Raw genomic sequence first — 286,026 nt, forward strand, 5'->3', positions numbered from 1 at the left:
AACCCTAACCCTAACCCTAACCCTAACCCTCATTGCAAGCCTAACCCTTATTCACCATAGGGTGAATAACTTTGCGCTGCTTGCTCGAAACGTGCTGAAATTTGGTGTGGTCGCGTGGCAGGCTACCCTTCATTAATCCCGAAATGCCCAAGTCTCTATGACTTTCAGGAAAAAAGTTATTTACAAATATCTCGTACTTTTTTTGGGAGATTTGGTGGTTTCACCATTTCCGAAGGTCGTAGAAGCTCGGGGATGGCCCCAATGGATCGGGCATAGCCACATTAGTGGAGATGCAACCAACTTCCAAGTCTCTATGACCTTCAGAAAAAAAGTTATTGAAGAATATCTTGATCTCCAATGGGTTTTCATTCTTAACCCTAACCCTAAACAGAACCCAAAAATGAAACACTAATCACAACCCTAACCCTAACCCTTCCAAAGGTCGTAGGAGCTCGGGGGTGGTACCAATGGATCGGGCATAGCCACATTAGTGGAGATGGAACCAACTTCCAAGTCTTTATGACCTTCAGAAAGAAAGTTATTGAAGAATATCTTGATCTCCAGTGGGCATTCATCCCTAACCCTAATCACAACCCTAACCCTAACCCTAACCACAACCCTAACCCTAACCCTAACCCTAACCCTCATTGCAAGCCTAACCCTTATTCACCATAGGGTGAATAACTTTGCGCTGCTTGCTCGAAACGTGCTGAAATTTGGTGTGGTCGCGTGGCAGGCTACCCTTCATTAATCCCGAAATGCCCAAGTCTCTATGACTTTCAGGAAAAAAGTTATTTACAAATATCTCGTACTTTTTTTGGGAGATTTGGTGGTTTCACCATTTCCGAAGGTCGTAGAAGCTCGGGGATGGTCCCAATGGATCGGGCATAGCCACATTAGTGGAGATGCAACCAACTTCCAAGTCTCTATGACCTTCAGAAAAAAAGTTATTGAAGAATATCTTGATCTCCAATGGGTTTTCATTCTTAACCCTAACCCTAAACAGAACCCAAAAATGAAACACTAATCACAACCCTAACCCTAACCCTTCCAAAGGTCGTAGGAGCTCGGGGATGGTACCAATGGATCGGGCATAGCCACATTAGTGGAGATGGAACCAACTTCCAAGTCTCTATGACCTTCAGAAAGAAAGTTATTGAAGAATATCTTGATCTCCAGTGGGCATTCATCCCTAACCCTAATCACAACCCTAACCCTAACCACAACCCTAACCCTCATTGCAAGCCTAACCCTTATTCACCATAGGGTGAATAACTTTGCGCTGCTTGCTCGAAACGTGCTGAAATTTGGTGTGGTCGCGTGGCAGGCTACCCTTCATTAATCCCGAAATGCCCAAGTCTCTATGGCTTTCAGGAAAAAAGTTATTTACAAATATCTCGTACTTTTTTTGGGAGATTTGGTGGTTTCACCATTTCCGAAGGTCGTAGGAGCTCGGGGATGGTACCAATGGATCGGGCATAGCCACATTAGTGGAGATGGAACCAACTTCCAAGTCTCTATGACCTTCAGAAAGAAAGTTATTGAAGAATATCTTGATCTCCAGTGGGCATTCATCCCTAACCACAACCCTAACCCTAACCCTAACCCTAACCCTCATTGCAAGCCTAACCCTTATTCACCATAGGGTGAATAACTTTGCGCTGCTTGCTCGAAACGTGCTGAAATTTGGTGTGGTCGCGTGGCAGTCTACCCTTCATTAATCCCGAAATGCCCAAGTCTCTATGACTTTCAGGAAAAAAGTTATTTACAAATATCTCATACTTTTTTTGGGAGATTTGGTGGTTTCACCATTTCCCGAAGGTCGTAGAAGCTCGGGGATGGTCCCAATGGATCGGGCATAGCCACATTAGTGGGGATGCAACCAACTTCCAAGTCTCTATGACCTTCAGAAAAAAAGTTATTGAAGAATATCTTGATCTCCAATGGGTTTTCATTCTTAACCCTAACCCTAAACAGAACCCAAAAATGAAACACTAATCACAACCCTAACCCTAACCCTTCCAAAGGTCGTAGGAGCTCGGGGGTGGTACCAATGGATCGGGCATAGCCACATTAGTGGAGATGGAACCAACTTCCAAGTCTCTATGACCTTCAGAAAGATAGTTATTGAAGAATATCTTGATCTCCAGTGGGCATTCATCCCTAACCCTAATCACAACCCTAACCCTAACCCTAACCCTCATTGCAAGCCTAACCCTTATTCACCATAGGGTGAATAACTTTGCGCTGCTTGCTCGAAACGTGCTGAAATTTGGTGTGGTCGCGTGGCAGGCTACCCTTCATTAAACCCGAAATGCCCAAGTCTCTATGACTTTCAGAAAAAAAGTTATTTACAAATATCTCGTACTTTTTTTGGGAGATTTGGTGGTTTCACCATTTCCGAAGGTCGTAGAAGGTCGGGGATGGTCCCAATGGATCGGGCATAGCCACATTAGTGGAGATGCAACCAACTTCCAAGTCTCTATGACCTTCAGAAAAAAAGTTATTGAAGAATATCTTGATCTCCAATGGGTTTTCATTCCTAACCCTAACCCTAAACAGAACCCAAAAATGAAACACTAATCACAACCCTAACCCTAACCCTTCCAAAGGTCTTAGGAGCTCGGGGATGGTACCAATGGATCGGGCATAGCCACATTAGTGGAGATGGAACCAACTTCCAAGTCTCTATGACCTTCAGAAAGAAAGTTATTGAAGAATATCTTGATCTCCAGTGGGCATTCATCCCTAACCCTAATCACAACCCCAACCCTAACCCTAACCCTAACCCTAACCACAACCCTAACCCTAACCCTAACCCTAACCCTCATTGCAAGCCTAACCCTTATTCACCATAGGGTGAATAACTTTGCGCTGCTTGCTCGAAACGTGCTGAAATTTGGTGTGGTCGCGTGGCAGGCTACCCTTCATTAATCCCGAAATGCCCAAGTCTCTATGACTTTCAGGAAAAAAGTTATTTACAAATATCTCGTACTTTTTTTGGGAGATTTGGTGGTTTCACCATTTCCGAAGGTCGTAGAAGCTCGGGGATGGTCCCAATGGATCGGGCATAGCCACATTAGTGGAGATGCAACCAACTTCCAAGTCTCTATGACCTTCAGAAAAAAAGTTATTGAAGAATATCTTGATCTCCAATGGGTTTTCATTCTTAACCCTAACCCTAAACAGAACCCAAAAATGAAACACTAATCACAACCCTAACCCTAACCCTTCCAAAGGTCGTAGGAGCTCGGGGGTGGTACCAATGGATCGGGCATAGCCACATTAGTGGAGATGGAACCAACTTCCAAGTCTCTATGACCTTCAGAAAGAAAGTTATTGAAGAATATCTTGATCTCCAGTGGGCATTCATCCCTAACCCTAACCCTAACCCTAACCCTAACCCTAACCACAACCCTAACCCTAACCCTAACCCTAACCCTCATTGCAAGCCTAACCCTTATTCACCATAGGGTGAATAACTTTGCGCTGCTTGCTCGAAACGTGCTGAAATTTGGTGTGGTCGCGTGGCAGGCTACCCTTCATTAATCCCGAAATGCCCAAGTCTCTATGACTTTCAGGAAAAAAGTTATTTACAAATATCTCGTACTTTTTTTGGGAGATTTGGTGGTTTCACCATTTCCGAAGGTCGTAGAAGCTCGGGGATGGTCCCAATGGATCGGGCATAGCCACATTAGTGGAGATGCAACCAACTTCCAAGTCTCTATGACCTTCAGAAAAAAAGTTATTGAAGAATATCTTGATCTCCAATGGGTTTTCATTCTTAACCCTAACCCTAAACAGAACCCAAAAATGAAACACTAATCACAACCCTAACCCTAACCCTTCCAAAGGTCGTAGGAGCTCGGGGATGGTACCAATGGATCGGGCATAGCCACATTAGTGGAGATGGAACCAACTTCCAAGTCTCTATGACCTTCAGAAAGAAAGTTATTGAAGAATATCTTGATCTCCAGTGGGCATTCATCCCTAACCCTAATCACAACCCTAACCCTAACCACAACCCTAACCCTCATTGCAAGCCTAACCCTTATTCACCATAGGGTGAATAACTTTGCGCTGCTTGCTCGAAACGTGCTGAAATTTGGTGTGGTCGCGTGGCAGGCTACCCTTCATTAATCCCGAAATGCCCAAGTCTCTATGGCTTTCAGGAAAAAAGTTATTTACAAATATCTCGTACTTTTTTTGGGAGATTTGGTGGTTTCACCATTTCCGAAGGTCGTAGGAGCTCGGGGATGGTACCAATGGATCGGGCATAGCCACATTAGTGGAGATGGAACCAACTTCCAAGTCTCTATGACCTTCAGAAAGAAAGTTATTGAAGAATATCTTGATCTCCAGTGGGCATTCATCCCTAACCACAACCCTAACCCTAACCCTAACCCTAACCCTCATTGCAAGCCTAACCCTTATTCACCATAGGGTGAATAACTTTGCGCTGCTTGCTCGAAACGTGCTGAAATTTGGTGTGGTCGCGTGGCAGTCTACCCTTCATTAATCCCGAAATGCCCAAGTCTCTATGACTTTCAGGAAAAAAGTTATTTACAAATATCTCATACTTTTTTTGGGAGATTTGGTGGTTTCACCATTTCCCGAAGGTCGTAGAAGCTCGGGGATGGTCCCAATGGATCGGGCATAGCCACATTAGTGGGGATGCAACCAACTTCCAAGTCTCTATGACCTTCAGAAAAAAAGTTATTGAAGAATATCTTGATCTCCAATGGGTTTTCATTCTTAACCCTAACCCTAAACAGAACCCAAAAATGAAACACTAATCACAACCCTAACCCTAACCCTTCCAAAGGTCGTAGGAGCTCGGGGGTGGTACCAATGGATCGGGCATAGCCACATTAGTGGAGATGGAACCAACTTCCAAGTCTCTATGACCTTCAGAAAGATAGTTATTGAAGAATATCTTGATCTCCAGTGGGCATTCATCCCTAACCCTAATCACAACCCTAACCCTAACCCTAACCCTCATTGCAAGCCTAACCCTTATTCACCATAGGGTGAATAACTTTGCGCTGCTTGCTCGAAACGTGCTGAAATTTGGTGTGGTCGCGTGGCAGGCTACCCTTCATTAAACCCGAAATGCCCAAGTCTCTATGACTTTCAGAAAAAAAGTTATTTACAAATATCTCGTACTTTTTTTGGGAGATTTGGTGGTTTCACCATTTCCGAAGGTCGTAGAAGGTCGGGGATGGTCCCAATGGATCGGGCATAGCCACATTAGTGGAGATGCAACCAACTTCCAAGTCTCTATGACCTTCAGAAAAAAAGTTATTGAAGAATATCTTGATCTCCAATGGGTTTTCATTCCTAACCCTAACCCTAAACAGAACCCAAAAATGAAACACTAATCACAACCCTAACCCTAACCCTTCCAAAGGTCTTAGGAGCTCGGGGATGGTACCAATGGATCGGGCATAGCCACATTAGTGGAGATGGAACCAACTTCCAAGTCTCTATGACCTTCAGAAAGAAAGTTATTGAAGAATATCTTGATCTCCAGTGGGCATTCATCCCTAACCCTAATCACAACCCCAACCCTAACCCTAACCCTAACCCTAACCACAACCCTAACCCTAACCCTAACCCTAACCCTCATTGCAAGCCTAACCCTTATTCACCATAGGGTGAATAACTTTGCGCTGCTTGCTCGAAACGTGCTGAAATTTGGTGTGGTCGCGTGGCAGGCTACCCTTCATTAATCCCGAAATGCCCAAGTCTCTATGACTTTCAGGAAAAAAGTTATTTACAAATATCTCGTACTTTTTTTGGGAGATTTGGTGGTTTCACCATTTCCGAAGGTCGTAGAAGCTCGGGGATGGTCCCAATGGATCGGGCATAGCCACATTAGTGGAGATGCAACCAACTTCCAAGTCTCTATGACCTTCAGAAAAAAAGTTATTGAAGAATATCTTGATCTCCAATGGGTTTTCATTCTTAACCCTAACCCTAAACAGAACCCAAAAATGAAACACTAATCACAACCCTAACCCTAACCCTTCCAAAGGTCGTAGGAGCTCGGGGGTGGTACCAATGGATCGGGCATAGCCACATTAGTGGAGATGGAACCAACTTCCAAGTCTCTATGACCTTCAGAAAGAAAGTTATTGAAGAATATCTTGATCTCCAGTGGGCATTCATCCCTAACCCTAACCCTAACCCTAACCCTAACCCTAACCCTAACCCTAACCCTAACCCTCATTGCAAGCCTAACCCTTATTCACCATAGGGTGAATAACTTTGCGCTGCTTGCTCGAAACGTGCTGAAATTTGGTGTGGTCGCGTGGCAGGCTACCCTTCATTAATCCCGAAATGCCCAAGTCTCTATGACTTTCAGGAAAAAAGTTATTTACAAATATCTCGTACTTTTTTTGGGAGATTTGGTGGTTTCACCATTTCCGAAGGTCGTAGAAGCTCGGGGATGGTCCCAATGGATCGGGCATAGCCACATTAGTGGAGATGCAACCAACTTCCAAGTCTCTATGACCTTCAGAAAAAAAGTTATTGAAGAATATCTTGATCTCCAATGGGTTTTCATTCTTAACCCTAACCCTAAACAGAACCCAAAAATGAAACACTAATCACAACCCTAACCCTAACCCTTCCAAAGGTCGTAGGAGCTCGGGGATGGTACCAATGGATCGGGCATAGCCACATTAGTGGAGATGGAACCAACTTCCAAGTCTCTATGACCTTCAGAAAGAAAGTTATTGAAGAATATCTTGATCTCCAGTGGGCATTCATCCCTAACCCTAATCACAACCCTAACCCTAACCACAACCCTAACCCTCATTGCAAGCCTAACCCTTATTCACCATAGGGTGAATAACTTTGCGCTGCTTGCTCGAAACGTGCTGAAATTTGGTGTGGTCGCGTGGCAGGCTACCCTTCATTAATCCCGAAATGCCCAAGTCTCTATGGCTTTCAGGAAAAAAGTTATTTACAAATATCTCGTACTTTTTTTGGGAGATTTGGTGGTTTCACCATTTCCGAAGGTCGTAGGAGCTCGGGGATGGTACCAATGGATCGGGCATAGCCACATTAGTGGAGATGGAACCAACTTCCAAGTCTCTATGACCTTCAGAAAGAAAGTTATTGAAGAATATCTTGATCTCCAGTGGGCATTCATCCCTAACCACAACCCTAACCCTAACCCTAACCCTAACCCTCATTGCAAGCCTAACCCTTATTCACCATAGGGTGAATAACTTTGCGCTGCTTGCTCGAAACGTGCTGAAATTTGGTGTGGTCGCGTGGCAGTCTACCCTTCATTAATCCCGAAATGCCCAAGTCTCTATGACTTTCAGGAAAAAAGTTATTTACAAATATCTCATACTTTTTTTGGGAGATTTGGTGGTTTCACCATTTCCCGAAGGTCGTAGAAGCTCGGGGATGGTCCCAATGGATCGGGCATAGCCACATTAGTGGGGATGCAACCAACTTCCAAGTCTCTATGACCTTCAGAAAAAAAGTTATTGAAGAATATCTTGATCTCCAATGGGTTTTCATTCTTAACCCTAACCCTAAACAGAACCCAAAAATGAAACACTAATCACAACCCTAACCCTAACCCTTCCAAAGGTCGTAGGAGCTCGGGGGTGGTACCAATGGATCGGGCATAGCCACATTAGTGGAGATGGAACCAACTTCCAAGTCTCTATGACCTTCAGAAAGATAGTTATTGAAGAATATCTTGATCTCCAGTGGGCATTCATCCCTAACCCTAATCACAACCCTAACCCTAACCCTAACCCTCATTGCAAGCCTAACCCTTATTCACCATAGGGTGAATAACTTTGCGCTGCTTGCTCGAAACGTGCTGAAATTTGGTGTGGTCGCGTGGCAGGCTACCCTTCATTAAACCCGAAATGCCCAAGTCTCTATGACTTTCAGAAAAAAAGTTATTTACAAATATCTCGTACTTTTTTTGGGAGATTTGGTGGTTTCACCATTTCCGAAGGTCGTAGAAGGTCGGGGATGGTCCCAATGGATCGGGCATAGCCACATTAGTGGAGATGCAACCAACTTCCAAGTCTCTATGACCTTCAGAAAAAAAGTTATTGAAGAATATCTTGATCTCCAATGGGTTTTCATTCCTAACCCTAACCCTAAACAGAACCCAAAAATGAAACACTAATCACAACCCTAACCCTAACCCTTCCAAAGGTCTTAGGAGCTCGGGGATGGTACCAATGGATCGGGCATAGCCACATTAGTGGAGATGGAACCAACTTCCAAGTCTCTATGACCTTCAGAAAGAAAGTTATTGAAGAATATCTTGATCTCCAGTGGGCATTCATCCCTATCCCTAACCCTAATCACAACCCTAACCCTAACCCTAACCCTAACCACAACCCTAACCCTAACCCTAACCCTAACCCTCATTGCAAGCCTAACCCTTATTCACCATAGGGTGAATAACTTTGCGCTGCTTGCTCGAAACGTGCTGAAATTTGGTGTGGTCGCGTGGCAGGCTACCCTTCATTAATCCCGAAATGCCCAAGTCTCTATGACTTTCAGAAAAAAAGTTATTTACAAATATCTCGTACTTTTTTTGGGAGATTTGGTGGTTTCACCATTTCCGAAGGTCGTAGAAGCTCGGGGATGGTCCCAATGGATCGGGCATAGCCACATTAGTGGAGATGCAACCAACTTCCAAGTCTCTATGACCTTCAGAAAAAAAGTTATTGAAGAATATCTTGATCTCCAATGGGTTTTCATTCTTAACCCTAACCCTAAACAGAACCCAAAAATGAAACACTAATCACAACCCTAACCCTAACCCTTCCAAAGGTCGTAGGAGCTCGGGGGTGGTACCAATGGATCGGGCATAGCCACATTAGTGGAGATGGAACCAACTTCCAAGTCTCTATGACCTTCAGAAAGAAAGTTATTGAAGAATATCTTGATCTCCAGTGGGCATTCATCCCTAACCCTAACCACAACCCTAACCCTAACCCTAACCCTCATTGCAAGCCTAACCCTTATTCACCATAGGGTGAATAACTTTGCGCTGCTTGCTCGAAACGTGCTGAAATTTGGTGTGGTCGCGTGGCAGGCTACCCTTCATTAAACCCGAAATACCTAAGTCTCTATGACTTTCAGAAAAAAAGTTATTTACAAATATCTCGTACTTTTTTGGGGAGATTTGGTGGTTTCACCATTTCCGAAGGTCGTAGAAGCTCGGGGATGGTCCCAATGGATCGGGCATAGCCACATTAGTGGAGATGCAACCAACTTCCAAGTCTCTATGACCTTCAGAAAAAAAGTTATTGAAGAATATCTTGATCTCTAATGGGTTTTCATTCTTAACCCTAACCCTAAACAGAACCCAAAAATGAAACACTAATCACAACCCTAACCCTAACCCTTCCAAAGGTCGTAGGAGCTCGGGGGTGGTACCAATGGATCGGGCATAGCCACATTAGTGGAGATGGAACCAACTTCCAAGTCTCTATGACCTTCAGAAAGAAAGTTATTGAAGAATATCTTGATCTCCAGTGGGCATTCATCCCTAACCCTAACCACAACCCTAACCCTAACCCTAACCCTCATTGCAAGCCTAACCCTTATTCACCATAGGGTGAATAACTTTGCGCTGCTTGCTCGAAACGTGCTGAAATTTGGTGTGGTCGCGTGGCAGGCTACCCTTCATTAATCCCGAAATGCCCAAGTCTCTGACTTTCAGGAAAAAAGTTATTTACAAATATCTCGTACTTTTTTTGGGAGATTTGGTGGTTTCACCATTTCCGAAGGTCGTAGAAGCTCGGGGATGGTCCCAATGGATCGGGCATAGCCACATTAGTGGAGATGCAACCAACTTCCAAGTCTCTATGACCTTCAGAAAAAAAGTTATTGAAGAATATCTTGATCTCCAATGGGTTTTCATTCTTAACCCTAACCCTAAACAGAACCCAAAAATGAAACACTAATCACAACCCTAACCCTAACCCTTCCAAAGGTCGTAGGAGCTCGGGGGTGGTACCAATGGATCGGGCATAGCCACATTAGTGGAGATGGAACCAACTTCCAAGTCTCTATGACCTTCAGAAAGAAAGTTATTGAAGAATATCTTGATCTCCAGTGGGCATTCATCCCTAACCCTAACCACAACCCTAACCCTAACCCTAACCCTCATTGCAAGCCTAACCCTTATTCACCATAGGGTGAATAACTTTGCGCTGCTTGCTCGAAACGTGCTGAAATTTGGTGTGGTCGCGTGGCAGGCTACCCTTCATTAAACCCGAAATACCTAAGTCTCTATGACTTTCAGAAAAAAAGTTATTTACAAATATCTCGTACTTTTTTTGGGAGATTTGGTGGTTTCACCATTTCCGAAGGTCGTAGAAGCTCGGGGATGGTCCCAATGGATCGGGCATAGCCACATTAGTGGAGATGCAACCAACTTCCAAGTCTCTATGACCTTCAGAAAAAAAGTTATTGAAGAATATCTTGATCTCTAATGGGTTTTCATTCTTAACCCTAACCCTAAACAGAACCCAAAAATGAAACACTAATCACAACCCTAACCCTAACCCTTCCAAAGGTCGTAGGAGCTCGGGGGTGGTACCAATGGATCGGGCATAGCCACATTAGTGGAGATGGAACCAACTTCCAAGTCTCTATGACCTTCAGAAAGAAAGTTATTGAAGAATATCTTGATCTCCAGTGGGCATTCATCCCTAACCCTAACCACAACCCTAACCCTAACCCTAACCCTCATTGCAAGCCTAACCCTTATTCACCATAGGGTGAATAACTTTGCGCTGCTTGCTCGAAACGTGCTGAAATTTGGTGTGGTCGCGTGGCAGGCTACCCTTCATTAATCCCGAAATGCCCAAGTCTCTATGACTTTCAGAAAAAAAGTTATTTACAAATATCTCGTACTTTTTTTGGGAGATTTGGTGGTTTCACCATTTCCGAAGGTCGTAGAAGGTCGGGGATGGTCCCAATGGATCGGGCATAGCCACATTAGTGGAGATGCAACCAACTTCCAAGTCTCTATGACCTTCAGAAAAAAAGTTATTGAAGAATATCTTGATCTCCAATGGGTTTTCATTCTTAACCCTAACCCTAAACAGAACCCAAAAATGAAACACTAATCACAACCCTAACCCTAACCCTTCCAAAGGTCGTAGGAGCTCGGGGGTGGTACCAATGGATCGGGCATAGCCACATTAGTGGAGATGGAACCAACTTCCAAGTCTCTATGACCTTCAGAAAGAAAGTTATTGAAGAATATCTTGATCTCCAGTGGGCATTCATCCCTAACCCTAACCACAACCCTAACCCTAACCCTAACCCTCATTGCAAGCCTAACCCTTATTCACCATAGGGTGAATAACTTTGCGCTGCTTGCTCGAAACGTGCTGAAATTTGGTGTGGTTGCGTGGCAGGCTACCCTTCATTAATCCCGAAATACCTAAGTCTCTATGACTTTCAGAAAAAAAGTTATTTACAAATATCTCGTACTTTTTTTGGGAGATTTGGTGGTTTCACCATTTCCGAAGGTCGTAGAAGCTCGGGGATGGTCCCAATGGATCGGGCATAGCCACATTAGTGGAGATGCAACCAACTTCCAAGTCTCTATGACCTTCAGAAAAAAAGTTATTGAAGAATATCTTGATCTCTAATGGGTTTTCATTCTTAACCCTAAACAGAACCCAAAAATGAAACACTAATCACAACCCTAACCCTAACCCTTCCAAAGGTCGTAGGAGCTCGGGGGTGGTACCAATGGATCGGGCATAGCCACATTAGTGGAGATGGAACCAACTTCCAAGTCTCTATGACCTTCAGAAAGAAAGTTATTGAAGAATATCTTGATCTCCAGTGGGCATTCATCCCTAACCCTAACCACAACCCTAACCCTAACCCTAACCCTCATTGCAAGCCTAACCCTTATTCACCATAGGGTGAATAACTTTGCGCTGCTTGCTCGAAACGTGCTGAAATTTGGTGTGGTCGCGTGGCAGGCTACCCTTCATTAATCCCGAAATGCCCAAGTCTCTATGACTTTCAGGAAAAAAGTTATTTACAAATATCTCGTACTTTTTTTGGGAGATTTGGTGGTTTCACCATTTCCGAAGGTCGTAGAAGCTCGGGGATGGTCCCAATGGATCGGGCATAGCCACATTAGTGGAGATGCAACCAACTTCCAAGTCTCTATGACCTTCAGAAAAAAAGTTATTGAAGAATATCTTGATCTCTAATGGGTTTTCATTCTTAACCCTAACCCTAAACAGAACCCAAAAATGAAACACTAATCACAACCCTAACCCTAACCCTTCCAAAGGTCGTAGGAGCTCGGGGGTGGTACCAATGGATCGGGCATAGCCACATTAGTGGAGATGGAACCAACTTCCAAGTCTCTATGACCTTCAGAAAGAAAGTTATTGAAGAATATCTTGATCTCCAGTGGGCATTCATCCCTAACCCTAATCACAACCCTAACCCTAACCCTAACCCTAACCCTAACCCTCATTGCAAGCCTAACCCTTATTCACCATAGGGTGAATAACTTTGCGCTGCTTGCTCGAAACGTGCTGAAATTTGGTGTGGTCGCGTGGCAGGCTACCCTTCATTAATCCCGAAATGCCCAAGTCTCTATGACTTTCAGGAAAAAAGTTATTTACAAATATCTCGTACTTTTTTTGGGAGATTTGGTGGTTTCACCATTTCCGAAGGTCGTAGAAGCTCGGGGATGGTCCCAATGGATCGGGCATAGCCACATTAGTGGAGATGCAACCAACTTCCAAGTCTCTATGACCTTCAGAAAAAAAGTTATTGAAGAATATCTTGATCTCCAATGGGTTTTCATTCTTAACCCTAACCCTAAATAGAACCCAAAAATGAAACACTAATCACAACCCTAACCCTAACCCTTCCAAAGGTCGTAGGAGCTCGGGGATGGTACCAATGGATCGGGCATAGCCACATTAGTGGAGATGGAACCAACTTCCAAGTCTCTATGACCGTCAGAAAGAAAGTTATTGAAGAATATCTTGATCTCCAGTGGGCATTCATCCCTAACCCTAATCACAACCCTAACCCTAACCCTCATTGCAAGCCTAACCCTTATTCACCATAGGGTGAATAACTTTGCGCTGCTTGCTCGAAACGTGCTGAAATTTGGTGTGGTCGCGTGGCAGGCTACCCTTCATTAATCCCGAAATGCCCAAGTCTCTATGACTTTCAGGAAAAAAGTTATTTACAAATATCTCGTACTTTTTTTGGGAGATTTGGTGGTTTCACCATTTCCGAAGGTCGTAGAAGCTCGGGGATGGTCCCAATGGATCGGGCATAGCCACATTAGTGGAGATGCAACCAACTTCCAAGTCTCTATGACCTTCAGAAAAAAAGTTATTGAAGAATATCTTGATCTCCAATGGGTTTTCATTCTTAACCCTAACCCTAAACAGAACCCAAAAATGAAACACTAATCACAACCCTAACCCTAACCCTTCCAAAGGTCGTAGGAGCTCGGGGGTGGTACCAATGGATCGGGCATAGCCACATTAGTGGAGATGGAACCAACTTCCAAGTCTCTATGACCTTCAGAAAGAAAGTTATTGAAGAATATCTTGATCTCCAGTGGGCATTCATCCCTAACCCTAATCACAACCCTAACCCTAACCCTAATCACAACCCTAACCCTAACCCTAACCCTCATTGCAAGCCTAACCCTTATTCACCATAGGGTGAATAACTTTGCGCTGCTTGCTCGAAACGTGCTGAAATTTGGTGTGGTCGCGTGGCAGGCTACCCTTCATTAATCCCGAAATACCTAAGTCTCTATGACTTTCAGAAAAAAAGTTATTTACAAATATCTCGTACTTTTTTTGGGAGATTTGGTGGTTTCACCATTTCCGAAGGTCGTAGAAGCTCGGGGATGGTCCCAATGGATCGGGCATAGCCACATTAGTGGAGATGCAACCAACTTCCAAGTCTCTATGACCTTCAGAAAAAAAGTTATTGAAGAATATCTTGATCTCCAATGGGTTTTCATTCTTAACCCTAACCCTAAATAGAACCCAAAAATGAAACACTAATCACAACCCTAACCCTAACCCTTCCAAAGGTCGTAGGAGCTCGGGGATGGTACCAATGGATCGGGCATAGCCACATTAGTGGAGATGGAACCAACTTCCAAGTCTCTATGACCGTCAGAAAGAAAGTTATTGAAGAATATCTTGATCTCCAGTGGGCATTCATCCCTAACCCTAATCACAACCCTAACCCTAACCCTAACCCTCATTGCAAGCCTAACCCTTATTCACCATAGGGTGAATAACTTTGCGCTGCTTGCTCGAAACGTGCTGAAATTTGGTGTGGTCGCGTGGCAGGCTACCCTTCATTAATCCCGAAATGCCCAAGTCTCTATGACTTTCAGAAAAAAAGTTATTTACAAATATCTCGTACTTTTTTTGGGAGATTTGGTGGTTTCACCATTTCCGAAGGTCGTAGAAGGTCGGGGATGGTCCCAATGGATCGGGCATAGCCACATTAGTGGAGATGCAACCAACTTCCAAGTCTCTATGACCTTCAGAAAAAAAGTTATTGAAGAATATCTTGATCTCCAATGGGTTTTCATTCTTAACCCTAACCCTAAACAGAACCCAAAAATGAAACACTAATCACAACCCTAACCCTAACCCTTCCAAAGGTCGTAGGAGCTCGGGGGTGGTACCAATGGATCGGGCATAGCCACATTAGTGGAGATGGAACCAACTTCCAAGTCTCTATGACCTTCAGAAAGAAAGTTATTGAAGAATATCTTGATCTCCAGTGGGCATTCATCCCTAACCCTAACCACAACCCTAACCCTAACCCTAACCCTCATTGCAAGCCTAACCCTTATTCACCATAGGGTGAATAACTTTGCGCTGCTTGCTCGAAACGTGCTGAAATTTGGTGTGGTTGCGTGGCAGGCTACCCTTCATTAATCCCGAAATACCTAAGTCTCTATGACTTTCAGAAAAAAAGTTATTTACAAATATCTCGTACTTTTTTTGGGAGATTTGGTGGTTTCACCATTTCCGAAGGTCGTAGAAGCTCGGGGATGGTCCCAATGGATCGGGCATAGCCACATTAGTGGAGATGCAACCAACTTCCAAGTCTCTATGACCTTCAGAAAAAAAGTTATTGAAGAATATCTTGATCTCTAATGGGTTTTCATTCTTAACCCTAACCCTAAACAGAACCCAAAAATGAAACACTAATCACAACCCTAACCCTAACCCTTCCAAAGGTCGTAGGAGCTCGGGGGTGGTACCAATGGATCGGGCATAGCCACATTAGTGGAGATGGAACCAACTTCCAAGTCTCTATGACCTTCAGAAAGAAAGTTATTGAAGAATATCTTGATCTCCAGTGGGCATTCATCCCTAACCCTAACCACAACCCTAACCCTAACCCTAACCCTAATCACAACCCTAACCCTAACCCTAATCACAACCCTAACCCTAACCCTAACCCTCATTGCAAGCCTAACCCTTATTCACCATAGGGTGAATAACTTTGCGCTGCTTGCTCGAAACGTGCTGAAATTTGGTGTGGTCGCGTGGCAGGCTACCCTTCATTAATCCCGAAATGCCCAAGTTTCTATGACTTTCAGAAAAAAAGTTATTTACAAATATCTCGTACTTTTTTTGGGAGATTTGGTGGTTTCACCATTTCCGAAGGTCGTAGAAGCTCGGGGATGGTCCCAATGGATCGGGCATAGCCACATTAGTGGAGATGCAACCAACTTCCAAGTCTCTATGACCTTCAGAAAAAAAGTTATTGAAGAATATCTTGATCTCTAATGGGTTTTCATTCTTAACCCTAACCCTAAACAGAACCCAAAAATGAAACACTAATCACAACCCTAACCCTAACCCTTCCAAAGGTCGTAGGAGCTCGGGGGTGGTACCAATGGATCGGGCATAGCCACATTAGTGGAGATGGAACCAACTTCCAAGTCTCTATGACCTTCAGAAAGAAAGTTATTGAAGAATATCTTGATCTCCAGTGGGCATTCATCCCTAACCCTAATCACAACCCTAACCCTAACCCTAACCCTAACCCTCATTGCAAGCCTAACCCTTATTCACCATAGGGTGAATAACTTTGCGCTGCTTGCTCGAAACGTGCTGAAATTTGGTGTGGTCGCGTGGCAGGCTACCCTTCATTAATCCCGAAATGCCCAAGTCTCTATGACTTTCAGGAAAAAAGTTATTTACAAATATCTCGTACTTTTTTTGGGAGATTTGGTGGTTTCACCATTTCCGAAGGTCGTAGAAGCTCGGGGATGGTCCCAATGGATCGGGCATAGCCACATTAGTGGAGATGCAACCAACTTCCAAGTCTCTATGACCTTCAGAAAAAAAGTTATTGAAGAATATCTTGATCTCCAATGGGTTTTCATTCTTAACCCTAACCCTAAACAGAACCCAAAAATGAAACACTAATCACAACCCTAACCCTAACCCTTCCAAAGGTCGTAGGAGCTCGGGGGTGGTACCAATGGATCGGGCATAGCCACATTAGTGGAGATGGAACCAACTTCCAAGTCTCTATGACCTTCAGAAAGAAAGTTATTGAAGAATATCTTGATCTCCAGTGGGCATTCATCCCTAACCCTAATCACAACCCTAACCCTAACCCTAACCCTAAACCTAACCACAACCCTAACCCTAACCCTAACCCTAACCCTCATTGCAAGCCTAACCCTTATTCACCATAGGGTGAATAACTTTGCGCTGCTTGCTCGAAACGTGCTGAAATTTGGTGTGGTCGCGTGGCAGGCTACCCTTCATTAATCCCGAAATGCCCAAGTCTCTATGACTTTCAGGAAAAAAGTTATTTACAAATATCTCGTACTTTTTTTGGGAGATTTGGTGGTTTCACCATTTCCGAAGGTCGTAGAAGCTCGGGGATGGTCCCAATGGATCGGGCATAGCCACATTAGTGGAGATGCAACCAACTTCCAAGTCTCTATGACCTTCAGAAAAAAAGTTATTGAAGAATATCTTGATCTCCAATGGGTTTTCATTCTTAACCCTAACCCTAAACAGAACCCAAAAATGAAACACTAATCACAACCCTAACCCTAACCCTTCCAAAGGTCGTAGGAGCTCGGGGATGGTACCAATGGATCGGGCATAGCCACATTAGTGGAGATGGAACCAACTTCCAAGTCTCTATGACCTTCAGAAAGAAAGTTATTGAAGAATATCTTGATCTCCAGTGGGCATTCATCCCTAACCCTAATCACAACCCTAACCCTAACCCTCATTGCAAGCCTAACCCTTATTCACCATAGGGTGAATAACTTTGCGCTGCTTGCTCGAAACGTGCTGAAATTTGGTGTGGTCGCGTGGCAGGCTACCCTTCATTAAACCCGAAATGCCCAAGTCTCTATGACTTTCAGAAAAAAAGTTATTTACAAATATCTCGTACTTTTTTTGGGAGATTTGGTGGTTTCACCATTTCCGAAGGTCGTAGAAGCTCGGGGATGGTCCCAATGGATCGGGCATAGCCACATTAGTGGAGATGCAACCAACTTCCAAGTCTCTATGACCTTCAGAAAAAAAGTTATTGAAGAATATCTTGATCTCCAATGGGTTTTCATTCTTAACCCTAACCCTAAACAGAACCCAAAAATGAAACACTAATCACAACCCTAACCCTAACCCTTCCAAAGGTCGTAGGAGCTCGGGGGTGGTACCAATGGATCGGGCATAGCCACATTAGTGGAGATGGAACCAACTTCCAAGTCTCTATGACCTTCAGAAAGAAAGTTATTGAAGAATATCTTGATCTCCAGTGGGCATTCATCCCTAACCCTAATCACAACCCTAACCCTAACCCTAACCCTAACCACAACCCTAACCCTAACCCTAACCCTAACCCTCATTGCAAGCCTAACCCTTATTCACCATAGGGTGAATAACTTTGCGCTGCTTGCTCGAAACGTGCTGAAATTTGGTGTGGTCGCGTGGCAGGCTACCCTTCATTAATCCCGAAATGCCCAAGTCTCTATGACTTTCAGAAAAAAAGTTATTTACAAATATCTCGTACTTTTTTTGGGAGATTTGGTGGTTTCACCATTTCCGAAGGTCGTAGAAGGTCGGGGATGGTCCCAATGGATCGGGCATATCCACATTAGTGGAGATGCAACCAACTTCCAAGTCTCTATGACCTTCAGAAAAAAAGTTATTGAAGAATATCTTGATCTCCAATGGGTTTTCATTCTTAACCCTAACCCTAAATAGAACCCAAAAATGAAACACTAATCACAACCCTAACCCTAACCCTTCCAAAGGTCGTAGGAGCTCGGGGATGGTACCAATGGATCGGGCATAGCCACATTAGTGGAGATGGAACCAACTTCCAAGTCTCTATGACCGTCAGAAAGAAAGTTATTGAAGAATATCTTGATCTCCAGTGGGCATTCATCCCTAACCCTAATCACAACCCTAACCCTAACCCTCATTGCAAGCCTAACCCTTATTCACCATAGGGTGAATAACTTTGCGCTGCTTGCTCGAAACGTGCTGAAATTTGGTGTGGTCGCGTGGCAGGCTACCCTTCATTAATCCCGAAATGCCCAAGTCTCTATGACTTTCAGGAAAAAAGTTATTTACAAATATCTCGTACTTTTTTTGGGAGATTTGGTGGTTTCACCATTTCCGAAGGTCGTAGAAGCTCGGGGATGGTCCCAATGGATCGGGCATAGCCACATTAGTGGAGATGCAACCAACTTCCAAGTCTCTATGACCTTCAGAAAAAAAGTTATTGAAGAATATCTTGATCTCCAATGGGTTTTCATTCTTAACCCTAACCCTAAACAGAACCCAAAAATGAAACACTAATCACAACCCTAACCCTAACCCTTCCAAAGGTCGTAGGAGCTCGGGGGTGGTACCAATGGATCGGGCATAGCCACATTAGTGGAGATGGAACCAACTTCCAAGTCTCTATGACCTTCAGAAAGAAAGTTATTGAAGAATATCTTGATCTCCAGTGGGCATTCATCCCTAACCCTAATCACAACCCTAACCCTAACCCTAACCCTCATTGCAAGCCTAACCCTTATTCACCATAGGGTGAATAACTTTGCGCTGCTTGCTTGAAACGTGCTGAAATTTGGTGTGGTCGCGTGGCAGGCTACCCTTCATTAATCCCGAAATGCCCAAGTTTCTATGACTTTCAGAAAAAAAGTTATTTACAAATATCTCGTACTTTTTTTGGGAGATTTGGTGGTTTCACCATTTCCGAAGGTCGTAGAAGCTCGGGGATGGTCCCAATGGATCGGGCATAGCCACATTAGTGGAGATGCAACCAACTTCCAAGTCTCTATGACCTTCAGAAAAAAAGTTATTGAAGAATATCTTGATCTCTAATGGGTTTTCATTCTTAACCCTAACCCTAAACAGAACCCAAAAATGAAACACTAATCACAACCCTAACCCTAACCCTTCCAAAGGTCGTAGGAGCTCGGGGGTGGTACCAATGGATCGGGCATAGCCACATTAGTGGAGATGGAACCAACTTCCAAGTCTCTATGACCTTCAGAAAGAAAGTTATTGAAGAATATCTTGATCTCCAGTGGGCATTCATCCCTAACCCTAATCACAACCCTAACCCTAACCCTAACCCTAACCCTCATTGCAAGCCTAACCCTTATTCACCATAGGGTGAATAACTTTGCGCTGCTTGCTCGAAACGTGCTGAAATTTGGTGTGGTCGCGTGGCAGGCTACCCTTCATTAATCCCGAAATGCCCAAGTCTCTATGACTTTCAGGAAAAAAGTTATTTACAAATATCTCGTACTTTTTTTGGGAGATTTGGTGGTTTCACCATTTCCGAAGGTCGTAGAAGCTCGGGGATGGTCCCAATGGATCGGGCATAGCCACATTAGTGGAGATGCAACCAACTTCCAAGTCTCTATGACCTTCAGAAAAAAAGTTATTGAAGAATATCTTGATCTCCAATGGGTTTTCATTCTTAACCCTAACCCTAAACAGAACCCAAAAATGAAACACTAATCACAACCCTAACCCTAACCCTTCCAAAGGTCGTAGGAGCTCGGGGGTGGTACCAATGGATCGGGCATAGCCACATTAGTGGAGATGGAACCAACTTCCAAGTCTCTATGACCTTCAGAAAGAAAGTTATTGAAGAATATCTTGATCTCCAGTGGGCATTCATCCCTAACCCTAATCACAACCCTAACCCTAACCCTAACCCTAAACCTAACCACAACCCTAACCCTAACCCTAACCCTAACCCTCATTGCAAGCCTAACCCTTATTCACCATAGGGTGAATAACTTTGCGCTGCTTGCTCGAAACGTGCTGAAATTTGGTGTGGTCGCGTGGCAGGCTACCCTTCATTAATCCCGAAATGCCCAAGTCTCTATGACTTTCAGGAAAAAAGTTATTTACAAATATCTCGTACTTTTTTTGGGAGATTTGGTGGTTTCACCATTTCCGAAGGTCGTAGAAGCTCGGGGATGGTCCCAATGGATCGGGCATAGCCACATTAGTGGAGATGCAACCAACTTCCAAGTCTCTATGACCTTCAGAAAAAAAGTTATTGAAGAATATCTTGATCTCCAATGGGTTTTCATTCTTAACCCTAACCCTAAACAGAACCCAAAAATGAAACACTAATCACAACCCTAACCCTAACCCTTCCAAAGGTCGTAGGAGCTCGGGGATGGTACCAATGGATCGGGCATAGCCACATTAGTGGAGATGGAACCAACTTCCAAGTCTCTATGACCTTCAGAAAGAAAGTTATTGAAGAATATCTTGATCTCCAGTGGGCATTCATCCCTAACCCTAATCACAACCCTAACCCTAACCCTCATTGCAAGCCTAACCCTTATTCACCATAGGGTGAATAACTTTGCGCTGCTTGCTCGAAACGTGCTGAAATTTGGTGTGGTCGCGTGGCAGGCTACCCTTCATTAAACCCGAAATGCCCAAGTCTCTATGACTTTCAGAAAAAAAGTTATTTACAAATATCTCGTACTTTTTTTGGGAGATTTGGTGGTTTCACCATTTCCGAAGGTCGTAGAAGCTCGGGGATGGTCCCAATGGATCGGGCATAGCCACATTAGTGGAGATGCAACCAACTTCCAAGTCTCTATGACCTTCAGAAAAAAAGTTATTGAAGAATATCTTGATCTCCAATGGGTTTTCATTCTTAACCCTAACCCTAAACAGAACCCAAAAATGAAACACTAATCACAACCCTAACCCTAACCCTTCCAAAGGTCGTAGGAGCTCGGGGGTGGTACCAATGGATCGGGCATAGCCACATTAGTGGAGATGGAACCAACTTCCAAGTCTCTATGACCTTCAGAAAGAAAGTTATTGAAGAATATCTTGATCTCCAGTGGGCATTCATCCCTAACCCTAATCACAACCCTAACCCTAACCCTAACCCTAACCACAACCCTAACCCTAACCCTAACCCTAACCCTCATTGCAAGCCTAACCCTTATTCACCATAGGGTGAATAACTTTGCGCTGCTTGCTCGAAACGTGCTGAAATTTGGTGTGGTCGCGTGGCAGGCTACCCTTCATTAATCCCGAAATGCCCAAGTCTCTATGACTTTCAGAAAAAAAGTTATTTACAAATATCTCGTACTTTTTTTGGGAGATTTGGTGGTTTCACCATTTCCGAAGGTCGTAGAAGGTCGGGGATGGTCCCAATGGATCGGGCATATCCACATTAGTGGAGATGCAACCAACTTCCAAGTCTCTATGACCTTCAGAAAAAAAGTTATTGAAGAATATCTTGATCTCCAATGGGTTTTCATTCTTAACCCTAACCCTAAACAGAACCCAAAAATGAAACACTAATCACAACCCTAACCCTAACCCTTCCAAAGGTCGTAGGAGCTCGGGGGTGGTACCAATGGATCGGGCATAGCCACATTAGTGGAGATGGAACCAACTTCCAAGTCTCTATGACCTTCAGAAAGAAAGTTATTGAAGAATATCTTGATCTCCAGTGGGCATTCATCCCTAACCCTAATCACAACCCTAACCCTAACCCTAACCCTAACCCTCATTGCAAGCCTAACCCTTATTCACCATAGGGTGAATAACTTTGCGCTGCTTGCTCGAAACGTGCTGAAATTTGGTGTGGTCGCGTGGCAGGCTACCCTTCATTAATCCCGAAATGCCCAAGTCTCTATGACTTTCAGGAAAAAAGTTATTTACAAATATCTCGTACTTTTTTTGGGAGATTTGGTGGTTTCACCATTTCTGAAGGTCGTAGAAGCTCGGGGATGGTCCCAATGGATCGGGCATAGCCACATTAGTGGAGATGCAACCAACTTCCAAGTCTCTATGACCTTCAGAAAAAAAGTTATTGAAGAATATCTTGATCTCCAATGGGTTTTCATTCTTAACCCTAACCCTAAACAGAACCCAAAAATGAAACACTAATCACAACCCTAACCCTAACCCTTCCAAAGGTCGTAGGAGCTTGGGGATGGTACCAATGGATCGGGCATAGCCACATTAGTGGAGATGGAACCAACTTCCAAGTCTCTATGACCTTCAGAAAGAAAGTTATTGAAGAATATCTTGATCTCCAGTGGGCATTCATCCCTAACCCTAATCACAACCCTAACCCTAACCCTAACCCTAACCACAACCCTAACCCTAACCCTAACCCTAACCCTCATTGCAAGCCTAACCCTTATTCACCATAGGGTGAATAACTTTGCGCTGCTTGCTCGAAACGTGCTGAAATTTGGTGTGGTCGCGTGGCAGGCTACCCTTCATTAAACCCGAAATGCCCAAGTCTCTATGACTTTCAGAAAAAAAGTTATTTACAAATATCTCGTACTTTTTTTGGGAGATTTGGTGGTTTCACCATTTCCGAAGGTCGTAGAAGGTCGGGGATGGTCCCAATGGATCGGGCATAGCCACATTAGTGGAGATGCAACCAACTTCCAAGTCTCTATGACCTTCAGAAAGAAAGTTATTGAAGAATATCTTGATCTCCAGTGGGCATTCATCCCTAACCCTAATCACAACCCTAACCCTAACCCTAACCCTAACCCTCATTGCAAGCCTAACCCTTATTCACCATAGGGTGAATAACTTTGCGCTGCTTGCTCGAAACGTGCTGAAATTTGGTGTGGTCGCGTGGCAGGCTACCCTTCATTAATCCCTAAATGCCCAAGTCTCTATGACTTTCAGGAAAAAAGTTATTTACAAATATCTCATACTTTTTTTGGGAGATTTGGTGGTTTCACCATTTCCGAAGGTCGTAGAAGGTCGGGGATGGTCCCAATGGATCGGGCATAGCCACATTAGTGGAGATGCAACCAACTTCCAAGTCTCTATGACCTTCAGAAAAAAAGTTATTGAAGAATATCTTGATCTCCAATGGGTTTTCATTCTTAACCCTAACCCTAAACAGAACCCAAAGATGAAACACTAATCACAACCCTAACCCTAACCCTTCCAAAGGTCGTAGGAGCTCGGGGGTGGTACCAATGGATCGGGCATAGCCACATTAGTGGAGATGGAACCAACTTCCAAGTCTCTATGACCTTCAGAAAGAAAGTTATTGAAGAATATCTTGATCTCCAGTGGGCATTCATCCCTAACCCTAATCACAACCCTAACCCTAACCCTAACCACAACCCTAACCCTAACCCTAACCCTAACCCTAACCCTAACCCTAACCACAACCCTAACCCTAACCCTAACCCTAACCCTCATTGCAAGCCTAACCCTTATTCACCATAGGGTGAATAACTTTGCGCTGCTTGCTCGAAACGTGCTGAAATTTGGTGTGGTCGCGTGGCAGGCTACCCTTCATTAATCCCGAAATGCCCAAGTCTCTATGACTTTCAGGAAAAAAGTTATTTACAAATATCTCGTACTTTTTTTGGGAGATTTGGTGGTTTCACCATTTCCGAAGGTCGTAGAAGCTCGGGGATGGTCCCAATGGATCGGGCATAGCCACATTAGTGGAGATGCAACCAACTTCCAAGTCTCTATGACCTTCAGAAAAAAAGTTATTGAAGAATATCTTGATCTCCAATGGGTTTTCATTCTTAACCCTAACCCTAAACAGAACCCAAAAATGAAACACTAATCACAACCCTAACCCTAACCCTTCCAAAGGTCGTAGGAGCTCGGGGATGGTACCAATGGATCGGGCATAGCCACATTAGTGGAGATGGAACCAACTTCCAAGTCTCTATGACCTTCAGAAAGAAAGTTATTGAAGAATATCTTGATCTCCAGTGGGCATTCATCCCTAACCCTAATCACAACCCTAACCCTAACCCTCATTGCAAGCCTAACCCTTATTCACCATAGGGTGAATAACTTTGCGCTGCTTGCTCGAAACGTGCTGAAATTTGGTGTGGTCGCGTGGCAGGCTACCCTTCATTAAACCCGAAATGCCCAAGTCTCTATGACTTTCAGAAAAAAAGTTATTTACAAATATCTCGTACTTTTTTTGGGAGATTTGGTGGTTTCACCATTTCCGAAGGTCGTAGAAGCTCGGGGATGGTCCCAATGGATCGGGCATAGCCACATTAGTGGAGATGCAACCAACTTCCAAGTCTCTATGACCTTCAGAAAAAAAGTTATTGAAGAATATCTTGATCTCCAATGGGTTTTCATTCTTAACCCTAACCCTAAACAGAACCCAAAAATGAAACACTAATCACAACCCTAACCCTAACCCTTCCAAAGGTCGTAGGAGCTCGGGGGTGGTACCAATGGATCGGGCATAGCCACATTAGTGGAGATGGAACCAACTTCCAAGTCTCTATGACCTTCAGAAAGAAAGTTATTGAAGAATATCTTGATCTCCAGTGGGCATTCATCCCTAACCCTAATCACAACCCTAACCCTAACCCTAACCCTAACCACAACCCTAACCCTAACCCTAACCCTAACCCTCATTGCAAGCCTAACCCTTATTCACCATAGGGTGAATAACTTTGCGCTGCTTGCTCGAAACGTGCTGAAATTTGGTGTGGTCGCGTGGCAGGCTACCCTTCATTAATCCCGAAATGCCCAAGTCTCTATGACTTTCAGAAAAAAAGTTATTTACAAATATCTCGTACTTTTTTTGGGAGATTTGGTGGTTTCACCATTTCCGAAGGTCGTAGAAGGTCGGGGATGGTCCCAATGGATCGGGCATATCCACATTAGTGGAGATGCAACCAACTTCCAAGTCTCTATGACCTTCAGAAAAAAAGTTATTGAAGAATATCTTGATCTCCAATGGGTTTTCATTCTTAACCCTAACCCTAAACAGAACCCAAAAATGAAACACTAATCACAACCCTAACCCTAACCCTTCCAAAGGTCGTAGGAGCTCGGGGGTGGTACCAATGGATCGGGCATAGCCACATTAGTGGAGATGGAACCAACTTCCAAGTCTCTATGACCTTCAGAAAGAAAGTTATTGAAGAATATCTTGATCTCCAGTGGGCATTCATCCCTAACCCTAATCACAACCCTAACCCTAACCCTAACCCTAACCACAACCCTAACCCTAACCCTAACCCTAACCCTCATTGCAAGCCTAACCCTTATTCACCATAGGGTGAATAACTTTGCGCTGCTTGCTCGAAACGTGCTGAAATTTGGTGTGGTCGCGTGGCAGGCTACCCTTCATTAAACCCGAAATGCCCAAGTCTCTATGACTTTCAGAAAAAAAGTTATTTACAAATATCTCGTACTTTTTTTGGGAGATTTGGTGGTTTCACCATTTCCGAAGGTCGTAGAAGGTCGGGGATGGTCCCAATGGATCGGGCATAGCCACATTAGTGGAGATGCAACCAACTTCCAAGTCTCTATGACCTTCAGAAAGAAAGTTATTGAAGAATATCTTGATCTCCAGTGGGCATTCATCCCTAACCCTAATCACAACCCTAACCCTAACCCTAACCCTAACCCTCATTGCAAGCCTAACCCTTATTCACCATAGGGTGAATAACTTTGCGCTGCTTGCTCGAAACGTGCTGAAATTTGGTGTGGTCGCGTGGCAGGCTACCCTTCATTAATCCCTAAATGCCCAAGTCTCTATGACTTTCAGGAAAAAAGTTATTTACAAATATCTCATACTTTTTTTGGGAGATTTGGTGGTTTCACCATTTCCGAAGGTCGTAGAAGGTCGGGGATGGTCCCAATGGATCGGGCATAGCCACATTAGTGGAGATGCAACCAACTTCCAAGTCTCTATGACCTTCAGAAAAAAAGTTATTGAAGAATATCTTGATCTCCAATGGGTTTTCATTCTTAACCCTAACCCTAAACAGAACCCAAAGATGAAACACTAATCACAACCCTAACCCTAACCCTTCCAAAGGTCGTAGGAGCTCGGGGGTGGTACCAATGGATCGGGCATAGCCACATTAGTGGAGATGGAACCAACTTCCAAGTCTCTATGACCTTCAGAAAGAAAGTTATTGAAGAATATCTTGATCTCCAGTGGGCATTCATCCCTAACCCTAATCACAACCCTAACCCTAACCCTAACCACAACCCTAACCCTAACCCTAACCCTAACCCTCATTGCAAGCCTAACCCTTATTCACCATAGGGTGAATAACTTTGCGCTGCTTGCTCGAAACGTGCTGAAATTTGGTGTGGTCGCGTGGCAGGCTACCCTTCATTAATCCCGAAATGCCCAAGTCTCTATGACTTTCAGAAAAAAAGTTATTTACAAATATCTCGTACTTTTTTTGGGAGATTTGGTGGTTTCACCATTTCCGAAGGTCGTAGAAGGTCGGGGATGGTCCCAATGGATCGGGCATAGCCACATTAGTGGAGATGCAACCAACTTCCAAGTCTCTATGACCTTCAGAAAAAAAGTTATTGAAGAATATCTTGATCTCCAATGGGTTTTCATTCTTAACCCTAACCCTAAACAGAACCCAAAAATGAAACACTAATCACAACCCTAACCCTAACCCTTCCAAAGGTCGTAGGAGCTCGGGGGTGGTACCAATGGATCGGGCATAGCCACATTAGTGGAGATGGAACCAACTTCCAAGTCTCTATGACCTTCAGAAAGAAAGTTATTGAAGAATATCTTGATCTCCAGTGGGCATTCATCCCTAACCCTAATCACAACCCTAACCCTAACCCTAACCCTAACCACAACCCTAACCCTAACCACAACCCTAACCCTCATTGCAAGCCTAACCCTTATTCACCATAGGGTGAATAACTTTGCGCTGCTTACTCGAAACGTGCTGAAATTTGGTGTGGTCGCGTGGCAGGCTACCCTTCATTAATCCCGAAATTCCCAAGTCTCTATGACTTTCAGAAAAAAAGTTATTTACAAATATCTCGTACTTTTTTTGGGAGATTTGGTGGTTTCACCATTTCCGAAGGTCGTAGAAGGTCGGGGATGGTCCCAATGGATCGGGCATAGCCACATTAGTGGAGATGCAACCAACTTCCAAGTCTCTATGACCTTCAGAAAGAAAGTTATTGAAGAATATCTTGATCTCCAGTGGGCATTCATCCCTAACCCTAATCACAACCCTAACCCTAACCCTAACCCTAACCCTCATTGCAAGCCTAACCCTTATTCACCATAGGGTGAATAACTTTGCGCTGCTTGCTCGAAACGTGCTGAAATTTGGTGTGGTCGCGTGGCAGGCTACCCTTCATTAATCCCTAAATGCCCAAGTCTCTATGACTTTCAGGAAAAAAGTTATTTACAAATATCTCATACTTTTTTTGGGAGATTTGGTGGTTTCACCATTTCCGAAGGTCGTAGAAGGTCGGGGATGGTCCCAATGGATCGGGCATAGCCACATTAGTGGAGATGCAACCAACTTCCAAGTCTCTATGACCTTCAGAAAAAAAGTTATTGAAGAATATCTTGATCTCCAATGGGTTTTCATTCTTAACCCTAACCCTAAACAGAACCCAAAGATGAAACACTAATCACAACCCTAACCCTAACCCTTCCAAAGGTCGTAGGAGCTCGGGGGTGGTACCAATGGATCGGGCATAGCCACATTAGTGGAGATGGAACCAACTTCCAAGTCTCTATGACCTTCAGAAAGAAAGTTATTGAAGAATATCTTGATCTCCAGTGGGCATTCATCCCTAACCCTAATCACAACCCTAACCCTAACCCTAACCACAACCCTAACCCTAACCCTAACCCTAACCCTCATTGCAAGCCTAACCCTTATTCACCATAGGGTGAATAACTTTGCGCTGCTTGCTCGAAACGTGCTGAAATTTGGTGTGGTCGCGTGGCAGGCTACCCTTCATTAATCCCGAAATGCCCAAGTCTCTATGACTTTCAGAAAAAAAGTTATTTACAAATATCTCGTACTTTTTTTGGGAGATTTGGTGGTTTCACCATTTCCGAAGGTCGTAGAAGGTCGGGGATGGTCCCAATGGATCGGGCATAGCCACATTAGTGGAGATGCAACCAACTTCCAAGTCTCTATGACCTTCAGAAAAAAAGTTATTGAAGAATATCTTGATCTCCAATGGGTTTTCATTCTTAACCCTAACCCTAAACAGAACCCAAAAATGAAACACTAATCACAACCCTAACCCTAACCCTTCCAAAGGTCGTAGGAGCTCGGGGGTGGTACCAATGGATCGGGCATAGCCACATTAGTGGAGATGGAACCAACTTCCAAGTCTCTATGACCTTCAGAAAGAAAGTTATTGAAGAATATCTTGATCTCCAGTGGGCATTCATCCCTAACCCTAATCACAACCCTAACCCTAACCCTAACCCTAACCACAACCCTAACCCTAACCACAACCCTAACCCTCATTGCAAGCCTAACCCTTATTCACCATAGGGTGAATAACTTTGCGCTGCTTGCTCGAAACGTGCTGAAATTTGGTGTGGTCGCGTGGCAGGCTACCCTTCATTAATCCCGAAATGCCCAAGTCTCTATGACTTTCAGAAAAAATGTTATTTACAAATATCTCGTACTTTTTTTGGGAGATTTGGTGGTTTCACCATTTCCGAAGGTCGTAGAAGGTCGGGGATGGTCCCAATGGATCGGGCATAGCCACATTAGTGGAGATGCAACCAACTTCCAAGTCTATATGACCTTCAGAAAAAAGGTTATTGAAGAATATCTTGATCTCCAATGGGTTTTCATTCTTAACCCTAACCCTAAACAGAACCCAAAAATGAAACACTAATCACAACCCTAACCCTAACCCTTCCAAAGGTCGTAGGAGCTCGGGGGTGGTACCAATGGATCGGGCATTGCCACATTAGTGGTGATGGAACCAACTTCCAAGTCTCTATGACCTTCAGAAAGAAAGTTATTGAAGAATATCTTGATCTCCAGTGGGCATTCATCCCTAACCCTAATCACAACCCTAACCCTAACCCTAACCCTAACCACAACCCTAACCCTAACCCTAACCCTCATTGCAAGCCTAACCCTTATTCACCATAGGGTGAATAACTTTGCGCTGCTTGCTCGAAACGTGCTGAAATTTGGTGTGGTCGCGTGGCAGGCTACCCTTCATTAATCCCGAAATGCCCAAGTCTCTATGACTTTCAGAAAAAAAGTTATTTACAAATATCTCGTACTTTTTTTGGGAGATTTGGTGGTTTCACCATTTCCGAAGGTCGTAGAAGGTCGGGGATGGTCCCAATGGATTGGGCATAGCCACATTAGTGGAGATGCAACCAACTTCCAAGTCTCTATGACCTTCAGAAAAAAAGTTATTGAAGAATATCTTGATCTCCAATGGGTTTTCATTCTTAACCCTAACCCTAAACAGAACCCAAAAATGAAACACTAATCACAACCCTAACCCTAACCCTTCCAAAGGTCGTAGGAGCTCGGGGGTGGTACCAATGGATCGGGCATAGCCACATTAGTGGAGATGGAACCAACTTCCAAGTCTCTATGACCTTCAGAAAGAAAGTTATTGAAGAATATCTTGATCTCCAGTGGGCATTCATCCCTAACCCTAATCACAACCCTAACCCTAACCCTAACCCTAACCACAACCCTAACCCTAACCCTCATTGCAAGCCTAACCCTTATTCACCATAGGGTGAATAACTTCGCACTGCTTGCTCGAAACGTGCTGAAATTTGGTGTGGTCGTGTGGCAGGCTACCCTTCATTAATCCCGAAATGCTCAAGTCTCTATGACTTTCAGAAAAAAAGTTATTTACAAATATCTCTTACTTTTTTTGGGAGATTTGGTGGTTTCACCATTTCCGAAGGTCGTAGAAGGTCGGGGATGGTCCCAATGGATCGGGCATAGCCACATTAGTGGAGATGCAACCAACTTCCAAGTCTCTATGACCTTCAGAAAAAAAGTTATTGAAGAATATCTTGATCTCCAATGGGTTTTCATTCTTAACCCTAACCCTAAACAGAACCCAAAAATGAAACACTAATCACAACCCTAACCCTTCCAAAGGTCGTAGGAGCTCGGGGATGGTACCAATGGATCGGGCATAGCCACATTAGTGGAGATGGAACCAACTTCCAAGTCTCTATGACCTTCAGAAAGAAAGTTATTGAAGAATATCTTGATCTCCAGTGGGCATTCATCCCTAACCCTAATCACAACCCTAACCCTAACCCTAATCACAACCCTAACCCTAACCCTAACCCTCATTGCAAGCCTAACCCTTATTCACCATAGGGTGAATAACTTTGCGCTGCTTGCTCGAAACGTGCTGAAATTTGGTGTGGTCGCGTGGCAGGCTACCCTTCATTAATCCCGAAATGCCCAAGTTTCTATGACTTTCAGAAAAAAAGTTATTTACAAATATCTCGTACTTTTTTTGGGAGATTTGGTGGTTTCACCATTTCCGAAGGTCGTAGAAGCTCGGGGATGGTCCCAATGGATCGGGCATAGCCACATTAGTGGAGATGCAACCAACTTCCAAGTCTCTATGACCTTCAGAAAAAAAGTTATTGAAGAATATCTTGATCTCTAATGGGTTTTCATTCTTAACCCTAACCCTAAACAGAACCCAAAAATGAAACACTAATCACAACCCTAACCCTAACCCTTCCAAAGGTCGTAGGAGCTCGGGGGTGGTACCAATGGATCGGGCATAGCCACATTAGTGGAGATGGAACCAACTTCCAAGTCTCTATGACCTTCAGAAAGAAAGTTATTGAAGAATATCTTGATCTCCAGTGGGCATTCATCCCTAACCCTAATCACAACCCTAACCCTAACCCTAACCCTCATTGCAAGCCTAACCCTTATTCACCATAGGGTGAATAACTTTGCGCTGCTTGCTCGAAACGTGCTGAAATTTGGTGTGGTCGCGTGGCAGACTACCCTTCATTAATCCCGAAATGCCCAAGTCTCTATGACTTTCAGAAAAAAAGTTATTTACAAATATCTCGTACCTTTTTTGGGAGATTTGGTGGTTTCACCATTTCCGAAGGTCGTAGAAGGTCGGGGATGGTCCCAATGGATCGGGCATAGCCACATTAGTGGAGATGCAACCAACTTCCAAGTCTCTATGACCTTCAGAAAAAAAGTTATTGAAGAATATCTTGATCTCCAATGGGTTTTCATTCTTAACCCTAACCCTAAACAGAACCCAAAAATGAAACACTAATCATAACCCTAACCCTGCCCCTTCCAAAGGTCGTAGGAGCTCGGGGGTGGTACCAATGGATCGGGCATAGCCACATTAGTGGAGATGGAACCAACTTCCAAGTCTCTATGACCTTCAGAAAGAAAGTTATTGAAGAATATCTTGATCTCCAGTGGGCATTCATCCCTAACCCTAATCACAACCCTAACCCTAACCACAACCCTAACCCTAACCACAACCCTAACCCTCATTGCAAGCCTAACCCTTATTCACCATAGGGTGAATAACTTTGCGCTGCTTGCTCGAAACGTGCTGAAATTTGGTGTGGTCGCGTGGCAGGCTACCCTTCATTAATCCCGAAATGCCCAAGTCTCTATGACTTTCAGAAAAAATGTTATTTACAAATATCTCGTACTTTTTTTGGGAGATTTGGTGGTTTCACCATTTCCGAAGGTCGTAGAAGGTCGGGGATGGTCCCAATGGATCGGGCATAGCCACATTAGTGGAGATGCAACCAACTTCCAAGTCTCTATGACCTTCAGAAAAAAAGTTATTGAAGAATATCTTGATCTCCAATGGGTTTTCATTCTTAACCCTAACCCTAAACAGAACCCAAAGATGAAACACTAATCACAACCCTAACCCTAACCCTTCCAAAGGTCGTAGGAGCTCGGGGGTGGTACCAATGGATCGGGCATAGCCACATTAGTGGAGATGGAACCAACTTCCAAGTCTCTATGACCTTCAGAAAGAAAGTTATTGAAGAATATCTTGATCTCCAGTGGGCATTCATCCCTAACCCTAATCACAACCCTAACCCTAACCCTAACCCTAACCACAACCCTAACCCTAACCCTCATTGCAAGCCTAACCCTTATTCACCATAGGGTGAATAACTTCGCACTGCTTGCTCGAAACGTGCTGAAATTTGGTGTGGTCGTGTGGCAGGCTACCCTTCATTAATCCCGAAATGCTCAAGTCTCTATGACTTTCAGAAAAAAAGTTATTTACAAATATCTCTTACTTTTTTGGGGAGATTTGGTGGTTTCACCATTTCCGAAGGTCGTAGAAGGTCGGGGATGGTCCCAATGGATCGGGCATAGCCACATTAGTGGAGATGCAACCAACTTCCAAGTCTCTATGACCTTCAGAAAAAAAGTTATTGAAGAATATCTTGATCTCCAATGGGTTTTCATTCTTAACCCTAACCCTAAACAGAACCCAAAAATGAAACACTAATCACAACCCTAACCCTTCCAAAGGTCGTAGGAGCTCGGGGATGGTACCAATGGATCGGGCATAGCCACATTAGTGGAGATGGAACCAACTTCCAAGTCTCTATGACCTTCAGAAAAAAAGTTATTGAAGAATATCTTGATCTCCAATGGGTTTTCATTCTTAACCCTAACCCTAAACAGAACCCAAAAATGAAACACTAATCACAACCCTAACCCTAACCCTTCCAAAGGTCGTAGGAGCTCGGGGGTGGTACCAATGGATCGGGCATAGCCACATTAGTGGAGATGGAACCAACTTCCAAGTCTCTATGACCTTCAGAAAGAAAGTTATTGAAGAATATCTTGATCTCCAGTGGGCATTCATCCCTAACCCTAATCACAACCCTAACCCTAACCCTAACCCTAACCCTAACCCTCATTGCAAGCCTAACCCTTATTCACCATAGGGTGAATAACTTTGCGCTGCTTGCTCGAAACGTGCTGAAATTTGGTGTGGTCGCGTGGCAGACTACCCTTCATTAATCCCGAAATGCCCAAGTCTCTATGACTTTCAGAAAAAAAGTTATTTACAAATATCTCGTACTTTTTTTGGGAGATTTGGTGGTTTCACCATTTCCGAAGGTCGTAGAAGGTCGGGGATGGTCCCAATGGATCGGGCATAGCCACATTAGTGGAGATGCAACCAACTTCCAAGTCTCTATGACCTTCAGAAAAAACGTTATTGAAGAATATCTTGATCTCCAATGGGTTTTCATTCTTAACCCTAACCCTAAACAGAACCCAAAAATGAAACACTAATCACAACCCTAACCCTTCCAAAGGTCGTAGGAGCTCGGGGATGGTACCAATGGATCGGGCATAGCCACATTAGTGGAGATGGAACCAACTTCCAAGTCTCTATGACCTTCAGAAAGAAAGTTATTGAAGAATATATTGATCTCCAGTGGGCATTCATCCCTAACCCTAACCCTAACCCTAACCCTAACCCTCATTGCAAGCCTAACCCTTATTCACCATAGGGTGAATAACTTTGCGCTGCTTGCTCGAAACGTGCTGAAATTTGGTGTGGTCGCGTGGCAGGCTACCCTTCATTAATCCCGAAATGCCCAAGTCTCTATGACTTTCAGAAAAAAAGTTATTTACAAATATCTCGTACTTTTTTTGGGAGATTTGGTGGTTTCACCATTTCCGAAGGTCGTAGAAGGTCGGGGATGGTCCCAATGGATCGGGCATAGCCACATTAGTGGAGATGCAACCAACTTCCAAGTCTCTATGACCTTCAGAAAAAAAGTTATTGAAGAATATCTTGATCTCCAATGGGTTTTCATTCTTAACCCTAACCCTAAACAGAACCCAAAAATGAAACACTAATCACAACCCTAACCCTAACCCTTCCAAAGGTCGTAGAAGGTCGGGGATGGTCCCAATGGATCGGGCATAGCCACATTAGTGGAGATGGAACCAACTTCCAAGTCTCTATGACCTTCAGAAAGAAAGTTATTGAAGAATATCTTGATCTCCAGTGGGCATTCATCCCTAACCCTAATCACAACCCTAACCCTAACCACAACCCTAACCCTAACCCTCATTGCAAGCCTAACCCTTATTCACCATAGGGTGAATAACTTCGCACTGCTTGCTCGAAACGTGCTGAAATTTGGTGTGGTCGCGTGGCAGGCTACCCTTCATTGATCCCGAAATGCCCAAGTCTCTATGACTTTCAGGAAAAAAGTTATTTACAAATATCTCGTACTTTTTTTGGGAGATTTGGTGGTTTCACCATTTCCGAAGGTTGTAGAAGGTCGGGGATGGTCCCAATGGATCGGGCATAGCCACATTAGTGGAGATGGAACCAACTTCCAAGTCTCTATGACCTTCAGAAAGAAAGTTATTGAAGAATATCTTGATCTCCAGTGGGCATTCATCCCTAACCCTAATCACAACCCTAACCCTAACCCTCATTGCAAGCCTAACCCTTATTCACCATAGGGTGAATAACTTTGCGCTGCTTGCTCGAAACGTGCTGAAATTTGGTGTGGTCGCGTGGCAGGCTACCCTTCATTAATCCTGAAATGCCCAAGTCTCTATGACTTTCAGAAAAAAAGTTATTTACAAATATCTCGTACTTTTTTTGGGAGATTTGGTGGTTTCACCATTTCCGAAGGTCGTAGAAGGTCGGGGATGGTCCCAATGGATCGGGCATAGCCACATTAGTGGAGATGCAACCAACTTCCAAGTCTCTATGACCTTCAGAAAGAAAGTTATTGAAGAATATCTTGATCTCCAATGGGTTTTCATTCTTAACCCTAACCCTAAACAGAACCCAAAAATGAAACACTAATCACAACCCTAACCCTAACCCTTCCAAAGGTCGTAGGAGCTCGGGGGTGGTACCAATGGATCGGGCATAGCCACATTAGTGGAGATGGAACCAACTTCCAAGTCTCTATGACCTTCAGAAAGAAAGTTATTGAAGAATATCTTGATCTCCAGTGGGCATTCATCCCTAACCCTAACCACAACCCTAACCCTAACCCTAACCACAACCCTAACCCTAACCCTAACCCTAACCCTAACCCTCATTGCAAGCCTAACCCATATTCACCATAGGGTGAATAACTTTGCGCTGCTTACTCGAAACGTGCTGAAATTTGGTGTGGTCGCGTGGCAGGCTACCCTTCATTAATCCCGAAATTCCCAAGTCTCTATGACTTTCAGAAAAAAAGTTATTTACAAATATCTCGTACTTTTTTTGGGAGATTTGGTGGTTTCACCATTTCCGAAGGTCGTAGAAGGTCGGGGATGGTCCCAATGGATCGGGCATAGCCACATTAGTGGAGATGCAACCAACTTCCAAGTCTCTATGACCTTCAGAAAAAAAGTTATTGAAGAATATCTTGATCTCCAATGGGTTTTCATTCTTAACCCTAACCCTAAACAGAACCCAAAAATGAAACACTAATCACAACCCTAACCCTAACCCTTCCAAAGGTCGTAGGAGCTCGGGGGTGGTACCAATGGATCGGGCATAGCCACATTAGTGGAGATGGAACCAACTTCCAAGTCTCTATGACCTTCAGAAAGAAAGTTATTGAAGAATATCTTGATCTCCAGTGGGCATTCATCCCTAACCCTAACCACAACCCTAACCCTAACCCTAACCCTAACCCTAACCCTCATTGCAAGCCTAACCCTTATTCACCATAGGGTGAATAACTTCGCGCTGCTTGCTCGAAATGTGCTGAAATTCGGTGTGGTCGCGTGTCAGACTACCGTTCATTAATCCCGAAATGCCCAAGTCTCTATGACTTTCAGAAAAAAAGTTATTTACAAATATCTCGTACTTTTTTTGGCAGATTTGGTGGTTTCACCATTTCCGAAGGTCGTAGAAGCTCGGCGATGGTCCCAATGGATCGGGCATAGCCACATTAGTGGAGATGGAACCAACTTCCAAGTCTCTATGACCTTCAGAAAAAAAGTTATTGAAGAATATCTTGATCTCCAATGGGTTTTCATCCCTAACCCCAATCACAACCCAAAAATTGCAGTGGGCTGCTGTTGCAAGTGCCTGGGGAGAAGATGTTGGGGGGGTGGTGCCTTGCTCAAGGGCACCTCGGTTGTGGTGAGTGAACTGCCAACCTTCTGGTTATTGGACGACCTGCTCTACCGCTGACCTGCTTCCCCTAACTCTAATCACAAGCATAAACATCATTATTAAGCAGTAAAAGTATATTTAACTAAGGCTCAAAAGTATAGTCAATTAACGTGTAAAAACATAGTTTATCAAGGCGTAAAATAAAAGTTAATTTAGATTTAAAAATAAAGTAAATTAGGGCATAAAAATATAGTGAATTAAGGTGTAAAAATATAGTTATATTATTATAAATATATGAAATAAAGCCACACGACACACAAAACTGAAACATATTCACAGACAATTTAATTTTGATTGAAATTATTTAACATCATAGTTGTCATTTTTCCTGTTGAAGATCTTTTTGTAGTTTTATTACAACAGCCACAGAGCAGCAGCAAAATAAGAATCATAGTAATAATAATAACCCAGCAGGAGAAGCAGATCCATGTGGAGAAAGACTGAGAAAAAGAAAACATGAGGGGGGGGGGGGCTCCTTTTCCAGCTGCCAAAAAAACCTTTTACTACAAGGAATCATGGGAAATACAGTTTTTCAGTCTGTGCCACATCTGACCGGTTTCTTCCAGAACAACTGTTAAGACTTGAGCACAGCTGCAACGACGTGGACGAATCTCTTTACACTTTGAATCGAGTGGAAACAAAAAAGCATCAGAGAAAGGAAAAGGCAAAAAGCAGGATGAGCTCCACAGGATACGGAGACGTGACAGAACAGAGGATGTGTTTCTACATCAGATGTTCGACAGTAATAAAAATACGAACAAACTTTATACCATCACAACCTCAACATGCTGGTCCCCAGGCTCAGTCTGGACAAGTGGCAGCCGAGTGAGGGACGACCTCGGGACTGACTCCAGACTGCCACCGTGCCTGAAGGAAGACTTTGACATTTTGGGAAACTTCAACGTGCGATTCCTCATTTAAGTTTGCAGCCAACAAAATGAGCAAACAGTGAATAACTAGCAAACAAAATCAGCCAGTCAGGATATTTTTCCACTTATTGTTTCTGGTGCTAAATGAAGCTTTAGGTCCCGAGCGGCTGCAGCTTCATGATGTGACGTCGTCTTCTCAACGAAATCGTCAAAAAAGCCACGAGCAGTTTCCCAAAATGTTGAATCATTCCTTCAAAACCTTCAGACTTTAAAAACATCAGGTATAAAACAGGAAGTTAAACTGAACTGTCACCTTCCGCATGTCTTACAACAACTTTATTTAAAAAAAAGACAATGGCCATTCAGCACGTTACACTCCGATATGATTATCTGGCAGGATTCAAACTCAATTCTTGGGTAAACGAGAGACATTTTTTATTAATATGAAAATGCTCAAGCTTAATTCTGAAATCTCAGCAAGAGGCAGCTTCAGTCAAAAAGTACCAGTATTGGTATTGGCTTTTTAAAAAATCAGTATCGATCAAACCTCGACTTCCCGGAGCCTCATGGGCAGATCCTGGCAACAACCAATCAGAAAACAGTTTGATGGCGTCTCTCCATTTCAGTCCTTAACCTCAGTGAGTTAGTGATCAGACCCTTTATTATAGTTCAAACCTTTTATAAAACAAAATTACAAAATAAAAATACCAGATGATGCAACATGTACATGCAAAATAAAAACTAAACAACAAAAACACAGGAAACAAATGTTTGATTAAAGTCAATGAATCAAAGACGTCAGAAACTTAAAAGATATTATGCATTGAAAACAGATTTTTTTAGATTACAGTGCACTTTGTGTGAAAAAAAACAAAACAACCACACACATGAAGATGAAGGCAACAGCAGCCTGCCGACGGAGGGAGGCCGAGAAACAACAGAGAGAAGGGACGAAAGGATTCAAACCTGGTTGAGAGAGCGGAAAGGAGGAGACGACTATATACACTCGTATATACATCATACAGGATATGAAGAGAGGTCCAGAGGTTAGACCCAAAGATGGCCGCACACAGACCGAACAGAAAATTGTCATGGCACTCAATAAATAGGAAACAAAGCATGTCATCATCATGGACGGCATCCTGTCCTCAACCAACATCTGGAGCATCTGGAGGTCGACACAAATAAATTAAAAGGATGGACGCAGTCAGAGCAACTGAAACAATACGTCGTGTGTGTTTTCTCACATCATCCCAAAGGAGGAGGAGCCTGTGACGTAGGTGCAGGTTTGGTTACCACAACAAACAGGCAAAATGTAGAGGGAATGATTTTGGGCAGATTCGTCCGAGAGTTGACATCTCTTTTTTTTTTTTTTAAATCTTTGTCCCTGATTGTGACGTGTAAAATAATTTTGTCTCGTCTTCTCGCGGGAATTCTTTATCCACACGGACTAAAAATGTCGCCCATGTATTACGGTGTAAAATTCTTACAGCAGAACAAGTTAAAAAAGGAGGTCCGACAAAAGATAAGAAAGAGGCGACCACTAGGGGCGCTGTGGCGACCTCAGCGGGGCGGGGGGGTCTGTAAAATAACGATGGACAACATGAGCGTTCCCTTTAAGTGAAGCCGAAACTATTTGATCGCCCCCTGGTGGCTGGCTGCCGTATAGGTCACAAAGCCAAGGGATGCAAATTAGCTGCTAGCTAACTCTGGCGCAATTGCTTTTAATCATACAATAACAAAACGAATAACAAAACAACGCCTCCTCCATGTTAGCAGATGGGACCTCAACCACACAAAAGGTAAAAATACATGTAAAATAAAAGAAGATGGTTCTTATCACACTGATGTTTGTTCATGTTTCTGATCGGTGTGGTTTGAATCAGTTATTTGATGATATAAAAACAGACTGAGACAAAATGATTGGTGGGCGGGACTTCAATATCACGGCTCCAAATCATCCACGCCAGATGGCAGCGTTCGTTTCTGGGATATTTTGGCTTCATTTCTGGATAGTGGGCGGAAGCTGGGACGCGTCGTCCATCTTTGTTCACAGTCTACGGGCAAGTTACAACCGTTTCCACTCAGACCGGTCTGAACTAAAACCGCGCTCACGTTGGCCGGATGAAGCAAGTGCACAAAACACAAAAAGCTAAACTGGATGAAGATGTTTGGCAAGTGTCCTTTCTTCTTTTCAAAAAAACGTCTGTACAAAAGAGAAAGAAAAGCAGAGGATATGAAAATATACAACTCTCAGCTGGTGATGGGCCCATGTTAGAGTCCGGTGTACACGTCAGCGTTACCGACGGTACAGAGAGATCCGTGTGCGGGCGCCCTCTCTGGCTTCTCGTGTTATATGATGCAAAACAACAGGGCCTGTGTACTTCATTAGTCAGGACAAACCCAGAGAGACAGAATAAAGGAGGTTTTAAAGACACAACTTATCAGGCAGTCCCAGACCACCCAGCTACTGCTACAACAACGGTCCTATTAAATAGCAATGGGAGATCATCAGTATTTACACTGAAAACAAATGGAAAAGGAACATCGCTGTTTCACTTTCCTCCAGAAACGTTTCTGAAATGTCAGGGGTTGTCTTCATGTTTTATATAGAAACACACAATATATGAAAGCACAGATGTCTGGAAAAATATGTTCATTCAAGTTGATAAAAACTTTTTTTTTTCTGTTTTTTTTTCCTTATCGTGTGTGAATGTGTTGTGTTTGAGGAATAGGCACAGTCTTGCAACTCTTCTTTTCTGGGAGGTAGCACCTTGTTTTCCCAATGAACGACTTGAAGAAAGCTGGAATCGGACTCGAAGAATTGAAGCCAAAGAGCAGAGGAGCGAGGACCGAGGTGACGGGTCACCGCCGCGTCTGCTCGGAGAGCTACAGCTCGTTGCGGATGGGACGGGAGACCAAAGGGAATGCGGCCTGCTGTATCCAGCCTTCACCACATGAGGGCAGGAGAGAAAGTGGAAGGCTGATGGCGGCGGGGTCGATTCAGGGATTTCCTCACATGAAGGTTGGGGGGGGGGGGATGATGGACTGAAGCGAGAAACATATGAAAGAGGAGGAAGGATAAAGGCAGAGAGAGAGGAGGGTCTCAATCAGCCACAGGATACGTCCTCTGATCAGTTACAACAAGGTCCTCGAACAGTGGGGACAGACGTACAGGGAGCGATGAGGTCCATAAGGATTTTTCACTCAGAAAAAAAAAAGCAAGGCAGTTCCTTCCCAGTGATGGCGTCCGAGGCTGACGAAGGCTCCTCCTCTGTTCGTCAGTTTCTGCTCACATCACATGATCCTCACTCATGGGTGACGGCGGGCGATGATGTCGCCGCACAAAGTTTCATGTTATGTATCTGAGCCTGTGTGCAATGTGTGTTTGTGTGTGTGTGTGTGTGCATATGTTTGAGTGTTTGAGTGTGTGCATGTGTGTGTGTGTGTGTGTGTGGCTGATCACCAGGCCTCAGTGTACCGAACATCAACGTCTTTCAAGTTGGGCAGTTTGGCCTGAAGACAGAAACAGAAACTGCATCAGCTCCTCAGATCAAACACAAAGAATCAAAAGATCAAAACTGTGGTTTATCTTGGTTTTCTACTAAAAATAGACACAGTGACAACTCTGGACAATGTCCGACTGAGTCCATGTGAGAACACGGCAGGAGATTTAAACTCTTAAATATATTAGAATTCATGAATTAGAATTCACAGAGTTGTCTTACATGTAAACCATCCAGACAATTCTCTTTAGGTAATTAATAGGAAATCATGTGTTGGACTCATGTTGCCGTTTTACCTTGAGGTCCTCGTATGTGTCGGCTGTGAGTTTGGTGCTGTTCATGTTCAGGCTGCACAGACTCTTCATGGCTGAAACACAAACACTCGCAATTAATTACTGTTAATTGTTTTTCAGAAAATAAAAACCACGATTGTTTTCTTACAGCTGAGAGCCAGCAGACCGGCATCGGTGACCGGAGTCTCACACAGGTTCAGAACCTGAAGACAGGCCAGATGCTCGGACAGCAACCTCAACCCTGCGTCCCCGAACTGAAGGACAGAGAAGAAGAAAGTCATTCTGCATCTGTTGGATCACTGTTCATTTGTGTGTGTGTGTGTGTGTGTGTGTGTGTGTGTGTTTGTACCTGTGTGGACCAGAGGTTGAGCTGTTTGAGTGAAGGCAGCTTGATGAGCTGCTCGGCACAGGCACTGGTGACGTTGGTGAAGGCCAAGCTCAGGTTCTCCAAATTCCCAAAGGAACCTGAACTCAACAGGCGGGCCAGGTCGGCATCCTGTGGTGCGTTAAAAAAAAACATTGAGCGTTGTTGTTGTTGTTGTATCATCTCAAACGTGATGTGGCTCAGAAACAGAGAAGGTTAAAGGTCGTGCTGTGTGAGGCAGTGAAGGCATCGTCTCACCGTGGACTTGGACGGCAGCGTCAGGCGGGTGGGGCCTCCTTTTCTTTGCTGAGGAGAGGACACACAAAAAGATGGAGGCTGAGCTGAAGGCCTCGCAGGAACATTGTCAGACAGTAGGTGGCGTCTGTGAGCAGCAGCCGCAGACAGGCTGAACTCAGGAAGTGACACATGAGCTTGCACAAATAAAACACCTCGTTTTTTATTTTGTAAAATAATTGAGACCTGATGATCGTTCACTGTGACAGGACGATCAAAGAAGAATCCACAGACACGTCAAACTTTACTTTCTTACATGGAACAATTCATCTATTTAATTTAATGAATTTAATTCATCCTATATTCAGGTTTCATTTATACTTAGGTTAAGTTAAGGTGAGGGTTAGTTTAGGTCAAGGGTTCCAGGTAAAGATGAGGTTAAGTTAAGGCTAGGTTTTGTGTGTGTGTGTGTGTGTGTGTGTGTGTGTGTGTGTGTGTGTGTGTGTGTGTGTGTGTGTAGTTACCAGCTCCTTCAGTTCTCGTTGGCGGTCACAGAGCTGCTCGTACATGCGGAGGCCGACCTGCGTGCTCTCCAGGGTGGAGATGATCTGAAGCTGTGTGTCTTTGTTGTCGATGATGTTGTACTCCAGCATCAGACACAGGATCTGTGCACACGCACAAACACACACAGACAGACACACACAATGTTAAAGGAAGTGACAAAGGGACCCTGGAGGACATGTAACAGAACCCGGGACGTGGACGAACCTCCACCATGGTCTGGTTTCCTCTCAGGGCCAGCAGCATGCAGGGACCCAGCTTGTTCTCAGCCAGAGACAAGAGGAACTTCTTGGTCTTGTAGCAGGAGCCCATCAAGATGTGAACCTGACGGAGAGGACCAATCACAAGCAGGCGTCAGTTAGCACATGGCTCAGGTTAACGTGTATGTGTGTGTGTGTGTGTGTGTGTGTGTGTCCGTGCACTCACCATACTGGCAAACAGCTCCCCATCGTCATCACAGGCCACGCCTCCTGGACTGTAGAGCTGGAACCAGCCATCTTTACCTGAACGCACGCTCAGCAGACAGGAGTGAACCTGGAAACACACAATAATCTGTCAGTTAGCTCCGAGGAGATACTTCTGTCTTATCAATCTCAAGAAACCTCTTCTAATAAAACTAATGAAACTCGAAACTTGTGCTTCGAGGTTGAAATAAAGAATCAGCGCGTTGTGACGTCGCCTGTTTGTTTGTCAGCTGCTGTTCTAAAGCCTCAGTTTGACACTTTGTCCGGCGCCATCTTGTTTTTCTGAAACCAGACGTAACCATACTTGGAGGAGCGTTGGGTGGAGCCTGAATGACAGCTCCAGGACACCTCACGCCCCCCAAATGAGCCCCGCCCCCAATATATCCAGTGCCTTCTGGTCTGTTTGACTTTAATGATCTTAATGATTAATGAACATGAAACTAGAGACTGAGACAAAAAGTTTCCTGATGTTATAAAGTGAGAAGAACCATTTTCTATAGACTTCTATAGAAACTACCAGTCGAGTCGCCCCCCGCTGGTCATCCTGGATAATACAGTTTTCACACACTTCTGCAGTGGCTTCACTTTCAGGACCTGAAGTCTACGTCCATTTTTATTAATGGTCCTTGGTTGAAACAAGGGTGAACACACACTAACACACACTAACACACACTCACCTCCTGCCTCGGGTCCTCCGCAAACCTCTGAATGACGTATTTCAGTTCCCTGTTAGAACACAGAGACACAAACGTCATATCGTTTTCAAACCTGGAAAAGTCCGAAGAGCAGTTTGTGACATCTGAACTACTTACTTTGTGAATTTGGTGTGAGCGAGGGCCCTGAAGAGAGAGAGAGAGAGAGAGAGAGAGAGAGAGAGAGAGAGAGAGAGAAGATTAGAAACATTTGAAGCTGAGAAACAATCAGAAGAAACTCTGGAATCACAGCTCGTTATGACATTTTCAACACAAACAGGAGAAGAGCACATGAACTGTTGTTTGTTACTTCAGATGTTTGATGATCGCTGCGGGAAAATCATTCGAGTTAAATTCATTAAATGTTAATTAAATGATTTGTTTGGTTTTTTTTATATCAACTTGTTCCAACACTTGATGGAGTTTAATTGTTTTAGAAAAACTATACAATATACTACTATTATAAAAGATATTAACGATTAATCAATTAAAGGAATAGTTTGAATATTTGAAAATATGTTTATTTGTCTCTTCAGGCGTTGGATTAGTTGGTTTAGTTCATTAAGATGCATTAAGAAAAAACATGTCCGTCTTTTCCAGTTCACTTTTCAAGAGTTTAAGTTTAAGAGTTGAAGTTGTGCGCGTGTGTGCGTGAAGTCGTCGGAGCATGTGTGATGTGACTCATTTCATCCTCAGGCTGCTGGGGACTATTGTTGCTTTTCCTAATGACGCCCGAAGCCATTGACCAGGCAACAGTGGCGCAGGTGAGCAACAGGTGAGTCCCGGCGTCGGTCAAAACAAGCCGCGCACCAGTCAGAGCTAATGAAGCTCTTGATTGGCCAGCCAGTCACAAATAAGGCTCGGGGCTGCTTACAGCCAATTACAGCGAGCTGTCTGGGGACAGGAATGCCGCCGCCACCGCAGCTCACGATCCCCGGGAGCCGCGGCGAGGTGCCTCTCCTACGTCAGTTGTCTGGCCCCAGTAGGGCCCTGTTAGAAACATGTTCATCCACAGAGACGGTGAAGAGACAGAAGAAAACGAGAAAAGTGGGAGACGGATGGCACGAAGGTGCAAGGTGATGAAATACTGTAAAACTACTGCCTGTGATGGAGAAGGACTGAAGCTGCTGCGTGCACAGACACCGTGCACCTCCATGAAACTAACGCAGGTTTAACAGGAACATTAAAAGACCGACGAGGCCTCAACATTATTATTCAGGAAGATTTAACACAAGGTCAAAAGTCAACATTTAGAAGTCCTGGGATATTTTTGTTTTCAAATTAAAATATATTCACCATGCGAACAAAGCATATCAAACATATTGGACCCTAAAGAAAACCAATATAAAACCTGATGAGTTGAGTGGATTCATTGCTATAACTCGTCCTGCAGTGTGACTGAGGTGTGAAGGAGTGAACACTCACTCTTTAGGGAAGGGGATGGGCTGCAGCAGGCTCGCCAGAGCCGGTCTCCAGTCGTCGTAGTCCGACCTGTCAGACACACGGGGAGAGAAAGAGCCTTTGTGAGGATGAACAGACGAGGGCGGATACGTGCGGCCGTGCAACAAAAAGACAAGAAGAGAAGCTGCAACATGATCAGCGAGATGACGCAAACCTGCAGCGTCGCATTAACGGGAGCTGCAGCGGCGTCGCGTTACTGTTGAGTAACACGAGCTACAAAAGCACAGACACTATCGCTTTTTAGGCCGTCCTGACACACACACACACACACACATACACGCACGCACGCACACACATACACGCACGCACGCACGCACACGCAGGCACGCACACGCACACACACGCTTTTTAACTTTGCGAAACTTTTACATTCACAATAAAAACTTCTATGATTCACTGGAGGAAAGAAACAATGAGAAAAAGTTGACGCGCTGCATCAGAAAAAATAATACAATCTTGGGTTAACGCAATTTGTCGGGTGAATCACCTCATCTACTATTCGACTTTGAAGACTTTCATCTTTAACGTCAGGCTAATGTTTCACTTTTCCTTTTACGACAATCTGTAGAAAAATGTGTGTGTGAAGCTTCGACGCTGTAAACTCACAGCATCTTGAGGATGAGAGCGAAGCAGCCCAGCACTCGGTCGGCCTGCGCCGGCAGCTGGATGGACAGCGTGTTGACGGCCGGGCTGACCAGCAGACAGTCGATGAGGTTGGGCTCGCTGTCGCCCCCTGATGGCCCTCCCTTCCGCCTGGCGTTGGTGGAGTTGTTGTTCCGCTCCAGCTCCACCAGGATCTCGCTAGAATTGACGACGGAGGGCGGAGGGGAGAGGGGCAGGGAGGGGGTCGGGGAGGTGATCGGGATGGAGGGGTTGGGGTTTGAGGGGGCCGGGAGAGGCGGCTGAGGAGGACTAGTGTTGGCGGAGAGGGGGAGGATGGTGGCCGGAGGAGGCGTCGGGGGTTCGGGGCGCAGCAGGCGGAGCGGCATCGGGGGCTTTCGGTCATTCTGCTGCTGGCAACCGTTTCTGATCTCCTTCAGGCTGGGGGAGTTGTCCCGACTGCAGGAGGGAACAAGGACATGTGACTGGACCACACGCAACTCAACGTGTCAAAGTACGACAGTTACAACAATTTCACTGTGACAGGAAAACTAAAAATAACAACGAGGAGCCGAATGACAAAGTGGAAAGAAAAGAGGCGGGAGCCCGGAGAGAGGGCGCCACAGCGACGGTTCCTCTGTGAGCTGGAGTTTTGGAAAAATTAGCTCAGAAGTATTTCTTCTCTCTGGAGTGAAGTTAATGAGCGAAGATCATGTTTTACATCTGCAGTCACAAAAAGTCCCAGTGGAACAAATCATGAACATTTAAATAGAAACCAGCGACGTGAGGTCAAAGCTGCTTCGTCTCTGAAGATCAACAAGACAAAGCTCAGAGCTCTTTACTCTCATTTAGTGAAAACACAAACTTTGTTCATGGTCAGAATATTCCACGATATCTGTAGTAAATAAAAGAGAATAATAAAATATAAATCAAATATTAAAATAAGTTCATCTTTTCCTTTGTTTGTTTTGTGTTTACTGGAATTTGAATGTTTTTTTAGATTGAATCCATTAAAAATGTGTAAAATCCACAAAGTTACTGCAGAAAGTATTTATTTAAAAGGAGCTTTATCATTACACATCGTATATCTGATAAGATAAAAGTATCTGTCACAAGTTTCAAATTCATTTTGTCATTTGTGTATATTTTGTAAACGATGATTTGTAAATGATTTTAAAGGTTTTTTTTAAAACGGGAAACAATCACGAAGCAAGAATATTATAAATATTCCCTGTGTATTTAGTGAATGAATGTTATATAGTTTCTTGTGTATTTAGTGAATGAATGTTATATAGTTTCCTGTGTATTTATATTGAATAAATGAACGTCATATATATTTTCCATGTATTTGTATTTCACTGTCGGTGCATTGATTATTTTTTTCAGATGGAACATAGTAAATTAGTTTAGTCTGTAAATGACATAATCTGATCTGACATCAGAAATGATCTGATTTCCCGGCAGCGTCTGCAAATTGCTGTTTGCACTGTTTCCTTCGTATTAGTCCGACATGATGTGGGAAATTACTGATCATGTGTTTGTCTAATCAATGAAAAAAAGAGAATGGACGAAGGCAAACAAGGGGGACAGCTGAATAAACATGTATCACACAGAGAACACGGTTAAAGACTCACAGCAGCTTCACATGTTCTCAGCGTGTGTGACTACAACAGAGAGATTCTCTGACCTCGGCTACAACTGGTTCATTTCTTAAACTGATTAAAGGAAAAATCACAGAAACGTTTGTTTGATGTGTACTTTGATCCATGTCCCACCTGCTAACATGGAGGAGGTCTACACTATAAACTGTACATGGCCTATGGTGCAGCCAGCCACCAGGGGGCAAACGAGGCCCTCTGACTCCAGTTTATGGAGCCGTCATGTCGTCCATGTTTATTCACAGTCGTGGTTACAGGTTATTTTCTTTCTCTTTCACTGAGATTCGTTTATTTGTTTGACTTTAATAATGTAAGTTAACATAAACTCAGGGACACGTCAGCGTGTGGACTGGAGGAGCCGGGAATCGAACCACCGACCCTCTGTAGATCAGTAGATCACCTCCTGAGCAATAGTCGCCATAAAAACAGCTTTTAGTCACATTTCACTCTTCAGCTTCTTCTCTTTTTTTCTGTGTGTGAGTGAGTGAGTGAGTAAGTGTGTGTGTGAGTGAGTGTGTGTGAGTGAGTAAGTGTGTGTGAGTGAGTGAGTGTGTGTGAGTGAGTGACTGACCTGTTGATGAACTCCTCATAACAGGAATAGATGGCAGCAAGGCACACAGCCACCAGGTTTGGCAGAACACGCGGGTGAGGGCACTGCCCTGTTGGCCCATGCATGCTACAACACACACACACACACACACACACACACACACACACACACACACACACACACACACACACACACACACACACACACACACACACACACACACACACACACACACACACACACACACACACGTAAAGGTTTGATACCGCGGCTCCAAACATTTGCAGAAGTCTCAGCTCAGGCCTCCTGCTGCTGCGTCATGAGTTTAACCTACAGGATGTAAGTAGTCGTGGCTCGTGGAAATGAAACGGTTTCTCACCTGTGGACGAACTTCTTGACGACCTCCATCCCAGCGTTCAGCTCATTGAGAGCCAGGATGTACTCCTGAGTGAAGAGACGCAGTCGAGGGCACTTCCCAAAATCCTGCACGAAAGGAAAACAAAGTTAAAGATGAACAACAACTTTCAGAGATGAAGTCGGACGAGGCGACGTGTCGACTAAATAAAAGGAGCTTTTCTCTGCAAGTTCCAAAATTTGTTGGTGAGCGGAAAATCGGCCTAAAAACCACGTGGTGTCCCCCGAGCTCTTCTCACCATGTTGTGTTTGAGGATTCTCTGGACCACAGGAGTGAACACTTCAATCACGACCATGGAACGCGGCCGCTCCCGACAGTGCTGCGACACACAGGAGCAAACGTCAGCGAGCGGAACCTTTAAAGAACCGTGCAACAGAAACGAGCGGAGGAGCTGCTCGTGAACTCACCTTACAGAAGAACTCGCACAGGTCAGGAGGTGGATGGTTGTTTTCCAGAAGAGGGGCGATGGCCTGAACACACACACACACACACACACATGAATATCTCTTATCTACCCGGGCACGGAGCCATCGCTGTAGATCTGAGCTCTCAGGAGCTCGAGTCTTGTAAAACTACACGTCACAGCTTCTGACAGATTCCGACCGGCACAAACAAAACCAAATACAAACACGAGAGGAACACGAACATGTGCACAAGCAGAATCTAAATATTGTTTTACAGTTCGAAGATCTGAGCAACTCGACTCTCGGACTCGAGGTTGTTAATCATTAACTCCGGCCTGACATCAGAAATCTACTGGTTGTAACAGTGAACTCACCACGATGATGTTCTCATGATCCTGAGTGCTGAGATTAGAGTTCTGTGGAGGAGGAAGAGGAACTTTTCAACATTTTACTCAAACATCAAACTGTTCTTTCAATGATTTCTGATCCTTCTCTGCTACAAACCTGCTGAAGCTCTTCAGAGCAACAGATGAAGAAATCAGTGACACAGTGATATATTTAAAAAAACACAATAAATAAATCAAATCTATAAATTATTATTATTTATGTAGAATGATTAAGCATTTTCCTGTGACTCCTGTCTGAGTTCAGGACTGATATAATTACTTAATTTCCACTGTGGAAGATTTTTCTTGTTATTGTGATAATTACAAAAAATTTAATCAAGATTGATGTGTGTGTGTGTGTGTGTGTGTGTGTGTGTGTGTGTGTGTGTGTGTACCTCGGCCAGGAGGGTGGAGATGATGTGCAGCGGAGCCTGGTGGATGGACTCGTCCTGCAGCGGCGAGGTCAGCGCCATGTCCACCAGCGCTCTGATCTCCTTCAGCACCACGTCCCAGCGGCTCGGGTTGTTCAGGACCTTCCGGTACTTGTAGATCTTTTTCTGCAGGAAACACAGAGTTGACCAACGTCTGGAGGAATGTTTTTTTTTTTTAACCAGCACTTAGATATCGATCAGAAAGGTTTGAGTTTGTGGGTTTTCTTCTCTTTAGCTTGTTGAGTTGGAATGGAAAGTTTTTTTTTTTTTTTTTTTCAACACGATGCAGCGAAAACACATGAACAGGAAAGATTGTTTTTCAGAGGAAGTAACTGTGAGCTCTTTATTAGCTCAGATAAAGGTTTGAGCCACTGATCCTCATAAAGGTCTGTTTGTTCAAAGTCTATAACTATGAATGTAAACTATAAAAAAAATGACATGTGATCTGAAATTAGGGGATGTTGTGCATTTGTTAATATTTTAGAAGAAACAAAAGATGTAAAATAAGTTAAACAGTGTGTGTGTGTGTGTGTGTGTGTTAGTGTGTGTGTGTGTGTGTGTGTGTGTGTGTGTGTGTGTGTGTGTGTGTGAGAGATGAGAAGCTTTGATGGAGCTGATGACACACTGACATTAATAGTTAAAGACAAAGTGTAACCTTACCTTCCACTGCAGGGAGTGAAACCACTGGTCTCTTAAGTAGCTGTTTGCAGCCTGTAACACACGCACACACGCACGTACACACACACACACACACACACACACGCACAAAGACACACAATATATTAATCAACTAAACCAAAGATGAACAGACACAAATAAAACCTCCTGAGTTTTAATTCACATCTGAAATCATACATCACTCACTTCTATACAGAAACTATAAAGTGACAGAAACAACGTCTGCCGGTGGAAAATCTTAAATGTTCATTTTACTCCCTTAAAAAACGTTTAGTGACCATCGGTTGTACACTGATTTTCTCGATGCATTATGGGAAACAATGAGTGAAATTTCAGAAAACATTGAGCTCAGCAGAATCAGCTGTGAGACATCAGTGAGTCAAATAAAAGTGTTTCCAGGGATCAGTTTGATCCAGAACACCTCCTCTGGTCGGACTCAATGTTTGGACCTCGTCCTGACGAACCTTTCACTCCTGAAGTTCAGGTTCAGAAACAAACAAGATGTGTTAAAAGTAGAACGGGAGCTAGAGCCCTCAGGCACCGGGCTCCTCTCCGTCAGCTCCGTCGGGGTTCAGTACACACCCCCTCTCCACACGAGTTTAAAACAAGGGTTTAAAACTTTGCTCTGTGATAAAGTTTGGGTGGAAGTTCAGGTGAAAATCCGAAAGATTCAATGTTTAAATAATTGATCTAAAAGGAAACACCCGTCGCTCACATGTTCCAGTATCTTCGGAAGAATTTCCCAAACTGGCAACGACAGCGACCGGCTGCTGAAGCCAGAACCAGGATGAAGTTCAGATGAGACGAGGTTAATCTCTAAACCTCAGACATCTTCTGTTCTCTGTTGTATTTCAATCATCTTCTAATTTCTATGTTCTTTCCATCGCTGGAAAACAACAGCAGGTTCTGCTCTTGTCCGCAGCTCGGAGCCGGAACCCTGACTGACGGGGGCTCGTGGAAATGAAGCTCTTTTCCTTCTGAACCTGCCGGCAGCTCCGCAGACATCTGGCAGCAGGTGAGAGCAAACACACCGGCGGGGGAGGGTACACAGTGTCAACCCCCAACACCCTTAATGGGTTGTGTATCAGAGGTAATCGGGCTGGAGGGTAACAGAACCAAATGTGCTCAGTGAACGACCCTGGTTAATGTGGACCAGTTCACTGGGGACATGGTTCTGTCCTCAAACATCAGAGACGACAAAAGAACCGTCTCCTTATTTCATTTTAATCAGTGTTTCCAGATTTAGTTTTCAGGCTCTGAGGTAAAATAAAAAAAAAAAAACCTTCGCTCTCATTGAAAAGAATCACAGAATTATTGTTGTGCATAAAAAGAAGCTGTGGAACCTTTGACCTTTGTCCTCAGACAAATGTTTACACACGTGTCAATGTGATGATCTGTCAACAGACCCACAATCACTCACCAGCAACTTTGTCTTTCCTATTCCAAACTAAATATGAAGCCTGGATGGAAGCAGTTGTTTCAGAACATGTTCAGGTAGAAGCAGTTCTTTATTTTAACTCGTGCTGTTGCTGCCTGTGTCAACAACCAGATCTGTCCCAGAACGTTCATGCAAACAAACGGTGCGTCGTGTTACCTGCAGCAGGACGGTGCCTCCGGGGAAGCTGAGCTGGACGCAGTACTTTGGAGCGTTGTCCCACGAGAGCAGCTGCAGGTCCTCGATGGAGCTGTAGGACAGTGACGTCTCCATGTAACCGGTGGGCTGAGGGACAGAGAGGAGGGAGTCAGTCTCACATTCAGAGTACACACTGTGTGTTTAAACAGAGCCCCAGGATAAAAAGCCATTTATTTTTACTGGCAGTCGGCTGGACGGACAAAAAGAAATATCACCTGGGCTGGGCTGCCCTGAGTAAACACACGGCCAAACAAACCCGCTGCTGCTGCACAGAACGCACACGGCAGGACAGTCGTCTTTATCAGCTGTGGTGACATTTGATATTGTTCCAAGTGAACAGTCACTGAACGCTGAGACAAAGTGGAAAATCAATTTAGCAAAGGCCATTAATCACACAATTACACAAAGCATCACCTAGAGACACATTGTTCATGTGGCTGTGAGTCAACACACACACACACACAGACACACACACACACACAGGCTGGGATCACAGCCCTCACCATTGTGAGAGCTGGGATCACAGATGCAACAGTAACAGGCCACAACCTGTTTGCTCGTCTCTGAACGATTACAGAAACGCTGACAAATTACCACAAGTTTCCGGAGCCAGGAACAGAAGAGTCTTTAGAGAGAAGTGGGGGGAGGTGAAAAAAAAAAAAAAAGAGGAAAGAATATAAACAGATAAAAATAACGAGGTCGAGCGAAAGCCACAAGGAAACCGAGTTTGTATATCTTCGAAGCCCGAGAGGACTTTGACGAGGGACGTTGCCACAGAGTCTAAAATAAGACGTGTCAGAACAGCAGAATTCAGCAGTAAAATGAATCAGCACTCGATTTTTCCCAGAATTCAGCGTCACTGAATGAGTTGGAATCAATCATTGCTGATGGGGGACGTCATCCGCGGCAGCTGAGCCTATATTAACTTTTTATTTTCATCTAGAAAACTTGTGACGCTCGCTCAGACTCACTCCAGCGGATGGGTTTTTTTTTTTTGTAAGTCTCTCAGTCGGAGGCACAGAGCTCAGCCTGGACGTCACCACACAAACCTGGTGGAGCTGAAGAAAACGACAATGAAGATATAAATCTCATAGACATCTGAACAACGACCACGGTTATAATGTGACGGACCAGGTAACAGTCAAAAACACACTCCACAGACTGATCTGGGATCAGTGCAGATAAACAGAATGTCTCCAACACACACGCACACGCACACGCACACACGCCTGTTGTGAAACTGCACATACTGTATTTTCATTATGGACAACATCCATGGCAAATATTGGTTCTGGGCGAGATGTCTCATTTCCTTGGGAGAGTAAACGTGAACCCCCGTCTCTGTCCACCCGTCTGTCTTTGTTTCTGTCTGTGCTGCTGAATAGTGTTTATTTGATTGATTTATTTTTTTTGAAAACAGAATCGTGTGTTTTTGCTCGATTTGAACGTAAAGCACCATAACGACTGGAGCAGCTGCCCGAGTGACAGCGAGGCGTGAGAGCGAGCGCTGAGGAGCGACGTGGACGGCGTTGTGTTTTTGAACAGGCGGAGACAAAGCAGAGCGCAGACAAACAGAAGGAAGTTCAATTTTCTGATAACCAGCCGAGGGTTACCATAGATACTCCATCCCGCACAAGAGCGTACAGTGATTGCCTCCCTCCACCTTAATGTGTCTCTCCCTCTCTCTGCTCCTCTCGGCTTTTTCTGTCTGTTTTTCTCTTTTCTTCCTCGTCCTGTTCTGCCTATCATGGCGGAGGAGGGTCAGAGGAGGCTGCGGCTCCTCTCGTCGGTTCTCCTCGCTGCTGAGTTGCCATAGAAACAACATGATGAAGATGTATGTTGTGTTTCATTTTTTTTTTTTTCTTCTTGTGGTTCGTTACCAGGGAGAGGCAGACAGCAGCAATGATGGGAGGGAGAAGAAGAAGCAATGGAAAGTGGCCACGCAGTCTTTGCGCAATATCTCTTGTTTTATAACATTCCGGTAAACGTGCGGCTGATTACGGCAGAGTGAATTATTTCAGGACGCAAATTTGCGTCCGCTTGAGTTGAAAATGTTTTGAATTGAGCAGAAAAGAAAAAACCCGTGACGCTGTGTCGTGACAATCAGCATCGAGAAATAGAGAACAAACTTATTTTGGCCGATTTAAACGATCTCCTGGAATCGAAAGACGCAGAACAGGAAGTCTTTGAATATGTTTCAGTGAATTCAGTTTATGATAATGGAACATACATGACCATTAATTCATATGAACACGTATACATTCATGATCTGTAGGGGATCAGTTATTCACTCGGTCTAATAATGTAAAAACAGGGACATTTATAAAAACCCTCTGACGGAACACTGAGATAAAAGTAAAACTTCTGAACAAGATTCTGTTTGTTTCTTAAAGTCAATAAATGAAAAGACCTGAAAACAACGATGAGTTGAATTTAATGACTCGTATTGAGCTGACGAACGTCTGTTCAACAGTTTCCCAAAACCACATGAATGAACCGCAGAGGATGACATGACACACACACACACACACACACACGCAGACACACACACACACACGCAGACACACACACACACACGCAGACACACGCACACGTTTATTTAAACTCAGTCCCACAAACATCTTCCTGCTGCCAGAAATGCTCAGAGCAACATCCACAACACAACTAGAATAAATAAAACTACATGTTATCGTGCGTTCAGAAAAAGAAAGAGCGGCTCGTCTCCTTTAACTCTCAGGTGTGCTGTGACTTTGCGTCGGCACGTGTGAACGCTGAGCCGCGTCAACAACGCTATCGGCTCCTGATACGTTGTGTTCACTGAGCTGCAGGAGGAAAAGCACACATCACGTGCACGTGCAGCTCAACTCTTGTTTGTTATTCTGTTGTTTCTGTTTCCAGTCGTTCATGCGTTCACGTTCGTCTGAAGCAGGTTTGTTGAGGTCTTCAGTCTGACGACAGCCAATAGCCAGAGGTCATGTTTTTTTACAGGTTGTCTGTCTCATTCTCGTGAACTCGAAATCTCAGCAGCACCTCGAGGGAATTTCTTCATATCTGATAAAAAACGTTCACTTGGACTCAAGGACGGACCACGTGTATTTTGGAGGTCAAAGGTCAAATGTCAAGGGTCGCTCTGACATCTTTGAGACCTCAGGATCACCTCCAGGGATCCTTACTAATCTAGCACCAGGGTCACACCGGGTGCACGTGCAGCGCTCTGACTCTCTCGAGGAGCCTGAGTCACATCGTGCGCTCGTTGCTTTTCATTTCGGCGCCCATGACATCTGATCAGAGTGACCACGCCCCTCACACATCCAGTGAGGCCGGGCGTTGGACTCACAGATTCCTCTCTCTCTCTCTTCCTGTATTTATGAAGCGCTCGTCTCGAACTGATGACCACCGTGCTTTACACTTTTGCATTCACACACACACACATTCATACAGTGCATCTATGTGCAGCACGTTCTCTATGAGAACAGAGATTTGGGGTTCAGCATCTTGCCCAAGGACACTTCGGCATGTGGACGAGGGAAGACTGGGATCGAACTGCCGACCTTCTGGTTAGAGGACGGCCGCTCTCACCCCTGAGATTAAGTGAAGTATAAAAATACGAGTCCCTCTCTTAAACTCTGGCTGTGAAAAATGAATTCAAGCCATTGAAGGACAGAGACACTGTGGACATTGGACAAAGTTTAGCTTCACATTAGAAGTTGATCAGAGGTCATCTGAGTGCAGATTTCTTCCTGTTCCGTCATCGGACCCAAAAAAAAAAAAAAAACATTGTTTCACATCCTGTGTTCTCTCGGTTTCATATTTACAATCACACGACGGCAGTTCCCGAACAAGAAGTCATTCAGCAGTGACCCGGATTCAAAGGGTGACCGAGGTGATGCGACCGCCCCGTCGCCTCAAAGACCCTCATTGTGACCGATCGATCACACGGGGACAGAAATGTCTGCGTTCGGGGGACAAGCTCGTGTGACGTCACTTCCCAGAACAAGAAGCCGCTCTACTTCTCCAAATGTTAGGGAACAACCAGACGAGGATGGAAACACAGTTCAAGTCAAAGTCCTGCAGTGAGACGAGTGACTCCAACACTGCACTGGTCTGCTCCACGTGTCAATAACAGAAGGTGAACGTGCACGTGGACAGTTTGACGTTCAGTTTCATGATCATGATCTTGATCCCGTCTGTTTCTGTGAAGACACACGTTCGTTCTCATCTTCTCTCACTGGGCCGTTGACTCTGATTCCAAAACAGCAGGAGAATATAAATAAAACTGCTCGTAATGGAAAATAGTTTTTCTGGACTTTCTATGACGTCTTGTCGTCCACAACTATGATCGCTGCTCAGTTTGTGTCAGAGGCTCCGGTTTGAATTCAGCCTCGTGTTTATTCTTCCTACATATGCACAGATTCAGCTCAATGGACAAAAACATGTGAAACTTAAACTTAGAATTTAAACCTGTGTGGTGTTATAAGTTCAAACAGCTCACGATAAATCACTAACTAGTTGAAAGCAAAGAGGATTATGGGAGAATAAAGGTGTGAAGACTCAAGTTTCACTGTGTGTGTGTGTGTGTGTGTGTGTGTGTGTGTGTGTGTGTGTCATCATTTTTTTCTCTTCCCTTTATTTTGAATTGAAACAAAACCACCAGTCGGTTTCTCAGCTGCTTCCTCTTTGATGAGCTGATGTGAATTTCTTCTTCACATATTCAAAACAAAACCAAAATCTGATCTGCATCTTTAACCAGTTCGAGCTCAACTCTAACCGTAACCTACCCACGGGTCACATGACCCCTGACCTTCACCAGGAGCTCAGAAGTGAAGTTCAGTCTCATTAGGGCTGAGACCCCATGAGCTCTACTGGTCCTGTGTTTCCTGTTTGAACCTGTGCACCAACTTCGAGGTTTTTATAAAAACATGTTGTGAGCTTCTTTCTTTCATGAGCCAGAACAAATCAAATCCTTCAGTTTGAAGATGGTCGAGATCGGGACGGTTACTCACGAGAGTCTGAACCAGGCTTCATGTGTTCGTTCCATTGTTTTCATTTCCAAAGTCAAAACTACCCAAAGTGTCATCACTCTGCAGACGATCTTCACTTTACATTTCATTGATCCGAGACTTACGACGAGTGAATCAACCACGAGGGAACGAACCAGAACCACAAGAATCATGTACGTTCGCTTCACAAAGCCAAACTACAAAGTGCTGCAGTATAAGTTCAACCACACTGATTATTTATTTATGTATGAACACCGGAGTTGATGATGGTTATTAGATCATCTTCGTCACCGAGGTGTAGTCTGAAGACACGTGTCTTTACTCTGTGGTGGGAGACGTGGAGACTTTGTGTCCCGGTGTCCATCGTGTAGGAGCCACACACCTGACATTTAGGTTCTTGGACGAGTCTTTGCTAATTAGACAGAAAACTGGACGCAGATGATCACATGACAAAAATAGAATGAATGGTTGTGTCTCAGAAACAGGCGTCACCGCAGCTTCTTACATAACTGCTTGACTTTTCCGCCCCCCCCCCCCCCCCCCCCCCGTGAGCCGGAGACACTGGAGCCGCCCTGATTGATCCCTGAAGGGCTCCCGTCTCTCGCCTCGCTGCCTTGAATGATCCTCTCGCGTTCACGCTGCAACCAGACGCTCGAGATAAAACACAGGAAGTGTTTCAGTTGCCCCGGCGCCCGTCTACGCAAATGTGATGTAGGTTAGGTTTCTGACCACACACACACACACACACACACACACATTGTTTTCTATAGTTTTCAACACAAGAGGAAATGTTTCTTTGATTGAAATGAGTTTCATGTGAGTTTTGTTAGTTGAACTCATGAAACTCTGTTGGCAGCGGCGCTCGCTCTCACAAAGCTCTTTTCTCTGGCAGATCTCAGTTATGTGACGTGCGTGGGGACGCTGGAGACGCGGAGTCAACGCTCTTTGCCTCCTTGTTGGAAGTGAAGTCTCTTCTGTGTGAGAGCCTGCGAGCGAAGGCACCAGCATTGTTCTCCTGCCCACAAAACCGCTCGACAACAGCGCCACTCAGGAAATGCACATTCATGCTTCGGCCTGAATCTTTACAGGGTGAAGAATAAGAGATGTCGTCAACGGACACATGATCTCTGCGAGCTGATGTCACACAAACACACAGGTCCAGAGAAAGTCCGGAGGAAAAACAAAAGAATCAGCAGAAGCTTCAGACTTTCTACCACTGACGTCTCCGTTTCCTGTCGTAAATTCAAAACAGACCAAAGTTCAGTAAAGGACAGCTCGTGATAAACGACACAGTTTTTCTGATACGTTGTCTGAATGTGCAGCGCTGAAGGAATTCAACCGCCGGTCGATCTCTGAGGGTTTTCACAGGATGATGTACGAGGCGTATGCAGAGGTTAGACCTACTCAGGAAGCTCAGTGACTCAGAAACTCTCAGCAGTTGGATGCAAAGCACAGATGGAACAGAGCGTCGGGGTTTCACGAAATATCAAATAAAACTCTTGACATAAAACGAATGATCTGTCCCTCATTTGCATTTACGACTTCATGTTATTTTAGAAGCAACAGGGTGGAGTTTGTTGATAAGTATTGGGTGCTGTACTTTCTGTTTTAATGATTTACAGTTTTTATATGTTATCCAAGTTGTGTTTTTTTTTTAAATATTTCACATTGTTCACAGTGAAGTTCAACCGAACCTGGTCCAGACAAAGAATCAGACGGAAAGTGAAACGTAAATCAAACTTGTGTTGGCGGGTGAGACGCAGCAAAAAGAGGAGGAGCCAACAAAGGTTTGATTTACAGTCAAGTTCATGACGAGGGTCAGAGAAAATTTGGTTAAAGTGAGGAAATGACTGTTAATCATCTATAACAGATCAATGATGGGACAGAGCTCGTTATTAAATATATATATGAACCTTAAATATTAATGTGCCAGTCTCCTGATGCCAACTCAATCCCCATCGTCAGTCAGGATACAGAGCAACATATTGTAGGTCGATGGTCGTTGAGTCAGAGAATTACAATTTGAAATAGCAGCTTAAAGACCTAAAGAGATGTTTCTCATAAACCTCAATATTCTGCTCACATCAAACAAAACGAAAAACAGGCAGAAAATCAACCAGATCACTGAGCAGCAGCTGAAACTAAAACCAGCACAGGCCGCGACTTCTGTCTGAGGAGACGCAGAAATGAGCTTTCACTGATTCCGCTCCCACAGAGATGGTATCCTGGCCGACGCTGGCGGCTGCAGGACGAGGTTCAAAGGCTGAGCACGTTTCTTACCACATCCACCATCAATCAAGAATCCCTGAGGCTTCATCACCACGTGCATGAGCCGCGATCAGAGCCGTCCGACCAGATTCCACCAAACATTAAAACTGCTCTCTGAACTCTGCAGTCACTCACGTGTAAAATAAAGGAGACGAGAAAACGCCTGTGCAGCAGTGACGTTTAAATTATAGGAGAATTATCGCCTTCACGTTTTGTTTGCAAGCGATGAGATTCGCACATTCACACTCGTTAAGAACCGAGGCCCAACTTAAATTCCATCAAGCTCAGATATCAGTGCTCGAGGCGTCCTGCTGCCTAAAGGCCAAACTTCTACCAACCTGAGGAATGTTCACACCAGACCCACGAAGACAGTGAACGTTGTTCCGGGACAATTCTGCACTTTTTTCTTTTTTCATGCCCTTAAATTCCATTTATATAATATAATGGTTGTCTTTTTTACAAAAAGGGAAGTGAACGACTTTATAATAACAGCAACTGTAGATCTATCCCGCCCCCCGGGAGAAAACTTAATGAAAATGCAAGAAAAGAAGAAGGAATATAAATCTGAAAAAGCGTAAGTGAAAGGAAGTAAAAAATTTACGGGAGCAGATTACACAACCTCACAGATATCAGTGCTCTGATAATGTTTTTTCCATCACGATCTGTGAATCATTGTCCTTGAAAAACACAAGAAAGAGAAAAAAAAGAATGTCCTGGATCCAATGAGTTCTTCTCTCAGCCATAACTCTTCCTTCCACCAACTTTATATTAATGTCTGTTCAGTCATCGTTGTGTAATCCAGCTGAGGATCCCTGTCTGAGGTCAAAGTGAAGCAGTAAAATGTGGTCAAACTATTATTTGGTCATCAGGAGGAAGAATTATGATGAATGACATCATGATCCATCATCATGTTTCAGTCACCGATTCAAATGTGCGGCTGCTTTCACACCTGCACTGACCTCTGCACATCCTTTCCTCTGGAGAAGGTGCACGTGTCCGACATGGATGTAAACAAAAACACTGATCAGAAGTTATACGTCATGTCCCGCCTCCTGCTGCTCTACAGGCTCCGCCCCTCGCCTGAAAGTTCCCCTGTTGCTGTGAACGAGTCGGACGATCTGCTGCTGCTCCACCGGACAAACACCAACCCCAGAGACTTGTGGGTAAAGTGAAGGATGAAAACACCTGAGCTCAGTTTACTGGTTTGTTTTTTTAAAAATCGCAATTAGAATGAACGTGTGTGTGTGTGTGTGTGTGTGTGTGTGTGTGTGTGTGTGTGTGTGTGTGTGTGTGTCGTTGTGCGTCTCTGATCTCCACACGACAACAAGCTCAACACGTAGAGGTGCGCTCGCTTCGTTCAGGCGACATTATCGATAACAAGCAGGTAAACTGAGCTCAGGTGGTTTTATCCTTCACTACATCAGACTCGGCTCGGAGCGGCTCGTCTGTGATAGGCCGACGTCCAAAGAGCCTCCAACAAGGTGTGTTGATAAAACAACGGAGCATCGCTTTGTGGAAAATGTCAGAGGTGTTGATGATAACAGAAGAGGAAATAAAGGCTTTTAATGCTTTCACCGTTATTCTGCTGAATTACTAACAATTACAGTTAAAACAGACGTGTTTCCTGTTGTGGTTGCTGAGAACACGATGGTGCAGGTACCGTGTGAGAATAAAGATAATACTGTCTGTTAAAGCTGCTACATGTAAGAGGACTCTGTCCTGGAGGTGGCGCTAGTTTGCAGAGAGTTTGGACCATACACCACTGACAGTTATTACGTCACTTCCTGTCTCTGTCCGCCCCCAACCTCTCTCCTGGAGGATTCGATGATGTTTGGACAATGTGTGAAAAGTAAACTCTGGATAAACTCCAGACTTTGTGTTTTAACAACACGTGGAACCTGGAAGAGGAGAGAAATAAACCTGACGTCCTGAAAATACTGATTTTCCAGTCCTGCGCTGTGTGGAGTGAAAACAGACAGAGAGGTCGACGGTGCCAACCTGTGACAGTTTCACGTGCGATCTAAATATTGTCTTTTAAGAGTTCGGCAGCTGTTTGTCGCAAAATGCTGTTAAAACTCCAACAGGTCGTAACGATGTGATTCAGACGTCGACACAATGAGACTAAAGTCAGAAAACTCCTCACGTCTTAACGTGAGTTTGAGCTTATTCTGGTGAAATTAGTTAGAAGATGCTGTTTCCATGGTAGCGAATCCTTGTGTTAATATTTAGACTGTGAGGGTCCATGTAAACACAGAACCTGGATCCTTTGGGATGAATCAGGACACAGACACCAGGCTGGTCTGAAGGATGGAGGCAGTGACTGGCTTCATGTCTGAGAGGTTTAGTTCCCACTTAACAAGAGACAATAACACAAACAACCTCAAACAACAACCCGGCAGACACACAACACACACTTCAGGGGCCTCGTCTCCGAGGGACCTTGTGCGTCCTCTGCGCCCCAGGGACACAAGCAGGAGGCTGCGGGCCACAGAGAGATGAGCTGCACGAGGAGGAGGAGAAGAGGAGGAGGTGGAGGTAGAGGGGGAGGTGGAGGGGGAAGGTCGCGGGCCACAGAGAAGCCGACACTATCAGCAGAAAGGGCCGTGAGAGCGGTGACACGCGGCCTTCTTGTAAACTGCGTCAACAAAAGACTGTGCGTAATCTCGGTGCGCGTCTGCTGCTGCGTCCAGACAAGAAAAGACAAACACTGAAGCTGCCTGAGGAATGTGAAGCACACACACACTCACACACACACTCACACACACACACACTCACACACACTCACACACACACACAGGGACTCACCGTGGCCGAGGTCAGGCCGCTGTCTGTGAGCGTGAGGTGGTGCGGCTCCCACCTCCGCAGGAACTTGGAGGTGAGGATCTTGCTGAGGAAGGTGCGGGGGTGCTTGACCACGCACACCTGGATGTCCCCCTCGTGGAGCAGCTTGTATCGCATCCCGCTGCTGCTGCAGTGGTGCAGGCTCCTCTTGCACGGCCCCGCACCCAGCTTGGTGTTGTTGTTGCCCTCCGACATCTCCCCCAGCAGCGGCTTGTTCTCCTCGCACTGATAAAACTGGTTGTTGTGCAGCTCGTTTCCTCCTCCACCACCTCCTCCGCCTCCTCCTCCGCCGCTGCCACTGTTGAAATCCATGGTTCGGTTAAATCCAACAGTTTATTGTCTCCAAATGTTTGCGTCACGGAGCGCAGGGCCGAGGCGTCGCGCCGATGCCAAAATCCGACATGTACATGAAACAGAGGAGAAATGGATCGAGCTGAGTGTGTGTGTGTGTGTGTGTGTGTGTGTGTGTGGAGGGGGGGGGGGGGACCTACCTAAAAAAAAAAACACGACCTCAATGAGGCCGAGGAAACGCCGCCGAGCTCCGGGTTATGACAGGAGATCCAGCCGGAGGAAGGTTTTCATGCTACAGTGCAAATAATCCACCATTTTCCAGCGCGCACAATGAGCCATGAATTGTCTCCGCGGTGCGTCTCGCCTCCCCCACCAGCACCAGCTCCAGAGAGCTATCAACACGTTAGGGCCATGGCCTTATCCAGCGCGTCCGCCCCGGTGCCAAACGGGATAATCCAGAGCGCACGACGCACGGGAACCAGTCACACACGGTGGATATATCCAATGGCGGCGGCTCCGGGCTCCTCCGCGGGGTTTAGCGGTCGTTACAAGCTCCCTGGCTCGGTTTCCTTTTATTCAGCCTTTTCCTCCGTCTCGCTGTAGGAGAGCCAACACTCTCCGGCAGCGCGCAGCCCGATTGGTCCCCGCTCGTTCATGTGATACCGGACTGACGTCAATGGGGAGGCGAGCGGATGAGCCGTGCGTCTTTGTGCCTGACTGTCTGCTGAGGGCGCGCGCGCCCCCCCCCCCCTTCTCATTTCAACACACACAACATACAACACACATGTAGACACACATTCAAACACACACTCGTAGAGACACATTTAAACACACATGTAGACACACACACGTAAAAACACACATTTAAACACACACACGTACACACACATGTAGAAACACACGTGTAAACACACACGTAGACACACATACATGTAAACAAACATACATATAGATGCACAACATATTTACAAACATATATGTAAACACACACACATGTAGACACATATTTAAACACACACGTAGACACACACATTTAGACACACATGTAAACAAACATACATGTAGATGCACATATGTAGATACACACATTTAAACACACACAGACACACACATGTAAACACACACACAGGTAGGTGCACACATGTCAACACACACACATGTGTAGATTCACGCATGTAAACAAACATGTGGACACACACACATGTCAACACACACATGTAAACACACACACGTGTAGATTCATGCATGTAATCAAACATGTAGACACACACATGTCAGTGTCATGTCAGTGAGGCCAAACGTCCTCACTCTGTATTTTACTGCAGAATCATCAGGTTTTGTCTTTGTCTCAAATCTGCTCGTCTTTAATTTGAACGTCACCGAACGTGAGGATCAGTTTCTTAACGTGATCGGAGCGATGCTACTCACCGCTCACTACACAACTACACAACTACACACAAAGTACTTCCAGTTCCTCTGAGTATTCAGAACGAAACCTGAGGTTCAGGTTGAACTGGACATGGCAGGAATGTTTTAGTCGTTTGGGCGGCAGAGCAAAGTAAAACAATAAGTGATGTTCACGTGAAAATTCAATATGGATATTCAAGGCCCCCAGAGGATGATCCCTCATGTTGTTGAACACATGATGTTACAACCAGAGCCACGGTCGGGTCAAACTTTCTGTTCGTCCGATTCTTGAACTTCTGTTAACTCAAGTTTTCTTTCTATTATTTCACATATTGTTTTATTTAAAAACATTAAAACTGGTCCCATGTTGTTATTCGTACTTTACGTCTTTGAGAAGCTGACGGACATTTCACATCCAAACTGAAAAGTCGCCCTCGGGTCAAAATTGTCTGATACAGATAAATGCCTGTGGAAAAAGAAAAATCTGACGTGATGACATCAGCGTCTGAAACTCCCGGAAGAATGATCCCGGGGGGGGGGGGGGGGGGGCAGGGTGAGAGATCTGACATCACAGGCCTCAGTCTCACATCTCCACGGTCCCGACGCTCAACCAACAACAACAACCAGCCCAGGGGTTCCTTCATGTTCCCAGCAGGACGTCCCACAGGCGTCCTCCTGGATTTTTATCTTCTCCTCTTGTTTCCATCGTCCCCCATCAGCATCGTCCTCTCCCCCGCCACTCCTGCCAGGAGACAAGTTATGACACGACGACCAAACTGGACGCGTCATCCTGATATTGCAAGTCAGAGACAGAGTGTGGTAAGAATGATTCTCTGAGACAAACTGATGCATCCATTAGGAAATAATGGAAATGTCTTTATTCAATATTTGACAACATGGAAATCCAGAATTATTTAACTTGTGAATAAGATTCATATCAATCAATGCAAAGATATGTGAAGGTTTAAATGGATTAGAACTAGAAATAAATGTTTATATTTTAAGGTCAGAGGAAAGAAAAGGATTTTGTTGATGACATTTGCTTCTTTAAATTGTTCTTTAAACGGAGCTGTCTGATCTATTTGACTCTGAATGGACCATCATTTACAGAGTTAGCAGCATATGTCTATTTTCATTTAGTCTATTTCAGAATGTCACATGTCCAGGAGGTTTTTTCCTAAATAACCTATTATAAATAAGACAATTTCAAAATGAACTAAATTGAAGAAATGAGGATTTAAAGTGAGTCCGTGTAACTTTTGAACATCATGTAAAAACACAAGACAACAGAAGAAGAAGAAAAAGAAGAAGAAGAAGAAATTGTCAGGAAATCTAATCATCAGCTGAGGCTGTGACACGTGTCCTGACGTATCCGGTGAGGAACATTCTGCTCCGTAACAAACTGCTGATAAAATGAACATCTAATCAGAGGAACCCTCACTTAGAGCGAGACGCTGGACGATCCACAGTCAGTGTGAAGTTCACTCAACTTCTCCTGAGGTACAAACTCAACTGTCGTTAACGTGCGGTTGTTATGGACCACAGGACGTTTAACGTCCACGACAGACAACTCACTGTTGGACTTCCACATGACTTCTGGTGAATATTCATGGTCCCCTGCAGATGGACCCTGATCAACATCCTGACCTCTGGTGCCACCATCAGATCGGATTTATATTTGAATGTAATCTAAACTCTAACGGCTATAGATTGAAATAAAATGTTTTAACTAATATATGATGTACTTTTCTAATACACTCAGTTAACCAACCGAATATTACATATACGTATCTTTACACACACACACATATTCAGCTTGTGTGTACGTGTTTATATATCTAACCTGTCACATGTATATATACATAAATGTACATATATTATTATTTCTTTGTATAACATGAGGTATAAAGTATGAGATTAAAGTATTCAACAGAAAGTACAAGTGTCAGTAACAGATTATATGTCGATGAAATATTTTTAGAAAAAAGTGAGAAGACCGTTTAACACTTTAGTTTTTTTAATTCCTTTGACGTAACTGAGTGACACTCATGGCGACATCTTACAAAACCTCCTCACGTACGAGTTACAAAAGTACAAACTGAAACCAGAGTCTCACTCTCCGTCTTTCACAACTTAACTTTAACACTCGTCCACTTTACACTGCTTTTATTTTTCCCTTATTGTGTTTTCCAGTGTATCACAACACACACACTCATCAGGTGTTCGTGTCAGAACAAGTGTTTAGGACACAGAGCAGCTCAGAAACTTATTGTAGTATTTACTGTAAATGATTAGACACTATGGAATGTGCAAAATATACGAGGCACAACATTCACAGTCAAGCTGCAACATCGAGTTCAGAGAGAGCGAGACGACGACATCCTCACATATTCAGAGTGAACCATCGACCATGAAAAAAAATACAACAGATCAACAAACGACGTTTGAATTAAGATCAGGTGACGTTACATCTTCCTCTGTTACAGTCGACTGGAACGTGACTCTGCAGTGATCGGCCGTTCGTTCGTGTTGGTCAACTTCACCAAGAGAATAAATCATTTCATGTATTTAAGCTGGAGTCGAAGCAGAAACCATGCGTCTGGACAAAGTGTCGCGTTTAGCGTAAATCAAAACATGTAAGAAACATGGATGGAGTTAAAACTTTGACAATCAAACATGGCTCCAGCTGGTGCAGCAATATATATATATATATATGATATATATATGTAGTGTTCATGATTGTTGTGTACATGATTATGTTTTTGTGTTGCATTACTTTACAATGTGAAGACTTGGTGTTGGTCTTCACTGGTGAGACCTCAGCTCCAACACTGTGTGTGTGTGTGTTGCCTTTGTAATATGATGAGGTGTATTTGTATCAGAACTCCATGAGCTCTGTGTGTGTGTGTGTGTGTGTGTGTGTGTGTGTGTGTGTGTGTGTGTGTGTGTGTGTACACAGGAGCTGCGGACAGACAGCAGCAGCTGTAACTCACACAGAACAAATGGGGTCAGGGGATGCCAAAACTGTACTGACTGGAAAGCCAGGTCAAAGGTCGCAGAGGCAGCAAACGCATCCGACAGCTCGGAGGGTGTCGCTCGCAGTGACGTCTATTTCTGAACGGGATGAGCCCGGGCAGCTCGGACAATGATAACAACTGACTCAAGTAAAGGCGCTGGTGTGCAAACATTCGGTGAGTGAACGTTCAGAGAAACAGTCACAAAAACTCACACGTTCGCTTCCTGTCTCTCGTGAGTTTCAACCTCAGATCATCTTTCATTTCATGTATAGATGAATCAGTGTGTGCAATGCATGCTGGGATTAGTCTGTGGTGTACTTTCTGTTGTTCCCTTTTTTTCCCCTCAGCTGGAGTTTGTACACCGTCCACGATTAATCTGCTGCAGAGCTCAGGTTTTAACGGAGGTTTCTGGTTTCATGGTCCCCAGCGGGAGGTCCAGGACTAAAGTGACGATTGTGCTGAAAATGTGGTGAAAACTTGAGGCTGGGAACTGAACGAACACGTCCTGCGATTTCAACGCTTTGTTATTTTTGGTCTCGCTCAGGAACGTGACGACCTGATCACCAGGACGTCGTTACCGTTTCTTCCAACGTGACATGAGAAGCTCTCGGTTTACTTCTTCGTTAAAGTTACTTCATTGTCATGATAAAATAATAACTCAGCTCGGTCAACGCTGGGACACGAACATGGTTAAAATAATAAGTCCTTGGTTACACCTTGGAACTCCTATAGATCGCAGGCACGCATGCGTGAATGTGTGTGTGTTGTGTGTGTGTGTGTGTGTGTGCACACAACGCCTGTGTGTCTGCTGCGGCGCTGCTCCATGTTTCTGTGCGGAGTTTGTCTTGGATTACGGCCATCAATAATAATAACCATCCATTGTTCACAAGCTGCCTGAAGAGCGAGGAGCTGTGACCAGTGTGGTTTCTCTATCCTCATTCAGGGAGAGAGAGAGAAGGGGAGGGGGGAGAGAGAGAGGGAGGGAGAGAGAGAAGGGGAGGGGAGAGAGAGAAGGGGAGGGGGGAGAGAGAGAAGAGGGGAGGTTCCTAATAAGGACTTGAGACCCCCTGAGGATCACAAGATGTTTTCCAGACATCGTTCTTGTTACCATGAAAAACAAAGTTGTCATCAGTCTTCTTCGTCCCGACGTCACTTTGACAGATGAGCGACAGCGTCACGTGCAGGTGACGACCGAGGCTACATCCAGACGACTATGTTCTGCCGGTGCAATCAGATTACTGGAACAACATCTGGTCTCCTCCACGTGTAACAAGTGGTTTCATTGTCAAATACAGAACTGAACTGATCCGCAGCTGTTCGCTAAGACGACCGGGTCAGCAGCACTTCAGTGGAGGCCACACGAGCAAACAGACCCAATCACAAGAGGTTGTGAACGTCTGCTTCATCTTCCGTTCATCCAGACGGACGTTTTTCTAACCAGACGTGTGGACGTATCTGCAGCAGACTGGACGTGTTTTAAAACACAAATGTAGTCGTGTAAATGAAGCCACAGTTTCATCCCACTGCGACGTCACCCGCTGGTTTGTGAGCTGCACCGAAAGAATCAGAGCAGATGTTCCACATGTGCACAGAAGCAACATGAGCGTGAGGAGAAGAACTGAAGCTGGAGCAAAGGGAATCGAAGCACAGGAGGGGTAAGTGCGAGCGCAGGGTGCCGAGTGGAAGCTTTATAAAAGTCCGGATCGTTTACGTCCACCACTGAACTGCACAACAGATCCGGACATGACGTCTGCTCCACAACGCAGCACATAATTTATCAAGTGTAGTTCTCAGTTTAAAAACCCTCGACCAACCGATCACCTGTAAACATTAAAAACGACGAAAATACATTCAAATAAAGATTTTTTTTTAAAATTCAAATTCCACGTTAAAAAGAAAAAAAAAATATTCAGGTAAATAAAATTGCACCAAAACCTATAATGTTAAAAAGATGAACTTTTGCCCTTTCGAGTCATTAAGGAAACGGGTCTCACGTTTAACCCCCCGACCGTCAGCGTGTAGCGATTAAATACTTTATGTTCCTACAACAGAGAGAAAGTACCGGTGTGCAAAAGTGGAGGAGCGTGGAGACGACGCAGGGTCGCGAGCCAGCGTCCTCACATCAGACTCTGATGCGGAACATGCCCTGGCTCAGCTGAAGGCGGAACAGTCGACAGTTGGCGATGCGTAGGGCGGCGCAGGCCGTCTTGGAGAGGTCGCTGGCTAACATGGGCTTGGTGCGATGCCACGTCCCGGTGCTGCGGCGGAACTCGCGGATGTAGTCGAAGTTTGTGCCTGAGGACGCAGGAAAAAAACACAGACAGACATTCAGAGGTTGCTGTGACAGAGCGCTGCGGATTCACGCTGGTGGTTAACTCACCAGTGTCCAGGTCTCCCACCACATAGACGCTTGCACCGATGGGCACGGCCCCGTAGACGAAGGACGAGCTGGTCTGGATACACAGACTTTGGTCGTCGAGTAACATCCACCTGCATCAGTCACAACAACACAGATCAGATGAATCCAGACTTTGAATCATATGAACGACACTCTAACTCTCATGAGGTGTCAGGACGTTCGTGTAAAACATAACTTCACTGTATTTTTATCAGTTTCCTGTGAAAACAGATATTCTTGGTCTGCTCACTATTTTGTGCTACAACTTTAAGAAACCGTGTCATCGTGTCAAGAGCTCCAACACATCTCCTTGATGGTTCTTGAGTCACTTCACTGAAGTGTCCGAGGTCCAGAACGAGCTCTGACCCTCAACATGTCGACGATGCAGAGAAACTCAAACTCAAACCTTCTCATGTCGTCGTGGTAGAACTCAGATTTGCAGGTCGTCATCTGCCTCTGCTCGGGGTTGTCAGGCTCTTGGCTTCTCACGCCGCCAAACACGTAGAGCTCCTGTCCGACGCCACACGCCACCGAACCAAACCTGACGGGACAATATCAAAGAATTGAACAGGCTTGTGAGAACCAGTGGATGCAGATATCTGTGAATGGTGGGATCAGCTCATCATGGTAAAGTTCACAGACATGTTGCTGCAAATTAGGAGATCCAGCTTCTCAAAGCCGGGACGGGGGCTCGTCCTGGAGACTGAAACGTAACGTTTAGCTGCTTAAACACAAAGGCAGGAGAGTTCAAAGCCCTGATAACATCCAGGATGCTAGTGTGCATGTAAACACAGTCCATGACTCACAATCATTCACAGTGTGACTCAACAACTTCCGTTTGAGCAACTTCATCATCCTGAGCAACACCCTGACGTGTCGGTCTGACTGTGGTGTCATTTGTGGGAAGTCACAACAAAAGAGAAACGCGTACAGAGAGGCGGAGAGATCAGTCAAGCAGTTTGAAACTACATCTTCACTGATATCGACTGATGAAATCACGGCTCCTCTTTGTCGTGCTGCTCAGAACGATCACTGGCTGTGTTTACCTCCTCTCTTTCAGAGGACAGAGGCCAGTCCACTGCTGAGTTTTGGGGTCAAAAGATTCGACAGAGTCAAACAGCTTCCCGTAGGAGCCCCCTCCCATGGCGTAGATTTTCTTATTCATGGAGGCGTAGCAGCCGACCTGCAGGGGGAGACAGACCGATGTCACAGTGTGTGGCCTGAGGTTCATACTTTTGATTTCACACTTTAAAGTGTTCACGACGAATGACACGAGTGTGTGCTTCACCTTGCGGATCATGGTCATGCTGGTCTGCAACTTCCACGTATTGAAGTGAGGGTCAAACGCTTCGACGGTGATCAGCTCCGTTTCCTTGTTCTCTCCTCCCAGGACGTAGATCAGGCCGTCCAGCTCCACCACGCCAAAGTTCTGACGAGCCTGCACAGATCAGTGACATGACGATCAAACTATAGCCACGTCCCACATGTTCAAATAATAACTTTCCTGAATTTGTCACATTTTTGTCGACGATCACCAGTTTTTCTTTTCGCCTGTAGGATCATTGTATGAGGTAGACGACTCTCTGGTTGTTGCCTTGTCAAACTTTAGATTCTCCTGACCCTCACTCTCATGACGGAATCATCTCGCTCATCTCGCTCTCATGAACGTCTCGCACGACTCAACAAATGTGACGCTTTATACGGACGGTCATATTTTCTTCTTGGCATGTTTATGACATAAAAAGATTTAAAGAAAAACCATCCAACAATCGTTTCCACGTGTCGATGGTGTCTCGCTGCGTAGAATTAAAACCTCATGGGAAGATTCACATCCGGAAATAGACGAGGTCTGTTTACGACGTCAACATCTCTGCTCAGTGTGGCGGATGCTGACAATGTTCTTCATCATCATTTCAACAAAGGTCAAATAAACGTAATGGCAGGATGTGGTCTGGGTCAGGATAGAACTCATTATGTTGTGGTGCAGATTATTATTTTTTTTTACCTTCTTCAACTTTGTGAGATGTTTTATTTTCTCAGAGAAAAATTCAAGGACGTCTTTTTGCAAATAGCAAAGAGAGCGTGTGCGTAAGATTTGATCTCATGTGGTCGGTGGAGACTCATTTTAATACCTGGTGAATTACACCACAGTTCTATTTACTTCTCTGCACATTTTCTCTGCGTGGGTAATAATGTCATTGTCACAGGATTACCACAGCCGGTGGAAAGTCCCAAAACCAATTAACAAAAAATATTTTACACTTAATACTAATACTTAAAAAACATACTGGATGGTCATCTTTACATGCATGATGGGAGATGTCACTCAGTTAGTGACCATTGGATGTCCAGTATCTTTCATGATGCATTATGGGTAACAATGAGTGCACTACAGAGTGAGTAGTGACTCAAATCTTCCACATGAAACTGCCATCGCATCAATACTGACACCTAGTGGTGTTTGAATGAGATGTAAAAAGCTCAAACTGTAACATGGCTGCAGCAAAGTGTTTCTTGTGATGAGCTGCTAATTAACAGCAGCACATTTAATTTCTAAAAGAAGAAATGAGTAAACATCAAATATTTAATATGTAAGAAAACAAGTGATAGAAATACAGTATTGCCAAGTTTAAAAAAATCTTCATCTATCAGTAAATAATAATGTTCGGTTACAGAAAGAGGTGAAGATACCTGAAGCATCGGGGGTATGGGGCTCCAGGTGTTGGAGTCAGGGTCGTACTTCTCTCCAGAGTCCAGGACTGTGTTGTGCTCATCTGTTCCGCCCATCACGAACAGAAATCCCTCTGACGGACGGAAAACATCATCATCATCACCGACCGCTAAACAGGAAGTATCTTAGTTCTACCTGATTCAGGACGGGAGGTGAGTTTTCTGACCGGCAGTAACCACCCCGTGGCCGAGGCGGGCGACGCTCATGGCCTGCAGCTCGATCCAGGCCTGTCTGTTGCTGTCGTAGAGCGGACACATGCAGCGCGTCGTGGCGGTCGGCTTCCTGCTTCTGTTCGGGACGAAAACCATCAGTGCAAACAGGATGTCGATGAGGAGGACTGCAGCACCAGTTTGTGACATTTCAAAGTAAAATACTTTTCTCTGACAGTGATTCACACGAAAATCAAAGATCACTCTGCATTAAAACTGTTCCTAATGATCATTCTGAGAATATAATCTGTAAATAATAAACGATACTTAGTTCTCATGGGGAAGTTTTTATGGACAATAAATTTCACTGCTAAACTTAAAAGGTTATGATAATAATAATAATTATAATGAATCTAAACAGAAATATAAACGATAAAAACAGATGAACTCACTTGCGATCCTCTCCTCCGGCGAGGACGATACACTCGGAGTAACCTCTGGGTTTGAAGGCGGCGAGTATAGCCTCACCCTGCGGCTGAACGTCCCCCAGCACGGCCTGACAGTGCTCTCTGATCACCTCCCTCATCAGAGGCTCCCCCAAGGCCTGATGGGATACCATGCAACACGCGGAGGTAAGTTAATGTGAAACACTTTGTGATACTGTTGATAACATTACAAAGCACGTTCCACCTCTTCACACAGAACCAACAGAGTTAATCACAGGTGGCTGCAGGGGGCGCTGTTGCTCAGTGAAGGTTACATGGTGTTGCTTCAAATGTGCAGCTCACTGTACCTGCTCTCTCAGGTAGCTCTGGTCCAGAGCCTGCAGCCAAACTGAAGACATCACTTCCTTCATGTGAACCTACAAAGAAATAAAATCAGAATCACTTTGGGTTCTATGGATCAAACAGACCTGAACTTAAACAGTCATCATTCTACCCTGAGATACAAAACTCCATTATTAGATTCTCTGTTTGTTTTGAGTCGTCTTCTTCATCAGCGTGAACTTCAAATCTGCATAAATGTGAAGGTCTGATTTTAATCAGCCAAATCTGCAGCGTCATACACAGTTTACAAAAAACATATGACGATGAGACAACTAACGAACAAACCTTTTAGTTAACAAAACTCTAATGACCACGACCTGTTATATCTTTAATTAACTCAACATCAACGTCACTCAGTGTTTAAACTAACTTAGCTGTGATTTGACTGACTGCTCTGATGAGATCGTCCAGCAATGTCTGTTTTTTATTAAAGCAAATTTTGATGTTGAAAAATATTCCCATTTAGGGTTTGGTTTCAGTCCTTCAGTATTTCTAATCAGCAAAACTCACCCGTCTGCATTTTTCACCGTCTCTCCCTACATCTCACTGCATCCCTGCACCTGAACTGTACTCCCGTAACTCACCCTGCGATCCTCTGGGTCATGTGCGAACCACCGCACCACAGCCTCCAGCACGTGCTTTTCGTTGCCCACGTTCAGCTTTTCCATGGCGAGCACCTCGCCGAGCCGGTCCCGGGGCAGCTCCCTGAACTCCTCGGTGAGCACCACATCACGGAAATGCGTCTGCAGGAACTCGGTGGCGGCGTAGTGGACGTGGTAGAGGCAGTAGTGCAGAGAGAAGAGTCGGATGCCGATGCAGTTCTCGGCGGTGATGCAGCTCTCTAAGAACTGACAGCACAGCGACTTGAGGTCGGTCATGAGGAGCAGGTCGGACGCCTGCACCATGTCCTGGATGGTCTCTTCACTCAGAGTGATCTGTGGGTGTACGACACACACACACACACACACACACACACACACACACACACACACACACACACACACACACACACACACACACACACACACACACACACACACACACAGGGTGAGGATGGGCAGGAAACAATTCCTACGACACCTAAAACACGTCACCTTTTGTTTTTTTTAAAACTCCACACTCACTTCACCACTGAAGATGTAGTCGAGGATCTGTTTCATGGTTGCCATGGAGACTCCCTGCAGCTCGATTCTGTACGTAGACCCATCTTCCTTTGGGGGGTTGTAGTTCAGTTTGGTCCTAACAGGAAATAATCAACACACAATGACAGAACATGTTATTTTTAAAAAATGGAAAGAGCTGAAAGCTCTTATCGTGGACACACCCACGATGCTGCTTTAACATTTTGGACAAAGACGACAAATGCTCTGAACATATCCGGTCAGTGACTGGACCTGGTGCCAACACAGATTCTGACCTGATATAGGGACTAGCAGCAGCCAGGATGTTTTTCTGGACAGGAAGCTCCTCTCCATCCACCACCAGCAGAGCATCGTGGAAACTCTTCTCCTGCCAGAAGGTGCGAAGGACTCGGAGCAGCTTCTGTGAATGCTGCGGGTCTGAAACCCTCGATCCGGGCTCGCTCGAGTCGGGCATGTCAGCCGGAGTGGTTCTGTTCACTCCTGTTTACAGAAAACAGAGAATAGAAACAGATGGATAGAAAAAGTACAAAATACAATGAAAAGATGATACTGCTCCTGGTCAGTGGATAAACAATGTACATATATATATGTACACGTTACACGCAGTATATTCCACCATTGAGATGAACTTATAGATAAAAACTAATAATGATTATTGCAGTGTGAATAAAATAAAGTGAGACATGAAGCCTAACTTCATTACCTCTGCTGAGGAGGTTATGTTCTCACCCCTGTCTGACGGCTGAGTCTTGCTGGAGGTAAGTGAGTAAACAGAGTCTTTGTGTTGAACCGGTATCAAACAGCCATTCACACTTTGACTCAGTAACGACAACAACCCACAAACCGGTGGGACTCGAACATGACGACTCTCAACATGGGTACAGACGCACTGAGGTCTAATACCTGAAACCTCCCATTACTCAGTTGATCCAGATTGAAGGAGAGGCATCTGGTTTTACTTAGGTTTGATATTTGACTGAACTCCTTCTACCTTTGTTTTTAATTTTAACCACTGCACGTTCTTCTCATCTTAGCTCTGGTGACCCTGTGCTCACGTGACAAATAAACCTGGAGAGCTAGAGCTGAAGAAGCTTCCAGGATGAGTCTTCCAGAAACAGCAGCAGGTCACATGTTCAACTCCTGCGGACTCCGTGACAATCCGGTGGAAACCGCACCTTCACAGGAACCAGGCCCCGAAGAGTCCACACCCTCAGACTGACACGCCCGAGCTCCGACCCTGAGCTCAGTGACTCACCTGGACGATCAACAGAATCCTACAACTGGCAGATTTCCAAACGAGGTTTGGTGCGTGGAGGCTAGGCCAGTTAGCATAACATCTGGACACAGAGCACCTCTTCTGCAGCGCCGTTGGCACAGTTAGCTTAGCAGCTGGTCAGAGTTTGGTGAGTTAGCGTGAGGCCAAGCTGAGCTAACGCTGCGTGTTCGGCTGAATCACAGAAACACACGAACGCACTCTGGTGTTGTTGTTTTGCAGTTTGAGTTTGAAAGTTGTGTCATCGCGTTGTTCGGCTGAGACCAGTTCCGGTTTCTCACCTGAGGACGGAGCAGTTCCGCTCTGGTTGTTGTTCGCAGGTGAAGTTTGAATCTGTGCAGAAGAACCGAGGAGCACCTGAGGAGGAGCGGCTTCTTCTTCACCGCGCACCGCTGTTTACTGGCGAACCGGCTCGGAGACGCACCGCCGCCCCCTCCTGGACTGAGGCGGAACCGGAGAAAGTATCAGAAAAAACAGACTCTCCCCATAGACTGTATATAAAGAGACTCTCCCTCACTGGCACAAAGAAACACGTCACAGATACAGATGTTTTAAATATAGCACCAATGATAGCGATAACATGATGTGGCAAAAATATGAACCAATGAAAAATGCCCTGTTTGTTTATGACGTCATGGAACTTTATTTCCTGACCAGATGTGAGAACCTTATTTCTTCTGTGGATTCATTTTGTGCTTTTGTTTTCTGTTCATGTTCCATAAAGGGACAAAAACTGACACAAGTATAAATAAGATAAGATAAGATAAGATGAGATAAACCTTTATTGACACACACCAGGGAAATGCAGTTGTTACAGCAGCAGGCAGGTCAGGATGAGGTGGGCTAGAGGATTTTTTAAAATAAAGGCAATAGAATAAGAATGATATTAAATAAAAAATACATTACGAACATTACATACAGGTTTCACTTTAGTGGTTTGTTTATAAACGTTATAAAATAAAGTGCAGTGGCGCAGGCTGACGTATGAGCAAGAAGAAGATCAGTTTGTACATAAATATAGTAAAGTGCAAATATACAGTTCAGATAGTAAAAGTAGTGTGAAGTATTTTATTTTTCATTTCGGATGATGCTGCAGAGTCTGACAGCAGAATAAAGGTATAAATGTAAAAAATGAATAAGGAAACAAACAAACACACTTTTAATCTTACACTTTATTTCTTGATCTATTTATTTATGATTATGATCTTTTTGTGTCCTTATTTGAAATGTGTGTTCTGTCAGTCTTTGCTTGTAAATAAAGTTTATTAAAAAACTACGAGCTGCATCAAGAAGATGAGAATTCCGCTAAACAGCTGTTTCCGGTTTGAGCAACACCCTCTCGACCCACTAAAGTGCTGTTGTTGTGTATTTTAGTGATTTCGTATTTATTATAGTTAATTTATCTCTATGACATCATCATGTGGGGACGGATTAATAAATCTTCTTTTCATGCTGTAAAAAAAAAAACAGCTCTGTGCTTTTATTTTGAAGGAGTTACTTCCTTCTACCGTTGTTATCTCGCCGTTGAATTCTGAAACTAACGTAAATATTCAGACACTTTACGCAGGATTACGCAAAGGTCAGAGCGCAACTGCGTCTGTGAATCAGGTATAATGCTGTGCCATTGTTGTGCTAACATGCTATGCTAGCTAAATTAAGACTTATTTACTTATTTTTTGCGCATCTTCCAACGATAGAACCAAAATACATCTCGTTAACCAATAAAGTAATATAATCATATATAATAATAATAACAACAACAACAATAATATAAAATTATAACGTGATGTGTTTTTCTGTCTCCAGCGGAAATGTTGTGACGTGGGAACCTTTGAGCGTCCGTCGAAGTTTTCCTGACGGACCCTTACAGACGACGCACAGTGTGCAGATCCAAACATGCCTCGCGCTGCTCGGAACCAGCTGACTCCGTGGATAGAGACCCTGATCCTGGGTTATGGCAGCCGGGAGGGGAGCAGCGACGGCGGCCGGCTGAAGGCTCATGTGATCGGGGTGGGTCAGATGTCTCAGTCCCAGGCTCTGAGCTCCGAGGGACTCACCGGGCTCCTCTTCCTGTCCGACGGGGCGCTGCAGCTCCCCGCCGTCCTCACCGCCTCCGCCTGGGAGCATCTCCAGGAGCAGGAGGACCGCGAGTGCGTCACCAGCCTGGTCAACACCACCGTGTGCGTCCGGGACTACCGGCTCCAGTTTCACGTGGCCCCCCAGCAGGTCCGGTGCAGGTTCTTCCTGTCGGTGGGGGAGCTGGCCACCACTGCAGCGGGTCCGGTCAGAGACAACACCCCGTGCTGCACCTCCCTGCCCTCCGTCCGGCAGAAGATCTGCCAGACGTGGAGGGCGCTGCAGGGCCCGGAGCTGCTGGACTCTCAGAGGAGCCAGGGCGGGTTCGACCTGTCGGAGCTGCTGGGGGAGTGGCAGCACGACTGTGTGCAGACGGTGCTGGATGATGTTCGGGAGAGGCTGCTGGCAGCGAGCAGCCCGCAGCCCTCCACTTCCGCTGACACCCCGCTGCCCACCCACCCGGGCTCCTTCACCGCCACCAGCTGGGACGTGGACAGGGTGAGATACAAAGCAGTGAAGCGTTTCATCGTCCCTGTGAAGTCTCTGCTCCTCCCAGAGGAGGAGGCTCTGCGGCTGCACACGCCACCTGATGTCAGCAGCAGGACTGAGCTCTCCGCTGCTCCTGAGGACACAGAGACAGATCCACCGCCACCCCCCCCAGAGACCACGCAGCCTCCCAGTGAGGATGCAGGGTCGACGAGTTCCACGCCAGCAGCGGGAGAGACAAACGCCAACGAGGTCTCCCCTCCCCCTGTGGATCAAGAGGACGTAACCACACACGTGATTGACAGCCACATCACCTTTTTAACCAACCCGTGGGACATTTATCCTCCACCGTGCACATCCTCATTCTCTGATGAGTCCCCAGAAGCAACGCCAGCAAGCACTCAGCACACGCCCACCGCCACTGAATCAGAGCCCGACCACGCTGCCATGTTGACCAGCACGCAGCTTCCTGTCCCCGGCCAGGAGACAACAGGGCACAGCAAGGGAGAACACAGCTACTTCCCACCATACCAGCAACCGCCATGTTCGACCAGCCTCCCTGAGACGTCATCGTCATCTCCTGTGAGTCCACCAGAACCGGTCTCCAGACCAGCGGACGCGTTGCCCGCCGCAGACGAGCGCTGCACCCGCACAGCTCAACAAAATCACCTCGCCGAGGACGGAGAAGGTGAGATTTGGGTGAAGGACACACCTGATGATGGACAGTACGGGAAGAGACGGAGACGTGAGGCGGCACCAGAAGCTGCAGTGGAGGAGCAGAGGGGGGACGCTCAGGGGAGCGGGAACCCTCCATCTTGGCTCTTTGACACACAGGCCAGCCTCTGGGCTGAAGAGAGCGGCGCTCACACAAAGGGTCAAAGTGCAGGAAGCGTCTGGAGGAAAACTCCCACAGTTCACAGCAGCGGCGGACAGTTCTCTTACTCTTATCAAGTGTCGGGACAGAATCTGCAGGACTTCAGTGGACTCACAGTCAGTGAGTCTCTGCTGCACTGGGCGGTGAAGTATCTGGTTCCAAAGACGAGAGAGAATCCGCTCAACGAGTCCGCGACCTCTGACCGCACCAAGGTCACGTCACTGTAGCTTCCACTCGTTCAGAGACAACTCACGTTCTTCTTCCATTTGTTCTTTAAAGCTGAGTTTGTTTTTACATGTTGTGTTTAAAGCACTGAGAAAAAAAAATCTACTTTTTTACTTGACTTACTTCTTTGTTTTAAATAAACTATGAGACTTAAAACATATTTAAATCTCCTGTTAATTATGGGATGTTTTCTGTTGCAGGAAATTCATTGAAGTCATCACAGTCACACTGAGAGAAATGTGCTGCGTGTCCACAAGGCGTCACTGAGAGACCACACACACACACACACGTATGAAATGAGATGAGAAACGTTTACAGTGAATTGTAATTAAATTAGACTCCAGGTTAAAATCTCAACATTTCACGTCACTAACATGGAGCTGCTGCTGCTTTTATTCTGAAGGTCAGAGTTATTTGATGATTTTTCTCAGTGAGGGAGATTCAGACACGAGATGATGATTCTCAGTTTCCACACGTTTGAGAAGAAATCTTATTTTACCTGCTGAGTTTGGAGCATAAACTGTAAACAAAGGTAACAGCTGCGAAAGTGAGGTCAAATCCCCTTGATCGCCCCCTGCTGTCTGGATGCAGTATAGCTCATGGACCCTTCCTCCTCCATGTTATCAGATGGTTTCTGTCATTTCAGGTCGTTCTTATCTCACTGATGTTTGTTCAAGTGTTTCTGGTCAGTTTCGTTTTCATGAGATATGTGAGGATATAGACACGGTCATGATTGACAGCTCAGACTCCAAGTGACGTGATCGGCTGAAGATGGCAGCGTTAGTCTCAGAGATATTCTGGCTTCATTGCGGTAAGTGGGAGGAAGTGGAGAAGCGTCGTCCGTCTTTATTTATCGTCTGTGGTTTGAAAGCAACAAACTTAATTTGAGGTGGAAACTTTTACAAAGATCCACTGAATAAAAACAACTTCTGATCTCATGTCAAACTTTGTAAAAGTTAAATATTGGCATTTTCAAAACTTGTGGTATTTTCAGTGAGAGAAAATAATTTTTTGCGTCAAATAATATCAGATGTTGATTTACATCATGGAGTTTGTAACTTAAAGCACCGTCAGTGGGATGAAGTTATTAGGCTTCATTAGAGACGAGGCTTAAGGACTTGGAAGGAAAGAATTTTCCAGTGAGAAAAGTCAAAAGCTGCTCGCTGTGACTCGTCCACGTCTCTTGCATGTTAGTTTAGTTTATTTGTTAATGAATCACCGTCTGCTGAGAGAGAAACAGGGAAAAAAGCGACTTCTGAGTTTATCCACTGAAAGCTCCAAACCCCTAATGTAAGCAGGAGCCAGCTGTGTGCACTTGTAAAGTTGTTATAATCCTCCATTGACCTATAAACAGGAAAATACATAATATAAAGCATCATGCTCACACACACAAATAACACAGGATTCGTGTTTGTCCTTGTAAGGCAGCGCAGTCCTGCAGCGTCTCACAGGAACATAAAACACTGTCATGTCACACGAGGGTTTCTGAGATCAGATTAACATGTGATGTATCCGTGTGTTTGCAGAAAATCAAGCGTGAATCGTCAGGAATTTATTTGGGAAACATTTCATCAAACATGTTGATTCAGGCGACGACCACCCAGGCCTGAAGCGAGCGATTCAGAGCCACAGATAGTGAGACAGGTCGACCCATCCGTGACGGGCAGGGATGGAAAGAGACAAGCAGCTCGAAACGGTGAATATCTGGAATTTAAGCCTGGTGATGGTGATGATGATGATGATGGTGATGATGATGGTGATGATGGTGGTGATGATGGTGGTGATGGTGATGATGATGATGGTGATGATGGTGATGGTGATGATGAGCTAAGGGGTCAAAGGTCGACAAGATATCTCCATGTCACTATGTCAGAAATTCACATCATATAGTCAATGAATGCACTGGACAAACAGACGGATTGATAAGTAGATAGATAGATAGATAGATAGATAGATAGATAGATAGATAGATAGATAGATAGATAGATAGTTAGATTGCTATTTAATTCTGTTGTAATGACTGATAGTAATGTTATGTAATCTGAGGTTCTATGTTATTGTGTTGCTGAATCTGTGGATAAATTAAATATGAAAAATAAATGACATTTTAAAAGCTTTTGTAAAGAAACATTTCATAAAATATAATATAACAGATGAGTTTATAGCTGTAGGCCTGTGATAGGTCGATATAATACAATTAATGTGGAGATGATTGTTACTGTTATTATCAGTATCATCATCATCATCATCATCATCATCATCATCGTGTCTGTTCTCCTCAGGTTTTGGGACAAAGTGTTTGATGTTTGTTTGTCTGTTGCTCCTCTGATGTGTTCCACTCTGACCGGATGAAGTCTCCTCTTCCTCCTCCTCCTCCTCCTCCTCCTCCTCCTCCTCTTCTTCTTCTTCTTCTTTCTCTTTTCTACACTTTTGTTTTGACTCTGCAGAGACTCCCAGCATGCCCCTCTCAGTGTTTGCTTGTTCTCTCTGTGTGAGCGACTCTCCGCGTCAGGGGTGGACGTGATATTTCAAACAGCACATCAGTGAGTTTATGTATTGGGTGCCCGGAAATTTTTCCAAATAAACACAGCTTGATTCTCTGTGGGTGGGCGAACTTATCAAGCGACTAATTCTATAAACACACGAGGGCAGAACACGCCACCTGATTGGCTGCTGGGCGGAGGAGGAGGAGGGGGGGTGGTGCACCGGGGAGTTTCAGCGCAATGAAATTTTAATTAATGTGGGTGGGCTGAGAACCACAGTGTTTATGATGGACGATTTATTCCCCGGTGCAAAGTCAACATAACACAGCAAACGCACCGCAATTATTAACATTTTCCTGGGGCCTCATGAGGCCGGAGAGTCAGTCAGTGGAGGAGAGGAGCTCCGGGAGCAGGCTCCACTTTCCCCGGGACACATCCCAGCCTCCTCGGCGTCATGGCTCTGTACCACGGCCGCCTGCCGCCGCTCGGAGTGCCGGCCTCGGCTCTGAGCCTCTCCGCCCCCCCGCTCATCTACCTGTACGGGCGGGACAGTGGAGGCGTCGTGCCCGCCGCCCTGAGCTTCGTGTCCGGTCAGGAGCCTCCGCAGAAGCCGCCCTACAGCTACATCGCGCTCATCGCCATGGCCATCAAGAGCGCACCGGAGCAGCGCGCAACGCTCAGCGGCATCTACCAGTTCATCATGGACCGGTTCCCGTTCTATCACGACAACAAGCAGGGCTGGCAGAACTCCATCCGACACAACCTGTCCCTGAACGACTGCTTCATCAAGGTGCCCAGAGAGAAGGGCCGGCCGGGCAAGGGCAGCTACTGGACGCTGGACACCAAGTGTCTGGATATGTTTGAGAACGGGAACTACCGGCGGAGGAAGAGGAAGGCGAAGAGTCACCAGGAGGCTTTGGACTCCAGAGCCGCTGGACACAAGCGCACCAAGGGCCCGGGGCCACCCAGGGCCCCTCAGACCTCCATGAAACATCACACTGGCTCGGAGATGACAAAGGCACCAGCGAGGCAGGAGGCGGAGAGGATGGAGACTCAAGCAGACACGAAGTCTGTTCTGGTCGAGATTAACCAGGCGGAGCCGCCACAGAGTCCCCTGCACAGACTGAGAGTTCTCCCCGGTTCATCCACCGACAGGAGGCTGGAACCGCAGCCCGAGCCGTGTCCCGCTCCGAGACACGCCGCTTTGTGGATGGACGGCGCGCACCTCCTCGGCGCATCCTTCCGCTGGGAGACAGAGGAGAGGAGGTTCGCGTTCAGCGGTAGAGAGAGAGACAGAGGTCCGCTGTGCGCCGTCAGCTGCGCAGGAAACACTAACTTGGCTGCACCTGCGCCGGAGAGTCCGAAAGGAAACGTTGCGAGCCGGGACAAATCGAAAGGTTTTAGCATCGACAGCATCTTATCGAAAAATGACGGCGATACGCGCGGCAGCCTCCTCGGTTTGTCCCCGGACACGTGCGCAGAGAACCCAGGTTTCAGTTCGTCTCTGGTCCTCGGTGCTCGACCACATCACTTGCACCAGGTGGGATTCCCCCTCTCCTCTTACCTGTCACTCACCTACCCAGACAAAGTACTGCATTTCAAATGAGTACCACCATGAATCCAGACTCCAGTGTATTTTACGCACGGACGCCTGAAGCTGTAAAGTCTTTAAAGCTTTACCTGCTTCGTCCCAATGAGACATGTTCCTCCACGTCTTCTTATTTCAGGACCTCTGCCACCTTCTTCATCCACAGAAACGATCAGACAACGACAGGGAGCAGCCGGAAGGCTTTTAAATTCATCTTTACGCATGCGTAATTGTCAGGACTGTGGTTATATTGCACACACCTTCCCCCAAAATACTGCCTGATAAGTTTATAATGATCCTGTCAATGTCGTGAGAATATTTAGGGAATGTGAACTTTTTTTTACTTCATACATGACGATGAAATGATGTGTTCATCCAAAGAGGACAGATTGTAGTGTCTCTTGAACTCTGGACGAATTGTACAACATGAGAATGAAGTTTTACACTCAGTGATGTAATCCAAGATATTTTACATTCCACACTGCTCTGAAGTTCATGTGCAAATAAAGTTTAGTTTGGTAATAAAGCGACAACGTGATTCATTAAAAATAGAAATGAATAGAAAACTGTTGGAAAACTCCAGACTGGTATTTAAATAAAACATCAGCTGTAAGAAACAGAGAAATGTGTATTTGTGAAGTTGCTCCTCAGTTATTCTGTGATTTAAAGATTATGATCACTGAGGTTTCACTGTTTGTCCCGGTTGGTTTGATTGATAATCAGGAATAATCAACAGTGAGGACAATGGACTTGATCTACTTGTCTTACTGGTCACATTGTGAACTACAGATCGTAATCAGCGTCAACACATCTGTTGGTTATATTTAGTATTGTTACTCAAATTAATGCAAGATACACATGAAATGTGACTCAAGTCCAGTATTCGAGTAAATGTACTTATAGTTTCCACCATTATCAAAACTACAGTGACTCAACATTAAAAGAAACAAAGTTTTATTTAAAAAGTTTAAAAAGTTTAACTCTCAACACGTTACATTTAATAATCAGCATCAATTGCAGGAGAACAAGCTCATTAACTGGTTTCATTAACGTGGTGAGTGAACAGAAAGACTCGGACACAGTCAGAAGATGTTTAAGACTGACATTAGTCTATTCAGGATAATTAATTTAATCAACACAACTCAAAACTCTGATAAACCTGGTGAAGAGTTATTTCATGATCAGCTCTGTGGTGTCGAACAGCTTCACATGTTGATTCATAAACATTAAGTTTGTCTTTTGGATTCCTGGAGTAAAAACAAGGTCGACAGGAAAATAATGTCCGAGCAGTTCGTCAGTTTATTTTCTTAAAATGATTGAAATCACTAATGTGCTCTCTCCTTCCCCAGCTGACAGCTGAACGTAATGAAGTTACCTACAGCTGAGTTTTGACATCGTTCAGAATCAGTGTCCAATCGTGTTTTTACCCCATTTTACAAAAGTGTTACTGATCAGATTGAGATGTATCTCATATCTGTGTGTAAATATATATCTAATACAAAGTCCTGTTGTTTCCATTAATAATAATTCTAATAAGAATCAATTCAATAATAAACACGTGATCGATCAAACTGCATCACATCCATCTCACAGTAAAATCCAATCCAACCAGTAGTTTTTACATAATCCTGCTGACGGTCGACTGCTTGTTCTTAAAAATAAGAGTTAAACACAAAGACTCTTCTGTTCTGGGTCGTGCAGACTGACGGCTGTCGGCAGGCTCGGTCTGTTTGTTCACTGAAAGTGAATCTTGACCTTTTCTTTCAAAGGTCAACAATGAGCCGTCACTGCGTCTGCGACACTGATGCATCGTGAGCACAAAGACCTGACGTCCTCACTGAGCTCGTCTGAGCTGATGACACCTGCAGGAGATCAGAGACCTGACAGCATCGTCACAAACACGCAGCAGCCACGTCTAAATATAGGCCTGCAGCTTCGGCACAGGCCGCGGAGCCTGTGCGAATCAGGAATGTTTGTTGCAATAAATAAACCTCCCCACATTTGAGGAGAGGAACTCACAATCGCAAGCATTTCCTGTGTATAGGATTCTTTTGGTCAGACGTGTAAATACAACATGATGAAAACCTCAGAGGGGAAAGAATGACAGGGAGGGAGGGAGGAAAGAAAATGGCACTCGTGTTCTCTTTGGGACGACGAACACATGACCCTTTGTAATTGGCTCCGCCGGCTCTTCACCGTCCACTGATCTCCAAAGTCTCTGAAAGCAAAGTGCGGTAATGAATGTTGGTTATCTGATGGACGCTGGGACTGTTTGAACAGGAACAGATCCTCATGAGAAGCTGCTCAACCTGAAGGGAAATCCTCTCGCTTTCATTCGTTGTCTGAGGAAACAAACCGAGCTGAGGGGATGAGGCCTGCAGAACCAGAACCAGAACCAGAACCAGACCCAGAACCAGAACTAGAACCAGACCCAGAACTTGTCTGAACTCTCTACTCACACAGACAGATGAATGGAGCAGATTAATTCTCGATTATGTTGACTTTAATTATGAAACCAGCTCAGATTCACATCTGTTTCTCCTGAACACAGTTTATAAGAGTCTTTGGTTTCAGGGCGTCCCCTCCTATCTGTCCTAAATGTATTTACTTTTTAAACACTCTTATTTTCTGTTTACATCATCAGACACACTTTTCTTTCTTTCAACTTCTTAAAGAAAAAAACGTGGGTTTAATTTCACTTTTTCCTTCTTTGCTTTTCATCCCTCCGCGCCGGCAGAGGCCACAGCAGAGGGTCGTGTGGTTTTTTCAGGTTTTCCATTAGTTCCACGATTGTTAAAGTGACATCTCTGGAACTCTGTGAGGACAATTTGGACTCAGGGACACGTCTGTGGTCTTCTAAAGTTCTTAAATTCAAGATTTTAAAGATTCACTCCTGCTCCGAGCAGCTGTTGTCAGTGAGGCTGGTGTTCTGTTGCATTATGGGTGATATAAAACAAAACAAGCAAAATTAAAAAAAAAAACATTGTCCAGTAAGAAAGTTCAACTAAAAGGTTTTGACTTGTGACAGAGCCGATGGGGACACGTGTGGCTACCCACCGAGCTGCAGAGCGAGTCAGAGCGCTGTAGCTGCGACTCTGTGAAGTGTCATCGGCCTCGTTTCATGTGCAATCAAGTCCCAGCTCAGCGCTAAATCACGCGGCTTAAAGCTCGCCGCTTCAAAAGGGTTCCTGCCGCCAGTGTTTATTATATTTTTTCACTCTCCACACAAACCGGCTTCACTTGTCTACATATACACTCAGCACCGGGGCGACGCGGGGCCGTGATGAAGATTGATGGGCTCGGCTCAGGCCACATTAGCTGCTAATCAAGTTAAGTTTCCTGGCACATGAGCTCTACACATCATTATGTAGCTTAAATAATCTCCGGACGAGAACCGATGCTGCTCACGACCTGGACACAAACATGTTCACCTCCAGTTTCAGGAGAGAGTCAGGGCTTGTTGACAGGCCTCAGTGCTTCAGAGGGTTCTGGGCTGAATTAGAGCTTTTCTGGTAAAGTTAAGTTTCTAAAGATTGAAGGCTCAGTTGCTCTGCTGCTGAATCAGAACATGATCCAGTTGTTCAGGAGCGAAACGCAAAGCGTGAGAGAACCGGTCACAGCTCCTCCGGCGGGTTCGTGACCCCGAACACACGTACGTCTACAAGGAGGCCAAGAAACGGACGAGGAGAAAACACGTCACTGTTTGTTGGATGTTGATCAAACAAACAGAAACAAAGAGAACACGTCAGATTCATTTTCTCTGAGCTTCCTTCACCTTTTTTTTATTTTATGGTGAAATACTGAAGAGGTTTTTACTTCATGTGGTAAAAATTAGAAAAGTAAAACAAACTGATGAGATTCAGCCTTTGGTTGAAGTAACAGATCAAAGTCTGCTGTGATGATGTATGGAGACGTCACTTGGTTTCAAAGGATCAAAACAGATTGAGAATAAAGATGGACGACGCGTCTCTTCTTCCTCCCATTGTGCAAAACTGAGGCTGAAATACCATTTTGAGCTTTTAGACGTCACGAGTCTGTGCAGAAGTGATGGTGGAGTCAGCCTGAGATCAATAAACCACATCAGTCACCATGAGGTGAAAGATTTAATGTCTTAATCCATAAATCAGATCACACACGTTTCTCAGGTTCCACGTTTCTATTTCAAGTTCTTCTATTTACAGGTTTGATGCAGACTCACTGGCTGATTTACTTCGACTCTGTTAAACTGTGGTTCTTCTCCTCTGCCTGTTGGATGCTGGACCCAAACAACCAGATTATTTCTGCATATCCAATACACAAACACATGGCAGCAGAGTAACACACAGAAACAAATATTTATTTTATCTTTAACATGAGTGTGTCGCAGTTCACTGAAGACACAACATTTCCAGCCCAGCAGACGATGGCGTCATGTCGAGCGGCCGGCCGCTGAAGAGCTGCTCTCATCGAAACTCCTCAACATCTCTGCAGCCTCGCTTCTACCAACTGTAAATAAATACACACAGTCTCATGAGGCCTGTGTGTGTGTGTGTGTGTGTGTGTGTGTGTGTGTGTGTGTGTGTGTGTGTGTGTGTGGCAGGAAGACTTGTACACGGCAGCAGGATTACCACCCCCAGACTGGGACCACCCTGACTTTAACACTTAATCCTGGAGGAAGTGGAGCTACACACACACACACACACACACACACACTCTATACAAACCAGGAATTGTGTTGCAACTGAGTTTGTGTGTCCTCACACACGTATGCAAACATACACATAGTTAATTTCAGCACTTAAGCTAAAACAAACCAGTTCAGATTTATGCTGCACAGCTGCTCTTGTACAATTCAACGTGTTTTTGTCAGAGCGACTGTGAATTCATCATAGTTGTGTTTGTGCGTACGTTGTTAGAGCATCAGTGTGTGTGTGTGTGTGTGTGTGTGTGTCTACTGTAAAATACATTAGTAAACCTTGTGTCTCAGCTGCGTCAGCACCAATATCACACACGTATGAGTGTGTGTGTGTGTGTGTGTGTCCTTCTCAATCAGTCGATCAGATTTGATTTGTGTTTCATCTTGATATAAACACGTCACACAAAGTGCTTCACAGAATAAAAACAATAAATATTAAAAAGAATCCAGATCCACAAACAGATAAAAACAATAAAAATATACGAGCCTCATAAATTAGTAATGAGGAAAAACACCAAAGGCAGGAAATCAAAGAAAGATAAAACGATGAAGATAAAATAATTCCATCACATTTTGAAGATTTTTTTTCCTGCCTCTCCACCACAGAGTTCAGGTCTCGGGTCCCAGGTTCCCGTCCTCTGATCAAATCCACAGAAACTTTGCAGAACTTTGCTGCGGCTGATTGACACAAGAGTTTGGTTGAAATCAGTTCCTGCAGTTTATAACAAGCGTTAAACACCGTTAACTCCAGGAGGTTATAAAGTGTGTGTAGAGACACGTTCAGTGAAATAAACAAAAGTCTGGGACCACTTCCTCGACCTTTTGGAACCTTTGTATCATCGTGCATCTGGAGGATGTGCAGATTTCTGGATCCAGCAGAAGAGTGGATCAGTGGCTGCATGTTGCTGGACTGTGTCGTGTGTGTGTCTGTTATTAATTAGACGCAGAGCGTGTTCATGGTGTGACTCTGCTGACTGGCCCCTCACATCTCATCACACGGTGTCCAATCAGAGCGCAGCCAGCGTGACCGATGTTTATTTATACACAGAGCAGAGAGAGCAGGAAGTCAAACACTGTAACACATTGTCCTGCTGAGGAGGGTCCCAATCAACACACACACACACACACACACACACACACAATACAAATCTGGATCTAGTGAACTCAAATGTGGTTTCAATAGGGGACAGTTGGTGGAAGTATGAGCTCTACTGACATTCTAGTTTATGTTATGTTCTTTCAGAGGCAGAACAACAACTCAGGGGAAAGTGGCACTTAGCAGCTTCAGCTCAAAACATTTACATTATTTACATATGGTTAAAAAAACACATGAAAAAATGAACTGGATACGTTTTTTATTACCACAAGAACAGAACGACAACGTGGTCATGCACAACAGAAACTGTCTAACACGAGCCGAGATGATTCACAACCATTCCGTTCCCTCCACGTTAGGTTGTGGTGACGACGTGGGGAAGTTTCGTGAACGACCGTCAGTGCCGAGAAACCACAAGGTGAATGATTTAGCAAGCTAGCGGGCGGGTGACGATAATAATAATGACGAAGAGGAGGCTGCTGGGAATATCAACAACTTTCTTTAAAAGACGACACATTCAGATTGTGTGATTGCACAATATCCAAATCTGAAACCGAAAAACCATTTTCAGAGTGAGGGCCGTAGCTCGGAGGTTGTTCTTGGCGAATTTAAAAATATGCCGGAAGCGTAACGTGAGGTGAACGCCGCCTGAAACTGGCGCCAATGTCAGGTTAACACCAACATTCTTCATCCGCAGAGTCAGACTGGTTGAAATGATCGTGTTCACCTGAGACAGATCCAGAATAAAAACATGCGACATCATCGACAGTGATTTGATTTGAATGAATCCAGTGGCTGCTTTAATGATTCATCTCACTTGGTTGATACTTTACACAAAAGCAACAAGGTAAAAAATAAAAGTCGTTTTTCCTTCGAACAGGACGTGCAGAACAAATACAGCATGAAATTTAACGGTGTAACATCCGGAGAGCACGAAGATTCTGAGACTAAATGTAGTGCAAACAGTCAAATACACAGATCAACACTTCAGCCTGTGTGCAATAAACACTGACATACAAAAATTACATGACACTTTCCATACGATGACTCTGCACATCTACACCACAGATTAAAATATTGTGTGTGTATGTGTGTGTGTGTGTGTGTGTGTGTGAAGTTCAGAATCAAAACAACACTGAGATATTTGTCGTAAACACAATTAAAGCACAATTACATCTGTTACATCTGCAATTAACGATTCACGACACGTCACAGACGGCAGCACGTGATTGATTTGTACAACACACACAGAAAAATATATATATTTACAGTATTTACAGAATGGATGGAGCCTCGTCCAGCAGTCGATGATGTATTTCACTTTCAGGAATCTTTCACTGAGAAGTGATTTGCCGCCCCGCAGTGGTCGGATGTGGTAACACAACTACTCCCAGCACAGCTTCAGTCATTCTCTGTGATTCTGTTTCCACAGATTGATGCACATGCAGTTCACACACAACAACAATACGGTGAATTCTTTTCATGCAGCGGTTGTGGAAGAGGTGAAAATATCTGGAGGCTCGTGCATTAGTGTTTAGTCGTGTGATCAAAGGAAGCATCAAAGGAGAAAGATTTCCTGGAAGGCACTTTGGACGGATGATGTAACTGATGTCGAGTTACCAACGAAAAGACAAAACGTTAAAATAAAATTACAACCTCCGCACTATAAATATTAGCCCGAGGGAAAGTATATATGAGAATGAAGTAGTTTGTCTGAGATGAAGCTAGAGCCAACAGCCAGTTAGCTTTAGCTTAGCTCAGTGTAAAGACAGGAAGCAGAGGGAAACGGTAAAGCTGTCGTTAAACTCTGGACACGTTCTGTATTTGTGTTTCGTCAGCAGAAGATCGTCCAACTCGTTCACAACAACAGGGACACGTGGGGAACATTCAGGCGAGGGGTGGGGCCTGTAGAGCAGCAGGAGGCGGGACATGACGTATAGATTCTGACGTTTTGTGCAGATTGAACAAATCAGTGAGCTGTAGAGGTTCTAGGAAGCACACGATGTTACCTTTGGTTGGGGTTTCCAGCATCTATGCTAAGCTAAGCTAACCCTCTGCTTGCTGTAGCTTCATTTTTAGCCTGCGTACAAAGAGAGAGTCAAATCTTCTCGTTTAACACTTTCTATTAATCCAAGAGAAGGCATGAAGGGATACTATCAATACTGCAGTACTTTTGTCAACGCTGTATTGTCAGTGTGTATCTAAGAAGTATAATATCACACTGCAGATGATCACAAGAGTGTTGAGTGAACTTTTATGATCAGACGATTAAAACACTATGAGCCAGGTGCTATTGTACTCGTCAGGTTTGAACTGTGTGCAGATGCAGGACGATGTTTTATACTTCATACAGTATTTCTGTAACATGTAATAAATATGTTCACCATGGACACACACGATAAAACAGCACGTAGATGTATAATCTAACACCGAGGCTGCTTTTTATATTCACTGGTTTCACAGACGACGTTATACCGATGAAATCATGCACCAGCTGATGATGTCGTGTCTTTGCTGACACAGGATGCGGAGGAGCTGGACGAACAGCGTTTGCTACGACTACGGCACAGTTCAGTACAGACGCTGCATCTCGGCAGGAAACCACAGAAACGCAAAGTTGGTCACGATATTTAGATGAGACGAAGTTTTCCGTGTCAGACCCGTCGTCCTCAAACTCACTCTGCCGCCATTCTCTCTATGTGGTCGCTCAGCAACTTGTACTGCTCTGCAGGGAGAACACAGAGTTTTGAATTAGAGCAATTTCAGTTAAAATGATTAACACAACACAATTTGAGTGGAACTTGTTGCTGTGTCACAAATCTCACAAAGTTTTCAGATTCAGGTGATGATTCACTTTTTCAATACTTCATTCACTTTTTATTTATATAAATATATTTATATAAATAAAAAAGGAAAAGTGATCACATCATAGAAATATCCTTCACATTTCTCAATTCTCCTTCCAAGTGCAAGACGGGTCCATTTGTTCAGGTTGCAAATTAGACAATTTCACTTTCTCTCTTTAACAGATGAAAATTATAATGTTAATGAAACCTTGACTTTAATTATAGATCCAGATCCTTCTGAACATCTGAAGTCCTTTTTCCTCTGCCTGACGAATAAACATAACCTGTAGGTGGAAGGAAAGCGCAGAGAGCTCGAGTATTTAAAGATAAAATGTTTTACCTTCGTTCAGGTTTCCGATGACCGCCTGTTTCTTCAGGAAGTCGTTACACAGCTTCTTACTGAGCCCGAACGCCAGCATGTTGTGAGTGAATGTCCTAAAAACAAAAGAACACCAGGTTCGTCCCGGTGACTCACAGAATATGTTGATGATGACGATAGAATCCTCCACATGTCTTAGTCTGAGTATTTATTCTGAGTGTGATCTCACTCTGGTTAAGTTCATCAGAACTTGCTTATTCAGACTATTTTTCATGATCTGGTTAATATCAGAATGTTGGTGTCTCCTGCGGCGTCTCTCTCACCCCAGCTGACCGAAGGCGATGTTCTCGTCCATCTTGGAGCTGTCGTCTCGCTCCTCCTGGGTCATGTGACACCACTTCTCTCTGCAGCAAAGAGAGAGAGCCGGAGTTATTCCCGAGTCTCGACCTTCAGCGTCTCCACAGAGAACAGGTCAGGGCTGGGTGTCACTAAAAACATCTGATTCCACACGCAACTTTAAAATTCGTTAACTTTTCTCTGGTGTGTCGTCGTTCTGAGGTCAAACGACAAACTGCTGGAGATAATCTGCCTGAAGAACATCGTGACATCCATCCCTGTGACTGTTCCATGTTGTAATTAGATGCAATGAGATTCCATCAGAAATAAAACACATAGAACGATATTCAAAAAGGGCAAAAACACATCGGCCGGCCATCAGCAAAAAATAAGAAATGACTCATTCACAAATTATTGTTAACAAGCAGATGAGAAGCAGTGATTCACGCCGTGCGTTCATGTCAAAAATGTTTTTTACACCTGAACTCACCGCAGCGAGCCAAAAGACGATATTCTGGTTCTCTTATATTCTATGTTACGACGTTTATTTTTCAATTATCACATAATTGATGTTTAAATCTAAATCTTTTATTAAATGAACAAAGACGTCAAATCACCAAAATTTTGATTCATATCAAAAAAACCCATAAGGACGACAAGTCAGAGTTTATCAAACAAAAGATGGACGACATGACGGCTCCTAACAGTGAAGCCAGAACCAGTCAATCGCCCCCTGGAGGCTGGCTGCAGTACAGGTCCTGCACCCTGCCTCCTCCATGTGAATGTGGGTCAGGGAAGAGCACATTACATTCTGGAGTCTGATCAGGATTTTATTCTTTCTTTGTGAGAGACGACAGTTTTTCAACATAGAAAAGAAGAATTCAGATCTAATGAATTTAAATGTGGCTTCATACGGAGACTGTTGGGCCATAAAGCTGCGACCTGCCCAGTAAACAAAGTTAACGACTGACTGGTGATGAGTTTAGCAGATTAAGAGCCAGACATTTGTCTCAGGAGCTGGTGGAGACCAACACAAGAGGTAAAAATATCGGACACAATAGATTCATCACGTGGAAACAAACACGACTCTAAATGAACTCTAGCGTTGCTCTATATCTTCTGGATGTGTAACCTCACCAATATACAACCCACCGAACACCTCCAGTCAGTGCAAGCGTGTGCGGAGACAGAGGCGGTGGAGGGAACGTGCAGAAACACCAACACGTGCAGGAGGATTAATGGTGTGAAACATGCAGTGAGCTGTGGAGAGACAGAAACTGCTGCTGCAGATATTAATACCACCGACGTTCAGGATATTAACTGTGGGTGTGTGACGCCTCCATCGCCAGGAACCAAAATCACTTCCACATTAACTCTGTGAATCTCATCGTCTGCCAGACAACCACAGCGACATGCCGACACAAGCAGGAGCGGACCAACACTTCACAACACTACACAAACACAGAGAAATCCAGCGATCACACTGAGCGGAACCACGTCCAGTTTATGATTCATCAACAAACGTCTCTGTTCACTGGAGACTCTCCGACCTTCAGCCTCACACTTCACAGAGCTGAGCACCAGTGAAAACCCTTTTCTACACCTTCACTCTGCTTTTACTCTGATGGAGAGAACGTGTCGCACCATTCTGGCAAAAATGAGATCCAGAGTTTCTTGCTTTTTCGATGTGAGATCAGGATTCTCTGCCGTCACCAGCCGGGTTTTATTCAGTATGTGTTCGACAGTAGAAGTGCAGCGCCGCTTTATTTGTAACACAGGAAGGAACTCAACTTTAACTTTTAAAATGTAACTTTGGTGTAAATCCTTGTTTCTAAAAAAAATCTTTTTCTTCTTTACAGATTTTTCAGAGAATAATTCATGGGTCTTCTGGAGTTGTGTCTGGCGGCTTGTTAACGAGCTCCAGAGTCAGAGAACGACCAAAAAGAGAAAAAGCTAAACTCATAAAAATGTTGTAACGTGTCACGAAATATCTTCCTCATCAGAAAATCTAATATTAACTAAAACCAAATCCCTGTCCACAAACTGCAGCGTCTCCGCCTTCATCTTTACTTTGTTCTCTTAGTTTGACTATTTCATTCTTTCTCTTCTTCTTTTTAGGGGCAGCGGACAAATAGAATGACAGACCTCTCGTCTTTCTCTTCATCCTGCGTTCCCCTGCCCGGCAGCAAGGCACAAGAGGACAAAGTCAACATCCAGACAGAGGGAGAACAACAACAAGAGAAAGAGAGGAAGAAGAAGAGAAGATAAGAGACACGAGGAGAGGTGAAGAAGAAGAGAAGAAAAGAAGAAGAGGGGGAGAAAGTGGGAGGCAAAGAAGAGGAGAAAGGAAAATAGGAGGAATAAAAATGAGAATAATAGAAAAGAAGAAGAAAAGAATAAAGTCAGAGGAGGTGAATAAGAGACAGAGATAGTAAGAAAATAGAAGATGAAGTGAAGAAGAGGAGAAGAATAAGGGAGGGAAGAAGAGGAGGAAGAAGAGGAGGAGGATCCTCAGAGGATCTTCATCCTTCATGTTCACCTCAGTCACTTCACACACGTAATTGAACATCATGTCTGTGAAGAGTTGCTGGTTCATCTCACCTGGTGGTCGGAGATCTCTTCTTCCTCTCACAATGAACCGCATCAAAGAACGCAGCGTTCCAGAATCTCAGCGTGTGCCTGAGCAGAGACAACAGATTTAAAGTGTTGGCGACAGAGGCTGAACAGAGGAGCTGCAGCAATAACACAAACCTGGTGGATCCTCAGTTTCGTCCACTTACCAGATGGGCTGCTGCTTCAGGTGACCGTACAGATAAACCTTCTCCCCTCTCTTCTCCTCTGGACCTTCAGACACTGAGAAGAAGAGAAGACTTCAGGCTCTCACACCACTCGGATTATTTCTGAATGCTCTGCTCTGGAATAAACGAACTCTACCTGGTGATTTGGGCTTCGTCTCCGAAGGGTTTTCCTCGTCTCTGGACAGAAGAACGAGGAAGAAGAAGAAGAAAAGAGAGAAAAAAGAAGTGAGAACGTTTATTATGTTTCTGATGAAAATGATCCGACAGACTCAGACGGTTTGCTCACTCAGTCTTTGGAGCCATCGAGCTCCTCAGTTTGCTCTCCAGGCCTCCGAAGAAACCTTTGACATCAGACTTGGACGTGTTTTTAAGGAGGCGCTCGGCTGCGTCCTTTTTCCCCGTCAGCCACGAGTTGGCCTTGTTGAAGTACAAGTCCAGAGGAGCGGGAGGACCGCCGCGGTCCAGCAGCTCCGACGGAGACGGCTGAGACTTCCCTGAAAGACACAAGAGCAGAGTTCACTGTAAAGACGCATCTTAATGACTCATTTATTCAGATTCCCTCTCACTGCCTCGGCCTTTTCTTTTGGTGGGCGTGTCAGAGAAGTCGCCCAATCACCAGTGACGTGTATATAAACTTTGTCGTATTAAAAATGCAGAGACTCAATGGATTCTTAACTTCCTCCTCACAAGGTACCAAACGGCAAATAGACTCATTTATGTTTTCTCCTGCACGACAATGACATTTGATTAAATATCTCCTGGCTGAAGCGGAGGAAGAAGAAAAACGATTCTCTGAATCAGCACCGAGGAGCGAGAGTCACCGTCACATGCTCGACTGGTTAGAGCTGCAGCGAGGCCACGGTGTGTTGATGTAAAACTCGACAGACACGGAGGGTTCAGGGATCAGACCTTACCTATGTAGTAGTATGTGAAGCACATGGTCATGAGGTTTTTAGCTGGACTGTAGTCGTCCATCTGGTAACATCTGTCAACACAACATCTCATTACACAACATGAAGAAAAGTCCTGGGGCCTTTAATGTTTGATGGGATAATAATAAATGTGTAGATTCTCTTGTTTACAGTCAAAGAGGATCAGACATGTTTAAAACGAGCGGGACGTTTCGTGTGGACTCACTCAAACAGAACGACTGCAAACGACTGCACCAGCCTGTAGAAGGTGGCTTCACTCACACACTTGGAATGGCAGCGCTGGAAACCACAGAGCGACAGAGACCACGTTACAAAGTCTGAAAGTCAAACTTTTCTGGTTTCACATTTTTAACACAAACATGTACAAATGATTTTGTATATTTTTATTTATTGAAAGTGACTTTGTGAAGACAAGTGTCTGGTAACCGTCGCAGATCTTTTTCTGAATTACAATTCATTCTGTAAAAACTACGTAATGAAGCAGAAGCTGAAACTGGGGAATCTGAACAACCTGTTATTCTGAACCAATGCATTTGGGATATTGTTTCTCCTTTACCACCAAACACGCAGAACTGATCCTGTTTGAATCCAATGATATAAAAACTACAATATTTAAAACACAAATGTTTCTCAGCAGAAAGTCAAAACCTCGGTCTTCTGCCCAAATCACAATCATCAAGTTTTGTTTTGTGCAATGATGAAACTAAGGGAATAAGTATTTAATATGTATTTAATATGTATTTAACATGTATTTAACAGGTATTTAATAAGTATTTAATATGTGTTTAATATGTATTTAAGAAGTATTTAATATGTATTAAATATGGTTTGTTGATAAACCTTCAGCTGAGCTTGTGTAGATTTTACAGACATGAAGGATTTGAAAATTCACAGTTTGAAGTGAAAGGTTCTGATGAATGTTGGATGAACGTTAAACGTTCCACCCCTCCCCCACACTCACCTGTGCGCTGACGTATTTAGCGAACCACTCTCGGCCTTTGCTCGTCTCTCCGCTGCACAGTTCCCCAAATCGAGCCTTCTCCTCCTGGTCGAATTCGTCCCTGAGGAAACAAACTCAGTTCAGCAGCAGTTTACAGATCCGGTGTTTTCCTCATCATCATTTATCAGATTTATTTTACTGTTGGGAAATTTCTGAATCGGACAGAAGGGAACTTTGAGTCCGAACAAAAAAATATATATAATTGGCATCTTTGAGTTTATCATTTATGGAAAATAAGATACTCTGATATTTAGAAATGCCCTTTCAACATTTCACCCAACTGACATTGTTTCCTCAGTTAAATTATTCACAAGCCGCTCAGACGGCTGCACCCCCGAGGGCCTGGGCTAGTGAATCGGGGGAATCTGTGACCGGCTGAACTTTACTGATCGTTTTTTTTTGGAGCAGAAATCAAAGTTGATCTGAACAGAAGTGGAGACGCAGCTTAAAGCAGGAGAAGAAGGAAACGTTGATGACAAAACAAATAATACAACTTGTGGGATTGAAAAGAAAACCGGTGGAAGATGGAGAGAGTGACGACATGAATCGAGCGATGAACCAGTGATGGAAACATAGACTGAAAATAAAGATGAAGGACAAAGACAGCTCCTTTTAGCCAAACTAAAAAAAGTCAATGTAGACATTAAAGAGTCAGATATCGGAGGTAGAGGCCAAAACTAGAGTTAATAAGGAAATATTGGATTTAGATTCATCAGCTGGACACAAACTCTAAATGAAGACTAATGTCACTTCATGGTTTTATTGGTGTTTGTTTGCAGGTTTGCTGGTTTGGGTCTGAGAAATTTAATTCTGGTTTCTAAGAGTTAGTATAATTTGGTGCAGATTGTAAGGAAACTGTTGGGCCTCGGAGGTTTGGTAAATTTCTTATCAAACTTTTTTCACACGTGCAGTTTCCTTGAATTAATGTAATTAATTAATGAACATCAATGAAACCAGATCAGCAGCTGGTGGATAAAGATACAAATCAAGAGGTAGAATTTAAATTCCCTCTTTGGTTTGACTCTACAGAATCTAAAAACCAGCTCCTCCTTACTTTCCGTGAAACACCTTCTCCACATAAGCCTTCATGAACTGCCTCCCCTCCAGCGTCTCGGCGTCGGCGTCCTCCCGACTGTGAGCAGAAGACGACGACGACCTCCTCAGCGAGGGCAGGTCCATGTCGTTCTCGCTGTCTGCCGACTCTGTGGCGTCGCTGTCTCCTTCCTCTTGGTGGTGGTGGTGGTGGTGGTGGTGGAGAGACCTGGTTGGTGCCATGGGTTCTGGCAGTAATGGCTGCTGATGGATTCCGGTGGAAGACACCGGCTCTGGGGAGAAAATGTCTGTGTGTCCTTCGTGTCTGCCTCCATCTACGCTCAGAGCTGTGGCCTCGGAGGGAAGGTCGAAGTCTATCAGGTTCTGCACGGCTACGCCCTCCATACTGGAAACCAGACCCTGCTCCGAGCTCTACACTGGTGTTTGATATAGAGCTACTCGGCGCTCCGCAGGAACATGAGCGTGGTCACAAGCCGGACGTTTCAACTGAGATTTGGTTCTGCAGACGCTCCTCCCACCTCCTGAGGGCGCTGTCATCAAGTCAACTCACAAAGCCAGCACATCTATGGACAAAGAGAAAATCACATTAAAGGTACAGCGTGTACAATTTAGTGACATCTAGTGGTGAAGTGTCATGTTGCAGCTGAACACCCCTCACCTCATGAGGTGTCATAAAAACTCAAAAGACGTTTAGTTTGTTCAGTCTGGACCAATGTAAAAAACATGGCGGCCTCCCAGGTGTAAATATAAAGTTTTTAAATATAAAGTATTTAAATATAAAGTACTTAAATATAAAGTATTTAAATATAAAGTACTTAAATATAAAGTATTTAAATATAAAGTACCTTTTCTGGGGTAAAGAAAACTACAATTCAAACTATTTGGATGAAATGAACTCGTGAAAACATCATGAGGATTATTCGACATTAAATTTCTGCCACTAGTTCCCTTTCACCTGAATCTTACACACTGGACCTTTAAATAAAAAGATTTCTCTTCAACAAGGGGATTCACGACTACGGCATTTTAGTAAAAGAAGTCGTCGAGCCGACAGATTTATTTCCGACCCTCGTTAATGTGAGAGAGATCGTACGTCTGCTGGTCGATGATCAGACGGTGTCGACTAATCCAGGATGTTCATATCCGAATTTTAGATCTTGAATTTCATTTTATTCATGTTTTTATTGTTCATTACTTTGGTGACTCTGGTTATTGCCATCATCAAGGAGACCATGTTATCATCTGTGTTTATCTGTTTATTAGTTAACAGCATTAAAACCTACTCAAACAGTTCCCATGAAATCTAGTGGAGGGGTCGAGCTGTTGTTTTTCTTTTCATCAGGTCTTTTAGCAGGAGGAGGAAAAAACTACTGCACGAAACCTGGTGGAAGGATGTGGTGCAGGCCAGGGAAGAATCTGACTCATGACCTTTTTCAACATTATCATAGAGAATAATTCATGGATCTCCATGAAACAAATGTTAAAATCTTTATATGAATTGTTGTTTCATGGGGGGGGGGGGGGGGGGTTGTCGGGCCGTGGTGGAGGTCTGACCGTCTGGTTTTAAAAGTGCTTTTCAAATAAACTTAAATTGACTCGTAATCATGAAAATCAGAGGAAGCTGAAATCACTGATTAAAAACCACAAAGACAGGAAACTAGAAACGCCTGATCTGTTCAAACAAGCAGAATCTGTCTGGTGAGCTTCTATTGTGTAACAACGACAGAGCTGCGTTCAACAACTGATGTGAACCACACAACTGTCACAGCAGCAATATTCTGCTGACTCCCACACAGGGTTTCCCACCCCGGCCTCGCAGTCTCTGAGGGCTGGTCGTCCTTCACACACACACACTCACGTCCTTGAGCTAATCTGCTTTAGCTCCACTATCACAGGACACACACACACACACACACACACACACACACACACACACACACACACACACACACACACACGGCCAAGTCTAGGAGCCCTTGGGCCTGTGTTTGGGCTGCAGCTCTAAAGATGACGAGGTTATATAAAGCAGCATTTAGACAGTGAGACCCCAGGTGACACACACACACACACACACACACACACACACACACACACTTATTTTCTCTTATTAGATATCTGCCGTCTGCAGTGGAAGACCCCAAACGTTGGCTGTTGCCCCCGAAGGCACATTCACCTTCAACCAAAGGCTGATGGGCCCCGAGATTGAGTCAGATCCGACACCCTTGTTATGCAACGTGCCCCCAGGCCCCGCCCCCTGCAGGAAATGTTTTCAGCACACTCGTCCACAAAAACATCAGCGGAGCGAGATATGAGCGAGACGCTGCTGCGCTCAGCACTCAAGCTGTTCCACACCTCATCAGTCTCTGTCGGCCGCAGCTTTATGAGCTTCATGCGGTAAATTCAAGGCAATAAATTAACTTTCCTTCTGTAGAACATCAACTCAGCATGGGGACAAGGTGCTTTCAAGGTCCGCCTGCTCGGCCTGTTACACCTACTCGTAGATATCGGTCGACTTCATATGACTGTTTTTATATTGTTCTCCGAGACGTTGGTGAAGATGTCAAAAAACTAAAGATTAAAAAATCCAGCATCCACAATTAAACTTGGCTGTGACTCAGCCGAGGAGAAGGCTCTATCTCATCGTGCAGCGTTTCCCTTTCATTATCGAGACTCTGCCGGCCGACATGTTCACGAGGAACCGAAGAAACTCGCACTCGTCTCACATTAACATGAGAAACCTCTAACTTGGGATTTGCTCTCCTGCTTCATTGTGTGTGCAGCAGCATTTGTCTTGTTATCTCTCGCACGAGCGTCCGTAAAGTTGTTACCGCCCACACAGACAGTCAGACCCACAAATTGCATTTAATGCAGTTCTCTGTCACACGAGAACTCCTCTTCCTCTTCCACTCTTTAGTTGGTGTCACGTGGAATCGAGCTGCACCAAAATGTAACGGGTTCTGTATTGATCACTTAGTTTCATGGAAATCCAGTTGTTTTTGCACAATCTTGAGTTCCTTCTGGGCCACGCCCCATTCGTCCACCAAGCGGGAATCTGTTCAGGTGTCGTTGCGTAAACCTGCTGACTAACTAACCACCCAACAAACAAAGGAGACTACAGTTAACCAGGATTATCCGTTGGGTAAATGTTGTTTTGCAACACTGTCCTAAACCTGTTCCCGGTAATGTCCCTGTCCCCACCACAGTGGGACAAACGTCGTGGGTCAGACCTTTACAGGGTCCAGTGCTCGAGCTTCAGGAACCCTTGGGTGACCTGCGTTGTTCCGAGTTACAGTAAAACCAAACAAGACTTATCAGAAAGAGGTGTCACCTGATTACAGGTGCTAATAATAGAGGCAATCATAACTTTTATCAGCTTCACCACTACAACGGGAACTACTGCTGTGTGACTCTGACAGCTTTGTGAGACTGAGGCGATAATAAAGGGACATTTTCATTGTGTGGACTGAAAGTGGGAAGCTCCAGCACCAAGCCAAATAATCTACGATCATTTATTATACAGGAGCCGGTTTGCTTGGTGTGTGATAAAGCTGGTGGCAGAGACTCAGTCAGCTGAACACAGAGCTGGAGAATCAGTCGTGGTTTTTGTGCCATTCAGGTTTTCAAGAACACACCGTTAATGAATTAATGAAACGTTGCCATGGTGTTTCAGAATCATGGAAAGGATATTATTGTCTGTGGTCTGCTAGTATCCAACCACTGCTGTAGTTTCCTTTCAATGAACACTGATAAAAAACAGGAGACTTTTCTAATTTCTTGAGATACGTGAGCCACAGACAGACAAACAGATATTTGTCTTTATATCTTACGTACGTTTAAAGTTCAGCTTGAGTCCAGAGCTGCAGCTCAGTGCCAGAGATGACCTGCACAACCTCACATCAGACGCAACAATCGATGTGACAAGCAGAAGTGGCTGATGGGAGATAAACCAGGTGAACTGGGGGGAGGGGGGTTCTGCACCGACAGATAATATCTTCTCACCACAGGCAACGTTCACAACAGAAGAAATAAATCTGTTGTCAGAGCTCGACTCCTGGACACAGAAAAAACCTGCAGCGCTTCACTCCGTCTTCAGAGAACATGAAACATGGAGCAGCTCGTTCACCACAGGAGGGTTTTAATGCTCTTCTCACCGGGGCTGTGGACTCGCTGCTGGTCGCTCGATTCCCCCTCGTCCGTCTTAATTATCATCGGTCGGACATCGGTCAGGTTTCATTAGGAGAAAACAGGATGGGGGAGGGGCATAAGACCTGGGGCTTTTAGTTTCTCAGTTACTGACAGCAAGAAAATAAAGGTTCACTTTGGACGCTGACGTGAACATGTCAGTAAATAGATGGACGATGTGACGGGTGCCAAGTGAAGCCAAATCATTTGATCGCCCCCTGGTGGCTGGCTGCATTGTAAACTAATTCCTCCATGTAAGCAGATGGGACATGGACCAAACCATTATTAGATAAATCATGCTGAAACATGTAGTGTAAATAAAGATGGACGACACATCTCCACTAACTTTGGTTGTTAGCCAAAAATTATCCACACCCAGGTGTGGCCATCTTGCGCTTTTCACATCATTTGGAGCCTGAGTCTTTAGAGTAGTAGTGAAAATGTATTTGACGATTCCATGTCCCATCTGTGAACATGGAGGAGGTCTGGGTTTGCCTCAGTCGGATGTAAACGGGTGCTCTGACTCTCACAGAGGCTTGAACTCGTTACTCTAGAGGCAGGTTTATAATCGCGTGGTGTCGTCTGAACAAGGGTTTGTCGGAAATGAGCGGAGGGATTACAGAACTTCAAATCCACATCAAAACACCTGATCTCATTACCCCCGCCTCTTCCTGCTGCCCCGCCCCTCGCCTGAACACACAAGTGTTTGTCAACACGTCTGAGCGCTGCATCGTTCATGTGTGAAACTGCGGAGAAAGTCCTGAGCTAACTCTGCGGACATCCTCCGGAGTTTATGTCTGGAAAAGTGTGGACGAATCTGAGGTATTCTGGAGGAGTGGTGACCCGGAGGTGAACGAGGAGTTCCTGCTGATTATGGCGGCGCTGGTCCACTTCATCGAGCAGCGACAGAATCTAAACCTTTTCAACAGGACCCTAAAAAATCCCGTAAACATTTACAGTGTTAGGCAGTTTCCTATCGTTGCTAGGCAGCGTACCGACTTCATGTATTGGAACTATTCTCTGCACGCCCACTAGTGGTCCGCGCGCGAAAGTGCGACGATTATCAATGGAGGACACGTGCCACGGGGTCTCGCGCACGCAGGAAGCAGCTCTGGGGAAAAAAACAGCAGCAGGATGACGCTTCCTGTTGCACCGAGGAGGAAGGGGAGGAGGAGGAGGGGGGAAAGGAGGAGGAAGAGGAGGGAAAGGAGGACAAGGAGCGTGACCGAGGTGTATCCGACCGGGAACAGGAATCAGCTGTGCACGAGCCGAGCAGGAAGCGTCACGAGCAGAAGAGGGGGAGTATCCCTCCGCCAGAGACAACACACTGAACACGTCTGTTTAATGACACGTGAGTGAAGCGGCCGGACGTACCTGAGACTCTTCTTCTTCCTCCTCTTCTTCTTCCTCCTTCTCTTCTTCTCTCTCTGGTTGTGCGTCGCAGCTGCTGCTCTGCTCGTGCACGACTGCGCAGGAACCAAACAGAGGCGAGCCCGACGAGGGGGGAACCCGGTGACGTCGGCGAGGGGCTCTGCCAATGAGCGTGTCCCAGCAGCCGTGACGCCGCGTCAAGCCCCTGGAGCCAGCGCGTGTCACCTTCACAATAAAAGCACGATTAAAGTGTTCTGAGGAAACGTGTGTGTGTGTGTGTGTGTGTGTGTGTGTGTGTGTGTGTGTGTGTGTGTGTGTGTGTGTGTGTGTGTGTGTGTGTGTGTGTGTGTGGGAGGGGGAAACATTTAACGACAATTTTGAGTTTTTAATTATTCGAGATTATTCCGTGGTTGGTGATGCTGGCACGTCTCTCTGTGAAATATGCTGCAGTGACAGTATTTCATTTAATAAAAGCTTAATATTTTACAAGGTGTATGACAAGGAATTCATTTAATTTGATGACTGAATAGACCTTAATGTATCTACAGAAGTACAAGTGTCGTCATATTAAAGTATATCAAATTATATAACGTAATTCATGAGTGCTCAGATTTACGTTTTTTTAGAACCTTGTCCCAACTAACACTATGGATTTGTGAAGTCGTGAAGCTCAACTGTCAGACAGGACGTTGTTTATGACATTTCCTCCTATGTAACAGGAAGTCATTCATAGAACTCTACATTTGGTGGATTTAAAAGTGTTGTACAGTCTTAACTATGTTGCTTGATTTAATTTAAGGCGATTGTTGTGCTTGGTGGAGGTTTGGGCTTTATTTCAAATCTTTTGTGTTTGCTTTGTTTGTTCATTTATGTCTTGATGCTAAAAAGATTGTGCACTGCTTCAAACAAAGGTGGTGTTTTAATAAGAGACAAGTTTTTCTTTCTTTGCAGTAAAAGTATTTCCTTTTATTAAAGCTACTTTATGAAACGAGACACACAAGTGGAGTTAAACTTGGAGAATAAGTCAGAGAGAAGTTGGTTTGGACAGTTACTGATCGGATACAAGTTAGTTATGAGGAGAGGGCAGACAAATAAAACCCAAACCAACAACACGGCAGCTGGCAGACGTCAGTTTCCAGGTGTGGCTCCTGCTGCTGCTGCTGCTAACTGTTCCAGCTTCTGAGGAAGGGTGACGGTGATGAAGTGGACTCTGTCCTCCTTCAGCTTCTGTCTCACAGTCTGTGTCAGGCCCAGCTCCATGTAATCCTGCTTCTGTTTGGAATACTGAGGCCAACTGAGCAGACCTGGACCGTCCGGAGATCTGAGGAGGGAACACACATGAAGGCAAATAAAACTCTTTATACCTCTGTACTGACCATTTATTCCAACTTCTATAGAGTTTCATTTTTAACTTAAAGTGCTTATTCAATGTGTTTTATTTCTCTGTTCTCTGCTCAGTATTCAAGCTCAAACAATCGGACTCGTTAAGCTGCTAAATTCTTCAGCGTTAACTTCATCGGATCTCTGGTGGTGAGTTTATTACTAGAATTACCACCTTGTGGTTGAACGCCTCCGTCAAGCAGTTAAGCTGCAGTTTACATCCACGTCTGTGATGTAAAGGGGAATTTGAAGGGGAATTCCAGTATTTTGCAACCTGGGTCCTTGTTTATAAATGTGGGTGTGTGATTAAATGGTGCTTCAGAACTCAGCTGCGACACAGCGGATGTGACTCATCTCATGAGGCAACTGCGACAGTCAATACAAATAATCTGGACATGGATCTGGACCAATTTCAAAGGTTTTTGTAAATAAGATTTATCTTGAAAAATGGTACTGTCAACCATAACCTTTGACCGTTGAACACAAGATCGACTTCGCTCATCCTTTAGTCAAACTCTCGAGAGATTGTGTTCACGAGAATGAGACGGCCCGACTGACAGAAAACCTCTGAACACTGTGGAAGTGATGAGGGACGAACAAAACTATAAAGTTGTGCTAATAAAACCAAAACAGTGAGTCAGATGTTTTTCTGTTGTTCATATAAAAATCTTGATGAGTGCAGTTTTAACTTTATGGCGGCTCTCAGTGCTTACTCACCCATTACGGGCAAAATTGGCCCAGTACGCCATCATGGTCCGACACAGTTGTTTATCTCCCTCGGTGAAGTTGGCTGAAGATGGGACAGAAGGATTTTAATTACAAAATCAGATCAACATTAACTAAATCATCTTCCTCCCACTCGTCCCCTCATTTATTCGCTCTAAACCCAGAGGAGACGTAAAATTCACTACCAGCTTGTCAGGAGGAGACAGGGGAGCTCATATAAATACACACTGAAGGTAATATACTACACCAACCTCCGATCTGTACATGTCCGTTCCAGAAACATGCACCGAACATGAAGACGACATCATCTGCGTGATCTGACTTCACGAAGTCGGGTCTGGTGTGTTTGTAAATCTCCGATTGGTGCACAAACTCGTACATGTAAACTGGAATACCTGCGTCTGGAGACAAAACACAAGGTGCCGGGCGTCACCAGCTTGACCTTTGACCTTCCACCAACAACAAAATCAAATCAGTTCATCCTGGAGTCAAACTGACAGATTGTACCAAAGAACCATTACTTTGTAGAACCAGTCAGCGCTTCACTCGGAGAATATTAAAGTAAAACTGTGCTCTGCCTGTCTCGCTCCACTGACCGATGTGGTAATTGGCCACCTTGACGACGGGCAGCGTCATGAGCATGTCTCCCATGATTTCAGTGAACCCGTCTCTGATGTCCTCTGGTGTTTTGGCGTCTTTCAGGTATTCGTCTGCGATGAGGTCGTTGGCAGCGGCGGCCTGGAACAGAGAGGAAGGTCGGACCATCAGACCCAACTTGTTTTCTATGGGAGGATCATAGACTGTAAATAAAGATGGACGATATAATGGCTCCTCAAAAAATTAAACCAAAGCGTTTTGATCGCCCCCTAGTGGCTGGCTGCAGTGTAGGTCATAAACACTGCCTCTAGATGGCCACCAGGGGGCGATTTAGATGTTTTGGCTTCACTTTAGAAGCCGTCATGTCGGTCTAAGATTTGATCTTAGACCAGACTTTTTTTTAATTAGAGTGAATTTATCAGGGATTGAATTGTGTTGATCGATAAACCATCTTCATCATCATCATCTTCATCATCATCATCACAAGTGTCAGCTCACCCCTGCAGGATAGAACATGTTCATCACTGCCATCACAGACTCTCTGTTCATTCCGTTCTCCCAGCCAGGGGGCGCAAAACTCTGTGATCAAAGTGAGACACAGGGCGTCACAGTCAAGATTCAAAGGAACAAATGGTCGCAGCGGTGATGATGATGATGATGATGTGTCTGAAGTGCTGAGAGGACCTGAGGCAGCAGCCACCCAAACTCATGGTTGGTTATTCCCATCATCGCTGGAACCTTCAACATCTCCTTCCTCTTCAGCAGCTCCACTGGTTCGTCAGGGAGGAAGTCTCCATCCACCACACCTCCCAGGTAGCTCGTCATCTAAACACACAACATTCTGCATGAGGGGATGAAGAGAAGCCACACGGCCTCACTGAGCACTTTATTAGGAACACCAGAAGACCAGACTGTCTCTTCAGTTCGGCTGATGAAGGGTGCGTAGACCGGGTCCCTCGATGGAATTGAGACACAGCTAATCTCTGGTTTCAAGTCTTTTTCAATACACTTCACACCGTCGAGCTCGTATCTTCTCCAAGGCCCCACATTCCCCAATTTTTTTATTTGCACACACTCAGTCCCATGAATATTTCTGCTTCTTTCATCCAGATCCATGATTTATTTTAATTGTAATGAAAATGCTGAAATAAGTTTCTTGATCTGCCCTCTGATCTAGAGCTCAAATTAAAATTGAATGTTCATTCTTGGGGTCACGACCCACGACTCCACATAATTCCATGGAAATAGCTTCTGTAGTTTTTATATATTCCGACTCAGACACGCCCACAACCTCTTCTTTGTGGACTTATTTGTTTCCAGAGCGATGGGAGGACCTGCCCTGTGTGTTCACAGGCTGCCATCTTGTGGCAAACATCAGGCTTCACCCTTTAAATTCTGATGAGTGATTTCACACTGAGCCTAAAGAAAAGGAAACCTTCTGTTTCTTTGTTCCCCTGGTGATGTGAGAGAATAAACTCCAGAACCTTGTAACGTTGACACAACTCTCCAGAATTAAACTGAACAACTTTACACAACTTGCACTGTGCAAACAAAAGGGTCCAGGAAATGATAGATAAATTAGAAAACATCTCAAACTGCTGCTTGTTCCTGTCTGCAGGCTCTTTTACCTGCACTGTCGCCTGGAGCAGCTCCTCTTTAGTTTTTCCTCTCATGCACTGGACCAGCTCCTGTGTGCTGCTGTGGTCACATCCAGTCAGGTTGGCAACGACCTGACAAAAAAAAGAAATGAACCGTTAATGGGCTTTTAACTGAATATGATTTATTGAATTTATCATTGTTTTACATCTTAGTTTTAGGGGTGTATTCTTTTAATCTATTTCTTTCTTGTAATAGATTTCATTTTCATTTTCTTCTTCTAACATTTCAACTCTCTACTTCTTCACATGTTTGCTTTGTTGTTTGACTCTAGTTCTAATGAGCTCGTTCACTCCGTCCACAGGTTGATAAAGTCTTAATCCTCCTTTTGAACTTTGACAGCAGAACATTCCCGTCATTCCTCACAGATGACGCACATTTTCCCACATGAAGAAATCGAGTCCGCTCCCACGTTAGTTTCTGCTTCTGGCAGATCAGCTGGTGCCCGAGTTACACAAATGTTTTTAATGAGCAGATTTACAGAACGTGGGAATTTTATTTTCCTTAAACTTGTTATCAAACCACAACATGGACTCCTTTGGTTTTTACTGGAACTCGTCTTTCACTCACATGTCGATATCAGTGTTTATGTTTCCTATTTGAAAACTTTCACCTTAAAGAATAAACAGAATAGGTTCATATTTTAAACTTTAACATTTGTTTGTATTTATGTTTTGTTGTTATTTACAGTTATTCATAATGAAGTCATTATTAGAGCCACTCACAATCTGAGATCTCAAGAATAAAGTCAAATATTACAAGAAAAAAGGTTGTGACTTTACGAGATGTTATCATTTCATTTAATTCTTATGATGTGACTTTTGTCTCATTAAATTAAAACTTTATTCTTGTTATATTAAAACTTTGTTCTCATTATATTTCTGTTTACATGTTACAGTACCTTAGCATAACCCAAAGCATGGGAGGCCGGGGAGGTCCCGAGTGTCGCGACTCCACTTTGAAAGATCGCCCTCTGAAACAATCCTTTGGCTTGAGGAGAGAGAGTCTGTTCATGAGGAAAGATACAGATAATTAATATTTGATAAATGGACCTGATGCATAATAGATATATATAATTCATCACTGACACTGTTCTTACTCAACGTCTCTCATTCAGTTCAAAATGTCAGAAGTCAGAAGTTACAAACTTAGACACAAAACCATTGATTGATCTCTAAATAAACAAGGAAATACAAGAAATCATGGAACATTAGTGAAAACACAAGACATTTGTTTTATGACGATAAAAATAAATATGTTTGAATGAATGACGGCAGAGAACAGATATTTAAAACTTGCTTTGATAAAAATAAAACAACAAAGAGTAATCTGGTGCCTAAGGAACAACAACGTGTTTTAAACAATGAAGTGAACTCTTATTCACCAGCAGGGAGGAGCTGATGCCTCCTGCAGATTCTCCAGCGACTGTGACCGTCTGAGGATCTCCTCCGAAGGCTTCAATATTTTCCTTCACCCATCTCAGAGCTGCCAGCTGGTCCAGGAAACCCCAGTTCCCCCGAGCATGTTCGTCTCCGGTGCTTTGGAGCAGGAGAACCGTCACTGTGACGCTGTGCATGTTCTCACTCTCTTTATCTGAAGGACAGGGTCTTACCTCAGGAATCCCAGAATGCTGAGGCGATACTGTACGAAAACCGTCACGATGTTTTCATAGGCCGCTAACGGAGAGCCATCGTAATGAGAGGCCGCTCCGATCACCAGACCTCCTCCGTGGATCCACACCATCACCTGACACACGACAACACAGACACACAACGTTACAGCTGTCTGCTTCACCTCCACCGCGCTCCATGGGAACATCTCTGTCTGCAAACCTGCTGAGTCACATCAAGTGTGATCTCGCTGTCTTAAGGAGACAGGAGCTAAAACCAAGTGTTTGAGACAGAGGCTGAAAAGAGGAGCTGCAGCGATGGACAGTCTGAGGAAGGTCACGTGTTTGAGCATTAAATCATTTTACGGTCACAACTCATTTAAAGGATCGAGCTGATTGTGAGCTTCTGTTGGAGCTGAAGACAATGAACGATAAAAAGTGGAAAGGTTTTACAAGGAGGCGTCTGTTGAATTAAAAGCACTGACGGGAATTTGAATCACACAAAGTGTAATAATTGTGATAAGTGTTGGACTGAAGGTTGTGTGTAAATCCTGAAAACAAAACAACATCAGTTAGAGAGTCGTCTCTTTAACCCACCGGGAGTTTGTCCCCGCTCTTCGCTTCAGCGGTCGTGTACACATTCAAATACAAACAGTCCTCTGACAGCTCTGTGGGTTTGTACGTCATCGAGAGAACCTGAGAGATATTCACAAACTTGTCTGCGGCCTGGATACACCTGAGACGAGAGAGAAGAAACGTGCCTCATCCACAGAGAAGACTCAAATGTTAAATCTGGTAATCTAGGGATCAGCCTTTGTTACATGGGGGGGTGATGTGTGCCGTCTCTCTCCCCCTCCCAGGGCTCTGCGTCCTGTGGAGCGGCCAGGCGAAGGGGCCCCACGGGGGGCCGGGCGAAAGGGATTCCCAAGTATTGCTTCACCCGTCTCTCGGTGCCTTTCACCGTCACATATCCCCCCCTGACTCTGCCATTTTTCAGGGAAACTACGAGGTCATCGCTCCCTGCTGAAGATACAAGTGTGTTAAAGGTCACAGTTATCGTACAGTGGATGTTTCATCACCGCCAAACATCCAAGATATTCTGAAGCCTAGTTTGATTTGAAAATATCAATCCCATCATGTCAAACCATGTGGATGATTCAGCTCTTTAATACCATTCAACAACACAACAAACAACACAACTGAAACATGTGACAGTCAATTCAGGTGCTTGATTTATTGATGAGTCTGTGCTGGACGTTGGTTTTTACAGTTACTGTTGCTCATCTGAATGTTCTCTGTGCAGGAGAAAAGACTTTTGGAGAACGTCCTGACATCCTCCGTGCACTTGCACTCAGATTTCCTGCGCTCCAGCTTCAGCTCCTCCTCCTCCTCCATTTTGTTTTAAAATCTAAATTAAAATAGTTGAACCATTCGTCCTGTTCATTTGTGTGAGTTTCTGAAAGGGAAGGCGCACTGAACACAGCATTTACTCTGATGAATGACCCGCTAACATGTTAGCATGCTACACCTTTTAAGAGTGGGTGTTTTCTTACCTTGCAGCGTCACCTGTGCCAGAACAGGAAGCAGGTAAACAACGAGCAGCTCTGTTCTCATCCTGACTGAGCTCAAAGAAACACTGAGTTACTGTGAACCCTCAGAGAAATAGTCCCCATGTAGGACCTCCCCTCCAACACACACACACACACACACACACACACACACACACAGAATTACTCCATCACCAGTTACTCTACCCAACTAGGGGTTGAGTCGTCTGCTGTCAGATGGTAGTGATGACGGTGATCACGATGATGTTGCAGCTGGTTGTTCAGGTTGGTTTAACTCAGTCGTCTGTCTCCCCACTGCTCCTCAAAGTCCTCCCCCCAGATTTGACGTTTAGGTCTGAAGCAGATGACAGAAACTGAGACGACGAAGTGATGGCGTCTTTAATTGAGACGTTCTGTTTTGATTTCTGCTTCGTGGAATCCTTCGTGCTGAACCAACATCTTTCTTGAACTTCTCCATGACACCTTGTATCACAGACACACTTTGACATCATCATCATCAACTGTGACCGAATAACACGTCTTGTAAAATGGTTATATATTATGTAATCCTGACAACATGTGATCTATGACTATCCAACTCTACACACACACATGCACACATGCACTTTGGACCTTCGAGTCCCACACACATCACAAACAAGTGTATTACGTCACAGCTACAGCTGTGTCAATGGTGCGGCCGCATTGATTTTACTTCCAATGCAGCAGGACTCTGGACAGAGTCAGAAAATTACACAATCCTGCAGTTTGTCCAGCACAGCTACACACTGCAAACCACTACTTCTAAAACAGTTCACTTTCTGTTCACACAGGATTTCATCATTTACACAAAAAGGAAACTCGTGTTTAGGTAGGTTGAGTAAGATTCTACAGAATAGTGAAATAAAAACAAACTGTGAGAAATGAGCTGCTCACATGATGCTCTGATGCTCCTTTGATTTAAAGCAGCAAAAATAGCACAAGTGAAGATATTGCTGGTGGAAATGTGACTCTTGTACTGAAGTGCAGTATTTGAATTCATATCGTAAAGCTTCAAATCGAGAGGCTCTTGACACAGAAGGTTGAGACCATTCAATGAAAGAGAAACTCAACAGTTCCCACAAAGAGCAGCTCTGACGACTGTGGAGAGAAAAACCTCCATGGACACTCGGCAGACTTTTGATCTGTGTCGTGGACTCAGCGCCTGCTTGTGTTTGGGCCTTTTGATTTGTCTCATCGGATCAGTTCAATTCATTTCAGGTGTGTGTGTTCCTGCTTCGTTCAACCTCTTTTCTGCCGCTTTAGTTTTTTCTTTTGTTCTGGACGAGCTTAGTTTGAGTTCATGGATCAGCTGAGTTCTCCCATCAGAGATTATTTAGAATATTTACATTTATGTACAGTATAATTCATATTCGTCTCCTTGCTTCTGTCCCTGCACTTGGGTCCTCGATGCTAAAACGTGACACGAAGAGCATTATTGTATTATGGTCGTTTTCATCACTTTGACCTTTAAACCCATTTTTTGTGCAGAGGCGACAAAGCAGTCGCTCTGGGAGTTTTGTTTTAGAATAGTCACAAAGATGTAGCAAGTAACTGAACGTATGGAAGAAACTAACTGTATCCTGTAGTAGCAGCAGACAAGTTTCACATTAAGATGCCGTCGCTGTGAGCTCCAGGTGTTGGATCATCAATAATCTTCATGTGATGAACCAGATCCTGGACCGTCAGTTCCCCCGTCCTCCCCAGAGGTGGCTTTGATGCTGTTTGCCTTTGAGAAACAACGTGTCCCGTCAGGCAGAACAAACTCGGTGAGCTCTGTAAACCTGAAGTGGGAGGCCATGTCGTTGCAAATATTCAACCTCGTCCTGCGATGAGGTGGATTCACTCTGTAGAACCAGGAGAATCTGCAACATGTGACGGAGGAGCAGCTCTAGGAGTGTTTTATTACACAGATATCTCTGAGCAGACAGAAGGTGAAACACACGTTCTGTTCAGTTCCACCAGAGCGAGACGCTGACACCTGACTGCGTCACACAAGGAAGCTCTAATTAATGTCATGAGGTAAAGTTCATCAGTCTCCTGCTGAGACGAGTCAATTTATCTAACAAAACGTCTGAGCCAATGAAAACCTGGAGGATGAGAGAGACGAGACAAAACCCTTCAGCATGTGGCAGCATCATTTCCTGCACAGACGATCCTCTCAGGTCATGAGGCAGCTCAGGAGTTAGTTATTTATTTAGTTAGTGGGTTAGTTAGTGGTTGGTTAGTTAGTTAGTTTTGTTTTTTGCACATGATGATTCAATGGGACCAAAATCTTAATCATGTTTATACAAACAAATTTGAGTCTCGAAAGTGTTTGGGGTCAAGAGCTGATGAGAGAAAATCAGGAAATGATGTTATGGTGGAAACAAACTTAAACCTCCGGTAAGATAAATCTCCAACATGTCAACCCGTGCTGGACACAATTCAAGCATTTCAAGAAGTCCGTATGAAGTTAAAAGACCCCAGAGCTGCAGCAGTTCTCATGTGGAGAATAAAAACTGAACGCTGCTCCTCCAGGAGTAGTTTTGACGCTGGGACAGAAAACAGACTCGTCCCAGACGACCTGATGATCTGATGGTTCACAGCAGCAGGTCAGAAATATATTTCAACTCTACACATTCACCATCAAATCTCCAAGCATCTGAATCCTGACGTGCTGATGCTGCAGCACTGTTCATATCTGCAAAGAATAAAAAGCATGAGAGGAGTTTTCACTCTCTCCTGGAGGTGGGGGTTGGTCTGACAGATCACCACTAGATGGCATCAGTGAACTGCTCCTCTCTCGGTTCGTGTTGAGGGTAACAGCGATGGAGGGGTTGCTGGTTCAAATCCCTGGTGAAGCTGTGACCTTACCTGAAGTACAGTTCACTGTCTTTCGTCTCTGTGCAAAGGGAATGTGACATTTTCAGTTGTGATCTTTAATTTCTGAAATAAAGAAAATAGAAAACCTGAACTGAAAACATTCCTAAATTGGTTTGGATTTTGAAGTTAAAGGCAAATTTACATGTGTCTTTAAACCCTCAATAAAAAAACTTTTTATTGCTGTTATTGTTCTTTGTAATGCAATAACTTCTGTTTGAGTCATCCATGCAGGAAACCAAGCAGCCTGTCCTCAGCCCAAACGGAAATCCCTGCTAATCTCTTGTCTGTATCACAATGAAACATGATTCAAAGCACAATACAGTAAAAAAATCATCCAGCAACACCATGCATCAAACTTTATAAAAATAATAATGCGTCGATAATAAACGACACCAAGTTAAATAAGGTGACAATCACCAGGTGGAAATAATCATGTGGATGAGACTCAGGCTCAGACGTAGAGTAACCAAATATAATGTCTATCTTCAGGTGGAACATGGAAAAGTTTATGACTGCATATTGTTTTCACAAAATAACTCCAATATATCTTCTGTACATGGACATCCAACATGTCGCAGGATTTCATCAGGTGGAAGAACTCACATATACCCGGTTTCCCCTTCACAATATTGTTCGGTGTGTCAATTTCCAAACCATTGCAATGGCAGACGCGTGTGTATGTCAACGACAACATGAATATAAAGACAACGTACAAAGTGTTACACAACAGAAAACAAATGGTTGTAAGACAGAAGGAAGGACAATAATAATAACCTAAATGATCATAATGGCAATAGAAGTAAAAACCATATAGTTCATAATATTTAATAATATACACGTTTTAATGTATCTTAATATATATTTACTTTTTCGGTTTTATCTTGAAATTGGATTATTATATTTTATAATTTTGAACCTGCTCTGCAAGGTATTTTTTTACTTCTCCCCAAAGAAATATTAACAGGTTTTAATGTATTTCAATTTAGACGTGTGCATTTATTTGAATCAGATTGACTTTAATTACTTTATCTCATTTTATTTCAATTCATAATTTTAAAATAAATAAAAACATCTGGCTCTATAGGTATGTGAACCGGTTTTTATTTACTTTACACCCCAAAATGAATAAGGTCGTTTTAACATTGTAATTTTAAAATGAATTTATTTGAATCATATTTCTTTTTCTCTGTTTTTTATTCTCTCCATTCTTCACTTTGTTTATTTTGTTTTATTTTGTTTTATTTTGTTTTATTTTATTTTGTTTTATTTTTTTATTTTATTTTATTTTGTTTTATTTTATTTTGTTTTGTTTAATTTAATTTAATTTAATTTAATTTAGTTTTATTTTATTTTATTTTATTTTATTTTATTTTGTTTTATTTTGTTTGCTCTACGAGGTGCGGCTGTGAGCCAATGGGAGACGGGTGCGGCGTGTGACGTCAGACGCAGGGGGCGGGCCCGCCGGGCACGCACGGCGGAGTTTGTCGCTCCGCTCCATTGACGCGGCTCCGCGGGTCAGAGGAGGTGCAAGCGGGAGAGAGGGCGACCGAGCCGGGGAGAGCGAACTTCACAGAGACCCTTCAGCTCCAGCGGCTCCACTGCGCTGGACCCCCCACACGAACTTTGACACCGGTTTATCCCCGCTGACGTCCCCGCACAAGAGCGACGGTGCTCGCTCTCGGAGCCGGCGGAAGGTGCGGCGGCGGCGGCGGAGGCGGCGGCGGCGCGGGGCGAAGGTACGGAGGGAGGGAGGGAGGGGGCGAGCCCGGTGAGGGAGTAACCGTTGAGCCGGAGAACCGACCGGAGAGAAAGGTGACGGTTCATCCGAGGGGGACGCGGAGACAGGCGGACCGGCAGCGACGAGGACTCGGTTGACGGACTCAGCCACAGGTAGCTCCCTCCCCCCCCCCACCGCGGCAGCAGCACCACCGCGGCGGAAGAAGCAAAGTGCCCGGCGGGTCATGCGGATTCCTCCGGTTCGCCGGTCGGAGCGGTGAGTCGCAGCTGTAGCAGCCGAGACGAAGACGAGAAAGAGGCAGAACACAGAAGAACCACACCGGCCCCGTCTCTTCCAGCTCCGGCAGTCCGTCCCAGCGGACTCCTGACCAGGGGGGAAGAGAGCCACCATGTCCCGGAGGAAGCAGAGCAAACCCCGGCAGATCAAGCGTAAGGAACAAGTTCATTACCTGGTTGTTGTGGGTCGAAGACGCGTGTGTGTGCTTCTACCACGTGTGTGTGTGTGTGTGTGTCCGTGTGACCATCCGACACAAAGTTCAGAGGATCGGCTGTAACCGGCCTGTGAACCCGGGGCGAGCACCTGACCTCCCCCCGGTGTGTCCGTGACTCGGGTGTGGTTAAAAACAAACAAACCGGGACTCGAACACATCACTTCAACAAGACCAGCGACAGAAACCAGCGGAGCTCTCTTAGAATAAACCTCAGAGAATAAACACGCTGGGTTCTTTATTTTGCTGTTTTCACTTTAACTTGACGCTTGAGCTCTTTCTGGTTCGTCGCGCTGTGTCTCTGTGAGTGTGAGTGTTCTGCTGGTTAAACTTTGAATTCATTGTCCTGCAGAGAGACAGACAGAGACAGACAGGGACAGACAGGGACAGGGACGGGGGGGGGGGGGGGGGGGGGGGGGGGGGGGGGGGTTGTCCGGTTGGCAGCTGATTCTGAAGCCGTCGCCGCCGCTTCCTGTTTAATTCTGTTGTGGAAACGTCAGTGTTCTCTGAAAAAGCCGATGTGAGCAGAGATAAAGCAGCGATCCGATGTGAGCTGAGATAAAGATTAAAATTGGATCTTTTTTTTATTTGTTTTCTGTCTGAGCCATGCAGCGCCGGGGCCTCCCCCCCCCCCCCCCCCCCCCCCCCCCCCCCTTGGCTTTTCACTTCTCTTTTCCACAGATGGGGGGGTCAGATAAGGAGCCTGGCTGATCTCTCCTGCTGATAGCTGCTTACAATTGGATCTTTTCTTTTTTCTCATCTCTCGCTTTAACTCAATAATGCATCTTAAGGCCGCTGGAAACGTCCCTCGTCTTGGTCTGGTCTCCTGACGAGAGCTTCCTGTTTATAAAGACGTGTGAAGCTTTATCAGACTGATGCTCAGAGTTCATGTAGAAAAAAAAAGAAGAAAACAACAACCCATGAATCGTGTATGTTGAGCTTCCTCTTGTGCTGTGAAGTAACCTCACCTGAAATCAGAGTGGAAACCACGACATCCCAGTTTGTTCAATCATGTTGAAGTAATAATAATCATATTAATTATAATTATTATCTCCTCATCAGTGTCACCGTGTTCCAAGAAACCAGCTGTTTCAAAATAACCTGGAAACGTATCATCACATTACTTTAACGCAGTTAACTGTGATTTGTTGAGTTGATTAATAGTACTGTTTTTAAATCTAAAGGAGATAAATAAATAAATACGAGAGAATTACAAAGATGTGAGATTTTTATTGAATTCATTTTTTTCCTGAAATCCCCTGAAAGACCAAATTTTTCTCTGATAGTCAAAAAAAACAAAAGTCCAGAGGAAGCAGCGAGTGTTTGCATCAAGATATTAAAGCAGTTTTCAAAATTGGGTTTGAACATCTTCTGTAGTTTGTGTTTCTCGTGTGAAGCAGCAGCAGGAGTTTGTCCTGGGCCTGTTTCAAGTTGACGTCTTCTCCGAGTTCGCCTCCTCTTCTTCATCCTGAGATATTTGTATTCTTCCTGCTTCCCGTTCGTCACGTGTTAGAAACCTCATGTTTCCTGATGTACTCTGTCGGGAAAACCTTCCAGAAAACGTGCGGAGCCACTTACTCGGTCACTTGCGTTCTCGCACGCAGCCTGGTGCGGTTTTAGTTTCGAAATTGAAACGGATTCGTGTTTCAGTCTGGACGGACAGAAACCACCAGGCTACCAGCAGTGGATGCACCTTTCCCGATGGTGCAAAGTTTTGAAATGGTCGTGATGTTTCAGTTTGCGTTGGTTCATAACCGCAGAATGTAGCTCGCTCGCTCGCTCACTCGCTCTCTCGTGTCGTCCCCGGCTCCACTGAGCTTCGCTGACCGTGTGTGTGGCGATCAGGTGCATCTGCTGAGGATTTCTCTGGATGACGTTTTCTTGAGCGCCGCCACAAGTAGTCTCTTCCTGTTTGTTCATATCTGTTTCCATAGAGAGGCCTATCAGCTGTGAACTCCCAGCAGACACCTACACTGAAGCCAGCAGCGAGGCCTGGAGATGTATTCCAGACCCCGAGGCTGATAAACCCAGGCTAGACTTGGCGTGTATGCAAGAGAGAGAGAGAGAGTGTGTGTGTGTGTGTGTGTGTGTACACGTGTGCGTCTCGGGGGTGTCATGGCCGTCTTTATCAGTGCTCCTGGTCCACCATGCTTCCCCGTGCACCAGGTCCCGGCTGCTGTCGAGGCCAGCGAGGCTCTCAGCCCCGTGACTCTCTTGTGATTTGGCAGACATTTTGATAGGAGAGAGTGAGAGTGATAAGGACTTTGTTTGGCTGTGGTGTGTGTCTGTGTGTGTGTGTGTGTGTGTTTGTGGGGGGGTCAGCAGAGGTGGGGGGGTTGTGGTACCACCACCACCACTATGACTACTCATGCATTGTGTCCTCCATGTTGTTTTCAGGGTGCTGATACTGATATGACAGATTCCAGCCGGGTTTTATTATCGCAGTGATGCAGCTCTGACTTCCTGTTTGATGATGATTCATACGACTCATTAATGTCGTTTGAAATTGTTCAGACTGATTCCTGGTTTTTTCGTTGTTTCTCTTCTGTCGTCCGGTTTGTTTTTGGTGTTGAACTCTTAATGCAGAGTCGGCTGCACCTTCACAGTAAAAGTCAGTTTTGAACAATGCTCTTAAGATGAAAATGACACTGGCTTCGTCCAAACTATTCTCCAACTGAGACTTTTGTAAACAACGACGCCCACCTTGTCATCCTGATTGGTTCTCATCAGTCACATGACTCCACTACCAGCGGTGAAGAGCTGCTAACACACGTTGTTGCTCCAAGACAAAGAATCCCTGCTCTTACTTTTCATCATGAGCTGTTCCCTCGTTAGCGGAACTTTCTGTAACTAAGCAACCGACTACAGCTTCTACTTCCTGTTTACAGGACCAGCGTTACTACATGTGACCTCAGGTGTTCGTTGGATTCGTTTCTGCATCACGTTGTAAACTTTTCATCACATGCTCCCGGTGTTTGTAGAGCGGACTCAGAAAATGTAACTTCAGGAATGTTGATGCATTTGTTCTTCAAGTCGTCTGATTTCATCGTCAGAACAGTTTGAAGTTTCATCTCATGTCAACGTGTTCTGTGATTTGTTTTCTTCTTCTACTGTTAAAGGGGGAGGAGTCTGTTGTAATGACCTGGTCCGACCACGGTTCTGAGACTTTTCCTCTTCTGGTTGGAACAAACTGTGTGAGGCAATGGATCCCCAGATTACACAGCGGAGCATATTTACAAGTGAATTATAAGTTAGAGGGTTCGTTAAGTTTTGCTGAAGGTATTCTTTGCACTCCGCCCTACAACTGGTGTCGTTTGTCTATGTGAAGCTTTTACTCTTCATCACAGGAAAAAGCAACAGTTGACAACAACCCCCCCCCCCCCCCCCAACAACAGAGGTGTACATTAAGTCAACACTGTCTGGATCTTCTTCCGTTTTCACCCCCTCTTCCCCACAACGACAATGGATCAAGTCCAGGGTTTTCTGGAGGCCCAGAGCAGAGGAGGAGAAGGGGGTGTTTGTGTAGCAGATAGATATTTGTCTGTGTCTCTTTGTGCGTCATCCTCCCCAACGGTTGGTGATCTTTCAGCCTGATAAGGCTTCCCTCCTCGATGAGGAGATAGCAGGCAGGCAGGCAGCCCACTGAGGCTGGATCCCTGGGCTTATATTTTGGCGGTTGAGATGGGAGACGTGATAAAACTTGGCGGCGATCGCTCCTGCTGATATCGCAGAAAGCAAAAGAGAGGGAGAGGGAGAGGGGGAGGCTGGGCAGATGGAAGGAGAGATGGAGGATGGAGGGCACATTGTAATTACATCTGGCATGTGCATGCCATTTTCCCAGCGTTGTCATGTTGTTGTTGGTGGTTTTGTTTGCGATTGGCTGGGGGTGGATCTCCAGATAATTAAAAGAAGAGAAGGAGCGGAGGGAGAGCAGGAGAGAAAGAAATGTGCTGTGATAAGAGGGAGGAGGAGATGAGGAGAGGAGGTAGATAGTGGGAAGAAAGAGATAGAGAGGAAAAAGTGTGTGGAATACATAACTGGTGGATGAATGTGGTGTGTTTTTGATGGCAGCCCAGCCAGCTGCTCCCCCACCCTCCTGTGAAAGATGTTGGAGGTTGATAAGGAGGCCTGCTGATGGCAGATAGATAACGCCGCGCAGATCCTCACTGCTGATTGGACGTCTGTGTGTGTGTGAAAGCTCGGTGCCTATGACATCAGTGCTGGAGCTCAGAGGTCAGCATGAATAATATGCTGCCTCCCACAGCTTAAAGCAGGACGCCTGCAGAGGCCAGACAAGGAAATCACCTCCTCCTCCACGTTTCCTCCTCCTCCTCTTCTTTTACTTTTTCTTCTTGCACCCTCTCTTCATTTTTTACTTTTCGGAAAACAATGGCTCCACCGCTGTGAAGCTAACAGACGAGGATCTATTAAGACTTTTTAAAATGTAGATAAAAGTTGTAAAATTTAAGTGTGTGTGTGTGTGTGTGTGTGTGTGTGTGTGTGTGTGTGTGTGTGTGTGTGTGTGTGTGTGTGTTTGTGTGTTTCCAGGCCGAGGTCTCGTTCTACAGACACACAGTCGTGAGAGTAAATTAATTCTTTGTGAGCGAAAGTGAAATAAAACACACAAGCACGTCTAAATTCCAAGGACCGACACACAAACCCACACCCAGAAAACCCACACAGTGCCTCGGTGGTTGCTTTCCCCTGTGTGTGTGTGTCTGTGTGTGTGTGTGTGTGTGTGTGTGTGTTCTCTCTCCTTCTTTGTTCTGCTTTTAGCTTGATGTGAACTTTCGATAAGCCGCGGGGCCTGATCTCCGGTGCAGATAGAGATCGCCAAGTGTGATTAGAGTTGTTATCAGGCAGGAGCAGGCCGGAGCTGAGGCTCCACTGCAATAACAACAGGCCCAGGCAGGAGCAGCCGGGGTTCGGACCCTGGCAATCAGTTACAGCCCTAATGGGATTAATGTTGTTGTATAATTAGATGATAGGTGTGAATGCATTTCTTTTCTCCCTCAATCTTTTCTCCCTCCCTCCTCCCCACATCTCTCCCGTCTCTCCTCCCTAACAAGCATTGTCATTGATTAATTTAATTAAAATTAATACCACGTATTACTCATCCCAGATTCTGTGTACGATAGCGCAGACATGTTGGGAAATTTTGGTGTTCATCGATGATTATCTCCAGGGTGCTGTGTGTTTTTTTTTCTATTTTTTTTTTTTTATTTAAATATTCTTCTCTGGTTGAGGCGTGAAACATGAAGAGCGTACATTAAGTGGGAGGAGGAGACGGGGAGGAAAGTAGCAGCATCAGCAGGATGACTCGCTCTGCGTCGATCCCTCTGACAGATATTAAACTAGCTAGATGGTGACTGATTGGGTGTCGGACGGTTCTCATGCTCGCGATCAGATAGCTTCATGTGTGAGCTGCACATGACTGCAATCAGTTATACTCACATGTGCGGTGTGAAAATGTTGAGCGTGCACGAGGTCATGGTCAGTAATGTGTAGGTCGTGTGGCGTGCAGGCTGTTGAACCTGACTTTTTAAAAATGAGCCTGTGAAAGCTGCAGTTTTCAGTTGAGTCGATCAAGAGAAACGTTGAGGCGCTTTGTGTTAATGTGTGTTTGCACTGTGTGTGTGTGTGTGTGTGTGTGTGCGTGGTTGGACACACCGAACGGGGAAGCTGGCAGGGTTACAGAGGAAACACCATTTGTGTTCAGTGTGTGGATGACTTATTACTCTTTCCTGCTATTTACCCAGGGGACAGCCTGGTGGTGAATTATGGTTTGTCAACTCGCCGCTGTTGTAAACGCTTTCACCTTTGACCTTGGCGCTGACGCCTCCACAGAAGGGAGGAGGGAAAACGCCACTTCCACCGCTGGTAGCGTAATCTACGTCCAAACTGTTTGCTCGAGTGGTAATTGCCACTCGGCCGGCTCCTCCCGGGGAGCTTTGCGAGGGCTTAACTCGCGGCCGTCACGCTCTCTATTAAAGCCGGCGGATGTTTAACCTGAGGAACCGAAGTGTCCGTGTCCTCTCCCCTCGAGTCGCTGTCCAGTTGAAAACACACACAAGCAATCACCAGTGTTTCAGTGGAGAGACGAGACCTCGCTCTGTTGAAACTGGACAAACGGACGTATTTGCAGTGTGAGTGTGTGAGAGAGACACACGTGGACCCCGTGGTTCTGATCTGTGGTCAGAACGACTCTGGACAATCGACAGTGTGTTTCTGTGTGTGTATATATATCTGCGTGTGTGTGTGTGTGTGTGTGTGTGAGAGAGAGAGGCAGCCAGTGTTATGACAAGGCCCCCCCAGCGGCAGAGATAAGACAGACCATTTGCTCCTACTGTGCTGAGCGCTCTGTTCCAGGGTGTTAAGGCAACCTGGGCAAACAACACCACCTGACCTGCTTTTACAGCCACACACACACACACACACACACACACACACACACACACACACACACACGGAATTCACAACCGCAGACAATTAAATGCAACCGAATTCACCGGGTCACAGATTTAAAACTGAACAAACAGTGAAGAGTCAAAGGTCGTGGCAGCCTGTCGAGATGAGAGGGGGGGGGGGTGTCACTGCCTATAAAGAAAAAAAAGATCATGATGTGTTTAGTATTCTCACACACACACACACACAAAGACACACATTCATCCGCACCGACCTTTGAACCCATGAGCACCTGCTCCTGTTCACTCGGCCTCATGTCACTGCTGCTGCTGGAAAACCTTGTTGAAGTGGTTTCATGTGTTTCCTCGTCTGTGTCTGCGTCTGTGTCTGTCTGTTGTTACCTGCATTTTAAATTCTTCATGATAAAATACAGGCATCAGGGGCTTTGTCACCATTGGGCTGATAATCATGTGTCTTCAGATTTATAATAGTTAGAGGTGTAAATATAAGGGTTTTGTCTTTTAGTCGGCAGGATTACGTAAAAGCTAGCGGACAGATTAATAGAAGACTTGGTGAACGTCATGGATCAGGACAGGTTGTGTTGTATGTTGGTTTGGATCTGGACCAGGGGACAGATTCAGGAATTCATTTTCCACGTTCAGGGGACTGATGTTTGTGTGAGTTTAGCTTTAATTAGACTTCAGGGGCTGTTGGGCCGTGGCAGAGGAATGAGCCATTCTGGTTTTCTTTAGAGGAAAATGTCTCCTCCTCACTTTACAACGTCAGTAAACTTTGTCCTCGGGAGTTTTTGTCTCTAGTTTCACGTCTTCTTCAAACAGCTGATGTTCATTTATCAATTCTGATCATTTAGAGTCAAACAGAGCAGAAAGCACCAGATGATTGACAGCTGGTACTGTCCAATGGGAGCAGGTGGCAGATGTAGGTGGGTGTGCCGTGTCAGGCTCCACCCCCTGCTCCTCCATATATGGTTTCTTCTGGTTTCAAAAAACCAAGATGGCGCTGAACTAAACATTGTGATGGAGTAAAAAGTGGTGGATCACAGTTTGAACTTATTTTAGAGATTTGGATTTTCCTTTATTAAGTGGAGGGAAGGAGGCGACAGTGTGTACAGTGATGTCCAGGAGAGGAGGAGGAGGAGGAGGAGGAGAGAGGAAGATGATGAAGAAGCAGAGGAGGAGGAGGTTGAGGAGGAGAGAGGAAGATGATGAAGAAGCAGAGGAGGAGGAAATGGGAAGGACCAGGGGCTGAGGAGGTTACATACGTGCAATCAGTGTCCGTGACAACACAAGGAGAAAGAGGAGCCTCCTTGGGGGGGGGCGCCTTAACACACACACACACACTGATGACACCGGTGATACATTTCAAAATAAAAATCTTAATGAAACTTTATTAAGATCATGTGTTGTGACAGAAGCACCTGAGCCTGTGGTGGTTGCAGTTCCTCTGGCTGCCATCAGAGGGCGATGAAACTCACCACTAAGTGGATTCTCATGTTAAATTTACTGTTTATATGTTTGATCACATTTATCAATGTGAGACAGAGCCGGGCCTCGAGTAACGTATCAGTCTCTCCCCCTCTTCCTGTCTCAGTATCTCTCATTCTGTTGGTTCTCTCTCTCTCTCTCTCTGTCCCTGTCTCTATTAGTATCTCTCTCTCTCTGTTTGTTCATTCGTCTCTCTGTCTCTCTTTCTCTGTCCCTCTCTCTCTATTAGTATATCTCTCTCTCTCTCCCTCTCTCTCTCTCTCTCTCTCTCTCTCTCTGTTTGTTCATTCGTCTCTCTGTCCCTCTCTCTCTTTCTCTGTCCCTCTCTCTCTCTCTGTTTGTTCGTTCGTCACTCTGTCCTTCTCTCTCTCCCTCTGTCTCTCTCTGTCTCTCTCTCCCTCTCTCTCTCTCTCTGTTTGTTCGTTCGTCACTCTGTCCTTCTCTCTCTCTCTCTCTCTCTCTCTGCCTCTCTCTCTCTCTCCCTCTCTCTCTTTCTCTGCCTCTCTCTCTCTCTCTGTCCCTCTCTCTCTCTCTCTCTCTCTCTCCCCCCCTCTCTCCCTCTCTCTCTCTCTGCCTCTCTCTCTCTGCCTCTCTCTCTCTCCCTCCCTCTCCCTCCCTCTCTCTCTCTCTCTCGTCTCAGTGTGTACATTATGACTCATGTGAGTCAGTAGTGCTGCAGTGATCCGGGCCTTTAGATTGCTTTGTGCTTGTGTAAACCGTGGTGCTCTGGCTCCCTGACTGATAAGTGAGCTGCCAATCAAATGTGTGTGTGTGCGTGTGTATGTGTGTGTGCATGCGCGCGCATGTGTGTGTGTGTATGTGTGTGCACGTGTGTGTGTATGTGGCCTGTGCTCCCAGACTACATGGTATATGTGCCACAGTTGATCAGAAATCACATTTGCAGCGTTTAATATAAATCAGTAAATATAAACGTTTTGTTAAATTACAATCGATCAAACTTTCATACAGGTTGTTGCAGCTCACACAAAAAATTAAAAACACTTAATTACATTATTAAGTTTCAGGCGCTAATGCTTATATTAGGGTGTAAATAAAATTCCAGCACTGATATATATCACCCAGTTTATGTATAAGTTTGTAATTCAAAAAATGTGAAGTGAAGTTTGATATTTTATAAGTTTAACCACAAACTTGATTAATAATCATCTTGATAAATGTCACATTAATAATTTAACTTTGGCTCCTGAGTGAAGGTTTTGGTTTTAATGAGCAGAGACTGACAAACGCTTCATTAATCGATCAATAATGTGTTCAACCTCCAACGTTTTAAACCGTAGTTACAGATGATGATGAAAATTGTATCGTGATGATTATTGATATTGTTTTATTTCTCCGCCCTGTAACTGAAGTCCCCATTAAATACATTTAATATCTCTTATAAATTAAATTAAACCTTATGGGAGTAAATCCCTTTTTGGAAAAAAGTGTATTTTAGATTGTCCTCATCAAAATAATCATTAGATATAAATATATCGAACCTTTATATTGAACTTGATGAAAATGATATAGTTATAATTATTGATATTGTTTTATTCCCCGGCCCCACCTTAACAAATATATATTCAATATATCTTAGATTTAAATTTAGCAGCTTGTCTTAATTCCTGCAGGAAACGGATTAATTTGAATTAAGAGAGTTTATTTTACAGCTCCAACGAGATCGTTTGTGTCTGCGACGAAACGACCTCATCAAAGTCTTTTCAAAATAAATCTACGCCGGTTAAAAGGCCGTCGTGGAAACCAACAGATTTGTGCGTCTGTATCTGTCGGACTTTCTGTCGAGTTAATGAAGCTGTGGCATCATTTCTAATGTGAGTGAACAGAGAAGCAGGAAGTCGGAGTGTAAACACAGATATCAGGTGTTTGTTATTTATATAAACTTTATTGTATTTGCTTCTTACGTCTCTCTTTTAAATCATCTCCTCTCAACCCTCCACTCTTATTTTTTCTCTACTCTCTTTATCTCTACCCTCCTGCCTCCACTTCTCTATCACCCCCTTCTTTTCTTCTACCCATCTGCCCCCCCCCCGCCCGCCCCTCCGCCCCCTGTCTCCAGCCAGACCCCTAGCCTTGGCTAACCAGGTCTTGGCAGTATGATAATGTGGAAAGTTGAACTGGCCCCATTACAGCGAGGCTGATGGTAGGGCCGATAAGGCCGTTGATAATGGGTGCAGATAGCGCTGACACAGCGGTCCAATAGCCGAGCCCTGCCCCCCCTCCTCCACCCCGCAACCCCCACCCCCCATTATCATTCCTGCCCACCGATGGGCTCCCAGAACGCTATCTCCTCTCCATTTCCACTCCTGCGACAGATAAGAATGGAAATACTGACTTCATAGCTGACTGATTAAAGTGTCTGCCTTTCTTGATAATACACAGATAAATTATGTTTTTTTTCCCCCCTCTTCTTCTTTTTCTCTCCCTCTCTCTATCTAGAAAAGGGTGGGGCGCAGCAGAAAGAAGAAAAACCCTCTCTCCTCTTTTCATTTATCTTTTCTTTTGTGAAGCTTTTTTTTTTTTTTTTTGGGAGGAGGAGGGAGATGAAGTGCAGAAAGTAAGGGGGGGGGGCTGATTCTGTAGTGGTCATACAAATGGAGGAAGAGTGTCGAGATGTGGAAGCGTTGTTATATTTGCAGATCTTTTGGGGAAATATAGATGTGTGAAAATGGCGCCGGGCACAAAGGCCATCAGTACGAGCCTGAGTGTAAGGAAACGTGTATTACCGGCTTTTCAAGTCATTATAAAGGCAACAAGCGTGGCTGTAGGAGGCTGGGGGGGGGGGGCACAGAGATGGAGAGATAGAGAATGAGAGTAGGGGCAGACAGGCCTATTTGCAGCCCAGTGAACTCCCACTGCAGCTACAGCTGTTTCCAGGTTGACTTTTTATCACCGATCGCTCCAGTTTGATACCAGGAAAGATCCCTGATGGATATGCTCGCTGCATCCAAATCCTCTAACCCATTTGCTTTTTATTCCTCCTACACACACACACACACACACACACACACACACACACACACCAGCCACCTCTATCTCCCTCCCCTCTCTTATCTTTAGCTCTCCAGCTCTCTGTCTGTCCAACTGAACTTCTGTCCTCCTCCTACTCTCACCCCTTCCTCCCTCTTTTCCATAAGGACAAATTCCCCCATCTGCTCCCCCCCCCCCCCCCCCCCCCCTCTCCACCAACACCACCAATGCTGACGCACCGAATTTTCTTTACTCATAAATATCAGTCCTCTAAATATGATCTTATTAATTTGATCGAGATCCACAAACTGTTTTCTGAGAAATCAATGATCTCACATGTCAAAGACATGTATTCGGTTCATCAGTACCAAATCCTTTATTTTAAGTTTTGTGGTAATCCAGCCAATAGTTATTAAGCACCAGTAGTAGTAGTAATAGTACTAGTATTACAAAGTGTAGAAGAAGTGTTGTTTTTAAAGTGAACCTCAATGTTTCACACCAATAATACACGCAGGCATTTTTTAAACAAGTGATAAACTCTTTTCCCAGAAGTAGGATTTGTATTTTTTTCCTCCCGGTGCATCATGTTATAAATCGAGCCAATAAAAACCTGCGTCTGCTGCAGAGACATTTGACCCCGGGAGTGAAAGACGATTGTTTCCATTCCCGCTGCAGACAACAGCCTCGTGTGAGTGGGTTTCACTGATCAGTGGAAATCCGGCTTTATTGGTGTTTTAGGATCCAGGTGCTCTGAAAAGCCCAGGAAAGAAAAAGTGTTTGGCCTTAACCTTTAATTATTGTTTGGTTTCCAGTGGTGGTACATGGAGGGGCGGGACGTACATCTGGTACCTCCACTATAACTCAAACGATCGATAGTGAACCAAGCACCAAACTGCCGACACTATCAGTCCTCTAAATATGTTTTAATATTTTCATCAACATCAACATTACTGTCTGAGAAATCCTGGAAAATGTCCAAAAAAAAAAAAGTCTTATCTCACATTGATCCGCCCATTTGTCCGGCTCCATGTCACAATGTTCCCGTCTGGACCCACGTCCCACATCCCTCCACTTCGTTTCGCTGAAATCTGTTCAGTAGTATTTTGCGTAATTCTGCTGAAAAACAAAAGAGGAACGGAAAGTGTTTGAAACCTGACCTCCGTACGTGGCGCTGGATTAATGATGGACAGGAGCGGGATGGGTTTAACACACGCCCCCTTCAGGTGAGCTCCCACCTGACGAGTACTTTCAATAAAAACAAACAGATCTTAAAATGATTGCAATCACGTTTTTCAGCCCGAGATCAGTCGAACGCGTTGTTTTTCTGCGTTTATTTACTTTGGCACATTAGCAGTCTCGTCGGCTCGTAGCCGTCCAGCTGCTGGGTCGGTCATCTCTCCAGCGAGCCAGTCAGATGTTGTGCTCTCCAGCGGGGAGCAGCGGGACGGAACAACATGCTGTTTGTCCAGGCCACACTCGCTGACCTTGATAGATTAGACCCAGAGAGGCTTTTTCTGTCTGACACAGAGCAATGATAAGTCTGTGTGTGAAATAGTTTTTCCTCTTCTCAGAAATATGGCTGCAGTGTGTGTGTGTGTGTGTGTGTGACTCTAGCAGCCAATCTCCCTGTCTGTCTGCTAATAAGCAACTCCCCTTCCACCTCACTAGATCACTTATCTAAATATATTTTCTTTTCTAGCCCACCGGCTGCTTCGCCTGTGTCGTGTGTGACCAGTTCAGCCTCGTCGACAGCGTGCGAGCTCCTGCTGTCGCTGCGTTAACGCACATTAACCAGAATAGACGATGCAGAAAGGCAGCGCGGCTTGTTTGGTTAATTATTTGATACCAGAACCTGACTTCAGTTTTTAAGGGCAGGTCCTCTTTGTTTTTTGTCCTTTGAGTCCACAAAGAACGGGGAGGGGAAGGCTGAAAAAGGAAAGAAAGAAAGAAAATAGAAGCGAAAAATGAAACTGTGATAAAAAGCCCCGATAAGAGAATGGCTGTGTTGTGTAGGAGTTAGTATCAATGTTATCTATCTGTCTTTTTTCACTCTGTGAGCCCTTCTGTTGTTTTTTAGCCCTTATCTTGCTGCACCAAAATGCCAGGAACAAAAGAAGGAGAGAGAAAGAAATTACAGTGTGGATTATTCATGGGGGCTGGCTGATAAAATGTTGATTCTGAAATTAAGACCAATACAAGGAGGTTTTTTTTTTTTTTTGTTTTTCATAATGATTTTTTTTTTTGTGCATGTGAAGGTTTTTGCATTGTGCACACGCTGCACGTTGATAAGTTCTTGCTGTTGCTTGCTATTAACAGATTAGACCTCATTTAACTCCGCATGCCCTCCCTGACACCAACATATTGCATGTGCACCCCATGTCTCCACAAACACACAAACACACACACACACACACACGCACATTCTGCTGGTCCCAGATAAGCTCAGTTCTCAATCTGTCGCTAATAGAGAGGCGCAAACCGGCAGGGGACAGGTTTGAGTTTCCACAATGACGGACCGCGGCGGCCGTGATTGGCCGCTTTGTGGCATGGAGCTGTCTGCTGGCGTCCCGTCAGAAGACATGTAGACAGGCAGGTCAGCTGCTTGACCCCAATTTACATCTGAATCCCTAATTGCTCCTGTGCTCGATACAACTGCCCTGAGTTCCCAGCTGACGGTCTCTGTGTGTGTGTGTGTGTGTGTGTGTGTGTGTGTGTGTGTGTGTGTGTTTAGCAGCACGTCCATTATACAGTATTTATACACACGTGTTCCGTGTTTCTCTGCTGGAAAGACGAGGATCCTGCTGAAGCTGTGAGAGTTTCAGTTTTGTGAGAACCTGTGGCTCCGTTCACACCCGCTACAACATGTGTGCTGGTCGACCTGATTACAGGTGTCGGTTCACACTTTGCTGTAGAACGTGTGTTGTCTTCACGACATGTAAAAATACGTCCAGGTCACGGTTCATCGTTTCCATCTCACAAATGCTGTGTTGTCTTCAACTTCCTGGTCACAGACGAGCCTCATATACCTGATGTGTTCCGACCAAATCAAATCACCCAACTATATAAATATCTCAGTGAGTATCTCGGACCTTCTATGAGGCTCAGGACACGTTAGGGTTCACGCCTGCACTCGGAGCCGTCAGCTTGTGATTGAATCACTCAGCTGTGATGAACGTCGATGTTGAAGCTGGTTTTTAAGCCTCGATGAGAAACGTACTGTTCTCCGTGTGTGAAAAGCGACTGGAGGACACCTGGTGAATCCTCTGAAGCTGCTCTCAGTCGTCCACTGTTAGTGGTGATTAGTTAACACGTCACTTCCTGTCTGTGTCTGCTGCACCCGGCGGCTCCACCTCTCACTGGAATAATGCAGAGAATTTGTTTCAAGGCAAATTCTGACTAAAGTCCGCAGACAATTCTCCGGATTTCCTCCGCAGGTCATGTCGGAAAAACGGATTAAGAGTCATTGCTCATTTGCATGAGCAGTGCTTGGTATTTTATAGTAATTCTATACAGTAATGGCTCGCACCCTTTTTTTATCACGATGGAGCACACCTGTCGAAACGAGCTGGAAAAATCCATAACTGAAATGAGAGAAGAGCGCAGGATAGGAAGATTAATGAAACGAAAGAAAGAACAATAAACCATTAATTTAATGTCTTCAGAGAGACATTTTATTAGGTTATATTTCTTATTTTTTAAGGTTAGATTTTATTAGGTTATTCCAACTGAGATAAGGATCTCTTATAGAGAGAGGGATTTTATTAAGCGGTCTATCTGGGCAGAGAGACAGAGAGACACAGAGAGAGAGAGGGAGGCGGAGAGAGAGAGGGAGAGAGAGACGGAGAGAGAGAGGTCCTAATGTTTCACACTTGACCCCGTTTCTAACCGGAGGTCACCTGGTTTGCTCCCCACTGGAGCTCAGGTTACGTGCGTGTGCGTGTGCGTGCACAAGTAGACCTTACACTGAATTAGCATTAATGAGTGAGAACTCCTGTGACACGCGACCTCACGTGACATACGTGTCTGAACTGTTCCTCACAGGGTCCGACAGGCAGGACGGAGACATGTTGGGGATCAGCTGTAATTTCCTGCGGCTCATCGTTTGCCCTCACCTCCTTGTGCCTCTTTGGCCCCGTCGCTCCACCTTCCCACCACCGGCGAGTCGTCTTGTCTGTGTATTAGTATTAACAGCAGCAGCAGTGTCCCCTGAAGTAAAACAATCTGCTGTAATCTATCAGCGTGTTATCGGCCCTATCTGAGAGCTGAGAAAGCCGGGGCCGGGGCTGTGGCGCCGCTCTCCAGAGCTGATAAAGTTTCAGAGTTCAGCGATGATGAATGTTAAGAAACTACACCCTCGTTACCGACGACGTGGACTTGGCAAGGCGGAGCGATATCGAGGGCTGTGTGGAGGTGGAGAATGGAGAAAAAGGGAAGAAGAGGAGGGCGGCGGAGGTGATGGGGAGGGGAGTTGGAGAGGAAAAGGTCGTTTTGGCATCAGTTGTCAGATCGGGGGGGTCGGGCCCTGTGTTTTTTCCTACATACAAAACAAGTCTGTTATTTTTACTTTTATTTTCTCCTTCAGTCAGCGGTGACGTTTCATTGAGAACGTCTCTTTCTTACTGTGAAGCTGCTTCTCTGAAAAGTTTCTGATGTCACTTCAAATTAAAAACGTTCAGCTCGACCGTTGGAGAAAAAGTTATTTACAAAAAAATGAATCAGTGAATAAACTGATTAATCAAATAAACTGAAAGAGATTTTATCATCACCGTGTGGAAGCAGTTCTCAGTCCTCGCTACCTGTCGGCCCGACTGTGTCATGGGATCAAAGTTCTCTGGCGGTCCGTCCGTTTCCCCGTGGTCGTGGACCTTTAGGCCTCAAAGTCCCTCCGATTATGATGCAGCTGATAAGAGAAGCGGTGGAACGCGAGGAACAAATAACTGATAAAGCATCAGGTAGTTAGTCGACTAATGATTAGTGGGCCAGTTCACAAGTGAGGGATCTGTTTTTTACTTTGTGGGACTCGCTCCGCCCCCCCCCCCCCCCCCCCCCCCCCGCGTACGAGGAGCCATCGACAAGGTCGAATCCTTTTATTTGACGATTCGTCAATTAGCGTTTTCATGATGTCATCACATTATATTTGCATTCCGCCTGTAGTGTGAGTGGGTTTCAGCCTTCCATGTGTTTGCAGATTACATGGACTTTGAACGACGGAGCTGACGGGGGTTTGGACGCTCGGTTCACGTAAAGAGCTCCTTCCTGCACAGAACAGACACAGAGACAGGGGAGTGTCCCGCCGGCCACTGTCCCCAAGTTTGTTAAGTTTCTCTCTTTGTGCTTTTTACAAAAAAGTGACTGAAGGAGTCTAATGAAAGGAAGTAAAGAGTAACGGCCGATGACGGTTTTTCACATCCAACCTGTGGTCGCAGGGCAGGTGATATTCTGAGCTCCGCCCACCTGCCGAGGATGGTAAAGACTTTAGTTGATTTTTTAAAAAAAGAACACGGGAAGAATTATTAGATTCCAGTTGTTTCTGTTGGATTAACAGAAGATCTCCACCTCCTGACGCGGGCACACAACAGCTGACGGTGGCTCGACCGGACAACGTCCCTCGTCCCCTCAAAAGACACACGTTCCATTGGCTGCATTCCTTTCCATATATATTTATCATCACCTCCTTTATCCAGCCTTTGACTCACACAGGCGGAGGAAGCGCTGCGGTACTCTGGTGCACAAAAGGAGACTCAAAATGTGCAGAAGAGAGAACGGGGGAACCATTGTGATCGTGACAAAGTTCATGAGCGTATAATGGCAGTTAATGCGTGGCGGGGCGCAGGCAGCTTTGTTCGCCAAAGTGCCGAGCTCTTAATAGAATCTGATAGATAGACGCCTGTCTCCTCAGGCCTGTTGGGGGGGCGTTGGGGTGGGTTTCACTCCACAAGCCAACAGTCTCTCTGCCTACCCCCCCCCCCTCTCTCTCGCTCACTCCTCTCCTTGTCTTACTGTCGTTCTATGAAGGAATAATTTGTCAATAATTGGCCGTGTCATTCTCGTCAAGACGGTTTGATAAAGCGTCGGCTCTTCGGGGGTCGGGCCGGAGAATATCTCCCAAAAAATGGGGGAAGGCAGCATGTGGCAGCAGATCTGAGGCAGCGATACGGCCATTAAGCGCTTTAGAAGTATTTTAGCTGAATTCACACAAAGCAAAAATAGATAAATAAATAATGAAAAAGTGGAACGTCAACTGTCAGGGAAGTGATACAGACTTTAAGAAATCATTTGGGAGGGTGAAAGATAAAAGATTATCCCTCTTTTCTGCCAACTTATCGCCTCCTCAGCCACTGAGGCTAATTCGCTTACTCAAGCAATCATGCGGACATACCGTTTTCCTGTGTGTGTGTGTGTGTGTGTGTGTGTGTGTGTGTGTGTGTGTGTGTGTGTGTGTGTGTGTGTGTGTGTGTGTGTGTGTGTGTGTGTGTTGGGAAGTGCTTATAGCAGCAGCCGTATGTTTAAACTTATATTTGTGTGTGTGTGTTGTATGTTGCTTGTGTGAATCTGATGGTGACTCCATCCACATCTTCTATTATCTGTTCCATTTTTTAAAGAATCCTTATTATCTCTAAACTATCTGTGGACGTCTGACACTCATCTGATCCTAAATCCTCCTCAGTAGGCACATTCCATCCACCCCCCCCTCACACACACACACACACACACACACACACACACACACACACACTGCACTTATTGTCATTTCCTCATGTTAGACCCTCTGACTTTAAAAGTTTTTAAGAAATGACACGAGTCAAGTGTTGAAAGTGTCTCCGTTGTTATTCTACGTTGTCAGAGAGCTCTGATTATCAAAGATGGAGCATCTGGACTCTTTGTGCGATGTCCCTTCATGTCCAATGTCCAGACGTCCAGTCTTGCACATATATTACACAGTTTGACGTTTAACAGGAACTTGGTATTAAACAAACGTGTTCGGCTTTCGAGAAGTTTTGCATAATAAAACAAACAAATGTAAAACTCCCCGTATCTCGCAGATCTTGTTTGCTTGTATATTATGTACTTATAAGTACTTTGGTGTGGAACCTACATGAGGACGTCACGTAACACGTTTCAGATGATTTCCTCTTTGTAGTACGGGGAAGGAGTGCCACCCCCGCCCACCCCAAAGCTATCAGCTGAAGGATCTGACCGATAACAGTTGGCCGGGTCCTGCTCAGCGTTTTGGACGCCCGGCCTCAGTCAACCCTCAGTGACCTTTAGTCAACTGGCCGTGCTTTGCATACCTACTCGCCATTTCCCTGGCATGCAAATGGTCGGAGATACAGAGCAGGCTTCCTAGGAGTGGGGAAGGCCTCGCTCCTCGCTCCGTGGAGAGCAGAGACGTTCTTGATGAAGGGGTTTTGTATTGTCACTGTATTATTTGCAGAAGCAGTGGTCAAGCTGTATTTTCTCATATCTCATGATACTTTGAATAAGCTCACAGTGTGAGAGATCTGAAGTTTACTTTCTGTTTCTCAAGTTGAATTAAACATTTTCAGAAAACATCTATAAGTTTTCAAAGACAGATTCAATCCTTCCTTTGTTCGTTACATCCATATTTATCAGCTCGTTCCACCGACTGCTGTTTGATTTATTGTAAATTAGTACGTGGTTATTCTGTCGTTACTCAGCTGGTGCCACAGGTACTGGAGGTGGGGGGGCTGAGGGGGCTGCAGCACCTCCAATTAGCAAAACAGGTTCACTGAGCAGTCCAAAAAAAATATTTTCATTTTGAGCCTTTTAAACTCACTACAGTCATATTTGATTTAATTTTAAGGTTCCGTGTTTACTCTGATGCAAAAATGTAGAATGTGATAACTTCAGGAGCAAACTGAACGGATCCCAGATTTGAATAATGTGACGTCGGTTAATATTCCAAACAAATCTCTTTCTTTTTAAAACGCTGTCGGCCATTCAAACTTATACAAACATCACAGGTACTGTGCTGCAGTTAACACGACATCGTGATGCAGACTTCCCCTCAGCAGCAGAGGGGTCAGGACCCAACATCAGGTGAATCTCCCACTTCCTGCATCAACACGGACATCGATCAAAAAAAAATACTCTTATTTCAAGTTTCCCTGCTCGAGAGGTCCGCCCCCCCCCCCCCCCCGCCACTCTAAAACCACAGCGCTGCGTTTCAAAGTGAGGAGGAGGTAACCCTGGAATCCAGCATTCATTATTCATCAACAGATAGCGCTTCCACCGCTCGGTCCCGGAGAACGCCAGGGACGGTGGGCAAAGGCTGAGTGGGTGCAGGGAGAGGGTGATGTTAATGGTCGCTTTCCTCAGAGAGAGCGGCTTTCTGGGAAAAAAAAAGGGGGGGGGGCATCTATCGCTCTTATCCCGATGCTTTTATTTCACTTTCAGCTCGTCTTAAATTTCCATTATTCACCACAAAAAGCCAAGCCAAGCCTTTTCACAATGACTGTTTGACACCGAGGAGCCCCTCCTCCACACACACACACACACACACACACACACACACACACACACACACACACACACACACACACACACACACACACCCCTCCGAGGACCATGTGGAGGACTATTATTAATCACGCTCTTATCAGCTCCTCACATCTTCGGCACTATTTGCTGTTTAATCACTAAAATAATACGAAGGGGAGGGTTCGTGGTGCTGGGGTGGGGGTGTAGGGTTGCCATGCCAACCAAATGGAAAAGGTCAGGCGTGGTTTATCTTATCAGTGATAGGGAATGGTTACTAATTACAGATAGGTACTACCAGAGCTTGGTCCACCGGGCCCTGCCTTAAAACACTATCAGCAATCCACACCGGCCTGATATTAAAATTATCTTTGAAGTCATCCATGCACACACACACACACACGCACACACACACACACGCACACGCGCACGCACACACACACGCACACGCACGCACGCACACACACACACGCACGCACGCACACACACACGCACGCTTGGTTGCAAAGCCCCAGGAGACACCAGACCAGGACGGGCGAGGCTCCGATGTTGTCATCATGGGTGTCACCAGATGACCAGACTCCGAGACCCTGTGACTTAATCCTGTCGACAGAGAACCGTTCTTCCACTTCACTGACGCAGGTTCAAACCCCGTGCTTGGCAGAGTTGCCTATGAGCAAACGCAACCTCACCCAACCATGTTTACCATAGATCCTGGTGGTGCGTTCACTGGCGCTCTGAGAGAAGCGTGACGTTGAGCTGCTGTTTGAAGCCTGAATCACTCAACAAGAGGATTTTAAGCAGAAACAACAATAGAGACATTTATTACCTGATCGACATGAATCTAATTGTCTTTTATTATTATTATAAAATAATATAAATAAAATGATAACTGAGTTCTGGTGTTTAACCAGATTTCATGTCTACAAGTCGATTTTAAAGAAATACACCGAGTGTTGCTTCGGTTGTGTTTAAGTTATATTAATATGTTGAATATAAATGTGATGTCACTGGTTTTAAATCAAATGCTTGTAAAAGTTCTAATTCAAACCTGCTGCCTGTGTTTTAATTGCCTGTAGTTTTTATTGCTGCAAACAAACCTCTCCCATGAATAACTGGTCCAGGGGTTGTTGACTCGGCAGGTGGTAAAGTTACTTCTACAAACAGTGAATCATGGATCAGCTGCTCAACACACCACGCAACACAAACTGTGCGTGTGAGCATTAAAACCCGAGAGCAGTGTTGACGTCTTTAAAACAGAAAGAAGAAGAAGAAGAAGAAGATGAAGAGTCTGAGATCCGTTGGTTTTAGTTTCACATTGTAATTCGGATGGAGAAATTGAACGAAGCTTCATTTGGTTGCCATGGTAACGTGATGGTTTCACTAGCTGCATCGACACCTGAACGTCCTCGTGGTTCAAAAAATTATATCGTTGGTGGTGAAGTCTGCTGCTTCCTCTTCTTCTTCCTCCTCTTCCTCTTCTACTTCTTCTTCTTCTGTGGTTTAATGTGTCTCTACGTCCTGTGATTGGTCCAAAAGTCCAAACTGTCCCAACAAAGTGTTTTCACTGTGAACCAACAGAACCAGTTTGATCCAGACCCAGAACTCCTCCTCTGGTCTTGAAGATGTAATAATTTGTGAAAAGACAAAAAAATAACTTCCAGTGTAAATGTAAACAGAGAACTTTGAATAGAACTGAGCAGCGGGTTCAGGACTTCACCGTTTTTATGTTCAAACACTTAATTAGTCATCAGATAATTCGCTCCAACAGCAGCTTTAATATTTGATTAATCTGGAACCAACTTATCCAGCTGCTGCATTTATCTGATTCACATCTGAACTGAATGTTTGTAACAGTCGGACGCTTGGTCAAAGACATTTAACACCTAACAAACAGATGAGACTCGTGAACAGTGAGTTTTTAATGTGAATATTTAACTCAGACGTGAAAACTGAGCGGAACATTTAGATTCCCCAGAGAGGTTTGTTTCTTCCCACAGATTATTTGAGCTCTGGATGTCATCGTCAATAGATTCATCAAATGTGGAAGTGATAGTTGCAGCGCTGGTGTGTGAGTGTGTGTGTGAGTGTGTGTGTGTGTGTGTGTGTGTGTGTGAGTATTTGCATGTGAGCTTTTATGAGAACAAGTGAGGAAGACAGTATTTCTCTGTGCGCCTGCCTTCCTGTGTGTTTGTGTTTGTATCTGTGTGTGTGTGTGTGTGTGTGTGTGTGTGTGTGTGTGTGTGTGTGTGTGTTGTATCTGTGTGTGTTTGTGTGTATGATCTTGTCTCTGCACCCTTCCATTTATCATCTTTGACATTTGGCTGTACTCCCCCTCTATCTGACCATCATCTGAGGAAAGCACATTTTTCCCATCAGAAATCCCGTTGTGACTTTTTGCGTTTCGTTGTGGGGGGGTCGGGCGGCGCTGATACTTCCTTTGGTGAGGCAGAGAGATACATAGATGTGAGTGAGCACATCGTTTCTTGGCTCTGCTCCGTGTGTGTGTGTGTGTGTGTGTGTGCGTGTGCGTGTGTGTGTTCTCCATCTCTTTTGTTAAAGTAACCATTGGTGCTTGCATACTTGTGTCTGTGTGTGTGTGTTTGTTCCATCAGTAGAGTAATTATGGATATGTCTTTTGCACACACACACACACACACACACACGCTCGCTCGCTCTCTTAACACGGATGTTATCTGGGCAGTGAGGGCTCCAGTGATGCCCTGCCTCTTGAAAATACCCCCTTTCTTTGCCGCTGCCAGCCTTGCAGCGGGTTATATTTAACCAGCTATCTGCTTTACATCCCCTCTCCATGCTCCACGGGGCTATCGCTGCAACACTGCTGCCACCATCTCACTTTATTTTTATTTTTATTTTAAGCCTTGTGACAGGAGGCAGAGATAACAGATGCAAAGCCAAGTTGTGAGTGGCGTACCCCCCCCCCCCCCCTCCCCTCTTCTTCTTCCAGATTTGTGCACTCTCTCCAACAAAAAGATACCCCCCCCCCCCGCCCCTCACACACACATCATCTTTCCATATCTCTTCCCTTGTTTTTTCTTTTGCTTGTCTGTCTCTTTATCTTCATCACTTCTCTGCCCTTTTATCCCCCCCCCACCCCCCCCCGTTGGTATTTGTCTTTACTTCTCACAGAGGGTTTCCTGGTAGACCCTTCCTCTTCTTGGCAGTGGCAGAGGCAGCCAAACATCACACAGATATACAATTCTGATTCTGTCATGTGGAACAATGGCATATTGAATTTTTTTTTTTTTTTTTTTTTTCCAAGGCTTGATCGCTGCTTATTTATAAATCCACCTCGTGTGACACTCGACTTCAAGTGTAACATGTGCATTCAAAACACTTTCCACCCAGTTAGAAAGTCTCCTTCTCATAGAATAATCACACAACAGCATGAACTGCACAGAGACGATAGGAGCTTATTGCAGACATCACTATCAGTGCCGATGAATAACTACACTCTGCACAACGGAAATGTCGAACTAGGTTTGATGTAATTTATAGAAAGTGTAGAACATCCCCTGCTCTGTTTGTATCTATAACACACACCAATCAAACCTAAAGCCTGACTGATTCATGAGCCGAGATATTCGGCATCAGCACTCTTTGAAAATGTTCATTTATATTTATGTTAATTGTATTAACTGGTTTAAATTCTTATTTGGTTGTATATATGTTTTTTTCTTTTTATTCATAGTTCATGGTTAGACTGTAAAATATCAAACCTCAATCACACTTCTTCGTCGTGAGGGTTCGTTAACGACATAACAGGAATAAATGTTTTTTAATAAATGTATATCTGCCTTTATACACTCTCTAATTTTCATATCTGCATTGGCTCACAAAAATCCCCATCGCTCAGGCGCCAATTAAAACTGCATCCTAATAAAACTCAATTTATGTTTTTATGCTGATGATATTTTTGCATTTAATGTATTCCTGCATTTTCCGCTGTTAATTCCCTGCAGCCGCAAATTAGTTTCTCGCTTGTACCAAAATTATATATTTTGATAAATCCATTTAGTGAATTCGTGATAATTCTGGATTAAAGATTCTGTTTGATGATGTGACAGATGCAGAAAAATGCACAGGAACACACACTCAATCCGTCCCCAGGGATTTTCCTGTTGCATTCTTCGTGGTGTTTTTCGTATCTGATTGTCGGAGCTGTTTTCGCTCTCCTCCCCTCGCTGTGTTTAGTCTCTGAGATGAGCAGAAACATCTGCGCGTGTGTTTAGGTTCCTCCTGTTAACATGAGGTCTCAGGGCTGAGCGGCGAGGCCACAACGCTAGAGAGGGTGATCGAGAGGAGGCGGGGGATGAGTGGGTGAAACTAGGCAGAGGAGGAAGGAGGAGAAGAAGAAGAAGTGAGAGGAGACGAGGGCGGGGGGGGGGGCAGGAAAAGGTGAATGAAAGTAAGAAACCTGGAAAGAGAGGATTAATGAGACCCACACCTCCTCAGCAGAGGAAGACGTTTGTTTTCCTCCAGTCACATGGACACTGAGCTGGTTCATGTCAGGGTGGAATGAGTCTCTCTCTCTCTCTCTCTCTCTCTCTCTCCTCCTGCAGACCATCATAATCTCTCATCTGCCTCCCATCTTTATTCAAGGTTGAGATCAAGGAGCAGGGATTGCAATCGGGCTTATTATATCTCACACACACACACACACACACACACATTACAGACAAACACACTAATCACAGTAAAAGTCAAACACACACATGCAGGGGAACAGATCCTCCCTCACACTGTACACACTCTGGGAAACGTCTCATGTTGTTTATCGTCCATACATTCGATTTCTGCGTCTGATCTCACGTGTCCTGCAGTTTTCTCTCATCTGCCTCGTCCCCTGATGACACGTAACCTTGTTATTAACCCGCCTCGGATCCAGTTGAGATAATTAGAGAGAGTGTGTGTGTGTTAGCGTGTTTAAGATTTAATGTGAAAAACCTGGAGTTGGTGTATTCGTGCAGACACAATATGTGTCCAACCATCATCCAACTTACGTCCAATGCACAACATGAGGACTCAGTTTTGGCCCATTAAGACGACTAATGACCATTTTTAAACCACCAAACACACACCTCGACGTTGGAGCTGTAATTTCATTCAAATTGAATTTATAAATCCTCACAGAGAAAGTTGAAATGGATTTGAATGAGCCACAGAGAGCTGTGCCTGCGGAGGGAAAGTCCGACTTTGAGCTTGAGACTCGGAAAAGTAGCAACGTTAGCAAAACCGCAAGTAAACACCTAATTTGCTTGGAAGTGTGTGTGTGTGTGTGGTTTTGCATGGTGCCTGAGGGTTTGTGCATTTAGAATATTGTCACATCTAAACTGATGCGTCGGAGAATCACTCGCACCGAGAAGCGTCTGCAGCGTTAGACCTTGTGAATGAATCCCATCAATACATTTCACAGCCAAAACCACATCGGCAATGACCTTATTTCAGCAAACATTTAGTGTGTCTGTGTGTGTGTGTGTGTGTCTGTCTGTGTGTGTCTGTGTGTGTGTGTGTGTGTGTGTGTCTGTCTGTGTGTGTCTGTGTGTGTGTACTGTATGAAAGTGTGTGAAAATTCTCACCATCTTACTCAAGGCCAAGCGTCTTATATCAAGGGAGAGGAGCAGAGATATGGAAAGAAACACTGTCTCTGATATGATTTGAGGATGATGATGGGTAGACTTCACATCTTTTATGACCTTGTGTGTGTGTGTGTGTGTGTGTGTGTGTCTGTGTGTGTGCGTGTTCCCACTGGTTGTGGTATTTCCAGAGTATCACAAGTGTTCACTACAGTTTGTAGAAGAGTCGTGTCATTGTTCTACAGTGAGAACCCTGCTGAGTGTGTATTTCTGTATCAGCCTTGTATCCGTGCTCCAGTCGTGGCCTTGTTGGGTTTTGGAGGGGGTGGTGGGGCGGTTGGGGGTGGTGGTGGTGGTGGTGGTGGTCGGGGGGGTGGGGTGTAGATAGGAAGGGATTCAATAAGTAGTTGAATCTACTCCTCCTCCCCCTGTGGATCTTAGGACGGTGGGAAAGTTCAAATCTGCTGCTATTTTCTATCTTTTATCAGTCGGGCTTATCGGCTGGCTTTCTCGTCTGCATGCCTGGCTTCAATAGTCCAGGGTCTCAGCTCGGGCTGCTCGGTAACTGCTCTCTATCTCCCTCCCCTCCAAACAGAGACCCCCCCCCCCCCCCGTTCTTTCTTTCATTCTCTCTTTCTTTTTTCATTCCTTCCCTCTTTCAAAGCCACCTGTTACATCAACCGCACTTTCAGCCGTTATTTATTTGCAGTCCGTGTAACCTGCGTCACACGAAGTCAAAATTATGCTGCAGATCACACGAAGACAAACTCGGCCTTGAAAGGTCACATCGTGTCTGCTCTTATTTTATAACCCGTGCAGATCTCGTTTTAAACCCGCCTGTTTGGACTGGACCGCCTCGAACAGCAGGAAGTGACCTGCAGTACTGGAGCCGTGGTAAAGACTGTGCATGTGCGTGCACGTGCGTGTGTGTGTGTGCAGGTTGTTTAGTTTTTCTTTCTGTATTTCTTTTCAACTGTGCATCAGAAAACCTGAGGTGCTCTCTCATCTCGCCCAGAGATCACGTCCAGTAAAAAACCTGAGTCAACTTCAGAGGTTTGTCACCTGCCCTCAAGATATAAGAATCACTCGCCATCGGTGAAATGACGACCCCCCCCCCCCCCGGATTGTTTGTGTGTTTGTCACCATGATTACTCAAGAACCACTGAATGACTCAGGTCTGCTCAGGGGACTGATCACTGAGTGTTTGGTGCTGCTTGATTGAATTGAAGCAGACAGAGGTGAACACTTGACTGACGTCCTACATTGAAATGTAAAAATATTAAACGTGCAACGTTTTGATTCAGGCACATTTGAGGTCGTGTCCGGTCGAGGACCACGTCGTTCCTCTCAAACTACAGGACAGGCTCCGGGTCAGATAGTCACAGGGGAGCCGGTGCGTCGGTGACAGTAACTCAAAATATAACATGAGGAAACAGTAAAGTGAAGTTTGATTTCAATCTGTGATATGAAACGTGGTAGTTTTTCTTCTTCTGAGAAATCCAGTATGTCTGTAACATAACTCCCCCCCCCCCCCCCCTGTGTTCTCTAGAGTTTCAGAGGAACGCAGCTCTTCTCTCTGTGGTCTGCATTTCCTCTGAGATGTGAGGGTGCAGTTATGTGGGAGTGAAGCATCCTTGAGGAAAATGAAACAGTGCGTTAGGACGAGTGCGTCTGAAGTGCTGCCAGAGAAGAAACAGTTGTGAGACAAAAAAAAAAAAAAAAAAAACAGAAGCAAAGACTTGATCAAAGACATCAGCAGACGTCTCCGCACGCCGGCGTTAAAGCAGCAGACGTGTGAGACGCTGCAGTGACGGAGGTGTAAATATAATCTGTCGTTAGGAGCAAACACGACAGCTCAGAGTCGTTTCACTCGTCAGCGTTGGAAAGAGTCAGAGCAGAAGTGGTTCTTGTTCCGTAACAACATCTTTTCACTCACTGGTCTCGTGTTGATCTAGAAAAACGCTGTAGAGCAGAAATGTAGAGCTGCACTGACTCAGCAGCAAACTCTGACCTCACGCAGCTTCAAGCTAAAATGATCCCAGCGGTTCGACCAACCCTCCGTGACGTCACCTGTTGGTTTGTTAGCTGCGGTTTTGAAGCCTCCAAAAAAAATTTCGTCCAGCGGCATCGTAGCATCTTGTGTTTCAAAGAAATAATAATAATTACGAAGACACCAGAAATGAAGCACATCCTTACAGTTCAAGACTTCGAGAACGCTAACGCTCAGCATACGTACAGATGTGCAACGACTGAGCTGTTTGAGAGGATGAAGTTGTTTTTGGTGACAATAATAAACTATTAACCAACACCAGCCTTATCTGACCGATGAATAATGGATGTGATTAGGTTATTTAAAAGTAGCGGCTGCAGAACGCCCGGACTCAGATGGGTGTACCTGCTCCTCTTGTACGTGTGAGTGTGTACAGTATTCGTCGGGCCGCAGCTGCAACATGGCAGCACCGCTATCAGTTCTGAAGCAACACGGTGTTCCAACATGGAAAGCAGCAGCAGGGAGATTTATTTCAGGGGCTCGGGCCGTTGAATCGTCCTCCCGAGAGGCGCCGGACTATCAGATAGGCCTGCTGTGAAGAGGCTGCTGATCCTCTCCTCCAGGGCAAATCTTTCTCTCCGGGGGCATGAAGGATACCCCGCTACCGGACCATCCATCACGGCAGATACAAAGCTACCGCGGGTATCTGTGGCACTATAGGGGCGGTGTGGCTGCTATCTCTGTACCTGCCCTCCTCGTGCCCAAGAAGCAAGTATCTCCTCCTCAGAGGAGGGGAAACTAATTGTTACCCCCGCATGATGTCAAGTCTCTCTCGTTCTGTTTCGATTACACTCCATCCCTCCATCCGGTGGCCTCCTCTATCGCTTTCTATCTCCCCCTCTCCTTCTCTGTGTCTCTCTCCCGAGGTTCAGCCAGTGTCCCACCCGGCTGTCTCCCCAGGACCTTTATCAGAGAGACGGCTGTGCTCATTAAGGAGTTAATTTTCTCACTCCTATCTTTGATTAGTATAGTCAACCATAAGTACTGTGAATTCTTTAAATTTTCTTCCTTGTTATCAAAAAGGGAGAGAGAGAGAAAAAGATGGGAATGGAGGGGGGGGGGGGGGTATTTAATCGTTTAAGTAGTCTTTCTGGGGAACTAGATTTCTCTCACTCCGTCTCCCCCCCCCTCTTCCCAGCAATGTAAAGAAATCTGAAAGCCAGCCTGCCTCAGTAATTCAGTTTTTAAAGCGTGAGGATGGAGGGAAGGGGGAGGAGGAGGAGGAGGAGGAGGTGAGGTGGGTGGGTGGGTGGGTGGGTGGGGGTGCAGTGGTGGGATAGGGAGGGAAGAGAGAAGGAAAAAAAAAAAATGACTTGATGAAATTCCGCTATCAGCTCCGAACCAATATGCAAAATATCTCGCTGGAAATCAAATAGCTATTATGTTTTCATTTCCACGTCGGCGTATTTGCTTAATGAAGAGGAGACAGATCAGACCGGCAGAGAGAGTCTGCAGGAGCCGATAACCGCCAACGGCTCCCAGCTATCCGCACAGAGTGACGCTCCCAGTCACTACGCTTTTTCACTGAAAAAAAAAAAAAAGAAAAAGGGATGGAGGGGAGGGAGAGAAAGAGAAGGCGAGAGGGAGGGAAGGTAATGGACTATAAGGGAAAGAGAGAGAGAGAGAGAGTGATATTGAAAGGGGACGGAGGAGAAGAAAAGAGGTGGCGGTGGGGATAAGGAACGGAGAGATAATGAGAAAGAGGGGAGGAAGCGAGAATATAAAAGAGAGATGGCAGGTTGGAATGGAGAGATGAGGAATGAGAGAAGAGTGCGAGGTGTTCAGGGTCCTTGAAATATTCCTGGAATTCCTTTAATTCTAAACCTTTCAAATGATCAAACACAATTTATGAATTAAATAGTTTTTCCACATTTCTCCTCTTGATCTCTGCAGAGTCAACACTCTCATTCCTGTGCTCTCCTACCTTTTCTTTTCTTTTCCCCTGTTTCCTCCTCTTTTCCTTTTCTGCATATTCAGTCCGTCCGTGTCGTCATTTCACCGATGGCGAGCGATTCTTATATCTTGAGGGCAGGTGACAGACCTGCTGTGGCGTGGAAATGAAAAACTCCTCGGTGATTTTTCTGCACATAAAAACATTTAAAGTGCAAATGTAGAGATTTCATGGTTCAGCAGACGTGTATAATTAAGTCCGACTAATTTGAATAGTAAAACACTTTTAAGCACCGGAGGTGTGAATCTTCATCGGCTTCACAATTCACTTCAGTCGATTCCTCCATTTTCTACATTACTGCACGTTTTGTCCTCCGTCCCGCTGGAGGGACAGTTTTGTGTCAGATGCCGATCAGGGGTTAAATCCATTTGTTTTTTTTTATTCAACGTTATTTCCCTGAGAGGAACTGAAACGTGTGAGTGTGTGTGATGTGGTTAAATTAAGGGGACTCGGGCGGAGGCGTGAGCTCCACCTGTATCTCTATCAACACATCTTCTCACAGAAACATCTGGATTGAAAACATCTGCCTCAAGTGATAGAAACCATCGATGACAAACAATTATTTAACGTCTCCTTTTTTTTTTTTTTTTTTCAAAGTTTGGTCACGAGAAAGTTTTTATGCCGCTTGTTATTTTGTGTGTGTGTAAATAAGCGTGAGAGCTGTTGTGTTGGAGTGGAAGCGTGACACTCGAGCACCAGACGTCCGGTCGCCATCGTCTCTGTTCATCGGTGAAGGGCAATAAATCGTGGGATGAGTCGGGCCCGGGGAGGATCCACCAGTTGGAGCCTTTGTTCCTTCGGGGATGAAAGGACACATTTGAAGGAGCCTTCAGATGAAGCAGTTTATTCCACTGTGACTCCGTCAGTTGGACGCCCCCCCCCCCGCCCCCCATGTTGAGGAAGAAAATAATAAAAATCTCGAGGTTTCCTTGAGTTCCTCTGGAATCACTGGGCAGTCGGTTCTCGGCTCAGATCCTAAAGGCCCAGGAGAAAAAAATCAGATTTGTATTGAAGCTGAATTTAATGGATCGATATCAGTGGATGGTTCCTCCTGTGGGGAGCTGGGGGGGGGGCATGGAGCTGTGATAAGAGCCCATGCAGCGTTGAGGTGGGGGGGGGGGGGGGGGGGGGGGGGTTGTTAAAAGTGAAAAGTTGATTAAAAGTATTTCCTCAGTGGTGGTAATTCTCCTCACTCTGATCAATAAGTGGCTCCTCTCCAGGGGGTGACTCTGTGTCAGCTACCTTCTCCCCTCCTCCCTCCTCCCACTCTCTCCCCCATTCTTTCTCTAAATATCCTCTTTTTATATTTCTCTTCACAAGCCTGTGATTGTCTGATACAAGTACTCCTCTCCCTCTCTCTCTCCCTCCGCACTTCTCCTCTTGCTTTCAGGTCTTGTGTTTCTTCTTTTTTTTTAGTGCGGCGGGTTATTAGCGTGAGAGCGGCGAGGCTTGCGTCTGTTTAATCAGGCTTGTTGAGCACGCAGGTTTGATGTGTGTTGTCTCTGTGTTTAATCAGCGAGCTGCTCGCTGCAGGTTTGATGTGGACAGAGAGTTAATAAAGCAGTATCTCTGGTGCCTTCATCAGCAGCAGCACTTTGTTCTGCCTCTTCTCGCACCTCGGAGACAGACAGCTGCGGCGCTGCAGCTCCGACACCACATCTGTCCCTGGCTCCGGATCGCTTCACTCCTCGTTTTCATTCTAAAGGATCAGACCTCACTCGTTTATTCGTTCCATTGTTTTTTTAATTGTGAAAATGTGAAGTCACACGTGGGACACGTCACGCTCTCTGGTCGTCAGGCTGGTTTCATGACGTCTGTGATATTCAATCACAATATTTGAATGAGCCCAAGAAAACCAGCAAATCCTCAAAACCATGGGAAAATAAAATCACCACAACATTTCATCGATTATTATTATCAATCATTTATTTTTGCTTCAAAATAAGAAACCTTTTCTATCAGTTCATGAATTTAGTACAAATTTATCTTCGCTGGTTATTGTTTCTCAAAATCTGAAATCTGAAATCTGAAGCAGAAGAAAAGTTGTTTGTGTTTAATTGATTATATCGTTATTGTCTCTTCAATCAGTTTTATTCAAGTTTGAGAGTCTTGATATAATTTAAACCTTCAAAGCTCAAGTTTCCTATTTATTCAAATGACACTAAGAATTAAATTCATGTAAATTAAAAACATTTGAAATGCCACCATTGTTTATAAAAAACTCCACATGTGCATTTATATTATATTTTATTATTTATCAGTAAAATAGTCAGAATCTAAAATACTTTTTTGATCCTCGGGGGAAATTGAGGTCGTCACAGTTGCTCCACCAAGAATATAAATGTGTACAAACCAAAAAATATAATATATAGCAATATAAGATTTAAATTAAAATGATTTTTACTGATATATATGTACATGTATGTGTTTATATGTATATTATCATACAGTATTTGGAACAGGTACGTGCTTATTGCAGATAAATCATAATAAAGTATGACGTAAATATATTGAGCGTCTGACTCCGAGACAGGAAGTAGCTGATGAAGTAATCGATCATTTATTTTAGGTTCTCTTTGTATTTGTGGTTAAACTGCTTCCTCTCGTTCCCGTACAGCGTCTCGATCGTTCACATTTATATTTCGCTCTGAGGTCGATCTCTCGTGACGACCAGTTCATTCTGGACGTTTTTCCAAAACAAAAAATTCCGTTGACAGTTTTCACGTTTTGCGTCCAGACTCCAAACCTGGAGTTCCTCGGTGTCCAGGAACTGATGCAAAGTGTTTTGCTGAATTTCATTTTCCCTGGTGCTGCTGGATAAGTGTCAAGCTAATTCATGTCTTTCCTGCAGAGATACAGATTCGGGCCGTGCCTCCTTTTATTCCTCCATCTCTTCAGTAACTCCGCTCCAATTTGTCCTGTGGATATCAGCCTGTAACAATTAATAAGGCTTTAACTTTCAAACTGGGAAGTGAAGTAGAATGTGGGGCACTTATCACTCGGGGTGCATCCTCCCTGCCAACCATCCGAGGCAGGAGGACAAGAGGGAGAGGCAGCGTCTCTCCTTGGATGAAAGACCAGAGAAAGTGGAGCTGGAAACTTTTCCCGCACAATTTGATGTCTGAAAGCAGTGATGCAGTGATTGATTCATTAAACCAGAGCCGTAATGAGGAAAGAAATCATAATTCAAACTTACATTTTAAACAGGAAATATAATTGGAATTTTATACCGAGAAGTCCCTTTGTACAATTATGATTAAAGGAAAATTAATTGTATGAAAATGTCCTTATAGATACTGAAAATTAGATCTAGCAAAGCTCAGGCGACATGGACCTAATTCTAAAAATATTTTGTACAGGATCGATCTTTTTTTTTTTCCTTCTTTCTTTATGAAGGTCCAAATCTAGCTGTGTTCACTTTATCTGAAATTAGAGTGAACCATGCAGGCGTGGAAGTTGAAATTAGCCTAAAGATGTTTCATTTACAAAGACAGAAACACTTTCTCAGTCGGCGATTGTTTCCCAGCATTATCTCTGCTTGCTTTTAATTGCTTTGGAAGTGAAATTAACAGAATTAGAAAAATTGCCTCTCCCTTCTTCTACAAGCTTCTTTATTCACGGGTATTGTTGTGTGCTTTGTATAGATTATAGACTCCTTTTGTTCCAGCATTGTAAATATATACGCCCCTAGTCACGGCTTTAGCTCTGAAACAATCCCCCGCCTCCCTCCCTGTTCGTTGGTTCAACACAACCTAATGGAAATTAATTTACAACCTGTCTGGATGGAGGGAGAGACGGTGGGAAATGAAATCTCTGTATTAATTTCAGTTACTCAACAACAACACGTCCCTCCCTCCCCGACTTTCCAGGACACTGTCGTCGTGTGCCTGAGCTGTTTTCTCCCTCGGCAGCTCGTTAACCGTTTCCGCTTCACTCTGCCGCTCCCCATAATCCTCTTAAAGGAAATGGTTACCTTGAATTAATAATTCTCTCGTGGCGTCCTCTCGGGAACCCAGGATGAAGCGTGTCATCTGATGCAGACGAACAGAAAAGAAGCAGCGAGGCTTGAAACACTAATAACTGCAACTGCTTTAGACACAGAGGACAAATGAATATGGTGAACATCAGTGTACGTTTCAACGCTTGGACGTCTTAATGCACCGTTACAGCAGCCTGATACCCTCGTGGTACAGACTGAGTGTTATTAACGAGGCAATTTAAAAAAAGTCACATTAAATTCATATTAACCGACTCCATTTTTGTGTGGATGTAATCTTTAAACGGGCTAAAATAGATCAAAAGTAGTGTATAATTACTGTGGTCAGCAGGGATTATGAAACTGTAATTGATATAGATCAGCCCTGCACTAATCACTCTCTTAGCTACAATTTTAGGTATACTGTAATTTGGCTTTAAGGTCCCCCTTGGCTTCTTGCTATTAATCTTCTGGATTAGATTGTTCAGCATGTCCAATTCTCAAAACCTTGTTTTTTTTTTTTTTCTTGAATTAGTTCATTTAAAAAAAAAAGGGAGGATCCGTGTGTTTAGGGTATTTTTTCCAGTGCTGCTCACACATGAGGAACTTTATTTTTCTCCTCTCTGTTTGGACTCAAGGCCCAAAGGAAAGATAATTAAACTCACGTCCTGCAGACCCACGGTGTCACATTATTCTCTCAACGTTATTATTCCCTCCAGAGCTTTTTAATGTTTATTATACTCATTATTTATGAGTTTATCTGATATGAAATCCTTATTTTTTTCGCTCATGCTGCTTTCAGACCTGAACTCCCGAACATTTTCCTGGAATTCTCTGCGTCAGTTCCTCTGGACGGTGTCAGCGGCGGGCGTGTTTGTTGATGAGGTTTCTAACACTTGACAGACGGAGCGATGGACACTGAGGTGTCCAGAGCTTTTGGTGTTCCCCACATGTTCCCGTCGTTGTGACAGAGTCTGACTCACAGTCTGGGAAATGTGCGCTCACAACTTTGTTAGAACGGTTTGAAATTCATCCTCGTCCTCGCGTCGCAGCTGCGAGAGAACAGACTCAGGTGTTCACGTTCCCTCCTCTTCCTCCCGCAGGTTCCCTCGGGGATCTCGACGGTGGCGAGGAAAACACGCTGGACAGCCACAGCCTATCAGGAGAAGAAGGCGGAGTCTCCGACCCAGATGATTCATTGGAGGGCGACAGCCCGCCGCCATACACGCCACTGCACAACGAAGGTGAGGGGAGGGACATGCACACAGATATATATATATATAGAAATATATACAGAACTACAATAGATACACAGTGTGCACATACATTCATCAGATCTTCACTGGAAACAAATCATCAGTTTGAAAACTGATGAAAACTCACATCGGCCTCCTCCAATCAGAAAATCCACATGTGTAGTTCTCCGGCAGTTATTAGTGGTTTCCAGCAGATTTATCTCGTCTACCTGTTATCTGTCAGCAGACAGTTAACGTCAGCCGGAGACAAAGAGACGAACCAAACAAACATTATGAGGCTGCAGCTTTCTGTTTGTATCACGCCTTTATCTCTATTGTGTCTAAACGAATAAGAAGAAGAAGAAAAAAAAAAAAAAGAACTCACAAGGTTCAATCTTGGTTCCAGTGAATCTGCCCCTTCATGCACCTCTTATCCTGCCGACCCCCCCCCCCACTCCCCTCCCCTCTCCCCCATGTGATAGCAGAGTTTTCAGTCATATTCTTTTGACTTATTCAAGATTTCACTAGCTGTGTTTTTTTAATCTCAAAAATTCCTGCTCTTGTGAAATTTTGGGGCTGGAAGTGATAAGCGTCTGTTGGTTGGCTTGGTTTGATAAACCCATGGAAATTCTGTCAGGTGCTAATCGAGACGAGATTATAGATTAGCTGGAGGTGTGTGTGTGAGTGTGTGAGTTTGTGTGAGAGAGTGTGAGAGAGTGTGAGTGTGTGTGTGTGGGGGGGGGTTATGTGTGTATTAGATTGTATAAGAAGAAGAAGATGGAAGAAGTCAGGGAACTGCACACGTGAGCAAAGTCGTCGATTGCAAACTTACTCTTTGTTTCTTTTATATATACAAGTGTGTGTGTATGATTATATTTATACACACACACACACACACACACACACACATACACATACACACACCTACTGCACTGTTGATTTACTCCCCTCTCTCTCTCTCTCTCTCTCTCTCTCTCTCTCTCTCTTCTGGGGTTCCTCGGTTGCCCAGTGCTGCCATTATCAGTTCCCTGTAAATCAGCCATGTTTGACGAACCTGCTCTTTCAACCTGGGATCAATACCAGGTCTTTATCTGGCCAACACTGGCTAATAAAGGCAAGGCCTCTTATCCACCATCTGGAAGAGACACACACACACACACACACACACACACACAGGCGATAACCGCCCTGATAACTTAAGCAAGAAAAACACAGCACCAGGCACTCTGTTCTCTCTATAACTCCCCCTCCTCAGCCCGACACACACACAGCCACTATATTAATGAACACGCACACAGACACACAACGTTATTAAGGAAGACTTGAACATCTGCTCGGTGCGTCTCTCTCTCTGTTGTGGGGTTTGTTTTTACCCCCCCCCCCCCCTCTCTCTCTTCTCAGAATCGCCCGACAGTTGCAGCGACCCGCGAAACGAGCAAAGTTCCCTTTTTTTATGTCATTTCAAGACGATCGCACTCGTACATCACAGGAAACCTGATAAAAATCCACTTCTGGACTGATTAGTCGGTCGCGTCACCTCAGGTTGAACCCTCGGATTGTTGAGCTCTCCATTTTCTTTTTTCTTTTTTTGGGTTAAATTTAAACAATCTGATCAGTGGTCAAACAGGAAACTGTGTGCGATGCACAAACAGATGACGGAGGCCGTGACCTCTCCGGGTTTCGTTATGATGGACAGATCTGAACGTTACGTGTGCAGCAGTGTTGGTGAAAATGATTTCAAACAAACAGATATTTGACAGGATCAGCTTCTCTCGCGCTGCTCTCCTGTTTCTCGTGGCTGTAAATGAATGTTTGGGCTCATTTTGGCGGTTGGATGTAACGCCGCCGCTTCATGCGTCTGTTGACGTCGACTGTTTTCTCACAAACTGCAGCGCTGGTGGATTATAAAACCCACTTTGTCGGATCCACAGATTTGTTTCTACAACACAGACGGAGATCTTTGAATAAATGCTAATTGCAGACATGTGCCACATCATCTTGGGTTAGAGGACGACATGACTCAGAAAAGTGAGACTAATATCACTGATCTCGATCTCCTGAAATATAAATAAAAACCAGCAGCTTGAGATCACGTTGGATTTCACCAGAACCATCATGGGTTTGTCCTCCAGGATATTCAGACGCCAAAGAAGGAAACACATCCAAACATGATGCTTGGCTGCTCTCGAGATAAATCAATCCTCCATTAGTGTGTGTGTGTGTGTGTCATGTTCCGAACTAAAATCCTAAACGGCAAATCTTGAGAACATTTAAACTTCAATCACAAAACTCACTTTGCCACATTTTAGATCGCGGCTTCATCTGCATCTGATAAACTGCCCCCGATCTGACCCCACGAAGAGACACACACTAAACGTCCCTGTGTGTTCCAGGAGTCTCTGTGTGTTGGTGTGTGTCTGTTGGTGTGTGTCTGTTGGTGTGTGTTTGAATTTACATTGGCTCTGCTGCACCAACAGTGATCGACTCCTTCTGATCATCTTTTCAACTTCTGACGACATTTCTCACTATTTTAATAAATTTTTTTCAGCCCAAACTAAACAAATGGAGAAAACAATATCTTTTTTAGGATTTCACGTAAACTGATAATCTGATAATAATGATGGTGAAATGATGAACTGATAAAATCTCACACTGACATGTCTCAGTAGTGCTGTGGTCCTGTTTGCAGTCTTTTTCTTTCAGTGTGTAAATATCATTTGCTTAATTGACGCTCTCTTCTGTTAGACTGAATCGTTAAAGCAGCGTGTGTGTGTCTGAATGTCTCCAGTGTGGACACAGAGAGACGACTGCTGCTCAGGCTCCTTCGTTTCCTCCAGTTCCCTTTTACCCGCGACGCCAAATCACAGCAACAGGTCTGCGAAGACGATGATCTTGAAATGTCAGGGAACAGATATGTAAAGAAACGAGGCAGAAGACAGAAGAGGCAGGAACGTATGGCGGGCTGTAGAAGTTGGGAGGCGGCGATATTGTCGGGTGACTTTGCCCTGCAGGTGTGACAGGGGAAGTTCAGCTTATCAGATTGATGGAGACTGTCTTGCGACGGGGGTGGGGGGTGGGGGGGGGGGGGGTTGTTGGCTGGTAGAAAAGTGTCTGTCGACTCCTCCTGATACCTGCCTCCCTGTCTGAGATGATATGGGAGATAATATTGATAATATTAAATGCAATAACTGTGTCTCCAGCTCCCCTCCCTCGCTGCAGCCCCTGCAGGATAAAATCAATGTGCCATTCAATGTGATTTATAGCTGAAAATAATGGCACTGTTTAGGCAGGGGGGGGTTAAATGTGTGTGTGTGTGTGTGTGTGTGTGTGAGGGGGGGGGGGGGGTCCTGCTTGCTTTAGACTGTGTACATCCATGTTGCTGTATATGAGTGTTTGCGTGTGGATGAGGTTGAAAGGTGGATGTGACATGAAGATGGATTGTGCGTGCGTGTGTGTGTGTGTGTGTGTGTGCGTGTGCGTGTGTGTTGATTTATTTGACAACGCTGATCCAATCTCTCAACTGTTGCATTAATAACGACGGGGTGTGTCCGCGTCACGTGGTCGCGGGGCGTTTATGGCCACTATTGATCGGGAGCTATCGCTGTTTATCGAAGTGGGAATGCAAGAGTAAACATGGTCTTTGTGCAGACGGCTGAGGTGTTATCAGGGGGGGAGGGAGGGGGAGGGAGGGGGGAGGCTTGGAGATGAGGAGAGCTCCTAAAAGAATGCGAGGAGGAGGAGGAGGAAGAGAAGGGCAGAAGTTACGAGAAGGATGAGGATTGAGACAAAGGACGGAGGGAGTCAGGAAGTAGAGGAAGTGATTTTTAAATACAGAGTCACAGTGACGTCATGTTAATAAAAACCTGGAGCGGACACAGAACGTGATGGAGGAGCGCTCAGCTCATGTTCAACAATTCAAGTTCAACTTTGACCCTCGATAGCCACCTCTCATGTGTGTGTGTGTGTGTGTGTGTGTGTGTGTGTGTGTGAGACCGGGCCGACCCTGACCTCCTCCTCACATGGACTTTGTTGCTCCACATACGTCGTCACATGACTTGTCGGCTGATTCCGAAGGTCTCCAGCATTAGTAGAGTTTGATACGGCAGCACAAAGATCCTTTGATGTGGTTGGTCAATGTTTGTGATCCACTGTGACCTTTACCCTCCTGATGATGATGAGGAGGAGGAGGAGGAAGATGAACGAGCAGAGACAGATGTTCACCTCAGATAACCAGAGGAGCTGTGATGTAACTATTAATCTGATCTCACTAATCAACAGTCCTGCTAATAGAGAGGATGAACTGATACCAGGGAGGAGGCAAAGGTCAGGGTTCACACACACACACACACACACACACACACACACAGGTCCAGCCACGTGCACAACCACGTTGTGTTTGATCACTGAGCAGGAGTCAGTGTAATCATCTTGATCAATGGCAGGGATATCACTGCTGATTAGAGGAACACAGGCAGCCTCCGTCTCTGCTGAAGGTGACAGGATGAAGGGAGGAGGAGGAGGAGGAGGAGATGATAGAGAGATTGAAGAGAGAAAAAAGCGAGCCACCTACTTTCAGTGAGGAGAATGACAGGAGAGGGAGGGATGCTGGGTAACGGATGAAGAGAGAATGAAAAGAAAAATAGGTGGAAAACAAAATAAAAAAAAAACGAGGGTGAAGGAGCAGAAAGTGGAAAAGTCGTCTCAGGCGACTCTTTGATTCTGGAGGTGCAACGAAAATCAAAGGTTTGATCCGGTGTGGTCGTGTTACACAGCTCAGGGAGTCATTTCACTGCTGCTTTTGATCAGTAGACAGGAACAGCCACTACCCAGACACACACACACACACACACACACACACACACACACACACACACACTTTTGTCCCTCGTTTAGCTGTGAAACCCCTTTTGTGACATTTTGAACCGGGGACTCGATGATATGTTTTAAATAACGTGTTTAAATGTGTTGTCGTGTGAATCTAGAGCCCAAGACGCAGGACTCGCGAGGAGGCGCCAACAATGAAGATGAGGACGGGGACGAGCGAGGTCGGAGACACAGCGGTGGGGAGGAGGACGAGGAAGGGGAGGACGAAGAGGAGGCACAGTGGAGGGGTCCAGGTCAGTACGCTCACGGGGTTCCCAGAGAACATGGACGATGTGAATGTTACCGAAAGCAAACAGAGAAAGAACCCGACTCGTTTCTCGAGATCAATCTTCTGCAGCCGTGACGGGACGAGTTGGGTTTGTCCGTCCAGCTTTTTCTGATTGCATGAACCCGAAGTGTTCAGTTTGTCTTTCACATATTAACAACATACATATAAAAGTCTCCGGAGCGTTCGCATTACGAAGGACGTAACACCTTCGGTTGTGGAGATCACGTTTTTGTTTACAGAGCAGTGACGCTGGCGTCGGCCCGATCCAAAGTGAAACTCCGGAGAAAGTCCGGAGCCTCTGATTCAGACATTCGTGTTCTCACATGATCAGTGAAGGTCCGACGGCACAGTTCGTTCGTGTGTTGATGTTTCTTGTGAGCATCTTTAAGAACCGGTTGTGTTGTTGTACCGTTCTCCTGTAGGAGATGTGAGTGTGACAGATCAGAGTGAATGTATTCACGTAACACACACACACACACACACACACACACAGAGAGAGAGAGAGAGAGAGAGAAGTATAAGAGGAGATAAGTAAATCGCCATAATTTTATTATTTATTTCCGCTCTTATCGAGCTGTGTTTGGTTATTTATTTCTCTGTGTCTGTTGTCTTCAATGAGTTAAACAATGCACGAAGATTACCGCTCTATCTCACATTATTTCCTTTTCAAGCTGTGCACGTTTTATGTACGTCTCTGCACGTGTGTGTGTGTGTGTGTGTGTGCGCCCGTGTATTTTAATTCCTCTGGTGGGGAAGAGAGGATGTGTTCATTATCGTCCTGTCCCAGCCTTGTCCCTTTAACAGTAATTGGAGCGATATTAATTGCTGCGCGGTGGCTGGTTGATGGTAGCACTATGATGCGCACTGATAGGGCCCTTGGTTTTTTTTTTTCCTTCCTTCCTCTCCTCCTCACAAACTAACTGCCGGGTGAGTGAGGCAGGGGAATGGATGAGAGGGGGAGGGAGGCAGGGGGGAGAGAGAGTAAGGGAGAGAGATAGCCCCTCTATCAGCTCCGGAGCAGGCGCTGTCTTTATCAGGAGCACGATTGGCAAAAAGGAAACTTTGACCGGTCTGAATTTTTCTCTTATCGTCAAGCCTCCCCTTCCTCCCTCCCTCCCTCCCTCCCTCCCTCCCTCCCTCCATCCATCCACCTTCTCCTCCTCTGGTCTCTCCATCACCACTAACAACCCTGTTAACAGCCCACCACCCCTCCTCTCACACCCTCCATACATCTCTCCCTCTTTTTCTCCATCTTGTCATTGTTTCCCCGTCTCTTCTTCTTTGTCCTGCGCGTCACGTGGGACCAGAGTCAGCGGCTAATGTGCTCTTGTTCTGACGGAGTGTTCTCCATGTATCACACACATTCCCATGAACAGATGAGAGGACGAGTGCACTGGCTGCTGTGGAAATGAACAGGGGGCATGTTTTTTATCTGCGGGGAGTTTTGGCATTCCACTCGTTTCTCACTGTTTTTAGACGCTGGCGCTCGAGGGACCTGAAGTTTCAAGCTTTTTAATCTCATGAGGTTTTTCAGTTCGGTCGCTCCGAGGCCTCTGGTGCCTGTGGAGCGGTTAGTGTCACTTTAACCTTCATGCAGATCACTCGGTCTTTGTCTTACAGGATGTGTATTTGTTGTTTCACACCCTTCCACACTTTGCACAATAAACTTTTCCACAAGCAGCGCTCCTCTGGTATTTGACGTATCGCTAATGTAAACTTGGTCGCTGTCTACCGGCCCGGCCGGCTTAGAGGAGCTTTGTCAAACAAGGGATCGTTTGTGTTCTTGTCTGGACAGAGATGTTTTTAAAGCAGAGGGGAAAATATCCGCTCCGTTCAGACAAGGAATTATTTTGTTTAAAGGTGCAGTGTGTAGAATTTAGTGACATCTAGTGGTGAAGTGTCATGTTGCAGCTGAAAGCTTCAGTTGTTATAAAAACTCAAAAGGTTTTAGTTTGTTCAGTCTGGACTAATGTAAAAAACATGGCGGCCTCCGTAGAGAGGGTCCCCTCCATGTAAATATAAAGTATTTAAATATAAAGTATTTAAATATAAAGGATCTTTTCTGGGGTAAAGAAAACTACAATTTATATAATTTAGATGAAACTAGTGAAAACATCATGAGGATTATTCTACATATAATTTCTTTCACCTACATCTTACACACTGGACCTTTAAGTTGGATTGAATCAGTTATTTCAAAATCTTTATTTTTCTGTGTCACAGAATTTGTTTTTCATTGCAGAGAATATCGCAAAATACAAAATTCAAAGATTGTTTTTAATAGTTAAGACAAAGAAAAGGATCAAATTCTCACAACCTGAAAACAAAAACATCTTTTTTATCAATAGGTTTTTTTATTATAGGATTTATTATCTTGTACAGCTGTAACATTTTAAATGTCACGTTATTATAAATCTTTGTTTTACCATCATGTTTTCACACAGTCTCATGTAATAAATAGTCTTATTCACTATGAGTCAATCAATTCGATTTGATTTGTGAGATTAATTTTAGTCTGAGATGCTAAAGTAAAGTATAAAGTATAAAGTTCCTCAGTTTCTCTTTATTTTCTGCTCAGTTTGTTTTCTAACCTCATGATCTTTAACTAACTTATTTAAATAATTCCTTGTCTCGGTCTCGTTCTGATATAAACATGAAACAGAGAAAACAACAGCAGACGATTTAAATTCCTCCTTTTTCTTCCTGCTCTAAGATAATAACAGTTCATTACTGGACAATCCGCTGTTTGACACCGTCTCCTCGTAACGTAATGAGTTGTTCACACGTCAATCTGAATAAATCCCTTCGTCATTGATGATAGTCGGAGACATTCTTTTTGTTTTTGCTCCACAAATTTCGGCCAAATGCGTCGATTGATGTGAAAAAACATTCGAAAAATAAAGGGACAATACGCGTCTTTAAATGTCTCGGGGTTCTGCAGTTTGCACTTTCATCGTTCATCTTGAAACGACCGAGACGTCGGGTGCTTGCGTGTCCTCGGTCACTTTGACGAGGCTGCGGCGGTGGCACGGTGTTGAGGAGAAGTCTAGGTGGGAGCTCGCTCCTATCAGGGATGGAAAGATATGCTAAAGCCGCCTTTTTAATCTTCAGTGTGTCCATACTGCATGATATGCAAAATAAATTATGAGGAGGAGGAGGGGGAGGAGGAGGAGGAGGAGGAGGAAAGTATCTTCTGAATGACCTTGCGAGCTGCAGGGTTCAATATTTTCTCCCTCGCTGCTTAAAATTCTTGATATGCAAAATGGGTGTCACAGTAATCCCTTGTCATTCCGGCTGGCGGTCGCCACACATTCTCTCCTTTCAGCGCTGCGAACACTGTCAGAGGAGGAGAGGACGTTCGGCCGAGCGGCCGAAGTGTTTTATATCCGAGGAAACGTCGGAAATAACCCAAACATCCAGAAGATCGTGAATATGAATGAAAAGGAAAAGGAAGAGTGGTGTTTGGAGGTTTTACACGTGACGGCTCCCGAAAGTGAAGCCACGTTATTTAGATTGCCCCCTGGTGGCTGGCTTCCGTATAGGTTATAAACCCTGCCTCCTCCATGTTAGCAGATGGGACATTACGTTAAATAAATGTTTCTTAAAAGATGGTTTCTGCCGTTTTAGCCAATACATATCGAACTGATGTTCAAGTGTTCGTGTCAAGTTTGGTTTTCAGAAATAAATGTACGCAGGTTATTTATTTAAACGTTAGAACCCATGAGATAACGCGGCCTCGTCTTTGTTCAGTGGGAGGGATCGGGGACGTGTCCATCTCCTTTCAGTCTTTGGTTTTATCTCACTCGGACAAAGTAATCAGGGTTCACCTTATACTTTTCAGGCACGATATGCAAATGAGACTCCGCCAACATCTCGCTCTCCTCCACCTAAATAAACGAGGTGCTGTCAGCGGCATCATATGCTCCAGTGTAATTCAACACACACACACACACAGAGGTAATAATAATAACCACAGCCAGTAAAATGCTTGTTACAGGTATTTTAAATAACTCTGTTGGGGAGGATAAGCAGTGAGGAATGCTGGGTAAGCAGGAAAACATTCACAGAGCCTGGCTGCTGCGTAAGGCGTGTGATTGGTCCCATAGAGGAACCACGTCCCCATTCAGGTCCCACACTGAGGGAGGACGAACTCGCACCAGGAGGGAACCACTTCTTACAGGGTTTAACAGCTGTGTTGTTGACATAACAGATTATTTGTCAAGTCAAAATACCAAATGTTCTTTTGTCGTGGTTTCTCCGCCGCGGGGATTTACCGCTTCTCTTTGTCTTGAGCGATAATAAGATTTAATTTAAGAAAAAAGCAATTTGAAGACGTCAGCTGGGACTGTGTGAATCTGTGACGATCATTTTTTTAAGTCTTCTGCTTATTTTGAGTCCAAACGATTAAAAGTCGAGGAAAATAACCAACAATTGAAATGAATGGTTCACTCGACAGATTATACAATCTTTAGGTGAATGGTCATGAACTCAGAATGTAACAGCAGCAAACACTTGACATGATGATGAGAAGATCTGGATCTCGTTATTGGGAGTACAAATACATTCTAATCCTCATTCACAGCTGATGTTGCTGTTAAAATAAAGGACAATGATTCCTAACACGTCGTTATCAAAGAGAAGAACATCTGTCGCGTTTCGACTTTGAAGACTTCTTCTTCTTGAGTTTCGTGCTCTTCGTGTTTTCTGGTTTTTCTGGTAAACGAGCAGTAAAGAGACGTTAAACTCAACGTTGCGACGAGATGTCGTGTCCAGACTCGTCAACGTCAGAGCCGGTGGAGCGATGAAGCTTTGGATGGAGGGGTAGAGGGTCAGAGGAGAGGAAGAGGAGAGGAAGAGAGCAGCTGAGGGAGAGGGGGAGAAGAAGGTGAGGGAGGTAAGAGGACCATGAGAAGTGGTTTGGAACAAAGATGAATATTGAGTTTAGCGTGGAGAGATAACTAATGAAGGGTGAGAGAGGGGTGAATGTTTAAGGATCATCGAGAGCGAGGGATGAGGGGTGAGAGCTTTGAAGAGGTGTAATTCAGATAGTGAAATTAGAGGTGGGTGAGGTTAAGAGATGGAGAGATGAGGGAGATGTGAAATGAAGAAATGACAGCTGAGCTCAGAGTGAAGTCGCCCGAAGATTCTCAGGTTTGAGTTTGATGAAGAAAATGTTTTAACGAATCTCAACCTTTCTTTCAAAAGATCGTTTTAATTTGTTACAGGTTGAGTTTGTTTGTTTCATTTTTATAATCAACATCAAATTAACGAGATAAATTTAGAATCTTCACTTATCGGACGGATGATGCTGACATCTTGTTATTTCCCTCATGGTCCCCAGATGAATTCATGTTTTGATCCCCTGGTATATTAATGCTTTAGGTTGATGCCTAATTACTTAAATTAAAAAGTGAGAAAACGTTAAATGATCCTTTTAATTCTTCTTTCCTGCTCAAACTAACCAAATAATAATAATCCCAACAAAATATATTCAAACAGCACTTTTGAAGCTTCGTCGTCTGCTGCTCAGGTTTTCACCTTCTCTGGTTGATTTCTAGAGACGAAGCTTGAATCCTGAATCTCTGCAATTAAATCTGGTAAAATCAGAATGTTGCCACAAAATTAGGAGCCAGGCTTAAAGTTACACATCCGTCCTCACACCTCCACGGCCTGTTCCCTCGCTCCATCTGCTCGGCAGTCTCCCTCCATATCTCCAGCCTGCAGACGCCTTCGCCTCAGAACCAGGGTTTCCCTGCAAGCACCCCGTCAATCCCACCCGTCAATCAAAATGCTTCAGGATATGTGATTGGTCGTCATTCGTCCCGAGGGCTTGTCTTGTCAGTTCGGTTGAGTTGCCTCAGTCTGAAAACAACCCGGTGGAAAAGTTTGCTCAGTGGAGGATGTTGAGTCGTCTCAGCTCGGTTTACTGTTGGTTTGTGGCTTCGTCAGCCAGACGGTTAAAATCACATAGTTACTAACTTACTTCTCAACAGTTTCATTAAAATGAACAATTGATTGATGAATCGTTAAGTTTATAAACTGTGAAAAATGTCTGATTGTATTTTCAAATTAAATTTGGTTACAGAATTCATCAGTTCATTCTCTTCATGTGTCTTTCCTGAACCTTCGGTTGTCCGGCAGTGTAACGAGAATCCGCCGCAGTTTTAATTAACAAGAAGAAAGGTTGTAATTTACTGCGTTTACCTGGAGCACCCGAAGGCACCAGGGCCCTCTGCCTCCAGCCTCTCTTGATCTACACCACAAACTCTGAGTGACAGCCACACTCTGTCACACGTGTCCTCTCGTCTCCTGACTCCTCTCTCCAGCCTGTCTGTGATGTGTCACCCTCCTCCATCCTTCCTCCATCCCTCCCTCCCTCCCTCCCTCCTTCCCTCCTCCACCCCCCCGATGATTGATAGACGCGAGGCCTTAATCTAAAAGAAACATTTCTCCGTGCTGTCCGGCTGCTGTCAGCCCGGCAGCTCCCATAAACCCAGTGAGAGTCCACGGCAGGCCTGGTGCTGGTGCTGGTGGTTGTGGTGGTACGCTGATTACCGGCCGATCAGACTCCAGGCGTCTCTCTGCAGCCCCCGCCCCGCATCCTGCACCTCTCACACAGAAATACACGTGTGTGCTGAACTTGTCGGGGTGCTCCACATCCAGCCATCTTCCACAATGATAGACCCATCGGTGCTAACGACTGATAACGCTGCAGTGGTCTGTGCTCGTCTGTTGGCACCGACCCACGTCAGGCTGGGTGGAGCCATCTCATGTGGGTGTTTTAATATCATCCTCCTGGTCAGGACGCTCAGTGACAGCGAGACACGAACGTTAGGTACCTACGACAAAACGTCCCGTGTGGTGGAGTCGTCTCCTGATAAACGTGTCCACGCTGAGAAAAAGAAAAGGTTTATTTGTTTGAAACAATCCAACAAGTGAATTAAATGTTCTTTACACAATGAGCGCCTCGGATCTATTTTAGGTTCAGGATCAGAACATGTAAAAAGTCAGAAATGTGTCGTAGGTCAGAAGAGAAATGAAAGAGACTGAATCTTTAAACCTTCTCGGTTTCCTTTCTGAATCTTCTTCCGTCATTAAGCGGACATGTCACATGAAGATGCTCTCTGTGTTTTCTTTCTAGATACGGACTCTGGGAGTTTCTGCTCTGTGAAGCTCGTCTCATGTTCCTTTTGTTTTTTCTCGTCCCTCGCTGCTCTCTTCTGGCTCTTGTCAGTTTAATTGCTGAACCTCTAAATGACCCTGAGTGTGTCGAGCAAGTCTATCACTCTTTAACTTTTTTCACGTCTCTCGCTGCAGCTCTGCGCTGCGGCAGCCGATACCGGCCTGATTGAAATGTCCTTTTTCGCAGAAGCCAGAAGGAGTTGTTAAATCAGACATGAATTAATGATTGAATTAATTATTGGAGTCACATACCGTACAATTAATTTTGTGGCTTTGCCTCAGTCTTTTTTCCCCTCCGCCGTCTGTGTGTAGAGAATGTCAAGAAACATTTTCTAATTAATTTATGTGTGATTATCAGGGATAGTTTCTGGAAGGTCTCCACTTTCAATTTGTGACAGGCTGCAGCAGAGGGGAGCGGCAGGGCTGGGAGAGATGGAGGAGGTGGTGGTGGTGGTGGTGTGCACGTGCTCGTGAAGCTCGTGCCCTCTCACACACATTCACTCATTAAGGTGCACACACTCGTGCACTTTCATTTTCTTTTTCTCTGACACAGTTTCACATTAGAATGATTTTCTCCTTGAGTCATGACGCTCCAGTGACGGATGTTTTACTTTGAGCCTGAATGTCGAGTTCTCTTCTGAACGCAGAGCATTTTTAAATTCATTCATTCTTCTAAGAAAACTACTGGTTAATAAAACAATTACATTTCAGCCCTCCCTGGATTGAAGGCTGTATAGAAGTGGAAGTAGACTCTGAAGTGAAGTGAAGAGCCAAAAAACTGTGACTGTTTCCTGTTTCACTTGATTTATAGCGTCAGTGAACAGTTTCCGTCTCAAACTGTAGTTTAAAGTCAAATAGACCGTGAAGCCCCGTGGAGACTGTGTCCTCAAACGCTGAAGTTCCACATCCTCCTCCTGATTGGTTCTTAACAGTCACATGACTCGACTACCAGCGGTGAATACAAAGCGCAGCTAACACTTCCTGTCAGTAACAGTTCCAAGAAAATAGATCCCTGCTCTGACTTTTCACACCATCGCTGCTCCTCGTTAATATTATTTCCAGTAACTAAGCAACCGACTGCACCGCACACAATCTGCTTCCTGTTTGCACCACGTGATCAGTGCACGGTCATGTGACATGTGTTTTTCTGATGCGGAGCCGAAACGCCGGTCGGTTTTGTTTTGAAATGAAAACGTGTGGGCGTGAGCGCAGCCGGTGAACGCAACGAATCAGGACTCAGCTGCTCTCTGACGCCTCTGACCTCAGCAGCAGAGGAACTCACCCTCACCTCCTCTACAAGCTGTTACCTTCTCCGAAAGGTCAGAGGTCAAGGTGACGTGATGACACAAGTGAAACGTGTAGAATGAACCGGTGCGTTGGATGAACTGTTTCCCTGCGTTCAGTTTGTGGACATCAGTTTTCCTCTGCGGAGGGAGGACGGCTCCTCTCATCCACAGTTGCCCTGTCACTTGTTTTCTTTTCACACCCTTCGTCCTCTGAACAGAAAAAAAAATAATTTCACCCCCCACCCCCCACCCCACCCTCGCCCCTCCTCATTTTATCTTTCTTCGCATATTTGTGAATTTGCATGTTTGCTTCTTGCTCTTTTCTGGTGGTGTATGTATTTTGTAGATAAAAGTTCAGCAGTGCAGTTAAGAGAAATTAGTTGGGTAAACAGTGGTAAATGTCAATGATAAAGTTCTGTTGAAGCTCATCTGATTAGCGGGGCTACGCAGGTGTCTTATCTCGCCTGTGCAACAGAGGGTAAAATGGAAATGATTGCGTGGTCCTGAGCAGTAGATGTCTATCCCAGAAATGTCTATCTGCCGCTGAGCCGAGCTGCCGGACTCCAGGGACCCAGGGGTGCTGCGTGGTGGACGATGATGGTGGAGCGAGGCGAGGAGGAGGAGAGAGGAGGAGAGAGGAGGAGAGAGGAGGGGAGAAGGCTCAATCAGGTCTCGCTTGTTGCTGGATTGAGGCCTTTTATCAGGCGACATTATAAATAACGTCAGTGGTCATTAATGTGGAAAAGCTGGGGACGCTTCATCAAAACACGGGAACAAAGCTGGAGACATTTCTGGTTCGTCATTGATATGAAACTGTGGTTTATCACGATAATTCCAGCAGCAACAGATTCAAGTGTTGAGGTCCAGATGTGTAAAGTAAACCAATATGATCCACTATAGTGTTTTAATCAGCACCTCTGGCTCCTTGTAACTCATGAGTAAATATTTTAGCCTTTCTTTAAATCTCTCTAATCCGTGTGATTTGCTTTACTTCTAATAAATACAGCATTCATCTCAAACACGGGGCTGTTTATCTTAGTGTGGCTCGTTGTGTTGCTTCTGCAGCTTCGTATTCGTGCACACGGCCTAATGCCACAACCTGAGTCTGATAGAAAAGAAGGTTTGTTGGTGTCCGGGCCTTGAATTCATCAGTTCACTAAACACATGTCGACGAGCCTCTCACCACTCACTTTATTAGGAACACCATGCTTAAACCTTAACGCTTCATGGTCCTGATATCCCGCCACTGATCAGTTAAGGTGGACTGGGTATTTGTGTATTTGTGTACTTGGCAGATACACAGAACTCAAACTTAGACGTTTCCTCCATGGACAGAACTGTGACGCTTTATCCCGGGTGTCCCACGAGGACGAGAGAGAGAGAGAGAGAATACAGCAGCGGGACGTGTTGGGATTTGTCATTCAACAAAGGTTAAACCCCACCTATTAGTGCGGGGTCGGAGCAGCACGCAGATAATGATTTCCTGTTGTGTGGTGTCAAAAAATCAATAGCTGTGCCGCGATGTGCTCATTTGATATCAACAATAGTCTTTTTAAAAATCAATTAGGGAGGATAGAGCAGAGCATCAGTGTTGGGTTACACCTTTTTTTTTTAACCCTTGTTTCACATTGATATCCAGTGAGGCGTCTGTTTGTCCAGGACTCTGTCATCATGTTTGATTATTCATGTCTGACTCTTTATTCCCTGAGCTCGGAGTGGATGGAACCAGACGTTCGTGTGTAACTTTAATTCCAAACACAGATTATATTGAAAAGAAGCTGTTGAATTGGTAAAAAGGACATTTAATAAAACCTCTCAGCTTCTTAACAAGCCTGTAAATCTCAGAGATATCAGCTTTAGGTAAGAGCACAGTTTTGGATTCCTCCCAAAGTTGTGGACAGTTTCCACTAAGTACCATGTGTTAATAATATAATATGACAGTGAAGATAAGAGCCCACCCACAGATTTAATTAATTTCCTTCCAGGTTGACGGTACCTGCTGCTCTGCCTGTTAAAGTACTGATGTGTCACCGAGTCAAACCAATATGTTGTGTTGTGCTGGTTTTCACATTCGATGCATGAAGATTAGTTCACCAGAAATTCACGTGTTGAGCTCTCGCTCTACTTTACCGTTTTCCGACTGGTTGAACAATCCAATGCTCTTTTAACAAAAACTTTTTCAATCCTCTGACTCCACCTCCACGAACCGTTTCCACGGAAAACCTTCAGAAATGTTTCGATTGATCCAAAAATCCTGTAACGACATCATCAACTCTATGATCTGTTCATAATGGCCGCCTGCCACCTTCAGCTCGGCCCCCCCCTCCCCCGCCCCCCCCAACACTCATCAGTTAATTGCTTTAGTCATTTCATTAATGACAGACTGATTGTTTTATTGTGTTGGCTCATCAAAGAGGCCTGGACGCCCCAGTGGCTGCTGAAGCGTCCGCATTGATAAGCTTTTGTGTCTGTGTGTGTGTGTGTGTGTGTGTAGCTGCTGACGATGTGTGTGTCTGTGTGTGTAGCTGCTGACAGGGGGTGTGTGTGTGTGTGTGTGTAACAGATTAGTTGTGTTTACATGCACTAACATTCAATAACCAGGTGACTCTCACACAGGTAACTACAATTATTACTATGTCATTACTATACTACTATTACTGTGTGTGTGTGCGTGTGTGTGTGTGTGTGTGTGTCAGAGCTAAATCAGTGACGCTGTGTGGACTCTGTGGAGCTGGTTCATAATGATAACCAGCCCTGTACTGTTTGGGTCATCTGCAGAAGAACAGACGGACAGAATGACGTGTGTGTGTGTGTGTGTGTGTGTGTGTGTGTGTGTGTGTGTGTGTGTGTGTACATGCACTACAACAACAATGGGTGTAGTATCATACAGAGCAACCGTGGTAGTTGCAGCCAGTGCAGCCATATTGATAAGGAGCGCCGGGTTACTCTGCAGGTCTGTGGTGGGCGGGGGGGGTAATTAACAGGGATTAGGATTGTCGGAGGCCTCGTGTTACCCCAGCGAACACAGCCGACCTGCTGGGATTAGCAAAGTGCACCCATTAAGCAGAGGTGCACTGATAGCACTTTCTCTCCACCAGCGTGAGACTGTTTTATTAACCAGACTCACTGACACCGACCTGTTCCACTGTGCTGACGCTGCCGGTAATTAACCAGCTGCTCTTCAGCATCTGAGCATTTTCTTAATCAGATCATCAATAATCATAACGATAATAAGAGCTGAGAAAATGAGCTGAATACTTTCGGCCTGTAGCGCTCTCACTAAAGAATAAGAGATTAACACCCTGCTCACTCTCATATATATATTAGATCTCAGTGTTTGAGACGTTCGACGTCACTTGAACTGATTTTTACACCTTCTGTGTATTAACTCTGTGTATCTGTGTGTTTTGTGAAACGAGGCGTTCGGGAACTAATTACATCAAAGTTTATTTCACACATATACACCGGTTGTGTTGGGTTAGCACTGCTCGTTGGGTGGATGGAGATCCCACTTGTGACATTGGCAAAGTTTCTCATTGTGAGATTAATAAAAGATTATCTTTTTTTAAACCGAGGGGAAATAACCGCCGGTAGTAGACGAGGCCGTCTTCTGTGTCCATCTCTTCCAAAACTACCGGCAGCCTAACTTTCAAAATGAAACCAGACAAACTTTTGAGCCCATTTAACTAAAAAAGAAAAGAAAAGAAGCGAAGCGTGAACTTTGAGAATCGTGAGTAACTCAGCGAGTCGTGGGAGCAGCAGGATGAACATGTGTTCGTTCACCTGACAGTGTTTGTGTCGGACTTGTTTATAAGTTAATATCTGTGTTGTCTCTTTGAGGTCAGATCCTCACTCTGTTGCACAACGACGGTCAATGGAGCCGGTCAGGTTGATAAGAGTCCCATGTGGTGATGACCGGCCAATGGCGCGGCAGCAGACTGGACATTGATGGAGTGCGGAGATAAGCAGGGTCAGTGTGGCCAAACTGAGGCCCCATAGGATGATAGGAGATAGGATACCGGGCTGACAGACGCTGGACTTCAGACTCTGCTGCCGGCAGGTTAGACTGACTGAGCAGTCATGTCTGCGGTGGTGCGTGACCTCGGGCTGAAACCTGACGCCGACTCAAAGCTGGAACATTTGAATCTGACGGCTATCGTCTGCTCGAGGCCCCGAACGCAGCTCACCAAGGCCTCCCGGTTTTTTTAACGTGGTGATTTTGTCAACAATACTTGGGAAATGAAGCTTCACCCAAAACCTTTAAATTAAATATGAAGCCCAACCTGACCCTCGTCAGGTCAGCTCCTGTTGCGTCTGGCATCAGTGTCACGCTCTCATGTGGCCCCGGGGCACGATAATGAAAGAAGCGGGGGGGGGGGGGGAGCGGTGACAGCGTGACATACGGTGCACCGTGACTGGCAAACAAGGTGTGACGGCACCTGTTGGACAACCTGATGCAAGAGCAAACAGCGTGGGAGCTCACGGAGCAGAAACCACCAGGTCAACTGGTCACCTGCACCACACGGCAGAAGAAAGAGCTCGGTGAAAGGTGGTGGAATCCAACATCACAACACACGTCTGAGGAGATCACAACACAGTATTATTATATATAATATATATATATTATATTTAAAGGGACATACATTGATTTCACTGTTTGCTAATTATTGGGGATAGTTTCTCAAGAAACAAGAATTAGGATCCAGAAGGAGTCGAACATCTCAGAGCTCGTCTTCTCTTTACTGGTTCCCTCATTTTTCATAAAACTAGAATCTTATTCTCCAAATCTCTTGATTCTGAGTGTGTCGTTCACGATGCCGCAGAGTCTCTTCCTGTGCGACGCCATCGATTCAGCCTCTCTGACTCCGACACATTATTTTCAACTGCTGTTTGGCTGTTAAATGTTTTTTAACTCAAACGTCTGACCTCCCTGAATCCCGCCCACTTTCTTCCCTCTAACCACACTCACACTTCCTGCTCCCTCCTCCCCTCCATAACCCTCCTTACCCTCCACCCCCCCCCACCGGCTGTGGGAAAGCCATTTTATCAGCGTCTGTCCGTTGTTCTCTGGTGGGGATAGATACAGAGAAGATAGATGAGTGTTTTGACATGGAGAGTGTTAGACAAACACTCTTATCAGGCCCGCCACTTTAGACCGACCCCCCGAAACAGTCGCCTGAACCATGGATGAGATGAGTGAGGGGGGGGGAGGCGGTGAGAGGACAGGGTTTTATTTTTTTGTCTTTTATTTTGTGTTTGTTGATCAGAGAGAGAACGAGACTGTTCTCAGCAGCCGGCCCAGAGGCTGCTCAGCTGCCGCTAATCCCAACGTCTCGTTAGTGTTTCTCAAACTTCTCCGTTTTCTCCTCAGATTTGCAGAAACTTTTCTAAAGTAACCGACAGCTGCTCCTCCTGCACTCCGAGCTGTCTCTTTTTCAAATAAATGAATCAGGCCTCCGTGCCTCCTGGCTATCTGGCTCTATCTGGGCTGCAGCAGGCTCAGACCACAGCCGTCACTGCCATTGCTCTGCACTTATCACTTTGAGGAAGTACACAAGAAGTTTCCCCCGTTTGAACCGAGCAGGACAGAGAGTGCTCAGCTTGTGTTAAACTCCCCCTGCTGTTGCTCTGTCGTCACTCTCGCTGGTCTGAGCTGCTGCTGCTGCCGGGGTTCAGGTCAAGTTCAAGCCACATGATGCTTTTGTCGATTGTTTGGCTAAATGTTTTGTAGCCTGTCAGCTGCTCTCTGCTGAACCTTGTGTTTCAGTCAGAGCTGAAACTGATACTTTGATGGGAATTTGTGCCTCAACTCAACATCTTTATATTTATCAGAACAACAACATGTCTGAATTTGTCACAGAGTTATAATGAAAAAAGAAAATGAAAGATTCTGTAAATGCTCATAAGTGCCCCTCCATCATTTGTCACTTCCTGGATAAAAGCAGCGGGTGAATGATAAGGTCATTATCACTGCGTGAGTTCAATCTGAAGGATGAACCGTCCCTCTGCTCCTCCACAGATGACCTGGAGTTCAGTGAAGAAGGCGGCGAAAGCAGGGTGGTGGCCGGCAGGGACCTTCACCCGGAGACAACGTGGGGTCCTTACCCGGGAATCGTCCAATCAAAGGGCAGCGCAGACGAGGAGGAGGCCGAGGTAAGAGCCGGAGCGTCACCACTGTCCAATCAAAGTGTTGATTCACGCTCAGAGAGGATCTCTTCAATCGTTTACATGATGAATACATGATTTTAAGTGTGTACTGACGCCACGATGTTGAATCTGTGAATCTGAGTTTGTCGACCCGTCGTCTCTGATCAAGAGATCATGACAGTGTGAGCAGGTTGGTATTTTAGAACAGACGTCTGATGGTTACTGTTTTATTAAAACAAGCGAAATATTGAAATTGTTCCGTTTATCGAGGAAGAGAATAGAAACATCTAAGTTTGATCATGTAATTCACAGATTCAGTAAATAAGTAGAAGTTGAGCTCAGTCAATCAATCAGCTGCGTTTCTCTGGTTCCAGCTTCTCTAATGTGAAGATTTCCTGCTTTTTAATTTTTTAACATAAATGTAAATTGACTGTGTTTTTGTTTTGGAACTAATGATTATAAAAAAAATTCAGTTAATTTGTATTTTTAACTATTTTCTGACATTTTGTCAGCTAAATAATTATTGATTGACCTAAAGTAGTTAATTAATATGACACATTCATTCTTATTTGACTGTTCCATGTAATTAGAGAATAAATATGAGATTTCTTTTTAATCAGACAGGAACCATTGTTACCAAGAACCTAGTGTTTTTATCTGCGTTTGTTTTTTGAGCAGCATCGCACAAAAATCGACTGGATGTATTTTTCCACGATGTGGAGAGAGGAGGTGTGTTTTCAGGGAGGCGTCTGGATCAGGGCTTTTCTTTCTTCAACGAGGAGGCGTCTCAACACTTTCACTGATTTCTTAGAGAATCATTTTTATGGATCTGAATGAAGGAATCTGTCGTGTTCACCGTGAAGTCTTTAGTGTGTTCAAGAACATGTCTTGTCGTACACGGGTTGCGTGTTGTAATGCTGAGGTGAGGGGGGGGGGGGGGGGGGGTCAAAGGTCGCTTAACGAAGAGAGACGATGAATGAACTGTTGGACTGTGTGTGTGTGTGTGTGTGTGTGTGTGTGTGTGTGTGTGTGTGTGTGTGTGTGTGTGTGTGTGTGGTCCTTGGGAACAGTGGGACCGGATGGAGCCCTATCAGAGGCTGGGTTCGTGCATCATGTGCAAGTCCATCTAATCATATGATACTGAAGCTGGGAGAGGCTTCCTTAGAAAACACACACACACACACACACACATGCAGGTCATTCACACACACAAAGTTCTTACCTCATTTTTCTGCTTCATTTGAATCTCTCCCAGTTTCACCTCCTTATCTCACCAGAGTGTTTCATGTTGTTTTCATTCCTCGTTGTAAAAACTTCCATTTTAGTCCAGTTTAACATCTGGAGACACATCTGTGACCAAACCAGCTCACATCCAGCTTAGACGGAGTTCAAACAAATACCACACGACCTCGCAGCTTTTTACGTCCATCCATCCATCCATCCGTCCATACATCCTGCTCTCCTGTCCTCTTCTCACCTTTCCCTCCTCTCCTCTCATCCCTCCTCTCCTCTCCTCTCCTCTCTCCTCTTCTCTCCCCTCTCCTCTTCCCTTCTCTCCTCTCCTCTCTTTTCCTCTCCCCTCCTCTTCTCTCCTCTCTTTTCCTCTCCTCTCCTCTCCCCCTCTTCTCCTCCCGTCCTCCCGGCCCTCTCCAGACGTCCGCCTGCCTTTTTATCTCCACATGGCGCCATCCTCCTGGACAACAAACCCCAGTGATTGATTCCTGCTTGATAGGCTCTCATTTCTAAGATTTCGTTTATTATCAGTGAGGTTCTGAGTGTGCAGATAGATGTCTGTGTGTGTGTGTGTGCGGTGTGTGTGTGTGTGTGTGTCTGTGTGTGTGTGTGTGTGTGTGTGTGTGTGTGTGTGTGCGTGTGTGCGTGTGTGTGTGCCCGAGTACTCAGACACACACGCTGACTCACCCATCACCTTTTGTTCTTCCCCTCCCTTCCTCTGCCCACACCGTCCTCTTCCTCCTCTAAACTGTAAAGTCCATTTTTGTTCTTTTGAGGGTTTTTCATTCATATGGAAAACATCTCGTTCCGACTCTTAAAACCCATTTTCTCTCCGCTCCCTCATCCCACCCCCACCCCCACCCCCTTCTGTGGACTGAAGGAGTGAGGAGACGGACCTTCAGTATCTCCTGGAGATAGTGGCTGTAATCTCACATTCCTCCTGTGTTTCTCCCCCTGTCACTCCACATCCTCCCCCCTCCCTGCCTCCCTCCCTCGTGGGTCAGCAGGGGTCAGGGCTATCCTCCTCCGTGAATTGGAGAGGAGAAATCTGCTCATCTCCCACTAAAGCTGGACCCATCACACTGCATTCCTACAGTGGATTACAGAACACACTCTCTGTACACGCGTGTCATTTGGAGGCAAGAACAATATTTAATGTTTCAAAACATTTGTCAGTAAAATCCAGACGGGTATCAAACTGTCCGTCGCCCGTACGTCCAACGTCCGAGTCCTCTTTCAAACCATCTGTCTTCTCTGGACAGTATTATCACGACCCGAGGATCTCCTGTGTTCCACCATCTGTTTGTGATCGTGGTTGTTTTTGTAAATTGAATATTAATTATACGTCTTCATCGTGTGGTTGTTGGTGAGTTTCCTGGTTGGGAGAAATCAGGGTGGGGCAGAGAGAGAGAGAGGGAGAGAGGGAGAGGGAGAGAGATGAGATCCAGTCCTCGCTCTCCCTCCAACAGATCTCCTTCAGTAGATTAGCTCCGTGTTAACTGGCCTGTGTCATATGGAAATCCTGTCATTTGCATCTCTTGAGAAAGAGGCGTGAAACCATTTATCTATTTAAATATATTCTGTGTGATATGGCTGTTGGACTTTAGAACAGGGTATAATAATGTTTACTGATCAGCTGATCAGCCGGCTGCTGATTCCTCACAGTTTTTGGTTGAGTGAACAGCCGAGTCCTCCGGTGGCAGCCCAGGACCGAGCGTTCCCCCCCGTCTGCTCGTGTGATTGGATCGTACGCAACAGATCTGATATTATATCTGCTCCCCTTCTGATTGGATCCTGCTTTAATTAACTGATAGTGCCAGTGCATGTTATTGGACAGAAGTTGCAGATTTGCTGTAAAATTCCGCTCAGTGAGAGCGGCCGAGTGTCGATGCTCATCGCGGAGTTTGCTGCACCTGTTGCATCTTTAAGTGAAGTCGTCTCGCCGCCGCGCCGCGGGAGAAGCTCCTCGTACGACACTCTCTCTATTGTCTCCCCTCCTTCAGCAGCACCCAGCAGCTCACCCCACCCCAATCCTGTCTTTCGTGGAAAGGCAGCCTGAAGGCCTGATCCTAGAAGGAGCAGAGTAGGGGAGTTCAAAGCGTTATCACGCGCCAAACGTCTTTTCATCATGTTTTAGAAACAAGCGTTCGCACTAATCCCCCAATAATCTCTCCAGGAGAACTGGGGCGATAAGGCGCGCCACCCACGGCTTTTCAAACACTTTTTGGGTAGTCTCTTCTCACTCTCTATCTCTGCCTCCTTTACGCTCCTCACTCCCCTGGAAGGACGAGTGAAGGTGATCTCTGTCTCCTCCTTAGTTTCTGTCTCCCCCCCCCCACCCCCACCCACCCACCCCCCCACACACACACTGACTCTGAGCTGGTTTGTTTACAACTGGATTCTGATCTTTATATTTTATCTGGATTCATCAACAGTGTTTCTCTGCCTCTCTGTTTCTCCCTCTCCTCCGCCCATCAAATTAGAATATTAATTAAAACGGTGCTCCGACAGAAGATGACAAATCGATGATTACGGTGAGTGTTGAGACACCTTCTGTGATGCCCCCCAGAAGGATGTGATACACGTGGAGCTTCCTAAAGTGCGAGAGTTTCTACCTGTAAAAACACTGAGTACAAATTTTAATTTTGTGCTGTGGTTCCCTTCAAGATTCAAATCGTCCTCGTCTTCCTGAGGCAGATACATAAATGTGAGTTAAATGTGATTTGAGGCAGCCTACCCTCTCTCTTCGTATCAGACCACACTTATCTTTGTTGGCTTATGGGTTGTTGTAGAAGCGAGTGGAGCGGTATCATGAATATCATTTGGGCAAAAGCCTTGTTTGCACTGCTTAAAGTGCCCCGACTGGGATTTAACACAGATCTCCCTCATCCTCAACAACTCAGGTGAGGAACTGGAGCTTCTGCATGAAACCCTAACACCCTGAAGCACGTGTGAAATCAGAGTTGTCAGCGAGACTTCTCCAACCTTTAGTGGTGAAATCACATCACGGCCACAGGTCGTCTGACTCTCGGGGGACCACGTCCTCTTAACATCTGGTGATTCACGCTGCCCTCAGACCTGAGGGGGCGTGTCTCTGAGGTTTCTAACACAGAGGACGGACGTGAAACTGAAAGAACGCAAATATCTCGTAGAAGACGAAGACGTCAACTTGGAAAGACGAGGAGGTTCCAGACGTTTCGGTGATGAGGGCCGACGCAGACAACAACACTGATCTTTACACAGCAGAGTTTAGACGTCATGTCCCGCCTCCTGCTGCTCTACAGGCTCCGCCCCTCGCCTGAATGTCCCACACAGGTTCCTGTTGTTGTGAACGAGTCGGACGATCCTCTGCTGCTGTGCGGAGCCATAAATCCACAGAGTTTGTGTCTGAAAGAAGCTTTTTTTCTGCGGTTTGGGTGAAAATAAGAGTGAGTGACCCCCGAACAGTGAATTGTCCAATGTTGGCACATTACAGAGGAAATGAGAACGACCCTCAGTCGAGCACTAGACCCAGCGGTCGTCTGAAATTCAGTCTTTAACCAGTTCTTTCTTGGTTCACGTCACATTCTGTCATCAAGTTTATTGGAAACCCGTTCTGTGGTTCTCGTGTGACGCTGCTGACAAACGGAGGTAAACAAGGTAACAGCCACCGCAAAGTGAATCCTTGTCCTCGACGACTGTGTCGACGCTCTGACAGTTTTGTTCACTGGCATCGACCTCAAAACATTGACCCTGAGCGTCGTGGCCTTAATGAGACCTATAGCTTTTATCTGTGGTGATTGGATCGTGCGCTCCATATGCTTTCACCTTTCGTCTGACTCGCCCACATCATGACAGTAGCTTTCTGTCTCCTGGAGTGTCTATCTGGCCCTGACAGAAGAGCCTATCACCCCGAGAGAGAGAGAGGGAGAGAGAGGGAGAGAGAGGGAGAGAAAAACCGCCAGAAGAGATAAAATACTGATAGACAGAAATGCGGGCCAGGAAGGAAGAGGAATAAGAGACAGAGATGAGAGAGGACGGAAAGGTCCATCGACTGAAACAAAAAAAAAAGTGAGAGATGAAAAAGAAATATGAGAGGAAAACGAGAGAACTGCAGAAGAGAGGTGGAGGAGGGCTAAAGGAGACAAAGGCAGGAGGTGTTCATCACTCAGTGGCAACGACTGGTTGGTATCTGCATCTCGCTGTCATCTGCAGCGGCTTCTGCAGGGTGGAGGAGGAGGAGGAGGTGTGAGGGAGGAGAAGAGGAGAGGGAAAACCTCTATCCTCTCTATCTCTGAGCCTCATCTCCGGCAGTTCAGGAGCCCGCTTTCCAAGAGTGCCTCATTTTCAAATCTCTTATCTCGGCCCCCGTTTTAAGTATTGCAGTTTTATATTTTTACATGTCATTTGCATGCAGCTCATCAAACCTGGCTCTCTCGACTTTTTCTCTTTTTTTTTTTCCTTCTTTCTTTTTTAAGACGTATTCTCCGAGGGGTGCGGCTCTGCAGGAGCTCGCCGTGCACGCGGGAATAATGTAACGTTACTGTATTGACAGTATTTGCACCTCGTGAGTGAAACATACAGTTTAAAATCGTATCGTGCGTCTCTGGTGGCGTGAGTGCAGTGGAGGTGAAGTGTGTGTGTGTGTGTGCGTGTGCGTGTGCGTGTGTTTGAGAGGCGGATGAGAGCAGGTTTCTGATTTTTATCTGCCTTCCTTTTCTTTGTATTTTTGGAGGATTCACACAGTGACCTCTTTGTTTGGGACAGTGAGTACAACCCTCCAAGCCCCTGGATTGGGGGAAGAAACCATTTCCTGTAGATAGAACGAGAGACGGAGAGAGAGAAAAGAGGGAGAGATAGCACGGAGGAGGAGGGGCCTGGCAGACAGGAGGGCAGGAATGAGAGTTGGAGAGAGGAAGAGAACTGGAGATTAAGGAGGAGAGAAAGAAAGAGGTGTACAAAAGGAAGGATGCAGTGCAGGGGAGAGTGAAAGGGGAGAACGGGGGAAGAGGGTGAATCAGGTGATTGAGTGAATGATTTTGGGAGAGAAATGAATGAACGATGGTTGGAAAGGTCAGGGGAGGAGCAGGGCATCACATTTCCACCCAGAGGAAAACAATCAAGGATTTCTGTACTCAAGTAAAATACTAAACACTTAGATTAGATTGGATCAGAGATTCCCGACGCTGACGATCATTGATTCGTTGTCATTCTTTCATTGCATGAATCATTTGTTGTTGTTAAACAGTTCCAATCGTTTCATGCCACAGAAGTTCTCAAAGACCTGAAAGATAAATTTTACTCTGGTCAGAACCTCACGAACATCTGGCTTCTGTCTGCGAAGTGAACGGACGCAGTCGTCAGTAATTCTCAGGTCAAAGCGATTCGGTGTTTTTATCGGCTCCGATCGGCAGCGATGGAAAATTGACACCCGGGTGAACGCACTCATTCAGAAAGACAGCGAGGTGAGACGCTGCCTGAACTTTCAGTTGAGCCTCGAACTTGACGCACTGGAGAAAAACAACTGAAACAAGTTCAACCAGGAGGGAAACAAGGAAGCAGCCTGAAGAGTGAAGCAGGTTCAGTGAATCCTTGTTCTCGACGACTGTGAAGATGCTCAGAACACCGACCCCGAGCGTCATGGCCCTAATGACGCCTATAGCTTTTATCTGTGGTGCACAACTGGAAACTCCTCCTCTGGCGATGGGGAAGGAATGCGTTTACTAAACCCGAGTGTTCTCACCATCTGGTGTAAAAGAGGCAAAGAACAAACTGATTTTCATTTTAAACAATAAAAACACATCTGCATCCTTACAAAGGTGTTTTACATGTTAAGTTGGTGCAATGTGATTTAAAGTTCATTAAGTTCACATAAACTGAAACTACTTCGGCCTAATGAAGATGTGTTTCGGTCGCTCGCCCTCCCGTCGTTAATGTGACCCACGTCCACACGTTCAGCGGCACCGCAGAATAAAACCTCTGAAGTTTGCATAAAGTCCGGGAGTCGAAACTCACTGAAGAAGATTTATACTTCGTGTCAGCGTTGATCCGACCGTGTCGTGATAACACAGGTGTTTTTAATTATTTAAACTGTGACATTGCCTCGGCTGCATGGAAAAATATATAGTTGCAAGAATATTAAAAGATAAGAAAAAAAAAACACTTGAAAATCTTAATAAATATAAAAATCGGAGTATTTTAATATCAAACCTTCTGTGAAACACTCTTTGTGTGTGTTGCGTCCCACAGACCGTGTAATGACCATGATGGACCTTTCTAGAACAGTGTGAATCGTATTCGACCCTGTGAAACATTAGACACCACTGAGACGCAGATGTTCGAGATGTGAACCAGTGATTTGCATAAACAAACACACTAATTAACCAGCGGAGGCCGTTGACAGCTGCACGGACCTGCTCATCTGCATGGTGTGGGGGGGGGGGGGGCATTTTTACATGTATATGCACATGTATTTAAATGGGGGGGGGGGGGGGGGGGTTACACATTTGGGTTACTTAAGGGAAAGTTGTGTTTTCTGTTTCCCATCATCATCATCATCATCATCATCACAATCTTCGCTGCTATTTGTTTCCCCTGAGAGTTGGGGGGGGGGGGAGGGGAGGGGGAGGCATTCTGATAGTGAGAGAGGGTACGGAGGAAGAAAATGAAGAAATGAAATCAGCCTGGCATCATTTGCATTCAAGTTTTATCGGCGGAGGAGGAGGGCGTTTTTGGGCCTGATAAGGAGAGGGCGTCGCAGGCTGCGCTGGAGGTGGAGGGCGGTTGGTGGGGAGGTGAGAGAGAGATGGGGGGGGGGGGATGTGTGTGTGAATTGACTTTGTTAAAAGAAGGTGGCTCAGTCAGTGTGTGTCTGCACACACACACACATATGTCACAGCAGCTATAGTGAAGACAGGCTGTTGGGGGTGGAATGGTGTGTGTGGTGGTGGTGGTGGGGGGGGGGGGGGGTTAATATCAGACCAAATAATTAGATTCGCTATCGTCTCAGCGGCAGCAGTGCGGGTATCAGGCAGATTAAAGCCGGGCTCGGGGCTGGTTAATATTCATGAGGGGACCAGGGTCCGGGCGAGGGGCTTAGACTGTAGCTCAAAGACTCTCCTCCGGCTGATGGGGCTTAAGGCGACGCTCTCCACCAAGATGGAGCTCTGCCAGGGAGGCCTGACATCCCGCTGATAGACGCGGCGCTGGGCGGATGTCGGGGTGAGAGGGGTGGTGGCGGAGGAGACACCTTCATCGGTGGGGACGAATCTGTAGATCTCTAATCGATCAGGTTGCTCTGGATCGAATGGCAGGAACCTGAAAATCAAATTACGGCCACGTGTTTCTTTTTCTCCTTCAGCTCCAAACTGTCACTGTTCATATCGTCTCAGCGGTTGATTATGAAATATTCTACACATTTGTGTCAGCGAATAACGAATTAAAACCAAACTTTAAGATGCGTCTGTGTGATTAGAAATGACAGAAACCCTCTCGGAAACATTCATGTCCCATCCGCTAACACGGAGGAGGCAGCCAGACACCAGTTTACGATCAAGACGCTTCGGCTTCACTTTATTTTCCAAATAAAAAATAAACCGGCGAGGATCCAGACGGTCGGCGTCACAGGGGGCTGAACCTTGCTCTGGTCGTGTTCCTGCGATGACTCTCGGCCGTTTGGAATCAGTGAGATCGGCGTCAGACCAAGAGACGTGAAAAGAGTTTGATACCATCCAGTGGCCTCTCGCTCTCCCACATCTCTGGCATCTGTATTCTCCTCTGGCCTGGTTAATTACACACACACACTCTGGCCCTCTGCCTCTGATTCACACGTACGTGAAGCTGTGTGTGTTGTGTGTTTGTTGTGTGTGTGTTGTGTGTATTTGTATCAGTGGGAGGGAAAGCAGCACAACGATGTTGAAGGTGTTTCCTCGTAAACAACTTGAAAAACATGCGAAACATCAACATCTCATTGATGAACCTCTGGAGTTTAAACTTCTGGTGACCCAGGAAAAGAAACCGCTCATCTTCAGTCACCCGGGATTCTAACCTGTGTGTGTTTTAAATCCTCCTCTTTAACTTCCTGACGGAGAAGCAGCGGAATCTGCCGCGGCACCAGTCGATGAGTTTCTCCTTTAAATTCAGCTGCGGTCATGTCGAGGACACACTGACTGAGTGACTGACTCGAGACCTGCACGACTTTCCACAGACTGTACGTGCGGCAGCGTGTGTCATGCCACTGTCGCTGCCGCGGTGTTTCCTGAATCCTGATGAGTCCACAGGATTCCTGCAGCGTCGGCGTCTCCTCTTCCTGTTGGACGCTTCTTGTTCCTGTCGGGGCCTCGAGTGGTTTCTGAGTGGAACTAGATTTAAGAACGTAGTTTTGAATATCTCAGGTTGGAGCGTTTTGGGAAACGTGAGGATGGAAGTCACATTTATCGGCCGCGTCACGCTGGACTGATTTCCGTGGTCAGACATCAGATATGAAAATAAAGTGAAAATTACATCTGTGATGTTAAATAACCATCGATCAGAAACTCCACCAGAGATACAGGGTTTGATGTTTTTCCTCTTTTTTCTTTTTTTCCACGAGTGCAGTGAAAGTTAAAGCCCGAGGACAAAACGTGCTGACGTAGCTGAAGGGGAAACTCCGTCAGGGAGAAGTGGAGAACAATATTGACTTTTAATGAAGATGTAATTAATTCTCATATAAGAAACGATTGGGAGAGAATCATACTACTTAAGTGTGAAGATAAGTAATCACTCTGTATTTTAGATCTTTGACGAACAAGCCTGCGTGTTTTTCTTTTTCTGTGTGTGTGTCTGTGTTTGTGTGTATCTGTGTTTGTGTGTGTCTGTGTGTGTCTGTGTGTGTCTGTGTGTGTGTGTGTTCTGCCACTGAGCTCTCCCCATTGCCCTATCATGGTGAATTCCAAAGCCGTGGCCGTGATGAATTAGTCTGAAACAAATTAGCAGTACTTACAGCTCAGACGGCTCCAGCATTGGGTTACAAATTAAAACAAAAGCAGCCGTATCTCCACATCAGCGCTGGTTCTCCATGAAATACAATATGCTCTGCCTCAGTCTTCAGTACACAGCAGACTGAGAGGCTTCCTTCTGTCCTCTCTTCTCACCGTCTTCCCACCGTCCTCCCACCGTCCGTCCTCCTCAGGTATTCCAGGTTTCGGCTCTGACTAAGACTCGGAACACAACATGTGGGTCGTCTTTCTGGATTTGTCTTTAGTTTTTCCTGCGGAGATGAAACTGTGTTGAAGTGGAAGTTATTTGTCCTGACGCCTTCACTCGGCTCGTAGAAGTCGTATTTACCACAAATCTCAAAGTCTGCTCTGTAATTCCTGGAATCACATGATTCTGTTCTCCTGTTCACACTGCGAACATGAATCGTTCATCAGGTGTCTCGCTCTCTTCCTGCTCTGGATCCAAATCCACACGTTGGTGATTTCTGTTCGCAAACAGCCGACAGTGGTTTTAATCTGACAGATGCGTTGGTGAAGAACAGGGACGTGTTTGATTCAACATTAACATCGTCACAGAAACTTTAGGATCCTCGTGTCGCTGCCTTTTTAAAACACACTGGTTGGACGAACGGCTCCACAACGTTTAGGGGAAACACGTTGTTCAACCTTTAAACTTCAGCAAAACATTTTCAGATTGAACGTAACCCTGATTCTGAGCTGCATCACTTCGTCTCTTCTAATGGAACAATTCATTTAAAGGTGCACAAGGAAAAATGTGAAATCAAAACGAAATGCAGTCGTCACAAACCACCGTCGGTTTAATGTACATGAAATGATCTTTTAATTAATTATTGCATGTACTCCGTGTGTTGTGTTGGTTGTGTGTGTGTGTGTGTGTCTGTGTGTGTGTGTGTTGTGTAATGAAGGACGTTTAGAGACAGTGGGACCAGGTTGTGTTCAGTTCATTACAGACGGATGTAAACGATGTCAGACACATGAGGATATTTGTTTATCTGTGTAATTATTTTGGGGCCGAATGTGTGAAATGTGTGAGTTTATAAGAAACACACTTCCTGTTCCTCAACACAACACTGTCCGCTGTGTTCACACTGATCAGCTCGTCTGTAAACGCAGCACCGCTGATAACACAAAGGAATAATAATCACTGTAAAATTACAAAAGAAAGCAATAACAGGGAAATTAGAATTTGATGAGTAAGTGCTGATTAGGGTTTAGAGATTTTTTTTTTTTAAAAGGCTGCCATCGGTGATGCCATTCCTCGAATATTTAAGTCTTTAATTCAGACGGAGAATATTCATTATTTTAGATATGAGATAAACTCCAGCTTTAAAAAGGAGAATAACAACATTGGAGCAGTAAAATCTTCTGCCTGTAAAATCACACACATGGAAACAGTGAAGTGTGGGAGCGGCGGGTTCACACAGAGACAAACAATCAGGCCGCTCCGTCATGTGAACTTTGACCTGTGACATCCAGCTCAGGCTCAGTGCTGAGGACACTCAGGTCCAGTGCTGAGGGCAGGCTGCCTCCTGGTGGAGAGATCATGGCACTGCACCACAGAGATGAGTGAACGTGGCACAGTGGGTTTGATAGAGGAGAGATTAAGATGTGACGCACAATTCCACATGAGTAACAATTCCAGTAAAACACCAGCATGTGTTGGTGAAGTCCTGTAACGTCCACTCTTGTCTTCCACTTCACCTCCCCCCTCTCTCTATTCTCTCAATCCACGACGGAGCTCATCCAAGTTTCTGTACGTTGACTTCTGTGTTGTTGTGTTTTGAAGTTTCTTTGTTAGTTGTAGAATCAACTCACTTCTCTGTGTGTGTGTGTGTGTGTGTGTGTGTGTGTGTGTGTGTGTGTCATGGAGACATGGGATAAACCTGTGTCCTGGGAGTGATTGTCAGAGGAAATACTCCTGGTACCTCGTGTGGACAAAGACAAGATTGTTCTCTCTCTCCCTCCCTCTCTCTCTCTCCCTCCCTCCTTCCCTCTCTCTCTCTCCCTCCCTCCCTCTCTCTCTCTCCCTTCCCTCCCTCTCTCTCTCATACCTACAGACACTGGATGCCGACTCTCCGGCCTTTGTCCACTGTATCCACTGTGGATCTTATTATGGCAGCTGTGTGAATAGCCGCCTGTCGACCTCATCAGATCTTCTTTCTCCTCCCTTTCTTCTCTCACTCTCCCCCGGGGTCTCTCTTCCTCTTCTCTTCCTCTTCTCTTTTTTCTTCTCCTTTTTTTCCTGCGTGGCTTTGTTCGGCCCGTGCTCCCTTCATTTCCTCATTTCCATCTGGGGTTGTAATCACCGTGTGTTCGCTGCCAGTCTTTTCTATAAACAGTGTTTACCAGCGGCCACACGCTGGACGACACCGTGTGACTGTGTCTTCACCCTCGACAACAATCGATGCTCGTGTTTTCATATAAATCTGTTAAAAAAAGAAAACTGGGAGGCAACAAATGTTTGAGGAGCATCAATTTAATTTGTGAAACTGTGTTGAGGATGTAAAGATATAAACATGAACAGAACATTTAATACAACTTTATCAGATTAGACTCTTGGTCTGATGTCCTGCGGTAAAAAATGAACTTTGACAATTGACACAGATTAAAATGTTGATTTATATCAGATACATAGAAACTGTGGTTCCAGACCTTTAAAGACATAGATGGACTTATTTGTTTACTCTAAGTTATCACTTATAGAAATATCTGCCGGAGGTTTTGCAGTGAAGCTCAGTGGGGATCAGAGGCTGGTGGATGATTGTTCTGTGTATTTATTTGTATTCTCGTGTAAATAAAAGGTAAAACTAGGAAAAATGTCATCACAGTTTTTATCACATCCGATGTGAGAGAGCTGGAGCCGACATGTTTGACTGGCTTCACCCTCCGTGTCGGTACAAATAGTTCTTCAGTGAAAAGGTCGTTCACCTCTCGTGTCTCTGTGTTGCAGAGCTCTAAGTTGATGTGTGAAGATCCAGATTGTTGGATTACTCGACTCCCTCTGACCTCTGACCCCTCAGCTGCCAACTGTAGCATCTACAGCCGAGGTGAGTGACCGCACCCAGAACAAACTCAGTCTGTCAATAAAAAAACGCCTCTGAGTCTGTGTCTCGCTCCGAGGCGTCGTTAGCAGGGCGTTCACGGCGCCCGAGTTTCTATTATTTTGTCCACCTCTTTATGATAAAAATAGAAATGCAGATTTACAACATCACCACAAACTACATTCTTCAGAATAATCAGATAAATCATCTCTCAAACAATTTTAAATTCAATATAAACTTCATGACTTAAGTAACAATGCACATTCAACAGATTAACAAAAAAATAAAAGTGAGCGTTCCAGATCAGCTGCTATGAAAAGAGACGTTCAGTTCACTTTTAAATGTTTCAAGTTGTTTTGTGTGTTTTCAGGCGACCGGTTGTTCTGTAAGGTGACCAGGGAGCTGGCGGCGGGCGAAGGCCTCCTGGCGTCCCTGTCTCCTCCTCCTCCCGGCTCCCCCTCCTCCCCTCCTCTGGCCCAGCTCTCTCCACCGCTCGGCCACGTTACCCAGAATCAACCTGCGGTGAAGGAGGAGCCACCGTACCCGGCGACGCTGCGCTCCGACATTCAGCTCCTCCCACAGCAAGCTGGCATGGCCGCCATCTTGGCCACTGCCGTTGTCAATAGTGAGTATTGTGTCTAAGGAATGAAAACCTGAAGAATAAAATATGTACGTGTTCTTGTTTGTACAATTGAGTACATAGAGTATTTTTATGTAGTTTCAGTTATCGAGTGGAGTTTTGTTGATATTCAGACAATCTCTTCTCTACAGTGGAGTCAGAGGTTCATTAAAGAGTTTAAAATGTACACAAATATAACAAATACTTCCTGTAAAGACATCCTCAGCAATTTACTCTCTTCTTCCATTCATGCAAAACCAATAACTGTGTGAGAGCCGTAATGTTGTCTTTGGCCACAAGATGGCACTGCAGCTCTTTGAGTGTTTTCCCCACAGGCCTCTGCTGCTTCCTGTCAGTCACGTCCTGTGTTTCCCAAAACAACGCAAACATGATCACGTGACACGTTCACACATTCCTGCAAACCCCTATAATCTTAATATCTATAATAAGCTGTTGTCCACGTGGACTATGTGCCCTGTTGCCATGGATACAGCAATGGCTTGTGGGTGTGTTTGTGTGACGGACAGAAATCTGGGAAATATTCTCTGAGAAAAGACGGAAAATGTTGGAAAATCTCACAATATTGAAGAACGCAAAAAATAATTCCTGGATCCATCCTCTGATCCCGGTTCACACTAAAACTTCTCTGACCCGTCGTTCGTCCTTCAACCAAGTTTCCTGCTGTTTTGTATATTCTCACCAAATTGTTGGATTAACCAAAACATCCTCATTTCCCCGCCCGTGTGCATGAATGAAATAATAAACAATGAAAAGTAAATGTTAGTGTGAGATTGAAGTGTGTCACCTGGTTATTCAGACCCCGGCTTCTCCGTCAGTCCTCTTTGTGTGAACATGATGTTTTCTACGACTCATTTGTCGTGTTTCTGTTCTTCTCGCCATCAGAGGACATTTTCCCGTGTAAGGACTGTGGCATCTGGTACCGCAGTGAGAGGAACCTGCAGGCTCACCTCATGTATTACTGTGCCAGCCGTCAGAAGCAGCCGGCTGCAGCCTCGTCACCTCCGCAAGACAAGCCCAAGGAGTCGTACCCCAACGAACGCGTCTGCCCCTTCCCACAATGCAACAAGAGCTGCCCCAGCGCCAGCTCTCTGGAGATCCACATGCGCACACACAGCGGTGAGAGAAGGATTCATGTCTGACCAGCAGATGGCGTGAAGACACTGAGGTCCGATCTTCTTTTTCCGTCCCTCTGACACATGGTCTGTCTCTGTCCTCCCACAGGTGAACGTCCTTTCGTCTGTCTCATCTGCCTCTCAGCCTTCACCACTAAAGCAAACTGTGAGCGCCACCTTAAGGTGCACACAGACACGCTGAACGGCTTGTGTCATGGCTGCGGCTTTGTCTCCACCACGAGGGACATCCTCTACAGCCACCTGGTCACCAGCCACATGGTGTGTCAGCCCGGGTCTCGCAGCGAGGTCTACTCCCCAGGGCCGGGACTTCCCAAGCTGCCCCTGTCCACGGGTGAGTCGCTACCATTGTTGTTACCAGAAGACACGGACGTTTCATCAACAGGCACTTTCACAACTTCAAGCTGGACGAGGGACATCGTGGAGAATACTGTCAGTTAGGGTTAGAACTGGGGTGGGGGGAGGGGGTCAGATCATTGGAAACAGATTAACCACCTGAACTGGTTCCTCCAGCAGGGGGCGCCGTCTTGTCACCCATCTTTATTTACAATCTGTGTTCGTGACTAAAAGAAAACTGAACTAAACTGGAGTCTTTCTTTTTCTTCTGAAGTTCTGTTGTAATAAACTTTGAGTATTGAGTTAATATGAAAACTTGATTAGCATAGTTCAGTCGGGGGATCCGTACTTAGATTCAGAGAACGACGGAACCTAACAAGGTTCTGTCCGTGTGGAAAAGCGTGTCATTGTGAGTTAATATAGGGTTCGATATCAGTGTCTGCTCAATCTTATTGTTTGACTAATCTGGACTTTCTGTCTCAGGTCTCAGTCCAGGAGACTCCGGAGTGGTGCTGAAGTGTCAAGTGTGCGGCCACAACTCTGACTCTCCCGCCCAGCTTCAGCAGCACGTACGAACCCACCTCGAGGTCAGGGTCCCGGCCGAGAGGAGCCCCACCCCTCGCCAAATCACCCCATCGTTAGTCGACGCCCCTCAGCTCCAGCTGTCTCCAAACGAAAGGGAGCCACTAGCCTGTGTCCCTAAACCGGACTCATCCAGCCCGGGCGCTAACGGCAGCTCAGCCACTCCCCGGAACTACAGTCCTCCTGCTGCAGCAATCACTGAGCTGAAGATAAAGGAGGAGCCGCATTCAGACTCAGAGATCCAACAAATGGAGATCACGGAGGATGGAGAGGAGGAGGAGGAGGAGGCTGGTGGAGAGGAGGGGAACCGAGAAGACATAAGGAAAACGACAGAGGGACACATCGCCACTTCATCTAGTCAGACGTCAGGCTCTCCGAAGAGTCCAGCCACCACCACCGTGAAGGCGGAACCAACGAGCCCCACTCCTGGTTCCAGCCCTGCGCCTGTAGGAGGTGCAGAGTCGGTTCTTCCCGGAGGAGCAATGTTCTTGCCACAGTACATGTTTAACCCTGAGGCGGCCATTTTGCCCCAGGCCTCGGAAATACTGGCAAAAATGTCCGAGATGGTCCACAGTCGTCTGAAACAGGGACAGCCGGCTCCTCAGAACAGCCCAGCAGCGTTTTTCCCTGCTGGTCCGACCGCATCCACAGCCGCAGCCACTCCTCCTCACAAAGGAGCCACCTGCTTTGAGTGCGACATCACCTTCAACAACATCAACAACTTCTATGCACACAAGAGGCTTTACTGCTCCAGCAGGCACCAAGCAGAAGGAGCCACCTCAGATTCAGGCCCTGGATTGACGAGGGATGCAACCTCAGCCTCGGTGCCTTCGAGTGGAGCGCATGGCTCCTCCGCCTCCCCTCAGGGCGGAGCAGCAAGTAGAGCTGCCTCGGCTTCTCCTGCGGACTCTGACTCTCCTGCTGGAGCGACAGAAACCAGGAGAGTGTTGGAGGTGAAGATAGAAACTCCTGCAGTGAGAGAGGGAATATCATCTTCTTCTGAAGGGGAAGGTGGGGCTACAAGTGCGGGAGGAGGGGGCGTAGGAGGAAGAGCAAGTGAAGGCAGCCAGAGTCCAGCGAGCGGTTCTGCCGAGGACCTGGAAGATGATCCCAACAGAACCTTCTGCGTGGCCTGCAACATCCGCTTCAGCCGTCATGAGAACTACACTGTTCACAAACGCTTCTACTGCGCGTCTCGCCACGACCCATCCAACCACCGATCCGTACACATGGCCAAGGCGACCACTGGAGCAGCCTTCCACCCTCAGCCCATTCGCACACGTAAGAGGAAGAAGATGTACGAGATCCACATGGCAAGAACTGAAGCTTTAGCTAATGCTGCAGCTGCCGCCGCAGCTGCCGCTGCTTCTGCTGCTGCCTCTGCTCCATCTCCCTCCGTTCTGGGCTTGGCAGTGAAGCAGGAAGTTTCTCCCAGTGCGGCGGGCAGCTCCAGCCCTGAAGGAGACGGCCCAATGGACCTCAGCAAGAGGCCCCGCCTGAGAGATGTTCCGCAGCACAGCAGCAGCAGCATCCTTCCTGCCCTGCCTCTCACAGACTATCACAAGTGCACCGCCTGCAGCATCAGCTTCAACAGCATCGAGAACTACCTGGCTCATAAAACCTACTACTGCCCCGCCACCACACTCCAGCCCCACACCTTGGAGCAGCTTCACAGGCTCAAGAGATCCGCCTCTACCTCTCCCAAAAGCAGGCCTCAGCAGGAGCGGCCGGATCTTCTGCACCCTATGGAGGCGAAGGCTCTCCCCGCCGAGTGGGTCGCTCAGACTCGAGGCTCATCGTCCAGCCCTCATCCGTCTGCCTTACCTGCCTCTGACGCCACATCTCCTCCTCATACGACCCCCATGCTTGCAGCCACACCAGGAGCTGGAGCCAAAGGTGCAGGTGCTGGTTCTACTCAGGTGGTCTGCCCATACTGCCCCAACAAACCCATCGCTGGTGACCTTATGGAGCACTTCAAGACGACCCACAGCCTTGTTGCGACCATTCAGCCACCGCATGAGGCCCTGCTGCAACCAGGCCGCGCAGTCAGCCGCAGCCCCAGCCTTAGTCCAAGAGACGGAGCTGCTGCGACCATTTCCACAACCCCAAACAGCCAGTCCAGACTGGTGTCCAGGGTTCACAGAGACAGCATCAACGGGCAGGCCAGGAGCGCAACCAATTCTCCTGTTTCCCCGCTGGTAAACAGCACTCCTTCACCTGGGGGTACTTCACCTTCAGCTGGCTCCCCTCTGCCTGTGTCCCCCCCAGCGCCTCCCTCTCTGACTTTGTCACCTGTGCCTGAGGTCCTAAGAGAGACAGTGGGATCCTCCCACCTTCAAGACAAGGCCACAGCGACCGTGATCTCCAGTCACATCTCCGCTCCCCAGTCTGCCCCGCCCCCCATCCCCAAAACCACAGTGATCTCCCCCGTCCAGAACGGTAACTCCCGCTTCTGTCGACTGTGCAACATCAAGTTCAGCAGCCTCTCCACTTTCATAGCTCACAAGAAATACTACTGCTCTTCCCACAGTGCCGAACACGTCAAGTGAGCCGAGACATTCTCGTCTTCCTCCTCCTCCTGCTTCCCTCCCATTATCTCTCTGAGCGGAGGCTTCCCTTCGCCAAGCTCCAAGCAGCTCGTCCCTTTGTGCCAGTCCTCCCACACGGGTGCCAAACTGGCGCTCAGCCGACGTGACTATAAATGACAATGAATGACTGTTACTCACCTGGCGGGGCCCGACGCCCCGGCTGCTGCAGGTGGTGTTACTAACATACAGTGATAATCCTCCTTATATGGGTCAAAGTTTGTAGGACACTAAGAGCAGAGACGGACGCAGCTCACAGTGGTGAACGTCCTGAGATCGCTCTCTGTCTTCATACCCAACTCAACATCTCCCGCTCCCAGGCCTCATTGTATGTTGCATTATGGGACGTTAAAATGTGTGTTTATGATGGTAGTGATTAGATTCTGACTGTTTGACGGAGACGTTCGTCTCTGACGATCTCACAGTAACGATGATGCTGATTCGAATCTTTCCGGAGCTGAGGTGTCGTTTCTCTTTGACGGAAAAGACCTGATCATTGTTAATTTTTTTTTTTTAAGACCTGTGCATAGTGTATGATGTCTGAAAAAATAATTCTATGATGCTTTTGGTTTCAACACTGGCTCTTTTTTTTTTGTTGCTAACTATAGAAGCTAAAGTGTCTTTAGCTGAAAACAGATGTTATCACGATGTTACTAATTACTGAAGGGTGATATTTCCAAATGGACGACTTTTCCTCTCTTTCTTTCATACACACAAATTTTTATTTTCTCTTTAAAACACAAGGGAGAAGAAATGTGAAATATTTATCTTTTAGTCCTCACTGATTTCATGTCAACAGAAAACTACCTAGTGTCTGAGAGTATTTGTATTTTTTATTTGTATATTTTTCATACTGTTGGAAGGAACCGTTCGGAGCCGGCTGTGTTGAAGTGTATTTTCTAAATGTAGATATGTAATATCTTCTCACAGTAATCACACTGAACTCTGTTAACACGCTAGCATCTCGTGTTTTGTTCATGTCTTTAATTGATGCTAAGACCTGTGGACCGGTGGAGTGTTTATTTTTATCCCTTCTTGTACTTCGTTGACTAGCAACACGATCAGAACAGCTTCCTCGCTCTCAGCTTCTCACATCAGGTCGCAGAGAGAGTTTCTGACACAGGGACGATGCAGCTCCTCGAATATTAAGGTACAAAAAAAAAAAACCCCACACATTTCGATCCTTAGTTACTCGCTTTGACACCGAGCGTTTGGTTTACAGACGTGAACATAAAACACATCAGTGCTTTGGCTTCTTCTTAATTTCTGTTTGATGATTGTATTTCTGTCCGGTGATGAAGGCTCAGCAGGGAAAAGTCACATGTTAGAGAAACAGCTCACACAGACGAGTAAGCACATGTGTAATAACCACACCCACACACACACTCGCACACAGTTTACGCCACAGTTTTCCCATGATGCTTTTGGAGTTGTAATACAGTGTTAGTCAGAACTGTGGAACTCGTGTTTTTATCCTAAAGCTAAAAACGAAAATTGTTTTTTTTTTTTTTTTTCACAAATTCTGAGAAGTAAACATTTCCTGCAGGATTTGACTGTTCAACATGTGAGACACTAAAACTTTCAAACACGCAGCTGTGATGCTCCGCAGTGGAGGACGTGGACCAGTCAATATTAGAATTCATCGATTACAGGCTAACGTAACGGTAAACGTACAAACCCAGGACGTATCTGGACTTTAATCCAGCTGATTTGTCTTTTGTTTCTGTCGTCGCTGTAGAACCCAGATCAATATTCAGTCTCTTAGCTCTTTAGCAGCTAAATGCTACGTTCACCTGCTGCTGGAAAGTTAATTCACGAGAGACACAACAATCGAAACAGTAAAATTACAACAAATGAAACCAAAATAATCCGATTCATGCAGTTTTAAAGAATCCAGAGTTATCTGATATTATAACGTCGGGTATTTTAGTGCCACTTCACAAACTATCACATTATTTAGTGTAAAGTATTTTTACAGTTTTACGCCATTAGCTCTCAGAGACTGTAAACAAAGATGGACGACATGTCTCCTCATCCTGCGATCGTACAAAATGGAGCTAAAATATCTCGGATACAAAAGCGGCCATCTTTGTTCTTATGACGTCATTTCGAGCAAAAATCTTGTGGCACCAAGGCCCCGCCCACACACACGCTCTCGACCAATCACGATCTGCTTTCAGCTGTCAATCATGATCTTTCAAATAACTAATCAAAACTGATCAGAAGCACGAAGACGAACATCAGCGTGATAAGAATTAACAAAACCATCTAATATTTATTTTGATTTGGTTTTTTTTTTTTGAATGGTCCATGTCCTATCTGCTAACATGGAGGAGGTGAGGTTTATACTGCAGCCAGCCACCAGGGGGCGACTCAGAGTCATGTCGTCCATCTCAACTCCCCACCGATCTGTGAACGTTCGCCTGAGCTCTGTTTCCACGACTGGTTGATGTTCGTTCTGCGACAGTTTGAAGTTTTTACCCGACACATGTTTACAGCTGTGCTGGTTAATCTCTCGGTTCTAAAAGGGAGAGAAGAAGAAGAAGAAGAAGAAGAAGAAGAAGAAGAAGAAGAAGCAGATTGAGGAACCTGCCCCCCCCCCCCCCCTGTTTATTGCACTGTGTTGTATAAAATGTGCTTAATGTTTTCAGTTTTTTTGTAATATATTTATGTTCTGTAGCACTTTCCCCCTTTTTCTAAACGCATCATGGTTCCAGCTTGAAGGACTTTGTTGATTCACCATCGCTGAAACTTTCTGAAATGTGTTTTGTTGATGATTAATCTCGGACGTCCACGATGGATAAAATCACAGCGAGTGTCAAAACTGTTATTTTTCCATATTTTTTCATTTCATTTCAGTTCCACTACACTCTTGTCCAAACTATGCATGGGAAATAAAAAAAAAGCTCTGAGAGACACTGATGACGACTGCGACTTCAACTTCTTTCAATGGCGCCAGTTTTGTTTGTGCGAACGCCGACGCTCGCCTCTCGCCGTTCACCTGAGCGAGTCCTTGACTTGTTTTTTGATTCACTGCCGCTCTGTCGTCAACTCGCTTCCTTTCACAGCAACGTTTGCAGAGCACGACGTGTCTTTGACGGAGACTCGTGACGAACGTCTGAGTGAATCATCCTCTTATCTTTTAAAGGAGTGTGCAGTAGCACCAGTAGTTTGGGTGTGGGGGAGGGGGGGGGGTGCAGCTCCAAGGCTGCTCGGATCAGTGACGGAAGGTTTTTACAAAAACCTCTGAAGCAGAAACAAAAATCATTATCGACTTTTTCATCCTGTCAGAATCAGGTTTTATCGATAAGCAGGTTTACACACACAAGAAAATTTGCTGTTGTGTATTTGAGAGACATAGTAGTGTAGTTTGTGGTGTGTGTGTGTGTGTGTGTGTGTGTGTGTGTGTGTGTGTGTGTGTGTGTGTGTGTGTGTGTGTGTGTGTGTGTGTGTGTGTGTTAGTTTCTCAGATGTTAAAACACTAATCAAACCACAAACAGGACCATTAACTGATCGTCTTCACTCAGAACTGATTTGAGGTAAAGTCTTTGATACCGTCTCTGCGGGTTGAGACATAACCTGATGTTTCCAGGTTTATTTTCTACTCGGCTGCTAAACGTTAACTTGAGTTCTGATGAACGTGCACGTGTTCATGAGTCCAAACCTTCATCTGCACCTCGACACCAACAAATGAGGGAAAATGTGAAACGTTTAGAGGAAACATCTCGTTCAGACTCGGAAACTGAAGCGGACAACGCTCAGTCTGGTCTTAACGCTCCCAAGATGCGTGTTTGAGACTCAGACCGTATTCAAGGGTTGTCTCGTGTTGTCTCGTGTTGTCTCGTGTTGTTGTCTCGTGTTGTTGTCTCGTGTTGTCTCGTGTTGTTGTCTCGTGTTGTTGTCTCATGTTGTCTCGTGTTGTCTCATGTGTCCACATTCGTAGATATTCAACCACATACACGTCGCAGGTTTGGAGCCATGGTTGTGTGTCTGGAGATCGTTGGAGCGACAGTCAGCTGATCTGAGAGAACGTTCCTGAACATTCAGCAGGTTAAATAAAAACAAGCATCAGACGTGACTCCTGACATTTTCTGTCCTCTGATGTTCGTGAGGCTGGAAGAGATAAATCAGCTTTAACCTGCGACCGGCATCGAACAAGTTCACTGTTGCTATAGTTTCCTGCCGGTTTCTCCAGAGCTGCTCAGCCTCTGAATCTGAAGACGAATATGTGGATACAAAAGCTTTTCCCAGACCAGTGGTGCATAATAATAATAATCCCTGTGTGTGTGTGTGTGTGTGTGTGTGTGTGTGTGTGTGTGTGTGTGTGTGATGCAGCAGCAGCAGAGGAAGAAAAACAGTCAGAGGATCGTTTACAAAACTCTGAACAAATGTTTCCTGAGCTTCATTAAACCAGAGTCTCATCGTTTCTTCTTTCTTTTATATTTGTGAGTCTGGAGACAAATGTCCACTAAACTTCACGGACGGAATAAACAAGAAGAACTCTTGGTTCCATTTCCAGGGTCATTAATTGGTCATTACAGGATGTGGACGTCTTTCACTTTATTCCTAATGGAAACACATTCAGGAGGGTTTATTAACCACTTCCTTTCAGAGATCTTGATTTAAACGATGTAAAATGTTCACTTGTGTTGCTGCAGCTCCTCTTTTCAGCCTCTGTCTCAAACACTGTCAGATCCCGTCTGTTGTTTTTAAATGAAGACGATAATCGCTCTGATTCGGTCGAGCTGTTTCAGGATGTTTTCTCTCTTCACCTCAGACTCTGAGTTTTAGATTCGTAACAAACCTTCAAAACTCACCTGAGGACAGAAACTGAGAAACATCATCCGTCTCCTTTAACGCTGACGTTGTTGTGTTGTTCTAATTTTCTCTTTGGGATCATAAAGCAGAAGCAGACTCAGACTAACTGCTCATTTGTTTCTGCTCATTGTGGATGAATCACTGCTTCATTTACCTGCTCATCAACACGGTGATCCAGATGTTCAGGTTGTAGTGACACAAAGAGACAGAGACACAAAGAGACAGAGACACAAAGAGACAGAGACTCAAAGAGACAGAGACACAAAGAGACAGAGACTCAAAGTGTCGCCTCCTCGGCTGTGATGCAAAAAACTGCAAGAACACAGAAGTCATGTGACCATGATGTGATTCTGCTGCTGAGCCACTGAACTAAAAACTTTTCTCAGTGAAGAATTTAACTTTGATATTTATCATGTCCACCTCAGGACGTCCTCAAGTTAGTGTTGGAGGGACGTTACATTTCTACTGTGTGTGTGTGTGTGTGTGTGTGTCATAGAGACGTCATTAACACATCATTACAGGAGACCAGTCGACTGAAGATAAACACACGGACCAGTTTTTTTAAATCCTGCAGAGACTTTTAATCCTTTAAGACGATGGAACCGACTTTTTAATTTTCTTAATGCAGCTGTTAACGTTCAGGTTCACGATGAGACCGAGGCTCAACGTTGACTTTTCATTTCCTCTGTCTCCAGAAATAAGTTTCACATTTGTTTAACTGGAGACACCATTCTGCAGGGAACACGTTCAGAACATGTGACGCGCAGTCCTCCGCTGAATTCATCCATCCATCATCCATCATCCATCATCCCTCCATCCATCCAGACGTTCCAGCACGAGGAAACTTCCTCCATGTCCTCAGTCGTCCTCAGGCCTCAGGGACACAGAATCCCTCCAGTGAGTTTCCTGATCAGAAACCATCTGAACTGGCTCGTTGGGACACGGTGGAACAGCGGCTCTGCTTCGACTCCCCCCTGGATGTCTGAACTCCTCACCCTGTCTATCAGACTCCCCCTCAGTGGAAGCTCCTCTCACCCACTTGTCTCCAGAATCTCTCAACGGTTCATCGTTAACAGTTGGAGAGAGAATGTGTGTGCGAACATTGTCTTTGTTCATCTCAGACAAAACAAACCTGAAGCCGTCAGCTCATAAACTGCGTCGCTGTAAACTCTTGTCCTCTTGTTATATTTTATTGGTACGTGGAGACGTGGTTTCCACGGCAGCGACGGAAAATCAAAACAACACACGTGAACTTTTCGAGGCTTTTCACATTTTAACTTTTGTGTAAATCACGCGTGAGTTGGATTTTAATGGACAGTTGGTGTTTCGTGATGTTTCACAGAAAAGTTCCAGGACAAAGTGGAGGACGCATCAGGACGGGACTCGTGTGGATGGACAATCTCCCACAATGCATTTAACACCATGCGGCTGCAATGGCGCAGGAGAAAACTCAAACCCATGAGTTCTCGTGTTCTTCAAAGATCTGATCGTACAGGACGGACGACGTCACAGCGGCTGTCTCATGTCCAAGGATCCTCAAAACACGTCCGTCCATCAAACTCAGTTCAATCAAGCTGCTGCTTTAAACAGCTTCATCGTGATTTATGTAGATTTAAAGATGGACAGGATTCACGAGTCTGAGGCTGAATCTCTCTGACTCCTTTAACTTTCATTCGATCTCCTGAGGGTTTTTTATTTTTGAAATGAGTTTTGCAGTTTGCAGCCGCGGCTCTGGAGCAGTAAACAGTTAAAGTCCCCGATGGTCTGACGACGCCTCTCGTCTCCTCTGCGCTCGTCCTCCTGCGCGACGTAATGAAAAGAGATTTTTTGATTCTGTCCTCTCGCAGGTTGAGAAACCAGCAGGTAGCAGATAGTTGTCGTGATTGTGTTCTGATTAAATCTCCTTCAGGGGAGGTGTGATGGATGGAATGAAAAGAGAAATGAAGGGGAACCTCAGTCACTGTCAGATATGAAGGAGAAATACATTTGAATAAATTCCATCAGACAGACACATTCCCAGACTCGTGTTTCAGATTTTCTTTTAAAATATGTGACTTCAAAACAGACCTTGTTTGATGATGTCGTGCAGCAGCATGGAATCATGGGAGTTGTTGTCTTCACCGCCAAATGGAGTTGTGGGTTTCTCTGGTTTTGTCACGGTTATGTATTTTTCTACGTTCCTCTCATGTTCCCTCCTGTGTTCCTCTCATGTTCCCTCCTGTGCCTCTCCCGTGTTCATCCCTGTCTTGGTTATTGTATTTTGTTCTCGTTGATAAGTTTGTTCAGTGTTTCCTGTTTTATTTTGTAGTCCTTGCTCCCTGTGTGTTTTCACCCTTTGACTTCCTGCCCTCATCAGGTTCACCTGTTTGTCTTGTGCCACCTGTCCCCAGTGACTCATTAGTTCCAGTGTGTATTTAAGTCTTTGTGTTACCACCATGTGGTTGTTGGTTCGTCATCTCGATTGTGGTCACGTTCTGTTCATGTGTCCCCGTAAGTTGTTTCCTGTCCTTCCTGTGTTCCACTCCTGTTGTTTTTGAGTGCGACTTTTGTTTCCTGAAGATTTCTTTTGTTACGTTCACCCCTTTTAAATAAAACACACTTTTTGTTAAACCATATTTAGTTTCTGCGTGTTGGTCCTTCCCTTCCCTTTTTTCCTAACACCTCCGTTCCCCTCTACACACACCCCGATGATGTGAGTGAACGAGCAAACAAACTGTTTTATTAAATTAGTTGAAGTCAGAACAAACCTTCTTCTTCTTCCTCCTCCTCTTCTTCTTCTTCTTCCTCTTCCTCCTCCTCCTCTTCTTCACGTGTTGTTTGTGGCCTCAGACGTTGTCTGTGTGGAGGACGACCCTCGACTGTCAGCAGGACCCGGTGAATTATTAACGAGTGTTCAGCCTAAAGGCCACAGCTCATTTTACTTCTCTTACGTTTTTGAATGATCTTAAACGACGTCAGTTGTTTTCTTCATCTGTGTTCGTGCGTCGCGGTGACGGTCGTTCTGTAAAGGTGGTGCAGTGGTCGACTCGCAGCAGGAGGCTCGTGGGTTTGAACCCGACAGATGGCTGAGGGTGTCTCATGTGGAGTTTCTCTGTGTGAGGTGACACTCGATCACGATGAGGTGTTCAGGAGTCAGGTTCTTGCCCAAGGACACTTCGGCACCTGGAATGGTGGAGATGGGCTCACACGCTCACCCACCGTCACAGTTGGACTGAACCAGCAGCCGGAGGAATCGAACCTGCGTCAGTGGCCATCCAGAAAGCCCTCTTTGAGCTGGACACTAATAAATGATGATACTATGATGAAAGAGTGTGAACTCACTTCATTACTGTGTTTACAATGAAAACAGAGACTCAGGTGCTGCTCACTTACTTCAGTTAAATGTTAATATCATGGAAACAGAAATGTCAGCGTGACATTTATCTCCCAACGCCCCCTCCGTCAAATCCGAGGGAGAGGAAAGAAACCGATTTAAAGTATTTATGATAAAACACCAATCGTTTACAACACGAGAGAAAAAAAACCAGCAGATGAAACAGCTTCCACACGTCTGCTCTCCTCGAGGCAGCTGAGGTTTGTGTTTCCAACATTTCTCTGCTGAGGAGGAATATGAAGAAAGACACAGCTCGCGTGGAGACGTCTGTAAGTGGCTGCTGAGGCCAGAATATCCATGGAAACACATTAATCATCGTGGCGACAGCTGCCTCCCGGTTCTCTGCAGAGGTCAACGCAGCAGCTCCCGGACTCAGACAGTCACAGGACTGAACGCGGAGGAAACATGTGACATCCGTGATCAGAGGTGCGGGCGGTAACAGTTATATTTAACCAGAAGGGGACGTTTGAAGCGTGGTTACATCAACAGCTTCTCACACAGGTCAAGTTCTCTGGCGAGCTGCTGGAAATAAAAACTGAACGTGTGTTAGAAGCTGTGAGCGGAGACAGTTTCCAAGAGACGGGGAGAGAAAACACAAACACCTGGACGTCCCCCTCCCTCCTCCTCAGGCCCGATGGCTGGGTCCGCATCCTGAAGTTTCACGATCACGCCTTTGGTTGTTTTGGTGAAATCCTGAACACAGAAACAGACAAATCATCAAAGCTCTGGAATATTAAAGGAACCGCTGTGGATGAGTGTGTGAGCGTGGTGCAGCTGGTTCAGGCCTCGGTTTGAGAAAGAACGTGTGTTTGTGTCACGTCACATTTCAGAATTCTGCAGTTTTATGAAGAGCAGCTCCTGATTCAAACTCCAGATCTTTACTCATGCTCTCATTTCTCTCTCTCTCTCTTCACTCGTCTCCTGTTTCTTCCTCCCTGACGACGCCTGACGTCCTAATTACGGATCACTTCACTCTGGGTCTGTTGATCTCGATTGAATTTTCCCCCGGATGGTTTGTCCGTAAAGAATCAGCAGCTGTTGTTTCATTCACCTCAGACGAGATGAGCTTCAGTGTGGAATCACAGGTTGAACGTCTTCCTGGTTCACCGGGGACTTTTTTTTTACAGGAAATTGATTTTCCCAGCTCCTTAATATCTTGTGTGGCTGTTAGAATTAACCCTGCATCGCACCAGACAGACAGGGATTCAGACATGGAGGGACGGTTTTAAAAGGACACGCGCGCCCTCATCTAGTGTCTCATTAATGGCTGATTACACGCCACCGGCCCTGTGCCTTTCACACTTAATGGGTAGGAGACAGCTGCGAGCACAGAGGGCGGTGATGGACATGAGACCGAAGAAGAGACGCTGATGGGACAAAGAGAGAGAGAGAGAGTCTGGGAAACGTTCAGACGACTGAGTCCTGGCGTTTAGTGTTTGTCCTGTGAAGCAGAAGCAGATCGTCCAACTCGTCCACAACAACAGGAACACGTGGGGGACGTTCAGGCGAGGGGCGGAGCCTGTAGAGCAGCAGGAGGCAGGACGTGACGTCTAAACTCTGCTGTGGAAAGATACGTGTTGTTGTTTACAGCTCGTCCACACCGGCGTCGGCCCTCATCACCAAAACATCTGGAACCTCCTCGTCTTTCCAAGTGGACGAACTCGTCTCCTACGACTTCTTCGTCCTGAGATGTTTGTGTTCTTCCAGTTTCACGTCCGTCACGTGTTGGAAACCTCAGAGACACGTCCACATCCAGATTCTCCTGCTGTGTTTTCCACCACAGCAAACCTGATCCCTCCTCTTCTTCTGCGTCTTCTGGCCTGCAGAGATCTCAACCTTCACAAAAACACCAGGAGGCAGGTTGTGGTGCTGGAGGTCAGACGTCGGAGGACACAGTTGCTCACAGAACGTCCAGGTCACATCAACGTGTAACATGTGTAACTAGGATTCTTCCGTGAATAAAACATCTTCAGGTCCGACTTTCACTTTAGAAATGCCCGTGACTTATTCAACAGATACACGTTGATGGTGAAAGATCGTTTTCTTTTGCAGCACACGGGGAAAACAGACGGGACCTCGTTGGCGCCTCATTCCCCTCAATAGTGGAAGGGAACTAAAAGGAAACATCTGTCGTTGCTGGAGGAGGAGTCGCAGCAGGAGAGCCGCAACCTCCTCCTCAGCCGACAGGAAGCAGCATCTCTCAGCTCCGTTTTATGAGAGCAGAAATATGCATCATGGTGTATTTGTCCGGGTGACAGCTCGGTTTAATGGAGCTCTGATGACTGAATGGATCTCATAAAAGGCCGATGCCCAATGTCCCACGACGGCACACGCACTGTCCGCGCGGCAGTAATAACGTGTTTGTGTGCTCAGCAGAGAAAATGAAGAGATCCATCCAAACAGCTGAGAGGGACAGGTTGATTGTTGTGTGTGTGTGTGTGTGTGTGTGCGGAGGTGTGCGGACTCCTCTGTGATGAACTTTGAGATGAAAAATGCTTCACTTTATTCAAGCTGGATAATAACAGTCAGTGTTTACTGACCAGGACCCACAGGAAGTGTTGGTGTGAGGGTACTCAGGACCGGCTGTGCACTTCTGTTGCTCTACACCGCAGTGAGGAGGACGCTGTCACCGGCCGTGGTTCATCGTTCTCGCTCACACTCCTGTAAATATATATATATATATATTATATATTATATATATATATATATACATATATATATAACCTTGGATGGTTACAATATAATGGCTGACAAAGTTCAATTTGAGTTTTGCTGAATTTGCACTGGGACCAAAAACAAATCAGTTATTTGGGACCATGTTGTCATTAGCTTTAACCCCCCCACACACACACACACACACACACACTGAAGTAGTGACCATAGCAGAAAGCTTAAACTGCATTTCCAGTACGAGCTGGAATCCATTGTACTGCATACTAGTGCAGAAATACTTGGTGAAGGTAAATTACACATTAGCCGAGTAATAAATCAATCAGGAGTCACCACCTCCTCCCGCTGGGGCCCAGGACGAAGGAGCCGTGGTTTGTGACGAACAGTTCATCTGGACATGAGCTTGATTCACTGGACCTCGGTCTCATGAGGATCACGTGTGCACAAACAAACACGGGTTCATCTCAACACTGTCTGTTACTTTACTGCTGCAGATAATGATTCGTCTTCTCAGTCACTTCGCAGTGTTCCTCATTGATTTTCCTGCCAAAGACAATTACGGGTGACAGTCTCGGAGCTGGAGCGCGGCCACATGCTGATATGAAATCACAGCCAAACATATTTCTAATGTGCAGCCAGTCACCTGATTACAGAGTGAAAATAACGACGGACGATGCGTCTCCACTTCCTCCTGTTAACCGTCCCAGACACTCAGCTGTCAATCATCAATGAACCAATTAAAACCAAAGTTAAACTACTTATTATTGTTACAATTATTATTATACAAAGAGGAAACAGTTAATGAGCAGTTTGAAGCTCACACAACATTAGGGCAGAGATATGAAAATGTAAAGATGTTACTTAGACGAGAAAACAAAAATAAAATCCTGTAAAATCATTAAGATAGAAGACAGAAGGATCAGAGGGTTACGTCAAATATACTAATGAAAATCCGTCCTCTGCTCTGGAGCGGTGTGTAAATTGCTCGCTGCCTCTAAGCGAACCTGAGGCGAGCGGCTCACCTGCTGCGTCTTCACCTCGTGCACGGTACGAGTGATGCAGCGTGGGCGTCGACGTGTTGGAGATCTGGCGTCGTCGTCGAGTTTCTTCGGGCCGCGGTGACACGAGGAACAGCCCTCCGTCTGCGCCGGGAGCGGTGACACCGATGATTATACATCACGTCGGGATGATGAAGAGGCCGAGCTCGGAGGTTGGGCTCATTTCTTCATGTGCTCCATGGCAACCGAAGTAAAGGTGGAATGAAAACGGGTCATGTGACTGTGAGACCGAGACCAGGACGATGACACCAACATCCACGTGTGTGATCTCAGGAAGTGTGTTTGTTAGAGACACTGAGTCACGACAGTCCAGGAAACATCGTTGCTCGTTGCTCGGAGGTTTTTTTTTGTCCAGCAGCCTTCGATTGCGTCACCGCCGCGCCACGAGATGGCGTCCTGTCGTCCGCGAGAAGCGAAAGCTCCGTTGGGCGCCCAACCTACATCCCAGCATTCATTGAGCTTCGACGATGAACCGCATCAGAGGTTGCGGTGCCGGCAAGTGACGAGACGTCCGATGCTTGAGTATCAGGCCTCGACAGAGCAGCTGTCACGTCCGTCTTAAGCTCTGTTGCTAGGCAACGGCAATAAGGGCCGAACGGGCCGATGATGCAGATCACGGAAAAACTCTGTCGATCACATGGTCTCGTCTCAGTTTGGGACTTTGCAGCGAAGGACGCAGCCTCAGCTCCCCCCCCCCCCCCCCCCCCCCCCCGGTGGCTGACTGCAGTGTAGGTCTTAAACCCGGCCTCCTCCATGTAAGCAGATGGGACATGGACCAAAGTGGAAAATCAAAGTACAAATAGATTTTTCTCAAAGATGGTTCTTGACGTGCTCCGTCGTACTTTCAGAGACGGACTCAGACTCGGTTTGAGTTCCTGTCTGGAGACAGTTTTGTTACGTGTGAGGAATCTTTATTTCTCTATGGTTCGGACACGTTCTGTGAACTTCACCACGGCTGACAGGACGTACATGTGAGTGTGCATACGTGTGGTTGACCACAGAGTTCACCGGGTGTAGTGAAGACGATTATTGAGTCTTTAATTAAAAATGATTTGATTCCTCCCCGATGACGTCCTGTCTGTCCTCTCGGCTGAATTCATCAGCACTTCCCCCTCGCTGTTTCTTTTTTTTTTTTTCCTCTAATTGTGTGGGAGACGTCGGCTTTGTTCACCTGAATGATGGACACTGAAATCCATTTGTTTTTTAGTTGTTCCAGTAAAAAGCACTCTCTGTGAAGACGCAGAGAATGAGCCGCTCAGTGGAAAGAACAAATCAAAGACAACCTTCAGAGAGGAAATAAAAAGCCTTCCACTCAACGCCTGGAAGAGACGGTTTCATTCCGAGCTGTAACTCGGCACAACCGATCTTCTTCAGCACTCGAAGCCGAAGTCAGAGTTTGAAACAGTTTGGTTGAAATTCGAATGTGTTTGGTTTCTCTGTGTGCTCGTCTGCAGCAGTGAAGGATTTATTCTCTAATTCATCCGAGAGTCTCAATTAATCCGTTAAATCCGTTAAACCGAGCGCAGAACAGACACCGTAAACAAAGATGGACGATGTGACGGCTCCCAAAACTGAAGCCAACTCGTCTTGATCGCCCCCTGGTGGCTGGCTACAGAAGAGGTCAGAAACCCCACCTCCATGTTAACAGATGGGACACAGACTCAACTAAAAAAATCAAACTACACGTTAATTAATCACGTTTTTAAATCCTTATCACACTGAAGTATGTTCAAGTGTATATGTATTTATTTATATATATAATATGTAATTGTAAGCATGGCCTTGCATCACAATAATGAAAACTACGTTTTAAACTGCATCATTCTGCTGGATTTCTTTGGGCCGGTTATGAATGGTGCTTTGAAATGAAACTGTTTAATACCTTTTATATTTATTCATTCAGTTTTTGCCAAGGATTGTGTGACGCACTTTGAAACCTTGATTAGATAAGTGCGTTTCAGTTAAAGTTATTTTTTCTATTATTGTAAATATTATTATATTATAAACATTAACCATGAGTCCTAAAAACACCAGAAACTAATCTATACAGTTAAAAAACAAGAAGAATATGTAAATGGACACTGACTTTTAAATTAAAAAAGGATTCAATCATTGAATTGTGCATCGCGGAGGTTGAGCAGATTTAAACAGTTGCTGTTTTTCTTGTAAATCTCCAGGTTTGTTTTTAACAAAGTGAAATGAACTGGACTCAGATCAGTAGAATCAGATTTTCTTTCCACTTTTACAAATGTTTTCGTGAGGTCACAAGATGTCGTGCGGTGATCAGCTGACGACTCATGTCCATGTTTTCATATTCATGCGGTTGTGCAGTCCGGTCATTATCACCTGACACGTCCCTCATTAAGTCTCTGCTTCTTTATCGTGTTATTTATAATATTCATTTATTTGAGGGGAAACTTCAGCTTCACTTCTTTCCCACAGAGAGCAGAGACTTTTCTGTCTCCATCTGTTTGTCTCTGAGAGTCCGACTCTTCCCTCTGCTTCAACGTATCACAGCACATACTGTACTTTAAATACCAACCTGGCAGGAGTCCATTCTACACCTCCTTCTCTCCCTCTTCCTCTCTCTCCCTCTCTTATTCCATGTCAACGTGCAGCTCGTGATGTTCTCGCAGTGGAACATCGCCGTCGTCAGATTCACAACGTTTGAGGATAAAACCAGAGAACGAGGGCAGAAGAAACTTTTCAGCCTCTTTCTCTTAAAATCTCAGTCGAAGAAAATCATGAGACTCATTTTCTCTGCAGGTGCTTGAAGCAGACAAACGATATTGATTTTAAATCGTTGCCAAAAAATAAAAAAAGAAAGAAAATAAATCCCCAGTCTGCTTTTCACAGTGAGTCTGCAACTAAATACTAAAATACAGTTCTTGCTGTATAGAATACAACTATGTACTTAAATATAAATATACATATCTGATGGAAATAGTATTTTATAATAGTATATAGTTAATACGATGCATTTATATTACATTCAAATATATAACAATTTACACTATATTATATACAATGCAATATATTTTTATATGTCGATCACTTCCGTGTTTTTATAATAATTCTATATTTGCTCGGTGTTAATCCTCGTCTGGTTGTTTCAGTCGATCTACGTGTTCTAACGCTCGAGGCCTTTTCTGCTTCACGAAGCTGAAACCAAGTGATTCTACACGTGAGATAATTAACGATCGATGAAGCAGCAGCGGGAAACTTACGGTCCTGACCTGTGCTTCATGGAAACAACGGTTTGTTATGTACATTAGTTCTCTGTCAGATGAAAGTACACGAGTGTCAGCGTCAACAGATTCAGAGTCTGAGCAGACGAGACCTTGTTCCTCTTTTTGTTCCTGCGACTCGTTATTTCTTTGTTGTGACTGCAGCCGGCAGCTTTATCTGCTGAACCATGTGGCGTCTCCTCTGAATTCAAGCGGTTGTGGCTTCGCCGCAATTTCCATGTCAATACACGCTCGCCGGAGACGTCACACGAGTGTCGAGATGAGATGACAACACGAGGCGCTCGAGTACGCTCGAGTACTTTGGTGTGGGCGCATTGTGCCGAGACCCCCTGGATCCTCTTCAGCCACCATCGTCCTCAACAAGGTGTTTTCATCCACGTTATCAACCCTCGTCTGGACCGAGAGCAAACGACCGCAGCTGGAGAGCGTCGCATTTAAGTACTGACGAAAATATACGTTTTGTTAGTAATAATATGTTTTATTCATATTATGCAGCATTACAACTGAGAGGGGAACAGGCCGCTACTGCGCCTTGAATAAAAACGTCTTCCACATTTTGGATGTCGTAACCACACAAGTCAAAATACAAAAAAAAAACATTTTAGGGATTTGAATGAAGACTTGTTCACGTCTTTAACATGTGATACTCAGCATCACACGTTTTGGTCCCTGTTGATCATCGCAGCAATGGTTCCTGGGATATGTAGTCCTCGGAGGGATTGCATGACGCCTCTGCAATGGAACAGCTGCAGTGACATCACAATGACATCATTCCGATCATAAATGACCAAACATTAGTCAGATGTGATTTCTACGTAAACTTCTTTCCTGACTGTAGTTTTAGTCGTGTTAGTAACATTATATATGTTTTGATGATAATCACACTAAACTCACTGTTTCTCTTTCTCCCACTTTCTGTGATCTTTACCATGTTGCCCCTGTGAACGAGATATTTAATAAACACAAACAGGACATTTCTTCAAATTCTGTGGGAACGTTCACTTGGACTCAATAACGAACTGATTACATGTTCGGAGGTCGTAGGCCAGACGTTAAGGTCACGGGGGACCTCGTGTTCCTGTGAACAGGAAACATCAGGGACGGCCTCAGGGGATTTCATTATATCTGACACGAACGTTCACGTGGACTCAAAGATGAACTGATTAGATTTCAGCGGTTTATCTGTGCGTGTATCCGACACACGTAACGTCGGGTGTAAATTAAATCCTATTATCAGCCTCCATCGGATTCAGACACAATTGAAATACAAAGTGCAAAAGTGTATCGTTGCAATACTGCGAAGAAAAAACACACACTCACTCCCACTGCCTGTAACTGTGATTAGAGTCAGGACAGAATTAAGTAGCTGTGTGACTTACAGCCCTGTGGAGACTGTAAATGCCAAACTAAGCGTGACATTTACTCACTGTCACTCAGTCATTGTCTCTTTCTTTTCCAGCCGCTCCTGCTCGGCCTCTTCCTGCTGTTCAGACATTTTCACAAACGCTCCGCCTGCTTTTACTCACCTGTAGTTTACCACTTTTAAACCGCGCGCTGTCGGGAGGACCAGCGTCTCACGTTCCGTCTCACGCCCTGACCTGCTGCAACGTGACCGCAACCGCACACGGGACACAAGTGGCTTCTCGAACCCGGCTGCAGGATCTCTGAGCTTTTTAGGAACAGTCTATGGTGCAGAGTGAAATCAGAAAAACGTTCATCCTACCTGGTTTATCTGCACCGAAGATTATATCGTCAATACATTTGACTTCTTGCTGTTCACGTATAAGATTGAGTGACTGTTAAATGTAAAGCGAACAGCAGATGGTGCACATGGAGACGATGAGAGGAGCAGACTGCTGCAGCTGACGTGTGCTGAGTGCTCTGGGTCCTCTGAAGGATGCAGCCTCTGGATTGAGACGTTGAGTTTATATGCACGTGATCAGTGGATGAGAGATTTTATTAATGAGCCGATTAAACAACAAGATGTTGTCAAGACTTACCTTCTGTGTTATTTGAAGTTTCATGGGAGTCTCCTGCTGCTGTGAACTTCATCTTTGCTTTTCTCAGAGAACCTTGGTTTTGAGTCGCGTTGCTTGGGAACATCTATCTGACGACACTTTCCTCCACTCGACCACTTAAGAGAAACAGGCTGCAGCAGCCAGAGAGTTCACGTGTGCGTGGATCCATTTTATTGTTTATAAATTCACGCTGTAAAAGTTGCACAGAGACGTGCACATATTAACAACATCAATATTTATCTGTGCTCCTCTGTGGCTTTATCCTCTGAGCTCTGTCTGCCAGCCGGTGATAGCACAGGGGAGAAACCAGACACTCTTCTCCTCCTCCTCCTCCTGCTGATCTGCAGATTGCTGCTCTCCTGATGTTGAGATTGGGCCGGCTCTCATCTGCTCGCTCGTGGGGCTGCTCCGGTTGCTTGGTAATCTACAGGAGAGCGATGGCAGGGCGAGCGTTTTTCTTCAGGATTCATGTGCGGTGTGAACAAGAAGACGACCTCTGACCATCGAAACCATCACATTTGAACTGATGGGAACCTTTTTTCTTTTTGATCCTAATGAACGAGCGATGTAAAACCTGAAAAGTCTGCAGCAGCAGCAGCGGTCAGGGTTAGACGTCGGAGAAAACACTGACAATCCAATTAGATCTGTGAGGAAACAGGTTATTTGTGTGGTTCTTGTGTGGACGTGTGTCGCTGTCGTCGTGTTTATGTTCAACAAGCAGCAGGAAATTCTGCAGCTCATTATCTTTAACAGGAATCACCATGTAATTAGTATTTAGGAGGAAAACTGTCGCTCCATTACTTCACAACATGATGCGCGGCTTGGATCCAATGCAGTAAAAATGTTTGTTCGATTTAAAGGTGCAGTGTGTAGAATTTAGTGACATCTAGTGGTGAAGTGTCATGTTGCAGCTGAACCTTTAACATCGAATATTTAAGAATCGATTGCTAATTGTTGAATCTGACTTTTTTTTAAACCCTTAACTCATCAGCTTTAGTTTATTTTTTTTGAATCATTATAAATGTACATGATTCATCACATTCAAACTTTTATTTTGACAAATCTCATTCACAAAATCGCGAGTACACAGAAAATAAAACCAAAATTCCAAAACACCAAGAAAACAGAAAATAAAATGCAAGACCAAAAGTAAAACCCTGTTCATGTAATTTTAAATAAAAGCAAATGAATAAACTTAAACTCACCAGACCTCCCCACTAGAGTTCATGTTTGAAATGATGAGAAAATAGCATCATGAATTCAAAAACATCCGTTGAGCAGTTTTTACTTTGCACTGAAAATAGTTTCTCTTCTCCTCCAGTATCAGAAAGAAGCAGGAGGCCTCGACACATTAAACTCCCTCAGCTCCTCATCGAGCCTCTAATGAAACGCAATCGTTTCAACACGAACCTCCAACAACGTGAGTCTGCTCAGTTCAGTCCTGACGAACGGTCAAAGACACGCTCACTGCCTACGACAGCACAGCAAAGGTCCACGTCGAGGAAATATGTTGATGGTAAAGAATCAGAATAAACAGAAGTAATTTCATGTCCGTGCTACGAGCCTCTTAACAAATATCAATATTACTTCCTCTGACATCAACAGACACAAGGTCAGACATCCTAATTGCCATAATATGTGTGTGTCTGTGTCTGTGTCTGTGTGTGTGTGTGTGTTATAAAAACATCTGCTTCTTTAAACCAACACGAGTAGTTAACTTCAGTTTTCTGTTTGTCTGCTGTCGTTGCTCTGTTTTTATCCGTGTTGCTGTTTTTCCTCGGCTGATTGTCTCTGCAGCCGTTTCCCTGAAGGTTCAACTAAGTTTCACATAATCTTATCAAACCGAGGACTGTGGCCATCGCTGTCAATTCACTAACAATGCAGAGCCACAAATAAAGAAGGAAATGACGGGGGAGTTTTCTTCTCCTCCGGAGCTGGCAGGATTTTATCTTTTCTTCAGCTCACAGAGCAATTTGAGGACCTTGCTCTCCCCTCAGGTTTGAGACGGGTTGTGTCCGACAGATGTTGTTTTACCACACGGAGAGACGCAAATCAAGGGCGGAGACCGTTCGAGATCATTTAAAACACAGAAAATGTTTTCTGATCTGAGCGTCCGAGCCGAGCTTCATGTGTTTGCTCCATTTGATCTGTTTGGTTCCACGTCGTGATGTAGGAGTTATGTCTGACACACGTACGTCCTGTTCACGTCATCATTCCTAAACATCTCTGTTTCTTTCCGTCCAAACTGAAACGCAGCCCCCGAAGTTTTCAAACTGAAACAGAACCAACTCCTGATCGAACGTCTCAGTTTTAGCGTCTCTAAAACCTCCGAGTCGTGTGGACGTCAAACGTGAACGTGGTGATTATTGCTCTGTCCATCTCTATATCTGATTATCGAACTTAAAGTGTAAATAAAAGTTGAGATGATAGTTCTACGTCAGCAGTGACGTTGTTGAATAAAAACTTTGGGCCTTCTCCTCCTCTTCTTTCTCCTCTTCATCCTCCTCCTCTTCCTCCTCCTCCTCCTCCTCCTGCCGGGCGATGTGATCTTTCATCTCAGATTTGTGAAGTCAGCAGGAGGTGAAGATATTGAGAAAAGAGAAACCTTCCTCTTGCTCTCGGTGACTCCACACACCTCTGCAGTGAGGGCGGCTGACGGGTGGGCGACACGTTGAGGAACCCTCTCTGGTGCAGAATGTTTAATAAGTCTGACACGCTGCGGAGCCACAGGTTGTGTTCGCCAATTTCTACGGTGAGTCACAGAGAACAGAGCTGACGGGAGCGTGTGACAGGGCCTCCACACAGGGTCGGAGTGGTCAGGTGTGTGTGTGTGCGTGCGTGTGTGTGCACACTCGTTAGCTTCCCCTGCTGAGTTTGTGAAGTTTATGAATGCGGCGCAGTGTGTGGCGGCTGCATGGAGGAACTCCGTCATTAAGACTTCAGCGTGTGCATTCTGCATCGCTGCAAATCATTAGGATGCAGAACCCACTGAGCAGGTCCGTGTGAGAGGGTGAACTGAAGTGAACTACAACTAAACCAACGAGCTCCTGGAAGGAAAAACATGTTCACTCCGTCGCCTCCTGCTCATCTGAGGTGACATCACGGAGGTTCAAGTTCAAAATCACCAAAATCCGATTATTCATTCAGGGAACAAACACTCTTTACTATTATTAGTTTTTTTACATTTCCAACATTTTATTTGTGTGTTTTGTTTTCATGTCCTCAGAGTTTCACAGAAATCCGCTCAGTTGTTTCTGTGTAATCCTGCTGATAAATGTTAATGTTTTCACACACACACACACACACACATCATGTAATATTCATAGTCATGTACCATATATACTGCACATGAATTATACATGAACGATGCTGCCACCTGTAACGTTCTCGTGTGAGATCCGAGGGTTAATCGTTCTTCTTCACACTGAACGTCTCATCCTCCTCCTCCTTCCTCGTGTCTCCTGTGTCCTTGACTCAGATGGTGTCGGCATATACGTGTGTATGTATCTATACGGATATAAATCACACAGTTTTGTATTTGTAATCTTTGTATTTTTACACTTCTTAAGCGTTTTTTATTACTTCATTATTATCGTGTTCTCTTTGTGAGTGAAACACATCCTGTCTCACACTGTTAAAGACTGACCCTGACCCCTGACCTCATGAAAATCTGTCAGCACTGTTTGTCTCATCCTGCAAACTAAACTAAATACACGGAACAATGATTCTAATGTACTCTGAATACTTTAAATAATACCACAACTACTTTAAATACACAAAACAATGATTCTAATGTACTCTGAATAATAAATCAGTGCGACCAATAGAGAGCAGATCGTGTTTATATTCAAACACACACGTGTTGAGGCAGATCTTTCTGACGAGCTCTGAAACTTTGAGAGAAGTAATAAACAACCTCTAGAGGACGTCACAAAGAGGGGAGCGGCCTAAATGTCTTCACTATGATAGAAGTACAAACACACACACACACACACACACACAAACACAGAATTCATAAGTTGCTTATCACAATCTGGCCCGTCACCCCCTCAGCCTAGTATTTAAATCCCTCCCTGTGTTTCTCTGCTGCTCTCGATGGCCTATTTCTTTCCACCGGAGTGAACCTGGTGAGAGAAGCAGCCAGACGGGTCACTGAGTTAAAGAGAGGGAGGTGTTCGTCAAAGGAAAGGAAGGGGGGGGCGGGGGCGGTGGAGCTCAGCTGGCACGTTTTGATGCATGTGGTCGAGGACAAGGTCTGACCCCAAGTCAGTTCTTAACATAGACTGATGGACGACACGTCTCCACGTCCTCGCACGATCCAGAAAAACAGAACTCTGCTCATCATCTCACAGATGGTTTCTGTCATTTTATCTCATCACTGGAGTTTGATCAAGTTTTTCTGATCGGTTTATTTTGAATTCGTTATGTGATGATGGGGGGAAACGTCATGATTGACAGCTGAGACTGACTGGCGATTGGTTGGGGCGTGCCTATGGGCGGGACCTTGATCCTGCAGCGCTGACTCTGGCTCCAACGATGTAATCAGCTCTACATTCGATTCCCAGTCTGTGGCTCTGACCTGTGGACTAAACATTTAAAGTCTGGTTCAAACGATCATCATATCAACTGGGACGACCCAGGATTGGTGGAGCCAGTGTTTCGAAGAGATCTCGATGCCAAAGCTCCAAATAACCAAGAAACAACTTATGTATATTCTGTCGGTTAATCATTTCTAATCCATCTGACACTTCCACCACACAGTTGCACAACATGCGTGTGCATGTCGGCTGCGGTAAACAGAGCGTCCGTGATTCTCAAGTTCAAAGCTGAGTCGTCTCCGCGGCTCGAGCTCTGAAGGGTCCTCTTCACCTGCACATTGTCTCATGCTAATTTGTCCTGGTTGCAAATTGAATCGACCACATTTAAATTGTAAATCCCACCACTGTTAATGTTCCGCAACATAAAGTTCACCAGGAATTTACATGAATGGTAAAAAACACACTCAGGTGGTCGAGTGTTGCTTTAGAAATTAATGTGATGGAATAATTTTACATCTCTTTCTTTCCTCCTGTTTGTAAAGCAGCTGTTGTTCAGAGGCAGAGCGGCTCCTTCAGCAGAACAACAACAAGAGACGGTGTTTGCTCTTCAATTATACTGTTCTCAGATTCATCCAGGTCGTCTGTGCTGAGGGATGTTCAGACGGAAAGAACCCGAGAAGGTTCTGAGACAAAGGAGAAGATCGGATGATGCTAACAACGACAATGTGCAGCAGGAAAATAAATGGAAACGTTAAGACAAACTCTGAGGACAAAGTCGTTCGCTGGACACGTTGAAACAACAGCAAGAGGACGGACATTCAGTGGACAAGACTGTCTGAAGGCTTCGTCCACACTGTTTAATCTTAAAACTGTCTCAGTACACACATCTGAAAACATACATCACACGAACACGCATGTACATCAATCAATCAATCAATCAATCAATCAATCAATCAATCAATCAGTCCAGTTTTTGTAAATCCCACATATTTTCAATCTGTGACGTCCTCTGTTCTTCAACAAGAGTAAAACTACCAAAACCCTCAGAGAGTCACATGTGAGGATCCTCCGGGACGGACACAGGTACAATAGATGCTGCGTGTAGCTGAACACGCCAACAACATATTTACAACATTGATGAGACGATATTGAACCGGATTGTCCATCGTTACAGTGAACTAGTCCAGTGTCTGTTTGGTGTTTGGGTCTGTGGTGACGCTGGTTTATCTGGATCCACAGCAGATAAAGATCAGAACCAGTCAGACGCAAACATAACTTTAGTCTGACGGAGGCGTGAGGAAGTATAACTTAATAACAATAACACGTGTTAGTGTGGATTCAGACAAAGGTTTGACGAAAGTGATGAGTTCCAGTGAAAAGTGGAACTTTGAATATCTTTTAAGGGAAAGAATCTACAGCCATGAATCTGCAGGGCTGAAAAAAAAAAAAAGATTCAACTCCATCAGTGTGACACTTCAGTGATCATTTCAAAACACACACATCACGTTTCAAACCCAGAGAATCTCTGCGGTGGAGAACATGAGGACAGAGTCAGAGGTCGCAGACTGACGGGTTCCTGCTCCGCTGCACATGAAGCCGCCAGACACTTGTTTTCACCAGAGACGAGCAGCGTCCCCACGATGACACGTTAGAGGATGAAGTCTAACCTCGTTCTGCACAGTGTCTCTCTCACACACACACACACACACACACACACACACACACACACACACACACACACACACACACACACACACACACCGACGGTCGTGGGATGAAGTGTTTTCCTCTGTGCATCACGTCTCACACTAGATTCTCTGAGTTTATTGTCTACGTGTAAATATTGTCAGTGCTGGTGGATTTTAGTGACGTCTGTGGTTCAGTGAATCAGATACAGTTTATTTAACAGAACACTTGACGTGACTCATACCGACGAATGATAATATGTGCGTGTGTGTATTTTGGCGGAGACACACACATTGTACTGACCGTCAGGTGATGACATCGTTCATGGACCTCGCTGTAATATAATAATAATGATATTAGAGTATTTGTTGGTCGATACGAGTCTGTCACCAACATATTCGTGTTTGTTATGAAAATTGTTATATTACAGTTTTTATTTTACTTAACAATCACAAATAATTTTAAACATTTTCCTCATTCTAAGTTCTATATATTTGGTTATGTCAGTGTTTTCACTTTAAAAGTCAATTTACTACAATATAATATAGAATATTTTTACACATTTAATACTTGTTAATACGTAAACCTAACTTAGTATTCCTACAGTCAAAGTAAAAGTACTGCAGACAGTGAAAGGACTCAGTGATGATTCAACATGCAAAATGGTTTTTTTTTATTGACGTTGGTTAAAGAAAGAAAACCACTGACACTGAATCATAAAGCACAGAACACCGAACACGTCAAAGATCAAGTTTCTGCGAGAACACAAGATCGAGACACTCTTTTTTTTAAAAATCAGTACATTTGATAAACTGTGATCACAACACGTTAAAACCACAAACCAGCAGCTCTCCAGGGCTAAAGACGGGCAGAGACACACCCACCCCCCCCCCCCACCCACCCCCCACCCCCCATCAGTGCTCAAGATAAACACGGAGATATTTAACATCCGATCTAAATCATATGAAACTGAGCAGAGAACAGACGTGAGTGAGTCACTGCAGCGTCTGTTACTCCGAAGATTCTCATTCCACCAGTTTCCCTCTGTAATGAACCATCGGGGGTTTGAGACCCGCCAGGACAAAGAAAGATTCTCTCCCACACACACACACACACACACACACACACACACACACACACACATCATGCATACAGTCGTTACTTGGCCGACCACCTCAGGGGAACAGAATTCTAAGATTTGGAGAATAAAGTCGTAAAATCTCTTAAATATTTCATCTTGGATAATTAAAAGGAGTTTCTTTGAAATTTGTTTTTTTTCATATTACATTTTTATTCTCGTAACGTTATGACTTTATCCTCAAAATGTCCCTTGTACTCTGAACTAATACACACAGAAGGTTACGAGTAGTTTTTTAAACTCGATACAATGATTTGTTAACAGTTTATCACCAACAACAAGATTTTTACATCGTATAAGAAAATAAGAGAGAAAATACACAAATCAAGTTTGATGTATATCACGATGTATACCACGATGTATACCATGATGTATACCATGATCTATACCATGATGTATACCACGATGTATACCATGATGTATACCACGATGTATACCATGATGTATACCACGATGTATACCACGATGTATACCATGATGTATACCATGATGTATACCATGTTGTATACCACGATGTATACCACGATGTATACCACGATGTATACCACGATCTATACCACGATGTATACCACGATGTATACCATGATCTATACCATGATGTATACCATGATGTATACCATGTTGTATACCACGATGTATACCACGATGTATACCATGATGTATACCATGATCTATAGCATGATGTATACCATGATGTATACCACGATGTATACCATGATCTATACCACGATGTATACCACGATGTATACCACGATCTATACCATGATCTATACCATGATGTATACCACGATGTATACCACGATGTATACCATGATGTATACCACGATGTATACCATGATCTATACCATGATCTATACCATGTTGTATATTACGATGTATACCATGATGTATACCATGATCTATACCACGATGTATACCATGATGTATACCACGATGTATACCATGATCTATACCATGTTGTATATTACGATGTATACCACGATGTATACCACGATGTATACCATGATCTATACCATGATGTATACCACGATGTATACCACGATGTATACCATGAATCTGAAGGACAGTGGCTCAGCAGAAAGTGAGGAAAGCAAGAGAAGTTTGTAGATTCCACCTTAAGAATCTCTTTTCACTTCAATACAAAGACACAGTTTGGTTTAAATCTTAGTTTGTGTCCGAGTGTGATCATGATATTTTATAATATATATTATATATTTTATAACCATAGACAGTATTTCCTCGGGGGCGAGGGGAGAAACTCTGACTGGGACATTTGCGTGCGGTCACGCAGCTGCTCTGGATAATTTAAGTAGATTCTCCAGACGTCGGTCTGAAAGCACCTCAGGAGAAATCCTGCAGCATCAGTGGACCATGAAAACGTCCATTAGGTTTTACCATCTTCAGCAGAACAGAATGAATCAGCGATGTTTGTGGAGGTGTATCGTTGTGAATGTGTGAAACCAGTTCAAGCTGTGGCCGCCGCACTGTGTTCGAGGAAATCTGCTCAGTGTGTCTTTGTTTTATTTACACTTTGTTTGCATTGCACCTTAACTGATCCCAAAAATCTTTTAAAGCAGCTTTGACTTGTTATGGCCGCAAATGTTTAAGGCCGTTTGTTTTAAACGTACCCATCAGCACGGCTGCATGCATGTACATATTTATACAACACATTTTGAAAAAGCTAAAATATCCTGTAAAAACAGGATCGGAGCGGACGTGCGGTGCATTTAGGAAAACCCAGAAAAAACACAACTTACGCATCACTTACAGCACGGTACCTTCAGGGATAGCAACGAGAAGAAAAGAGTTTACCGACTCTTATGTACGAAAAAATATCCAATAAATCATCTTACTGACTGAGTTTATGGAAAAAAGCAATTTACACTCACTTTGTCACGTTAAGGAAAACAAGGAAGCGAATATCTTCCAACTCTGGGAATACGACGTACGTGCGCAGCTACGATAACGTGCTAACGTTTTAGCACACGATGGGTCCGTGTTTTCATCGGTTAAAGGGAAAGTTGACTCACGCAACAGTTTACAGAAGCAAATACTTTGGATGAAGGTTTGAATCTATAAGAAACTGAATATTTCACTTGTTTATTAATTTCATGTTTCAAAAAACTATTTATATGTTGACGGATATGAAATTCAGTTGATTATAAGATTCAAACCGTTATTTGGTTCCAGTTCCACCGAACCTGGTGTGATTTTCTGTACAAGACTGTGGACACAGAGAAAATACGTGTTTAATACAAGAGCTGGAAGCAGAGAGTTGCTTCCTAAACTGACCTTTTTAATCTTTTTGAATTTATTATCTACAGAAATTATTTGGATCTAATTTTAAAAACAGAAGAAACTTTTAACATATCACAGGATGAGTAAAGAAAAGGAAACAAACCTCTGGATGCACAGAGATTAAATCCAGAGTGAAACAGAGTCAACTAAAAATAGAAATCATTTTCAAACTTGTATAATTCATGGTAATATTCCCAAACATTAGTAACGGATGGTTGACTTGGAGTATTTCAAGAGATTTTAAAAGACATTGTGTTCTTTGGCTCCTTGTTTTGTATTCTTGTTTGTATTTGTCCTCTTTGTAAAGAAATGTGTTTTTGAGTTGCCTTGGAAATAAAGTTAGTCGTAATATTAAGAGACTTTATTCTCAATAATGACCTTATTCTCAAAATCTCCAAAATGATTTTGGACCTAAAACTCAAAATAAACATCGTCGTTCAGATAAATTGAAAATGAAGCGATTGTCGAGTTTAAATATTTCCCTTAATGCAGTATTTTACAGGGTATGTAGTATTTAGTACGTCTCCGACCGTGATGTCTTTGGTACATATGGTACAAACTGATATATCATTTACTACAGAGGATAAACTGCAGTTAATGTTTGACGCTTACGAGTCAAAGACGAAACTTCTGACAACATGTTGAACCGTGTGACCGTTTGAAGATCACAGGTTTATCCACACAAACAGTGAAACACGTCTGTGGGATTTTCACACCAATTAAATGTGATGAGCTGTGAACTAACATCCAACAAAACAACAGGAGGTCGTCGGGTTAAAGCAGCAGCCGAGACTATTTACAGCTTTTATGTACAAGTGAATTAATGATCAGTGGGTTGTTCTGAATGATGATCAGGATTATAGAATATACTGCATATGTATATATATATGTATATATTGGTGTATAATGGCTGTGTGGATAGTTTATTATATCTTTATATCATTTTATTTAGTATTTTATCCAACACATGTTTCATAATGTTCCATATGTGTACTCTTAACGCCTGTGTGGCTCTGTTGAAATAATCCTGTTGCAAACTTTAAACTAAACACGTTCTGCTCGTATTCAGGTTGTTGATCATAAATCTGTGTTATTACCGTAAAATGTTTACATGCTCTGATGTTCTGTTTCGAATAAACGGAAACTGAGAGGAGCAGAGACATCATGTGCATTTTTAGATTCACGTCATCGGGGTTAGGGTTTGGGTAACGAGGTGTTCAACGCACCAACATTTCCGTTTATTAAATAAATGTTTTGCCGCATTTTTCAGCCAGGGCCTTGAAACACGTCTCCTTTAACAACAAAACACTATTCACAGGTGACCAGTGTCTCAGGAGACTTGGAGAAGCGTCTGCTGCAGTCGGATTCGACGCGTATCAACGAGCGTCACGTTATTCACATATGAGCGATGCTGTTTCTCAATGTTCACATCAGATCTCGGCTTTAAATCCCAGATGACGAGCAACAGACTAGAAAACATGAGCGTGATTCACAGACAGGAAATGATTCACTGAAAAAACATGATGTAACATAAACGTTGGATTGAACCGATCCAGGACTCGTAGTATTTAATAAACTAATCTATGAGGCGAATGTGTAATATTAGTAAAGTATTTGAATAAAACTCTTTTCTTTGTTCCAACAAAGAAATTGAAATGAATTGAATTGTGTTGATTGTGTTGTTTGTGTTGTTTGTGTGGTGGTTTATGGTCACGTGACCGGCTGGAATCCACCATTTTTAAATCGTGAAATAAATGAACTCTTCTCTCTTTTGTCGTCATGTGAGAAAACCTCCCACAATCTGGTGAACTGGGAATATTTACTTGTTTTCCTGTTTGTCCGTGGCAGCGTTTGCGGACGGCTGAGCCACGTCTTCACCTCCAGATGGCAGCGTTTCTGAGGGACGCACACAGAAACTGAAGGCAGCTGTTGTGATGTCAGACGGATGTTTGGCTTTTTTCTCGCTCGCCTCCTGGTGGCTGCTTCCGTTCTGCTTCGTAGTCAGATCGGTGGTGGTGTTCAGGACGGTCATCTTGGCCTTTTTATCGGCTGCTGTTCTGCTGGCGTGGGATGTCCGCGGGTCTCTGGTGCTGAGGCCGGTCTGGATTGTCGACAGTGTCCTCTGAATTCCTTCGGGCCGCTGGCAACGGTAAAGTCCGCGAAACGCAGAGCGAAACCTCTGAGACATGGCGTTGTATATCACGGGGTTTATGGCGCTGTTGGCGTAAATGCATGTCCGACAAAACAGGAGGAACCAGGCGTCCAGATACGGCGTGGACACAAAAGAGTTGATCAGAACTAACGTCCGGTACGGCATCCACAGCAGAGCGAAGAGGATCACCACCACGGCCAACATCTTCGTCACCTGTGGGGGAGAAGCAGAGACACGGTTAAAAGACCAATATCTTCATTTGTGTGTGAATCGGTAGGAAAGTCGCCAGTTAAAGCCTCTTGTCCCCCGATGGTGTCTCATGATTCATTGATGGGAAAACCTCAACCTCTCATAATGAGTGAGTCGGTCATTAGCACACTCAGTCTAATTACATTAGTTGGTGAAAACAGATTTATGAGATGCCGGGGCTTTGACGCATCACGTCGATGTTCAGCCACAGCAATGGACGGAGCTGAACGTCGGAGCCAAACCTCCGCGGCCCAGAGCAATAAGAGCTGATGCATCGTTACAATTCCCCTGATTGGCTGTGATTGCCTCTGAGTCATCCTCAACACGACAGATGATGCATGAGAGTGTGTGTGTCTACATGTGTGTGTCTACATGTGTGTGACGAACTCCACCAACATGGAACCGGCTCTCGTTCATTCTTCACACACGTAACTTTCTGACTCACATGTAACTCAACCAAAAATACTTTGTTCTGGATCCAGAGCTGCTTTCAGTCATGCACGGGGGGGGGGGGGTCAGATGTCCGAGTCAGATGCTTTGGACATTTTGACAAACTGTGAGTATCCACGTGTAAAACAGAGCGTTGGGGAAATGATGACATCAGTTTATTTATACCCTCCAGAGACAACAACGATATACACCAGTCTCTCCACCTCTGGACCCACTGCCAGGTCTTAGCAGCTACATTTTGAATCTGATGAATAAGCGAAGATAACCAACAATCTCCCGCTGCTTCTTCAGATGAGAAACACAAATCCTAGAAAATTGTCCAGACTCAATCCTCTGGACATTTTCGAGGAGTTGATTCCTGAACACAGCTCATGATGCTGCGGCCGCTCTGACAGGATGTTCAGCAGGTGACACAACGCGTGATGAGGTGATGCCGCTATCTTCTCTCAGCCTGTGAGACTCCAGCGGTTCATTTTTATCAGGAGCCAATAACGCTCCGCACCTGTCCTGCCCGGCCTCGCCCGTCCGTCTGCAGCTCCTTTAAAGGTCTCCGCCGCCTCACCTCCACTGAGCCGTGTCGACTCTGCTGAAGCGTGGCTGCCTCTCGCTCAGCTGTTTTCTCCACCGCGGCAGAAACTCTTAATAAACAAATAGAATAACAAAGTGCGGCAGGTTGATAGCAGGTGTCGTGCACATGCATCCTCCCGGGGCGAACTGCTGTCTGAGATAAAGGTCTGTGTCCGTGGCGTAAGCTCGGAGCCAGCGACAGCCAGCTCAGCAGGTGTCAAATAAAATAAAGAAAATTCCTGCACAACAAAGCGTGTAATTGGACACAAAGGAGGCGGAGACAAGAGCTTTCTAATTATCCGTGCGCGGCGATAAAGGGACAGAATGCTCCGGATGGCGTTCTGAATATGCAGAACGCTTGACTCATTAAAAACAGATTTGTTTGTGTATTTATCGTTTGGTAACAGACAGAATGTCCTGAAGCTTCACACCGAGCCAGAGAATCAACATTGAGCCTCCGATGCCGATGACCAAACAGTGACCGAGCTTCCCTCTCCCCCCCCACGAGGATCACAGACGTGAGGAAACTCTCAGAGATTAAAACTTTACAGTAATCTCACGCCACACTGTGTTAATCTCCAATCATGAAAGTGCCATTCTTCGGCATACACAAGTTTATCAAACCGCCATCAGATTACGTTGGCCTATCACATGACGGCTGAGAGAGCATGAAGTGGCTATTGAAGAACTGAGGGAGTGAAATCATCCGCACACTTCAATGTAAATCCCAAATCACATTATGCAAATCAGCTGCTCCTCGACGGGGCCCCTTGAACGCACGAGATTACGATCTCCGCTCCGCCGTCGCACGAGAGTTCAGTCTCACGGAGGCGGGTGTTCGTGCAGAGACACTGACACAGGAAATACACTGAGACTCCAGGAACCAGAGTCCAGTTCTGTCATCTGGTGTTTGATCAACACGCTGACGCTACGACAGCGTTCATTCATTCATTACATCTACAGGGCCACGCCTCCAATCACCTTATCCCCCCCTCGTCCTCTCTTCCCTCATCCTTTCCTCCTCCTACTCTTATCCCCACCTTCATCCCTTCATCCTCCTCCCCTTATCCCCACCTTCATCCATTCATCTTCCTTCTCTCATCCCTACCTTCATCCATTCATCCCCCTGCCCTCATCCCTACCTTCACACATGATAGAAATCGAACCACAGAGTCGAGCTCAGTCCCAGTGCCTCAGATAATAGCAGCAGATCTCAGTTCAGTCTGATTCCCTTCATTCAATTCAGTAAATCTCATACAGGGCGTTTTATTTAAGCTGCTTTAAAAGACGCCTCTCACAGGAAAAACTACTTCCTGTGTGATCGGTCGCTTCGTCTGCAGGAGCTGCTGCTCGCTCGGCTTTAGGTTTCCACCTGTGGACCCGAGGAAAGGTGTGGGGGAGGGGGGGCAGAACAGAGTCATACCAGCAAATATAATAAAAACTTTATTGACCTTGACTGAAATAATTCCCAGTTGTGGAACCACAGAAGGATCATTTTATTTTCTATCACTTTAAAATGAGGTAATGGTTGGATTTGATCAATGAATCTGTTTGAGGTAAGTCAATACTTTGAGGATTTATTTTTTATTTAAGTATTTTAAATGTTTCCCCTTGAACCTACTGGGTCACCGGCAAAATGTTGGTTTGATAGATTGTCCAGGAAAACAGAGGCGAAGGGATTCAAGATTCAAGATTAAGGAAATATCTTCAGTGATTTAGGCTCCGGAATGTAAAATGGAGCTGTCAGCCCCGTTTTACTTTGAAATGTTGTTTTTCATTGAATAAGTTGTAGACTTATACTTTGGAGAGATTCGCTGTGGGGGGGGGTGGAAGTCACTGTTCCATTTTGTGATCAGAATTAGTAGAGAGCTGCTGATTGTTGGAATAAATCAGTGAACGAAATACTCAAAGATTTGCTAATCATTTGAAACTAATTTCATGAAGCTCAGTCTTTGCAAACAGCAGCACAGGGAGGCAACCATCCCTGAAAATAAATCTGCTCATTCAAAACCACACGGATCTGCTTCAGACGGCCTCTGAAAACACATCGTGTTGCCTCTGCAGGGAACAGAAATCTCTCTTTCAAAAGAAGCACACAACTTTTAAAATGTGGACATAACACAAATCTCTTGTGGAATAAAAACAGCTTGTTGTGAGACTCCAGAGTGGATAAAAGCTTATGAAGGTAGATGCTGTCAGGACTAAAAGGCCTGAGACGGTATTTCTACTTCCAAGAGCGAAAGGAAAAAAAACAGCAGCACGGCCGAGAAATACCTGGTAAAGAGACAGAGAGAGTGAAAGAGAGAGAGAGAGAGTGAAAGAGCAAGAGAGAGAGAGTGAAAGAGCAAGAGAGAGAGAGTGAGTGAAAGAGAGAGTGAAAGAGAGAGAGAGAGAGTGAAAGAGCAAGAGAGAGAGAGTGAGTGAAAGAGAGAGAGAGAGAGTGAAAGAGCAAGAGAGAGAGAGCTTTCTCACTAAAAGCTCAGTCTGAGCAAAAGGAGCAATAAATGTCACAATTGCCTTCAGGACCTCATAACAACCAGAGCACGGAGCCGACAAGAGGCCACTTCATCCGACGCTGTGAAGAGGGAATCATGGCCTCTGAGTTTTCACCAGATCACAAACACATCCAAAGACGTGACCGGGGTCAAATGTGACTCAAGCTATCGCAGCCTGATTACCCGAGAGATAAGACGAGATGTTGCAACGGGAAAGGAGAGCGGACAACGGGGTTAATGTGAGACGGAGGGAAAGGAGGATGAGACACCCACCTGTTTCCTGGAGGAGAGCGCCGTCTTTGGTCGGCCCGGGCGACCCCCCTTCCCCTGTTCAGGGTTCTCCCGACAACTCCGCCGCAGTGTGGTGGCGCTGGTGTCAGGGTGGTTGGGCAGAGGGCTGGAGGGACACAAGCCGGGCGTTACGGCCCGAAAACAAAAGAAGGGCAAGAATTGATTGGTTGATTGGTTGGATGAAGGTTTGGTTGTTTTGTTGGTTGGTTGGTTGGTTAGTTTGGTTGGTTGAAGGTTTGGTTGGATGGTTGGTTGATGGTTTGGTTGTTTAGATGGTTGGTTGGTTAGTTTGGTTGGTTGAAGATTTGGTTGGATGGTTGGTTGGTTAGTTTGGTTAATGGATCAGTAGATGTAAGGTGATTTGACCGATGCTGTTGTGTTTCCTTGCATCACTGAAAAAGGCTCAACTGGTTTTTGAGTTCCATTATCAAGGCTGTCATTATTATTTCTGAATGTTTTCAATGTCACTTATTTGTCGACAATTTAATTCTGTCAGTGTGAAGAACACAGAAAATCAAGCAGCTCAAAATCCTCCTCTCTTTTCTATTCGTGCCCTTTTGGCTCCATCTTGGTCTCCACCCCTCCCCCGGCTTCGACAAACAAGCTTCACCTTCAGCCTCACTGAAGAGGGACATTTAAATGTGATCCGCAGACGTTTTAAAAGTTGTGCTCCTAAATGAATCCTGTGTTTTTCCTTTTATGAAACTAACCTTGTCTTGTAATTCCCATTTCTTTCAATCTAAATTCCTCCAGTTTAGAACGCAGGACTTCTTTTATGAATATTTGGGCTTCAAGGTAAAACACATCGAGATAAAACGTCAGTCTGATTCATTCCGACTTCACAAAGCTCCTTTTAGATCATACAACAATTTTTGAAGGTTGAATAAACTGATCTTTTGTAAAAATGGGAGCTGTGACCCTTATTAGTCACTGAACTAATGTGATGGCTTCTTCACATGTTTGGAGAGATCTGCTGCGGTACCTGAGGTAGAGGACTCGAGCGATCAGGCCGTACAGCACGATGGCGAGGAGCAGAGGGACGACGTAGAAGATGGCGAAGTCTGTGAGGTAGATGGGCAGATAGAGCTCCCGCTTCACCCTGTAGCCGCACTGCACGTGTCCGTCCGGGCCGACCTGAGGATCGCACAGTCAGAGACGCTGTAATAAAAACAGGCTGGTGGCGCCGCGTTTATTATCTTTCCTCGATATAATTATATCAGAGATGACACAGAGCTCTTCAAAGCTTTTCTCATTCCCCTGCAGTTGAACCGTTTGCGTTAATAACAAATGTTCAATCAGTTCAGGATTCATGACTCATGCACTGAAACACTCTGTGGAGCTGATGTGTTTATTCTTCACCTCATGTGTTCAAACAGCAATTTATTTACGTCAAAGCTTTAATCTCTGTCCTTCACACTCGTCCAATGTATTTTTACACTTGCCCGGAAAATGATTGTGGCCACAGTTTACAATTGTGATTGTTGAGTGTGTAATTGAAGGTTAGTGTTTGACTCCCAAAGCAGTAAACATAGGTTTTTATCAGAAAACCTGACACTCGGATGAGCGGCGATCATTTCTACTTCTGGCGACACAGCGAGGTGATTGAGCTTCTCGGTACGTTCCTGACGTCAAACGCTACTCACCGGGAAAAAAAAAAGTCACGTGCCTTTTTTAGTGTTTAAAAAAACCCACGTTAACAAGAGATGATGTTAATTACAGTTGATCAGTTGGAGTGTGTTTGTCGAACCTGAATGTCCACCAGGAAGAACCAGAGCATGCAGTAGACACAGGTGAAGATCCAAACCCCAGCTATGATGCGTTTGGCCCGGGACACCGTGCACATGGTCTGAGCCTTCATCGGATGACAGATAGCTATGTACCTGCAGGTGGGGGAGGAGATGGCTTCAACACAAGGTCACACCAGCTATGTGAATACAGAGAATACAGTTTATTGTGGAGCCAGAGTATATCCAGGTCCCGCTGATTCAATTAACCAATCAGGAGTGTCAGCCCGTTTATATCGTCATCAAATAACTAATTAAAACCAACCTGATCCACCTTTGCTCACAGATTTACACTAAAGCAGTGGCTGTGAGTAATGGTACCTCCATCTTTGGCTGAATGTGACGCAGGGACTTCGTCGTCAGTTATTACTATTTTTGCACGAGGGTTTTTATTTCTGTTCCCTTTTGCCCTAGTTGCAGTGACAGGAGACAAATGAATAGACTCTCTCACTGTGTTTCACTGTATATTTACCTTTTATTTGTGCCGAGATGTTGATCAAGAGACTAAAATCTTTCAATTGATGTATAGAGGGCAGAAGATTTAGTTTTTTTTGTCTCTGGTTGTTTTATGTTTGGGTCCTAAGACACAAATACACGGGTGAAGTCATTAAACACCAGCTGTCCTCAGTGTGGTACATATAAAGTCTCCTGTACCGTGTTAGAATGACATTTAGCAGATTGCAGCGCACCGCAGAGGTTCATCAGTTCAACCAAGCTGCACCACATTGCTCGCATCAGTCCTCAATTCTTCCCTGAGTAAGCGATGAAACGTTTAACTCTCCAGCCCATAAAAGCTGCTCTGAGAGAGATTGCTCTTGTTTGTCCTCACCTCTCCACGGTGAAGGCAGTGATGGAGCACGAGGACGCATTGATGCCCAGGTACTGAAGGTAGGTGATCCCCAGGCAGCCGGCGTGGCCGAAAACCCACGTGCCCGTCAGACTGTCGGCCACGTTGGGCAGCCCCGCCGCCACCAGCACCATTAGATCGGCTATAGCCAGGCTCACCAGGTAACAGTTGGTGGGTGTCCTCATGTGGCGGGTGGTGAGGACCACCAGCACCACCATTATGTTGCCCACAATGCCCACGCCACACACCAGCAGGACCAGGAACACCGACACCGTCTTGTACTCTAACAACTCGGAGACGGCGTTGCTGGGACTCAGAGAGATGTTGGTCGGGGTGTCGATTCTGGAGCTCACGTTGTCGGTCATGTCTGCAAAGTGTTGACGTCGTCGCCCCCCCCCCAAAGTGTTTGTAAAGCAAAGGTTACGTTTGTTCGATTAAAGCTGATGATGGTCGTGACTCTGAAATGTCGCCATGTTTCTTCCTCTTCATTTAGAGCATCGACTCTAATTCAAAGTTATGATATTGACTCAGACGTCACACCAAACACGCCTCGGGCCGCCATTCAGTCACCTGGAAGTAGAAGAAGCTTCATTAATTGGACGAATGGGGAAATGAACGTCGAACACACACGTGAGCACACGCAGCACAGAGACCCTCTCCCTCAGTGTCAGCAGCTCTGGCTGGAATCAGTTGATTAATGCTGCGTGGAAGCAAAAGTACTTGTGCAAACAGATGAAGAGGAGAGGTGGATGAAGCAGAAATGAGAGAACGATGTAAGCTGGTGGTTTCAAATGACACTGAGATGAAGCTGCCTGTGAGGTTAGTCAGCAGATCAGCAGTGATTGGATTTTCTTTTATGGAGTATTTTCAGAATTTAATGTTTCCTGTGTATAAAGACGGTGGCGGCAGAAATGTTTAGTACATGCATGAACCCATGGCGAAACGGTAATTATGAACTTACATACTTAATACAAGTTGCTCTCAACATTACGTTGGACGAACCGACACACGTGAAAACCTGAACTTTCCTGCAGACCTCCAGAAGCTCTGTCCCCGTGTCCGTCCACAGATTTTAGAACCAGGTCTGGTGAAGCTCTGATAAGAGCCACTGTGGATGGGTAGTAATAAGAATATAATATTCAAATCAGCCATTTAGATGCTGTTGAGCGTGCGAGTGTAACAAATAACCTCTAATACTGCACTCACGGAGTAAACAAGCTCAGATGAGCACATTAAGATCATCTTAACATAATATTCGAATACGTATAATGTTTGTTTGTGCTCTAATGATGCACTAATGATGCCTCCTTGTGCATTTCTGCTTAAGTTACAGCTAAATTCCTCCAACCCGACACATAAGAACCTCTGTTTAAAGTCGTGTCTTAAAGCCGTGACTGCTTTAATAGATTTCGAGGTTATCGGAGGACAAAGTGTTTTTTCATCTGCAGAGTCCAGAGGTTTGTTTTGAGGTTTCACATTCTGCTGGAAGCTAATTAACCAGCGGCCGATGCTGTGAAACTCTACGAGGCATCTGTTGCTCTTTTCACTCGTCTCAGGGCCCCAGCACACACACATTCCGGACTCCCCTCCTGAGGGCTGCCTCTAATAAATTGAGGTGGACATGAAATGAAAAGTAATTTAGTTCCACTGTCCTGTCGTCAGAGTGACTGCATCCACTCTCTGTTCCGTAACACGTCCGCGGCTCGGCACAACTCATCTCCTGCAGGTTTCTGAGGATTTGGTTGTAGTGTAAATTACATACACAATTTTCTTTTTAATATGAAAATTAACGAATCCATTTCAGATCTTGTCACATTATCTTAACAAATTATAGTCCCAAGAAATGTATTAAGGAATAATTCATAATTTTGGAAAATAACATTCACAATATCCTCTTACCAGCACCTCCAGCTAAATAATTAACACATTATCTCATTTGTTAATTACATAAAAAAGCCCTTAAAACCACAGTCTGTTCTTTGTACACTTCCATTACTTACTAACGCTGCTTGCACTCTTTTTTTTTTGTTTGAAAATGCATCAACTCTGCTACAGATGCTGCCGGCGTCCAGAGTTTAGAGTCTAGACTTCTCCAGAGTTTGGAGACGCAGCTGGTCCCATTTCAGTTTGAAGGAAACAAGCAGCATCTGCCTCAGCTGCCAGCACGGAGCACAACATGCTCTCCCTGCAGCTACCAACCAAACAAGTGGTCACATGATGAAATGCACATTCAGGCGTGTTAGTATTAAAACAGTCGTGTGGACAGAGAACGTTTTCATTTTTAAAAAATGCTGTTTTCAACAATGTAGTAGTTCGGACGGAGACTGTAAACTGTAGTTTTCATTTTGAAATAAAAAACTTTGCATATTCTGTAGTTGGTCGCTTAGCGATGGTGAAAAGTAAGAGCATCGTTCACAAAAGTCTTCGCTTCTGTTCGTCCGGGATGAATCACAACCCCCAGAGTTTTGAACCAAAATGGAACCAGCACCGTTTCCAAAAGTCTCTGTTTTAGATGTGGACTGTAGATGTGGTCTCCCGACTGTAAATAAAGATGGAGAACACGATAGCTTTCTAAAGACAAAACATCTGGATCACCCCCTGGTGGTTGTCTGCAGTCAGAAACCTTCCTTCTCCATGTTAGCAAGTGGGACATCGAAGAAACTTAGAAGCCAAAACACACATTTGAACCCATCCATTTTTATATCAGTTCTGTTGTGGAAATAAGCCAGTGGGTCTGAATTGCTCATTTAAATAGAATCATTTCTCTGCGTAAAACGAGGTAATTACTAACTCGCTGTGGAAGGTCACCAACACGAGCCCGCAGCTTCTCAAAGGTCACAAATGTGCGCTCGCTGAGCTACGGAGCCTGAACCCTTTAAACCGCCACCTCGTCTAACGAGCTCTCCGCTGTCCAAGTTTAAGGTGATCATTCAGTCGATGGTCTCATTTCCTCTCGCCTCCTGCCTCAGCTCTCAGGAGAACTGAACATTAAAAATTCAGTCCTTAGCGTTTACAGTGAAGGACGTCGTCGCTCACGGGCTCAGCTGAATTCTGGTCCAGGCTCTGACTCATTAAAGGCAGCGGACTGGGGATTGTGCCTCTGAGCAAAGCACGGCGCCAAACCCACAACGGCTGGTGAATAATGAAACGACAATGAGGTCTCAGTGGCCCCTGTGAGATACTGGAGGTATAACACGGACCTCAGCTGACAGATGTATGTGATGAGATAAGATAAGAGGAATGAGCATATTTTAATCAAAAAGAGGAAGACAAAAGAGCAAGTAATAAAACCAAATACAAAATAGACACTAAATTAAAAGAAAATAAAAAACTGATTACACGGTGTCAGGAGCTTGAGATGGCTCAGAAAATAAAGGTATTTTGAGGAGAATGGAACAATTGAAATTAATAATAATAAAATGATGAAAAGTGGATAATTTACATAAAACAAGACACTTTACAAGTGACTCAACTGAATAAAAGATAATAATACAAACAATAAAAATGGATTTGTCTGTTTTCTGTTGAATTTGTGACACAGAGGAAATGAGCTGATGTTTAAATATCAAAAAGACAAATCATTTATTTGACTTTAGTTTTTTCTTCCTGTCTGCGTCTCGGAGCTCGGTGAATGGATGATGACTTGATGGTGAGTGTGACTCTGGAGCTTCAGTCACAGTCACACTGATGAGAAACATGATGAACTTCTGATTCATCTCAACTCATTTACTGAGGAAAATTTTAAAAAAATGATTTTACCTGCTGCGTCTTCACATCCTCAGGAATCTTCTGCAAGCCTTCTGTGGTCCTCACAAAATAAGAGTGTGTCTGTGTGTGTGTCTGTGTGTGTGTGTGTCTGTGTCTGTGTGTGTCTGTGTGTGTGTGAGTGTGTGTCATGTCAGTTGAAGCCTGCACAGTCACGTTTAAACTGTTGTCTTGATACTACACATCACAGCATCTCGCTCTCTAACTGAGCCTCGTCACTCCTGCACAGACTTAAATGGGAAGCATGCACCTGCCCCTTTCAAAATAAAAGTGTGATACCTAATTTGGGATTACGTCACCATTCAGAATAAAATCTCACTATTGAGTTCTGCTAAATTCCACATGGATCAAATTTACAAAACGCACACACACAAACACAAGTTGAATGAATTCCTATTGACTCATATTTCATGAATTACTTTAATACTGTTTTGGTTTATCCACAGAATTGTCCGTGGATTCTGTTGATTTAAATGTTGTTCGTTATTCAAAACAAAAACTCAGCTCTGATTCCAGATCAGCTCGACTGGTCTTCAACATCACTCACTCGACTCAGCTCCTCCGCTCCCGTCACTGGTTACCACTGAAGAAGAATCGTCAGAAGTTAGCGAGCGTGTTACACAATAGTCGTCTTCGATCATTCATTCAGGGCGGAGCTTTGACGAGGCCGCTGATGGAGGGCGTGGGATGTATCGGTGGCATACTTTTAAAGTGCGGCCTTCTCTTGCCAGTTTTTCCAGGATTACCAACCCTGTCTTTAAAGGCAGATGACCTCTGGTGGCATGTGTGAGCTCCTGTCTGCACACATCTGTATACGCCATCAACACAGTCACGTCTCCGCTCGGTAAAGCGTTAAATCCAGAGCGTCCTCGTTTTATTTTGAAATGTGTGGCAGGAAAATAATGATAGTCTACGCTCCAGCTTGATGGTTCATCCTCACTGAGCCTCCTGCCTCCAGTGCTCTCTGGTCCCCAGCTCCTGTCAGGGCTCATGTGTTTCAGCGAAGCATGAAGATGAAGCTTAATTTACAGCTGAGATTCTGAGGCATCGAGAGGAACAGGAGACATCCAATGAGTTTGTGTCGTTTCACCTCCACCCACACAGATCAAGATATCATACAGATAAAATAAAGCCTTCACTGAAACCCCCGTAAACTACAGACGACAAACCAGACTGTCTCTAAAAACTCTAAATTAAAACTGTACATCTCTGTATTGATCTGTGTTATTGTCCACTGGCACTGAGCACAGTACGGGTTGGTACTGTCATATTCTGCTGTTTTGCTGCATTTTCACTCAATGATGTTTCCTCCAACTGTACAAAGATAAAAAAAAATATGAATATAATATACCGTTATTATGATAATCATAATAATAATAATAATATATGAAAATATGAAACATGATAAATGATTAACATTGAAACTCTCTCACATCAGTGTCTATCAACCTATTTCATTGTTGCCATCTTGTGGCTGAAATCATGAAGCAAACTGAATAAAAACATTTCAGTAACTGAACCAGTAACTGCCTCAGGACCAGAAAATAAATCAATTCAATCTAATAATTGTTGGTGCTATGTGGAACTTGCTTATCCTCATATAAACAGTTTCTCCAATGTTCTCCAGGGATTTACAGCCCATTGACGAGCAAAGTCCATGTTGTTAAAGTTGATCTTGAGTTCCAAGATACTAATAAAATTCTAATAAAATAATCTGAAATGTAAACTGTTGTATTGTTAATGCTTTACTCTGGTTTAAATTCATGTTTATTTTCAGAGACCTGATGGTTAATTTAGTTTTTTACGTCTTCAGTAAAAAAGTTCACAGTTTTTATCAACTTTTATCCATTGTATATATTTTATATATTTATTGAACTAATTAAAACTCATAGCAATAACATATTTTATAGGAATGTATAATTACTAATATTAATTTATACTATTTCAAATAAATCTTGAGATGTTGGTGACATATTGAACTCCATAACTTATTTACAGTAATGGCATCATTTCATATTAATTAGTGTTGTATAAGGTTTACATAGAGGAACTAGTATTTTATTACCATTAAGATATATTTTTAATATATAATATAATTTAATAATAATTATATAGTAAAATGTGATATAATATAATATAATGTAATAGTTATTATATTATATAATGTGATGTAATATAATGTAATATAATATAATATAATGTAACAGTTATTATATTATATAATGTGATGTAATATAATATAATTTAATATTAATAATATTATATATTATTATATAATATAATGTGACATAATGTAATATAATTTAATAGTAATAATATTATATATTATTATATAACATAATGTGATATAATATTATTTTATTTAATATTAATAATAATATATATTATTATATAATCTAATATATTTCTTTTTCTTCACCTCATCGCCCCTCCCCTCAGCTCGTCGCATGTTGATGACGCATGAGTAATGGCCGCTGTCGCTGTGCAGTGCGGGCAGTTTTAATTTCTCTGCCTCAGCCGCTGAACGAACGCATCAGTATTTACCACAGACGCAGAGACACCATCAGCCGGAGAGGGGACTTCTTAACGAGGCGCTGCCGTCTTTAAACAGCTCCGGGCCGGCAAGGTGAATGGAAGTGTGCGGTTGTTAGCGGTTAGCATGAGTGCGGCTGCAGCCTTTAGCTTAGCTCCGAGGAAGGCTGCATTGTTAATGGAGACACGGGTCAGTGTGCGACGCAGTCCGCTCGCTGCTGCAGCGGCTCTTTGCCGCTGGTCGTGTCCGGGGCCTCCGCGGGCGATGTGTTACAATCTCCGCGGAGGAGCCTCGGCTCGGCGGCGGCTGTGCGCTCGCTCATTAGCCCGGTGTCCTGGCGCTGCTAAGTTCTGGGGCCTTGTTGCCAAGTAGCGCGACTTAGCCCACAGAACAGTTACCGGCTGGTCAGGCTGCAGGTGAACGTGTGTAACTCTCCACAACTCGGACACGTCGTGTCACTGCGGACACACAACTCTTCGGGGGCTTGTGGGGTTCACCGGGGGTTAGCTGCCGGAGCTGCTAGCTAGCCCGATGGGGAGCTGAGGTGTTTGAGTTAGCAGGAAGCTAAAACAACAAATCCCGCTGTCAGATTAACGCGTCAACAATCCTGAGGTCAACTGTTGCTCGATTTGAAAATAGTTAAGATGCTAACAACCGGTTCGTGTTTGTCGAACTCTTTTAAAGTTTGCTCTCAAATACTCTGTGTAGGATATAGTGTTATTTACCTCTGCTTATATGATTAATGTATATTCATATATATGTGTGTGTGTGTGTGTGTGTGTGTGTAACATCATACCGTTTACATAAATCTCTTTTCAAGACAAACTATTGTTCAGAGTGCAGACACACTCAATATGTAAATTATGGCTGTTTCTAACAAACAGTTTTTTGTGTTAACACTAGAATATTCTCTGATGGATTCTCCTGAAAGTCCTAACCAGTCCCCCCAGTCCCTCGGGGAGGACGAGGAGGAGGAGAAGGGCTTCTCTGACTCTGGGCTGCTGGACTCTTCTGATGAAGAGGAGGACAGGGTCGTCTCAGGCAGCGAGATCATCCATGATGAGGAGAATGGAGCGCTGCTTGAGGAGGACGAAGAGCCGGTGGAAAGCCGACGAAGAGGTTTGGAAATAGAGGAGTTGGACGAGGAGGATGAGGTGGTGCCCGACTTCATCTCCGACCCAGAGGATGAGGGACCTGGAGGGATGGGACAGGAGGAAGAGACCATTGTTCTGATGGAGGGGGATGAAGATGGTCCACAGGGGGACCAGTTAGATGGAGAGGAGGAGAAGGAAGGAGAGGAGGAAGAGGACAGAGTCATTGACACGCCACAGTCCCCCGACTCAGAGCAGGAACAGATGAAGGGCTTCACTGATGACGACAATGGAGAAGATGGGGAGGAAGGATACAGTGACTACAAAAAGGGTGTCCCGGCTCAGCCTGAGACACCTGAGGTAGATGAGGAGGAGGAGGATAAAATCAAGGAAGAGGAGGACGAAAGGATGAGAGCTGAAGAGGAGGAGAGTAGAAGAGCTGTCGCAGTGAAAGAGACAAATGTCGAATCTGCTTCTGTTTCCCGGGAGCTAGACGAGCATGAACTGGATTACGATGAGGAGGTCCCAGAGGAGTCCAACATCCCTGCACACGAGGAGGAGGAAGACGAGGAAGATGCAGAAGAGGAGGAGAGTGAGGACAAGAGCACGAAGAAAAAGGAGAAGAAGCCTATTCTCCCCCCGTCTCCTAAAAACAGTGAATCCAGGAGATCAGACGACTTCAGAGGGCCTGACAGGATGTCCAGAGATTCCTTCAGAGACAAGAAGAAGGACGAGGATGACGGAGAGATTGACGAAGGAGAGATTGATGTAAGTGGACATAGTTTTAGTTATATGATGATCAGTGTGAGGTGATTGGCTGGGTGCAGGTGAACGATCATATTCAGAAGTTTTTCTCATTAATTTAAAGCTGTTGAACATATGTAATGTAATTAAATATTTAAAGAGACCCGATAAAAATTAAATGTAAGATCAAATGTTAATCTTCTCTGCCACACATTTTACTATGTGTGTAATTATGAAATTATTTGAGCCAATGGTGTGAAAGACATAATGAAAGATTTGCCAGACTTTTAGCACCTGATAGGTGACCAGAGGCCTAAACTACGAAGCCTGGTTTGCAGTTATCTGGATAACTTCAGGTTAACTTCAGGGTTTTTTTCAGTCTTTTAAAGCGTTTAAAAAGTGTCTCTGAAGAGGACAAGGGTCGATTCCTTTTACCTACTCTGATGAGTGTCTGTAGGAAAGATGTTGATGATCACAGTAGTTATATCCTTCCCTTTAAGTAGGTTTATTCCCCCCCAGTCAGCCCTCACCAAAATTAAACTACACTGTTGCGTGGTGCGCTCTCCCCTTACAGGGAAGGATGAGGGAAGAATAAAACCATGTCTGGTTGGTTAAGTCGATCCCCGTCACTAACAACCCCAGCACATCTCAATCTCGCCCTGTTTCACCATAAATTCTGTCCTATAATAGAATATATTCCCTTTAATCAAAGATTTGTTAACCGTGACTCAGAATCTCGTTCTCGTTACAAAGAGAAGTGTCAGGAAGTATTCAGGCCGCAGCAGAAATCAAGCTGCATCAGACCAGGATTTGTTTGATCACTGGTCAGGAGTTGAACCCCTCAGCTGCTGTCATCCATCTGGAAACCATCTCAGTGTAGTTTTGTATTTAATGTCTCAAGCTTCTCCCTTGAGCTAATTGTCCCTCTCTTCTGTTTTCCTGGTTCAGTTTTCTGTGTTTGTGACCTGTGACAGTGTGACATCACATACCATGTCTCTCTTGTGTGTTTGGCAGGATGATGACCTGGAGGAGGGGGAGGTCAAAGATCCCTCAGACAGGAAGATCAGGCCACGTCCCATCTGCAGGTTCTTCATTAAAGGTAGGTGACGGAGAACAGATCCAGAGCTCGACCTGTGAAGAAGCACAACTCTTGTGTTTGACCACTTTAAGACGCATGTATCAGCATCTGTGTGGCAAGAGAACGAAGCTCTGGATGTACCTGGTTGTCTGCAAAAATGTGATCTGATCATCTGAAGTTTAAACAAACGGCGTACTTTGGATAATTACTCACAACATAATGTTTCATGTATTGTTCGAACGAGGTCATTAGAAAGAAAGTGAACCTTGAAAGTACCTCAAAGAACGTCAGACCTGCTCAACGTTCAGGACGAGGCTTTGCTTATTGTTTCTGGGCAAGTTCAGGGCATTGTTAGCACGTCTGGTCCGAACGGCTCTCTGTTGGGTTAACGTCGGGTCTCTGCGGAGGAGCCTCGGCTCGGTGGCGGCTGTGCGCTCGCTCATTAGCCCCGTGTCTTGGCGCTGCTAAGTTCTGGGGCCTTATTGCAAACTAGCGTGACTTAGCCCACAGAAGAGTTAGCGGCTGTTCAAGCTGCAGGTGAACGTGTGTAACTCTCAACAACTCGGACACGTTGTGTCACTGAGCACACACAACTCTTCAGAGACATCTGGAGTTTATCAGGGGTTAGCTGCCGGAGGTGCTGGACCTTTATGTAGATACACTTTGATATTTAGGGTCTTTGTCCCTCTGTACCAACCAGCTTTAACGGAGTCCTGCTGCTCTGTTGTCCTCTTTGGATATCGTGTGCATGTTGTTGTGCAGTGGGATGTTAACATGGTTTTTGAAGAGCAGCAGCTTCCCTCCTGGTGTCCGTTCTTTTTGCAGGTTAGAGCATGTGAGGAATGTCCGTATGTTTGTTTAAGCACATGTCGTGTCCGCTGCTCTCCAGCAGGGGGAGTCATAGTACTTAATATAGATGTCAGTGTCTGCTCGCAGTAAAACTTAATAAGAAACTTAAAATGTAGACTGAGAATATAACGTTTCATTGGTCTATTTATTTATTTACATTTATTTTTAGTTCCTATAGGTTTTTGACAGTTGTAGAAATGTTGAACTTGTTTAAAGTTTAGAGTTACAGCTGGATTTGTACCAGGATCAGAATCAATACAAGAATACACAGTGATGTCATTTGGGTTATTTCTTGTTCACACCTCTCTCTCAAAAGACCGTATTATTTCTTCAATAATAAAAAACTATTCTAATTCTTTATTTGTTCTTAATCTGGGTAACATCCTTCTTATTGTTTGCTTCCTTCAGGAAATTGTACCTGGGGCATGAACTGTAGGTTCATCCACCCTGGAGTCAATGACAAAGGTAACTATTCCCTCATCAGTAAACCAGACCTCTTCTCACCTAATGGAGCGCCCCCTGGTGGACCGCATCCTCTCATACCCAATAACCCCTGGGTACGTCTCTCTTCCACTTCTGTTTAATTGTTGCACTGATTGTATGTTTGCTGTCTGACGTTGATACACTACACAAATACTGAAGCTTTTAATAGATAAAGAAAAAGATTATACAGTGAATGATCGCTGCCTCCTGCCGTCACCGAGCATCTGCATCTCTGTGTTCAAATGCAGACGATGAATGAGTTTGTCTCTGTTTTCAGGCCGGGCCTGCTGTGGAGGAGCTCCCTCCACCTCCTCCCCCAGTGGAGCCCCCTGTGGAGAGTGCATGGGAGAGAGGACTGAGGCACGCCAAAGAGGTAAACGCTCCCACCGATGCTGAGTCTGTATAAACTGCACGTAGAACAGTTTGTGTAGAGAGACTTCAGACTTAGTGGAGGATCTGGAAAACGGCCAGTTTTGCAGTTTTATTGAGCTTGATTTATTTTTACAGTCGATGAAACAGTGACAGTGAAATACACTGTTGCTTGTCTATTTGGAAAACCTTTCTGTCAGACTCATGTAGCCTAATAAACCGTCCTCCGTCTGAGATACCGGTGACACTTTTCCTTCAGTAGACCGTTAAACAGACCCCCTTGCGTCTGGTTCTGTTTCCCACAGGTGCTGAAGAAGGCCACCATCCGTAAAGAGCAGGAGCCGGACTTCGAGGAGAAGCGTTTCAACGTGACCATCGGGGAGGACGAGAGAGAATTTGACAAAGAGAACGATTTCTTCAGAGAACGCAGTTACCGCATCATCAGAGAGTACGAGCTGCTCCCGTTGAATCATAGAATCTCTCTATAATCTTTGAAGGGGCTCTTCGATTGGGTTGAGTGTTCTGCTGGTTGAAGCAAATAGTTTTAGATCCGCTTATGACGCCCTGTTTAAACTCAGTCATCTGCTGTAACTGCTGCTCGGACATTCCCTATTCCTCTTTTTCTGTCACGCTCTCAAACATTCCTCTTTCAGAAGTTTCCTGAATTCATTTGACAAAAGAATACCGCCTCACACAGAGATTTGAACTTAGGCGTGTACGATAATACTTTGCCAAACTTAAAGCGTTTTAAAATGAAAACAATCTCCACTCAGAGGAGCATTTTGGCTCCGTCAGGACGTCCATACTAATGTCCATACATATGAGCACGCAGAAAGTCCGTTAAAGGGGCAGAGGCTCTTGAGCGTATGCCAGACGTTACCTAATGAACAATGATGCAACAGCAGGGACGTGACCTGAGGTGGTAAACATCTCACTGCTCCTCCACCTCATCGACAGCTTCAGCCTGAAGTATTGTTGCATAGAAAGTAACACAAATATGTAATGACTGAGTTGTTTTCACTGAAACTCATCTGTTTTGCTTTTCAGTGAAATGGAATTCAGAGATCCTGTATATGGGTAAGTGTCGAGTGACGTAGACGACCTTAGTGAGACTTAGACTCAGCAGAGCTATAACAGTAAGTAGACTTTGTGAGGTGCATGATTTCTCATGTTTCCCTCTGCAGTGAACAGTACAACGATCCGTACTACGACTATGAGATGGAGGCGCTGTGGCGAGGCGGCCAGTATGAAAACTTCAGAGTTCAGTACACAGAGGCTCCACTTCCTTATCACTACAATGTGAGTGTCCTCTGTATTCTGCTCAAAATCTTTGTGTCTTTAAATGTTCACAAGTGTTTTAACAACCACAAATAAAGTAAAAGCGTCTTTGTATGACGTGGAACTAGAGGATAATACCGAGGATAAACTGGACTCAATCAATCAATTAAGTCTTATTTGCATATATTCCATATTTAAAAGTTACACTTTGGCTCTTAGTGGACACTGTGGGGGGGGGGGTACTCCAGCAGCGACTGCATGCTCGGTTCTGACCCGGCACTTTGCTGCATGGATGACCTGATTCGATTTGTGTTTTTAATCATAACTCAAGAATTTATAATTGCACAGACATAAAATTCATGGTAAAATAGCAAATGTCTTGCTAGATAACTGTGCATATTCATCTCGCCAGGAGCGTGAGCGCGAGCGAGACCCTCAGGACCGGCACCGGGACCGCGAGAGGGAGAGGGATCACCGTGAGAGGGAGCGCCGGCAGCGAGAGAGGGAACGGGAGCGGGAGCGAGAGAAGGAGAGAATGCGGCGGAAAGAAGAGTGGGAGAGGGACCGGATGAAGCGCGACGAGAAGGAGAGGCCGAGGATGCGACCTCCTCGAGACGCCAGGGAGAAGAAAGAGGACGACAAACTGAAACCGCGCTCTCCCCTCGGCCTGCCCCCCAAGTAAGTTTGAGCTGATGGTTTTGTTTTGCAGAAAGAGACCAACCCTCCTAATCATTGGTGGTTTTGTTTGACACCGTTTTAATTACTAGGTGTGGTTGACAGACAGACATCACTTAACCAGATTTTTTATTTTTGCTTCATCCATTTGACGTCTTTGTTGACGCAACAGTCAATCATTAACCGCCCGTTCAGACTCGTGCGCTCCCGTTAAAATGTCCTTTTAACGATCAGCAATTAGATCAATGTTCATTTATCGTGTCCCAACAATTAACGATCACAGATGTTGACCTGAAGCATTGTGTGTTTCAGGGTTAAATGATAATTCTGAACGTGGAAAATTAACGTATTTTCACTTATTGAGCTGTGAAAGGAAGGTTGCACAATTCAGAAATTGTTTGTGTCGTTTTGTGTGCGCGCCACCCCCACGTTAGCAACATCTTGTAGAAACTCTGCCACGGGCACTTAGTGAGAATTAGCCCTTTGTGTTTCAGGAAGTAGTGAAAAGACCAGTTGTATTGTTTTTCCTGTTTGGTTTTATTTGTTGAAGTAATTACGTTTGCTAATGCGACAAATTGTGAAATCAAACATTGTTCATATGAATACATTTTTCCATTTCCTGGTGGAAAGGAGTTTCAGTGAAATTGAGAGAACAATAGAAGAATCTTTTGAACGTCTGAGTGAGAGTCTGGTGTGAGTTTGTTGAATGAATACTGTGCAAAACATCAGTGTCTGTGCTGATGAACTGAAACATAACTGGCAACGTTTCTACCTGATGAATGAATGAATGAATGCTGCACCCTGTAGTCTGCATGTTGGATGGTTTTGGAGTCACTCTTTCTACTTTAACACTTTTTTTTAACCCATTAATGCCTCATTAACTCAGAGATGATAGGAACGTTTACGAAACATTAACTTCTCAGCCTCTGGAGGAGAAAGACAAATATTTGTCGTTCTTTATGGATCATTGCTTTTGATAATTAAATAGAAAAACAATAAATCCAGCAAACCTACAATGGTGTGAAAGACTTGGCGAACGTGATTCTTACCAACTGAACCTTGGTCAGAAGGTATTTTAATAGTCAATGAAACTCTGCTGTAATCTGCGTCAATATTGCTGACGTTCCTTGGATCTGTTTGTAGGATAAGAATGCTGAAAGACAAACAAATCTTTCAGCATTCAAAGTTCGCCTTTCAGCAAATGAAGAATTATTGCATCAGTCTTGAAGACGATGACGTGTAAACCGTTCGGTCATCCTGCTCGAAAGGGAGAAGTGTGCAAATGTTATGGGTTTTTATTTTTATAATTTCTCCCTTTTACATAATTATTGTTCGTTTCAGTCACAAGAAAGTAACCTGGCAAATCAAACAGTTTCACATCCCATAACATCAGCACCGTTATACACACATTAAATGTGTAATTATATTATTGGAATCTTTGACAGCTTGCTGATGTTGATAGTCTGAAGTTACCGTACAGTTTATCTATCTATCTTCTTATAATTCAGAAGTTATTCTTAAAATCTTAGAAGTGAGCGTTCAACACGGAACAACAAAGTTCCCCCGAAATGCTAATTATGCACCAACAGCAACTTGTTTGCTGAGCCTTTCTTCTTTTGTTTTACTGATTTACTCTTGTATTGTCACAAAATGCTTGAAAATGAATAAGTAGTGACTCCATTCATTGTCTCTGGTGTTGTGAGCAGTGCAACAAAACTTTCCCCTGATTGCGTCACAACGCTGCAACTCGTCACAACGCTGCCACTCGTGCATCATTCTTTCGACCCATCCATCAGGCTCCGCCTGTGGAAAAGCAGTCGTCCGTATTTGAAAAACTTCCACATTGTCATTGACATATTTCAGTGCACAGCCTTGACTGATGACTCAACCCGTGGGGGCACATGTTTCCATTGCTTTGCTCGCACTTGTGCTCTTTGAAATTGCGGAACTTTGCAGTGTCGTCAGCCCTGGAAGCCCAAATGGGCCGATAATGCTCCTGTCATCAGGGATAAGAGTGAACTAACTGGAGCTGATGCCCAGGAAGTGAGGTGTAAATTTCTTTGTTATAACTTGATCGTGGTTGAAGAACTTGCTGCACTTGTCTTACACACACACACACACACACACACACACACACACACACAACTGGAAAGATATAACCACAAACATCTCCTCACAGCTCATTCTGCATTTCTCAGCTCCTCAATCAGGTTTTACTGTAACAACAGATATTCTAAATATAAACACCGGTCACTCTTCCTCAGTATTTCTGAGCTCATCCTCTTTGGTTTGGCTGTTTGGCAGATTTCCTCTCACAGATTTCATTTGTGCAGTAAAGGCGTCGGCAGATGTGAACTCGTCTTCCTCTGTGGCAGCTGGACATGTGACAGCAGCAGTGTTTAGAGTCTCCTGCAGGTTAAACTGGACCAAACAAACACTTTTAAGGATTAACTATGAAAGAGTCACTGTAGACAGGCTTGGAAATACTTGCCTGCAACATGTAACACACGATGCAACGAAATAGAAAGTGTCTATGACTGATTTTTAGTTTTTACTATATTCTGTAACCAATTTTCCACTGGTGGAAAAAACCCACTATCATCTGGCTTTTGTCTGCAATGTGAATTTCTGAAATCAGCCCCAGGTCAAATTGCATTTATCCACCATGCGGTGAAATGTGACACCCAGGTTTTCACAATCATTTCATCTATGACGCGAACGGACTTTCTGGGCTTTTGGCATGTAAACAGCTTTTGTGTTTTTGGAATAGCGTTTCATCTGCAAATTACAACACTGGCAAATTTAGAGCCGGCATGTGATATATTTCTAGTCTAGAATTTGAACTTACATTTATTTCTTCAGTTTATTATCTGCAGGAATGAGGATTTACTGCATTACTTCAACTGCAGAACTGCTGTATCTTCATTGTACCATCATTCCTAATTCCTCTTTTCTCCTAAATAAATGTAAACTCCTCTTCCTCTCCATTAACACCACAAAGTGAGGAAGTCACACACGCTCACTCTGTTTCTCTGAATTGTTTAAAAGTACAATTTATCTCCACTTTTTTCTTTTTTTTAATTCTTTGTCTTCTAAAGATTATTCATAATCACTTTTCAATGCAGAGTTTTTATATAATGTATGATCCACTTCCTTTTTTGTTATTTCCTCCTCAAAGGAAATGTTGTGTTGATAAGAATATGAATTGCAGAGCTAAAAATAGCACCTGTGTTGTGATTCTATTTTTAGCTCCGTGTTTTACAAGGTCACTTGTTTGCTCTTGCATCACACCAGCGGAATTTCTTATTTTCCGGAGGACGTGTACCTTTCATACGTCTGCATTGTGACTGTGTGTGTGTGCGTGCGTGCGCGTACAAAAGGCCGCCCATTCAGGAAACTGATATGTAATTCCAAGTCCGTGCCCCTGTTTAAACAGTTTTTGCAGCACATTGTTAAAAAGCCGTCTCTGCTGTGATACTAAACCACAACCTGCTCGTCACGCCGGACCTTGACCGGGCAGTAACTGATACACAGACTCCTTCTCTCAAAGTTTCTGCAACTCAGGACAGTTTCTTTCACAGCGGGAATATCCACTCATCTCGTTAATATCCTCAAACAAATATTTAAAGACCACCTTGAAGATCTCAGCGTCTTCTGCACAAAAATAAACATCAATCCATCTGCTGGGGGAAATCCCATGCATGTTGATGGTAAATGTCGCTGTGATCCAGGCGTTATACAGTCCATCTCCAATCAGTTCCCACATACAGCAGGTCTGTGATGTAAAGTCACAACGTCATTGGTTAATTATTCGAGCCAGAAAGGAAATATAAAAGATAGTAGTTATATTAAGATTAAATAGGTTAGGATAAGATTACGATAAAATGTGCCATGTGCAAAGGAAAATAGTGACAGTTGATTTGTGTACATTTCTGCTCAACTGGTTCTGCAGTGGAAATGTCTCCGACTTGTAGTCTATGCATTGGATTCTTTCAGGGTTTTTTTATGAGTGAATGAAAAGGTTTGATTCATGAGAGTAAAGGAGGAAGAACAAAGACAGACAGTACATGAAGTTCGGGAATATCCAGTTTACTAAGTGGATTGGATGTTTGGACAATTTCTTCTTCCACATGTCAACAACCGATCTTTTTCCATCTTCTCAGCAGGCCGATGGAGCCGCCCTCAAAGAAGGAGATTGTTCCATTAATGAGGCGACCAGACGAGTGGAAGGACCCGTGGCGTCGGTCCAAATCCCCCAGGAGACGTCCCGGGTTGGGCTCTCCACCACGAGGCCGCCGGCGACACCGACCCTCGGGCTCCTCCGTCTCTCTGTCAAACTCCTCCAGGTACAAATTCACGCCGTGATATTTTGCATCACTGCGTTTAGTGAATTCATTATTTTTCTGTGGATGATGATAAACGACCCGTTAATCTGAACCTGAAATGTGTCCAGTTGTAGTTTGTCTCCCAGATGACTCCGCAGGGCACTTTGAAATATTAACTTGTTTATTAACCTCAACTAAATGTACTCTCCCTCTCTCTCTCCCTCTCTCCCTCTCTCCCCCTCTCTCCCTCTCTCTCTCTCTCTCTCTGTGTTTTATGCAGGTCCTCGTCTCGCTCTTCATCCTACACAGGCTCAGGGTCGTCTCGTTCCCGCAGCCGCTCCTCCTCGTTCAGCTCCTACTCCAGTCACTCCTCTCAGCGCAGCTCCTTCAGTGGCAGCCGCTCCAGGTACATTAAAAACACACTGCCCCCGCACTGTTCATTCAAAACGTCAAAGCAGCTTTCTCAAAATTTTGTATTCTGTGTGATTTGATCTGATCCAAAAAATGAAGCAGCATCATGACACACTGAGGGTGATTGTTGATTTTTTCAGGTCTAGATCGTTCTCAACGTCTCCCTCACCGAGTCCGACAGCGCTGAGGAATGCTAAGAATAAACCAGAACTCTCCCCCATGTTAGCTAAAGGGTAAATCACTTTACATTGTTCTTTAATTCATCAGTCAATTCTCCAGCATCGTGTTTCATCATGCCTGTTAACTTATTATTATTTGTTGATCAGTTGTCATGACGTTGCATGTGATCTCACCTTCTTTACCGTAACTGTCTTAATGCTTAAAATAACAAGTGCGTTTTCCCTCCTGAAGCATGCCCCCAAAACCGGGGGCCATGCCCCCGCCTCGCAGGGACAAGCCTCCCATGAAGAAAGCTCCCAGTCCTCCCCCGCCGGGTGGGATGCAGGGCAGGCCTTCCAAACCCATGCAAGAGGGAGGCAAGGCCCCCACCAATCCCCGGGAGGCTGGAGGAGCCGGTGGTGACGGGGCTGGCGGCAGTGGAGCAGTTCGTGGCGGACCGGGCGGCAGTGGAGCAGGTCGCGGTGGGGCGGGCAGCGGAGGAGTAGGTCGAGGTGGGGCGGGCGGAGCAGGTCGCGGAGGGGCGGGCGGCGGCGGCGGAGCAGGTCGCGGCGGGGCCGGCGGAGCAGGTCGCGGCGGGGCCGGAGGCGGCGGTGCAGGGCGGCCCTTCCCGCCACGGGAACCCGGAAAACCCCCCAACCCCAGGGAAGGAAGGAGGAAAGAAAGGCAGCAGCGTCCTCCTCGGAGGTAGGTGTCTCGAGCTCTTGATTTGTTTTGAAGCATTGAAACTGGTTTTAATATTTTAAAGAATTTGATTAATGGCAGGAATCAGGAACAGAAGATGTTTTTTTCCACTCGGATGGTTTAAATCCAGTGCGACCTGTAACCAGACACAGTGGCTGTTTCCTGCGGCCATAGTTTCAGTCTCTGGCCACAGGAATTTGAAATGTGTGTTTCATCCATGGCTGCATATTGTGTTTGGGCTGTTGGCTGATAGTCATCACAGTGTTGAGATCATTTGTGGAATGTTGTCTTTAAAGATAAATCATTTTGACGAAACCGTCTTTCAGGACATGAAGAGGTGATGAAATCTGACATTACACAGGAAACGAGTGCAGAGTGCAGTTTGTGTTCATCCTACCAGGTTTACAGCTGAAATCCACAATGCTGCATATCTGGACATCTTCCCCCTCCCATTAGTGCCGTTTGTTCCTGTCATGCTTTGTGTCCTTTTCTTTTTTTGTCCCTGGCGACACGAGTAAAGCGTCCGTGGGTCACTTAAACAGCGCCGTCTAAAAATCAAGTTGTTAGTATCGTTATTATTTACAATGAATATTTGAACAGCAATAAAACAAATTCACTTTCAAACATTGACTGTAAAAACTTCAGTGCAGATAAATCAGGTAGGACAGAGACAGGACTTTTACCTATTATACCTTTAACAGTTCCCATATGCATTGGTAATAATTTAACTAGGGCTGAGTTTGATTTGATTAGTTAAGAATATTTCATATTACAATAAGAACTAAAGCTGTGAACTGAACAAAGGAACCTCTCACTTAATGCTTTGTGAAAAATATGAAGGTTGGCCTTTCGCAATAACACATTTTGTTGGACAATATTTTGTTCAAACCACTGGTACAATGATAATCCTGCAAGTTCACGCTTAATTAGAAAGAACATTCAGTCTGACTCTAGAATTAAACATTTTAAATATGCTAGTTGATTTTAACATAAACCACAGACAACCAAAACAAGAAATAAGAGACTGTGGCCCTGTTAACACAAATATCAAACATTAAGTAACCAGCTCAATAATCAGGATGCTAATGATTAGGATTTCGTGTGCTTATGTGGTGTTTAAATACGTGTGTGTTATAAACTCTGGAGTGAATCAAACAAACACAAAGTAAACTTAAGGACCGATCAGGTCCTAATAACTTGAGATGAGTGTTTGACATTGACCAGCTCGGTCACCTCCTCTCCTCTCTCACCTCCGCTTCGCTCTCCATGTGAGTGGAGAGGCTTTAAATTTTGCATATGACATAAATAATAATAATAATAACGTACTTATACAACTATCCCACCATTGGATCCATTGTTTGGGATATTTTGCACTTCTTCTTTTTTTTCTTTTTTTTTTTGGAGACACCAAATTATGATTTGGGTTTTCACCTAAATGACGTCTGAGACTAATTAGGATTGAAGTAAGTTTTAGAATTTGAGATTTTGGAAACTCTAAGGCACATGATGAGTTCTCATCTCATGAGTTCTCATCACGTGTTGTGCCACCGAATGAAAATGAACCTGGTTTTCATTCCTTGAGAGTTCCCTGTGAGCTCAGTGTGGGCGAGCACTGGAACTCTCTGGAGCTGGTGCCATGAGTTTCTGGTGTGGGTGGGAGAATGTTGTCCTGCCTGCCTCTGGTTTGTAAACCAGGATAGAATTTGCAAAGCAGATACATTTTCCTCAAACAAAACTATTTCCATTGTGTGTGTGTGTGTGTGTGTGTGTGTGTGTGTCTGTGGGGAAAAGGGAAAAGAGTTTGCGGGACTGTTTTGATCTGTGTGGGTGTGAGTGTGGGCAGAATGGGTCATAGTATGGAAACTATCCAGCAAAACCAGTTCTATTGTTATTTTGTTAATAAACGACTTCCCTATGATTGACATAAGTTGTAGAAGTGATGCTGAATAAGAGCAGTGATAGGACGCAGCAGTAAAAACAATAACTCTAATTATTGGGTCAAGTTGAAGAGTGAAGCTGAGCTGTAGATCTGTGGACTCAGAAGTTTATCTCCAATATTCAGCAGGAAACTTTTAAAACGGGAAGAATTCTAAACAGAGTTTGGTGGATTTGTTGTCGCAGCAGCTCTTTGCACATCAGCCACATTTACAATTCTTACACGATATGATATACTAGTTAGTTTTGGACTCAAATGCTGTGGACATATGCTTCCATGTTTACAAATCAAACCTCATAAAGCAGCACCGTGCTGCCTCACAATGAAATAACAAATGAGTGTTTTCTTAAACATCTAGGCAGCACATTGGACAAACCTGTTTCTTATGTTTTGGATTAATGTTTTGTCCAGTTACTGATAATGTGACATTCATCGTCACAATCGTTCATATCGACAAACATGACACTTTATGGTTGGACGTAACTTTCAGTCCAGCCCCAGGTAGTGGGTCAGAAGTGAGGGTGGTTCAACAAAATAAATTCTAGTTAATCTGCCGTTATCTTCTGTTCTTATCAGCTGAAACAATACGGATGTTTGTAGATCCTCAAGATGCACAGCGCTGCAGCTGTCCAAAGAGGGGAAATGACCCAGTTGGTCAATGATCTGGCTGCTCTGACCTTCCGCTTGGAGTCGGCCAAAGCTTTGCTGAGAAGTCGTGGCGTACTTGAAAGAGTCCTAAAGATTTCAGCACACCTGTTCTATCAGGTGCCATAAAGCAAAGGTGCCAGCCAAGACTCGTCTGTTCATCTCCAGCTTCCTGACAATAAATCAGTCTCGTGTGGTTGAGGCCTTGATATCTGAGCCTGTTTGTAGATGATGTGATGATGGGTTTAAGACGTCCGAGCATCAGAATGTCACAAGCATGAATAATAACAACGATGGATGAATTATGTTTAGTCGCCTCAGCTTCAGAATCTTCGACATTGGCCGTAAGTTTTAGAATTTGGGATTTTGAAAACTCAGACTGAAAGTGGAATGTCATCAACCCTTAGGCCCCACGATCACATTAAGCGTTCTCATCACGTGTTGTGCCACCCAATGAAAATGAAACTTGGTTTTCATTCCTTGAGAGTTCCCTGTGAGCTCAGTGTGGGCGAGCACTGGAACTCACTGGAGCTGGTGCCATGAGTTTCTGGTGTGGGTGGGAGAATGTTGTCCTGCCTGCCTCTGGTTTGTAAACCAGGATAAAATTTGCAAAGCAGATACAGTTTCCTCAAACAAAACTATTTCCAGACACATCCACATTTGCATATTTGGTGTCTGAGAGACACTGAAGGTTCATCCCACAGTCGTGCACTTTGGGGCAATACTGTAGAGATTGTGTGTGTGTGTGTGTGTGTGTGTGTGTGTGTGGGCAGAATGGGTCATAGTATGGAAACTATCCAGCAAAACCAGTTCTTTTATTTTGTTAATAAACGACTTCCCTATGATTGACATAAGTTGTAGAAGTGATGCTGAATAAGAGCAGTGATAGGACGCAGCAGTAAAAACAATAACTCTAATTATTGGGTCAAGTTGAAGAGTGAAGCTGAGCTGTAGATCTGTGGACTCAGAAGTTTATCTCCAATATTCAGCAGGAAACTTTTAAAACGGGAAGAATTCTAAACAGAGTTTGGTGGATTTGTTGTCGCAGCAGCTCTTTGCACATCATCCACATTTACAATTCTTACACGATATGATATACTAGTTAGTTTTGGACTGAAATGCTGTGGACATATGCTTCCATGTTTACAAATCAAACCTCATAAAGCAGCACCGTGCTGCCTCACAATAAAAATAACAAATGAGTGTTTTCTTAAACATCTAGGCAGCACATTGGACAAACCTGTTTCTTATGTTTTGGATTAATGTTTTGTCCAGTTACTGATAATGTGACATTCATCGTCACAATCGTTCATATCGACAAACATGACACTTTATGGTTGGACGTAACTTTCAGTCCAGCCCCAGGTAGTGGGTCAGAAGTGAGGGTGTCAGAAGCACCCTTAGGCCCCACGATCACATTAAGCGTTCTCATCACGTGTTGTGCCACCGAATGAAAATGAAACTTGGTTTTCATTCCTTGAGAGTTCCCTGTGAGCTCAGTGTGGGCGAGCACTGGAACTCTCTGGAGCTGGTGCCATGAGTTTCTGGTGTGGGTGGGAGAATGTTGTCCTGCCTGCCTCTGGTTTGTAAACCAGGATAAAATTTGCAAAGCAGATACAGTTTCCTCAAACAAAACTATTTCCAGACACATCCACATTTGCATATTTGGTGTCTGAGAGACACTGAAGGTTCATCCCACAGTCGTGCACTTTGGGGCAATACTGTAGAGATTGTGTGTGTGAGTGCAGTGATAGGACGCAGCAGTAAAAACAATAACTCTAATTATTGGGTCAAGTTGAAGAGTGAAGCTGAGCTGTAGATCTGTGGACTCAGAAGTTTATCTGCAATATTCAGCAGGAAACTTTTAAAACGGGAAGAATTCTAAACAGAGTTTGGTGGATTTGTTGTCGCAGCAGCTCTTTGCACATCATCCACATTTCTAATTCTTACACGATATGATATACTAGTTAGTTTTGGACTCGAATGCTGTGGACATATGCTTCCATGTTTACAAATCAAACCTCATAAAGCAGCACCGTGCTGCCTCACAATGAAATAACAAATAAGCGTACTTGAAAGAGTCCTAAAGATTTCAGCTCACCTGTTCTATCAGGTGCCATAAAGCAAAGGTGCCAGCCAAGACTCGTCTGTTCATCTCCAGCTTCCTGACAATAAATCAGTCTCGTGTGGTTGAGGGCTTGATATCTGAGCCTGTTTGTAGATATGATGATGGGTTTAAGACGTCCGAGCATCAGAATGTCACAAGCATGAATAATGACAACGATGAATGAATTATGTTTAGTCGACACTTGAATGGAACAAGTCCAAATATGACCTGTTAGAAAGTTGTAGTCCGTCGCACTGAATGTAAATAAAGAGTCGGCATAAAGTTTGCATTCAGGGGAAAATGAGTCTGCAGGAGACACCGGGTTTTATCTGAGTTTTATCGGCTGCAGCTCCAAATCGGCAGCGATGGAAACAAGACACTTAAGTGATCGCGCTAATTTGACGAGAGAGCGCCTCAGTTTTTGGCGCGATCGTGACGCGGCACCGAGGAAGAACAAACTGAAATGCAAACGTCCATACTTGCAATGGGAAAAGGAGTCAGTTGCTTTTTTTACCTGCGTTTAAAAGACCTTGTTCTACCTGAGCAGCTCCACTGCCGCCGTGTCTGTGCCTTTTCCAGCGTCGGGGTTTGTCTGGCTCTGATTTCCACCATGTGGTTGAGCCAACATGATGAGTCAGCATTCCCTCACGAGGTTCATGGAGTCAGTTCCTCTGCTCTCAGCTGTTGAAGAGTCACTCTCTCCCTTTAGGCCGTGACATCGTCCACATTGATGGGACATTTATGTTCGAGGACAGTAGCAGGACAGTTGTATTTTTCTTTGGTACAGGTGTGATTCTGAACCAGGAGCTGGATGTTACACTTCGTTCTTAATATCGTGAAAAAACTCAGATCTGTCTCTCTCTGTCTCTTCAGGCAAACTGTGAGTGGGAGTGTCAGTGGAAGTGGTAGCAGTTATACTGGCTCCAGCTCCAGATCCAGATCCTCCTCCAACTCGCTCTCACAATCCGGATCCAGAAAGTCCAGGTACGGACCCATGTGAACACGGAAGTGATCGAATAAAATAAAAACATTTCAAGATAAGAAATGATGCTGGGGACGTCTTACCTGAATATTTATCAGCAAGCAAACGGATGCAGAAGAAGATTCATACGTCTACTTGATAAATGTTCTCCCGTCCTATTCTCGTGAACGTGATATCTGAAGAACGCCTTGAGGGAATTCCTTCAAACTTGGTGCAAAGGTTCAGTTGGACTTGCAGATTAACTGATTTGATTTCGATGGTCAAAGCTCAAAGTGTGGCCTCGCAATTCCTGTCTTTGTCCTCTTGAACACGATTTCTCAACTCTGCCTTCAGGTCATTTCTCTAGTTGTCACTTGGACATCGGTTACATTCGTTAATTCTGTATTCTTCTCTTTTGCTTTCATGCGCTGTGTCGAACCATCCAGGAAATCCAGGTACGGTCATTACAATTCACGCCCTGTGTGTTCATACCTGTGTGGTGTGTACAGGCAGTCAGCAGTGTTTGTTCGTCTCTTGCTACAGATCACTGAGCGTGAGCAGCGTGTCGTCGGTGTCATCGGCGTCCTCCAGCAGCAGCTCCGTGCGCAGTGCGGACTCGGATGACATGTACGCCGACCTGGCAAGCCCGGTTTCATCGGCCAGCTCCCACTCGCCCGCACCCAACCACCCCCGCAAGGAGCGAGCAGCGGTGAGGGATCGGCCTCCGCACGGAAGAGACAAGACCCGAGGTAAGTGAGGGCAATAAAGATCAGGCCGATACACGATGACAGTCAGGTCATAAATATAAGTTCAAGTCTGCGATAAAAAAATCAGATTAGGACAAACAAACACGTCTCCGTTGAAAATAATTAATATATGTCAGAAAAGAAGACTTTTCTCAAATCTATCGTCACCTCTGTGTCTCTTTAACACAAGTACTGAAAGATGATCATTCGATGTGTTGCTGTCCGGTCTACGATGAGTGTGAGGGTCGTCCGTTTTTTAAAATGTTCTCCAGAGTGAGATTTAAAATAAGCAGAACGTTAGGCAGTGTTTGACCACAGCAACGGTACTGTTTTATGTAAAGATTTTAATTTATAGGGAAATATAGAGCTGATGTTTTCTCGTCCTCGCCACAGAAAGACCGTCAAAGAAAGACGAGCCCTTCAGGGATGATCGCCGGAAGCTGGACCCGTCTGGAGCCCCGCCCAGAGGAGGAAACCCTGTGCCCAAGTCAGGACCTGGTAGCCGGGGGGGCCACCCGGCACATCCCCCTCCAGGCAACATGGGCCCCCCTGGAAGCTATGGAGGTTCAGGTTCCCACAAAGACATCAAACTCACCCTTCTCAACAAGGTGACTGCTGCGTCTCGTTCTGTTGTTAAAGGAGAGAGATGAGGTTTCTTCAGGGTTTCATTTCCACCTTCAAGTGTTGGGACTGGGCTTCATGTATGAAACAGTGTGCGTATACCCTCCGAAAGGCACTGATGTGATTTGTATGTTGCGTTATTTAACAGCAGCAGGGTGATAAGGGCAACAGGAAGAGGTACCTGCCCTCAGACAAAGACAGGCTGGGGTCTCCCGTCAGCAAGAGAATGGCGATGTCTCCAGACAGAGGTGAGATTCACGAGGAGCCACATCCTCACGTTTCACTCAGATACACACCGATGTTCTGACGAGTAGATTTTCGAGGTCAGAGGTCACCGGGAACACCTCAACTGTTTTTGATTGGCTGGTATTTTTAGATCAGTTGAAGAAGATGAATGATTAACAACGATTACATCAACGATGATCACACTCACGTTATCAGCTGTTTGAAACGGCGATCGTCATTTTGAAACCCACCGTCTTTTCCCTTCCTGCTCATTGAACAGCGTCACGTTTTACTTCTTCCACTGACATTAACTCTAGAGGAACAGTGTTCACTCAGAGAAAGTACAGTTTATCCTTCAGGTCCTTAATGATGGTTGTCAGGGAGTTTTTAAATTCTTATCAGAAAAACTTAACAGCTCTTATCAGGGTGTTGTAAAAGGTAATCGACTTTTTTTTATCTGCTTCCTACTGAACCTTCTGAATCTGTCTCTTGACATTTTGCTCGGGCAGCAAAGATGATTTAATGTGTTTTTCCCACAAGTGTAAATTCTCTGTCTGGTATTTAATTTTTACATCCTGTAGCTCTGGTTATTCGAAAACAATCGCTTCCACTAAATCCACAGTTTCTCTCGTCCTGAGTCGTCTTCATTGCAGCTCGATGTTCAGAACATAAAGACCGTAAAGCACCTAAATGACTTCACCCAAACTTTATTCAACCTTTAAAAGAGACGACGCAGCAGTTTTCTTGAACCACAGCGATGTTAAACTTTTTAACGATCGATCTCTTGGCCTCGTTTGTGAACCACTCATCCTCTTTAACTTTCACACTTCTGCTTTCAGTCCGTGATAAAAGGATACCGGGTCGACCCCCGCTCTCCCCTCGAATGGATCGACCCAGAGGCCAAGGGCCCCGACCCTTGCCCCCCCACGGAGACAGGTTGGTGCAAACCTCTTTGCTGACGTAGGACTGTGACATTTAACCTTTTAACTCACGACTAAAGAAGTTGAACGTGTTAGAAGCGGCGTTAAAGCTGGAAGTGTGAAGGTTGTGAAGTCGAGTGATAAGTCGTCTGTATCACCTGCACGGATCCGTTCTCACTCAGCAGAGTCACATCAGGGTTTTCAGAACGTGAAGTTTGTTTGACCACAAGTGTTTTGGCAAAATGAGGAAGGAGCCACAGAGAAGCATAGATTACATGTAGTTGCTCTGTTGACGCATCCATGACGCAGATTAAAGTCTTATCTGCTGAGGATAAACAATAAAATACATAATTAATATATAATATTAACTCTGTCGGGTTTGTTTATCAGGTTCTGTGACAGCTGAGGTCGCCCTCGGGAGGAAATGTCAAAATCAAACCGTGGCTGGAGAAATTCTTTTCTTTCAGTTTTTCTTTCTGCTTGTTTCTGAGTAAAAACTGTGACCTCGTGTTTCTCTTGTGTCTCATTCAGAAAACGTCCTCTGTCACCTGCCCCGAAGTCATCCGGCAAAGCCCCCACGGTGCCGTCAGGCAAACCCGCCGCTCCGGGCTCTGCTTCGGCCACCGGCTCCGGCTCCGGCTCGGCGTCGGGCTCCAACAAACCCAGCAACACACTGTCGCGCCGCGAGGAGCTGCTGAAGCAGCTGAAGGCCGTGGAGGACGCCATCGCACGGAAGCGAGCGAAGATCCCCGCCAAATAGAAGGACGCCCGCTCCTCGCCTGTCTGCCTGAGCTCCTGCGCCGAGGCAACAGTGAGGATCACAGGGCGGAGCGTTCTTTCCCCCCCCCCCCCTCCGCTGTTAGTGGATTTGTAAAAATGTTGTTTGGTTCATGCTGCCACAGAAAACATCTCCTGCTCGTCTGCCTTCAGAGGTTTATCTCAGTTTCACTGGAGAGCGCCGCTCGCTCCCACACGTCGGACGTTTGCTCCCCCGTCAACGTCTCTGAACGTCCGGCTGCAGTTCTACGTCATCGGCGAGAAACGGGAGGGAACGTGTGGGTGTGTGGTGAGGGAGGGGCGTCTCAGTGACGAAGCGTGCAGACGTCACAGAAACAGAAGGTCGTGAGCTCATCTCGGATCCTCCAGTGAAAATGGAGCATCTTCCTGACGTGCTGTGGATCAAGCAGATTTATACATATTGATTCTACTTCTCTCGTCTTTTATTGTCTCGTCCTCTCACATCCTGTCTTTCCTCCGTGGAGCCGTGTGACCGACAGCCTCCCGGCTTCACAGCGCTTCTTTGTACAAAATCTTGAGTATCCGTATTCGGCCCCCGGAGCCCGCGCTGTGTTCACGGCGGGCTCCTCCTCAATCAGTGACTCATCCGTGTTCTGTGTTTTTTCGGGCAGCGTCCGCTGTCGCACCTTGTACAATAATAGCAAGTCATCAAATTCTTTTAAGCGTATGATTATAGACAATAGTGATGTGAAATATTGCTTCTTCTTTTTTTAATCTGCAGCATTTTGTTTTTCTTCTTGGCTCCTCTCAAGTCATAAAGCCGAAGTTTTATTTGTGTCATGTTTTTAGTTGGAGGAGTGTGAGCGGTGGAACGGGGACATTTAGAGACCAAGATATGTCTTGCTTTTGTGACAACAGCCTTCGAAATAAAACTATTTTGATAAAGAGGAGCTCGGCTGCCTGTACTTTTTTTCTCCGAGTGGAACGGAAGCAGCAGGTGTTTCGATAAATAATTATTTATATAATTAGATTTGAATGAACCAGTTTTCTCTCAGGGCTCAAGTCTCTCTTTTGGTACAAACCCGTCTCTCAGCCTCGTCACGGTTCATTGTTGTTTTCACTGTCGAGGGTTTTCTCTGTTGAAACTCGTCGACTTTCTTTCAAAGTCTTCCTCTGGTGCCGTTGTGTTTGTTTCAGACTCAGAGCTTTGAACCTGTGACCTTTCAGCTCAACCTCAGCTCGTGCGTTCCCTCACTGATGTTTGATCACGTTCAAACGTGAGCACGAAGCGAAGCTGCCGACTGTCAGTGAAGAATCTTTATAACTTCCATGTTTTCATCTGCGTTTGTCCGTCAGCCTGTTTTGTTTCTTGTTTTGTTGAGGACTGATATTTATGTGTGTGAAATGTGCTCTGTGGGTTTTTAGTTTGTGGCCTCAGAGTTCTAGAGTTTCTCTAATGACAGATTCACTTTTAAAACTTATTCCAGGATGAGAGACTCACTGACAGCAGGTGAGTGAACAGTCGACTTATTTGCATGTTGGGTATTTTTGCATGCATGAGGTGTTTCACATTCAGGAATTCCTCTTTCGTGAGTTCCCTCTGAATTGTGTGACCTTTTTCTGAACCAGCTAATTTGTTTAGGTTTTCCACAACCTGAATAAACAGCCCATTGCCTGAGGTGAGAACAGGAACCACAGCACCAACATGTAGAGTTTGTAACTTCACTAATGTGAACGTGTTGTGTCGTCAAAAAAAACATAATTGGCATTTGGGAAAAGTTTGAGTTTATCACAGAGCAGAAAAAGAAAAACCCCAAAAATAAGTAAAAGACGACAATGTGTGACGGCTGAAGATGACTCGGGCAGATTCAATTCATAATAATAATTCATATTCATTCTTTTCACTCAGGAGTTCATCTTTAAGACGAAACGTTGCAGCATTGACTGAGTTCAGTGACGACGTCCTGCAGCGCGAAGCTGCAGAACAGCGGTGCGTTCACATGCTCCTCGAAAGGTCCCGTCTCCCGAGTTGTGAAGTCGTTGCTCTGACTTCTTTGTGTTCATGTGCTGCGAAGTCACAACGTGGAGGAAAAACATGGACTCCTCTCTCCAGTGTTGACGAAGAGCGAACAAAAAGAATCAGATAAACGCACGCATCGACCAAAAAAGAGGCGATGGAGCTCGTTAGAGACCAAAAACACTTTCACTATCACATTTAAAATCTGTCGGTTGGTGTTAATGAATTATAAGAGATAAAAATCTGCAGCTGTCGCACGAGTTCCCAAGCTGCTGACGTCGTCCTCGGCGTCTCCAGGGTTTTCCTGCTCTGTCAAAAATTGTTTGTTGACGTGTGAAGTGAACAATCGTCATTATTGAATAAGCGTCAGTCTGAATGTGCTGAGAAAGAAAAAGAAACGCAACGTTGTTTGATGTGAAGCTGCCGTCTGTGTGTCTGTCTCTGTGTGTGTCTGTGTCTGTCTGTGTCTGTGTCCCAGTGAGGGGAATGTCCTCTTATCAACCTGAACTTGTTAAAGGGGAAATTCAGTTTTTTCAGCTCTGGTCAGTCCCTCAGAATGTGTTCGACCCTGTGAAGCCTCCACGGACAAACACGCCTCTGTGCAGAACAGGGACTTGTGGGAAAATATAGGTTCACATGCTGCAATATTCAGAATCACTGTCCTCAGACTGTCCATCGCTGCAGCTCCTCTTTTCAGCCTCTGTCTCTTGAATCTGCCTCGTTAATCAAATCTGCTCCAAAACCTCAGACTGAAGAAAATCCAAACCGCGTGTGTGTTGTGATCCTGTGAGGTTGTTGTCACGTGGACGACACATCAACACATCAAACGATCCCTGAGACCTCGGAGTCGTTACACAACCTCAGCCTCCACACAAAGATTCTTTCTCGAGCCGTGAGCACAAAGGTTTTCCAACAATGGCCGTCACCTTATCTGCTTCACCCGAGTGCGGATCAAATAATCCTAATGAGTCGTGATGTCCCATCAAACATCCTGTTTCCAAACAAATGACGTCATCAGAAATCACAGTGGTCCTGAAACTTCTCTGATTCTGTGAAGAGTCGTTTTGTTCTGCTTCAGGTTTGAACCTCACAGATCCGAGGTTCTTCCTCTTTTTTCTGTTGTGTGTAAATAAACCTAAAGGTTTCTCTTAGTCATCTTCTATTTCTGAGTGAAATATGTAAACACATCAATACGTGCACTTTATTTAACTTTTTACTTTTTACACGTACATCTAGTTTAAGTTTTTACGTTGCTGAATAAATAGAATAAAATTGATCTCAAAGTTCTGAAGTAAACAGAAGAATTAGATTTTTGTTTTCAGTCTGATGTTATTTGTACATCGAGTTGAATCCAATCATGGATCTTAACAAATAAATCTATAAATGAGGAATTAATAAATAAGAACAAACAATATTTGTCCTGCTCAAACAAATATGTGAAGAAATATATATACATATATACATGTATATTTCAGGCTTTACATATATTGTGTAAAGACTGTTTATCTTTATACAATATATATATATTCTAGTTTCCATCCTAAACAAGTACATCAAAGTTTGGCAAGTAGTAGAAGTGTTTGCGTGGGTGTGTGCGTGTGCGTTCACTTTCACTGAAGAAACTATAAACTCGTTTCCACTTCCTCGTGCCGCCGGTTTTTCCCAGATGAGCTCCATAAATACTCACCGCACGAGCCTGGTGGTTAGTTACAACAGAGAGGATCAGCTCCTGCACAACACCTGCTCCTCACCTGCTCCTCACCTGTTTAACACCTGCTCCTCACCTGCTCCTCAGCTGCTCCTCACCTGCTCCTCAGCTGCTCCTCAGCTGCTCCTCACCTGTTTAACACCTGCTCCTCACCTGCTCCTCAGCTGCTCCTCACCTGTTTAACACCTGCTCCTCACCTGTCTTGACAGTCAGAGGCTCAGGATGGACTTGACGCAGGTGAGTGTGAGACTCAGTTTTTTTTTCCTCCTCCATCACTTCACCTCTCCCCCTCCTCACCCTCCAATCTCTCCCCCTCCATCCCCAGCTGATGCTGATGCTCGGCCTCACCCTGCTGCTCTCCCCGGTGTGGAGCTGTAAGATGAACCGGTGCTTCGAGGAGCAGGACCTGGACGAGGCTGCGGAGAAGAAGCTGAGGACGCACTACCCGCGTCCTCTGGACGTGTCCCCTGCAGCGGCGGCGGCGGCGGACTCTCCCGCGTCCTGCCCGGTGGAGCTGTACCAGCAGCGGCCGGTGGAGCTCAGTGACCGGTCCGTGTCGCCCTGGAGATACGTGTGAGTAAAGCTGTCCATCCACCCGCTGATTCATGAAGAAGAAACTTCAGGTTATAAAAAATCTCGTTGGTGCGAAGTCGAATGAGCAAATATGTGGGAATTACCAGATTAATATTTAACAGTGTTGTGGATTTTAAACTTGGGTCATTCAGGAGTTTTCTCTGTGAAAAGCTCGCCGCTGTTCGATTCCCTCTGAGCTTCAGGGGAATTAGTTTAAAATCTCATTTAACAGAAAGATGATGATTCTCCTCCTGCAGCATCAGTGTGATCTCTAACGATCCTTTACTATTTTCTTTATTATTTTAAATGTGAGAACGGATGTGTACATTAATGCATCCAGTGGAATAAAAGCTCGTGATGAGTCACACTGGAAAACACTGTTTTAAATTTCATGGTTGATGAAGATGAGGAAGATGAAGATGAGAAACTAAATCAAGTTCAATAAGTCTGAGTCTTATTTGCAAAGCTGACGTCACCGTGACATTAAACCGTGAAAACACTAATTCATAGATAATTAAATTAAAAGTTTAATTTCTTTATAATCATTTGAACTCTTCACGTGGTCACTTGTATCCGGGTAGAAACTCCGCGGGGACGCGCAAAAATACCTGCGTGTGATGGAATTACGCCGCGCAAAAGTCTGACGTCATTCGGCTGAAGGGATGCGTGAGTGCGCGTGCACGCTCACCTGTTGCATTTGGCGTGTCCTGCACATGCACGCGCCACACGCGATCGTGAATGTCTGTCACAGAGCTGCGGTGACGCGCAGGTGTGACCGCGCCCGTAGGGGAAGTCCCGTCTCCATCCATTACGTCACTCACTGCAAAGTGCTGCGTAAACTCTTATCAGTTTATATATTAACTGTTTATTTATTAACTGTTTATATATCTATTTATTTATAATCTATTTATTTATAATCTATTTATATATTATCTGTTTATATATTAACTGTTTATAGATCTATTTATTTATAATCTATTTATATATTATCTGTTTATATATTATCTGTTTATTTATCTATTTATTTATAATCTATTTATATCTAAAAGTTTATATTATATCTATTTATATTATATTAAATCTATTAGTTTATATATAATCTGTATATTTATAGTCCATCCATCTGTTACAGGTATTCCTCTGATCTGTATCTGTGTATTTCTACATATTAATCTATTTATCTGTGAAACAGGATTTCAATTAGAAATCTTTTTTTTTCATTAACTCGGCCACACAACAGATTATTTATTATTATTATTATTATTATTATTATTTATTGTCCCGTCTTTGATTCTATATTATTATTATTATTATTTCTCGTCCTGTCTTTGATTCTAAATGAAGTTGTGTTCGTTTGCTTCGTGTTTTCGTCGTCTCTCTGAAGCTCATTTTAAAGGTTTGAAGTTGTTGTTATAATCAGCTGCTCACACTCGTCCTGTTGCTCTGCAGGACTAGAACCATGAAGGATCACTTCCCCGTCAGCTACTCTGAGGCTCAGTGTCTGTGTTCAGGATGCATCCTGATCCAGGGCAAGAATCCGCCCACAGAGAGTCACAACTACAACTCCGTCGCCGTGCTGCAGAGCCGAGTGTTCCTGAGGAGGGAGCTCTGCAGCGACGGTAAGAAATACTACCTGAGGCCCGTCACTGTGGAGGTCGCTGTGGGTTGTACCTGCATCAGATACAATTCCTCTTAGGAGCCACCGCTGCCACAGGGAAACACTACACTCTGCCCTGACCCTGAACACACCACTACTTTCTATTTATTTATTTAAAGCCTCCAAGTTTTCTCTCAGGGGTCGGACGTCCTTCACGAGCAGCTGGAGGTCAAATACAAACCTTCACAAGTTCATCCACCTGTTTATTATTATCAATGACGTGATAATCGATGCCTGTGTGCTGTTGTTGGTCTTTGTGGACCCGTGTCCTCTGGTTTACTGCTCCTGTAAACTGGGTATTTTATCATGCACTTGTTTTCATATTGATGACCTTGTCATCGAAGAAAGTGGCTATTGTATAGTTCTATAAAACTAATAATTTAACAGCTAATAATATTTGAATAATTATCTATTTGTTTTGCACTTGCTCATGAATGGATGAGGAGGGTTTCTTATTTATTTATGTTTTGTCCCAGTGGGACTTTGAGTCTGTCACAGACGTAAACGTGGAGCTTCTTTGAAGCAGAATGAATAAAGATATCGATTATTTAAGAATATGTGGTCTCACTGTTTCTCTGTTATCACTGACGTCCGAGGGTTTTGTGACAAATTCAAAAGCCAAACGATAACGACAGTAAAATTGTCCATTTATTACTTAAGGAAACTTTTTTTTTTTACAAAGTGTTCACACGTTGAAACTTGTTGATTCTGGAGGTCGCGGTTAAAGTGGGTTTTTCTGGTCTGAGAAAAACCTGCTTGAGTTCATTTATGTGGCAAACTTCTTCTGCCGGACGGGAGCAGGCAGCTGGGACACGATGTCCAGTAGAGGGCGCTCCACTACCACCAGAGACAGGTCCTCCAGTAAACTCACACACAGGAGATGCTGTGAAACACGAGACAACGTGAAACATCAGCAGGATTTTAAACACGGTCTCTCACAGATCATGTGAGATTAGATTTATTACAGTAAACATTTATATTCTGTAACGAATCGTCTTTGACTCATGAGAGAGGATCGATGCACGGACACAACTCGTCTCACAAACTCCCACCTGGAGACGTGTGCCGCCATCTCGTCACTGGTCGTGAGCGTAAGTCAGAATTAGCTGACGGAGATTTCCTGTGCGCTGACGTACCTTGAAGTTCTTACAGATCTTGAAGGCGTGACTGTGTCGGATCCTCTCGGCCTCGGGGAGACTCCTCAGCATCATCTGGTTGTAGAGCGGAGTCTTGGCTTCAGGGAGGGGCTAAAACCAGAACACAACATAATCGACATTCATTACAAACTGTCTTGGACTGTAACCGTCAAGACTTTTATTTAAATATGAAAGTTTACAAGTTTTTAATCCTGTGACTCGTTTGAGCCCCAGCCGGCTCAGGACTGACCTCCTGTGACAGAGGGAGGAACTGCACAGCGTTCCTAATAAAGTGCTCACGTACCAGACTCTGGTCGATGATGCAGAACATGTAGGTGTCGTGCAGAATGATGTGATCCGGGTTTCTGGGGTTGAAGGTGACGTGGGTGACGGGCGTGTCTCGCTCCAGCCACAGAGAGTGAAGCCCTTGTTTCTGCAGCTTCCGGCTCCACTCGGTGTATTCCTTCTGCACCAGGGAGAACTCAAAGATCTGCACACACACGACAAAACACACACACACACACACACACACACACACACACACACACACACAAAGACACCGTCACGAGACCTGCGGAGTGTGTTTGACTTGAACTGTGACAGGTTATTACTGTTATTTAAACAACGTTGGACAAACCCTGACGGTGCGTTTACCTGCTGGTCAGCGTGCACGGTGACGAGGTTGCTGGTCACAGGATTGACGGCTAAAGCAGTGGGACAGGAGCCGTACACTGGAACTGTGCAGTGAAGCTACAGACACACACACACACACACAGATGAGTTCCTCACTGAATCTTTATGGGTTAAATCGGACAGAGACGAGGACGTTAAGTTGTGACCGACCTTCAGCTTGCACAGGTTGTAGACGTGGACCTCACAGTCCGTGTTCGCTGTAGCGAGCCACTTCCCGTCCTCGCTGGCAGACAGCAGGTGGACCGGCTGCCTGGAGCCTGCAGGTGAAACACAGGCAGTGACACACTGCAGGGACAGAGCTGCAGGGTTTAGCGAGTGTGTCATTGTGATCCACTCACCGGACTTGGGTTTGAGGGTAGAAAGGTATTTGCACTCCGACTGGTTGAGGGCGACAACGATGACGGAGGAGTGGCTGGAGGAGGCAAAGAGTTTGGAGGAGTCGGGGGAGAAGCAGAGCTGGTGCACAGAGCGAAGGCTCTTGGGTAATTTGGACACCTGGACAGAGACGGAGGAGTGAGATTACACTAAATATTTAACACATCAATAACACACACATCAACTACATTTATCTAATGATCTAAAACCGTTTTTCTGTTGAAACCATGGACACAGAGAAGTTTACTAAAGTCAGAAATGTCACACACATGAACAAGTTATGAAATCAAGACTTTACAACTTCTTTACTTGATTAAAGTGAGTTTTCATGGTTCAGTGATTGTAAAGGACCTTGGTGACGCTGATGTTGTTGTTGTCGTCCTGAATTCTGTACAGACGGACACTGGAGACGGTGGAGTAGGCGATCCAGCCGCCGCACGGAGACAAAGCGCTGCAGCAGATCTGATCGTCTCCCTGCAGAGGTCACAGGACACAAGTCTCAATATCATCAACGAAAAAAGAAGAGTTGAGCTTCTGCACTGAAGTCAGGTTTCTAACACACACACACACACACACACACACACACACAGAGACACACCTTCCTCTTCAGGTGGATCAGTTTCTCTGGTTTCCTCTTCACAGGCAAACTGTCCCCAACTCGTCCTGTAAACACACAGACACCAGAACAATAATTACACCACAACAACGAGTCAGTCAGATACACACGACTCGTTACCTCTCGTTTATCAGATCAGTGTGTGTGTGTGTGTGTGTGTGTGTGTGTGTGTGTGTGTGTGTGTGTGTGTGTGTGTGTGTGTGTGTGTGTGTGTGTGTGTGTCTCACCGTGTCCGTCGCTCTCTCCTAATCTCCACAACTCTAAATGTTCAGGGAACTGGAAGAGCAGCCGTCCTGCTTTCTTAGCACAACAAACCAGACTCCTCTACACGGAGGAGGAGAAGAAAATCAGTCTCACATATGTTTACATGATGATCTTTAAATAATAAGAAACTACAGGAGCTGGACTCACGTGTGGAAAAGCTATTTTGCGCAGTGACGACTCCGGGGTGTTCTTCTCCACCTTGTCCAGCAGGGGGCGCACTACCAGCTGGGTGTCCATGCCTGACAAACAAAAGATCACCATCGTTATGACGACTAACTCGGATCGGTCACAGTTCTCACGGGTTCATTGTTTTAGTTACGATAACTAAGTTGAACAATTCTTCAAAGTCACGTTTCCGTTACAGACGAACGAAAATATTAACGGAACATTTGCAGATAGAAGAAAATAAACTTGGTGTAAAGTTTAATATTAACAAAATAACCAGCTTGTCCAGAATCATTATTACTCTAAATTACACATGAACATAAGTTTTTATATATCAAACAGAAAACAGGGGGTTCAACACCGACCTCCAGAAACCACCGCGGTCTCTGTGTGGACCAGCGCCCTCACGTCATGCGAGTGGTTTTTGAAGGTCCTGGTTCTGACCCACTCTTTGTCCTGCTGAGCCGCAGAGGAGATGAACTGGAACTGGGTGACGGTTCCCTCTGACGTCCCGGCGATGACGCTGCTCTCATCCTGTTGAGCAAAGTTTAACATCATTTCTTCTGTACTTGAAAAAAGTGTCTGGAAGTCGTGTCACAAACTTCAGTCACATGTTTACCTGTGAAACAGCGAGAGCCAGAACGTCCCACTTAGAAACCAGGTGAGTTCTGACCAGAGTTCCCGTGTGTCCGTCCCAGATCTGGACTTTTCCCGCAGAGTCGCCGCTGATGATTGTGTGATTGGACAAGAAGACGACGCTCCACACCACCACCTCCTGGCTCTTGGACGTCCCGACACCTCTGTCCACCAGGAGTCTGTGTGTGGCTCGTCCTGACGGCAGCAGAAGAGAGAGCAGAGACAGAATCTTATGATAAAGAGACGCACTTCTGGATTGTTTATTCTATTCAGAACAGGTCGTGAGCTCACATCACTTCGGGATCAAATCGACTCACCTGTTTCAGCATCAAAGATCCGGATCATGTCCATCATGCCGGCAGCGATCAGAGAACCAGACAGATGCCAGGACAGAGATATAATACGTCCTGGAAGACCACATCCAGAGAAAAATGATAAAGGTGTTGGAAGACACACAAATACAGAAGTGTAAACAAAATGATGGAGTGATGGATAGAAATCAGATGTTTCTCACCTTTCTGCCTGTCGAGGTTTCTCTGAAACTGGATCGTCTTCTCTAGAATCTCAAACATCTTCACTGTCCCGTCCTCACAACCGACCTGTCTCAGAAAACATTCGCTCGATTAAAACCGAGCAGACTTTGGTCCTTGTGTGGATGAATCTGAGCAAATCGAGTGTAAAATGCACAAGAACTCGACCGACCGCCAGCAGTGATCCCTGGCTGTTGGCGCTGATGGTCCAGACCGGTCCTCCGTACGCCTCCACTGTGTATCTGGGCCGCAGGTTCTCCAGGTCGTACTCTGTGATCTCTCCATTCAAACCAGCAGCGAACAGACGCCGACCCACCCAACACAGAGCCTCCACCGTCCTGCCGTCCTGTCCTGGAATCACCTGGGCGCCAGATAAATAACAACACGAGCAAGTGAGGAGATGATCGGTCCAGTTCTGTGACCTGTTCACTTTGGTTGAACGGAGACGGAACGACTGAACGTCTGGAAGTTAACGATGATAAACAGCGAAACCAGTGACGTCTTTATCCCTCGTTCACAGATCAGGAAAAATAATGTGGCGTCACGAGTCTCCACCTCTGACTGTGATGTGGTGATTGTGACACAGGACGGGTGTTCGATGCCGGGCCTGAACAGGTCTAATCTCAAGGATTGGGTGATTTAATGGGTGGGAGACAGAGTTACACAAAACTCCATTAACAAATACAACAGTTTAAGGTTCCTTGGCTTCTCTGCATCAGTGCACAGGAAGGAGAATGTTCCTGGGATTCTAAACAGTGACACCAAACCTCTCTCTGTAATACGGCGCACTGAAAAAGCCAGTTCGTGTGGAGTCCGAGCCTCTGTGTGTGTGTAGATCACGGGGCTCCTACCTTCTCCTGGAAGTAGTTGTCGGTGAAGTTGAACACCTCCACGGCTCCGTCGGCCCGGGCCAGGGCGAGCCGCTCCGAGCCGCTGTTAAAGGCCAGGGCCCGGATCGCAGCGGGCATGTGGTCGAAGAATCGAACACGATGAACCGTGAACTCCCCCATGTCTCACTGAGGGAGGAGGACACTGTTAAAACACATGTAAACATCTGTGAACACGTTTCTCCCCCATGTAAACACGCTGCTGCTCCCCCCCTCCCGGTGAACTCGCGGATCTTCTGACGTCACAGTTCATAAACTTCATCGACAGTGAAACTCTGAATAAAACGTCACGAACCGTGTTTTTCCTTCAGCTCCTCCACGAAGTTTATCCACAAACCGGAGAAACTCCAGCAACCACGTTGAGCTGCTCCAACCCGGAACTGATCCACCGAGGACAGGAAACGGAAACGCGTCGTCGCGGTGACGCGGGAAACGCTGTTGACTAGTTGGCGCTCGAAGCTGCTGAATCAGTTTTTTTATGAACGAACAAGATTTTAACGTATTTTAGTTTAATATTAATGTGAACGTTGATATAAACATTAAACGACGTCACGTTCCTCCGGGACAATGGTTCAAATCGTCATCAGGTAAAAAACTGAACTAACTTCCACTTGAATCTGTTGAAACCTTAGACTGTAAATATATAAAGATATAAAGATATAAAGAGGTTGAAACCAGCAGCTCATTGAAATGTTGTGTTGTTACTTTTCATTCAGCGTGAAGAACAAACTCTGCACGTGTCCGCGTTTTCTCTAAGTTTGAGCTTTTTTAAGACAGTAAATCTAAATCCTCATTTAATCACTGTGAAATAAAATCATGTAGAAAAGTGTCGGCAGACTAAATACAAGAGAACACGTGGGAGCTACAGTCAAAACAGACGTTTTCAGGTTAAATTCAACTTTTTATCATATTGTTAAAACTGTGTGAGTCATCTGTACGGAAGCGTTTTGTATTCACTTAAAAAAAAACCCCTCTTTCTGAATAATTAATTTTTTTGAATATTTTTTTTCTGTTTTTCTGACAATTTTTTTAGAAAAACAGAAAAAAATTATTCAAAAAAACAAACAAAAAAATTAATTACTCAGAAAGATTTTTTTTTTTCAAGTCAATGCAATCCGCTTCTGTAAATTTGCTCTCTGGATTAATTATCTTACATATGTTTTCATAATGTGAATATAATTAATTATATTCAATTAAGACAAACAATTACTCTTTCAGAGGCAGTGTGGATGGCAGCAGTTCTCCTGAGTGGCTGCTGGTGGAGCTTCAGGGAGAGGTGGTGTCCAGACACAACTCCGGCCTGGCAGGAAATGTGATGGGAGACCTGCTCTACACCAAAGAGGTCAAGGAAATAAGATTTACAATGTTTACAGACGCAAAACTGGACAAATTTCTGCTTCTAGCTTGAGGATTTTCTGAAATCTCGTTTCTCACACGATAGATAAACCGATGGGAAATGAAAAGAATCGATTGCAGTAGTTCTACATGTCTGTGTTTGGTTTCCAACTCTTATGAAGTCTCAACATGTCGGAGTTTTTACCCCCTGATGGAACAGAATCATTTTACTCTAACAGTTCTGTGTTCCTCTCTCCACCAGGGGGTGCCAGTGCTGATTGTAGGACATCACATCCTGTACGGGAAGCAGGTCAAACTGGAGAAACATTTTGCCGTCCTCACCAAGCGTTCCGACCACGAGCAGGACGCCCGAGACAGCAACGACGATGATGTCACACAGGTTCCTATGGAAACGGACCAGCCGGGCTCCACCTCCAAGTCTTACTACGTGTCGGCCATCATCAAACGGAAGCTGATCTTTAAGACTCGCCCCAAACCCATCATCACGAATGTGCCCAAGAAGGTGTAGAGCGACTCACGGGGTCAGAGGTCAACAAACCCGACCCACTGAACCTTATGTTGATCACTGCTGTCGAATCTTTGACCTGATTCCAACGAGAGACAAAGAGACTCTCACAAGTTTTCCTGAGATTCTTCTGGAAAAACCTATGAACCAAATGCTGTTTCAAAGGTTTTTGCAATTTGAAAAAAAAATATTTGGGATAAAATTGTAGTAAAATAAAGAATTCTGTGGAGGAATTGATATTTATCAGTTATTACTGATACTGAGGTTATATTTTCATTTATTTTTTGTTTCATCCATTTGAACTTTTAGAATGGAAAAATATAAAAACAACAAAAAAACATAGAACCAGTGTGAACCTTCTTAAAGACACTATCGAGTCAGGAACATTCGTCTGTCTCACCTACAGATGCTGCTCACGCTCGTTTCTGCTGTTTCCAGAGAAGACGAGTGAAAGTTTCTGACGGTTGGATCGTTGGATCACTGCAGCACAGTGAGGGGAGGTAAACCTCAGGCTGCAGTGTGGACCACCGTCCCTCTACATTACGAGAGTCACTTAATAATAATAATAATGATGATAATGTTCCATTCTGTCACTCAACAATATCTGAGGATTCAAACTATATTGTTGTGAGTGACGTCAAAGAAAACAAGATATGAATCTAATCGTCCTTCAATTGAGTCTGAAAACATCCGAATCACCTTCCTGGTTTCTATCACCTGAAAATAAATCAGGTCTCAGAGCAGCACATTGTTCCCTTCAGGGTATTTAATGAGACCGAACGGCTCAAAGAAGGTTTTGTTGGAAAGGTTTGAACAAACTGACGCAGTCTTGTTGCCTCCAGAAACTTTCACAGCGTGTGTGTTTTTGTTTGGAGGAGGGCGACGCCCACAGCGAGGTGAAACACTCGACGTGGGCAAGTTTTCTTGGAGAGTAAATGAAGTGATTCACTGAGCTGCTGCGCACACACACACACACACACACACACACACTCTGGAGCTGCCTACGTGTTTTTAAAGTCAAACCTAGAAGCACGTTGTTAAACGCTCAGTCATCACCGGTGGAACAGTGACTCGTGTGTTTCACTGACCTCGGTGACATAATGTTGGTTTTCATTCACAGCTTCTGTAAAGACGTCTTCACTCAGATCAAATAAAAGCACGTTCATGTTCCGCTGCTGGGAAACAAGAGTGTTTAAGTTCACCAGGCAGCAGAAGTGACACACGTTTCATCACACGTCCAAATATCTACACACATCACACAGACTTCACGCTGAGCCTCAGGTGGACGGTTGACTGGCGTGTGTGCGGTGGCCCAGTGGTTAAGATTCCCAGCATTTATTTATAACCGCCCAGGTTTGATTCCAGTCAGTAAAACACAAACCTCCGCTCAGGCCCAACAGTCCCCTGACAGATTACATCAGCTCAGGTTTAACTGCCTCTTTAGAAAACATCATTCATTCTGTCAGATCCAGATTTTTTATTTTATTTTACGTCTTAATCTTGATTTTTATTTGGATCAGAAACTAATTGCACAAATTCACATTCTAGATATCGCTCCTCTAACCATGTTGGATGTTTTATTCCCTGGGAAAAGTAAAACACTGAAAAACTGCCTTATCTCACGAGTGATAAATAAATAAGTTCCTCTAAGTTTCCTGTAAAACTTTCAAAAGTTTCTTTATAACCTGCTGATAAACAAATCAACTAAGGGACAGAGGTGAAAACATGAACTAAATCCTCGGCCAAAAGAAGAGATTATTTTCAGTTTGGTATAAAAGTATTGTTTCACCGGTGAAAGATCTTGTTCTCGTGTCGTTCAGATTCATAGGAAGTACTTGTACAAGTACAAGGGGGATTTATTCCTGACAATCTGGCCTCAGCTGCACCAATGGTTGTAAAGAGAAAACAGAGAAAACTGTATTTCTGCTCAAATTAAATCTTGTAACAGTTTCGTCTTGTTCAAGCTTCTCACTTCGGTTCCTCAGCATCTTCACAACGGAAACTGATTCAAACCTGAAACTATTTTAAAATGGTGAAACACTGATGTTCTGGTCCCATTAACGTTTGAAAATGTATTTCTGTAAATGAACTATGAAGTAGTGAACTTAAGATATCTTTAGCTTTAGGAGAAATGTCAATGCAGCCGTTGAAATTTAAATCAGTGTTTGGCATGAATGGGCGGATTGTGTCTGAAACAGAATGCATTTTTAATGACTTAGGAAAATTCCAATATCCTGTGATACACAGAGAGAAAAGCAGGAAATCAAGACACGTGATCTGTGGCTTCGCTGCTCGATGAACTTTTAATGCACAGTGTGTTTCCTCGAGAAGAGTTCAAGTTTAAACGTACACATCCCGCTCAAAGTCAAAGTTATTTAATGGAACAAATTCAGGAAATGTCCACAGACGTTAACGCTGATGCTGCTCGCACGTTGGATTTTTTTAAAAACGGAGTTTGATGTAAAATCAGATAAAACTCACAGACGTCATACAGACACGTGTCAGCAGGGGGTGCTGCAGCCCTACTTCCAGCGTCCTTGTGCACAAAGGCCTGGTCACACATACGTGAATTTTCGAGAGATGAACCTTCAGCTTCTCTTTGCTTCTGATCTGTGCGAGCGAGGAACAAAACTTCCTGTGGCGAGTTTCAGCTTCATGTGGAGTTTGGTGAACTTTGACCTGCGATCGATGCTTCACATTCATGTGTGTGTGACCGAGCCCTAATCCCGCCGAAGAACAAACAAACAAACAAACAAACAAACGCTGATGATAAATAACTGGTTTGGTGAAGGTAAATAATAAAAACATCGTAAAAACAGTGGAATCAAATCTCTCGTCTTTGGTTTTCAGTCTTTACTCGTGTTGATGCGATGAATGAACGAAGTCTGCTCGTACAAACGTCCAGCTGAGACGACAGAGTCCAGTAGTAAAACTTTACTGTCACAGAAACAGAATTTGGCAACTTTACAATATATAAAACAACCATATACAGTTACGACAAATTCGCTAGAATGAAACTACGCCCCCCTCTGGTGAACTGAAAGATGACCACGCCTGAACGGCAATAAGTTACAGGTTTGACACTGCTCAACAGCACCAAAAATACCCCTGCAGGTCACATGGAAACGTTTCAGATTGTCTGGTCGGGTGAATCCCAGCTGCTCCACGAAAACACGGTGATGATTGTGCTGTTCACGGCTGATGGAGGTTTTTACACGACGCCTCCAGGAAGTGACAGAACGTCTCACACTTACATGTCTGCATGTACGATAAAATCACGGACTGTAAATAAAGATGGCCGACACAACGGCTCCCAAAAGTGAAGCCGAACCATCTTGTTGTTAAAATAAAAAGTCGTACAAGATATTAACACGTGGTGATGCGTCATGATTGACAGCTGAGACTGACTCACGATTGGTCGAGCGCGCGTAACAACGCGACCTCTAAACCGTGGCCTCCGCTCCGGCACAGACACTGGCTACAAATGACATCACTAGGGCAAAATGGCAGCGCCCATGTGTAAGATATTTTGGCTTCATTTTTTTTGACAGCAGCAGGAAGTGGAAACTGGATTCGACGGTGACGCAGAATGATGCGATTTATTTGAGCAGAAGATGAAAACTATCGATTGGCCGAGTATCGGCACAGACTCGGTTTTCAAATGATGCCTCCGGGGCTCGAATCCTGGATGTTCTGGCTCTGGGAGGAAGCGGAGGAGCATCGTTTTACATCTTTCTTTACAGTAACTGGTGAAAATGGGTTTCCGTCATCATTCCTCGTCACTTTCTGTTTCCAGACATGTGATATATATAAAGGAAGCCACATGTGAGATATGAAAGTGATGAGAAGTGTAACTCATTACTTTAGCTGCTGAGTAATTCCAACAGAACGCTCACCGCCTCTTTCAATGCAGAATATTGCTTTTATCAGTAAAAACCTGAACTCGATATTTGCCTTCAGTTCTTTCTTCTCTCCGATCATCTCTGTAGTTTTGTGAAGATTTGTCATGAAGTACATTTAATATGTTTTTAACTTAAACCAACACAAGTTTGCCTCGAGAGAAAAATCCACATCTATTAATTTACGCTAAACCAGATCTCGGTTCCGCAGCGACTTTAAACTTTATCCTCTTTCCGGCTCTACGCCAACGCCTGAACGTTCCCTCATCCCATCTGGGAAAGAGCTGCTGGACTAATCTAAGAGAACTTATTGTGTTTATAATGTGGCTCTATTACATTTTATTCCATCTTCTCTAAAATGAAGAACATTAAAACTAGTAACTAAAACCTCTTTGTCTCTTATTTTGTCCGTTGTCCTGCTTTATATTTATTAAAAGCACCACGCTTCACACTTCGGTTGCTATCACAGGTAACCTGCACCCATACATGTTCTTCTGAGCATTGTATGATCACTTTATAACCTGGTTCAGGTCCGTTTGGTTTGTTTGTTTTTTTTAAAGTGAAGCACCATTGAGGATGATATGAGTGGGAGCGCTCTGTGCATCATCTCCCCGCCTCCCACCAATCGATTCGATTCCTGCTGCTCAGATTTGAGATTCACACCTTTTTAGCACCAGTGATGAAGCTGTGACGGTGGCTGGTCCACAGCTCATCGCTCCAGCAGTGCACGGGGTCGACGTGACCTCACTGGGATCACACTGCAGTGAAATGTGGTGCGGAGGTCCCACCAGTCTCTCTGGGTAAAGGGTTTATGCCTCCGCGTACGGCAGGTGATACTGCTCCTCCCTCTTGTTGCAGCGTTTGGCTACGATGGCGAGGTAGAGCACCAGCAGAATGATCCAGTAGCAGGCGTAGAGTATCGTCCCTGTTATCAACAAGGCTTTCTCTGTCTCACTGAATGGCTCCTGTGTTTCGCAGTAGACGGTGTACACCACACCTCCGAGCAGCACCATCGCCCACACTGTGACGGGCACGGCGCCAATGAGATTGACAACGATCTTCCTGCGCCCTGAGGTGCCCCATCCCGCCTTGTTGATGGTGAGCAGGGCAAATATTTTGGCAGGGAGCAAGCTGGACATGTAGACCAGAGAGTAGAGCGACATGAAGATCATGACCAGGCTGCCGCGCAGGAAACAGGCGTAGGTGGCCTTCACCATCCCGACCAGCTGCACCGTCAATAAAAAGAGCAGGATGTTCCAGAGCCGTCCGCGGTAGAAGAGATGGATGACGGTGGCGACCAGGAAGAAGGGGAAGAACCCGGTGACCACAGACTCGTAGGTCATCCAGAGGCTGTGCTTGTGGAACCACAGGGCGTTGTAGAGCCACTCGCGGAAGTAGGACTTGCTCCATCGAGTCTGCTGGTTGAGCCAACGCAGATACTGTGTTGGCGTCTCAGTCTGGCACTGCGACCGCGCCGTGAATTTCGTCTTGTAGCCGAAGCTGAGCACCCGGTTGGTGAGGTGGCGGTCGTCGCCGAAGCTGCACTTGGAGCCGAGGAAGGTCTGGTGGTACCAGGGCTCCAGGAAGCGCTGGAGCAAAGAGTTCCTGTACATCCCCAGGGGGCCGCTGATGCACTGGACACATCCGAAGTAGGACTGGCAGGCTCGCTCTATGTTGAAGGCCATCCAGTAGCGCACGCTGCTGAGGAAGGAGATCCACGAGTCGTACTTGTTGAGGATCTGGAGAAAAGAAAGACAGAAAAAAGGTAAGAGGGCATTTTTATTTTTCCTATTTTATTATATTGATTTCACATTTGTTAAAGCTTTCAATCTGCACTTGCACTCAAACAGCTTGTGCTTAGATGTGCTGTTGCTCAGACTGCGAGCTTACACTCAGATTTCATGCGCTAAAGCTTCAGATGTTCTTCTCGTGCTCATGCTGCTTCTTTGGAGTTACCTTCTCCTGGAAGACTGTCCAAAAGTAGAACCAAGGGTCTCAAGTAAAATCTTTATGTTATGAAAACACTGTCACTAGCAAAAAAAACCGAAGTTCTCTATCCTCTTTTATTGGAACAGCACCAAAAGTAACCTTAACGAGGTCGGTACAATTTCATTTGTCAACACTACACCAGACATTCTGTTTTAATTTTGATGGACTTGTTTTTCGCAAAGAAATCCACGAGCAGATGTGTTACGTCTCCCCCTTGTGTCCGTGTGGTGTATGTGTGTTCGGTTCCTCTGTTTTCTCCCCAGGTGATCAGTCAATCAAGCCCACCTGTGTCCAATCATCCCACTGGCCCTGTCAGCCAATCAGAGGGCTCCACCGCCACCTATATATATGTGTGCTGTGTTCGTGCGAAGCCTCTTTTGAGAGAGGGAGGGAGAGAGGGAGGGAGAGAGGGAGGGAGAGAGGGAGGGAGAGAGGGGTACTGTTGTTGGTTATCTGTGTTTTCTGTGTTGTGTTTGAGTACAGAGTTGTGTTGTTTCTGTATTCCTTGTTTGGTGGTCTGTACTCGTGCAGTGTTTTTGTTCAGTTCTGTCTCACGCACAGGGGACAGGTGAACAGATAAGACACCCATGGGTTTACATTTCCACCAAGTAGCCTTACACCTGTTAGCATTCACTCGGTAAGGAGTAGGTGCCACTCCATGTATTTATTACGTGTAGAGCAGCTTAGGATTCTGTTTCTGTGATAGCGTAGAGAGTTGCTGCACTAGCTTAGTACTGCACGTTGTGATTTATGATTTCTCTGCTTGGGCACCGCTCATAGTTCCCTTGTTCCCTGTGGCGTTTATTTTTGTATAATAAATTATCGTTCCTTTTACCGAAACCTTGGTTTGTTTACTTGCTGCCACACCACACACCCTGCGCTGCGCAGCGTTAGGCCCTTCAAACATCCCTCGACACTTTACCATCAAAAGGGTCATAACAAGATGTTTCACGTATAAACAGAAGCGAGAGTGAGAGCACAGGAGGAAAAATGCAGAAGCTTGAGCGCAGGAAAATCTAAGTGCAAGTGCACAGTTTCAAGTGTGAGCGCAGGGTTTAGAGTGAAAGCAATAAATATATATTTCACCTGCACGTCTCCACCAACTCCTCCCACCATCGCATCTTCCTCGAGGATCTTCAGCATTTCTATGGTACAGGCTGGATCCAAGACTGTGTCGGAGTCACACACCTGGAAAACACACAACAACAAACACACAGGGTAACAATATTAACACACACACACACACACAGGCCTCGGTCACGTTCAGGCTGCAGGTGTGTCACTGCTGTAAATCCCTGAGAGAAATGAGCGGCTGCTGACAGAGATCCCAGCTGCTTCGTCGTAACCGTGCAGCCGGTCAGAGGTTTGGAAATGACCTTTGACCCACAGAGTGCAGAGGTCGCCACAGCTGGAAGAACAAGAGGGTCGTCCAGAGCAGATCCATCAGTTCGGAATGATTCTACTTGTATTTAGTTTTTACTTATAGCGAGTAAAAGTTCAGTTTCCTGTCTTGAATCGATTTCATGCAGACGAATCTGAGCTCCAGCACGAAGCAGCACAGACACAGATTTAATTAGCGTGAGGATGAATGAAGATCAGTTTCCTCTCAGGACTTTGTGTAATGGGATTATTTTTGTCGACGTTAAGTTTTTACACAGATCACAGCCTTCGTGAAGTTTGCAACTAATGTGAGTCTTGGAGTAATTTCAGTGGTGGTCACTAGGTGGTGCTGTGGGTAAACAAGGTGCCTACGCAAACATAGGAGTGATGAATGAAAATGTTCAGCTAGGTCTGAACTCGCTGATGTACAGATAAAAACTTTGACTCCCCCGGGTTAGCAGATGGGACACGGACCTGTCAGTTCAGGTTTGTTCAAGTGTTCATGTCTGTGATCAGTTTGGGCGAAACGTCATGATTGACAGCGGAGACTGACTCGTGATTGGTCGAGAACGTGAATCAACCTCGTTACCACGGCGCCTCGATCACTGCACAGACTCTGGCTGCAAATGACATCATCAGTGCAGAATGGCAACGCCCCCGCCCGAGATATTTTGGCTTAATTTTGTGGAACGTGGAGACGCATCGTTCTTCAGTCTGAGTCTGACTGTGAGAGATGATGTCTTTTATTTGTTTGATAATTAATTAATTGGCATATCTTTACGTTTTAATGGACAACAGACCCCACCCCCATGATAACTGAATTGTTTTAGACTATTATTTTGTTCATTCATGATCGTATTAACGTTAACCTGATATCATAATAGTACGTTCATTCAATTAAAGTTCACGTTCGTGTCCGTGTTCGTCTGGATTCCAGAAACAAAGGGATCATTCCTCCTGCACGACGTCTCTCTGTTTCCAAGTGTGCAACATTTACAATCTCTACACAGAATTCAAAGAGTCCACAATGGAACCACGCCATCGACAGCAGAGCCATTTATACGTTAGTGAACAAACAGGCAGACAGATGGTGCAGCACCAGTGGGTCTTCTCTCACTCTTTCATTGTTCGTCGTCTTTGTAGAACAAGAGTGGAGGAATGGTGAAGAGTATAGTTTGTCTGCTGACGTGAATCAGAACATTTGTTGAATTCATTGATGGATTTTTAATTTACCTCCGAGACAACAGATCTAATCAGAAATCACTGCATCTGTTGAATTTCTGTCTATCTATCCATCCATCCATCTATACACCCATCTATACATCCATCCATCCATCCATCTATACATCCATCCATTCTTTCCAGTTTTCTGTAAATGCAGTCGTACAGTACGTGCTCTCTCTTTTCTCACCTGCACGTAGTCCACACTGTCTCCCAGGGCTTTAAAGGCCGTGTACATCACCTCTCGTTTCCCCCCCCACTCCTGCATGACGCAGGAGTATCGACAGCCTCTGACCAGCCGAGCGACTCGTGCCGCCTCCTCCATGTGCACCGTGCTCCTCCCTCCGCCGCTGACGCCTCCTCCTCCGCTCCCATCGCTGTGGTAGTTGCCCTTCCACACCAGACTGCCCGCCTGGTCGGCACCCCCCATCACCTCCTGGAAAATGTCCATCATGTAGCGGTCCTCGGGCCGGTTCCCATCCACCACCAGCACCACCTTCAGGCCGGGGAAGGAGATCCGACGGATGCTGCGCAGGCACTTCCTCAGGTAGTCCGGGTCCTCCTGGAAGGCCGCGATGCAGAGGGCCACGGAGCGGCGGAGGTGCTGAGGCCGAGCGGGGCTCCTCATCCTCCGATGCTCCAGGAAGGCAAAGAGGCTCTGAAGGAAGAGGTGGAGGGAGAGGAAGGCACCGTAGAGGCCAAAGGAAAGGTGGTGCTGCTCAGTGTGGATGAACTGGTAGCCTTTGAATCAAAGACACACGGGGGGAAGCAAGTTTTAAAAAAACATGAACTTCACTAGTTTTGATTCTCGTAAACATTCTCCTGAGGTCGGTGTTAACCTGTGACGTAGGCGAGCAGGATGGTGAAGAGGACCACCGCAGCGAAAAGGGTGGTCACCACGATGTTCAGCGTGTTCCTGCAGCGGGAGGGCATCTGCAGGAGGAGGAGGAGGAGGAGAAGGAGGAGGAGGAAGAGGAGGAGGAGGTTAGAGTCATCTGTGACACCAAAGACCATCACATACCATCCAAAACTTTTTTCAATCTTATTCATCACATCGGTTCCTCAAGTTCCTCACGTGGTTCCTCAAGGTTCTGTACTCGGCCCAATTCTATTCACCTCATTCATGATTCATTGGGAAATATCAGGACACATCACACATGTTCAGGAGAGGAGGCTGAGCTCGTTATCCAGAACAGGAACGCTCCAGAATCAACAGACAGGTCATACATGCCTCTGGACTAAGAAAGCTTGTAACCCTTCAATAGTTGACCCAAGTGTCATTTCCTGTTTTTTTCCACTGTAACACTTTCATCAGCCTCTGACATCATGGAGAGCCTCTGACATCATGGAGAGCCTCTGACATCATGGAGAGCCTCTGACAGCAGCTCGAGAGGCGACAGAAAGGTTCGCTGCTGCTGCTGCTTTCAGGAGGAAGACGTCACATCGCTGCAGCTGATTCCAGCACGAGAACCATCATATACCTATCATATATATATATATATATATATATATATATATATATATATATATATATCGTAAACAGCCACATCCTGTCCAGAATAATATCTCGTCAAACTCTTTCAAAAACGTTTATTGACGTTAAAACACTGAAGCTGCTTCCAGACATGTAGTTAAGTCCAGACATTTTCCTGAAGGGGCTGCATGTGAGGACGAGTCAGAGACTTTCCCACCCCCCTCCGGTAAAATGTGCATCTGAGTGAGCCCTCGAGAGGAAAACGAGGGGGCGTGTCCATGACGAGAACGAGACACCGACTAAAAACGTCAACTTGCAAAGAAAACAACATTTGAGAGGTTTTGGTGACAAGGGCTGTGAGAGAGAGTTTATACGTCATGTGACCAGAGTTTGTCTTTCACTCAGCAGATTTCAAAATGTCTGAAACATTCAGGAAGGAGTTTTTATCTGCAGGACATCAACACCACCCTTATCACCAAAACCTCTCGAATCTCCTCGTCTTTCCAAGCGGACGTCTTCGTCTTCATCCTGAGATATTTGGATTCTTCCGGTTTCATGTCCACTCGCTCTCTGTGAAGTTTCCTGCTGTGTTCTCACAGGGATTCACTCGCACATGTTACTGGACCTCAGTGCAGCTTTAATTTGCTTTAGATGGAAGAACTCACAATCGAACACTTCCTGAACGTCTGTTCTCGTCTCTTTCCTCTCGTCTCCCTCCCTCAGCCCTCCCCTCCTCCTCTCCTCAGGTTAATAGCTCTAAATAAAGGCCCGTCAGGATTTGGCCGGTGCTCAGGAGCAGTTGAACCAGAGGAACAATCCCGTCCTTTCATTAATGAAATTACCTCCTGCCTTCACCTGGCCAGGCCCAGGCGGCAGAGACAGACTGATGTTTATATCCGTACACTCAGATTTATCCACCGCTCTGATGTGGACACACAAATGTGCATTTACTGGCACAGAGTCACTTTCTCCACGTATCTGTGCTCCGCACGAGGAACTCTCCTGTGATTCTCAAATTCTGACAGAAAAAGGATTTTGAAGAATTTAATTTTGTAAATCAATGTTTTGGGGATTTTTTTTTTGTTTTCATGTGTCATCACAACCATTACAGGTTTCCACTGGCAGTGTTTCATCACCTCCACCAAGGACGTTCCATTTTCACCCCGGTCCCTTTGTTTGATTTCACAAAAACTAGAGAAACATGGGCCAAGAAAGAACCGAGGCAGTTCAGGATATTTTTACCAATTTGATTTCAAAAAGAATCAGTTCAGGGACAGATTTGGTACAGACACGAATACAAATCTGGATCTCTTAAATATTCAACAGCTGCACAGACACATATGAGAAGTTCGTCATATTCTCTTCCATATTTGCTGTTTTCTATTCATTCTCTCCTCTCGTCGGTTTTGGATTTGTTGAGTAATAACTGTGGCTTTATTCTGTAACTGTGTTCAGGCCTTAATTATATTTTAAATTAAATTATCGGGTTTTATTGGCTCTGGTTGTAAAAAGTTTCTCCTCTGCTTCAACCTCAACACAAAGGAGGAGACTGGAAATAGGACGAGATGGTGAATGTCCCTTTCTACTAGGACGGTCCTCCAAACTGGATTGATGATGAGTTGCCAACCAGCAGCAGATGTTTGGTTCAGATGATGAGTTGTGTCCCTGTGAGCTTTAGATCACCGCCCCTGCTCCTCCTGACGATCTGATCAACACACCGGCAGCAGTCGGGTCTATTTCTTTGTTAGAAAACATCATCATGGATGTTTTTGCTGTTTTTCCCTGTGGGGAATTGTGTATAAAACATATTTCTGCCACAGACAAAAGAGCCTCTGCTCAGAGTGACGTCTGCGGTGGATTCTGGCAGCGTGTTGAGGTGGAGTGGTCTGAAAGCCCCGAGGCCACAGAGCAGATAACGAGCGGACAGTAACGTGGACTCTTTCATTAGAGGGCCACAGTCTCTTGAAGGGGTCGTTGTCATGATGGGAGCTGGGATTAGTGAGGGACGGGGATGGGGGGGGGGGGGGGTGCAGGAGCAATTAGGCCCCAGGTTACATCTGCCATTCTGCACCACTGACTCCAGCAGAGTCGGACAAAGTATGTAACACCTTTAACCGAATACTCAAAGATTTATGATTTGTAAGAAACTGAGCTCGAGTGCGGCCGCATGTTCAACCAACATGATCACCTTAGTTTGGTGGAGGAAGACAGAGGACGAAGAGGACACGTAAGGAAACAGGACATGAAGGAGACATGGACTCATGCTTCCTTATATGTCATCACTTCTACTTCCTCCTACTGTCCAGAGATGAAGACAAAATGTCCTGGAAACAAGAACTCTGCCTTCTCAACCAATTAAAGTAAATAAAGACGGATGACATGTCGGATCCCAAAGGTGAAGCCACGTCATCTTGATCGCCTCCTGGTGGCTGACAGCGGCGCAGAAACAAATGTTGCTTCAGAGTCGTTTTATCATATTCTTTAATATCGAGAGATATTGGCGGAAATTCTAAAACTTGTCATGTGATTTGTTTTTTCAGTAACTGATGATGTCATCTGAGCCCAATGGCGCCCAGTGTTTACAATGTCCACGAGGAGTCCGTACGAACACCGCCCTCTAGTGGCGACCTCACGACTCAAGAGATTCAGGAACGTTGGAGGCAAATCTAATTTTTAATTGGATCGTGAGTTAATAACTTTTAGCCGTATTTTTTTTTTTTTCATTGAATTTCCAGCAGTTGTGGAGAAAATCAAAGTTCAGACGGACGGAGCTAATGATTCGCTGATCTGAGAGCTGCCACGGAAGGACAGAGACGTAGGTTTAATCTTCATCGCTTCACCTGATGCAGCCTCACGAACCTCAGCAGGTTTACATGAAGGACACCAGACGTTCTCCTCTTCCTCAGCAGGTCCAGCACTGGACCTGTGATGGCAGTGATGCCACGGAAAAACCAGACAGGCCGAGCATTTTCCTCCAGAGACGCCAGCAGCCGACAAACAGTCGCAGCTGAGGCGTTCATTTCCCAACCGTTACCGTCCAAGAGCAGCACATGGAGAAGACGCCAGAGGCAACACAGGCACAAGTCACACACAGTCACACACAGACACACACAGACACACACAGACACACACAGACACACACAGACACACACAAGTCACACACACACACACACTCTACAGGTTTTACAGCTTCCCTCAGCATTAGTAGAAACAGCAGCAGTTTTCTTTAATTTCTTCAGGCTTGTTAAAGAGATGAATAAATCACATCTCTTAATTATTAACTCACTCAGAGTCAAGAATATAAAAACAAATCCTTCTTCCTCTCACTCTCCTCTAACTCAGCTCTAAGGTCACTTGTCCCAAATTGACTCAAACTTTCCGCTCAGTCCCTCCTGAACACGTTCGTCTCTTTGAATAGTTTCATTCATTCTCTTTCCCCCAACCGTCACCTCCTGCTGCAGCTTGACTCACATTTTAACCTGATCTTCACTTCAGCTCATCAGATCTTAAGCCTCAACCTTCTTGTGTCTCTTATTCCAGTTGATTTTACATTGTAAGGAAATTGTCTCTCAGTGCAAAGCGTCTAATTAAAGGCTTTACCTTCCTGACCCAGTGGACCCTCCGTCTTCGTCTCCCCCTCAGATCTCAGTCAGCCTGGTGCGTCCGTCCAGCCCTCTCCCCTCCCCTCCTCAGCACAGCACGCTCCTTGTTCCGTCCCCCTCCTTCCACCAGCTCACACTACATCTTTATTCCAGCTTGCTTAATTCAGGAGATCCCACATACAAATATACAGCCGGCAGCTTAAACCACCACCCTCCACCACTTCTCAGGGCCGGCCTCCCCGCCGCCTGCTCCTCCTCCTCCGCCGCTGCCTCCTCCCTCGGTCCACCAGGACTGTCCCAGGGCATGAAGCCCCCCCCGGCCTGTGATGTGATCAGAGGTGCTCAGCCTGCAGCTGATGCTGGAGAAGATTTACGTCTGTAGATTGCAGGTTGTGGGCAGCGGCTCGTCTGCTCTCTGCCTCCGGTGCTCTCTCCATCCCGGCTCCTGATTTCCACCATGCTCCCGGGGTCACTGTGGCAGCGAAGGAGAAGATGGAGGGCCGAATCGGCCTGAGTTTGATCCTCGTCCCTTAAGTGTGACTTCCTCTTTGTCCCCTGCAGTGAATGGTCCCCAGGTTCGGAGCAGCCTCTCCTCCTCCTGTCCTGTGCTGCAGTATCAGCAGCGCTCTGCATCCCATTTGCAGCTGAGTCGAAATCCTTCTCTCCCTCTCTCCTCGCTCGGCTGGCTGGCCGGCATATCCAACACTGCTGAGCTGCTCCTCCACACCTCCTCTCTCTGTCTCCTTTAACCCCCCCTTTCTCCTCGCTCCCCTCCTCTCCCCTCAGCACCCCACTTAGCTCCCTATCTCTCTGCAATGCAGCCAGCAGTCTCCCAACAAGCCCGGGGACTGTTTGACCGGAGCCCCCCTCTCCTCTCCTCCTCTCCGCCTGGCTCAAAGCATCCTTTATGGGCTTATTTACCTTCCCTCCCTCCCTCTCCTCCCTCTCTCCCCGGCTGAGCTGCTGACATCCTGCAGGTTCCACAGCCGAGCCGAGCTGGCAGCCTGAGACGAATCGCAGAACGTCGCTGAGAATCGATACGCGGCTGCCAGAGCCACTCAAACACATTTCATTGAAGTCAGATAATAGAAAGCACGTTATTAAAAAACACAAAAACTCTCATGAGGAGACGAGGTTTGAAGACGCCCGTGGTCTCCTCCACCTCCTCCTCTGGCTCGCCGACGGACCGTGACCTCTCAGGGCTTCAGCACACGTCCAGACTTTTTTACACCCCAGAGCAGGGAAAGATGCAAAAATGCCAGAACTGACATTTCCCATGATGCCACATGATATTTTAAAAAACATGGAATTATGCTTCTCCTAAAATACACGTGAACGTCTTTGCAAGGTGAGGTCACAGAGGCCGACAGGAGGCAAAGCTCACGCCTCCCAAATCTCAACGATACGTTACTGATAACGGAGAATTTCCAGAATGACTTCATTCAGGGGCTGCATCCTTCTGAGGCTGCGTCTGAGTCACAGCGGCGCAACTCGACTCGACTGCAAGACTCCTTCACGTGTCTCAAGACGAAGGGCTCCAACAAGTGGACCCTCCCTGGCCCAACGTTTCCCAGGATTCATTGTGCTTTGACTTGTTTTTCAAAGCAGTAACGGCGCCAGCAAGCGACGAGATTGCCAACGCTCGAGTATCAGACCTCAACTTGTCCGCTGATGCTACACATTTAAAATTCAAAGGGCGTTAACCCTTTCTTGTCGTTTCCCCACTTCAGCTCTGTTGCTAGGCGACAGCAACAAGGTCGAAACGAGCCGGCGACGCCGATCACAGAAAAAAACCTCTGTAGACGAGACGATCTCAGTTCGTGGGCTGCGTCCTATGAAGGAGGCGGCCCCTGGTTTGGGGACTGTAAAATGAAGATGGAGGACATCTGCAAAAGTGAAGCCCAGGGCTGTTGAGTGCCCCCTGGTGGTTGGCTGCAGCTTCCTCCATGTTAACAGATGGAACACAGACCAAACAAAAAGGTGACCTTGATTCAGCAGCTCCAGAATCAAACCTGCAAACGTGTGAGATGGCGTGTGAGTTCCTATCGGGGATGTTTCTGGAGCGTTAGTGGAGACACGTCTGTATTTACAGTCGAATGGATGAAACATAATGAGGGAACTGTGACTTTTAAAATCACGGATCTGTCATTGAACTTTCTACACGATACAGATCCATCGACACTGAGCTTTTTAACCAGTTTCTACAGTTCCATAAATATAAATGTAAAGGAAACCTTAAAGTGTTGTGTTTAAAAAAAAAGTCCCTCCAGGTTATTTGAAGCTTCACTAACGGAAACACACACACACACACACTCACAGCGTTCTGTGTAAACACAGGTGTGTTTTGGGATTCGGCTGCGTCGAAGCCTGAATCTGTCACCGTGATGAAGGAGCCTGCGTTGCTGACGTCCCGCCGCAGTGACTCCGTGACTCCGCGCCGGAGAAAATATTCATGGAGTGCAAAGAAGAATGAAGCTCCCTGTGTTTGCGTGTTCACACAGAGGCAACAGAGAAGGTCATGATTCATACACCGTGAGCCCATCGCATCCGATGGATGAGACAAAAGAAGGAATGTCTCTCGGCTCTGTTCAAACCTCGCTGGAGACCGTTTGACCTCGTGGACATAGAGACGCTCAACTCTTGCCTCATTTCTGCTTCACGTTAGCGTTCGTATAAAGCGAAGATCATCCACAGCTGGACACCATGTTTTTAAATTGTTCGACCTCTGTGACCACTCCCAGGCTCCGTCATGTGGATCGACGAAATGCCACCAAAATAAGACGTTTCATCGGAACTGAGTTATTGTGATTTACCTCAGACGACACTGCTCTTTACCTGTCGTCACTGTTTGAAACACAAAATACACATCGGAGGTGTGAAGGTGAGCATGAATGATTGATGGGCATACAACCTATTATATATATACTAGTAACAACAACAACAACACCAATAATAATAAAGAGCAGATTATGTGTTCAACGCTTTAATGTGGGAGTTGAGTTCTGGTGGTACAGTGGAACATGGGGGTGCAGAGTCAGATGTCAGTTGATACCGTGTCTGTAGGATTTAACTGCTGCTGTCAGTTGACTGCTGGTCTGTCATCGTGATGCAGAATCCTCTGTGGGGTCAAACTGTGGTTACAACAACCACGCTGACGTAAAAAGTTCTACGGTAAGACGACAATCTTCTTCTCCAGCCTCTGCTCGGGGAAGATGAACCTCCTCATGACGCCATCGAGCTCCTCCAGAGCCAGCTGAGCGTGCAGCACCGTGACCTCATCCGGGTCTGAGCGCAACACCCACTTCAGAGCTCGGTACAGATCCAACAAAACGTCGCTGAGAACCTGCGGAGACAGAGGGGACATTGTTTGAACAAGCCTTTGGACTGCGAGGGATGATTTAGCTCGACTGTTCTCTCACATGTGCTTCCTGGGAAAAAATAAAACCTTAGTCGATCCTTAAATGCTGTTTTTTGATTCCCTGACTCTCCTTCAGTTCTCTCCTCCACCTCCTTCACACCTGTTCTTCTCCTCCCTGGCTTCAGCTTTGTGCTCCACTGTGCCACCGTCTCTCCCTCTCATCTGTTCTCAGTCATTAGCCTCGTACAGATGGTGGTCATGTCCTTCTCCAGCTGTTCCGGTAATGACAGGGACGTGACCTGGGACCAGCAGCTGGACACATGACTGTCGTCGTGGCAGCGACTCAGGAGCCACATCTCACTTGAGCCAGCAAAGTTTGTCAGCGCACGTCTGTATGAGGTTTTTTTTTTTATTGCCTCAAATCAAATCAGGATCAAAAAGTTGTATTGTACTATATAACTACACTGTATGACGTCATCACTGGTGACGTCATTCCTACCATATGATAATAAATTATTTTACCATCTGTATAAACTGAGGATGCAGAGAAACCTGGGAAAAATCTTTTTGGAAATAAACATGACGTCATATGATGGGGAATCATTTTCTGATCAATATCAGCTTCAGATTGTTTTGTATTGACTATTATGAAAAATCTGTGCACGTTGTGTTTTGTTGTGTGTGTGTGTGTGTGTACCTGGGTGGTTTTGTTGCTCAGGCCTCGGAGCAGCAGGGCTATAACGTGAACAGCAGCTCTCCTCACCTCTGCCTCCTTCTCCGTCTTTATCAGCGCTGTCAGACACGAGCTCAGCTGCGTGACACACACACACACACACACACACACACACACACACACACACACACACACACACACACACACACACACACACACACACACACACACACACACATCATTAGAATGGGGATATGAGAGCAGGCGATGACACCAGGATCGTACTGATCCAAAGTGTTGTTGTGTCGACTGAGCTGCTTCACTGATGTTGGCTGGAGGATCCTATGAGTTTAATTTGACTGGGCTCCGTCTCACCTCTTGAGCCAGCGGTCCCAGAGCATAGTCCAGTCTCTGACAGAGTTCTCCGAGGTTGGACAGACTGCTGGCCCGGACGCTTTGGTCCGAATCCCTGGTTCCCTGCAGGAAGACGCCGACCAGAGGACGGCCGAGGTGGGGCGCCAGTTCCCCTGGAGGAGAAAAACCACCAGCTTAGTTCTCAGGCTTAATTATTTATCATCAACTGGTTTCTCACAAATCAACAGAAGAGTGTTACTGATGGAAGGGTTTTTATTTTCTTTGCCAAGGTTTTGTTTTCAGGTTTTCATGTTCATCAGCAGAAAAACTTTACACAGTTTGAAGGAAGACGAGACAATAAATAATGTAGAATAATTAAAGATCCGACAGATAGGTGGGCCGAGTTCATGTTGAAAGAGAAGAGAAATAATTCAGCTTAGATCCTTAGACCAGCATCGAGAGAAGTTCTCAAACACACAAAACGACAAGGCACAAGGTGATGACTGCGCAAAGACAAGAGGCTCCAGAGAACGATCTTTACATTTAAGACAGATGTTCAAAACCACATCTCCCATAATGATGCTGTTGTTTAGATGTTCGGTCATGTTCAGTTCAACAAGCTGTTTGTGTGCGACACTGTTACACACACAGACACACAAAGCACAGAGCCGACTGCTGACAACAGCTGCTGAGAGAAGATAACAAGCTGACTGACCGGTGGCATGAGACTGACCCCTGTGTGTGTGTGTGTGTGTGTGTAATTTACAACTGGTTATATTTGCAAGACACACACACACACACACACACACACACACACACACAGAGAGACACAAAGACACACGTCTCCATGACTTCAGAAGACATCACACTTACTTATGTTGATCTTAACACTTTCCATCTTTAACCACAACCTAAAGCTAAAGCTAACTTAAACTTAACACAACCTCAGAAATCCCGTTCAGCCTCAGTTGGACCAGACATCTGTCCTGACAAGGTCACAGGAAAGAACAGGGGAGGATGTTGTCGTCCGACATCGTAAAGTACCGGCTGGTTTGACACAGCTACTATCAGCGTCTCCGCCATCTTGGCTCACTCTGAAAGCTGCACCCAATCGCAGCCAAGTGGGGTCAACAACACGAAGGTTGTTGCTATTGGTTGTGAAATAACGTTGCCGGTCAAAACCACACAGCTCTCTCTCCTACGTCTGGGGAGTCATTCTGTGCACCAACTCTTTTCTTTCAGTGAATCCAGTAAATCTATTGTCGCACACTAGAGCAGCTCTGAAAGTGCAGTGCGTCAGCACCTGGGTGCAGAGCACAGCACAGCCAAACATTAAGTTATTCAGCATTTACTCCACCAGTCGAGTCAATCAAGAAAACCCTCCTATTTACACATGACAGCCTGGCAAAAGCCAAATCTTCGCCGGCTGGGGGGCTCAAGACAAACACAGGGGCTCTCTGGATGTCTGCGCAGCAAACTGAAGTTCTATCCAATCTCTTAGCAAGGATATAAACCCCTGATTGTCCCGGGGAAGTGGTACGATGGCAATCTGGCAGATAAAACCAGACCGGGGAAAAAATCCAAATGGGGTTTTCTAACAGGGATAGGTTCTGATACACAGGCTCCTTCTGAACAGAGCTCTGCCTGCAAAACAAGTCGGCTCTGTGGCTTTTAGAGTTTATAGTTTATAGTGCTGGGATCTGTCCACCACAGAGAAACATACAGGTCAGAAACTACAAGCTCATGAAATGATAAAACACACGTCATCATTCTAACACAGTTCCACAAACAGAGTCAAATATTATGTTGTTTTGATCGGATGGGGGCAGTTTTGTTTTAAACATTTGACAACCTCCACAGGTCAAAGCTCACCCATGGCTCGGCTCGCCCTCATCAGGACCTCTCCCACTTTGAGGCGAGTTTCCAGGGAGCGCTCCTTGTCGGATGTCGGCAGGGAGGGGCCGCGTTGGAAGTCTGTGAGGAGCCTCTCTAAGATCCTCTCAGGGTACGAATCAGCCAACGCAGCCAGACCTAAAGACAGTTCACACTCACACTGTTTCTGTTCATATCTAACACTTTACTTCTGTAGATCGATTATTAAACATCAGTCTTAACATCACAATCGTCCAAACTTGACCGTTACGTTACCTTGAATGGCTGAAAGGTAAATGAATGAGTCCTCGTGCTCCAGGTTTTCTAAAAAGAGCTGAAGAAGACATGAAGACATCCTGATTAAATCAACTCACAAGACATTTCAACCACAGACAAAATGTTCTGATCTCATCGTAACGTGAACTGATCACGATCACACAGATAAAATGATAAAATATATAAATATAGAGATTAACGACACAGTTCATCCCATTATCCAGAAATCATCAAATAACTCATTTAAACTTATCAGAGACTCGAACACTTGAACATCAGTGTGATAAAAACTACCTGACATTTTTTTTAAACCATCTTTGAGAGGATTTTACTTTTTTTTTTAGTTTGGTCCATGTCTCGTCTACTAACATGGAAGAGGCGGTTTATGACCTATGACCAGTGCTTTGGCTTCACTTTTGGGAGCCATCTTTATTTACAGTCTGGTTTCAGCTCAGACAGAATATTCTGCCATAAAACATCAAACACATCATCAACAAAGATCTTTCCAATGGAACAAAAGCAGATCAATACTTTGACTGAATACATTAAAAACAATAAGATCAACCATCAAAGAGAATAATCCAAACATGACCCCCCCCAGGGACCATCAGGGACCATCAGGGACCATCAGGGACCATCAGGGGCCATCAGGGGCCCAATGAGATGTGGGTTTGAGTGGGTCGGGGGGGGAACAAGAGCTTTGATAGAACAGGCTGGAGTTTTGGGTGAAGTCAGGACGATGATAAAACAAAATATCGAGGAACTGAACACAACCATGAAAATGAATCGATAAAGGTGCAGCTGTGTGTTGAGGGTTATCTGAGGTGTCGGGGTGTGGGGGCGTCTGATAACAGAGAATAGCAGATGAGCTTTTGTCCTTTCTCGTCCGTTAACAAGTCCCTGGAGTAAAACCATTGTTCCCTGAGGAAGACGTCCCTCCGCCTTATTTATTATACATGTCTGCTCACTGCGTCCCAAAACAGGCTCGGATGAAAACACGACCTTCACTTTCCTCGTGCACACAAACACAAAGCGTCAACAACTCAATGTCATAAAGTTGGTGAAGGATAAACAACTTCTTTTTTCCAACCGAGGCTGCGTCCACCACCTTTCTAACATTTAAGTTGGTAAATATGTGTTTTAATATTGGCTGATATGAGTCGTTCACAGACTCAGTATTGACGTTTGTTTGACGAAAGGAAAACTAATGATAGTTATAAATAATTCGTATAATATTAAATAATAAACAA

At 44.9% G+C, this 286,026-nt stretch overlaps 14 protein-coding genes and 3 long non-coding RNA genes across 23 annotated transcripts in view; 9 read left to right on the forward strand and 8 right to left on the reverse strand.

Annotated features, from left to right (window-relative positions):
* Positions 1–36,760: 36,760 nt before the first annotated feature.
* cmip (c-Maf inducing protein) lies at positions 36,761–62,815 on the reverse strand. 3 transcript variants are annotated; one of them, XM_069528921.1, is made up of 22 exons: positions 62,297–62,815; positions 61,770–62,103; positions 51,658–51,783; positions 50,046–50,096; positions 49,350–49,511; positions 48,943–48,984; positions 48,572–48,634; positions 48,403–48,483; positions 48,129–48,232; positions 47,771–47,875; positions 45,548–46,000; positions 44,906–44,971; positions 43,601–43,627; positions 43,466–43,514; positions 42,751–42,858; positions 42,532–42,648; positions 42,288–42,428; positions 41,788–41,835; positions 41,515–41,661; positions 41,314–41,419; positions 41,169–41,239; positions 36,761–40,882 (listed from the first exon to the last, which is right to left on the reverse strand). In XM_069528921.1, exons 2-22 carry the CDS (start codon positions 61,998–62,000, stop codon positions 40,829–40,831), a joined length of 2,352 nt encoding a protein of 783 aa, XP_069385022.1. In that variant the 5' UTR covers positions 62,001–62,103; positions 62,297–62,815; the 3' UTR covers positions 36,761–40,828. The 3 variants fall into 3 exon arrangements, with proteins under 3 accessions (XP_069385022.1, XP_069385021.1, XP_069385024.1); XM_069528920.1 differs by having other exon boundaries at positions 61,770–62,811; XM_069528923.1 differs by lacking the exons at positions 61,770–62,103; positions 62,297–62,815 and adding an exon at positions 52,291–52,490.
* Positions 52,469–54,065, forward strand: LOC138410891 (uncharacterized). The gene is made up of 2 exons (XR_011243529.1): positions 52,469–52,830; positions 53,580–54,065. It is a non-coding gene; the product is annotated as an uncharacterized lncRNA (long non-coding RNA).
* Positions 56,784–58,206, forward strand: LOC138410890 (uncharacterized). The gene is made up of 2 exons (XR_011243528.1): positions 56,784–57,407; positions 57,589–58,206. It is a non-coding gene; the product is annotated as an uncharacterized lncRNA (long non-coding RNA).
* A 2,687-nt stretch (positions 62,816–65,502) lies between the features above and the next one.
* On the reverse strand, positions 65,503–75,460 carry gan (gigaxonin). 2 transcript variants are annotated; one of them, XM_020107939.2, is made up of 13 exons: positions 75,322–75,460; positions 74,043–74,247; positions 73,750–73,864; positions 73,210–73,560; positions 72,592–72,660; positions 72,251–72,402; positions 71,816–71,937; positions 71,610–71,722; positions 70,207–70,356; positions 69,965–70,101; positions 69,325–69,459; positions 68,901–69,010; positions 65,503–68,815 (listed from the first exon to the last, which is right to left on the reverse strand). In XM_020107939.2, exons 2-13 carry the CDS (start codon positions 74,219–74,221, stop codon positions 68,643–68,645), a joined length of 1,806 nt encoding a protein of 601 aa, XP_019963498.1. In that variant the 5' UTR covers positions 74,222–74,247; positions 75,322–75,460; the 3' UTR covers positions 65,503–68,642. The 2 variants fall into 2 exon arrangements, with proteins under 2 accessions (XP_019963498.1, XP_019963499.1); XM_020107940.2 differs by lacking the exon at positions 75,322–75,460 and adding an exon at positions 75,023–75,159.
* On the forward strand, positions 72,280–75,988 carry LOC138410892 (uncharacterized). Its single transcript, XR_011243530.1, has 2 exons — positions 72,280–72,430; positions 74,802–75,988. It is a non-coding gene; the product is annotated as an uncharacterized lncRNA (long non-coding RNA).
* A 519-nt stretch (positions 75,989–76,507) lies between these two features.
* On the forward strand, positions 76,508–78,861 carry acd (ACD shelterin complex subunit and telomerase recruitment factor). The gene is made up of 2 exons (XM_020107937.2): positions 76,508–76,648; positions 76,847–78,861. Exon 2 carries the CDS (start codon positions 76,937–76,939, stop codon positions 78,701–78,703), a length of 1,767 nt encoding a protein of 588 aa, XP_019963496.2. The 5' UTR covers positions 76,508–76,648; positions 76,847–76,936; the 3' UTR covers positions 78,704–78,861.
* Positions 78,862–80,786: 1,925 nt separating this feature from the next.
* foxl1 (forkhead box L1) lies at positions 80,787–83,389 on the forward strand. Its single transcript, XM_020107941.2, has one exon. It carries the CDS (start codon positions 81,639–81,641, stop codon positions 82,788–82,790), a length of 1,152 nt encoding a protein of 383 aa, XP_019963500.2. The 5' UTR covers positions 80,787–81,638; the 3' UTR covers positions 82,791–83,389.
* Positions 83,390–88,787: 5,398 nt separating this feature from the next.
* On the reverse strand, positions 88,788–103,524 carry kiaa0513 (KIAA0513 ortholog). Of its 2 annotated transcripts, XM_020107942.2 has the most exons (13): positions 103,384–103,524; positions 97,829–98,390; positions 96,736–96,835; positions 95,980–96,053; positions 95,757–95,827; positions 95,129–95,336; positions 94,979–95,019; positions 94,825–94,897; positions 94,646–94,723; positions 94,190–94,219; positions 92,032–92,112; positions 91,730–91,824; positions 88,788–91,268 (listed from the first exon to the last, which is right to left on the reverse strand). In XM_020107942.2, the coding sequence occupies exons 2-13, from the start codon at positions 98,209–98,211 to the stop codon at positions 91,219–91,221; spliced, it is 1,284 nt and encodes a 427-aa protein (XP_019963501.1). In that variant the 5' UTR covers positions 98,212–98,390; positions 103,384–103,524; the 3' UTR covers positions 88,788–91,218. The 2 variants fall into 2 exon arrangements, with proteins under 2 accessions (XP_019963501.1, XP_019963502.1); XM_020107943.2 differs by lacking the exon at positions 94,190–94,219.
* Positions 103,525–104,314: 790 nt separating this feature from the next.
* On the reverse strand, positions 104,315–111,424 carry ces3 (carboxylesterase 3). Of its 2 annotated transcripts, none has more exons than XM_020106819.2 (13): positions 110,902–111,424; positions 110,170–110,371; positions 109,946–110,084; positions 109,352–109,485; positions 109,124–109,277; positions 108,641–108,745; positions 107,712–107,813; positions 106,768–106,908; positions 106,582–106,662; positions 106,083–106,224; positions 105,738–105,887; positions 105,478–105,550; positions 104,315–104,701 (listed from the first exon to the last, which is right to left on the reverse strand). In XM_020106819.2, exons 1-13 carry the CDS (start codon positions 110,960–110,962, stop codon positions 104,509–104,511), a joined length of 1,677 nt encoding a protein of 558 aa, XP_019962378.2. In that variant the 5' UTR covers positions 110,963–111,424; the 3' UTR covers positions 104,315–104,508. The 2 variants fall into 2 exon arrangements, with proteins under 2 accessions (XP_019962378.2, XP_019962379.2); XM_020106820.2 differs by having other exon boundaries at positions 110,170–110,368; positions 110,902–111,048.
* A 3,871-nt stretch (positions 111,425–115,295) lies between these two features.
* Positions 115,296–191,441, forward strand: zfpm1 (zinc finger protein, FOG family member 1). Its single transcript, XM_069528513.1, has 9 exons — positions 115,296–115,965; positions 150,099–150,239; positions 155,213–155,347; positions 169,870–170,003; positions 183,156–183,252; positions 183,617–183,871; positions 184,769–185,002; positions 185,108–185,350; positions 185,836–191,441. The coding sequence occupies exons 1-9, from the start codon at positions 115,926–115,928 to the stop codon at positions 188,481–188,483; spliced, it is 3,927 nt and encodes a 1,308-aa protein (XP_069384614.1). The 5' UTR covers positions 115,296–115,925; the 3' UTR covers positions 188,484–191,441.
* A 22,565-nt stretch (positions 191,442–214,006) lies between these two features.
* On the reverse strand, positions 214,007–230,056 carry trhr2 (thyrotropin releasing hormone receptor 2). Its single transcript, XM_069528831.1, has 6 exons — positions 227,959–230,056; positions 224,182–224,769; positions 223,316–223,448; positions 222,551–222,702; positions 221,551–221,674; positions 214,007–217,729 (listed from the first exon to the last, which is right to left on the reverse strand). Exons 2-6 carry the CDS (start codon positions 224,562–224,564, stop codon positions 217,184–217,186), a joined length of 1,338 nt encoding a protein of 445 aa, XP_069384932.1. The 5' UTR covers positions 224,565–224,769; positions 227,959–230,056; the 3' UTR covers positions 214,007–217,183.
* Positions 230,057–230,401: 345 nt separating this feature from the next.
* Positions 230,402–252,510, forward strand: zc3h18 (zinc finger CCCH-type containing 18). Its single transcript, XM_069528912.1, has 19 exons — positions 230,402–230,590; positions 231,401–232,356; positions 233,347–233,431; positions 234,668–234,816; positions 235,020–235,115; positions 235,417–235,559; positions 236,159–236,188; positions 236,296–236,410; positions 236,802–237,067; positions 241,228–241,410; positions 241,670–241,795; positions 241,941–242,033; positions 242,212–242,664; positions 248,223–248,345; positions 248,854–249,059; positions 249,450–249,664; positions 249,826–249,925; positions 250,742–250,838; positions 251,354–252,510. Exons 2-19 carry the CDS (start codon positions 231,412–231,414, stop codon positions 251,580–251,582), a joined length of 3,654 nt encoding a protein of 1,217 aa, XP_069385013.1. The 5' UTR covers positions 230,402–230,590; positions 231,401–231,411; the 3' UTR covers positions 251,583–252,510.
* A 2,636-nt stretch (positions 252,511–255,146) lies between these two features.
* Positions 255,147–258,072, forward strand: il17c (interleukin 17c). Its single transcript, XM_020112925.2, has 3 exons — positions 255,147–255,522; positions 255,611–255,858; positions 257,308–258,072. The coding sequence occupies exons 1-3, from the start codon at positions 255,508–255,510 to the stop codon at positions 257,552–257,554; spliced, it is 510 nt and encodes a 169-aa protein (XP_019968484.2). The 5' UTR covers positions 255,147–255,507; the 3' UTR covers positions 257,555–258,072.
* Positions 258,073–258,145: 73 nt separating this feature from the next.
* Positions 258,146–263,253, reverse strand: utp4 (UTP4 small subunit processome component). 2 transcript variants are annotated; one of them, XM_069528914.1, is made up of 17 exons: positions 263,113–263,253; positions 262,782–262,946; positions 262,103–262,291; positions 261,915–261,999; positions 261,718–261,807; positions 261,384–261,595; positions 261,130–261,298; positions 260,747–260,838; positions 260,563–260,659; positions 260,318–260,382; positions 260,071–260,193; positions 259,683–259,839; positions 259,495–259,601; positions 259,306–259,401; positions 258,956–259,141; positions 258,652–258,762; positions 258,146–258,398 (listed from the first exon to the last, which is right to left on the reverse strand). In XM_069528914.1, the coding sequence occupies exons 2-17, from the start codon at positions 262,938–262,940 to the stop codon at positions 258,282–258,284; spliced, it is 2,055 nt and encodes a 684-aa protein (XP_069385015.1). In that variant the 5' UTR covers positions 262,941–262,946; positions 263,113–263,253; the 3' UTR covers positions 258,146–258,281. The 2 variants fall into 2 exon arrangements, with proteins under 2 accessions (XP_069385015.1, XP_069385016.1); XM_069528915.1 differs by having other exon boundaries at positions 262,782–262,962; positions 263,113–263,252.
* chtf8 (CTF8, chromosome transmission fidelity factor 8 homolog (S. cerevisiae)) lies at positions 263,214–264,915 on the forward strand. Its single transcript, XM_069528918.1, has 3 exons — positions 263,214–263,404; positions 264,036–264,159; positions 264,415–264,915. The coding sequence occupies exons 1-3, from the start codon at positions 263,385–263,387 to the stop codon at positions 264,679–264,681; spliced, it is 411 nt and encodes a 136-aa protein (XP_069385019.1). The 5' UTR covers positions 263,214–263,384; the 3' UTR covers positions 264,682–264,915.
* A 4,330-nt stretch (positions 264,916–269,245) lies between these two features.
* has3 (hyaluronan synthase 3) lies at positions 269,246–278,381 on the reverse strand. Its single transcript, XM_069528916.1, has 5 exons — positions 278,242–278,381; positions 274,007–274,100; positions 273,358–273,908; positions 271,653–271,754; positions 269,246–270,316 (listed from the first exon to the last, which is right to left on the reverse strand). The coding sequence occupies exons 2-5, from the start codon at positions 274,098–274,100 to the stop codon at positions 269,387–269,389; spliced, it is 1,677 nt and encodes a 558-aa protein (XP_069385017.1). The 5' UTR covers positions 278,242–278,381; the 3' UTR covers positions 269,246–269,386.
* A 2,829-nt stretch (positions 278,382–281,210) lies between these two features.
* tango6 (transport and golgi organization 6 homolog (Drosophila)) overlaps positions 281,211–286,026 on the reverse strand; it is an 11,571-nt gene continuing 6,755 nt past the window's right edge. The window contains exons 14-18 of the mRNA XM_020109017.2: positions 284,777–284,834; positions 284,501–284,659; positions 282,650–282,801; positions 282,299–282,412; positions 281,211–281,586 (exon numbers count right to left, since the gene is read on the reverse strand). Of these exons, the coding sequence (XP_019964576.2) occupies positions 281,410–281,586; positions 282,299–282,412; positions 282,650–282,801; positions 284,501–284,659; positions 284,777–284,834 (660 nt within the window). The 3' untranslated portion in view covers positions 281,211–281,409. The remainder of the gene's footprint in view (positions 281,587–282,298; positions 282,413–282,649; positions 282,802–284,500; positions 284,660–284,776; positions 284,835–286,026) is intronic.

The sequence above is a fragment of the Paralichthys olivaceus genome, chromosome 7 (assembly GCF_024713975.1).
Source record: "Paralichthys olivaceus isolate ysfri-2021 chromosome 7, ASM2471397v2, whole genome shotgun sequence".
In the NCBI taxonomy this organism is placed as follows: domain Eukaryota; kingdom Metazoa; phylum Chordata; class Actinopteri; order Pleuronectiformes; family Paralichthyidae; genus Paralichthys; species Paralichthys olivaceus.

Excerpts from the sequence above, each read along its gene's own strand:
- cmip (XM_069528920.1), bottom strand. The coding sequence starts at position 62,117 with ATGGATTTCAACAGTGGCAGCGGCGGAGGAGGAGGCGGAGGAGGTGGT. Across the intron at positions 42,859-43,465 it reads CGGAGGACCCGAGGCAGGAG|GTTCACTCCTGTCTGCTGAG; the intron begins GTGAGTGTGTGT and ends GTGTGTTTCCAG. Across the intron at positions 42,429-42,531 it reads GAAACCAGACCATGGTGGAG|ATCCTGTGTCTGATGCTGGA; the intron begins GTTCGTCCACGT and ends GCGTGTGCACAG.
- chtf8 (XM_069528918.1), top strand. The coding sequence starts at position 263,385 with ATGGTTCAAATCGTCATCAG. Across the intron at positions 263,405-264,035 it reads ATGGTTCAAATCGTCATCAG|AGGCAGTGTGGATGGCAGCA; the intron begins GTAAAAAACTGA and ends TTACTCTTTCAG. Across the intron at positions 264,160-264,414 it reads ACCTGCTCTACACCAAAGAG|GGGGTGCCAGTGCTGATTGT; the intron begins GTCAAGGAAATA and ends TCTCTCCACCAG.
- kiaa0513 (XM_020107942.2), bottom strand. The coding sequence starts at position 98,211 with ATGGAGGGCGTAGCCGTGCAGAACCTGATAGACTTCGACCTTCCCTCC. Across the intron at positions 95,828-95,979 it reads TTTGCAGTCGTTCTGTTTGA|ATGTTACCAGATGGACGACT; the intron begins GTGAGTCCACAC and ends TTGTGTTGACAG. Across the intron at positions 94,898-94,978 it reads GACGAAGCCCAAATCACCAG|TGTCTGAAGGTCCAGAGGAG; the intron begins GTAGAGTTCGTT and ends TCTTCTTCTCAG.
- foxl1 (XM_020107941.2), top strand. The coding sequence starts at position 81,639 with ATGGCTCTGTACCACGGCCGCCTGCCGCCGCTCGGAGTGCCGGCCTCG.
- gan (XM_020107939.2), bottom strand. The coding sequence starts at position 74,221 with ATGCCCGACTCGAGCGAGCCCGGATCGAGGGTTTCAGACCCGCAGCAT. Across the intron at positions 71,938-72,250 it reads GCCGGAGGAGAGGATCGCAA|AAGCAGGAAGCCGACCGCCA; the intron begins GTGAGTTCATCT and ends CGTCCCGAACAG. Across the intron at positions 68,816-68,900 it reads GGTGGGAGACCTGGACACTG|GCACAAACTTCGACTACATC; the intron begins GTGAGTTAACCA and ends CTGCGTCCTCAG.
- ces3 (XM_020106819.2), bottom strand. The coding sequence starts at position 110,962 with ATGAGAACAGAGCTGCTCGTTGTTTACCTGCTTCCTGTTCTGGCACAG. Across the intron at positions 106,663-106,767 it reads TTGGGTGGCTGCTGCCTCAG|AGTTTTGCGCCCCCTGGCTG; the intron begins GTCCTCTCAGCA and ends CTTTGATCACAG. Across the intron at positions 106,225-106,581 it reads ACATGTTCTATCCTGCAGGG|GCCGCCGCTGCCAACGACCT; the intron begins GTGAGCTGACAC and ends TCTCTGTTCCAG.
- zc3h18 (XM_069528912.1), top strand. The coding sequence starts at position 231,412 with ATGGATTCTCCTGAAAGTCCTAACCAGTCCCCCCAGTCCCTCGGGGAG. Across the intron at positions 242,034-242,211 it reads TCCCCCATGTTAGCTAAAGG|CATGCCCCCAAAACCGGGGG; the intron begins GTAAATCACTTT and ends TCCCTCCTGAAG. Across the intron at positions 250,839-251,353 it reads TTGCCCCCCCACGGAGACAG|AAAACGTCCTCTGTCACCTG; the intron begins GTTGGTGCAAAC and ends TGTCTCATTCAG.
- trhr2 (XM_069528831.1), bottom strand. The coding sequence starts at position 224,564 with ATGACCGACAACGTGAGCTCCAGAATCGACACCCCGACCAACATCTCT. Across the intron at positions 222,703-223,315 it reads TCTTCCTGGTGGACATTCAG|GTCGGCCCGGACGGACACGT; the intron begins GTTCGACAAACA and ends TGCGATCCTCAG. Across the intron at positions 221,675-222,550 it reads GCTCGAGTCCTCTACCTCAG|CCCTCTGCCCAACCACCCTG; the intron begins GTACCGCAGCAG and ends GTGTCCCTCCAG.
- il17c (XM_020112925.2), top strand. Across the intron at positions 255,859-257,307 it reads GTGTCGCCCTGGAGATACGT|GACTAGAACCATGAAGGATC; the intron begins GTGAGTAAAGCT and ends GTTGCTCTGCAG.
- zfpm1 (XM_069528513.1), top strand. The coding sequence starts at position 115,926 with ATGTCCCGGAGGAAGCAGAGCAAACCCCGGCAGATCAAGC. Across the intron at positions 185,003-185,107 it reads CCACATGCGCACACACAGCG|GTGAACGTCCTTTCGTCTGT; the intron begins GTGAGAGAAGGA and ends GTCCTCCCACAG. Across the intron at positions 185,351-185,835 it reads CAAGCTGCCCCTGTCCACGG|GTCTCAGTCCAGGAGACTCC; the intron begins GTGAGTCGCTAC and ends TTTCTGTCTCAG.
- utp4 (XM_069528914.1), bottom strand. The coding sequence starts at position 262,940 with ATGGGGGAGTTCACGGTTCATCGTGTTCGATTCTTCGACCACATGCCC. Across the intron at positions 261,299-261,383 it reads TGGCTCTCGCTGTTTCACAG|GATGAGAGCAGCGTCATCGC; the intron begins GTAAACATGTGA and ends TTTGCTCAACAG. Across the intron at positions 258,763-258,955 it reads GCATCATCGACCAGAGTCTG|CCCCTCCCTGAAGCCAAGAC; the intron begins GTACGTGAGCAC and ends TTCTGGTTTTAG.
- acd (XM_020107937.2), top strand. The coding sequence starts at position 76,937 with ATGCCTCGCGCTGCTCGGAACCAGCTGACTCCGTGGATAGAGACCCTG.
- has3 (XM_069528916.1), bottom strand. The coding sequence starts at position 274,100 with ATGCCCTCCCGCTGCAGGAACACGCTGAACATCGTGGTGACCACCCTT. Across the intron at positions 273,909-274,006 it reads CCTGCTCGCCTACGTCACAG|GCTACCAGTTCATCCACACT; the intron begins GTTAACACCGAC and ends TTTGATTCAAAG. Across the intron at positions 271,755-273,357 it reads ACAGTGTGGACTACGTGCAG|GTGTGTGACTCCGACACAGT; the intron begins GTGAGAAAAGAG and ends TGTGTTTTCCAG.